This window comes from Copadichromis virginalis, linkage group LG14 (genome assembly GCF_057382275.1).
Source record: "Copadichromis virginalis isolate Kocher_CV1m ecotype Utaka linkage group LG14, C_Virginalis_male_GT1.1, whole genome shotgun sequence".
NCBI classification, from domain to species: Eukaryota; Metazoa; Chordata; class Actinopteri; order Cichliformes; family Cichlidae; genus Copadichromis; species Copadichromis virginalis.
The window spans coordinates 24,934,339-25,222,696 of record NC_140631.1 but is presented as its reverse complement, the minus strand read 5'-3'; the positions used below and the strand labels follow the sequence as shown (position 1 = coordinate 25,222,696).

The 288,358-nt window shown below is 40.8% G+C and overlaps 7 protein-coding genes and 1 pseudogene across 12 annotated transcripts; 4 read left to right on the top strand and 4 right to left on the bottom strand.

The window, feature by feature from the left end:
* Positions 1 to 59,681: 59,681 nt before the first annotated feature.
* shox2 (shox homeobox 2) lies at positions 59,682 to 67,518 on the bottom strand. 2 transcript variants are annotated; one of them, XM_085430099.1, is made up of 5 exons: positions 66,950 to 67,518; positions 65,075 to 65,283; positions 62,539 to 62,596; positions 62,116 to 62,204; positions 59,682 to 61,272 (listed from the first exon to the last, which is right to left on the bottom strand). In XM_085430099.1, the coding sequence occupies exons 1-5, from the start codon at positions 67,203 to 67,205 to the stop codon at positions 60,979 to 60,981; spliced, it is 906 nt and encodes a 301-aa protein (XP_085286225.1). In that variant the 5' UTR covers positions 67,206 to 67,518; the 3' UTR covers positions 59,682 to 60,978. The 2 variants fall into 2 exon arrangements, with proteins under 2 accessions (XP_085286225.1, XP_085286227.1); XM_085430101.1 differs by having other exon boundaries at positions 59,682 to 61,236.
* A 440-nt stretch (positions 67,519 to 67,958) lies between these two features.
* rsrc1 (arginine/serine-rich coiled-coil 1) lies at positions 67,959 to 188,500 on the top strand. Of its 3 annotated transcripts, none has more exons than XM_085430098.1 (10): positions 67,959 to 68,022; positions 70,162 to 70,356; positions 73,994 to 74,116; positions 90,583 to 90,792; positions 111,838 to 111,874; positions 125,255 to 125,306; positions 163,994 to 164,065; positions 182,839 to 182,945; positions 184,997 to 185,104; positions 188,183 to 188,500. In XM_085430098.1, the coding sequence occupies exons 2-10, from the start codon at positions 70,178 to 70,180 to the stop codon at positions 188,273 to 188,275; spliced, it is 981 nt and encodes a 326-aa protein (XP_085286224.1). In that variant the 5' UTR covers positions 67,959 to 68,022; positions 70,162 to 70,177; the 3' UTR covers positions 188,276 to 188,500. The 3 variants fall into 3 exon arrangements, with proteins under 3 accessions (XP_085286224.1, XP_085286222.1, XP_085286223.1); XM_085430096.1 differs by lacking the exon at positions 67,959 to 68,022 and adding an exon at positions 69,629 to 69,704; XM_085430097.1 differs by lacking the exon at positions 67,959 to 68,022 and adding an exon at positions 69,861 to 70,068.
* Positions 188,501 to 189,933: 1,433 nt separating this feature from the next.
* mlf1 (myeloid leukemia factor 1) lies at positions 189,934 to 199,548 on the top strand. Of its 2 annotated transcripts, XM_085430102.1 has the most exons (8): positions 189,937 to 190,203; positions 190,978 to 191,140; positions 195,052 to 195,096; positions 196,264 to 196,347; positions 196,605 to 196,727; positions 196,943 to 197,102; positions 199,188 to 199,326; positions 199,452 to 199,548. In XM_085430102.1, the coding sequence occupies exons 1-8, from the start codon at positions 190,157 to 190,159 to the stop codon at positions 199,492 to 199,494; spliced, it is 804 nt and encodes a 267-aa protein (XP_085286228.1). In that variant the 5' UTR covers positions 189,937 to 190,156; the 3' UTR covers positions 199,495 to 199,548. The 2 variants fall into 2 exon arrangements, with proteins under 2 accessions (XP_085286229.1, XP_085286228.1); XM_085430103.1 differs by lacking the exon at positions 195,052 to 195,096 and having other exon boundaries at positions 189,934 to 190,203.
* Positions 199,549 to 201,278: 1,730 nt separating this feature from the next.
* med29 (mediator complex subunit 29) lies at positions 201,279 to 203,429 on the bottom strand. The gene is made up of 4 exons (XM_085430095.1): positions 203,166 to 203,429; positions 202,389 to 202,447; positions 202,203 to 202,293; positions 201,279 to 201,801 (listed from the first exon to the last, which is right to left on the bottom strand). The coding sequence occupies exons 1-4, from the start codon at positions 203,388 to 203,390 to the stop codon at positions 201,574 to 201,576; spliced, it is 603 nt and encodes a 200-aa protein (XP_085286221.1). The 5' UTR covers positions 203,391 to 203,429; the 3' UTR covers positions 201,279 to 201,573.
* An 861-nt stretch (positions 203,430 to 204,290) lies between these two features.
* On the top strand, positions 204,291 to 218,437 carry ppp2r1bb (protein phosphatase 2, regulatory subunit A, beta b). Its single transcript, XM_085430094.1, has 15 exons — positions 204,291 to 204,438; positions 205,017 to 205,107; positions 205,226 to 205,326; positions 206,082 to 206,314; positions 206,456 to 206,603; positions 206,731 to 206,886; positions 208,194 to 208,308; positions 208,408 to 208,478; positions 209,970 to 210,104; positions 211,402 to 211,575; positions 211,750 to 211,810; positions 215,648 to 215,802; positions 216,394 to 216,536; positions 216,664 to 216,755; positions 216,863 to 218,437. Exons 1-15 carry the CDS (start codon positions 204,361 to 204,363, stop codon positions 216,877 to 216,879), a joined length of 1,770 nt encoding a protein of 589 aa, XP_085286220.1. The 5' UTR covers positions 204,291 to 204,360; the 3' UTR covers positions 216,880 to 218,437.
* A 2,242-nt stretch (positions 218,438 to 220,679) lies between these two features.
* LOC146694024 (uncharacterized) lies at positions 220,680 to 222,080 on the top strand (annotated as a pseudogene).
* A 5,463-nt stretch (positions 222,081 to 227,543) lies between these two features.
* sik2b (salt-inducible kinase 2b) lies at positions 227,544 to 278,747 on the bottom strand. 2 transcript variants are annotated; one of them, XM_085430092.1, is made up of 15 exons: positions 278,182 to 278,747; positions 274,536 to 274,652; positions 268,684 to 268,747; positions 253,305 to 253,466; positions 247,401 to 247,525; positions 246,798 to 246,921; positions 244,046 to 244,272; positions 241,976 to 242,128; positions 241,362 to 241,520; positions 239,078 to 239,309; positions 238,689 to 238,982; positions 236,030 to 236,187; positions 234,997 to 235,110; positions 234,729 to 234,820; positions 227,544 to 233,003 (listed from the first exon to the last, which is right to left on the bottom strand). In XM_085430092.1, exons 1-15 carry the CDS (start codon positions 278,317 to 278,319, stop codon positions 232,358 to 232,360), a joined length of 2,805 nt encoding a protein of 934 aa, XP_085286218.1. In that variant the 5' UTR covers positions 278,320 to 278,747; the 3' UTR covers positions 227,544 to 232,357. The 2 variants fall into 2 exon arrangements, with proteins under 2 accessions (XP_085286218.1, XP_085286219.1); XM_085430093.1 differs by having other exon boundaries at positions 234,729 to 234,817.
* Positions 278,748 to 281,111: 2,364 nt separating this feature from the next.
* Positions 281,112 to 286,930, bottom strand: laynb (layilin b). Its single transcript, XM_085430090.1, has 7 exons — positions 286,689 to 286,930; positions 284,083 to 284,389; positions 283,386 to 283,537; positions 282,994 to 283,038; positions 281,997 to 282,074; positions 281,783 to 281,900; positions 281,112 to 281,690 (listed from the first exon to the last, which is right to left on the bottom strand). Exons 1-7 carry the CDS (start codon positions 286,759 to 286,761, stop codon positions 281,363 to 281,365), a joined length of 1,101 nt encoding a protein of 366 aa, XP_085286216.1. The 5' UTR covers positions 286,762 to 286,930; the 3' UTR covers positions 281,112 to 281,362.
* Positions 286,931 to 288,358: the final 1,428 nt, after the last annotated feature.

Here is a 288,358-nt window from a genome sequence, read left to right as displayed (position 1 = left end):
TCAAAAAGGGAGACTAAATAAAAAATGATTAGTACCTGGTTTTGAACAGATGTCCACGCAACATCTTCTCCGTGTACGCAGACTAGTATTACCAGAGCCTGTTTTTATTTAAATAAAAAAACAAAAAACAAAACAAGGAGCACTTTTAACCTGCGTACAGTTTTGTACATCTAAATTTCATTTTGTCTGCGCCTAGTGAATTTAGCATATTGGGCTCTTAGAATTGTCGCCTGTCTGTCTGCGATGTCAGCATCATAACTCAGGAATGCTGTTGTTTGTATTAGAATTCAACTAGTTCAGTAGGATTAAGGGTGCACTCAAATGCATGAGGTTGCAACTTTGCAATGTCACTGAGGTGAAGTTTTTTTTCTTCTTGTTTTTTTTTATCCAGAAACTTTTTTGTAAGCAATTCTTAAACACAAATTTTCTCTTGCTAGAAACTCTTAATGAGGACATCCAAGTGTCACGGTAATGTCTGTGATGTTGGTTCAGCCTTCATTTTCCACCATCCAATCCACCCAATAAACATAGGTCCAGTATTCCTTTCCCCTATAGCTCTGGGGTTTTTAGTAACTCATTTTTTGTATCTACAGTTTGGTACAGAGCTGGTTGCGTACCGGAGGTTTATTCAATGTATAACGACAAACTGTGACACTGAAGAACAACAACATCTGTGAGGTCAAACCAAATCAGTAAACATCAAAAGAGTTGCGGAGACTTGAGTCTTATGATAGCATTTTGGGGGGTCTAGCCACCACAAACAGCTCCTTTGACATGACACTTTGGTCCTTTGGTTCATTAGTTATTTGAAAATATCTTTAAACAAATATGAAGTGCTGTAGGGGGAAAGACTCATGAGCAGAATGTATCCGCTGAAAGAAGGAGGCAGGATTAATGATAAAATGAATGACAAGTCTTGTAATGGCGGGAGGCAGTAGAAATTCAGTATAGAGACCAACATTCAGCTTGACCCTCACTGATCTCTGCTGTCTATAGCACTCAGAGCTGAAGAAAGCTGATTCACTTTCAAAAAACACATCACTTGTCAAAAGCAGCCGTCAGACACTAAGGCAGGAAGGCACTTCAATTAGAAGATACAAAAGTAAGCCCCCTATCCTGGATGTGACGTTTCTGTTGATCTGGCATTTTTCCCCAAAAAGAGCACAGAGACAAAAGAGGCTAAAAGAAACAACATAAGAGGAGGAAAGGGAGACATGGGGATAAAAGAACATGCTAGGAAGGGTTTTCTTCATTTTTTTTAACCCATTACTTACAGCATTCATACACTGCAACACACAAAACAAGATATTCTCGCACACTCTCCCAACTCTTGACATTCTGACACATGGTCAGCATTTTATGTATTTTAACACATGGGGTTTTACACAATTTAGTGTTGCTAGAGCTTATTCTGCAAGGTGAAACCGGCCACAAAAAGTATATGGTCCTACACCAGTTGCTGCTGCTGCCTCTAGTTTGTATGGAAGGCTCCAACTTATCTGCAAAAACTTGCCAACTACGTGAAAACGTGAAGTCATGAAAGTGCGACACAAACCTAAAACTTAGACCAATTACCCTCAATGTAAATATGGCATTTATTTTGAAAAATATTGTGTACAACTTTTATTTTGAAGAAAAATCTTCTCCATTTCCAGTTTGTGTCACAATTTTTCAAGTTTCACTACCGCTCAGTCAGTAGTTAGAAAGTGTTTGCAGATAAGTCTCCATCTTACATACAAACTACAGGCTACTTTAGCATTCTGCTAGACACCAAAGGAATCACAAGATAGCACTACCCTCTTTCACCTAGTGACAGCCAGCACTTCCTGAAAACACCAACCAGGGAATACACATTTTTCCCTTGTCCTGGTGGTTGGCAGGTGGTTGCCAACTAGTCTCTAGGCCAGTGTAACTGGGGCATGATTTCATGGTTTATTGTACACTCTTTTCACAAGGCTAACCACTGCTCCATTCGCAGCACTTGTCTCGGTTTCCTGCCACTCTGTTGCACCCTGCGACAGAGACTACACCACGAGAGCACATTTGGCTACAATACCTTGGCATCTATCTACTATGAAGAACCTTTTGAAGTCTGTCACATAGCACATTAAAATATGACACTGTATACGAGTTTAGTGTGTTAAAATGTGAGACTAATGAGTCCTAACCAAGCGTAACCATATGAGAGGCTGGAAGTGAGAATGGATTACTGCAGCACTTAGCACACTCTTCCATTTTCATGCTAGTTCATGCTGGGTGAATATAAACATCAACTTTCAAGAGCTTAAAGTCTACCTAAAGTGGGTAATCCATCAGAGTGAATTTATTTTACACTTTCATCTGTTAGAGTTTTATCTTGATCACAGATTTTCGAATAGATGAGAGGTCTTTTGAAGGGTCAGTCAAATCTGAAAAACAGCAGTTAAACACTGAATAATGTGAATATGCGTAGATCTCAAAGGCCACAATACTAAAAGCTAATGTCAATTTTTAAAGTGTAGAGTATGCAAACTCATTTTCATACTATAGTGAATTTCAATGGTATGTTTTTCAAAAACGGTCATTACTTAAGGCATTAGACTTGATTTTATCGTTGCTGAGTTAGTACATGAAAATGTAATGGTATGGTCTTTTTAAGCAGTGGAACCATTTAAAGTTCAAGACAAAAAGCAAAACAATCCATTCAGAGAGAATAATCTAATTTGGTTTCATTGTTCAATCCCATTTCCTTTTTTCTTCCATATATCTTCCCCTGCATCCCTTATGTCCTTTCTCCAAACCTAATCTCTCCTCCTCCTTTCTTACTCTTCCCATTCCTTTAGTTTATGTAATTTTCACTGCCTCCCATTTTTAGCTCTTCTCCTTCCTTTGTCTTCTTCACCTGTTTCTTTCTTCCCATGTGTGTCTCCTCTACACTCCCCCCCCCCCCCCCACACACACACACACTCCTTTGCCTTGATTTTTCCTCTGCCCCACTCCTCCTTGAGATCTGTGTTGAGAGCACAACAGTAGAATTTGTTTTGCTACCTCTCATCAGATTAGTGTTGATTTTTCTGCCACCAAGCCGCAGTTCAGCAGAGTGGATGAACTTCTGTAACTGTTTATCAGAGGCACATTTACACTGCACCGCTCAGCGGCCCCACGGTTTGTTACCTGCCATTTACTATGAAATAAAAATCAATGGATGCTGAAATGTGATTTTATGGTCCGTTGTTACTGAGACCAATGATGATTTCCTGTTTAACAGGCTGTGGAATGTCAGTCCCACTGGTGTGCTGTTTTAATGGAAACCGGCCTTATAAACTGCTGCTGTGCTAGCACTGCTTTGCAGTTTTGATGGGATAACCGCACGTGACGTTTGAATCTAAGAAAATCTTTCATTATTGCAAACTTTTTTCTTTTTCGTTTTGTCTCATGGTAGTTGTCTGGATCGATAGGCAGCAATTCAAAGTTCAATATAAGATCATAAAATCTGTTGCCGTTTGAATCAAACATCTAGTACCGACTGTGCTTCGCTCATAATTCCCTTCGCCCTCTGCCATTTGCCACACTACAAGCGAGCTGGGGCTACTCGAAATGAAAACAGTCGCGAACTTGAACCCTCTCTACTCGAGTGGAGTTGCGAGCCAGACAATGATGACACAGTGTCCTGTCAGAGAAGTAATGACTGAGATTTACACTCTATTATTAGAGCTGGGCCCCTATGAGCTGCCACAGGAGACCCCTTCCTCTCTCATCCAGATCCAGAAAGAGAGAGGACAGAGACAGAGCACAGATCACAGCTAATGCACTGAATCGCCAAGCACAGGATAACATGCTGATAAGAAGTATAATTGTAGTATTGTCTCTACCATGTGTCTTCATCTCTCCTTTTTTTGCAAAGTACAAGCCAGATCACAGGATAAAATTCTAAACGTGTCTGTGTTACTGCTTAACATACGAAACGGGTGAGTGTGCGGAAATGGCAAAACACATTAACTCAGTCTGTTAACCCAATAAACCGAACTGCTCGTAATAACACTCCTAGGAGCTCAGTTACCGGACTAGAGGAAGACAGTAAGGAGACAGTAATTAGTTAGGACAAAATATGTTCCAGTCATTTCTGGTACCACTTTTGATTAGTTGTTTGTTTCTGTGCTCAACAGGAAAATACTCGCTAGGTTAGCATCTAATTAGCATTGTTTCTGTCTTTGGTATTTTTTTTTAAACAGAAATCTATTTTCCTTTTTTCCCCTTTTTCCCCTCCTGCTAACTTTGACTCTGCATGTCTTCAGTTCAGACAAACATGGTTGTTATGAGTTGAACTTGTGTTTCTTATTAAGTACACAAGAACACATTATGCCACAGAGATGATAAGCATCATGAATAGCACGCACTGCGGGACACGGTCGTGCAGTTGTAAGGCCATTTTGCTCGTCAAAACTGGAAGCATGGTCACTGCGTGCCTGCAAACTTAGACCTCTCTTTGTTTTTAACATCATTGTGAGTGCCGAATGTTCTTTATGGTTAAAAGTTGTGTGAATTCTGGCCGATGTCTCAAAGTCTCTCAGCCCAGAACAATCCACTGGATGGCTTTAGAACAAGAGAAAACTGTAGACGAGGCAGACATAATTTTGGGACTTTTTACAGTATTTTGCACAAGGAAGCATTGTTCATTACAACAATCGACAAGAATCATTACAACAGATCAGGTCATGAGAATGGTTGTTAATTTAATCTAAATCATTAGAAGGTCTTAATTAGAAGCAGTTTTGCAGCTTTCTTACTGACAAAAACACCCCCAAGGCTTATCATACAAAACTGGAGAAAGGGTGTTAAACACTGCTCCTTTTATTTATGAAAATAAACCTGAGAAATATTGCTGAAATTGTCTATTTATCATTTTTCATTAAAAGATTAACATTTTTGTACTTGTTCACACTAAAGTAAAAGGAAGATTTTGGTTACTGTTTTATCTGTTATTATTATTATGTTGAGGTTTTAGCCCACTTTCATGCTTCTGAATTCCCCATCTGTTGTCCATGCACATGCATGTTTTCACACGCACATGCATCCGTGCACACAGACTCAAAGAGTTGGAAGCCCAAGGGACCAGGTTGGGGGGGCTGCTGCCAAAGGAGGAGCAGGGGAGGAGAAAAAAAGGAGGCAAAAGGATGGGCAAAGAGGAAGACAGAGGGTGAGAGGAGAAGAGGAAAATGGTCCACTGTCTCAGCAGGCGGTGCAGAGCTGCCAGGCAATGTCACCATGTCATCGCCATGGGAACACAGAGCCCGCAGACTCTTTTGGACTAATAGGCAGTTGTCAAGGCAATGATAAGATAAATGCTGTGTTTGATGGAAACATAGAGCGATGGGCCTGATAGGCACCAAGAAGCACCCAAACAATCAGCAGAGAGCAGCCAAGAGGGGGCTGGGGTGGGTGGGGGTACAGGGCAGTGGGTATGAGGGAGCGAGAGGAGGGAAGAGAGAAAGCGTGAGAGGGGAAACAGAGGATGGACTCCCACCGGAAAGGCAACGTCAAGCCTCTCTCTCTCTCCCCCTCTGTCTCTGCCAGGGTCTCTTTTTGTCTTCTGGGCCTGTTGGCATTTTTCTCTTGATTTCTGCCTCATTCCCCCTCTCGCTATGTGACCTGCACACTAACACTCCACTGTAGAAACAATCTAGGCCTGCTGCTATGCGTGTGATATGTTCAGACACACACATGCACGCACACACTTACACGCATGTGTAGAGGGGAGGGGGTATGTGCTTATCTAATGTTGAGGATTGAATTCAGTTAGCCCCAGTGGGATTGGGTTAGGAGATGTCAGAAAGATAGATGGGCATCATGGTACGACACCCCAGCCCCTCCTACACCCCTCAAATTGTTTTGCATGTGTGTGCTTATCATACATATCACATTCACCTATGTGTGAATCCAAAATGTTCTATAGGTAATATTTACTTTAAATTGCATACCCAAAACTTGGGTGAAATACCATCGTCTTGTTGTCTTGCACTTTATTTCACACTGCAGTTAGTATCTGAAGGCTGTACCGTGCTCTGTATAATGCAGCATTAGTATTTAAGCCACTAGGAATAGTTAGTTTTTTCTCCCAGGCCAGTCTAGATGATTGATGCAAGACCTGATCTAAGGCCTCTAGTGGCTGGGACACCTGTCTCAGAGTCTGTCTGTTTAACCAAGAATTTCCTCTTCCAATGCAAGAATGAAAAAAGCTGAGAAGCAAAACAATAAGCAGAAGTTTATTGTTTTGCATCAGTGTAAACTTCTGTATACAGCTCCATGTTAAAGTCATACCCTCAGCCTTTTGCCTGTGATCAGGATCTCCTGGCAGGGTTTTCATTATGTATTGATTTGTACACAGATGTACAGTTTGATTCCTTTTCTCACTATTGAAGTCCTACACACACACGTATATATTCACATATGGTTTGCCTAATCCAAATCAAACAGCTAATTTCAATTAGATCACAATCAAGGCTGATGTGATACAGATACTGTATAAGTTTTATGATTTCAGTGATTTTTTTTTTACCTGTCTTTGTCGCACAAAAGCGTCCACACACCCAGATAGACACACACTATCTATATGGATGTGTATGGTCTGTATGATCTTTTCTCCAGAGAGTCTCACAGACTCTGATGCCCTGCAGTAATGGCTAGCCATACCTGGTCGTAGCTGCCTTCTCATGGCCTCGGGCAACTGCTTAGCAATTCCACTCTGAATACAATGGGCTGCAGGTTTGCGCTCACTCACACGTATATATACACACGCACGCACACACATACGCACAAATACACAGCAAGCCATACACATCCAACAGACCTCTTTCAAAGCTCCTGTCCAGTAATGAATTTCCAGACCTTGAAAAGCTCCTTCTGATATACTTCAAACAGGTACTAACAAAAAAAGATAGACTGTTCCTTCGTCTTGCCCTACCTCCACTGTCTGCTGCCTCCTGAAACCTAGACAAGTACATTTATGGATCAAGACCACCAAAAAAAAAGCCAATGTTGACTTAAATACATATTTAATATCACTTTAAGAACATGAAAAACCAATTTATTTCTTTGCAGGACTGTGTCAGCCTCTATGACCAAGCATCTGCATATTCTTCCCCTTTGCTGTGGTTCCCTCTCTCCTCGTCTTCCACATTGGGATTGGGATGGATTTGTTGTTTGACATTGGCTAGTTGTACAAAGGAGCAAGTCACAGGAAGAACAGGATCCACATATGAGGATATGCCAATCACAGGCTTAGGAGAAGGCAGTGAAGAGGGAGAATAAGAGAGGTGCTCTGCAGCCTCTCCAACCAGCTTTTGAAAAGAAAATACATTTCTGTCACACTCACTTCCCATCTGCTCTATCTGCCTGTCTGAGCCGGGAATAGGAGACACTCAACCGTAAACACTGAGGTACACACATGAAGGTGGTAGGCTAACAGTTAACAGATACTCTCAAATGAGCCTAAATTTGCACTCTCCTTCTATGTTCATACTGGGGGACTGAATGGATTGGATGCAGCTCAAGTCAGATTTTCTCACAGATGGCTGGACTTTAGCAGACAATCTGAACCCTGGTAGGATTGCTATTAACCCACTCTTTACCTCACTTTAAATGAATAGTTAAGGCATTTGGAAAGTTTTTACACTCTTTTGTAAAGAATTGTTAATAAAAGTGTATCTGTGGGGTATTTATTTAAGTCTCCCTATAGTAGCAACTAAAAAAAAAACCATTAAATCACTTTTAATTCAGTCCAAGCAACAATTTTTCAGTAATGTATATTTTAGTTTTCAGGCTCTGGTGATTTTAGGGTTATGTCATTATGAAAATGCAGTATTTGTGTGTGTGATATTGGTGACAGTTTTTGTTGTAGCTTATAATGTGTAAAATTATTATATGGATTAATCTCATGTTAGGAAATGTTGAATATGTTCGTCATGTTATGCGCTAGGAGTGGCTCATCAGCAGCAGGGTATAAACGACCGTCTTAGTTGGTGGTTGCTCCTGATTGAGGTCCCTAGTGCTGCATAGCCCTGACATGTTGGGCTCTGAAGATCAAGTGTGTGAAGAAAATTAGGAAAAGTTGGCCTGCACCAAATCCTGCTTCTACCTGCCACGATTGCATCCTAGCCAGACGTTGGTCATTGGTCACGGTGCTCAAGAGGTTGAGTTCAGTTACTTGAATTAGTGCTACACCCCTAATAGTGCCTAACTTTAAGCTTTATTTCATTGGGTTCATTTCTACAATAACTCCCCCCAGAACAGCTGTCAATTAGCTATAGAGACCAAAACAGTTCTGGGACCAGAGTACATGCTTAGTTTTGTTTTGAAGTCAGGCATTTTAACATCTGGGATCTATGGGATTTGACAACAAAACATGTCACTTGGCTGATATATGGATATTGCTGTGACTGGCTGTTTCTTGTTTTCCTCCAACCAAAGGAGACTAGCTGCTTCCAGTCCCTTTCTTTAGATGTAAAAACAAACATTAAATCCGGTTTGGGATTTTGCATCATTGTTGATGTTCTTGTTTGGTGACAGGATTGGAATTTACCAGTGGATTTCATGTGTATTAGGTGATTTCTGACCCTGTGCTCTGACACTGTTCCACAGAGTGGAATATTAGTAACATGGGTGTGTGTGCCAGTTTCTGTGTATTTGAGGGCAGGGTGATGTAGTAGGGTAGTGTAAATATAAAACCATGACTTCCTGCTGTCTCCTCCATTATGGTAGCCACAGAAACATAATCCGCCTGAGCGCTACAGCTGCCTGCCAGCTTGCCTGACTCCTCTGCTCCCTGACTCTTCATTCCCACCATCATCCACCTGGCTTCTCTCTCTTACACAGCATGTTGCTTCACTATTGCTTCCTCAATACTCGCCACTTTTTTCTGTCATATAAAAGTTTATCTTCCTTCTGTACAATGTACACCAAACCTGCTCGGGTTTCTTAAATTCCCAGTTGGGATAAAATGATTGGATTGCAGGAAACTGTGAGACAGATTTGAGGGGTAGAGGAGGAGACAGATGGAAGGAGAAACTGAGGCGATCGTGGCTCAAAGAGTTGGCAGTTCGTCTTGTAACCGGAAGGTTGCTGGTTCAAGCCCTGGCTCGGACAGTCTCGGTCGTTTTGTCCTTGAGCAAGACACTTTGCCTACTGGTGATGGCCAGAGGGGCCGATGGCGCGATAGGGAAGCTGTGACTACAACTGTAGCTTGCCTCCACCAGTGTGTGAATGTGAGCGTGAATGAATTGTAAAGCGCTTTGAGGGCCCCGAAAAGCGCTATATAAATGCAATCCATTATTATTATTAAACGGACAGGGGGAAGACGGCAGGACATGTGCAATGGGCACCAACCATATTTATTTTTTACTGTCTATTGGAAAATGGTAGGTGTTGTTGTCTCATTGCCATTACCTAAGTTCCTCATTTTTTTGTCTGTGTGTACTTTGACCTTGCACATGCAGGGTATTTTCCAGTCAGCAGAATGCTTTATCTCCGAGAGCAACAATCAATAAGGATAATTAATGATGCCCGCTGCAATGATAGCCTCAGCAGTCATTACCAGGCATTAATCCATGCAGTCAGAGGAGGGTCAAGGCCGGCTGCATCGCTCACCTAGAGGCGTGGCACAAATTAAAATAATCTACACACCGGCCGCTCTGTCAGGCCTTTTCTAATGCATTCACCTCCGTTGGACCATAATTAAAGATGGCCCATTGCTAGGTGGTGGGGCGCCAGGGTGACAATCCACTGCGTTGTCTCTTTAATATACAACACTTAGCCCGGAGGATGACACTAAAAGCAATCTGTAGGAACTCATCTCACCTGCGAGCGTGGGAGGGTGGATGTGTGTGTGTGTTTTTTTTCCTCTTCTAGATATGCTGGGACATAAATCAAACGCACAACATGCAATTTTCTAATAACGCGGCGCCATCAGAAATGTGATTTAGCAGTAAATATAATTTGGTCTTGGTGTGAGACATTTCAAGTGAATGTATTATCTTTGCCGTAATGTTGAGCTCAGAGAATGAAATCTAGCAAAGACATGTTTTAACAGGTGATTTTAGGATAACTATGAACCACTGCTATAAGGTCTTAATATAAAATATAATATTAGATGCTGTCATAAATTGGGCTGAGCAGATGATGTCTTCGTGAGCGATTCAACAGTTTGCCATGAAAATATATGTTAAGCTATACGTCACCGTGCAGCATTCTCCCCACTGCGAGAGAAGTACAAATCAGATTAAAAAATGTAGCCGATAGTGATCACTCTCATCTGATATTCTTTCATATTTCAAGTAGAGAAACGCAGCCGAGCAAAATGGTATTATTCTCCGCGCTCTTCCTGCTCCTGATTGGCTGTAGCATCACATCAGAGGATGGGAACGGCAAAGCCTCCGAGTGCCCACCTTGTTGTCAAGGGCACTTAGATTTGCCGTTTAGAGTTTAGAGGAGAAATTCAGCTTGATTCCATAATTCATGGGTGGCATTTTCATTGTACTTAAACTTTAGGGTAAAAATTGGAAATGTGAGATTAAATTTCCTGTAATGTTTAAATTACTTTTTCTCTTTCTTTTTTTTTTTTTTTGCTTGGCCGGCATCCAAACGTGGGGAAGCGCCGAGGGGCAGAGAAGAGATGTTTAAGCAGAGGTTGCTCTCACTGCCAGCGGAGAAGTGGAGAGAATCTATAATAATGAAAAATGCATTTATCTTCAGCTGCCAGTCCTCCTTTTCTCCTCTCTGAAAAACATTGCAGGGAAAATGCAAGTGTGTTTGTGACTCAAAATAAGGTGCGTGTCACATTCAACATGCACAAGTAAAGTGAAAAATAACTTCATCGAAATCAAGAAAGAAAAGAAAAGAAACCTCGACTGTGTCGAGCTGGAAGTTATCCTGAATGATGAGGAAAGTCAAACCGCGAGCATCTAGAAGGGTGCTTGATGATGATTGACAAGTGTTGGTTGTATCTCACTCCCACGCATGATTACGCCGTCTTCATCTATCCTCCAGTAGCTCTCTCACCTTCAGCTCTGTTTGGTTAAAATGAAGAGGCGTGTAGGCGCAGCGCTAGACGCTCATGTGATTTCTATCAAGTCATTCTCACCAAGTTAACTTCTCGTTTTCCCTGCTTTAAATTTTCATCTTATTGAACCTATTACCGGCCAGGAAACAAAAGGGCCTGCAGGGTAAGGTGTGAACTCCCATAGCGGCGAGTCAGAGATGCTCACACACGCAGGCTTTAATAGGAGAATGTCAAACACAAAATCAGGAAATATTCTCTCTCAGTAAATATTAATTTCAGTGAAACTGGGAGTGGAGATGAATGCTTTTTTGTTTTGTTTTTTAAGCCAATCTGGAGCAAACACTGCCAGGAAACTTCAGGAATACGGAAGTCATGTTAAACATTTCCCCAGCGGACACTCTTGACATTTATTTTTTAACTTACTTTCCCATCACGGGGTGATTTAGACCAGCAAATGAAACATGTGAAGAGACATAAATCTCCCGCCTTCTCCAATTTTTTACTGTCCCATTTTGGCCCCTATTGTGAGTTCATACACCGCAGTCACAAAAGAATTAAGGCTTGACAATGCAGCATGTTCCTAAAACGCTCTTCAGTTTTTATTTGCGAAACGATCAGTGAATTTCACTGATTTTTCTTTTTCTTTTTTTCTTCTGAATTAATTGTCCCACTAACAAAGTTTAGCCATTTTCTTTCCCTATTTCTGTCCAATAAGGTAACGGAAAGCAACAGAGATTAGTGATATGCATATAAAAGACTGTCAATCATTTAAAATTAATTCTGTAAAGCGTCATGCGGTGTGATTGTTAGATTGCTGATTTGCAGACACGAGCCATCATTAGGCAGCAGACGACACCGCTGATGGTAAAATTGCCTCCTCTGCTGCCTCCATTTCAGCTAAATTTATATTTTACGCTCATTCCTCATTCTTTGTGATCTCTTTAAAAAAATAATAATACTAATACAATATTGTTAATTCACCAAAAAGGCATCTTACTTTGAGAAAGCGCTTGTGTACACATCTGTGAATATGTGTGTTTATGATTGTGTGTGTATGTATGTGTGCGTTATCCTGGATATTTCCGGACGTGTGCCTGTTTGTACCCCTGTGCGCACCCTGCTCTTGTCATCAGGTTGGCCAGTAGGATTCCTGATATCGCTGCCAGCCGGTTAATTAGAGCAGGCATCCAGCCGCCCTGGCTTCATTTGACTATCAGCCACCGAGCCACTTACTCCATAATTTCCTGCCTGAATTGGAGGGCTTTACTATCACTCACCCAGGCAGATCGGAAGTTTCCCTTTATCTCCTGCAAAAAAAAGAAAAAAAGAAAAACAGCACCCAGACTAAGCAGGCCTCACACCAGAATTCAGAGACGTTATGATTACAAGCTGAAGGTGTGAAGCTGAGACACAGGAGAGCTTCAAACCTGCAGCAAACAAAAGATATGATTGTTTTTTTTTGAGTGTGTCAAGGTAAAAAAACAAAAACCTGTGAGAGCTTGTTTTTGCCAGGCCCAAAGCCTGTGTTTCCCTCCTGCATGTGTGTATATTTCATACCGGTGATTACAAATTTTGAGTGTGTGCGTGTACCCTTGTCTGAGTGTGTGTACTTGCTGTCGTCCACTTTGTCACACTGGCTTTTAACTTTTTATGGTTTTCTCTTCATTAATTGAAAACATGACGGGGTGCTCTCGGGGCCTGATGGATGGAGCAGGAGAATTGAGAAAGCCATTAGCTTTACTGGAATCACAGCCTGTCAAGCAGTCAATACACACTGCTTTATGTGTCTGCAAGCAAAGATGGAACAATTATCCCTTTTATTAGGCAGCCGCATCACACGCAGACACACACGCACGTGCGCACGTACACACCCGGCGCATCGCAGGCAAGAGGAGGGCAGCAATAACGATCAGCTAAAATCAGTCATTCATTACTGTCAAGTACACCTGACTCTCAGCTTATTAAAAACAGGCTTAATAGGTGGAAGGAGATCGAAAAACTTAATTAGTAAACAATTGTGATTAGTAACCTTTGGAATAAATAGACATTTTCCGAGCAGTGTTATCACATCGTATTTAGAATTAAACTACAAGTGAGTAACGCACACAGGTTGCATTTAATTTTCACACGTTCCTGGTTCTACATGGAGAAACTGTTCAGAAGTCTCTATCTATACAAACCGCTACACATCTGTTTCTCATTTTCGTGTCAATCACATGAATCTGTCTGGATATGTAACGCAAAGCTGTTCTCAGTTGTTGTTGTTGTTAGGCTTTTAATCGGGCGCTAATGCATGGTAAACACATGACGATCAGGGCCATATGAATAACAGGAATAGCTTTTCAGAGTGTCCCTGGCCTCCCAGCCCCCTGTGGGGATCATGCCCCCTCACTGAGTGGTGCTGAGCAGCAGGAGGTCACAAGTTCACAACCCCGGGGCTGGTTTAGTAATAGCAGGACACTGCAGGCTGCCTTTGAGGGGATTGCTGGGGCTGCGATCAATACTACAGGTAAAGGAGCAGCAGAAAAGGAGCAGAGAGAGGACCTCACTGGGGAGGTGAACATTATCAGAATCTATACAGTGTGAAAAAATAAAAACATCTATTGTATACAAAGAGACACAGCACAGCATTAAGTGAGATTTCACATACATATACACTGGGAATACAGGGTAACCCTTATGCACACAGCAGAGATACAAGGCTGGCTGGAAAAGGCCTCATGTTTTCATCCATGTGGGGATGAAAAAAAGCATGAAAGTAAAAACCAAGACAGAGTTTTAAAAAAAAAAAGGAGTGTTTGTTTTTCTACCACCTCGCTGCCTTTTCTATATAAGCAGTGGAACACTTTACATAAGATTTATTACATCCAAGCAGAAATATTATCTTCTGCGGATGCCATTCATCACCCGAGCCATGAGACGCTGTGAATGATACCACCAAATTATGTAGATCAGCCATGTCTGAGGGGGGCGATTCAATTTGGTAACCTTGGTAACCCCAGGTACTGTGAACAACCACACTCCCCATCACATCCCCATTTTTGGCACATCACTTAGCAAGTGCGGTAAGAAAACGTGCACGTTTACAAACAAAAACCCAGTTCACATGCATATTCGCTGTTTTTGGGAATGCCCTTGTATTTCCAAGTGTGGAAATATGTAGCTAAAGAGAGAAGTGCAATTGTAAAAAGTTTGTAAAGATCCTGGACAATTTCTTCTGCCCCTCAGATAAAAGAATGAAAGGTAAAAAACTTGAGTTTATTAACAAACTACTCTTCTTAAGTAGGAAATCTATACATTGTAACTGAATTTGTGATAAACCTCCCACGATAACTCAATGGTACAAAGAAATCTTTGGAGTTACTCCACTGGAGATACTAAGTACAAAATTAAGATGCAACACCAAAAGTTTTAAGGACCCATGGCAACCCTTGATAGACTATCTGCCCAGTGATCTACATACTGACATCCTTAAAGATGAGCTTGCATTCAACTGGAAATAATAATATGTCATAACCACCTTTTTTTACCATATTGTTATTGTTCTTTTTGTGACCACCAATTACGTTGACACTATTTCCTCTAAATATACTTTGAGTTACACTAATCTAACAAATTTGGTAATGTAAAAACGTGCCTGTGCTGGTCAGACTTTGGGAAGTACCTATAGAGGTCGCTCATCAGCTTGTGCAGCGAGTTTAAGAGTATGACCCTACTCAAAAATTACACTGAGGATATTGTATGCTTGCAGTCAACTGTGCTAGTGCTTGGTGAGTTCATTGATCCTCTTCTGCACCTGTAGAAAATGTCTCTGGTGTTTGTCTCCTGCTTTGCTTCTGCAATCTTTAACTATGGCCACATTTCTCTATGAGGGGGCTATGGGTGAAGTTGTAATCTTGCATGGTGCATATGTGTGCAAGCGTTTTTTGTTTTTTGTTCTTTACTAATGGAATAACAAGATAACTTGCTGAATTCCATCCTTTCAAAGCTGGCCTGTCCAAAAAGTTGCCCATCCAGTTCATACGGTCTCCCTGTGCTAGTCAATATTAGCCAACAAGGCTAACAAGGCTCACCACATGTTAGCTCAGTTTGCACAAGCACAATCTGATACTGACACACTATCAAATGTCTTTTTGGGAAACTGGAAATTATCATGTATTTTGAGTGCTGAAATGTCCATGTTTTGCAATGAGTTAATCAGCCTGAAAAACATCAAAAGGAGTGTGCAAAAGATTTTGCATTATAGATCTGTATTTTTTCCCTACATTTGCTGAATCTTTCCCTGACCCTAAAACACAGCCTATTAGGAGCAACCTTTTATTGAAATGTTGCAGTTTCTGTCATGTTTCAGGCGTGCTTATAGAACAAAATGATTACGTTTTCACACTGCTCACACAGGTACCATTAGAAAAACCAGAAAACTCATGGTTGTCAAACCACGTTTTTATTGATACACACTGAAGTGCCAAAACCCGTCATTAAGGGTACAGGGAGGTCCTCAAATGTCATCTTTATGGGAGAAAGAGTTATTAAATCCATAAGAGGACCTTTTTTTTTTTACACTCTCTGATGGAAGAAAAGGCCAAAAATCTCTACTTTATTGACCATGGACAGGTTTCTAGTTGCAAGAGAGGCATGCAATGATCCATACATGCTTGCGACCACATCTATACCCAATCTAAAATAACTAATTAATCTGCATGTCTTTGGACCGTGGGAGAAAACAAGAGCACCAGGAGAAAACCCACACAGTCTCTGGAAGAACTAAATTTTCAGAAATTTGATTATGTATTTGTTTGCACTGATTGTTAAACCTTTAACTTTCCACTTCCTTGTGGGGCCTCCTATTGAAAGCAGTTGTCATGCATGAGTAAAGTCTTGAGAACAACTGTGTCTGATCCCACATATCTAAACAAAAGCAACCATAAACTTGCAACCTTCCGGATTCAGACCATTCACAGTGTTTATCATATATTTAATTGTTTTGACCCAGATATTATAGAGCAGTTTCTTCTGCTGGTGTTCAAAAAAGTCTTTTGTTTTTGCTTTATTTATTTTTTTTATAAGAATAATACACCGTGCGCTGAGCCCAAGTAGGTGTATCATAATTACCAGTCATCTCAGAGCGCATTCAGAAACAGGCATCCTTTCCCCCACTCACTGCCGTTTATCCAGCACTGAGCTGACTCAATTATGATGCAAAAGGGTGTTTTTGAAAAGCCTGGCTCATTTCTAATTAAGCCACACACTCATACCTATTTGTAGCTCATGTCCTGACATAATGCAAATGCTATGTAAATTAACTGCACTGATCTCCCTCTAGCTCCGCACTCAGAGCTCCTCGGAGACTAGCAGGGCATTTAGTCATACTTTATACTAGTTTAGTTTCTCATTGGCTTTAACACAGGCAGAGACGGATACACTCACGGTTCAGCTAGGAAACAGACAGCACAGTAGCCTGAAAATAATTTGTATAATTGTTTTCCATCTCATGCTCCCTCCTCCCCCTTCAGTCTGCTTGTCAACATATTGATCAGTAATGATAGAGCAGCTTGAGTCATATCCCTTCTGTTCCTTCATTCAGCGGTCTTTAGATGCCTCCACAGGCTGCAGCCTGCCACACCTCCAGCCTGCAGCGCAACCAGAGGGTTGCTACACTCCCCTCTCTTTACTGCCAGCCCCCAGCTGAGACTGTTTAGACAGACCATTAACACGCTCACTCTGCCGTCACTAAACAACGGGACAATGGCTGGTTAGGGAGCTGGCTGACCGTATCTGAGAGGTTATGGCCTTAACTGTGGCTCTATTATTGGCAGTGACACTGGGCTCTGTCACTTGATAACCACTCAGAAGGATTACAAACTAATTTATCAGTCTACCAAAACACAGCCTGCAAGATTAGACGCCCTGCAATCTTTTTTTTATGTATTACTTACAGAGTTCCTCATGCTTGGCCTTTATTTTATGCTGTATAAACTGCAAATTCCTCCCCAAAGACATATACTGTAAAGTATATGAAGCAACATATAAAATCAAATTGACTTTAAGGTCATTCTACTGCTATTGCTTTCCAACTAATGTTTGAGTTGGGGGGGAAAGAGTGGAAACTATGTTGATATTGTGGGTGTTGTGTTGCCTTTAGTGATCTAATCAAACTCTATCATTTATAGGGAATTAACCATTAACTGACATGATGAATTCTTAAATGAATTAAGCACGTTTAGGTTAGAAAGAAAATGCCAGCATACATTTAATAATTCCCTGGCAGCGGCTCCACTCTACTGATGGTGATCATATATGTTATGATCAAAAGCAACTTAAAAGCCTCTAAACAGACCACCACCACCACCACACCTCCTTTCAACTAAAAAGATTCCTGTTTCACATAATAATGATGATGGATATTTTTTTCTATTAAAAATATCAATACTAAGATAAACTGTAATTTCTTAATGCACTTTCTCTGTGCTAGACTTTACAGTATTTGAGAGTGTTTTAAATATTTGGATTGCCAGTTCCAACATTCCCAATTTAAACTTAGCAAAGTAGAAAAAAAAAGAGAGAGAAATAGAATAATAGGAATCATTACAGCTAATCTGTCCAGGTCTAGACTTTGCTCTCTCTTGACTCATCTGTGCCACCAGTCATTGCTTTGTATCTTTGTCTCTCTCTCTCTCTCTTTTTTTTGTTCTCTCTCTCCATATCCGTGTCTATGTTCAGCCCATTAATTGTGCCCGAACAGTGCCACATGCCTCAATGAAAATAAATTGCTTTTAATTTAGGCTTTCCTTTTTGCCACGGCCGGCATCACTTAATTTCATTAGCTCTGAACCTGTAGAGCGCTTTTTCAAAAGCATCATCTCATGGACGCACTTGAAAATGAAAAGAAACCCTCGCTTTTTTTTTTCTTCCCCTCTCTCAATCTCTCTCTCTCTCTTCCTCTCCCCCTCCTCGCTCGCTCTCTCCTCTCTCTGCGCTCCTCAATTAACAGAATCGTTTCCTTTCAACTAAAATGAATGTTATTGAAACCAATTAGCATGGACTGGAAAATCTCTCGTTAATGAGGGGAGTGTGGGTGAGTAAACAGGAATGAAAAGATGAAATTAGAGAAGAGGCTCTTCTTGTTGGCCTGGAATAATGACATGCTTAGTCGCCTAATTGTCTGGTGAAAAGCACCGCTGCGATAGTAACAGATTGCGGTGTTCATTAGGCAGCAATGGGCCACCTGCTGCTGGGGCGGCGAGCCCGCAGTCCCCGTACACGTGTTTATCCCAGGGGGCACTTTTTTTGGCCACGACGCTCACTATGAAAAGCAAATGAGCTTGCCAATATGCTGCAATGTTGTGTCCTTATTGCCAAGGCACAGAAGCATGATATGTCAAATCAAATGAAATGAATGAAACCCAATAGTGTGAAGCTGGAGGGTTTCCTTTCTCTCGCTCTCCCACTCTTTTTTAAAAAAAATTTTGATGATGTTTGGTGGGAAATGACCTATAAAATCACACGGGTTAGCAAAACTATGTAATTTCATTATAAAAACCTAAAGATAACTACTCATCGTTTCTGTTGTCATATCTCATCACAGGGCTTTTTATTGCCGCTTTTGAGGCGCAGTTTGTAAAGAGTGTGAGGGTTGAGAAAGGGATAATGGGCCTCTAATTGCAGTGTGGATCAGGTTGGTAGGAGTGGGGGTGGGGGTGTTCTAGCAACATTTATCCCCCTCCATGAAATATTTAATGGCTCGCCGGGAGAAACAAACTCTATACACATTCTCTAATTCATATCCTGGAGATAGTCTTAGACATAAGAACACAATGCATCTATATCTCGATCCTTTCTCTTTGTTTCTCCTCGGCTTTCTCACTAATGCTATTCCTGACTGCAGAGAGAGAGAGAAAAAATAAAATGCGGCGATTTAAAAGTAGCCACTCCTAAGTGTACTGTTAATTAATTCATAATTAATTCCTGCATTAGGACTAAAATGGAGAGCACATATTCTTAAGCTCGGTGGGTTCCTCTGTTGCTTTGAGGCAAAGTGGAGAGTGTGGAGAGAGCTTTGACCCTTTGACATGAACCAAAAAAATAACAATAGTCATCGGTTGCAGTGTCTTTTCAACTATTTTCCCATCCCTTTCAAAGCAGCACGAAGCTGTTATGTGTCAATACAATTAATGCCCGTGCACATCTTTTGTGCATGAATATTTCCACTGTGTATAAATACTTTCTTGAGCGTGCAGATACTTCATGTAAACAGTGTCATTCATGTGGTCTGGCACTCCCTGACAGGCTTCCACCAGAATGTTAATAAGTCTTATTGTTGCATGTTGCACCGTCTACAGCTGTTGGCTATAATTATATTGCAGATAACTTAAAGGGTGTCAATTAAAACGCTGCTCTTTTTGGCTGTTTTCATCTAGCCTGTGCATCCCACTCCCTGGGCTCCCCCTGTGCCTCTCGGGGGGTGGGATGGTTAAGGTGAAAGTTCAGGGTGGGATCGGGCAGGCAGGGGTGTGGGCGGTAAACGTTGGGCTGCTCTGTTTTAGCCCAGCTGATTTATTGTAAGTAATTAGTGTTAGATATAAACATCTAATCAGCATCACTTTTGCTATAAAAATGCACACTGAGTTATTTTATGTGTTTAATCTCATGGCAAATAGATATAAAATAACAGTCATTCATGAATTGCTAATGCTTTTTTTAAAAAAGGAAGAAGAAGATACATTGACACAGTCTCCCTGTGGACCTCCCCCTTTGGGGCAGGGTTCTGGTCTTCCTTTTGAAGAAGCACATCCTAGATGGTTACCCAACCCCATTCGCACCACCTCAACCCCTTAACTGCTCCCCACTCCCCTCAGGGATAGTTCAACCTTTAAGCTCTAGAGTTTAGCTTTGTGACCCTTGTACAACACCACAGTGGCGCACATTATCACGGAAATATTTGTCTTTGTTTACAGTTGTTTACAGTAATTGCCAATGTACATAAATAACCCAGGAGACAGCAGAAGTGGTGGTTTTTGTGCCCCAGATATTCAACATCAGACAAATACGCAACAAATGTAGATGCTTTCCATCCCTGAGGTACCATGAGACTGGATTATACTTTATGCTTCATCATAACCTAATTTGATTGCAGATGGAGCTGATTAAGCATCATTAATTTGTTGCTCAAGTAGAAGATGCAGCGATACAAATCAAGGCTGATTTCTTTTTGCGGGTTTGGCAGCTGCGACCGTGAAGCCAAGACACGTGACTACAGTATGGTTGTGGACTTTGTAATGGAAACACAGATTGCTTTTTAAATTATATGTGTATTTTAAAGGCCTTAGGGGAATTGGAGACAGGAAAGAGCACCTCTAGTTACTCCCTTGAGATCCCCGCCACCTAATTGATTTACGCTGTGCACAGTGACACGCCCATTCACACGTCCATCAGGACATGCTAGGGTCCCTGTGCCCCCTATTGTAGTTCATCCTGATGGGGGACACAACTTTCTGAACCAAATTCAACAGCAGTGCATCGAATACTTCTGCCATCAAAGCCTTTGGATATATATGTTTGTCCCACTAAAAATCTTGACCTATAAATGGAAAGAGATTTTTTTTTTCTTTTCAGTGGTGGAAACAAGCTTCCATACAACTGAATGACTGAAGCTGATTGGAGCCGCTCTTTCAGCGTGGATTTAAAACCAAAAGGAAGCACAGGCAAGTGCAATGGCGATCAGGAGTGGCCAATGCACTCATCAATAATTATCGATGAATGAATGAATAAGAGGTTATTGAAGAGCCCATTGATTGTAAGCCAATTCCGAATTAATAGATGCCAATAGGTTGTCTTGATTCTTCAATGGTGGATTAGGGTCAGAGGAGATTGTTTCTCTGAAGCAGTCCTCTGCTTCTTTCAACACCTTCTTCTCATTTGCCTCCTGCTCCTCCTATCGATAGTTCATGTCTATTTAAAGGTGCGGCCTGGATGAAAGCAGGCACAATGCTGACAGCCTCAGTCGTACATTGCCACTGAATCAGTCCCTTTTTTGTATCCATCATTTGTTTTGGCAAGTGCGTGCGTGTTTGTTGGTTTGTTCTTCCTGCCGAGTATTAAGTGTACAATCAGACCGACAGGAGCTTTTTTAATTGTAGGAAGAAAGGGTGCCAAGAGAGGAGTTTGTCTCAGTGGATTTAACAGTCGATGAACGTGCAGGAGGTTTGGAAGGGCGTTATTGTTTTTTAGAAAACCTAAAACCTCAGCCAGTGCCGTTGCATGCGCAGGACAAAAGTTTCAGAATATCTCATAGTTTTTAAACTTTCACTTCCTCTTTGATTTGATAATCTAACTCTTGCTCAGTGGTTTTATAATCTGACATTTCCTGTTAGCTCAGTATTTCCTCCTGCTGGAGTACACACAGTGAACAGGAGGAAACTGGAGACGGTTGTACTGAGCTTGATTAGAAGGAACTGTGTCTCTCTGTCACTCTCTCTTTGACCTCAGGAAAACAATTATTGGCTCCTTACAGCCTGCGGTGCCGGTCACTTTCCTCTGCATGGTCCAAGCAGTTATTACTGTGACAGAGTTATCATTTCTTCATCACTTTAGCAAAAAGCAGCACATTAATAATGCCACGGTAGCTGAAAGTCATGTTGCAGTTGAGTACAGCAGAAACAGCTACAGTGATTAATCAGTTAGGCAACATATGAACACTATTTTTGGTAATCAGCAAATAATTCAAATGATTTTTCATGTAGAAATAGAGGGGTAAATATGCCAAATGTTCTCTGGCTCCAGATTTGGACATTTAAAAGATTTGCTGTTTTTTGTCTCACTTATGTCACTGTTAACTGATTATTTTAACAGGGACTTAATAGCTTTATCGTGGGAATAATTGCTACTTATAGCCCTAATGCCGATATTAGCATTACCTCTAAATACTCTTAGCCTGTATTTTACATTTGCATACTCAAAACAATTCTGTGACTTTAGCCAAAGTGGTTTAGATATTACATTACTTTATTTGTCTTGTCTGGTCTTTGCTTTTATAATTCCATATTAAAGTCGCAATATGCATCTGAATACATATTATTGAATTAGTTCCCTCCACAAATTTGTTTTTTATTTCCATCTGATAATATGCAGCCTTGATGTATCAAGATCCATTTCTGTTTATTTGGGATCTTTTGCATCCCGTAGCTGAGCCCTAATCCACTCCAAATAAACTTTGACTCTGCTTTAACCACAAATAGGATTTGGAAAAATAACATTGTGATTAATGCATGCTAACTACATAATAGAACTTAGAAATGTAATTAACAGTAACTTCCTGCACCTAATTGGTATAGCTCTGTTATTCATTAGATTCCTCTGAGGACAAAATATGGGTTATTAGATGCATATTAGAGGCATTACTTTTTGATGTTAGGAACACAGCTTAAAGAGAACCATTTATTATTTATTGTCTCTTTTGTTTTTACTCAGGATCACAGCAGGGAATACGCCGGTTCTATCGTGAGCATCAGAAACTGTAATTCTTTAAAAACAGAGTTGAAAAAACAGACATTTTTTCTTTTCACCTGCTTCTTTAGCTGCCGTTTTGTGCATACACAACACATATTGAAGGAAACAGTTTTTTGTGGTCGATTACAGCTTGTTTTACATTTGTGTTCGGTGTGAAAGCTCTCTGAAAGCTGCTCAAATTTTCTCCTAGCACAAAAGTTGGAAGTCCCAGTCATGGTAAGTTGAAATCCTTTTTGAGCAAGTCTTTCCAAGAAACCAAACTCAGTACCTCCAGTAAGCTCAAAATGTCTTTTAATGCACACTCATAAACTTTCACCACATCAGAAGAACTGTTGATGATTGGCAGCAACACAAACTGTATCAGGTTGCAATGATTGAATAACGATATATCCAGTTGTAAAAAAGAAAGAAAACAAAAAAAACCCCTTAATTTCTGATTTCTGCAATATGCCAATTAAACTGTTAACAAATAACAATTAAATTGGGTCTCTTTCTCATTATTTTGCTTCCTCTTATCAAACAAGTCATGTTAACATTAGGACATTTCCTTGTTTTATGAATGAATCTGTTTTCAAGTCATCTTTTACTCTCAGCCGCTGCCAAGCACATTAACAGCAAATAACCTGAGCTCATACTCTCTGAAATATTAATAGTTTTCTAACTCATATAGTTTGATATTGTGTATTTAATTTTTTTCATTTTTAATAAATTCACTATAAGCAGAAAAACCATGAATTTGATTTCCTTTCAGATGTTCTCATTTGAGGTCCATCAGTTTGGGGTCCACAGCTCTTTCTTTGTAAACTATCTGCCACATGGGTGTCTCAGTTACCACGGAGGAGGTGGTAGGACTTCCATTATTGTAAAGAAAAGCATGTACATGTGTGCGTGTTTGTATGTGTGTTTGGGCCATGAAGACAGATTGACCATACACTCAGGGAAGAAACAAGAAAAACAACAAGAACAACCCAAACACGCAGCAGGTGACAGAAGGACTCCAGCTTTAGGGTCACTGTGGTCGGCACAAAACTCTGCTCACCGCGCCTTTCCTCTGCTGCTTAATTCAGTTGCCACCTACTAATATCACAATAGGAATTCTCTATCAGGTCGCCCCTATACTGTGAGGAAGATATCTGACCACCTGTTCTCGAGATTGTCTGAATTCAAAAGGTTAGCTGGATGCTATGTAATAAACTGGAATGGAATGTGCAAACTTTTCTTGTGAGGGCAGTTTCTTCTTGGGAGACATGAAGTGAATTAGAAAGTTAAACAAGTTGAGTTTAAAAAAATCTGCCCTGAATTGTTTGTTTTCTGATTTTACCCTTTGACAAAATTCCAAATTTTAAAACTAACAAATGAAGAAAAAAAGAGAAGCTCCTCCTTCAGGCTCCTCCATCAGCCTTCTCTGTGGCGCAGGGTCATAGCACACATGGCAAACACATGCTGCTGACTTCCTTCGATCTTTTGTCACCTGCTCCAGCAAATGCCCACTGCGGGGCGAGGGCAGGACAGTAGCCTGATGGGAAAATGGGAAATGGGCTGTTATCAGGCTAACAGGGTACCGCAGTCCACTAATCAGATCAGGAAGCTGGGTGTGTGTGTCTTAGCGAGAGAAAGCATGTCTGCGTGTGTTTCTGTATGTGTGTGAGCCGCGGCATGTAAACATGGCGCTAATGGCAGTTGTGTTTGAGGAGGCAGTGGACTTGAAGAGTTTAAGGCATCACTTTAAAACGGCAACGAGCCTTCGTCTGAGTGCGAATCAGCTGGCCATAGAGGAGGGTAAATATTTAGGCCCAGGAGAGGAAACATGTATTTCCCCTCCCTAGCTGTAGAACAATAATTCCCTCCTTCTCCTGTTCTCTGTCTGCTTCTCAGAATAGCAGTAATTATCACACTTCCCTGCATTCATTTGAGACCTTCATTGTCCCGGACGGAAACTGGCAGACCCACCACAGAAATATTTGGGGATGTATACTCTTGTCAGTTTAGTCATTTACTGTGTATTCATTGCTTTTTCATGATTTATTGTTAATATGGAAAAACATACATTTTACAGTTACCGCTGTCCAGCTTTAAAAATAAAAGGGGACTGTGTTTTCATTGCTTTAGACCCAGCACTGTAGAACAAAGTTTGTAAGAGGACATTTTTTAAAAGCCCACTCATATAGATTGGCGTTTGTTTGATGTTTTACAATTAATCATTTGTTACTTTGGTCTTCTTTACCTTTTGTTAGTGACTGTATTTTTTTTTTCACTCATTCTCCATATTTTTCAGTGTTTTAATGCTACTATTTTTTATAAATTCCCTGAAGCACCTTGTAACTTTGGTGTAGCAAAGATTAAGTTTATTATTCATACCTGTAAAATGAGAATTTGCATCTCATGGGGGTTTATTCAGATAGAATACGTGACACATCTGAAGGTCTTTCGGAAGTGAATAATACTTTATATTAATTGTTAACACATTTAAAGTCCAGCCAAAATTGATTAATGCATTTCTATGGAGTTCATGTTGTTTTGAGTAGATTCCAATATCCAAAGTTAAAAAGTACTGTCGACTGCTCCCTTGTTACCCGAGCAGTTGCCAAAGCCCTCCCCTTCATCCACACTTATGATCCCTTTCAGCTGATTTGTGTCTCCTCCCGGTCTTGAACAAGATTTATAGCATGCAGTAATCACTACACAACAGATCCCCTTAAGATGTAAAATGTTAACATTTGTCAAATTTGTTCCTTACAGAGCAGCGAAACTGACTACCAGTTTGGGTTTAACAAAAGTGGTTATAATACAACTTATAGAAGAGATATCAAATATAATGACCAAAAAGGAATACACTGTGGGGGCGTTGATTAATGTTAAAAATATTGTAGACTCTACATCAAGGGTGGATCACAGCGTGTGTGAAAAGAGGTATGATATTAAAGAGAGAGCACATGCTTAAATAGTTATGTTGACAATAGGTATCAGTATGTGCAAAAAATAGTGTCTGATTTACTGAACGTTACTGATGGTTCAAATTGAAATTATAGACAATAGATACTGCATTGGTTCGGTGCATTTTTAAGAAGTATTTATACAGTAAAAACTAAATCTGTAAAAATACAGTACTGTTTCAAAATAAAGAAATTGTTAAATGTTCAGTTTTTACAGATGTTTTTCCATTTTTGGTTTTGGTTTGGTTTGGGTGGGAGGAGTCAACCTTTCTAATGACCAACATGCAGCAACTCCTGTGGTTGTTTTATGACCTCAGTAATCTTGTTCCTGGTCAGTTTATGTTATAGATCACTAGTTTTATGTCCTGTTTATTTCACAAGCTTTATTATGTAAATTGTGGTAGAAAACCGATGCTTTAGCAGAATAAGGTTTTCATGTCAGGTTTCCAAACACCAACATTGGCATTGATCATAACACTCAGTCTAAGCTTTAAAAGTTGAACTAATCGTGGTAGCTACATCCATCTTTAAAACCACACTGTAAGGCAGTGCACAATAACACACGTATCAAACATGTAGTTGATTTTACCATCTTCTATTCACCTAATTGTTAAAGAATTGTACCTCTGGAAAAGTACACAGTGGCACACCACAGGAGATAATACCGTCAGGGAATTGAGCTCTCACTCCAGCTGATATTATCATTTTACTTAAACTGCTGATTGTTTGTGAAGGAGGGAACTTAATAGCTGCATGCGAGACATACAAAATCAATATCATGTGCTATCAGAGGAAGTTTTAAAGACAGAATGAGCATTCAGTTTTGAATAATCATCCTCACGACCCCACCCCCACAACAATCAAAGCATTGATTGGAAAGCCAATACCACCCCGCTGGCAGACAAACCAGAGAGCCGAGAGTGGCCAATAGATGAACAGAACTATTGCTGGTTTGATGTGACTGAACCAATCAACACACACTGATAGGAAGCCAGGACAGACTGGGCGACTGTCACTGAATCAAAGCAAGTGCACAAGGGCTGTGTATGAGGTGCTGTCACTCAAATACACACACTCGCGCACGCACACACACACAAATGTGCACATACGCATTAGTGTCTAAAGCATACTTGATTCTGACAAACTGATAAATCAACATTATAAAGCTTTACTGTCTCCTTGTGCAAACACACACACACACACACTATCTCTCTCTCTATCTGGGAAAATATCATCTTATTTACAATACAATCCACTGTGGTGGAAATAGTATTAGATTGTGGATGACAAATAAAGAAAGTGAGGAAGAGAGGTGGAGAATGACAGGAATGTTGGGATGGGGGTTTTCTTTGGAAGCTGCATTTTTTAGTATGCATGTTGATCCTGTTAGGCTGAAATGCAATAACAGATACGTAGGTCCGCTCCACAGGAGGAAAGACCCTTGCAACTCTCTCTGACTACCTTCTATTTATCATCCGTGCATAGACTGTCGGTGGAAAGAATATATTGCTTTAAAAAGTCGCTGCCGTAATAGCGCTGATCTAATTTCCATAAATTTTCATCTGGAATTTGATATTTTCTTCATCAGTGAACAACATAAACTATTTAAAAAGGATGCTGGTGTGGCAAACTTTTCCACCCATCCTTAAATCTGCTTTTGGATATTCCCCTGTGATGGATACCACAGGAGTCAGCCTAGAAGGGATACAAATATTGGGCAGCTAGAGTATCACAGGCTGGGGCACACACACACACACACACACACACACACACACACACACACACACACACACACACACACACACACACACATCACATCACTCAGGTTTATCATAACATCCATGACCCTGGGTGCTCTATTCATGAATCATTTAAGTTCACTGTCAGGTCCAGCTCTTGTCAGAGACTAATCTGTTTATTAATTAAATGGAACTGATAAATCCCAAGTGCTGAAGTCGTCTGTTTGATCTACTTAACCTGATGTTTTGTCAAAATTTTATGATTTGTAACATGACACAATGCATGGCTGTTGGACTATAATCCAACTTACTTGATCTAATATGTATATCAAGTAAGTTCAGTGAGTGACCAAACTTGTGATCTTTAAATTCTTTTAATACATTCATATAAAAAAATAGGTGAAAAACAATTTCTACTAGCTAATTAAAATTCAACCGGAGATGCTTCTTAGTGTCTTTCAGCTCATTGTTTTGTTATTATTAGATCTACCTCTGCCTCACCTCTTGCTTTGATGAAGGTATATACAGTAGTGTAGTAAGAGCTTCTTCAATATACTTAAGTAAAACAAATACATTCATGTTTTTCTCACAGTAGAAGAAAAGCTGTGGCATGCTTCCAGACAGGAGCTTTTGCATTTGACATTTTAAGCCCTTATGAGCAACAGTTCAGCTATACATCCTCAGGCAGGGCTCTCTTGGCTGCTCTCAATTGTAGGCTAAGGACAAAAGGTGAGAGGGCTTTCGGCGTCAGACCTTCCTCATTCTAAAATGCATACAAAATGTAGTCTTGTCATATCAGTGTTAGGCTTTGTATTACTTATAAAAGCTGATTTTTGTGATGTTGAAGATGTTCTCTTTTTTTCTTTTTGATAATTGACCTTCTGTAATTTGCATGTATGAACTCTTATGGGGGGAAACGTAGCAGGTGTGTGTGTGTGTGGGGGGGGGGGGGGGGTGTAAGCACAGGTGCTCCTTTGATTTTAATTTAAAAAACTTTGTAAACATCGGTAGAGGAGGAAAAAGTTGCCTTATTTAGTGATGCAGGTCAATATGTATTATACAAGTAGGAACAGGAGTGAGCACTATATAGGCAAAAGCATTGTGCCCCTATACAACTATAGTAGCTGATCAGCCATGGAAAGCCATGCCATGAAGCTCCCACTGCACAGATTTTTTGTTGATGTTAATGCCGGGGGAGGTTTAGAGTTCTGCGGTTATGGAGTAACAGTGTAACATTTATGCACTATGCACCTTGCTTGAAGTAGCCACTTTGTAGCTGAATTGCTGTTATTTCCTAAACACTTTCACTTTGCAATAATACCACATAGAGTTGATTGTGGAATATCTAAAGGGGAAATTTATTTTTTATTACCTTTATTCAATAGGAAAAGACAGAAAAGTTAGGAGATAGACACAGAGCAAATGACCTTAGAGCATATTCAAACCCAGGCCTCTGCGGTAGCCTTATGACATATGGGGTCATCTGCTCAGCCCAGTGAGCTAAACCAGCACCACCTAGGAAATTTCACAAACTGACTTTTTGCACTGGTGGAATCCTTTCACAGTATCATGCTTAAATTCAGTGAGCTTATTAGAACGACCCATTCTTTTGCAAATTTTTGTAAAGGCAGACTGCATGGTTAGATGCTTGATTTCCTACACATGCAGCAATGGAATTGGAAATACCTGAGTTCAGGCATTAAAGGTGCGGTCCAGTATTTTGGCCTTGTGGGTGAAAAGATGGAAAATATGATGCAGGGCATTTAACATAAACTTGTGTCACTACGACTTAAGTCACAAAATGATGACTTAATACTTGATTTGGCCCTGACTGACTGGGACTTGATTTTGTTATCCTCCACTTGTCTAGATGAAAGAAAAAGAAAAAAACTAGTGCCAACCTGATCAAATCCCGTCTCTATTAAAAACAAAACAGACATCGGAAGCTTGTTTTGTTTAGATGGCACGTCCTTTGTGGTCACCACTTGGAGATTTTGATGATATGCAACTGACTAGTAAGCCTTGAGAAATATTTATTTTTTTCCTTCTCTCTGAACTTGAGACTCATCATGGACAGCAAATATTTACAGACAGCTCTGGTAAAATGATCGTTGGTTAAAATGAAGACCAGTACACAGTTTAGAGAAACAGATGAGACACAACATGTGAGCAACTTAGGTGAATTTATGAGGTTGAGGTGAAGGTGAGGCACTGGAAGTAAAGGTGAGGAAGCGGGCACGCGGAGGCACGGAGGGGTCTGACAGAGGGAGGGTGGTGGTGGTGTTGGGGGGATTCAGGCAGCAGGTGAGCATGTGCCACCAGGGGGATTCATCTGTCCTGGGTTCAGACAGGGCCTCATTAGTGAGCAGTGAATTACACTCCAGACACGTCTTTATGTAGACTAATCATATTACAGCTACCGCGCTCAGCTTCACCCCGGGGGAGGCAGTCGGAGGAGGAAGGGGGGGAGAGGTTGGCGAACTTTACAATCTGATTTGTCCGGGAGAACTCAATGTAATCTAGCACCTCTAACTGACACCGTTTTATCTATCTGTCCATCTATCTGGCTGCGTGTGTCACATGACTCCTCCCCTGCTCGCCGGCTCGCTCTGTCTCCCTCTCCACCCCTCCAGCGCACATCCACGCTGCAAACTCTTTTTCATCCCTCTTGCTTGTTTTCTCTGCCCCCCTCCTCCTTCCCCTCACCTATATCTTTCTCCCACCTCTCTCACGCAGCCACACTCTCCCTCCGAGCCAGCGCATCCCTGCCCCCACGTTGTCAGTTCTGACAAGCTGCTTTAATGGGCGATGTGGCGCGTGCCTCTGACCACTGAGCACAGTCATTAACCTTCACTGGCATAATTGAATTCAAGGTTGATTGCTCGTGACCCTCCCCCCTGCCGAGGTCCCTCTCAATGTACATATTCATTACAGGGCCCCGGCTCTAAATGGATTGCACAGGGAAAGCTGTAGCAATCATCCGGGCCGCTCAGAGGGGGCAGCGGCACGCCGCTCGGGGGGGGCAGCGAGGAGACCGAGGACGGAGCAATGGGAGGAGGGAAAAAAGGGGAGGGGCACTAATTGCATGCTAGAGGAAGAGGATCAGATTATGAAAAGAGTAAGAGAATGAAGATGGATCCCTGTGACACTGTCAAATTAAGGGCAAGCCTTGTAACATGGTGAGACACTGAAATGTACAGTGGCACCCACATCACCGGAGAAAGAGGGGAGATTGGGGGAGGTGACAGAGGGGAGGAAGGAGAGAGAGCGAGAAATGGAGGGAGGGAAGAGACGAGAGAGAGGCCATTGAGGGTAAGAGAGAATTGAATGTAGAAGAATGAAGTAATATAGGCACACACACACATACACACACAGACTCAGGCTGGTGTCAGTGTGAAAGAGAGCATATATCACATCATCCCAACGCCACCGATATATAACCCCCAAACTCCACCACTACCACCCACCACCCCAAGCCAGCAGGTCTCTGACTCTCCCCTCTCTAATAGCTGTCAGATTACTATCAGCCAAACAAGACATCCAGCCTCATGTCCTTCCCCCTCCTCCCCTTTTCTCCCACATACTCCACTGCTATCTTCCACGTTGTTGTCTGGTCCTCCTCTTTGTCCACCTGTGCCTCTCTTTCCAACTTAACCTTGTTTTCATCCACCACCCATCACCTTCTCCTGCTGTGCAACCCAACCTCCACTCAGTTTCCCTAAATGAGATCCACCTCAACAAGATTTAAAGAGCTAAAACCACAATAGAGCATTAAAGAGGAAGGTTAATCCACAAATCAATGAGTAGGACTAAGGAAAAATCAGAAGTCCTCCTAAGCTGCTCAAACACGTGTTTTGTTTTGGGGTTTTTTACATGTAATCCGATGTTCTTGAATTGATTCTTTTCAAACTCTGCTCGATGCATCTCCAGTATTTTCTCTTATGTTGTTTGATATTATTTTATGTTATTCTGGTACCAAATCTTCATATTAAGGCCCTTTTACAAAGCGGGCTTTGTTGATCTGTCCACAACTTATGTGAAATATCTCAACATTAGAATGAAACTTAATATGACATTCATGGTTCCCAGAGGATACATTGTAATTAGACTGGTTTTTCTGTGACGTCTATGACTGAAAGTCACTTCTAACTTACTTGACATTTCCAAGATAGATACTAGATAGGATAGCCAGTCTGCCCCTGCATACCTTTTCCAGCAATTGATCAGTCATACTAGTGCCTAACGTAAAATCGGGTCCAACATTTCCATTAAAAAAAACATCTGGTTCTGATAGTAAAATGCTGGCAGCACACCACAAAATAGTTGGATTTTCTTACTACAGTAATTAACCCAACTTTCATTACTTACAGTTTTTTCTGATTGCTTAAGCACATTTTTTGTAACTATTGGCTAATTTTGCAAAACTCTTCACACAAATAAGAAAACCTGTCACCCAATCATCAAAACATTGTAGTTCTCTTGCAAAAGCAAACACAGCTAGATTAACCCTTCACACCTTCGTAAAAATGGTGTTTCCGTATCAAACAGTACACACAAGCCATCATCTACTAAGCACACAATGCGCCAACTGCACACTGATGGTATGAATACAAAACACATCTGGCTTTTGCTTTCTCTGTGCACAAGGTAGGCTATGTCAGTTTGAGCTCATACTTCTGTCATAGATCCATAAGCATAGAGGGATCCAAACTTCAAGTACTGGTGTACTTGAAACACATCAAAACAAACACAAGTGTTTATTTCCAAGTATAGGATTATTTGCAATCGCCATAATGACTATATGGGTTACTTGGTCTGCAGTGAACATGCTTCCTCTGCCCCCAGCATCTGGTCATCTAGCAATTCTGTAAAGTAACAATTTCAGTATTTTTACATCAATGGTATTGGTGTGTTTCTTATTGGCATATGGCAGTGCTACAAATCTTTGTGCGAAGTGACTGTACTAACCGATTCTCATTTCAAGATGTCCTTATGGTGCTTGCTACAGTGTAGCGGCTCGAGTTAGGCTGGACCCGTTGGCCAGCTACCCTCAGGGTCATTCCACGGTTGATTACATGGTCCACTATTGTAGCTCTGATGTCATCAGCAATTCTATTTCTTACTCTTCCTACCCTTCCTCTCCCCCCTCCTCATCTTCCTCTCCCCCCTCCTCGTCTTCCTCTTGCTCCTCCTTGTCCTTGTCGTCCTCTTCATCCTACTTCTTCACCTCCACGTCCTCTTCCTCGGCCTCCTCTACTTCTCACTCTTCCTGCTCCCTCCATTGTACTCCGCACACACAGCTTACCTGTATTATAGTGCTTAGGCTGATTGCAAAGTGAACTAATTATCTAAAAAAGTTTTCACATGTGAAAGTGTGCCAGACAGTTGGCAAATTAGTGTTAATGATAGCCATACATGTGTATACTTTTGCTAGGAGTGTGTTGGAAATTTGGTAATTGAGTGTTGTGCAGTGAATTGTGCCTACCGTTTTGCAAAGTGTGTGTTACAAAATTGCAAACTGAGTGCAAAGCAGTTTATGTGCTTTTAGTTTTGCAAACTCAGTGAGTGGTTTTGCTATAAGTCTGAATAGTTTTAGAGATTGTGCTACAGGAATCACAGTTAGGGTTTAAGCATTCAGAAAAAACTGTAATACCAGGTAATGTTAGCAATCAAACTGAACTAAAATGGACATTATACCTGGTAAATATTTGCACATTAGTACCGTCACTACATTGGTGGCTCCATACTGTAGTGGTCACTGGTTTGATCCCAGAAATATAATGGCGTCAGGGAGGGCATCCATAAAAATCTGCTAAATCAAATATGCAGAGCTACCCTCTGTCCCGACCTCTTGTGACTAAGGGAGCCGCTGATAGTAGCTTAGCGCTGTCACTACATGCGCATTAACATGCTAATGTTAGAATTTATCTCAAAGTGTCTGAGTACAGCCTCTCAGAGACGCTATTGTGGCTCTTATGTTTCATCCATCAGTATTTTTCATGTGGTTACTGATCAAATGGTGTGTTGGAGGGTTTTTCACAATAAAATAAAGAGCTCAAAAGACCAAGGAGGAAAATAAACACTGATCAAAGGGATTTTCTACAACTTGGTAACTAGACAATAATGAGTCAGACTTGACAGCATTAATTAAAAAAATAATTCTGCATTAATAAATTTTCCTAAATCCCACTCAAGGATCTTATTAGAAAAGCGTTAATTTTCAGTAAGTTCTGGATTTGCCCTTTTGTTGGCCTTGTGCACTGCTACTGTCGTCTGGCCGGAAAACCTTGCTGCCCTTACAGACAGCCAGCGGGTCCGCAGAGAGTCATCTAACTGTCAGTGCTCTGTACTGTTCCAGCCTCGCGTCAACTCTCAGTGTGAGCTGTGTACGTGTGTGTGTGTGTGTATGTGTACACTCATGCACGTGTGGCCATCTTTTATCCCCCCTCATCATCACTAACAGGGTTTCCCATGCTCTGGCCAGGGGAGTGTGGGTCACAGGGCAGGAATCAAACAGCAGAACAATGGAGAGCTTCCTCCACTTAACCTCCTAATGGGCTCTCAATGGCTCCCCTGGCTCCCTCAAAACTATCAGCCACTGGATTCACTTACCTCACTACACCAACTAAGGGTGAGTGTGGGGGGTCTGAGTGGTGTGGACGTGAAATAAGGCAAAGAAAGTGTGCTCGTGTGTGCGTGTGTGTGTGAATGATTGAGTGTAGGTGTGAGACAGAAAGCCAGACCACGGACAGACAGAAACACTGAGGAGGTCCAACTGTTTCTGATGAGCTATGTGTTTTCTGTGTAATGGAACGCAGGTGGTGGATGGGAGAGCTGGAAATCTCACGTTCTCACAAACACCTACTCATTGGGCCCACATAAAGAGGGAGACCTGTGTTAGCCAGCAAAACAAGTGCTTTCAGGTCTGTGATTGTACAGACATGTCACTCTGCTGCTGACCAATATAGATGTCAGCATATGCGAGCGCATGAGAGTTTGGGTCGAGGCGCAGGCAGGGATCTGCTAGTTACACTTCAATAATTACTTTCAGCGTGCGCTGCTTCCCTGAGCACCTCGCAGCCCCCAAATCTGCAAAGACAAGTGGCCTCATTTATTTCCATGGAGGAAAATAATTTAGCAGTGTCGGGCGCTAACGAGCTAGAGCGGAGGGATTCCTAATTAGATTCACTTTGTTTGTGTCATTTTAATTACGGTGCGGTCCCCAGCAGTGAAGCCACCAGTGAACCTTCAGTCTCTTAGCTCTGCTGCCATGTGTGCCACTGCACCAGGTCCCAGCAGAGCTTTACAAAAAAAACAAAAAGAAAAACAACAAACTTAACTCTCCTTCCTGTCAACCAAAGCTATGACAGGCTGGTTTTTATGTTAATTTGTTGATTCTGAACATGTTTGTCTGCTGTGTCACTTTAATCTCCAAACAACGCCACAAAGGTCACCGTCTTCTGATGCAAACAAATACACCCTCTCTAAACTTTTTTGGTGATGAATCATTATTTATTGCTGTAAATGAAAGGCATGGGGGACAGCTTTTCCTGCCTGTGTAGTCTTAAGCGGTATGTTTATGTTCTGCTTTTGAAGGGAAAGCTTCACTAAACATAACCACTTTGAGGTTTCTTTTGAAGTTTTCCCCTAAGACACAGTTGCTAATTATTCGGTGTTTCATGATGAATTCAGCTCAGTTCATTAGACTGTTTTAACTGATGTTGAAGTCTTAGATCCTGTCTGCCTTAACGCACACACTTAACCATTTAGATAATTGAGTGATTAATTGATACCTAATGATCAGCGCAGACCTTATGTTCTACTTTCATTTCAAACTTGACTGTTTATTATCAAGTTATTACCTTGCAACTTGCCTGTGTTTGCAGCAGTTTTTAAGTGAATTTTCAGAAGCCACTTGATGTGTGATGTGAAGGTTTTTTGCCATTTATCAGCATTTAGAGGCTTAAGATGTATCATGTTAAGTGGTGTGATAGAAAACAAATTGAAAAAGGAATGAAGAAATCAAAAAAGTGTGAGTTATTGAGGAAGGTAGAGAATCAAAGAAAGCCATAGAAAAAGGAAACTGCTAAAAAAAAAAAAAGTAAATGAGAGGATGAGGAAGCCCTGAGGTGTTGTGGCGTCCCTCCAGTGATGTTGCTGGTGATGGCTTCATCCCATCTGTCCCATGTTGTGTGATAGTGATCAGTCTTCAGGGACCCACCACCACAGATGAGGTCAACCTTACCTGTCAATCACGTTCCTTCGGGCCAAGGCCTGGTCCGCCGAGGTCACCTCAAGCAGGAAATCCCATATCCGCAGAGCTCCAAATTGCAAGGATTTTCAGAAGAAGACGACCTTTAATGGGAAATTGACTCAGCAGTGTATCGTGTTAACAAACAAAGTTGCAAATGAAACTGTTAATTTGTCTCGGTTCAAATGTATTCCCCAAAGCCCCAAAACAGGAAGATATGCCCGTTTGTTTGTCGTTAGCCAATATCTGAAATCCAGTATTCACTTTGCATCTTTAAAAAAGATGAGGTTGCCATTTCAAGACACTAAAATATTTTTGTTTTTAAGTTTTCTGTATATGTGTGTGTGTTTTTTAATTGTAACTTACTCATTCTGGAATCAACTTAATGCTAAGTTCAAAAGTGGTATAAACAGTACGCTGCTTAACAAACTTTCATAGTTCTATATTTAGAGAAACACATTCATTTTTTTTGGCAAAGTTCAAGGAAACTGCTGCCTAGGGTCTCTTATGTAACCTCAAAATGATATCAAGATATTTCAAGGAAATTTGCCATAATGTTATTTATGATGATGTGGTCGATAAAAACACACACAGAGCAACATTTTATCGACTATTATAACTTCCAGGCAGCAATTACCCCAATTAAAGTGAATGGCATTTAATATCTTCTTATTTTCCAATGAGCTACTGTCAATGATGACAGATGGCTTCATTTAAAGTGTGAATCTATTGTAGTGATACAGCATTACTGTGGCCCAGTCCAGTGGTGCGATGGATAATACATCTGACTACAGATCAGAGGATTCTAGGTTCAACACTTTAACTTTTGACCTCATCTGGGGTTGTGTAACTCCAACCATGTGGAGTTAGCTCCATGTGACAAAACTATCTTTAATAGAGACAGAGTCAAATGTAAGTACAAAAGTTGTGCCCAGATTGGAAACCGTAAGTAAAAATATATATGTCCTTTTTGTGTGCCTCCATATACTTGGTTGTACTTGGTTGTGTGGTTTTGCCTTAGTTGATAGAAATGTTTTTTTGTATTTTATCAGCAACAGTTTTCTTGTATATTTTTCAGAGCATTGTGCTTTGAAAAATAGGTTGTTAAAGTAGCTGCCTTTTTACTAAATCATCATCTGAGGCTCTCACTTTCAGACATGCCTGAGTTTGTGTCGTTGTTGTAATAGACACCACCGTATCACTGCCATAGATGTCCATTAAAATTAAGCTAAAACTAAAATGCATACAGTTTTCTACTGTCAGCGTATACTGTTTAAACTCAGTATTAATGTATCATATCTCATTTTGTTTACTCTGTACAAAAACCAGCGTAACAACAGCATTTTACACTTTTTTCTGGGATCACTAATTTAATGGTATGGCTCAGAATCTGTGTGTGTGTGTGTGTGTGTGTGTGTGTGTGTGTGTGTGTGTGTGTGTGTGTGTGTGTGTGTGTGTGTGTCTGCTAAAACTAACACAGCTGATGAGCTGTATAAACATCTGAGTTAATCTCATGTATCTTCTTTGTCCAGGAACAAGATCTGAGTCTGTAGGACAATGCCTGCACAGAGGCTACACAGCTGTGTGGACACGCACAACGAGGTCCACTGATGCAGGGTCACCATACTCCAAACACAGCTTCCACTGTGGCCAGGAAAGCATTACAACAGGAACACAGTAGCTCCACACCAGGGAAATGTTAACGCACCTACTGTTTTTGAATTGTCTTCTTTTCTCATCTCGTCAGCTTTCTGCAGGAAAAGTCACACTCAGAACACTCAGTGAATGAGTGCAGTTGTCTTGTTCATCTCTCAGCGAGACATACAAGCAGTTTGTTGTAATGTATTTAAGGCAGCACTGATTGCCATGCTGCATAATGCAAAAAATGTAAAGCAGCAGACTGCGAGTTCTGACTCAAGAATAAAGATGCAAACTGTGAGTTAGATGTACAAAGCTGGGTGTTTACACTCATCCACATACTGCTGTGATGGGTTGGCTGTTTTACAATGTGGGCCATTTGGATCTACCAGGGGGAATCGTCTTTTCACTCACTGAAGCTCGTGCTCTTCCCTCTCTTTCTGTTTGTTATGAACATCATCATCTCCTGGAGCTAAATGAGCAGCAATACCTACCACTGTCGCTGTAAAGTGAAGAGCCTCTTTTTGCAGAATATGTCTCTCTTTAGCTTGATGCTTTTTTTTCTGAGCTAGCCAAATTTTCTTCACAAGTTCTGACAAATTGCATAACCTCCTCCTGGGACAACGCAGCACCTCGGGTCTACAATTTTATAACCTGATTTTGTAAAACCTACGAGCATATCAAACTTTCTTTTTGGTGCATCTTAGCTCTATTACCAATTTAATATCAGCAGGAGAAGGTGTATATCTCTGTTTAGCTTACCAAAAGTAGCAAGATTTTTATTTTCATTTAGGGAAAGAAGTTACATTAAGAGCTTATTACACTTGATTCTCCCAAAAAGAAGTTTAAACGATGACTATGATGCTTTGTGATCCAATCTCGAATGTGTGGGCACATCTTTGACCCACCTATCTTTTGTCAAGTAAATGTGTAAATTTTAATGTGTCCCTAATAATCTTTTTTGGAGCTGTAAGTCACAATGGATAGTTAGAGAGAAGCCAGTCAATAAGGAGTGCTGTTACCATTGTTAGCCTCTATAAAGTCCAGTATCTTTCCTCCCTCAGATGTTAAGATTTGTACAAGCCGGACCTACAGAGAGCTCTTATGTCTTACATTTGCAAACATGTTTGTTTTTATTTAATGGGTATGTTCATTTTAACCTTTTAAGACGACTTACTCAGAATCATTAACAGGACACAGTGAATAATGAAAACACGAAAACTTACACTAGGCCCATGTTTAAGTAAATTATTGATTATCTTTAAGAGCTGTTGTAAGTGAGGGATGGCTGAAGGCTAAATGTTTCTTCTGAATAAATTAGCCTGAAAAAAAAGGAAGCTGGATAAGATCTGATTCAGGGCAGTTTTCTCTGTAAATAACTGTTGGATTATCATGAATAAAATGCCCTCAGCTCTTCAGTGCAACTGTGAGAGCAGTGTTGCTCTTTTAATCAAAGCATCCCAGGGAAGAAGCAGCAATGAAGGATCTAAATGTCTAAAAATCCGTCATTCTGACGACTGTGATATTTGTATAATTAAAACGGAGAGGGTATCGTCTACCCCATATATGATGTGACTCCAGCATTGATGAAATTATCTATCTTGAAATAAATTAATATGTTTATCAGGTACAGAGGACATTTTAATAACTCACCTGTCAAAAGTACCCGATTATGTCTGGGAAACTGGCAGCTGATAATTACCCACAATTCCTGCCAGAGGTTTGAATCTTTGCAAAAGAAAATTGATGAAACACAATCTAAATTAGGTACAGTAATCCATTCCAAGTTGTGATGGGAAAAGGCCTACGTAAGGTGGATAAATATAAAAAGATTCTTGGGCTAGATTTACATAACCATAGGAGCTTTTACAAGCTCAGTTTCGTTCATTTCGCCGTCACTCTTAAGTTACACAGTTACTCTCTTTATTTGATACATTAGAAACAGGTTTGTCCTCCCACAGAGTGGCCTCAAACACACACATCCTCCACTAGGACTGATGGGACTCCATCTAACGTTCAAATCACCTGCATGTGGTTCGCCGCTGTTCTCTCAGCCTTAGGTCTGTATTTCTTACTGTCGTCTCACTATCAGGTTCACGCAGCCTCGTTCTAATAGATGTCACTTAATGTATGCCGTGGTCATTTCTGGGGAAATAGATAGCTGCCCTAACCCACTGATTCTGTCTCATATTTTCAAGCATGACCATGCATCAAGCTGCATCAAGTCTTCCTGTAAATCACAGACATCTCACAAAATAATAATCAGCTCTAAATTACGTTTCTGTTTTAGCTCTCCAGTCCTGCTCATCTTTCTTTCTAAACCAAATTTGCGTACTTTTTCCCTCTTTCCTGTTTCTCATCATTTAAAGGTCAAGCAAAAACCCAACCTGCGGGCGATTTTGCCAGGCCTGCAGTACTTGTTCATTTCACTCATGCTTAGACATTCTTTGAGCTATTGTATATAGTCAGACAACAAAAATGTTTCTAAAAGATTAAAAATATTGAATAATAAATGTATATGTTTATTTAGTCTTCTTTTTACAGGCTGTATGGATGGGTGTTGCATGACATGCAAATAAGAAAAACTCTGAGGAACGTGCAACGTGACCTTGTGTGCACTTGCAATTTACTTTTACTTAAATATATTAAATATATATGTATTTCCTGATCTGTGTGATTTGCATTGTACAGACCTACATAAGCTACCATCATTATAATATGACGATGATGATGATGTTTAAAATTCACTACATTTGGAGTACTTTCTGATACACATTTATAGACATGGACATTAAAGTAGATTGCTGATTGAGAACTACTGTAGTTGTCACTGCCTTTATAACTGTAGTTAATAGTGCTGTAATCTATGGAAAACAGCAGTTGGAGACGGCAGCGGGATCGAAATTTTTGCGGCCATGCTTCAAAGCATGTTGCCTTTGAAATAGTTGCTTCAAAATTGGGAACCAGATCTGCGACCACTCGCAGTCTGTTGCCGGTTTCGAAGCAACTTTGGTGAGCCAAGATGGCGATAAAGTTGTGCTAAGACAGAATCAGTTTACTATCAGTTTGCAGTTGAATGGGGCCGAGTTGGCAGTTACATGCGATTTGCTTGTTATAATCTAATCTGGCAAATTCTGGCTTTCCATACACTGACTGTATGCATTCGCAGTCATTCAAGATTTCAAACAGAAATGTATAAATTCATACACAAACAGTAACATAGTTGCTACAGGACTGCAATTTAACTGTAAAATCAGGTGATGCTAAAATGACAGGAAATGCTTTTATATAGAAATGTATAACCAGAATACAGCCAGTTGGCAACCAGTTGAGTCGAATCTCCCACTGCAAATAGACCACAGACCAAAAGTAACAACTTCCTGTAAACCAGTTCCGTACCAAGTTCCTGTTAAGTTGCATCTTTCAAGTAATCTGAAAAGATGGTCACCGTCACATCATAAAGCAGCCACTTTGCATTGAAGGCTTCAAATGAGTGCTGGGATAGATATGTTCAGAGCTCTGCATATGGTGGACATCTGGACCTTTGGCTAGAGACAAGCCGGCAGAGGAGAGGCATGGCAGGCAGCAGAGTTTTTAATCTGTCTGTCTGTGTCTCCACTCTGTCATTAACCTCGTGCCCTGACAGCCTGCTCCCTGTGACACTGACCTGCTTCACCTAATGAGCTACCAATTACTACAAATTAGGCGAGAGAGAGGCCACTGCTATCATCCACTCCACACACTCTTCTCAACACTTCCACGGGATTCGGATGTAGTGGGATGCTCAGGTGGAATAAGTAATGAGGCGGGAAAATAATCATGACAGGGACGTGCGTTTTGGATTCCTGGAGGTGTGATGTTCAGAGAGGATGCTGTTAACATTGTGTATGCGTTGCTCCGCAGCGCACTTAGCTCTGCGCCTTTGTGCTTTAGCCTAGCACTTCTAGTGAGTTTCAAAGATCATTTGTATTTGCACCTGCTCCTGCCGTGCTTCGTGCATGTGTTTGTGAGTGTGTACGCCCACATAGTTGGTCTTTAACCTTGCACACCTGGATACTCTGCGAGACCAGCTTCTCTCTGGCCCATCTTGATGTTTATTCATTTATTTATGGGAAGCCTGGAAATCATGACCCTTGTCTTGGTCTCCTGTGGCAGCGAGGGAAGGCAGCCCAAATTTATGCATGGCAGCAGAAATTAATTAGGCATCAATTAACTCATGCTAATGCGTATGCATTGAGTTTTTTTTTTTTTAAGAGCCCAGCTGTTAACTAATTTGTAAAAACTGTTCCGCAGAAACGTCAACAGTCAGGAACAGACAGTGTCTTGTAGGCTATTTTCTCACACACAGAGAAAAAAAAATGAAATCAGAGTGGAATAGAGAAAAGCCTTGAGATGTTAATAAACAAAGCTGGAGGAGGAGGAGAATGTGGCCTGCAGAGGTCACGGCGCCAAAGCCTGCTTCTCCTCTTCATTTAACTGTGTCCCTGGCCTAGAATGGCCTGCAAGCTAACACACACACACACACACAGATTCATAGAAAGATGTAGAGAGTGGGAAAGTGAGATGGAGGGAGAGGAAAGGGAAGTGAGGCGTTTATTTGTTGTTTCACTCTTAACGGGCTGCTGGTTTGGCAGGGAAACCCCAAAGGTAGAGTTCAGAGTGTGTGTGTGTGTGTGTGTGTGTGTGTGTGTGTGTGTTTGTTGAGTCCACTGTGTTGTTGCTTTCTTTTGCCAGGAGGTTTCCAGCAGCTCTTGTGTTAATACAGTAGTAGGCTAGCCACTCCAACAGCACTGTTGTCTGGTTTATAGAGAAAGCTCACGGGGTCATGTAGCATACAGAGTGGAACATATTATATATTAAAACACTGATTTTTTTTTAATGCAGACTCAATATAAACAATATAGAAACTTATATCTGAGATAATGTCATAATGTTTTCTCTACTGCATAGCCACCCACAGTCACCGGATAGTGTCACCTGTCTAATATTAAATACACTACTGACTCTCTTTATGACTCATTTGTTTGTAAAACAGACTAAAATGGAGCGCGCAGCTCAGGCCAGAGTAAAATGTTCCCTGAAATAAAACCCAACGTGCAGCATCGAATAACATGCCCCGTGTCATCTGACTGCTGATTTATATGATGGTTATCTAGCTTTCTTGCTGTGCTCTGTTAACCTTAGCCTGCTCGCGTTGAGGACCCTTAGCAGCGTACAGACAGCTTGATCAATAGGTCAGTGTTCTGACAGCAGTCCTCGGGGTCTTGGTAGATGGAGAGACTGGGTGGGTTGAGGAAGGGGGTAGTTAAGGGTGATCATGTATCCCGCAGACAATAGAAGCAACTAAGCAGGTGGAACAAAACCCACAAAACACTCACTTAACGGATGACCCTTATCCCAGCCACTGACTCTGAACTCAAAATCGTTGCTCTCATACCTTGATTCCAAAACCTAAATCAATACTTCCAGAAGTCCAGAATTTGCCATTTCTTGCCTTCTTCTTGTCTTCATGATATGCACCGCACTGTAAGTTTAATCCCGGGCCTTGATGAGTTTGCACGTCGTCTACTTCCCAGTTACATTACAAAGAAAGTCTACCTTAAGTCAATCCCACTTGTCTGTTATTACACGGGCTGAGCATTCACCCTGTCCTCACGGCCATCTCCATGACAGACAAATAAAGCATGTGTTAGGCACGTGGGAGATGCAGGGGAGAGATAACCCTGCATTTACATTCAAACTGAGCTTTTGACAAAGCCTTAGCAACAGGCTCCTTAATCAGCGGTCTGGCTGCGGAGCCCCGGCCTGCTTTCACCTCGCCACTCTTTACAGCCATGATCTTGAGAAAGAGCTTTAAATTGGAAATTATTACACATTAAACCCTCTGCGCGCTGGCCAGGATCGAAATGGATCAATATCTTGCCCGCCACAATAAATCAGATTCTTTCTCTCTCCCCTTCTCTCTTTCCCCTTTGCTTTTTCGAGTGGCTATAGGCCACTGCTCAACTGGAACATATTTAGATTTTCTTGTAACAAATTAATTCCAACATTTTCTCTTGATTGAATTAGGGCAAGTGCTGATGCTGTCACAAGTGTTTGGGCTGCTCCTGGGGAGAGACAAATTGCCAGGCCTGGACACGGGTAACAAGCAATGGTGTTGAGTCGCTGATAATCTCCCCACTAATTCTCCATTACAGCAAAATGAGGCCATAAATCTTCCTGACAGCTGATCGATGTAAACATTGTTTCCCCCATGATTGCCAGCTCTCCCAGCGGAGCTACTGTCCGCTCACAATCCGCTGAAATTACTCCCGCACCAGCTCTCCCTCCCTTCTTCTCCTCCCTGGAACTGGTGTGTGTGCGCGTCGGACTGGCCTGGCGGGGAAACCAAAGTCACCGCTGTCCTGTCGAGGGAAAAGGTGGCCATCTAATTTTAGCTCAAAGCTCGCTATACAAATGGGAAATATTAATCAAACTGTCTCCTGTTCAACCACTGGCACAAGCTGCTTTTTTTATAGAAGGATGACTCCTCTGCTGCGACGGCATTAGACAAAGTAAACGGCAGTGAAAGATTGAGTTGTCAAATAGTCAAAGCACAAGGCTCGTTATTAGCGTGTTCTCTGTTTGATAATATTCTACACTATTATTAAAATACAATATGCGTGCAATTACAGAGACGGGGATGCTGTTAAAACAGGATGTGTGGCTGTAATCACAGACAGAAAAGACCATTTTAAGACCTGCCACTTTAAGAGATCTGTTCAAATGGCATATTTGAACAGATCTCTTGGATACTTTATAACTTTATTCACATATAGCAATAAACACTTTAAGACAATAAAAACTCAAATTGCTTTGAAGTAAAAACCAGAGGGCATACTGTTGTGGGCAGATTCTGACTGCTTCATTTTTTTTCTTTTTTCTTTATCTCATTATCTTCTTGATCTTTGTCATTTCTCAAAGTTATTCCTGTGCGTCAGAATCTGTGCCGCTCTCTGAAATCTTGCCTCTGGCACGATTCTCTGTCTGTTTGTCTGCTCCTAATTGGCTGGTTATTTACCACAAGTACTGATCAGGAGTTACTGTTCTCTTTCAAGAGAGAGCTGGTCAAGACAGCTTTCAAAAGTTTGATATGCAGAGACTGATGCGTCTCCTGTTCTTTTATCTCCTTATTTTCAGCTTCCCAGTCTTATTTGTCTCATATGTGTGTTGTGGACCAGTTGGTCAATAGGCTTACTTGGGTTACTTCTAGTTTATTCTTGATCACTAGATTAACCCCGGTTTCCACAAAAGCTGAGATGCTGTTTGAAATTTAAATCAAAAGAGGGTCCGATATTTGCGACTCATTTAAACCTAATATTTGTTGGAAATAGTACAAAGACAAGATATGAAATTTTGAAACAGAGAAATATGATTGTTTTTGAAAAATATATGGCCCATTCTGAAATTGATGCCTGCAACACATGTTAAAAAAATGTAACAGGGGTGTGCTTACTACAGTGTTGCATCACGTCTTCTTCAAAAAACACTCTGTGATTTAAAAGAGAAATGTTTCCATTCTTGCTTGATGTAGGATTCTTTATCATATTTCTTGTTTCATAATTTGCCAAATCTTTTCAGTGAGGGTGACAAGTATGGAATGCAGACAGGACAGTATAACATGCGGGTTCTTAATATGGGACCACACTGTTATTTAGAATATGCACAGAATGTGGCGTAGCACTCTCTTCTGAAATAATCAAGCCTCAAATAAAAATGTGATGTCTGGATGATGCCATATGTTTCTACAAAGAATCTAACATTAATGGTGCCTTCACAGATGAGCATGATACTGATGCTATGTGCACTATTGCACCTTCACATTTTCAATTGTGCATTGTGATATTAAGCTTTTTCCCACTTAACCTCTAGGAATTCATGACCTCCAAAAGAATTTTGAACTAAGGTGGGTCATCTGCAGAACAATTTTCCATTAAACTTCAGTCAATCCTAAATGAGAGCTAGAGAACAAACTTTCTGAATATTTTTTTCACTTGTTATGTGCATATATTAGGAGTCACACATTTGGGCACCTGCTGAAGTCCATTTGCTACCCTCTTCAACTCTGTTTTAAATCACAACAAACTCCTGAGAAAAATATCTGGTCCATAGTCTATTAAATTATCTGCTATCTTCACCAGCTTGTTACTGGTGTGAGTGTGTGTAAGTAGTAGAATGTTTTGGGCTTTTTTGTTTGATCGGTTGTTTTGTTGTTGTTGTTACTGCAGTCAGTACTGAGGCCTCAGTCACACAGGCCTAGAGATAGCAGTCGGCAACCCCCATCAACCTCCAGGTTTAAGGAGAAAATGTGTATCACCGGCTGTTTGCAAGTTGCAAGTTGTGATACTGGTCAAAAAAGAGGGTGCTATATTAAAGTCTTCATTGTGATTGCTTTTGTTTGTAAAAGACTTCCACAGTCTTTTACAGTTCCGCAGTTGTTTGTATGGCAGAAGCTGACTTGTCTGCAAACCCTCACTAACTACTCACTGAGCAAAAGTGAAATGAAAGGCAAACCACAAACTGAGAAAATTCGCTTTCAAAGTAAAAGTGTCATGTAACGGTGTGTGGCAGGCAGGAAAATAGGACCCAAACGCAAACTCACGGGAAAACAGGACTGAACTCAAAATGCAGCTTTATTGCTGACAGGTGACAAACGATAACAGTGATACAAAAGCAATACAAAACTAAACTGGGAGAAGCTAATTGTAACACATACCAGAAGACACGGGGAGAATCACACACAGCATGAGGGACAACACAACACTGACTCAGAGAAACACAGGGCTTAAATACACAGAGGGATAACGAGGGAATGAGACACAGAAGGAGATCACAGCTGGGAGTAATCAGGCTGGACGAGACAAGCAAAGCAGGACACATTCACATAAGACATGGACCATCAAAGTAAAACAGGAAGTATCATACAGAGACGCAAACTTGACACAGTGGAGAAAGCAACTAAGAAACACAGAGACATAAACCATAAGGCAGAGGACTCGATGAACCAAAATACGTGGAGGGAAATACTCAGCTTGGAACACAAGAAACTAGACTAGAGGGAGTAACAAAAGACCAACCATGAGAACATAATGCACAATGCAGAGGGACAGAAACAAACTCAAACATGCAAAGACACACAATTACACAGAACAGAGGGGACACAGAGAGACATGAAGGGCAAGGGATCAAAACTAGAAGCCCTAGAATAAATCACACAAGTACCATATTACAAACATCACAAGGAACTAGAAACGCTGGGTCAGGGGAAACATGGAATAAACACAAAGAGAGACGAGGGCTCAAAAATACACAGAGGGGCACACAGGGGGTAAGAGTCACGAAGGGAAAACACTTCGGGAACAACACAACAGAACAACTCAGGAAACATGGCCTAAATAAGGAACGAAATACAAAAATACCAGAAACTAAGAATACTGGGCCCACATGGCCCAGGACCATGACAAAAAGTTGTGCCTTGCCGCGAAAACGACACATTTTACAAGGTACAACCATTACTGTGAAGTTGAACTGTCTCTGTTTTGTGTTTGTGTCGTAATCTTCATGCCACTGAGTAGCATTTGCAAACAAGTCGACGTCTTCCATGCAAACTCAAGGCAGACCACAAAGAGTTTTTTGGACATTTATAGCTAATTTCACCCAGCAACTGCCAGCGGCCTCCTACAACCACTTACCAACCAGTTGGGGAACATATATTTCTTCCCCTTGGCTATCAGACAGTTACTGACAAGCCTCTAGCCCTGCGTCACTGGAGCTTTAGCAATCATTTTCACAGCAACCATTTGCAACTGATCAGAAAGCACTCGTTTTTCTATAGCAACTTGTGGTTGCCATGGGGTCTCCAACCAGTATCTAAGTCTATATGACCAGGACCTAATGAAATCATTAATGTTGGGCTCCAGACAGTTGAAAATTCCCTCTTTAACTCTAAAGCAAGCCCTGCTTTGAGTAAAAATCATTTGTAGGTTTATGATGACAAGTTAACGTCATCATAAACTTGTCATAATGTGACATCTTTTCAGTCACATTATGACATTGCTTTTAAAGTAGCTACTGTGTAACTGACAATCACATAGTAGCTACTTTACAAAATTGAAAATGTTGACAGTACTAACCACCTTTACACGATTATCTGCATTCATTTCTAGCAACAAGTTACCTAGAAATGAATAAGATAATCTGTTTGGCACTTTACAAAGGGATATTTATCCTGTTTCACAGGGAAAAAAAGGTAGCACTTCAGAAATCCACTACAGAGAAGCCAATTTCCAGGCTCTCTGTTGAACTCTCTGTCCATTCAAAAAGCTCTGACTGCCTGTATGGGAGGATTTATGAGTGCTGTGACCATCCTGTACCCAGGGGGCATGTGTGACAAACCGGGCGACATCCTGCCTTGGTTCTAAAGGTTACTCAGGCCACTACTCCATTGCAATTGGTCCCTGTCTGGATTTGTCACTAGCATTATGACTTCATCACCCCGGAGAGAGGAAAAAAGAGAGAAAAAGAAAAACAGTTTGCACTCATCCGTCAATGTCCATCTCAAATTACAGCTCAACCAATCACTGGTGAGGATCAATAGGGAGCGGCTGGGCAGGGTTGTGGTGGAGAGAGGGGCTGGACAGAGGGATGAAGAGAAGAAGGGAGTGTCCAAAGATGCCTGGTGAAAGACAGAGGAATAACTGTTCAATACAGGAGGATGGATTTTGTCATTTTGAAGAGGGCTGTCAGAGGGTAGTTCACTCCCACCTGCTTGGAGCCATATCCTCCAACTCAGGTTGCGGATGACACATCAGTCCATCACGTTGTTCTGGCCCGATCCCCCCTCGCCTCTCCCTCGTTCCCTCTCACACTGTTAGCATTAATCATAGCTTTAGAGATAATGACACTCGCAATGAGCACTTATTATTTTCATTGGCTATCAATTTGCATAGATCAATGGTACACCTTCAAAGGGCAATCTCGAACAATGATCTGTCTCCACACAGTTGTAATTGCAAAGCATCGCTTATAATATTGTTTCATCCTACGCCTCCTCCACATTCCAAGTCACACTGTGTGTTAAGCCTGACCCCTGCACTCCTCCACACATGAGGAGAGGCGTATACACTGCCAGTGCCAGTCTTACGAGAGCAGTGTGTGCATGCTGAGTGATTAACTCAATAAGAAACAAAGATCTCCTTTATTGGGATGCTCACTGCTGTAATGGTTGTTTGATTGGAAGCCAGTGGCTGTATTGACAGGTGAAGTGGACTGATTAATGGTAGCTTAAGCCAGTAAGGATAACAGTCCTTCTCATGGCTTATTTAACTCTAAAAGAGTGACTGATGGTCCACTGCAGGGGTGTCGTCTAAATCATTCCCCGCTGAAGCCTCTAAGAACAGTAATGGGGCCATTTATGCACAGCCCTTCAGGAAACATTGATTTGGGGGATTTTAATATAACCCACTGCTTACTTTTGTTCTTAACATGTGAATGGATATAGCTAATAGTTGAAGCTGTAATGACAATGAGACCCATGAACAATTTTTAATCCTAATAGCTTTTATTATAAGGAATATATTTTCCCCAAAGAGTCAAAAAAAACCTAAAAATGCAACGAGAAATATGCTTTCAAGAAGAGATAATTACTTTCTGGGTGGTAATTAAAAACCTTTACAATAACCCTGGGTCAACAATGCACTGGTACATTTAATTTATTCGTTAAAAGTTATTTAAAGTGTTACAAAGTAGTACAAAGCAGCTGTATCTTATAGGCAGCAGTAGTCAAGCTGTCTATTACAGTCTGCTGTATATTGCCCTATGCTAATCAGCTGACCTAAGGTGCAGAGTTTTAAAGTAAGGCCAGAGCAGTAAAGGGAGAAGCAGATTTACTTAAAACAAAGCATGCAGAGGAACTGAATGAATATAGAGTATCAGTATTGTGTCTGTCATGGGGGTCAAAGGTGGCTTGTTTGGGGCTTGGTTGAAGCTCTAGTTTCAATTCAGTGGATCAGAATAGCTCAAATTGACACCAAGACCCATCTGCCCACTGAATTAATCCTCCACTCTCTTCCATTTGGCCGTTTTTTTGTTTTCTTTATCAGCTCCATCCATTTCTTTATTCATTCAGTTGACTTTTGAAAGGGGAGAGGTGACATGTCCCGGGGCATGTATGTGGTATTTTTTTTATTATTATTTTTTTAAATCCAGCGATTTCAAGTGTAACATTTGCAGACTGCAGGGTCACTGGCAGTTATATTTTCCCTCTCCCTCCTCTCTCTCTCTCCCTGTGAAATCGATCGTTTGTTTGTGAGCAGCTCAAACAGAACGGGAGAAGGATTCATAGCTCTGCTGGCAACGCAAGCAGAGCTGAAATGCTGCTGGGGAAAGAGACAGGCAAAAGGCAGAAAACCTCCCCACTCACAGCATCAGTGCACATGACCTTGGGGCCAGAGTGAGCTAGAAAGGAGGCGGGTGGAGGAACCGCCCAACAAGCGTTGGTGCACACACAGAGGAATTAGGAAGGCAGAGAGAAGTGCAGGTCTGTGAGCCCTAGCCCTCTGCTTAAGTGAGTGCAAATTAACTGAAATAAAACTTTTAAAGGTCAATAGAAATTTGATTTGTTGTCTGCACACTAAACCTTAATCACATTAGAACAAAGTTCCCTTGCTCTTTGAAAAAGGCTCCTCCGCCATGTTAACCTGTTTGGCTGTTAAACATGAAGGGCAAGCAACAGGTGAGGAGCCTTTATGTGTGTCTGTGGCCCGAGTAATAGAGAGCGACTGCAGCGAAACGCAGACAATAGTCGACAGTAGCTGACACTGGCTATCAAACAAACAGTGCGGTGAAGATGTCTGCCAAAGAAACAGCCTCTGGTGAGAAACACAGAATGAAGGAAGAGGGGGAGAATAGAGCGATAGCAAGAGAAGATGACAGAATGACACACAGGGGACAGAAATGTTTGTTTTCGTGTGAGCCTGCCTCTCTGTGCCGAGTGCACTGCTTGCCTTGCCTCTTCCTCTTGCTCTGTCATAGCCGTCTCAGTGGCGACTGAGGCAATGGAGCCCCACGGGGGTCAGCCATGTAAGGAACATAAAAGGCCAATTTAATTTAGCACGTCCGCGGCTACAAAGTATTTTAATTCCGACAGCTGTGACTGAGGAGTTAATATTTGACTTGTCAGAAGTGGGGCCGGGGCCAGTGAATCATTGTAATTCTCATTAAGAGGCTCTCCCCCAGCAGCACCCTAATGCAGAATAATGAAAGTCAAGACGGAGTGAGCTTCTAATGCCAGTTGAGGCCTATCTTTTAATATTCCCCTCTTGATGGATTAGGGAAGCGGGAAATTCATCTTGGATCATAGGGCCTAATTTAATAAGGGATCATTCCAGGAGTATTGCATTTTATAATAATGTCATTTAAAGTGTCGTCTTCCATTTTTACTGTCCCATATGTATGCTTATATAATGGTGCCGGAGGGATGTGTTTTTACAGTGCTCAGATCTCTTCTGTGTCCACGCACGCCCTCCAGACCACACTACACCATCTCTCTGTGGTCTGCAGGCTCTCAACTCAGGTTTTCATTTCATATTTTGGTCATGAAGCCAATTGAGTGAGCACTTATGAGAAGTTCAGTTACTCCAGCATGTTGCTGCTTCCCCAAATTATTTCTAATAGTATTTAAGGGAAATCACTGTGATATGAGTGTTGGGATTGTAAATATCACCCAAAGGAAATATGATAAAGATACATTGTATTTGCTTCATCAGGAGCAGCTGAAACCTCTCTCAGAGAAGCAGTGCTATATTTATCCAACCCACTCATGAAATGAGAATGGCTTTTAGGGAATAAAGTAAGCAAATGTGACTAATATGGAAAAAATTGTTGACGTTGGCAGCAGTAGAGAGCTCAAAATTATAATTATGAGTCAAAAAATGCTGAATGTTACTATTAAAAAAAAGTTTGTGAATGCATTCATGTCTTTCAACAAAAAATAATTACACTGTAATGCCGTGTCATTTTAATTTTCTAAATTTGCAAGACGCTAGAAAAAATATAATATTGCTTTTATCGTCAGTGGTGCAATTCTATATGTGCCATGCTCGCCAAGCCCAGAAAATTATATTGTTTGCGTTTTCTACCTCATATAGCCCAATAACATGTTATATTGTTTACCAGTACTGCATTTAAATACTCAGACAGCTGTATATGCATATAAAAACAGGGTACCAGTAGCGATAAACAAGTCGTAAAGCAGAGTTTTGTTCCCATTAAAAACAAAAAACGAGAAAATATAAGGTGTGGTTACATAAATATGCTGATTCTATATCACAGAAACAATAGTAAGACAAAACAATACATTCACTGTTTACCTGTAAAATTATTTATGCTTAAAAACATGTATTGATATATTGGCTAATGCCAACTGTGTTATTTGCCATTCCTTATTATATAAACCTTAGAGTTTAACACTCTAAATAAATGTATTAATAAGTTATGTTAACTGTATTATACAATATCAATTATAAGCATTACAGATGGAAGCAAGAACATAAGCATTAAAAGTAACATTTTCAAGTGTTGTTCTGTAATCCAGTGAAACTGTTTAAATATTTGTGTCATTTGTTTCATTTTTAAAGCATTTTCTCGTGGCAGTAATAGCAGTATCATTCACTTTCTGATAGAGACTCTTATAATTGATTTTGTCTTTGAAACATACATACATAATTTTAATTTAACAATATAGACCTAATATAGTCCCACATAATGTCACACAAATTGCTGTCATAATGGTGACACACACACAAATGTTCTTTTAATGTTTAAATTTAAACACAAAGCTCCATCAGTAACTCCTAGGCTGGAAACCACCTCACACACTGTTTCACAGTGATTACTACTGCAGAGTCAGGTATGCAGAGAAAAGAAGGCTACAACATTGCAAGTCTGTTTATCTCTGCTTGTGTTTCCTGCTCTGGCTCTTTGGTTTGGGTTAGCCAAACAAACTAGCTTTGTGTTAGCATGCTGTCTGTGAGGATGCGTTTGCATTAGCAGCAATTGTTTCAAACATGTGCACAGTTTGCATTTTACTAACATGCTCTTGTTCTTTTGTTCAGTAGAAATGAAAATAGTGTAATTGTATTGATTTTTGGTTTGTGGTCTTCTCATCATGCAGAAAACTGAAGAACTGTTAGAATGCAATTCACAACGTAATCGTAACTGTAATGTGATTACTAAATTTAGTACGGTAAATCATTACATTGCTGTGTTATTGAAAAATGTAATATGATGACAGTAGCACGTGGCTTTGTTCCTTTGCTGGTTGACCAAGTTATACTGTGCAAACTGATCAATTTTAAAAAACACTGTATAATCATTAGCTATGAGACAAAGCAATCCTAACTTCTAAAACTTATATTTCTAGATAACTAAATGGTTTTGAATTAAAATTAATTATTTTAATAAAGAAGTATTTGTATAAAGAACTACTTTATAAACTGTACCAGCCATAACAAATCTTATACTTGCCAGATATTTTGGCGGGAAAAACACAATTTATGAGCATTTTGTGTATTTTATGAATTGACAAGGACATAAATATCCATGAGCTTACATAATCATACATATATCTTTGCTGATAGAAATATATAATAGCTGGTCAAGTCCATACTTGTTAGCAAACAGGGTTAGACAGATCTAAGCCAATTGTTTTCTTGTTTCTGGTCCTTAAGCTAAGCTAAGCTAAGCTAATCAGCTAAAAAACAAACAAGCAATGTTCTGGCTGATCAACAGTTTAACATTAAAAACGTTCAAATATATATCTATATAGTGCTATTAGTTTAAAAAACGGTATTTAGAAAAATATCCTGCTTGATTTTATCATATGTGAATTTCAGAAAAATTCTACATTTCATGTGATTTTCTAGCATAGATTCAAACCACTCCTTTAGCTTCTCTTCGGTGGTCCTACAAGTGTACTTCCAGCAGACAGTGTGTCACATGTGACCCTTTAAAAGGGTCCCTGTCATCATTAAGATAAGAGGCAGTCTTTCAAGCATGCTTTAGCTCAACAAAGTGCTTCCTCTTTGGCACACTCATGTCTTTGGCACTTCTGCCTATCCTCTCCAAGATATTCTACTCATATCGCTGCTTTTGTCCTTATAACTCTGCCTTCTCATTCTTTCGGAGTCTTTTCTGTTTTCCCTCCTTTCACATTCCACTATGTTTAGTCCATAGATGTCCAAATTCGCTGTCAATCAGTTGGCTCAGAAACTGAGTTTTTCAAAAAGGATTCACATCGTGCTGTTAAATCTCGTATAAGAATATCAGCGCCGGTTGAGAGATACAGTTGTTTTCAGTCAGCTCGCTTCCTTCCTTTCTATAACACAACCAGTTATCTCCAGCTGTAAGTGTCAGCTATTTTAGGATGCATGCTGTATTCATTCTCAATTCATGTGTCACTTCCTCGAATTTTTTTTTCCCCACTTCAAAACAAAAAGGAGAGGGAAAGTTTTGCTCACTGCACGGACTGGCATCCAGTGTGGTTAAACTTTTAAAGATTTCTTCTTGTTGAAGCGAAGCGATTGCCCATTTTTTCCATTGTCTGCTTTGAAAGTCATCACCGAATCCACTGAATAAACACAATCCTGCATTAAATTGGGTGTAACGTAACAGCTACACCAACAAATTTTAGCAGTCATTTTCTTTGTTTAGTTTATAACATGAATAATGATATAAAACGTTTGAAAGCAAAGACTGTGAGAAAAGTCAGAGAGCAAGTCAAAGAGACAAAGAGAGGCTGACACACACACACTGTGGCAATATCACAGGAGGGAGGGTGTGTGAGGGCTAACTTTTAAGGTCTATTTTTACTTTCCATTTCAGAATGAGATACAAGTGTACTTCTCACACACCCCACTGTGGAGGAAAGTAATGCAGGCCTACTTAATTAGACGTCGGCAGATTGTTGAGCCAACTCTGTAATCCAATAGAACATCGCACCACTATGGGGTCCTGCCGCCTCTGATGCCTCCTTGGCCCTATAATGCAGCACCGTCAGCTCTTCGCATTTTGTCTGCCCTTCTCTCAGCTTGCAACATCAATTTATATTAGCCTGCGCAGGAACAAGACACGTTGTTCCGACCTGCTGCGCCCAGTTGAACTTGACATGCTCCCCCACCATTATACATTACTTTTCACGCTCATCTTATTAGCCCATAATATGGCATGTGTGCATGTGTGCGTTATGTGTTTGTGTGTGGTATGTGTTTATCTTCCAGCCCATGCACAGAAACTCATCAAAAGAGTAAATTACCATAGCAATAAAGCTGTCAATACTGCTGTATCAGTGAGGGGACACAAGTGGCAGGATCAATGAAAACATCTGAATAAGATGCCCTGGAAGTAGTACCCTGCTTTAAAATTCTATTACTTCTAAAGCACTTGACCTCCTGCTCCTATATTCCACTGCCCCAAAGACTTATTAATATACAGCAGAGCACTTGGACAGGTAAACTTTAATTTTCTGGGGTAATGCTTAAACAATGAATTCAAGTTAACATACTGTAGGCGGATGCATAATCTTGAATCCTGTGTAATAGCTTTCGCTACATTCTCATGCAGCAGTGTGGAAAAAAAAATTAGGAATAGCTTATTTGGAGATGTGAATTTGCCCCAAAGTGCTGCATTTTTAGACATTTTGGAGGCATTTATTTGCATTTAACTAGGCAGGCAGGAAATGTGAAGAGATAATAAAGCTGAACTCATGATAACCTGCTGCTAGTTTTTATTTTATTTTGAACATTCAAAGTTCCTAACTAAAATCATTGGCTGACTGTAAGTACAGTTAGTCAAGTAAGATTTATATATTTTTGTTTTAGGCTTACGTATTTTATTATGTCTGCATTACTTCTCAAGTCACAGAGACATAATAATATGAAAATATACCTCTACTACAGTAATCTGGCAGCTTAGTACTTTAACTTTAACCTCCATGTTCACCGCAGTGGGTGGGGGTGGGCATTTACTTGACATTTACTTATTTTTGTGTTTGTCTATTTTTATTTTTTAAAAAAAACTGTGCCTGTAGATTTTATATTAGCTAAGCCACATGTAGCTACATTGTTACATAACACATGTGTCCAAACTGTCAAAAAGTTCAAGTTCTTTAGATGTTACCAGTTGACACATGAATTCAGAATCAATTTTAGAGAGCAGACTAATGTTACGATTACAGTTCATGGGTCAGATTCTCATAAAAGATTAACAGTGCACTTCTCGTCCAGTTATGATGCGTTTGCATGCAACTGTAGCAAAAAGGATGGAAAACTTTAAGTAGAATGCAACCAGTGTATCCATCACGGGGTTGTATTTTTTCGAACATCAGCAAGACGTATCGATTTTTGTCCTACACAGATTTATGGCCGTGCGAAAACAGCTAACAGCTTTATGAGTATAACATTTACAGTACACAGGTGATTGATGCTTATACTGAAAGCCAGGCACCATTTTCCATCACATCTAAACTTTGCCTTGACCACACATGTCTGTCACCAGTTCAGAGAGCATTTGAATGCAGCTGAAAGATATATAAATGGTCATAAATGGTTCCCTGGACAGAATGTTGAAAAAGCATTTAACCCCAGAATGAATGATCGTGGACCTCCCTGGATTTGCCCACATTAAAAAGACACTTGAGCATCCTGATACAAATATTGGGTGATTTGTCGGCTTTTTTGTCATTTCATGACATTTTAAAATGACATTTTGTAAACTTCAGACAGCGTGAATACAATCAATATGAGATGAGTTAGGCCTGTGTTTCCAAAAGGCTTTTTGTAATTTAAGAGTCTGTGTACAAACATCTGATGATTGAAAAGCAAGTACTCGATTATACTCACACACAGATGATTGGATCTTACCAGCTTGTAAATACAGAACGGCATGGGCCAAATATTTAACATTTACTGTGTGCCCCTCATTACTCTCCCTCTCTCCCTCTGCCTTAGTGTTTCATTTTGTTCTCACACTCTTTCTCTGTTGGGCCACAATGCACGCATACACCTATATACACAAAAATGCCTATTGCATCCACGCTGCACCAAATGTCACTTTCTTTTTCTTTTCTTTTTTTCAGTGAAAACAATAAAATCCCCTCAGGGTTACTAATGCCCACAGGTCTCAACACATACACCCTTGTTATGTCTTCTTCCCGGGGCAGGGAGTTATACATTATGTTATCTCTCTAATCTGCAAACCAGCTGCAACTGGAAATGAATTAATAACAAATAAAATGCGCCCAGTACATAAAAATGTGTAGATTGCCCTGGGGCACCTAAACAGGAAACAGTGAAACAATTAGACTTCTTGTTTTGTTCTGACCTCTGTTTTGTTTTGTTCTACTTCGCTGCTGAATAGAAGGAGGCTGGAGATAGAGGCTGTTGTTTTTCTGTGTCTGTAATCACCATGGTTAAGCCTCCCTGGTCATAGCAGGGGTCAAATCTGTGTGAACACCCACTTTTCATCCTACAGTGAAATTAAATACAGTGTTACAGTCGAGCTCTATAAATGCAGTAATTCTCCGCTGACTGCAGCCCACACCAAGTGCTGCGGTTAGCCACCCAGGCCTGTACAGCGCATGCATGTGATAACAGGCAGCGATACAGCGTCCTAATTGCTGGCCTGAGTGCTATTGGAGGGAGTTTTCAGCAGGTTTCTTTTTCACTTTCGCTCCATTTGATGTCTTTGAAGTTGGTCTTTTATCTGCCTTTGCTCCTGATGGCTGTTGTCTTTGGTGGAGTGCTATGTGTGCCCTGCTCTTTGAGCACTCCTAACATGTAACAAAGGCAAGCCCTTAGAGAGAAAAGAAGAGAAAGGGAGTTCTCTCTCATACTTTCTCACATAAATTCACTCACACACAAGCATGGTTACCAACTGTATACACAAAACATTTAGCTGTAGCCATTCACATGGAAGAAGAAAACAGCGGAAAAAAAGAAAAATGCTTTTGCTGTCAGTAAAGGAAAAAAAAAACCTGCTCTATGTGGTTGTTTAACGTGCCCTAATTTGATAAAGGGCCAAGTGTGGGAAATGAGAGAGTAGTGTATTTGTCTCAGGGGTTGTAGTGGGGTAAATATAGCAGCAAGACAGCACCAGTTGATATGAAGGATCCCATGGTGTCGAGTGCTGTTGTGACTCACCAGACTATGATGATCTGTATGTGCGCGTCGGTGTGTGTGTGTGTGTGTGTGTGTAGGTTCCCGATATATGTTATGCATTTGAACATGCGTGCGCCTTTCATTCATTTGATGAACGTTAATATTACCTACCACCTCTTGACTCATCCAGCTTGGTGTAAAATAATCCATTGCAACAGACAGAGAGTAAGAGCTGAGGAGAGTGAAGCAGGTTGAAGCAAGCAAGAGGGAAAGACAGTGAGAAAAAGCCTGCACGGCTGGCTCCCGGCTGGCTGTGTGGGAGTGTGTGTCTTAAGAGTGTGTTGAGAGGAGAGTGCGAGCACTGCTAGTCTCCATGTCTAATCAGAACACTTGTGTGTCCCAGTCTCTTTGTCTCCTGGGCCCCTCTGAGCAGAGGCCCTCCACTCCAGGCACTACACCTCCAGGACATCCTGATAGCTGCTCGACCACTCCACAACGGGACACGCACGGCTCACGCTGGAAATCAAGACTTTGGGTTGATGTCACAAAGAAGTGGAGAGTGCAACAACCGACACGTGGTTGAAGCACAGACACCATTCGGGTAATTACTTTACAAGTAATTAACCCTTTGCAAAAATCGTACTTGTAGTTTTCATTAAGTTGTACAGGAATGTGCTTGTGGTGTACTCAGTAATGAAGGTTATGCTATTTAAATATCATTTGTAGAAGGTCTTCCTTAAATGTCTTTTTAAACTAAATTCATTATCTGTGCCCAACTTCTTTTTTTTTATGTTATAAAATATCTCGATATGTAGCAGACAATGTGATGGATTTGAGCTTACTCTGTAGTCACCGCAGCTAAACCGATCACACTAACGCCACAGTTCCCAAGCGGGACAGTGGCAGGTCAGGCGCGCTCCCGCATCCCGGTATCTGTTCCCTCGCAGGACAGCATGCATGCGCGCTCTCGATTCAGCAGTTTCCCAGTTCCGTCTCCTCCATTACTGGCGAGGTTCAGAATCAATAAGTCAATAGTTTTGGCGTCTAAATCCTGCCCTGAACGCAGAGCTGGGCTATACAAACAGTCCAGACTGTAGTGCAGACTCTGTGAGATCAGTATTAATTAATAGCTAAAGACATTGTGTTTTGTGTGGAAATATCGGAAGGGTAATGCGATCTGGATTCCTATAATTATAGGCTCCCGTGTCAGGTGTTTATTAAATGTTCAATAAGAGGCGGTTAAGATGTCAGGAAATGAATCAGGCGAATTTGTAAGTCAAGTGAGGCAGGCGTTAATAAATCTCTCCCCATTTTTTCCAAACACTTTGGCTTTGGTTAGCCTGTGAGCCGCCTGCATGTTTTCATACATGATGTCCAACTTTGGCCAATGATATAAAGAAGAAGAATGGGGGGAAAGCAGCATTTAGTGGAGAGCAAGCTATTCAGAAATGGTGTTACACTGTGTCATTAACCTATGTTACATTTTTTTTTCTATTACAATTATTTCCCATCGCAGTTACTTACAGCAACCTTTAAGTTGCGCATGTAACAAAGTGCGACACCTGCTATTTGTTTAAGGCATCAGGACTGAGACAAAGTAGCCTAATATTTATCATCTGGAGCATTAAGGCTGTTGCTAGCTGCACGCACAAACAAACCGCACGAGTATAATTACATTAAAAATCCATCTTTGTTTTATGTAATCATCAGGCCATTTGGGGTTGGCTCATGGGTCCGGGGGGACTTAATTTCCTGCAAGAATAACAGAGTCGTTTCAAATCTAAATGAGTAGCCTAAAAAAGGAATATAACAGTGTCCATTTGAAGTGCCTAAATGCGGCAAAACTCGAGTCACTGAGTCGTCTTCTTCTTTTCTTTAAATCTTTATCTGCCCGTTTTAGCTTGTACTGGAAATTACCAGTCCTTTTCCACAAACCCTCCATAACCAAACTATGAATAATGCATCGGATTGGCATGCACGCAGCAGCAGACACCGATGTTCCAGCTAAACGGGCCTGTCACAACCGTGACGTATCAAAAGACCACAGCCACAGGAATGAATTAATAAAGAGCTGTTGTTTTTCATGTTTTACTGGTAATAATAATAATAATAATAATAATAATAATAATAATAATAATAATAATAATAATAGCCAATTGTTTTGTAAAAAAAATTGTCGACTCGTTTAAGAAACGTTTGTTAATTTATTATATGACCGAAAAACACTTTTGTTTAGGTGGATCCAAGTTTCACATGTGATGGGGGGAAAAAAGTTAAACAATCTCGTGATTTTTTTAAACTTTTTTTTTTGGTTTGCTTGTTTTTACTTTTGTAGAAACCCGTGCCTCAGGTGAGTTCACTTTCACTGTTTATAAAAACATCAAAATTACATACAGAAAGCACATGATTTTTTTAATACACGGAAATAAAGTAAAATACAAAATGAACAAACCCCACCCCGTCCCACACACAAGGCATTCATGAAGCCACTAAATAATAAAATAATGCATGTGTCTGGTTTATAAACATATTTTACACGTGCCCGTACCGGTTTGAATACAGTCTTCGTGTTGCTGTAATTTCTCTGTTTGTTCACTGCCAAAAAGATGGCATTCATGGCAATACGCCCTCCTTTAAAGCGCTGGAGGAGGGGGGCTGGGAGGGAGGCACAGATCGCCTTGTGAATATGGGCAGCAGATCGGGTTATCCTAACAGAAAGTTCAGCATAGCCTACACATGTTTTACAATCTCACATTTCTGGTGTGTCGCCCGTTTCACCTTTACCAGAGGAGGTCCAAACAAGGTCAGATGGGCCAGACATTCAAGTGAGAGTTGCCCTTTGTCGAGGAGGTGGGGGGTAGAGAAAGGGAGGGGAGGGAGATGGGGCTCACGTCACGTCATCCTTGAAGACATACTCATGCACAACACTGCCGAGGCATTTCCAAATTGGACAGGAAACAGAGGAGGGAAAAACACTTCGATTATTGTCTCTCTCTTTTTTGTTTGTTTGTTGTTTGTCAAAGAATTCCCGCTCTGTCCTTACACAGAGAAATTGGTTTGGAAATATAACGAGGCCAGCCTCTATATAGGTTCAAACTGAAATAATAATAATAACATAACAATAATAAAACAGATCAAAACAACTGCAGAATGGTTCGCCTTGTTTGACAAAGTATTAACCGACCCAGCTGCATCCTCCTCCTCCTGCTCCTCGAGGTGTCCCGCCGGCCTCCTCAGCCGTGTGGCTGCTGAGAGAAGGCGGTGGGTATAGCCTTGCTATCCACCCCATCCGCCATTTTTTTATTTTTATTTTTTGTATTTTTAAAATCTTTTTCTATTTGTTTGTTTGTCTGTTTGTTTTGTTTTTGTTTTTTGGCGTCAAAAACCACGTCTGGGTAGGCTATAACGTCACAGTCCCCTTTTATTTTTCTCATAAATAGCCTATATTTAATAGTCATGTTCGTTGTCCTTCGTTTTAAAAACATAAATAACGTCCACGGATAATTTTTTTCTCTCACTTTGTCCTTGGATTATTTTTTTCCCCGCACACTTTATAAGCGTTAAAGTTCAGTGTCTCTCAGTCGCAAGTTCCGTAGTGCGTCCGCGCCTCGTGTCCTGTAACGTCTCTCTGGGGGAAGGGGAGGTGAGGGAAGTGGAGTAGAGTGGAAGGGGGGAGAGGGAGGAGGGGTCACAGTCCCAACGCGGCCGTGTGCTTTTTGGCCTTCAGTCTTAGGTCGGCGATGCTTGAGTTTTTGCTGGTGTTCTTGGCGGCGGCGGCGGCGGCCACGACGGAGGCGGCGGAGGCTGACTCTGCCGCGAGCGTCGCCAGGGGGAGGCCGAACGGCGGCGCGGGGAACATCATGTAGGGCGCGTGCGCCGCCAGGTGAGAGTGCAGGTGGTGTTGCGCGTGCGCCACGGCGCTGTCCAGCTGTAGCTGCGCCTGCACCTGAAAGGAGAAGGGCGGCACGTTGCAATGACTATCCTACAGGACGGGACGCACGGATGGGGAGAGAAGGGGGAGAACATGCGTTAACTTTGTCTGTAGGCTCATTTTCACTGGTGTGACTGCAGATTTAGTTTCGATTAGGCTGCTTTAAAAAAAAAAAGAAGAAGAAGAAAGAAAGAAAATGTATGGCTGCTCAGTGAAACAGTGAGCAATAATCACTGGCCGTGTCGTTTAGCTCCTGGGGTTTTAGTGGCTACACTGCAACTCTTGTGAGTCAGAGATCAAATTTGTGTTTTTATTTTGCTGGACATCGACTGCATGAAATGCAATCTAAAGCCAAACTTATGTGGCCTTTGGGAAATAAAGTTAACCAGCGGTGCTCAAACTAAAAACTAGACTTCACTGACATGACAGAAGATATAAACTCAATAACTTAACGGCTTTATCCAGATTCTCTGTATCGTGCTATTAGCTACCATATATACAGGTGTTCAAATTAGTAGTCTAAATCAAATATCAGGGATTTCCCTTCACTTATTTAAATGTTAAAATGTTTTAGTACTACTAGTAGTAGTTTTGGCCTGCTGGGCCGTTAATATGTTTGTGTGCTGTGGTTTAATGGTTAAGAAGAAGAAAAAAGACAAATAGCTGGTTTTAAAAAAAATAAAATAAATTTGTAAAAAATAAAAGGAATTTTCCAATTAGGCTGTACAGACTCCTCTGTGTTGGCACAGTGTTTTTGTCAGTGTGGTAATAAGAGTTTAGTTACCCCCTACATTGGATCTGGAGTCTCTGCATAGCACTTGGGCAGAGGCTGTGCCAAGAGAGCAGTCGGGGGATTGGTCTGGTTTTAAGACTAGACGCTTCAAAGTAACTTGCCTGTTGGAATGGCATCCGTAAAGCCCCCACGTTGACATATGGCGCTACACGACAGGCTTCAAACTGATTCGCTGCTCCAATCAGGACTCCTGCGAAAACACAGATGATAGCCTAATCATGTGAGAAGAATATTCAACGACACAAAGAGTAAAACCGCAGGGCTGAATAACGAGCAGTAAAAGCTGATTGTCTGGAGTAAACTTGCAATAACGTCCAAGATAGACACTCACTTAAAAAATATATAAACAAAAAGAAAACGCCATGATTCTGATGGCGTAATTAACTGGAAATTAAGCCACTAACTAAATAGTAACATAAAGGCTGGCTCGCGTTCGAGTGTGCAGTTGCTTTGCAGTTGAATAAAAGTAAAGTGGAATAGACATAAACATATAGTCGTTTGTGTTGTGTGGGATAAAAGTGTACCTTTATGTAATTGGTTTTCCTGCTTTCTGCATTTGGCTCTTCTGTTCTGGAACCAAACCTGTGGGGACAGAAATTAATTAGAGACCCAGTGATTGGCAGCTGCTTGCGAGGCCATGTGTAATTCCTCTCAAAGTGACAACAACCGAAGAAAAACAATATCCCCGAGGAGCAGTGAAATATTAATGGCACTGCTTAACCCCAGATTTTAATTATTACGTTTAGTCTACAACAAGAGAGAGACAGTTTGAGCGGAAGCAGAGAGAAGGGAAACAGTGGAGTCAAAAAAAAAAAGGAAAGTGTAAATCTACTAAAGGGAGATTTAAAATCATATCAGAAATGAAACGCTCTTGTTGGAAATATGCAGGACTATTGGACTATAATAAATAACCTTGTCAGCGCTGGTTTCATCTTTCTATAGATTAGTGTCCCTGAAGAGTTGAATGGTCTCTCGGATATCGAATAGCAGCAATGCTATTATGGTTTTGGACATCAGAGCAAAGCGATCCGAGAGCATCTCCCTCTTTCTCTTTCCGCCTCCCTCTCATTAAATGACCACTGAAATTAATTACCCTTATCTGCAGAAAAATCCATGTCAGAGAATCGCTTAAATGCCTCGCAGTTTTGTCTAATCACCGCCACAACACGCACTCACACACAGACACACACAAAAAAACTCGCTTCAAAGACAGCTCACTTCTCTTTTTCCTCCTGTTGAAATCGACAAGCGTCAATTTCAGAGAAACGCCTTGGAACACAGATTAAACGATTTATTACTATGATAATCTGCTTTGAATCTCTCAGACAAAGCACCGGCTGAATTAGCCCACGATGCAACGCGTCGGCGTGCAGTCCCCCTTTCACGTCAGCAGGCCTATATACACGCACGGCGAAAGCTTGATTGAAATATCATATTGATTTGGCTGTCAGCTGGCTTCATTTATTGATCACAGTTAGATGTCAATCGGAAGTTCTTTTGTGCACGCTTCAGGTATAATTTATTAGCACGATAAAAGCAGGAAAATGCACTGCAGAATATTGATTGAGGCGCAATTTAAAAAATAAAAAAACACATCAAAATAAATGTGTGGTCTGTGCATGCAACTGGTAAAAATGTATAATGCCCCAGCAGAGATAAAAGAGAGAGAGAACGAGACAGATAGAGAGTGAGGGTGAGCTGTTCTTGATTTGGGTAGAAAATAATACATAATTTATGCAAATCCCCCGAGCTGTGCCCCTTGTTCGGGACACAATACGCCTTATTGGTGAGATTCCAGTTGAGACCGGTATAGAGCCCTGCAAAAAGCTGGCTTTAACTTTTTTTTCGGGGGGTGTGGTGGGTTGAGTTTGAGATGGGGGATTTTATTTTTTTTTTTAAATGGAGGTACCCGTTTTGTTATGCCCCCCACCCCAATCCAGAAGACCGCCATGTTCGTTGTGGAGAAAAATACTGTGACACCACGAAATCGGGCCATACGAGTGTGAAATAAGATGCTGTAAGGTTTTTGAGAAAAACAGATGACAACAAAAAAAATAACAAACAAAAACAACAACTGTGTTCTATATGCCCCCCGCCCCTCAGGCGCCTTGCACAAGACCTGTCTGAGCCCCCACCAATCACCCACCGACCCCACAGACTCGGCGAAGCCCTTACTGGGTTTCTGCGCAGATGGCCTGTCCCCGTGAAAAACTACAGCAGCGCTGACAAACAGGGCCATGGTAACATATACACCCAGAAACCGAAGACAAATATTTAGAGGCTTTATTTGTTTCCGCCCGTTTGGACAATAAAGATTCAAAACGTGGTCTCGTGACACGAGCAGCGCCTAATTGAGATAATGAACACGGTAAATAATCCAAACGTGTTGAGGGGGGGAAAAAACCCTAATCACAGAGAATAATTGGGAGAGGAAGTTGCATGCTGCTGGTGAACTCTGCCTTCCTTTCTTAAGATCTTAAGATCTCATTTAACTTATTACAACTTCCATAACACTTCTGGGGATCCACTCAACCGTCTCACAAACACAGCATTACATCAATAAATGCAGCATTAATACAAGTCAGTCGAGCCACACTTATCGTATTGCATTAAAAGAAAACAACAACCCTCAATCAAACAAAATATTATCACCCTCACACCGTTTACATGCGGGATATCAAGCAAAACAAAAATCAGGGAAGAGTGTAAAATCCTTCCTGTAAAAGGAAAGACCCGTGGAAGTTTTTCCCCCGTTTATTATTATTATTATTATTATTATTATTATTATTATTATTATTATTACTACAGCAAACATCATCTTACACTTCCATAATGCCGATAGTGGTAATTATAATTGTCATTATAATGAATTTTTAATTATGATTTAGATCTCAATTTCATGCTTAGACTCAAAATATGGTCACTTTTTCTATCACAGATGTTATCTTATTTTTTCCTCTATTATTATTATTATTATTATTATTATTATTATTATTATTATTGTTATTATTATTATTATTATTATTATTATTATAGTCTCGTTTAACTGACTGTCCCTACCTGTACTCGGGCCTCCGACAGTCCCAGTCGCTGGCTAAGCTCCTCCCGCATGAAGGCGTCCGGGTAGTGGGTTTCGTCGAAGAGCCGCTCCAGCTCATTGAGCTGCTCTAATGTGAAGTTAGTCCGACTTCTCCTCTGTTTGATTTTAGTTTGTGTCTCGTCTTCAATGGGCTTCGAGTCCTCTTTTCTCTCTTTTACATCCGTGGTGCCTGTTGTGCGGACGAGAAAGGAGGGAGACGTCAACATCATGTGGCTGTACTGTGACCTCCAGCCTGCTTATTACTGGACTGCATATTTCTAAGGTGCTTAAAAGTGTTATTTTTTTCTTTTTTTTCTTTTTTTTTAATGTGCAAAAATGCTTCACTGTCATGTTTAGGCTAACGCATAATTCAGATTATAAACAGGTAAAAACACAAGCCACCCACCTGGGTATGCAAGCGGAGATTAAAGGGCACCTAACACACACAAAAATCAGCTAGGAATTTAAATAAAGCAATTAAATAAAAGCTTACAACCGCCAAAGAAAGAGAGAAAGAAAGACGTGCCCTCAAATATCACAGAGCTATCAGACCTCGGATGTTTTGTAGAGCTACATAAAGCTCTTTAATTATTAACTGCTTATAAATATGCAACGCTGTGCCCACTGTTGGATGTCTGATACACGCTTGTCGCAGTTCCGCTTTTAACCACGCTGCCCATGACGAACAGATGTCTTTTTTTCGCAAGCACCCAGCTCTAAGATATCTTGTCCAGTATGTTGTCACATTTTGTCCAGGTTTCAGAAAACACTGTGGGGAAGGCTTGCACGGGACACACGAGCATCTGCTCCACTTTCATTAAAACGTCAAGCAAAATTTTCTCTGAAAATCGTAATCAAATGTAAATATTTCTATTTGGTTCAGCCTTTAGTGTTGGAAGTACGATTTTTTACATCACCGGTTTGTTTACCTGCTAATGTTTTGGTTATGCAATCATAAATATATACATAAAAACGCTAAATTATTGAGGATAGCGGTGATAAATAATTATCCCTTCTGGTGTAAGCCTGTGTTATATTGGTGTGCGGGATCACACGTTAGTGACAGCAGAAATGACAGGACTTGTACTGAATCGCTCGAGTCCACCGATTTGAACGCCAGGTGTGTTTTTACGCCTTCTTTGAGTTCAAACGTTCCCATAGGCCTCACAATATAGCAAGTACAGATGCCCGAGGTCATTGACAATCAATGCTTCTTAAATAAATCTGATCACTCTCAAGGAGGTTAACCTGCAGCGTTACTGAAGACAATCCACATAATTATTTGTATGATCTGTATATACATATACATATACATATATACATAAAAAGCACGATATCGCAAGTGCACTAATATTATAGAAATATGGGTAGTTTTCCACATGCGGGCCTTACTGTTTGTCACACGTGGGCCTTTTCCTGGTGTTCTGTATTTTTTAAATTGAAACTTTTTAAATGCATTATAAAGAGATAATAAGCTATATTTTAATTAGCATTACAGTCTCAGGAGTAGCTAGTTTCTTTCTTTCTTTTTTAAATAAGGCAAACAGCTACAGTTACCAAAACCAATCGATAGCCTGCACTTCCAGAAAGCATCAGTTAATAATTTCTCTTCTTACCTCGCTAACTGACTGTCACTAAATCGAGAATCGCTCCACCGGGCTGCTAAAAATCTGCAATATATCCGTGTGGATGACAGTCATGAGCTCAACTCTTTTTCGCAAATAAACATGTGGCTGCACGCTCGCTTGTCTTCTCAGGGCTCGATCACTCCCTCTCTCTCTCTGTCTTTCTCTCCTCTAAGTCCTCTACACATTCCTGCTCGTAAAGACTGTGTATAGAACACCGTGAAGTCCTACCGTCAATGAGTTTGGGGCTCCCGGCGTCCCTGATTCTTTCCGGGCCGAGCATGTCAGTTTCCCTGCCCGGCGAGAGCGCAACGTTCCGGTTAACGGCGGCCGGCTCCTCTCGGCTCCCCGGCTCCGCAGATAAAGACTCCCTGCTCCCTGCTCGCGTCGACCCGGTCTCCAACACCTCCCTGTAGGTTATCACTTCCTTCTTCTCCTTCACTTTCTGATCGAAAGACTTAGACACGAAAGCGGTGAGCTCTTCCATCACTCCTTCCTCTCCTCTTTAAAAAAATCACACACACCACACTCACTCACTCACTCACACACTCTCCCTTTGCTCCACGACAGCTTAAGACATCAGTGGTGCGGCTCTTTTTAAAGTCGACCCCTTGAAAATGATACAAGGTGATGCAGCCAAACTCTGGACAAAAGGTAAAAAATATATGAAGATATATCTTCTCAGCCAATTCCTCCTCCTTTGGTAGCGGAGTTGGGAACCTGCTGGTGATCCTCTATTGAAGTCACAGTATTTATACTTTGCGGCGCCTTGCCCCCTTGATCCGTGCAAATTACCTCCCCTCAGGATGCCGGGATGAGCCCCCCCCCCCCCCCCCCCCCCCCCACGCCCCCCACCTCCTACCCCTTCACTGATACTGGAGCGAGAGAGAGAGAGAGAGAGAGAGAGAGAGAGAGAGAGAGAGAGAGAGAAGCCGAGTAAAAACATTAAACAGCACCACCGCTATTGGCCATTAATCCGAGATTGACAAGAAGGACTAATTAATTTAATTAAGCGCTCATTCGCTGCTATTGTCCTGAGTTAGTTTTTTAAACACCCGGGAGATGGTCACGGATCTCTCTCTCTCGCTCTCTCTCCCGTCTCTCTCGCTCTCTCTCTGTTTCTGCAGGGGTGTGGCTTAAAAAAAATCAGAAAATGACAAGAGAGAGGGAAGCACATGGATGAGGAGCCCTTCCTCGCTATATCTCTGTGATCTGCGGAGGGGAAAAAATAATAACAAAAAAGACGCAACGCTGACACGGAGAGAGAAAGCGGTGAAAGCTGGGACCAGCTGGGATGCCGAGAGGTGCAGCACCAACTTATACACGGAGCTTCAAATCAAGTTCAAGTGAACACATTTGGCTTTAACCCACAGTTGTACATAGTTCGCTTCAGGCCTGCTCTATTTATTTATTTTATTGCGCTTTTAATTTGAAAGTGGATTTTCACGGTTTAAAAATAATAATAAAATTGGATAAAAATATTGTATGGTAAAGTATTATTATTATTAGTATTATTATCGGATGTTTTTTTTGGACAACTTAATCAATATTTTTTTAGACCACCCCGTTTGTGTCTCTGATCACTAATTGTTGTGTTTTGCAACGTCATCATTAGATACGCCACATCGCTTCATATTAATCCTCAGTGGGGTTTTTAAGTCATTAGGATGTTTAAGCAGCTAAACGTTTAATTATAGTGCCTCTTGCGATGCGTTGCCATTGGGCTCACTAATTAACGCTTTCAACTCGTTTTTTCTCCCCCTCCAGCTGAAACGATTATTTGCAAAAAATAAAAAAATAAACAATGGTTCACTTGCGTGTTCAGGTAGGTATATAGCGAGTGCAGCGAAGAGATGGCAATTAAGCCAGAAGAGGAGGGGACGTGTAGCCAGAGAAGAAACTGGATATAGCGGGATTTAAAAAAAAAAAAAGTCGAAATGAATTTGATGTAAAATTAAGCACGTTTATTGATAATCTATAAAAAGCCTCATTTCCACACAAGTCCTCTTTACAGTTCTCCTCATTAAATATTAATGAAGTTTCTGCTTAAACCTTAGGCATTAATTACTATTATTTCTACTGCATCGGAAAGCGGGAGGATTCCTCCTGTAGCGTTGAGTTGCCTCCTGTGTCTATTTGCACTGAAACTGCCCCATTTAATGCTCTCTTATCTGTCATTCCTGTGCACATTAGCAATGTATCAGTCGATATAATGTTGTCCTTTCTTCTGTTTTTAAATGTCAGGAAGCAGTTATTCACTTAATGTTGTTTGGATCCTCTGCCTGGCCTTGTTTGTGAAAAAGATTAATATCTGAGAAGATGATCTCATGCAAATAATCACTGACACACATCCACTCGTTTATTTGGGCGCATTGTGAGTGAGTATTTTGTCCGATTAAAACGAAATATAAGTAGCTCGTGCTGTTGGCAGACATACACGTGCAATACATTTGTAGTCATAATTTTTCATCGACTGGATGCTATTTTAAAAACTGCACAGAAAATACACCATCAAGAGAAAAAAAATACAAATGAAGCTTAGTCCCTCATTAAAATACTACATTAAATAATCTCCATTTAGAAATGCTCTTTTTTAAAGAGCTTTTACCATCCCCCAAATCGTCATAATAGTCATGCTATTATGGAAATGTAATTGTCTAACTTTATCTCGTTTAATTAAGGCGATTCAAGCGACTTTGTTTATGTAGTAGTGTTATACAAAAATACTTTAAAACTGTTTAACACAATATCTAACGTTGCAGCAACAACAACAACGACAAACTATGTATGCCGAATTATTAAATAAGTGTTGTTTAGTTAATGAAACATAATAGAGGCAAAATCCGTAAAGCTATGGTAAAAAAGGGGGTCCTTCGATCGATTGCTCTGTGTTTGATTCTAATTCCTTGATCGATGCTTTCCGGTTTGACAAGCAGAGTCTCCCAAACAGTGCATGGCTGTTGTTGAGAGGCAGTGCCATTTAAAGGTGAGAAGCGGGACTCTCCTTTTAATTTTTATAGGGATACACTTATTTTTAATATAAGACATATTAGTAGATGTGATACGTTTACTATTGCACATCCGGGACCTTTATTTAGAACAAGAACCGCGGTCCCAAGCTGGTTAAGTTAGCACCGTTAGCTTAGTAGCTAGCCTCTGCACAAAAACAAACATTTATTAGCTGCTTGCGGCAACGGTACTTTACCTTTTAGCAGTCGGTGGTGATTTAATAAGTTAAATACTACTGTATGTAGGTGGCTGTGCTTTAATAGTCGTTAAATGAGCTTATGGTACAGTGGTCAGAGTAGTAAAAACGTTGTGTTTTATACACGTGAGGAGTAAATAAATAGGTCGGTTCCCACTGATATTCCAGCAAACTGTCTCGAAGGGTTGTTTGAGAGATGTCAAAAGGAGCAACCCCACTCTTGTGTATGTTTTGCCAGCTGACTGACCGCCAGCATGGGTAGGCGCTCGTCCGACAGTGATGATGACAGCCGAAGCAAGAGAAAGAAGAAACAGCGTCGCCGCTCTTCTTCCTCTTCTTCTTCTTCGTCCTCTTCCTCTGGCAGCAGAGTGAGAAGTAGCCGCAGTCGGAGGTCCAGTCGCCGCCGGAGCCGCTCTCGCTCCAGAGACAGGAGGTTAGGCTTCATCGTGAAATTTTCCTTCTTACATGTGTGCAGAGTGCGGCTCTCTGTTCGGCTGGAGTGTGTTTAACCAACGACTGTTTTGCATTTAAAGCTTCTGAAAGGTTAAAAGCCAGATGCATTCAGAAATTGAGCATTTCATTGGAGGGGCTGAACCTAATTAAAATGTGACACATTTTAAACACAAATATTTTGGTTTTTACAAAATATATTTATTGCATAACTAAAATCCAGGAGGTCATTCAGGATTCTCAGTTTAGAAGATTTCATCATGTACATTAAAATACACAGCATTTCAAATGCACACAAATGACCATGCGCTTGTAAACTAGTAATAAAACGTGTGCAATCACGCCCTGTATTTTGGCCAATATATTTGAATATAAGGTATAAACCTATACTGTTTTAGAGTTATTGAAAAGGGGAATGTATTCGACAGACTTCACATGAAGGAGCTGCTGGTTGCTTCGTTATGACTAACTCTGCAATTGCTGCATTCAACCCTAGTATATCTTTTACCTGGATTAAAGTTGTATGTATTGTCTATGGGACAACAATTGCACTGATGCTGACGTGTCTCTGAGGGATCACTTTTGGCCACTATCACCAGTTGATATGCTGCTTGGGTTCCACTTGGATTTTAGTGGTATTATGCTTCCCAGCAGTCAGTCTTTTCTTGAAAAACTCGATAAAGCAGAGGCTGAAAACACTGATGTATACTTCTTGTATATTTCTTGTGCTCTGTAGTTAAGTTACAACATTCTTCTGTATACATATATTATCTGTATAGCTTGAATAGCTTAAAAAAACAAAACACAAACATTGTATGCAGATTTTTTTTTCCACTCACACATTTTGACTTATTGTAGTTGGAAAAGAGCAGGTTTTCATAACTGTGACTCTTTTGTATTCAAGCATTTCAGTAAAACATGAAAGTATGACAGCCACTGGACATACATGGTACCGGCACCCTGAAACAGGAGCAGCTAAACTAATTATATATATTTTCTCGAATTTGATCGTTTATATCTTTGGTTGTCATCCCATCAAAATGTGTCTGTAATCATGAGAATTTCAGGAATTTGCATTTCAGACAGCCAAGTAGAGGATTGTATTTGCATATCAGCTGATACATGAAAAAAATGGTGGACATTATTTTGTTTTGACTTCAAAATGTTCTCTAGTTTTTGTTTTAAAATGGAGAACGTCATGATATCGGATTATATCATATTCAGACTTTTTCCTCAACAGACAAAAGCTTAGGTAATGAAGCTAGATAGAACAACAGATTAAGAGATGTTTGTCTGGCCAGCATGCTAGCTTTCTAAACGTTTCACATTAAATGTTCTGATTTTAAAAGTACAGATGTTTAGCATAGGCTTTTTACAACATAGCTCATTTAAGAGTAAACCTATTTTCTAGTAAATGAGTTATGAAGTTCCTAGATTGGAAAATTATGTCTTCGGTAATGATTCCGTGTGGACAGCGAAGGGCCGTCATACTTTTCCCAGTAAATGCCAGAATTAAGACACTTTAAAAGGACCAAGAAATAAAATCTAACAAGAAAATTTTGAATCAATGTGCAGTGGTAATAATTTGTCCAGGAAAGGATGTCAGTAAGAATTTAAACAAGCACTTTTGCGTCTGTAAAAATAGGTTTGGAAGGCAAACAGCTTTGCAGAGAGGTTAGTTTCTTATTCTTCAATAGAAATCTAGGATAGATTTTTGTTTGGGCTTATTTCATATCAACCCTCCTCTTGATAATGTGAAGGCTTAAATATAAAAGGTTATGACATAACATCAGTTTTATCATTTTATTCTGATCTTCGTAAAGTAAAACACTTCAGTGTTTAGCTGTTGCTGAGGAATGAGGAGGTTCAGTAATAATCAACCTTCTTTGCAAGTAGCTACTGACTGGACCTGACCTCCATCCATCCAACCGTCTATCCACAGCTGCCACTGGGTGTATGTGGCTGTTCAGACAAGGCCAGTTGATGGTAATTATTTATGAGGCTTGGTCAAGGTCCATTACTGCTGATGGGAAGTCATTGGCTGCCTGCACAGGGTGGGGTAGGGTGGGCAGTGTAAACCCTGGGACCACAGTCCTTCATCTATTAACTGCTTGTGTGTTTTGAACAACTGACTAAGACCTTCTTTATTTCTGTCTCTGTGTGTGTGTTGGATCTACTTGCTTTAAATAGGTTCATAAAAGCGACCACACGTTTTGTAGCACTGTCAACCTGAGTAATGTAAAGTGACCTTACATGAGGTAAAACAGAAGAGGGCTTATGTTCTGGCTGGGTGACATCATAACCACATAATTAACATGTATATGTAAGGAAAGTAATTGTATCCCTGGCCGTGGTTAAGTTACAATACGGGAGTGAGATGGAAAAGTGTGTGTGAATAAATGCAAAATGAAGTCCAAGTTGTGAGGTGTTATTTGCGTTCACGTTAAAGACTTCTGTGTTGGCCATTGCTTCCCTCTTGCATGTGTTCTACCCATTATGTTTTATTACGTGCACACAGGCTTTTGTGAAAATGTGTGAGCTTTCCCCTCCTTCCAAATAATCCCATCTCACTACTGTGTGCTTCTTCTGTGCAGTGTGTGAAGTGGTTGTGCAGGGCTGTGGAAGTTATTTCATAAGGCCCCGCTCTTGGGATCCAGCCTTTAGAATACTAATAGATCTTTGCTGGGTTTCTCTAAGTGGTACAAATCTGGTTTGATAGTTCAGCCTCTGTGTTATTTGTATTGCTTGCCTTTTTCTTCTCTCCTTCTCTATCTAGCAGAGCTCCCACAGGACTGAGAGAGGGATTTTTTGTGGGGGGGGGGGGCATGTGTATTAAAGATTTGGTTATTTTTGGTTCTGGTGAAACAAAAGAAGATGTTTTAAATAATGAATATTGCACAAAGTGTTTGCAGTATCGGGCGTGGGGCTGTTTCAGCATTTACATTCACTCCCATAAATGACTCCTGCTACATGATATCAATAGGAACTCAGTGTGAGCGGTGTTTGGAAAATAGACGCTGCACACGCTGCTGTAGCCACATTAAAGAGCAGCAGAGAACTAAAGGGCCCCTGTGGAGGAACTGTAAGGCATCCTGCATGGCTCTGCAGCTCTGGGCCTTGGACCAGAGCATTCACTAATGCACACTAGCTGCTTGTGATTCTGATAACAAGCTACGTTTTCTGGATCGTGTGGGTATGTTTTCTCTTAAACATAACAGCAAAATAAAGTAGTGACACGATATCCACTTTTTTAGAAGAGGGAAGAATTTTAGATGGTGCTTTCTGAGTTTTTGTCCACTGGGAAAATGAACACAGAAAAATGTGCTTGACGTAGTGGAGCATTAGGGTGAAGTGAGGAGAGACTTTTTACGGGAATGGTAAGACTTTGATTTTTGTGGAAAGTAAACTGTGAGAAACTAAACAATACAGCTGAATGACCCCCCCCCCCCCTCCCTCTATTAACCACCCTAAGCATTCAGGACAAATTTGTGCAGTTTTTCTTTTTTTGAACTCCAGAACAATGATTAGTTGTATAATCATACTCCTGTATGATTGATCTGCTTTTAAAGATTCTATAATAAGATTAAATGTATGTGTGTATTTTTTTTTTCCTGTCCCAGGAGGAGAAGACGTTCCAGCAGCAGTTCGTCTCACAGTTCATCTCGCAGGAGGAGGAGTCGAAGCGCAGAGAGAGACAAAGGGAGGAGCCACCGTTCACACAGGTCACGCAGCCGGGACAGGAGGTAGCACCATCGTGGACATTATTCATTCTGCTCATTCTGCTTAATCCCTCAAACTGCTGTATTATTTCCAGTCACTTGAAGTTTCCTAACAGGATTTTAAAGTCAGATTGTCTAAGTTTTAGTCACGCTTGGAGAAAAGGAGTGAGAGAGACGGTACCCACATCATTTTAAAAGTTGGTTTGGGGGTGGGGGGGGAAGCTTGGAAAGGTTAAGGGTGTTTGTATTACAAATCAGTGCAAGGAATGCCATTGCAGATTTTTCTTATTACAGAAAAATACATTTTTTTGAAAGTTTATTGTAGTCTAAACAACACATCATTTCATATTTATGTCTTATGTCATCAGATGGAAGCACATGGAAACTTATGTTTTAGGTCTGAATTACTGTATTGCGTGTGCATCTAGTTGTGTCTCCGTTTGCTCCGACTATCCGTCTTACTGCATGAGTATTAATGAGACTGTGACACGCAGAGACAGCAGGTCACATGCAGCACCACTCCAGTCTGCCTGCCAAACCCTTTTCTGGAAGCACCTCTCCTTTCACTCATTAGCACCATTAAACCGTCATTAGTGGTACATACTTTGTTGAATTATGATTATTAATGTTGTTGCTCCTTTAAAAAAAAAAGTTATTCACGTGACAAATGTGTACACGGCTGCACCACACTATGCACACACTCACAGTCCCGTGTCCCTTTCAGAAACATAAAGAGAAAGTCTCTGTGTGGTGGTCCATGTCATTAGCATAGCTAATCTGGTGCTAATGAACCAGTAAACTGTGCTGTTTTTAAATCCCTTCCTCACACTCACTCACACACACACACACACACACACACACACACACACACACACACACACACACACAAACAAATGCATAAATACATGCACAGACGCACATTTGAAGAAAAGGTTGTCATAATATATGCGCAAGCAAGGCCCTTTGTTTACTTGTGTATGGCTGCGGGGGAGAGCATAGATCATTTTAATCACAAAGGAAAAAGTGTTTTAATATCTTGATTACAGAGGTGTCAGGATGAAGGGATGATGCAACAGGGATGTTCTGACACGTGTGGTTGATTGCGCCATGAAAAGGCACCACACTTCAACTCTCCGATGTAATGCTCACAGGCTTTTGGAATAAGCGAATTTCGGTGTTTGACTGCACGCTGAGGCCATTTATTGGGAGAATTCAGCCAAACATTTTTCACACATTCTCTCGCTGCTCTCTGCGGTACAGTGGCAGTCACTCACAGCACCACTGGTGATTAAAACATCAGTTGAAAATGGTGTGGTGTGAGATGAAAGGTGGAAGGGATTTGGGAGATTTAGAACTACAGTCGATGACATCGGTGTTTACAAACGCTGCAGTGTGATTAGGAGGGTTGCGTTGTGTAATCGGCTTAGCGGTAAGCGAGGAGCAGGTGGGCTGGGCCGGGCTGGTGTTGGTGGGAGTGCGTGGTGGGGCGTTATGAGGTTGAGGCGGTGTTAGAGGTGGAGATGTGCAAAATGATGGCAATGATGATTAAATTTATGCAGTTAAGTGATGGCAGCTACAATTTGTGTCTGCAGAAGTTGACACGGGCACATGTGCTCCTGTGTTAGCGTTCGAAGAATCCAGTGGCAGTTTTCTTTAGTAATAAATGGGAAAAGAGCAGAAGTGATGAAATGATTGATTGGCAAAAAATAGTAATTTGATTTTTTTGTTTTAAATCTTTTATCAACCACACAATTTAAGAATGAATCTAGAGCATAATATTTAATTTAATTGACAGCGAAGCTAAATGATATTTGAGCAGTTGTGGAGAAATTATGTGACTATTCTTCCGTCTGTATTTATCAGAAGTGCTGCATCTGCGCTGTGCATGACTTTGGTGGGACACTGCATATTTTACAGCAGCTGGGGGTTGTGAAATGAAAGCAGGTTGATGTGTGCACAGGTGCCCTGACTGCTATTAGTCAGTGCTGTGTGTGTGTGTGTGTGTGTGTGTGTGTGTGTGTGTGTGTGTGTGTGTGTGTGTGTGCGCGTGCGCGCGTCGGGATGAGGCTGCCTGAGCTCCCTGAGAGGCTGGCTGATGGATCAGAGGAGGATTGCATGGACAGCAGCTCATGATTGATACGCAGATAGGATATGAGGTGCTGCCTGCCAACCCCCCCACCCCCCACCCTGGCCACACCAACCTGGAACCTCCTTCAGCATGTGAAGCAGAAGAGTAAGAAGATACAGAGAGCACTGACTGGAGGAGAAGATGGAGAGAGGGGTTCAGAAGTTAGAAGGGAATGAAAAAGTGTGGAGAGAATAGGCTGAGTTTCTCCAGGCGAGGGATAGAGCAGAGAAGATCCTAAAACAGGGGGAGGAATAAAGTGGAAAGACAAAAGTGAGCCCCAGTGTAGAGAAGAGAGGGATATTATTCAGAAGAAATAAGAATAATAATGTCTGCATTGGAATATTGCTGGGGAGAAGATTAGGACCATAGTGGGCCATCGTGGGTTGAAGTGAAGGAATTTTATTACCTCCTTTTCAATCCCCTTTGTATAAATAAAAAATAAAGAGATACATGAAATAAGAATAACGCTCTATCATGTGTTTACATCTATCGTTGCTTCCTTCTCCTCTCCTCTCTTTTACACTCTTTTTTTTTCTTCTTTTTTTTCCTGCCCTCAATCAGAGAAGGGCCAGGTCCCCCAGAGGCAGTCAATCTAGCCCTGAAATGTAAAACAGACAAGAGGAGCAGATTACCTATTTGCCATTAATGTTTATTCTCTTTGATGTGAGCAGGCATATCAGGCTCTGTGGGTGTGTGTCGTGCCTTCCTGTGAGCACGCTGTCAAGTGAACATGTGTGAGGCTGATTGAGAGAATGCATGTATGTGCAGATTTGCGTGAATATGAGGGGGAGTGTCACGGCCTAGTCCACTGGGGGAGAGCAGAGTGGAGCATGGCAGCAGCAGAGTAGAGTGATCTGATGCATACCCAGTCCAACAAAGGCGACATGGCCTATCATCACAGTCGGATCACAGGAACGTCTTTAGGTGAGCTCAACGGAGCATCGGTGTGGTCCGCTTTCATGGGCGGCCACAGCAGGGGTTAAATGTGTGTGGCGCAGTCAGTCATTCTGTCAGCCTTTCATTGACAACAGTTAGCTTTAGAGGGCCGTTGGAAGATGAGGAGGAATGTCTCATGCGTCAAATCCACCACTTGACCCATCAAAAGGAAGCTGAGCATTTCGGGTAATGTTAGCTATTCACACGTAGGTGAGCATATACTGGAGGGCACATGGTAATGCTTACATTTTCCCCATTAATATTTCAGGGTGTGTTGAGCTAGCAACGCAGAGTGCTAGCGTCAGGGTTTAGCCCTGCTAGCACAGAGTGACTTCATCACTGCTGTCATAATTATATGGTGAGTGAGACCTCTAATTAGCAGTCATTTTCCTAGTAGTAGCGAGATATAAACACACCATCTAAAGTGCTATGCTACGCTGACCAGAGTTAGGATTGTCTCAGACTCTCACACATGTCAAGATGAGTTCCAAACCGATGCTTGCTTAAAGCAGGAAAATGACTCCAAATCTAAAGTCTATCCATTTTTTTTCAGCTTATTCAGTTCAGGGCAGTCATGAGGGGTGGAGCTTAACCTAGCTCTTATATGGCACAGTTTGCCAGTCTGTTGAAATCATTCATACTCACTTTCACACCTGTGGCCAGTTTGGAATGACTAATAAACTGAACATGCATATCTTTGGCAGCACAGGGGTGCAATGGTTACAACGGTCACTTCACAGCAAGAAGGTTCCTGCTTTGAACCCCATCTAGATCCTTTCATGTGAGAGGTGCATGTTCTCCTGTGCCTACGTGGTTTCTTGGCTGGTACTCCAGCTTCCTTTCACACTCTAAAGACCTGCACGTTAAATTGGTCATGCTTGTGAAATAATAAAAGAACTGAAAGTTTATAGAATAACTGAATGCATTGTTAAATGCACCTTGTAGTATAAAGTGCTTCGATTGGTCAGTAAAACTAGATTGGAGCACCTTAGAGGTGTAGGTGGATTTTAATCTCCACCACCTTTGGATAGTATTTCAGCTATTAGTAAATGAATAAGTGCATTTTAAACTTGCCGAAGATGGAAATAATAATCAGTAATTGTACAGAGTTTGTTTTCATATCTTTGGGTTGTATTGATTTTTTTTAAAGTAAGCCTCGAGTGTTCCTGTTAAAAGGAGTACTCAGAAAGAAACTGAACTACTTTTGCATGTCCAGGCTCGGTTGCAACAGCAAAAGCTTTTCATTTTGGAGGAATAACAATGTGGATCGATAATGAAACGGGTTAAAATATCAAAACGCTGACCTATTCAGGTCTGTAGTAGACGAGATTCAGAAGTCAAATCGATGGCTACACTCAGATTAATTTAAGATTGTGGGAGTATTAGATTGATGATTTCCAAATGGCTTTCTTTGTGTTTGTAAATATCACAGACAGCGGTACGATTGGAACCTCATTGTGGAACTTCTCCAGCAAGACTGGAAGAACTAGGTTATTTGGATGTTACAGACCATAACATGAGCTCTGTTTTCTGCACAGGAGATCACAGAAGCACTCCAGGCGTGTGCACGTGTACGTGCAAAGGTTGAGCGATGGCCTGGTATTTATTTCACTCAGCAATTTTCTCCCGTATAAGATGAGGTGTCGTACATCTGCTAGATAGCTTTTTCTGCCTTGCACTGACACGGAGTGTGTACAAGGTCATCCAGGCAGCTTGGAACAGGGAGCGCCGAGGTGAGGAGCAGAAGGGAGGAGTGGATGGTGGGGCAGCTGAGTGCAAGTAGACAGAAGAGGGAGGAGGAAAATCAGCAACTTTATTGTGGGGAAGCTGAAGTGAAGCCTCCCAGCTTTCATTGCACCTGGATCAGCAATTCCCCTGTCAGGTGGCGGGGTGGGAATTTTTCTCTGCGTTTTTCTCCGACATATATTTTTATTTGCACAGTTTAGAGTGTGTCTGTGAGCGAGAAGTAGCAGGTGGTTTTGGGTGTCGCTAGCTTCATGAGGGAAACGAGCCCGAGTGTGTTTCGAGGAAATGACATGTGAAATCCGATTTCCTCAAAAACACACTGACATTTTGCTTTTATAAGTTGGCCATAAGGGGTAAATTGTGTGGCTGATGGATACAAAATAAAATGAGGAAGACTGCTAACAATCCTTACATCCTTTTTCTTCTTCAAGGTACAGAATCTCACTTGTGTTCTCCCAATGTTGTAGTGGGTCTTATACTGGAATTTAAGAGCAGGCTTCTGGCTGTTTTTTCCATCCGTCTGTCTGTTATCCCATAGACTCTCAACAGCTTTTCTTCTCCCCTTTCCTCAGGATGACATTTAGCCCTTTTTTCCTTCTTCCCCTATTACCGGACTTGCAAAGTGTTGATTTAAACTGAAAGATGACCTGGTTTAGTTCAGCTACGTCTTCTCTACTCCATAAAAATCAACATGCGTCATGAGATCTGAACGCGTTTGTTGTTGTGTTTCTCTCTTTTCCCCCCTCTCTCTGTCTTACTCTCTTTCTGTGTTGTCTTTTTTATTTATCTGCTGTAAAGGCCAGTCAAGCGCTGCTCGGCTTTGTTGTCAGAAACCTTTATTTACCAAAGGGAGGAATAAGTGACTGACACAGACAGCCTCTTTCATCCCCGCTTCGCCGCAAGCAGTGTTCCCCTCTACTGCCAGAGGAAACCCCCCTCCTACTCACCCTCCCCTTCACTTCTGCCAAGCCACCCCCCTCTCCATCGCACCCCTCCATCCTGCAGGCTCACAACACACTAGCCCACTCCCCTGGGTAGAAACCTAGCTGTAGTCTGCACTCGCGCACACGCACAAAAATTCGATGGTCCTAAACAAAGACGAGTTTAACATCACAGACGGCACAGACTGGTCCCTTTACTCATATTATCCGTCTGCTAAACAAATGGGTAGTAATGACACATAAAGCTTGTTACGTTGTAGCGGCGGTTGGAAAATGTAGTTTAAACATTTTTTAACATTTTTTTCATGTCAGTTCATAGAGGGCAAAGAGGAATATCTCGGTCGCCTAATCATTATGTCAGAAATCATTTGAGCACATTGATCTGGGTTCAAAGCAGAAAGTTACTTCAAAATTAGAAAAGAACATTCATACTCATTCTCATTAGTATGGTTGTAAAATGAGGAAATTCTGTATTTCCCTAAAACTCCAATCATCACATAGGAAGGCACTATTAGTACAATTGGACTAACTGCCTGTTTAACCACTAGTACCTATCGAGATTTTCAATATAAAACACACCAACTGTTGTCCCTAATCACTACGAACATGCAAAATTTGAATGGTTTATTTGGGAAAATAAAATATCTTTTTATCTTAGCTGTGATGTTATTAGCTTTTAGTATGTTTTTTTTTTTTGTTGTTGTTTTTTTTTAAATTGACAGCATTTATGTCCTAATAATCGGTTTTCTCTGAAGGTCACTCAACACGTTTGTTTTGAAGCAGCTAAAACTGAGTAAAAGTCCATCCATTAATTTTGTTCAGCTTATCCAATTTGGTTTCAGGGTGTGGGTGGGCTGGACACCCTATCACCCTATCCCAGCTGTCATAGGGTGAAGGCTGGGTACACGTGAACAGGTCGCCTGTTTATTGCAGTCAAACCTTTCACCATTCCAGCCATTTGCGTTCACACCTACAGCCCAGTTAGCATTGCCAATTAACCTAGCCCCATGCATGTCTTTGGACTGTTGGAGGAAGCCAGAATACCTGGAGAGAACACACACACAAGCACAACATGCAGATTCCACACAGAGGCATGAGCCGGCCAGTGGATTTGAACCAAGGACCTTCTTGCTGGGAAGCAGCGGTGATGCCCAGGAGCAGAAGTTATAAACACAAATTAACATTTTATGTTAATATATATATACTGGAGACATAAAACATACAGTAAATCAATATAATTTGTGCCGAGCAACATCATATTTGAGGATGAGTGATACAAGTACCCAAAATAACTGTATTAATAGCATTACAGTTTAAAATCTTCAAGTTTATAGTCTTGTCTTAAAAAAGTAAATGCAAAATGATAAAATGAGGATACAGTTTCAAGATCATACCTGTAATAATTGAGAAGGTTTTGTATTGTTTTGCACCTCTGCCAGTGAAAGTCTTCAGGGTTAATTAGGTATCATAGACACCAGCCTAAAGTTAATTTCTGTTTGTATACCAAAGACACGATTTAGTTCTTTGATGACTGAAACTCAGTAGAAGTATGTCATTTCCAGTGTTATTTTTTTGGGTAGAGAAACAGATTTGCTGTTTTGAAAATAAAACCACTGAAATGCCAAACACTAATAACATGCAATCAGCCCTCATTGTGTTCACTTTATGACAGTGAAAAGCCTCATCCGTCTGGCCAGACCGAGAGAAAGACGGAGACAGAAACGCTTTTAGCTCTGGCATAGGAAAATGAACACCAAATGTATCTCTCTCACTCTCCTTCCTGCTTTTTCTCTGTCTCTCTCTCCTATTTAAGCTTCTTGAAGTTCTTCCAAATTGGGTTTTAAATGCCAATTAGGAGGTTGAATGTAGTAAAATAAAAGCAAATGCAGGCAGGATGGCCTCACCTTCTGGCTGGTTAGGCTTCAGAGAGAGCTGAGCCGGACCTTTGGCTCCCAGCGAGGCTTTGAGAGAAATATCCTGCCTAATGAACACATTAATTAGAACCATAACTATTTATAAGATGATAATTAGAAACGAAGGGAGGTAAACTGGGCTTTTCCTGCAATTAATGGAGGATTAATTACGGGAGCTAATGAAGTGGATTTTTGAAACGCGTGGAGGTGAAGTACAGAGATGTGCAGCTCGCTTTGTGATCACTGGCATAATTATTTTCTCCAGCACCAAAGCGTTTGAGGCCCTGGTCCTCGCCGGCTCAGGCCGGCTAATAAGCATCATTGCATCGTTATATATGCACTTAAAAAGACTTGCCACTGAAATGACTGTCTAATTATTTCTAATTGGCAGGCCCTGTGTGTTGTCATTGAGCTGTTTGGAGCCGCAGCGGAGCTCTGGGTCTAATAACGCTCTGGGCGGAGAAGGAGGGTAGAGCGAGCTAGAGATGCATTGCTAGAGAGCGAGAGAGCAAAGAGAAGAGGGGCGCTCTACCCGATTGTCTTCTTTTCATAGTCAGACCTGCACATTGCCCTCCTGTGCCCCTCGCCCAGCAGGACAGCAGGTCCTAGAACGATGGCCGACGCACTCGGAGGTCACCTTGCCAAGCAGTCGATTAGCAAAGTTTTATTTCATCCCTGCGTATTTCCCCCCCCTTTTAATTAACAGCTTCTGCTCTTAATTTATGCACACATAAACGCCACCGTCTGTCCACAGTTCTTCTTTTCACGCTTAAACATACTACACACACAGGGAGGGAGGGTGGACGGGAGGTATGTTTATGTGCTCTGTGTGTGTGTGTGAGATTCACTGGCCAGGTTTTGAGCCAGTCCATGGAGACCTGAGCTCAGAGAGCATGCATGGACAAACCTCAGTCAGCCGTGTTTACCTTGTACTCTCGTTGTGTGCCTACTCCGGCCATATGGACACTTGAACTTGGAGGATGCATATGTAAACACATATAGTTTCAAGTTTGCTGGCATGGCCCTGTTTATACTATAATGATTTTTTAACATTATTAGATGCATCCAAATTTTTTACAACAGGCTTTTGTTTTCGTTATTGGGCCACTGATTTCCATTTAGGCTGTGCGTAAGAGTGCATGTCTTAAAGGGGTGTTTGAGTGATGGCCTAGGATTATGTGTGTGAGCACCTCACTTAACTTGTCCTCAGCAGAGTCATGTGCATTGTCTTGCCAAAAAACCCTTCTTCCCCCACCGCCCTCGCCCCCGTCCCCAACCCGGACAACTTAAGAGCAAATTGCCAGCTAATGGATCGACTGCCTGCACTTGTCAGTTCTCTTTGGACAAGCAAAGCAACCGCACACACACGCACGTGGTTTCACTCACACATTTGGTAATTTATTTGTGGAAAAAGAGAAGAAAAATGAGAGAGAATGGCAGAGAAATGAAACGAGGATCATGTGCGCCTTGACTGAAACCTTGACAATCTTTTTAAAAGTAATGAAACACTTTCTCAGCATGCGCATGAGGTTTTCTATTTGAAATTTGTCTTCCTTTTTTTTTTTTTTTTTTTGCTCTATGTATCCATTTGGGTTTTGGCACAGTCGAGGACATGAGGAGGAAGTGGAGATAGATGGATCAGCCAAAGGATACGTGGCCAACTGTCGTGTGATTGGTTGAACAAAGGAGCAGAGCATTTCTGTGACTGGTTGAACAGAGAACTTGACGTTGGGATTTTGGCATTAAATAAAAGCTGGGAAATGTAATTATTCTAAATGCAGTCAACGGTTTTGTTGGAGTGGAAGTTGGGCAGATTTCTCTATAAACTTGGTGGGATATTGACACAAAGCGTGGCACTGCAGATGTGTAAAGAATGACATTCATGCCATCACAGTAACTTGCAAACTTTTTTTTTTAAAAACGTGAATTCTAATATCTTTATCTTTAGATTTAAATAACATAAAATGTAAAGATATGAAATGTCCTCAAACAGTGAAATTCCCTTAGATATAAAAGCCATATACTTAGCATGCCGCATGTATAAAAAATTGACTTATGATATACACTAAACTAAATTTTCACCAGAGCTGGTCTATATGTTTGTATATTTTTCTGCTCAATGTTTACGAAACTGGAGCGTCTCGAGTTCTCGAGTCATAAAGTTCTGTGTTTGTCTGTGAGCAGTAAAGGGGGGAAAATCATACTTCTCCTACTTCTAGTTCAATGCACAGGACATGTAGATTATGTGAAGTGACAGAATTGGGGGGGGGGGTTTCCTCGAAGGGTACGAGTGTTTTCTCTTTCTATTCATTTCTTGATCTCTCTTCCAGTGTTTCTCTCCTCTCCTTGTTCAATCTCGACAGCGGTTTATAAAAAAAAGATTTTTAGAAACTTCTTTATGAGACAAGTCTCTGTTCTGTTAGAAGACAACTTTATGTTATTCCACCGAAGAGGCGAAACTAATAGTTCCATGTTTTTTACAGGGCACTGTTCCAGTTGTGTCTTGGGTGTTTAATTAAGTGTAGTTTCCCTTTAGTAGTGGAATGTGTGTCTGCTTTTTGTCGGCCCGTTCCTCTGTGCCTTTTACAGTCCACCCACATGGTTTGTCTCAGCGTTTATGATTTTTCTTATACCGGAGTTGTGAGGTTCCTAAATCACTTAAGCACACGGGGCCGAGCAGTCCACATTTAAACAATAAAAGGCTGTTATGCTAAGGGCCCTCAGATCTCCTACCACTTCATAAATACATGCGTATAAAAGGCAGAAAAATACATCTTCCCTGACCAGAGAGAGAGAGAGGGAGAGTGAGCGTCTGAGAGCACACCTGCTAATTGGAGCCAGCTTGATGTGAAGTACGGCTGTCTGCTCCGTCTTCTCCCAATTTCTTTTTCATTCTTCCTCGGGTTTTTTTTTTTTTTTTTTTTTTAAACTCTGATTGTTCTTGACTTTCCAACTTTTTAAAAAATCGTTTCCCCTCTTTTCCCTCCTTAACCTCCTGCTGTCCTTCACCTTTTGCTCCATGTCCTTTCTCCTCTTCCTTGTTTGTCCTTCTACTTTTCTCTCCCTCCTTACCGATGGGGACGGCGACATCCAAAACAACTCTGATTCAGCGTAGCTAATTGTTCCGAGCCGTGATGGATTTGGAAAGAGGGGGAGAAAAAAGTGGGTTTCAATTGCGTGAGTGGCTGTGAGCGAGTTGGCGAGTTAGCACCTAGTCTGAGCGTGACCTCTACTTGACCTTGTGTCAAAGCGAGTGGCTGGGCCAGCCCCAGCTCCAGCTGCTAATGGGTGTCATGTCAAGCTGCGGCTGCAAGGAGGTCAAAGGTTGCGAGTGCACACCAGACGGCCAAGTTTAGGATTGCGACGTAGAGGCTGAGTGACACTGCGCATATGTGACAGTGAAGACTGTGGGTAATCAACACACAAGCACCCAGCAGCACATGCACATACATGGGCATAGAAGCATGCGTGCACACACATGGAAACTGTATCTTGCTGCAGAAAGTCATCTTTTCTCTCATCGTTGGCTGGCCGTTTAGGTTCATATAGATCTGAGGGATCTTTGAAGGCCTTTGAACTCTGCTAAATGACTTGACCTTGTGGCTTGTGGCTGTAGCCGTGTGTGTGTGTTTGGGTGTGTATGGGAGATAGTGAGTGGGTGGCCTGCATGGGGTCTCATTTCTGTTTCACAGCGTAGCAGGGCATTGCAGACGTTTGTGTTGACGACTGCCAAATTAAAAGCAAACTGAAGATTATGACAAATCTAAACTTTGCTTTTATGAAGCAGAGCGGAATGAAGAAAAAACATTTCTGTGAATCTTTCATGCTCCGTCTTTGCTGTGTTAATTGTGCTCACAATCAGCTACTTTGCAGCGATTCCTTGTGTGCTAGTGTGTGTGTATGTATATTTATGTTTCTGTGTGGGTGTGCACAGTGGATGACTGAATCCGTCTGAGTGTGTGCATCTGTGCGTGTACTGTGAACCGAGGGAACAGATATTGTGGCTGCTTGGAAGGAGGAAGCAGCTTGGGAAATGATTTCAACAGCTCTCATAATTAGAGGAATATCATAAATTAAACTTGTGTCTGCCGTTGCGTTTGAAGAGCACTCAAAAGTAATAAATTCTGGATGGTTAACATATTTGCATTCCATTCAGCAGGCAGCGTCGGGCAGGAACAGCTGTTTTCCACGTCTTTTGGCAGCAGGAAATGCACATTGCTCACTCAAGGTGCTTTTAGACACATTGAAATTGTATAAAAAAAGAAAAGAAAAGTGACTTTTAACTTGAACATGAAGCTGCTGCTGTGTGCTCTGTCACTGGAAATAACTCGGCGGGGAACAGTGCATTAATGAAGTTCTTCAAATATGGATCGTCTCGCTTTCAATAGGCCTGTTTCTTTTTCAATCTGTCTATTGCTCGGAAAAGTCGACTAGCGAGCTTTTTTCTTCTGTGTGTGTGTGTGGCTGTAGAGTACTTAAATCCAGTGCTTTACCGTTAACTTAATAGGTTAAATTTTTCCCATTTTCTAGTCAAATACATTTCCCAGGCAATGCAATAATATTCTGTTTTTATTGTAATAGTTGAGGTTTTCAAAAATCGGTCTTTCTGTGGTGTTTAAAAATGACTTACAAGTTATTACAATAAGTTTTATCTTTTTTATTTATGCTGTTTTTATGTCAGTTTAGGTCAGACATAGTTTGGATATTGGTGTCAGGTCCTGCTTTTTTATTGTTTCTGGATCATGCTGTCTGAATAAATAAGGATTTTTAAGTTTATGTGCCCCCCTCCTCCTTCAAGCAGGTCCCAGTTAATAATGAATAGCCTATCGTTTCTGTTTCATCTGATATGCCACAAATCATTTTTAAAGTCATATCATAAATATCATCATTAACATCTGCTCAGCTGCCCCTTCGGAGTGCATTGTTGATGTTTAAATTTCTGCGTAAAACAAGACAAACTCATTTTAATGATGATATAAAAAGCTAATAAAAGCTAATCATTTTGTTGCATCTTTAGGAAGATGACAAAGTGTTCAAATGTCACTTATTTTTAGCTTAAAATAGAAGATGCTTTATTACACAAAGTTCCAGAAAAACCACTAATCTTTAAATAAGGCTGGCCTGGATGCTAGTTTAGAAGTGTGGCAGGATTTCATTCCCCTGACACATTTCTAGCAAGCCTTCGGTGATGGGAATAAGCAAATTAAAAGTTACAATGATCAATCATTTTCCCTCGTGCCCTCTTAAATACAGTATCTTGCAAGAAAACGGAGATGGTCATTTTTATACTGCATGTCTATCTCTTAATGCATCGCTGGTCAAACAGGGGAAACAGTGTCTTCTGAAATGTGATATAGTTAAAGTTATACTGCCATTAATCACTGCTTTGCTGCACTGGGGTAATGGACAGGTGCGACACTCGTGGTGTTACCGAGGAGACGAGATGTTGTGTTGGTGTTTTCTTCTACAGGGGGGGAAAAAAAACAAAACAAAACACCACGGACGCAAACTTTTTGTATTCCCAGCAGAGGATGGAGGTTGGGAAGAAAGGAGAGGAAACTGTGTGAATGTCCATCGCGTCTGCTCAAACAGGTGCCAGATAAGGTTAAACGAACAGTGCGGATGATTGGTCTTTTTCTGTGTTTGTGTGGGGGGTTCATGTGCTGCTCGTCCGTACACTGCGAACCGTGAATAATGATTCGACTCGGGTCAGATTCCATTGGAGGCGTTCACCTGTATCTGACACTAGTGGTATCGCGTAGCTGCCATTAATGTCCAATTTTCAGTGAAAACAGAAATAGAATACAGATAAAGGTAAAACACCATCCAGCTTCACACCCGACCACATAATTACCCCAATGGGCTGTGGTGAGGGATCATATCCTGGCGCGCGCTGGGGGGTCAGCGGCGATAAGCTTCAGCCCAGCTCCCAACATGGAGCATAATTACTCTATTGATAATTCACCAGGAAAATGGTCCCAGCCAATTGCAGAGCTTCGATTTAATGGATTGGACGATGAAACGAGGAAGGAATGGAGGAAAGGAGGCTGCAAGGGGGGAGTGTGTGTGCGCGTGTGTGTGTGTGTGTGCGTGCGTGCGTGCGTGCGTGCGCGCGCGTGTGTGGAGGGAGGAGGTCTGCACATGGGGGCAACCAGCAAGGGCCTTTTATTAGAAATGAAAATATGTTTAGGTCATAGGGGGACCCATTTTCCCTGGAGATAATAAGGCCAATAAAATGTAAAGCAGGGGAAGGGCTTGGAATGGGGTCCAACTGTGGCTGTTTATCTGTGTGTGTCCTGCATTAGCCCATTTATCCCCAGCCTTAAATTAGCTAATCATTCTCCAAGGGGAAGGACTTGGTCAGGAAATTGACATTTAGCAGCATAGGCTCACTCTATTAACTACAGTAAATTTAATTTGCTGCACACCCCAGAAGTGGGCTGTTTTCTTTGCCATCAGAGGGAGGAAGGGAATGGGAGACAGAGACAGAGAAATAGAGGGAGAGGGAAAGAGGGAAGTTCTGTTTATTGCATCTACTGCTTCTGACCACAATTTGCTTGGCTGTAAATATAGGACTTGGACTTGGAACACTGCGGCTCTGTTGTATTTCCCCTCATGTACTGCTGATTAAAAACATACGCATGCATTGTCAACACATATATTCACTCATTCCAAGGTCAGTCAGGGCCATGATGGATTATCTCTCTTGGAGACTCCATACCCCCCAAAAAGTGCAAGATTTTTCTTTTTTCTTTACAAGTGATTCCCTGACTGGCTGAATCATAGTTCCAGTAAAGGCTATATTTAACAAGCCAATCACCATGCCTGGAACTGAAGACTGCTCTCACCTTTACCTATGAATAGGATGTATCATAACAATTATTTTTGATAATCACCCCAGGTTACTGCTTTAGTTTCTGATCTGCAGATGCGATGAGAATGGCTTGGCAGGAAAATTATACCACACAGGGGCTGTTGTAGCTGACTGCAGTGCATGAGTTACATGTTATGTAGTTATGCAGCTGACTCTGAGATTAAAGGTGTCACCTTGGGGATTTTTTCACCATTCTCTACATTTTTTTTATCTAAAAAAACAAATACAAGCAGAATAATCAATATGTTAATAGTTTTTCCAACAGGAGTGTTTGGTTGGACTTTTGAGGGATGTGGAATTTATTTCTAACATTTAGGATTTCAGTGTCAGTTTAAAAAGAGAGAGAGAGAGAGAAAGTGTAGACATAGAGCACAGAAACAGAGCAGGGATTCTCCGGTGATCAGGATCGCCCCGGCCTAATTGATTGCAACAGTTGTCAGAGTGTTGTCTGTTAGGATGGTGACAGGCGTCTGAAGAAAATGATTAGTTTTCTGTCGGGAGAGAGACAGCTCTGGATGTCCCAAACTGCAAACTAATAAAGGGGGGAAAGCAATAAAGCTCATGGACAGCAGGTTTGACTGTTTTTATAGACAAATCAATAAAATGATAGATGATGGAAAATAACGGCATCTCAGCTGCCGATTTCTACTGGGGTTTCAAATCATGTTCTTTCCCCTCTGCACACACACAAACGCACACAGTTGTAACACATTTCTGTTTTGATAGGAACATGCAGCGACACATCAATAAGTTTATATTTCAGTATTACTTGTCTTTATGCATCGAAGTCTTTGGGATATAAATTACACTTTGAATTTTCCCTTTCCTGTATGTTCAAAGTAAGTGTGTTTATGTTCGTGTGTCATGGCTAACAAAGTAAATCTCCCACTGCAAATCTTTTTGAGACCAGAGGGCCAGTGTCAGGATCAATACCAATGATAGGTCTTCCTCTGAGCCAGCCTCTAATTGGCTCAATTTCTAAAATGTCAGTGTGGTTTTTCTGTGAGCGTGTGTGTGTGTGTGTTTATAGTGTGTGGGCTTGTATATAACTAATATTACTGTGGACCAGTGAACGATGAATCTATCAGCTCCTGTGAAATTTGATCTCAGAGTTTCATTTTGTGTTTTAGCAGATGCAAGCCTCAAAGTGTTGCTATGCAGGAATTTCACCAGTGTTTCAAAGCCTGGTAGCTCGGATGGAACTAAATCGATCCTCTACCGAACGTACCGATAAGCAACGGAGTTTTGTTTTATATATGTAGAAAAGTACAACTATTAATTTAGCTAATATAGTTTGGCTTTGTTACACGTATAAAAACAGCTGAAATATATTAAAGCTGTAAAGAAGTTTTATAATAAATTGCCAAACAAATGTAATGACTTAAAACTGTTTTAATTGTGAACCCTGTATCCACTTGTGTCCACTGCTGTATGTGAATGACGTTAACTGGGAATCGGCGCTCTGTCGCTTATATAGCCTAGAAGTATTGACATGGATGCTTCAGCATTATATTGCAACATAAAGTCGCAATTTGCTAAAACTTGAACTGTGTTGGGTGTCATTTCCCATAGTTGTTTTCAGTTTGCTTTGAATTTCAGTTCTGAAAACTGCATATTCTCTCTCACATTGTCAGGTCTTTATCTTGCAGTATAAACATCCTTGAGGGGATTGTTGTTGTGATTTGGCGCTATAAAAGTAAAACTGAATCTACTATTGTACCTATTTCTATTTCATATTACTCTTGCCACATTTTTCTGGTGTGAAACAGTTTCAGCCACATTTGATTAGGCATTTAGTGATTAAAAGGCATTCTGGGAAATATAGACACTTACAAGGCAGAACGCGAGTAGCTAAAACAATAAAGGTGCTTTCCCTTTCGTATTACTGTGCCAGAAATGAAAAGAAATGTCAGAGGTTTATTTGCTTTAACTTTTCCTTATCTCTGCTTTAGGTCTCATTCTCGCCACCGGCGGTCTCGAAGTAGGAGCGGCAGTCGCAGCCGGCGAGGTACCCACAGCCGCAAAAGGAGCCGTAGCCACAGCAGGGACCGGAGCCGGCGCAAGGGCCGTGACCGGGAGAGGGAAAAAGACAAGGAGAGAGGACGGGACCGAGACAAGGACAAAGAGAAGGACAAGAGTAAAGATAAGGCAGAGAAAAAGGGGTAAGTAGGATATTATCCCTTATATGTGAGGTGACAGCACAGGTAGACACAAAGATACCTTAATAAGTCTTAGGTACTGTCGACTCTACTGGACCACAGGAGAGCAGAAAATGCTGATTGGTGTAATACGGACATAAATGCGGAGCTCGGTCTCAGCTCCTCCATCCGTCCATCCATCACTCGATCCTTCCATCCATCAATCCATCATTCCCTTTCTTTCTCCATTTCTCCTTCTCATCAAGCACAAGGCAGCACGGGCTATGTAATGCGATATAGTTCCCTCTTGTAAGAGGAAAATCTCACAGTGATATAAAAATAGATGGTAGTTAGGAGTGTTGCACAGGTTCGGTTTTTACTGAATGCGTTGGTCACCAGATGATTTCTGATGTCTTTAACTGCACTTTTTACCCTCTGGACCCGGCAGCAATAAGTCTAGAAACATAACAGGATTATATGCACCTCCAAATGTCTTTGTTGTCTCTGCCAGGAAAAAAAAACAATAAAAAAGAGTGTCTTATTATTAAAGTTAGGAAAGTTAGCAAAGGACATCTACACTTGCAAGTTTATGTCTACTAAAGACTCTAATACAGACGAGGAACAGGTTCAGAGTGTTAGCAGTTGTACACTCCACTACAGGTATAACTACCTTAGAGGCTTCTCTTTGCGTCTGCCGATATATCCCTCCCCCATCGCGTCATTCTCTAATGTGATTGGGGGCCACTGTAATACAACTGGTACTCTGTTGTTGCTTGTCACATTGAATGGCACAGATGTGTGTATTAAACTGCGGATCCCAAGAGTGATACAGAGCAGCTGTTGTGCTACACATCAGCTTACCAGACTTTAGAAACTCAGGGACAGGCTGAATTTACTTCACAGTCGACAAAACCTTAAGCCGATTAATTGATTAATTCATCGACTGAAAATTTCATGGCAAATGTAGCCTTAATGCTGATAATAAACAAGTATATTCAGCTTAAGAAAACAATCATGGGCACTTTTCAATTTCGGATAAATGATTAGTTGAGGATCTCATTGGCAGATTAGCAGATGCATTTGTCAGTTACTGTCAAAACTCTTGTTTTAAGGATTGCTTATATTATGCTTAAACTTAACACATAAAGTTTTCTGGGAGGAAACACTTTGAGGGAGTATTTTCTAGGCTTTTCATTGGTTTTTCCTTACAGAAACATGCAGTAATAGCCGTACGACAGTTTCTGATTTTATGACTGTTTGATCTGACTAAAATCTCCATTCCTCAGATGTGTTCTTGATGCAACTGTGCACTCAGATGAGGAAACTTATCACTGTAGCAGTGGCTGTGAGAGACCAGAAATGCTGTATGGTATATCTAAGAACTTTTCTATCTTTTTTTTTGTTAAGTAACGCACTTGAACAACTGTGGCTGGAAATCACGTGTACTGAATCTCATTAACTGAGTTAAATGCCAAGAAAAGGAGGAAATGTATATCTTTGCTAGCACAACAGATTTTATGTATTTAGGAAGTATTATATATTGACATCATTGAGGAAAACACAAGCACGATCACTAATATTGTTAAACACTTATGTGTTATTCAAGATGTTTATTTAGAATTAAAGATCATAGGGTCGTATTTGTTGATAATAACAATTTTTGAAGGATTTCTATGTATTCAGCACTTGTTTTTTCATCACTTTTGTTGGTCGTCAGTGAAAAGCTTGGGTGTTAAGACTTCTCTGTATGGCCAGAGACTGGATATTTGCTTTTAAAGGAAAAGTGCTCCCATTTATTTGCCGCCATTACATATTGCCTTTCTTAGATCAGTATCAGGAAAACAAATAAAGCTAACAGTGAAATGTAAGGCCAGTAGACTCTATCCATTTTCTTATTAAGGCTTCAATATCCTTTAGCATCGATAGGAATCTCTTCTTTTATCTCTGACCCTGCTTTAGCTTGTCTGTGTGCATATTTGTGTTAAGTCTGTGCGTGTGCGTGTGTGTGCATTTCCACCTGTGGCAGTGTTGATTTATTTCAAAACTGCCTAAGCCTGTGGAGGTTTAAAGATTGAATAATTTCGACATATGGCGCTGACCCACTAACTGACGTGACATATCGAATCAGCACCCACTTCAGTAGGTGCAACTGTGAAATCTGTTGCAATGCACCGCTGTGCTAAATCCTACCTTTACAAAGCTTCTACATTTTACATGTATATGGTTTTTAAAGATGTTTTTTTAACGATATCAGGGTGTTGATAGAGTTTTTTGCCCTTTTACAAATAAAATATAAACATCTTTTCTTTCCAAGTTGTTAATTCTTTTGTTTTTTTTGTGGGGGTGGGGAGTTTTAACTTCAGATTTAACACTAAAGACATTATTCTCCAAGACATGTGATATTACTTTACAATAGACTATTGCAATTGTTAATTTTTTTTTAAAAATTAGATATAAAAGCATCAAGACAGAACAAGGATGTTCAAAGACACTGACGTAGAGTGAGGTATACAAAATACTTTGTACAATAAGTTACTTGGTAATATTCATTCGCCAAGTGTCCAGTACACACTGGACAGTTCATATCAAGTTACGTTTTAATTCTGGATATAAACTCTCAGTAACTGTCCCATTGCTCCTTGACCACATCGTTTTTACAATTAAGCCTCCCTAAAATCTTCTCACAGACACCAACGCCTGAGAATTAGTCTGGCACAAGTTACTAAACCAACTATAAATACTCCCATTACATACTTATTCAGCTGTTGTAAGGCATCTCTGTCTCCTAGGAGACATGATCTTGGTGACCTGGGCAAATTACACTTCAATTATTGGCCTATATAATCCAAAACATCTCTCCAAAAAGGAAAAACACTGGAACATTTCCATAATCCAAGCACATTAGTGCCTCTTTCAGTCTTGCATTTCCAGCATAAAGAGTTGGCATTTCATTTTAAAATTGATAAATAGTGTTTGAGATGATTTTAGGAAGATATGTTTTCAGCTTAATTTTGACTTTTGATAGTACAACATCACAGGTTGGATAGCTGTCAGTATGGCTGCCATTTATGCCTGCAGATGCTGATATGATCTTATAACTGTCCAAAATCTGCTTGATGCTCACAGGAGTTTAGCTGCCTAGCATGTCCTCTTTCAGCAGAAGTAAGGCAGAAGCAACAAGATGCTTCAGGAATATGTAAAACATTTTTTTCCCTTTTTACTGTATCTAATTTGAGAAGCTACTTCCTCTTCCTTTTCCATTTCCATTCTTCTTCTTTTTTTAATGGCAATGGGGGTAGGGTCTATGCAAGCCCCTGATCCTCACCACTTGAACACAAACACCTGCGCACTCCCACATACTATTACACTCCAGCCTCATTTACATCCAGGTTTTCTTGCTGGGTGATAGGAGAGGAGTGCGGCGGTGGTATGCTGATGGCGGGGCGGGGTGGAGAAGCGGCTCAGGAGCTTTATAGTGTCTGTCAGGATGAAAGAGGGGCCCCTCAGTGCGGCACCCTGACACCGACTCTGTGTGTGCGCACATGTGTTTGGTGTTGTTGTCATTAAACATTTAAGACTCCTCTAGTATGACAGCAGGCAACTTGGTGCTCCAGCGGCATGTTTTCATGCAAAATTTATTGAAAAAGACGAGCTGTTGTTAAGAGATCTTGTTGCTTTTCACCAGTGGCAAAGGGTAAGTGGGTGATTGTAGGGTTGTGTGTGTACTTGTGTACTTCTATGCAAGTGTGTGTGTGTGCGTGTGTGTGTTTACACAGGATTATGTACAAGGTTAGTAGGTCAACTTTGCTCTGGATAAGCATCTGGGTTAGTACTTGCAGAGAGGGTGTTAGTTTCCTTTAATTTAACCACCACTTACATTGTTTACCTTTTCTTTTCATTGACACTTTTCTCAATAAGATTGCATGCTTGTGTCCTGCATGCTGTTTTTATTCAGCATTAAGCTGAATGCAGTGGTGATTTTTAACATGTGCCCAGTGCCCTTTGATGAGCACTTCTCTTTCATGATTTATGATGACAATAATTGAGAAACTATCCTTTTCATGGATGAGAAAAAAAAAAAAAAACTCAAACGGTTTAACACAGTTTCATAAAGACATCATGACCTGTTTATTCTCTAGATTAAATTTCAGCAAGCTGTGAGGTTTTTTTTTCCTTTTTAAAATTACCTGAATTACTTCATAAATTTTCCACGAGTAATGAAATATGCCAGGGGCAAAGTTCAAGAAGATCAGATTACATCCAGAGTGTATTTGCTGTCCTCAAAACAATTGTTAGAGTGCATCACCTAAATGAATACACATGCTAAACCTTCAAACCCCTGCACAGCTCTACGGTTACTGTGCAAAAGTCTTGAGTCACCCCACATTTCTTTATATGTCGCTAGGAAATAGATGCAGTGACTCATTGAAATGTGTGCTACCTTGCATGAAAATACAGCATAGAGGCAAAAACTGCTAAATTGTGCCAAATGTTTTGGCAATAGCTCTTTGGGAATCAGATTGCTGGTGCAAAAATAACAAAACATTTGTCAAACTGTCGTATCTCTTACTGTTTTTGTAGATTCTACTATAGAGATGAGAAGAAAGGCTTTTTCTGACAGGCTATTTTTTTCTATTATTTTTTCCTATTTTCTTTTCGTTATGTGTAGACCCAACACTGGTTCATCTCGTGAGTTAGGTACCTTTTTTATTTTTGAATGAGTCATAGATCGGCGTTAAGTATCTTAACAGACAAACAATAAAAAAAAGGACTGGACTGAAAATGAGTGAAAAACTAAAAGACTTTCAGAAAATCTATTGCCCAACAAGAGAGTCTGGCTCCATGGAAACAAAATATAAAGAAACAAACGGTGGCTCAAGACTTTTGCACGGTACTGTAATTCATCAACTACAATGCTGATCTGGAGCAGGATTTATTTTTAGGTGAATCTAAACTCATGCAAGTCTTTCTTTGAAAAAATACCACTAAATTAAGGCCGTCTGAACACCCCTGGCAGGCGATAGAATTACTGCCGAATGACAATTTTCTGAATATATATAAATTAGCTTTGCAGCGCACCAGATACTTTCTCATAATACCTTGTGCACAGGTCAAGATTAATTTTATTTGTCAGAGTTTTATCGTATTCCCTGAAACAAAGTACAAGAGGTAAACAGTGTCTCATGTTAACAAGTGCACATCTGCCCCCAGGCTGGTACTTGACAGAAGTAAGAGCGTATTTCACCTGATGTTCCGACCCAATTCACACCCCTGATTAATGAGCAGACACTGAGAATTTACGCTAACAGATGGCTGTTTCTTCACAGAAAGTGACAGGTTTTAAGCATTTTACATTTTTATTTATTTATTTATTTTTAATCTACAACTAAATTTTATAGTAAGAAGTAAGTGTTTGTTAGTAAGTACGGGTTTGGCATCATTAAACGCTGTAGTGGTTCAGGCTTTGATCAGGCTTGAAGGGATTTTGTTAGGTCGTGGATGGAGAACAGTCTCCAGTTTTTCTGCATTTCATTATATTGTTAATGCATGCATACGCCATACACACAGGTGTGCACACTCTCACTTTTCCCCCTTTTTCTCTTCATCTCAAGCAACCTTCTTGGAATTCAATGCCTTCAACAATTTTTTTTTTACTTCTTTAGGAGAAGCTTTTGCTTTGGGTGGTGCTGACCTCTTTTCTCTGTAACAGATCATAGAGGTACTGCAAGCTTCACATGCTTCACATGCTCATTCTGAGAGGTCTGTCCAATTAGGCTGAACTCCTTGCCTATGCCGGGTCACGGGAACACATTGGTTCATCGTACTCAATTTAATGTAATTTGAGTAAGAAATGGGCACAGGCTGGGCAACCGAGGCACAGAGAGCAGCGTGGAGACCTCATGGCAGCAGAGAGCCATCTTTTCCCTGTGCATGTAAAAGGAGTTTGTCTAATGAGCTTAGGGTTAAAGAAATGAAAAGACATCCTACCTTTCATTAAAGCCTTTTTTTGAAGTCCTTTTCTATGAAAGAATCATTTAGAGGTTTTTGTCTGCTAGAGAGGAACAGCAGTTCAACAGAATAGGACAGCGTAGTTCACATTGGTAGAGTTTCTTTTTAAAAAAAATAAACCATTAATATAAAACATATTTTCTTGACATTTTTATACAACAAGCCGTCCTCACCAACCCACCCATTGCTGTTTTCTTTCTGTGAATGTGATTGTTTAGTAATTCCTCTCATTAGTCTGTTTTCCCTGCTGACAAACTAAACAGAACCCAACCTCACCACAGGGGTCCCAGCAGGACCTGCAGGCCTGAGTTTGGCTAGCTTTGCTCCATTGCTCAGCCTTAACCTCTGGAAGCCGGGATGCTGTGAGGCAGAGAGAGAAAATAAAACAAGACCCTAGACACCGGCACACACACACATTTTCACTTACTACTGTTGATTTTCTCTCCCTTCTTGTCTTACTCTGAGGAAATGATTGTCTGCTTCTTTGCTTCTGTTGAACATCTATCAGCTCATTAGTGTTGGTAATACACAGAGAAAGTAAGTGTGTTTGTGTGTGTGTTTGTGGGTGTGTAGCCCCTGCCTGCGGCATCCTCTCAGCCTGGTGGGAATGTGTGTATGGGTGGTGTGGATGGGACCACTAGCTGCTGCTTCTGTGTGTGTGTGTGTGTGTTTGTTGTATTTGCATTTCACTGCACTCTTGCAGGACTCTAGGCTGTGTCTGGCTCTGGGAGCGGGTCCGGGGAGGTAAGAGAGACTTCAAACACCGTCCTCGGAAGGTTAGGATACACTCACATTGACTTAAATCAATGAACTGTAAGTGTGTGTTTTATTTGTGTGTGCGTCAAGGGGGGTAGCCTAGTGGCCAGGAGCAAGATGAGACGTGGGTGAAGCTGAAGAGGAGTAGGTGTGCGTGTGTGTAGTCTGGGTGGGGGCTGGGTGGCTGAAATAGGAGTGATGCCTACATGCAAAGGGTGGACAGCGAGCATGTGCACACAGACACACACTCAGGTCCCAGTAGATAAATGCACACACAGTTTGGTTCAGCTGTAGCATTTCTTGGCCTATGGCTGCATGCAGTCGTTATTTCTTTTTTTAATACAAATAATGAGCAGATTAGATTAAAAAACAAACAAATAAAACAAAGTAGTAGTCTTTAATAATAGACTTACTTTACATCTAGATAACCCTTTTAGATACAAAAGCAGGTCATCTAACTAGACTCCACACCCCTTCTCCAAAACCCGGTTTAAGGCCAAAAGAAGTGAACAGTATAACGACTTATAAATAGCTTTGTCAAAAGGGTATTATCATAGGAATCCTCCACAGGGATCTATGCAACTTGTAGCTCCAGAAAATGTATTTGGTCTTTGCCCGTCTGGGGCGATTAATGGTTTGTAAGTGCCACGTATGATGCAGACAGGAGACACAGACAGTGCATTCATTCTGTGGGCGTGACCCATTTCTGAAATTTATGTCACTTGGACTGGTTATGCAAATGTGAAACACATAATTAGTGCTTTTTGGGGATGGTTGGATGGTCTGGGAAGATTTCTTTGGTTCCCGTTGTCTCTGGAAATATTTTTCTGCTTAAAAAAATCATAGAAAAAGGTCAACTTTCACTCCTTCACATTTCTTTGCCTATGTCAGTATTTTACTGAAATAGTGGATGGGTATGGGTACAGTCAGATTGATATTTCCTCCTGAAATTTGAGGTTTTTACAGCTTTGGGATGTTAAACAGCAGTCCCAGGCTATGAGAGATTAGCCTGATTTCAGGGTACCGCCCTGAAACTGAACTGAAAACAAAACTAAAAGTCAATAATGGTGATAATTCTTACTATTATAATGTTTAATATATGATATGATGTATTGTTAGTTATTAACGTTATTATAAATAAGTAATCAGAATCTCTTAAGACTGAAATGAATAAGAGGGCTTTCTTGCTGTGTTTGGCTGAGAATGACCTCCCTGTTTCCTGTGTAAACTGGTGTGTGGGTGTGCATGTGTGTTTGCATAGACAGAGAGGGCGAGAGAGAAAAATCTGGCCACTTTTAATCACAGGAGAAGACACCCTGAGTGAGCGATAGAGAGCTGTGACAATCCACTTACTGCGCTCTGTAATCTGTTTAACCATTTAGTGAGTTGTTAAGGGAGTATGCAAACACTCACATTGGGGGGAAAAAGAAAAAAAAGCACACTAAACACCCTGCAGGCTGTAGCGGCGCACAGGACAACTTGGTAGCAATTCAGTGCCGTTACACATCTAGGGAAGAGTGTGTGTGTTCATTTGTTTGTGAGTGTGTTGATGTCTTTGAGACCTACTGTAGGCACTGAGAGAAGCCAGGCCTGGAGCGTGATGACAGAGACCAGACCTGGCCAAATAGAAGATCCCCCAATCCAATTACCCTGTTCCTCTCTTTTATTTTCTCCTCTTCTCTCCTTGCCTCTCCTCTCCTCATTTTATGGCCTTTTTCTTAGCAGGAGCTAGTGATGGCAGTCCTGGCTGCTGTTTAAGTGGCTGGCTGCTCTGCTTTATGGATCAGGAGAGGATGCGGGCAGGATTATAAGCAGCAGGTTATGAGCAGCAAACACGACGGGCCAGCTCCGATTTTAGGAGGGTTTATGTTGCGCTTGTCGACGAAATACGTTTTTCTGCACTCTCTCTCCCTTTCTGGAAAAGCTGGGTTAGTTTGGTTTGGAGGATGCAGAGTGGTGTTGAAGGCAAGGAGGGGAGCTAAACGAGAAGGCGGTTATGCAGAATGATGTGTAAAAGAGACGCACTGTTAATGTTTAATTTTCTCCAGGCTCCGGTGCTTATTCATCTGCACCAGGGGCAAGGAAAGGTGTTGACTGAAGTCTTTATGAGGAAGGCTGAGAGTGAGAAAACGTTATAGAAAGTGATGTTCCTTTTAGTTGAATTGGCAAAGTAACATGAAGAAGAACAGCAGACGATGGTTTTCAGTTAGCTGAGGAGTACCTCTCACCGTGCATTTGACCTCTGCTGACCTGAGACAAAAATACTGCTCTGCAGGTCTTCCCTGGTGGCATTGATCATTGCAAGAATACCTCCTTCAGACTGAGTAAACAGCTTTCCAGGCATTGAGTTTAAGTACCATGACTCAGTTGTAGAAGTAAGGAAGTAAATCTTGCCTGAGAGGGGTGTATAACAATCATCCTCAGCGGAGGTTTGAAATCGACAGCCATGCTCAGAGTGTTTTTTTTCTTTTGCGCAGAAACGAGCTGAAACAAAAGAGTTGTGATCGTAGTCGCCGATCACGCAAGTGGGTGTGTGCTTATTTGTGTCGCTGATGGAGTTGGCGGCCCCGCACGGCTTATGCTGAACATTTAGTAGCCGCAGGAAACTTACGAAGCCTCCCTCCTCTTCTTCCTCCTTCCCTCCTACCCATTTAGTCTGCCTCTTTTTCAACAGAAGTTTAGATCTCTGGGCCGATGTTTAATTCATTTGTACTAATGTCTTGCTCACTCCGGCTCTCCTTCATCCTCGTGTGCTCTGTCTTACTCTCTCGCCAGCGTAGTCCCTGTGGTTCTCTAATAGAGTTATTCCACCTTGCATCTCACTCATTCTCCCTAACACACACACATCGCTCACTCTACTTCTGTCCACTTTTTGCCAGTAGCGTATATGCATTCTTCATTTTTGTATGATATATCGGCTCTTCTTGCAGTTTAGATGCGTGAGTAATACTGTGGAATTAATGGCAGGCTGTTATATGAGTTACTAGTCTTTTCTCAGATCCGATGCTGTATGTTTCTCATTGCTTACTGCCTTACTGTAACTGCCTCTTCTCTTCTTTTTCGCTCTCTCTTCTCTTTTTTTGTACGCCTCTAATTCTCTGTTTCTGCCTCTTTCTATGCCCAGTTCTGACGACACGGAAAGTATGTACAGTGTGTATAAATATCGCGGGCACTGCTGTCTAATCAACAGAGTGAAATAATTCACTTCTTTTCTTCCACGTACACACTCACTGATGGAGGCCAACTGAAATCTGTCAGTGCCGAGCTGTATGTGGAAAATGTTTTTAGGGGAAAATGGTGGAGTATTTCACAAAAATGAAACAGAGTAGCAAATCATCTCGTTAAATTTTCAAACACATATTAATCAGAATGAAAAATGCCACTGGAGCTAATGTTATGGCACGCACATTTTGGCAGGTATACATATGCCATAATTGCTGTATGTTGAGTGTGCATTAGAGAGGAGAAGTTTATTTGTGGTCATACTGTATGTTGAAATCTCTCATGTATAGAAAGCATGTTACCGCACACTGAGCAAGATTCTGAGATTCTTGCGGTGGCTTCGCTTTTAGAAACATGAAGATGTTTTTCTACAAAACTGTTTGTGTTTTGCTAAAGACTTTGACAAAAATGATACCCAAAGTGAAAATCCCAAAAAGTGATCACAAACGTGTAACATTAGATTTTAATCTGGACTTTTTAAGACCTAAACAAAATATGCCAACACACACACATACGACACAGTTTGGTCTCTACCAATAAAGCGTTTAGAGTAGAATGGAGTAGATTCAGGTCTTCAGAGTAAGGTTAAACACTTTCTTTGCAATCTTTGTGTGCACGTTAGCCTTTGCTGTGTTCGTTTGTCTTCTTGCATTACTCGAAGACTTGGGTTAACTTTTCTTTCTTTATTTCTTTCTTTCTTTTTTTTTCTTTTTACCACTTTTCCTTGAAGTCTGCAGAAAAACAGACACACACATGCATGCACGTACACACGAGTGCTCCTGACATTTCTCCCTGTAGGCTAAACTGCAGAGTGCTTGGGGCCATGTTGTTTTGTCTTCTGACAGACAGAACGAGAGAGAGAAAAAAAAGACAGTTACCCTGGCCGGTGCTTACGCCAGCTTGACACCACAGACACTGAAGGGGGGGGGGGGGTTGAACGAAGAGAAGTGAAAAAGGCACAGTAGAAAACGGTGTGTAGATGATATGAATAACAATGTACGCGGTGTGTCTCCCTGGACCCTGATAACCTGCAGACCAGAGCCCGGTGCCTGTGACAGGCTGGCCTTTGTGGCCACTTTATCCCGCCTGTACACTTGTAAGGTAGAGCCGGGATAATCACACCTAATCTAATTAGGCTAAAGAGGGCCATGACTGAGGCTGGCTACGAGCAGACTGGGCACTCTTTCTCTCTCACACACACACTCACACACTCCCTCACTCACAGATACACACACACACACATCAACAAACACAGCTCAGCAGTGAAATCCTGTTTGGATCAGAAAAATAAGGTTGTCATATTGATTATGTAGATGAGGGACTAACGGGGGCTAACTGCCTCTCGGCCAGCCGGTTACAGCTGACAAAGGCTAAAGGGAGGGATGCAGAGAGAGGAAAGAAAAGATTAGAACAGGTTTAGCTCTGTTTTCCCTCTGCCACTTTACATGTACCACTGTTTGGTTCAGTGCAACCTACTGCTCCTGCTGCCACTAAACTTGAGACTGAAAGTAGGTATAAAATAGGGAGACTCTTTAAATGCACGCACCCTAAAATTCATGCAGATTTTTTTATTTGACTTGCAATAACTCAAAATACAGGTAAGAGTATACATAGACAGATTCAAACATGCAGTAAAAATAAGATGGGGAAAAAGTGTAGCACTACTAAAGCAATATTTTACAGTGCTTTAGTTGTGCTGAATGAATATTTTTAATGCCTACCAATCTAATGTTTATATTCTTGCTGAATTAGTGTAAAAGAAATGCATTTATCGTGGGCTTTGTGGATGTTTTTTTCCCCAGAACTTGAGCAGAGATTTCTTTAGTTTTATCCCTAATATTTTGCCCTAATTAAGTATTTGAAAATAGTAAGTCATTGACTCTTAAGTGGAAATCATAAAATCAGGAGATATCAGTTTGGTTTTCTTCTATAGATTCCTTAGCTGCTTGTGTCAGCTCTAGTTGTCTCTGTACAGTTGCTTGTAAGGACATGTAGTGGATACATGGCTATTAATAACTTGTCTTCAGGTGTGTGTGCGTGCATGTCTGTGTGTGTGTGGGTTTTATGTGCGGCAAGCCAGCAGCCAGATTGCTATTTCCCCCTCTACCCCGTATAGAAAGGCCTGGGTATTCTCTGGATGAGGGTGTGATGTACAATTGAAGGGCAGGATTGAAACTGATTACCTTGTTAACTCCTGGCACCCACTGGCAGCTTGAAATAGACCTGAGCACCAGGGCCTGATTTGCAAATGAATTACCTCTCGCCTGGCCCTCCCCTTCCCCTCCTCTTCATTCCCCCGTCTTCCTCCCTCTCTTTCGTTCTTTTTTTTTCTTTTTTCTTTTTTTTTGTCCATTCGGTGCCAAGATCATCTTTTTATATTGTGCCATGACAGATGCTGTGCCGGGCTGCCATTGTTCCCCATCAGTTTTCTGGGGCCGAGAGGAGAGCCAAAAGATTTCCACATGTGATTTTAACACAGCCACCACCCCCCCAGTCCTTGCCGTATAGCCCAGTGTAGTCTTTGTGTACCAGTACGGCAATCTACATAGTTTTGGAACAGGCAGTAATGTTGGGGAGCGTCATTGTCTCAGCCTCAATAATAGAGAGGCATTTCTCTGATTAGGAAAGGTTATAATTGGGAAGTATGAAAAGGACGACTGGCTATTGAAGAAAACCATGGGGAAATTGATTGCTCTCCATGTCTCCCTTTTGCTTTTCTCTCTATGTCTTTGTCCTGATCTCCCTCTATGTAACACGATAAAAAGAAGTCAATTTTCTTTAAAACTTGGCCCCAGCCCTCAGATCCCTCCAGAGCTGGTGTGTATAGGCTAAGAAGGGGGAGATATAGTTTTTTAAATAGGGAGACTTGTTCTGTGTGTAATATTTTATCCGCGATATGACGTCTTCAGCAGTTTAGCATTTCTTAGCTCACAGGGAGCTGAAGGTGGTCCTTTAACTATGGCCTGCTGATGTTTGATTATGAGAACGGTTGTCTGAGCTGTTATCAGAGTGACAGATCAGAGTCATTGCCCTGTACCCAGGACGCTTAAGCCAAAGGAGGGCGATGTGTTTCTCAACCACAGCAATAATTTAAAAAAACAACAACTATATATTAAATACGAGAGATGCCCGGTAGCAAATTTCTTCGGTTATAATTTTTTTCCTTTGTGTGACCTGCTGATACCAACTTTTTTTGCTTCTGTTACTTTCTTTCTGAGAACTGTATAAACTAAAATGGAACTTTTCCACAATGTGAAATATTTTTGTCATAAAAAAACAATAAATCTCCCCAAACTACAGGTTCTTCTCCCACTGAAAACAATTGAGAATAAGGTGCTGTGGTACAGGAAATTAGTACAAGTAATTAACTGAAAATGAGTTGCTGTACACCCACCTTTACTTGACATATTTTGTGTTGCAAAACAAAAGCAGGTGGAACAGATTTATATAACAAAACAAGTGTCAGGTACTTTAATTATTTTCCTGTAGGTTTATAACTTCACCAGATAACAGAATCTGAACCCTTTTGTGTTTTTCGTTGGTCTCCATAAATGTCCTCAGGATGACTTTGATCCTTTGCTCATACCGAGGCTTCTGGCTGGCTCTGAACCCAGACAAATTTAGCATTAGCCACTTTGCTTTTATTAGATTCTTTGAAATATCCATATTGATCTAGGTGAAGGTGATTTGAGTGTGTGATTATATTTGTTGGGATGATTTTTTTTATTTTAATGGGTTATTATTCAATGTTTTTACTGCCTCGGCCCAGTTGAGTTCAAACAGGGCTGTATGTGTCCCTGGACTGAAGTGAGTCCTGTTTATAATTTTAGACCCTTCCATATTTTGTTTTGCTTTTACATATGATGTAAATGAATCAATATATTGATGTTAATCTCCAAGTTTGTTTATTTAAACCCAATGTACTTTTTATCTGTCTTGTGATTTTAAGTGATTTTCACAGTTGTAGACACACCTGTGGAGTTTGTCTTCTTGTGTAGTGGATTGCTTAGAGCTTAGGTGTAACTTATAATCACATTCTGTAAAAGGTAAAATCAACATAAATTTGATTATGCATTGGTGACACTTTTTAAAAAAATTAGTTTAAACCTAGTTTGGCATTTATACTCTCCAGTTTAATCATTTGCTAATATAACTAATCTATCTTTAGAAAGAAAATTATTTTCAGTCTCCACTACAAGGTTCACCAACACCAGTCTCTCCATAATTTGTCCCTTTCTTTGTTTTCTTCTCAGTGCTATTTATATTCATAATGCCCACCATATTGAAAAAAAAATGATGACTTTGTTGCATTTTTGTGTTGACTGTACAAAATTAGGTCCTGTCAGTTAATTAGTGTGGGCTAAATAAATGTTTTTTTAGTTTGGAGACACTGATAAGATAGTAGTCATGATGCTGCTTCTTGAAAGGTTTTCCCAGTTTCACATTTTGACGATATTGCTGTTTCTTATTATAAATGAAGATGATGTTAATCCTGGAAGACTTTAAAGAGATTTATTCTTCATTTTCTCGCTCCACAAGTGTTGCTGTCGCTCTTTTATTTGGGCGTTGGTCCCGTGTTTGGCAGACACGGGTAACACGAACAGGTGTCTGCTTGCGTTTTTATCTCATACAACAGAAAGAGCCTCCTTAAATCAACTTCTTCTTTTCATATTCATACTTCTTTGACTTTTTTATTGACTGCACTTAAACCTCCTTGAGAGAAACATAAAGTGCTGAATTTTTTACCCCCATTTTAATGGGCTGCTTTTCTCTACCATTTTGGGATTATGCTAAAGTAAAGCCCCTTCCACTGGGAGGGAGGTCAGCTTGTGTACCCGCAAATGTATGTGTGTGTGTGTGTGTGTGTGTGTGTGTGCGCGCCTGTATGCATGCTGAATTACATAAAAGCATAGAACGATAAGTCTGCGTTTTGTTCCCTCTCTGTGTTCTGCATGGAAGAGTGACAGCCCCCGACTTGCCCCTGTATTATCCCTTTCTGTGTATATGTGTGTGTGAGTCTGAGAGTGTGTGTCCCACCAGCCCTCCTCTTAGCTGTATAAAACCCTGAGAGGTAGTTCTGATAGCACACACAAAAATACAATTTCAATTTCAATTGGCAGCCCTGTTAAAAAAGGGCTATGGAGATGGCAATCAGGCCTGAGGGGAAGCTGCACTCCCTGTACTATTGTGCTTGTGCGTGCGTCTCTATACCCAATCCTCTACAGTTCAATATCAAGCTTTATCCCTATATTAGTTAAACAGGCAGATCCCACTGATGTGGACTCTGTATTAGTGTGCTTTATGTGAGTGTGTATGTCTGAGTGAATATGCTTGCTCCAGTGTCCCCATCACATTGACTTTTTAATAAATATGCCTGCCATTCTGTCAGCAGTCAAACAACATATGAATGCTCAATGACACACTTGACAAGGCATGCAACTGTAGCAAATGAGTCACAAATTCACACACTCTCTCTCACACACACATATACACTCGCACACTCTCTCACTCTCTCTTATGATGTCTTCTTTATAGTAATACGGTGTCTTGCCTTCTTTTGCTCCTGCTCTGCTCCTCTTCTCACGATCAGTGACTGATGATAAGTTGAGGGTGAAGAGGCTGCTGAGGGCCAGGTTTTTTATTTTATTTTACTTTTTAATTGTATGAGAAAATACAAAAATGCACTGTTGCTAATCAAAAGGTTAAAGACTTCTGTTGGTTATACAGTCGCAAGATATCGTTTGTGAACCCTTTGTTTGGAATACCAAGAAGTCTTCAACTCACAGTTATAAATACAATATGACAAAACTAATAACATGCAAACGGTTTTACATTAAGTGTTTTCTTTATGGATCACACTTTTTTGGTTAGTTTTTCGTTTTGTTTTGTTTCTTGCTAAATGTTATGTTTTAAGTTTTTCTATAAACCACCACATTTCTGGGATTTTCTGAATGAAAGAGACAAAAGTTAATCACCCCAAATGTAAAGCATTATTTGGCTGTTTGGCTTCCTCAGGTTTTGCAAATCGGCAGCAAAAGAAAGTCATGTTTTGTCATGGCAAAGTGAGAAATATCTAGTTGAAGTTGCTGCTGCTGCTACTGCTTGTCACCTTTCCATCGATTGCAGAGCGATTAATGAATCTTACTGTAATTTCACTGATTTACCCATGCGGGGTAAATCAGTGAAATAGGGTAATGTGTAATACAATACATTACAACACAAGTAATAACATGGTATGTTCTTATTATAAGTCATTTTTATTTAATAGGAAGCCTCTTATGGTTCCTGAACTGAAACTGTGAGTAAAGGGCAGTGAAATCATTACAGTCAGATAAAGGGGAAAGTTAAAGGTGTGTAACACGGCCTGTGGAAGCAAACCCATTGATGTATGAAAGTCTGATATTACATGGTAAACCTGGCTAGTAGTGGAGAGTGAAAGGGTTAAATCGTCCGCACACCGGATTGTGGGTCTGAGAGGTAATGCATGGCTGATGAGTGCTGGGCTAATGGGCAGCTCTGTAAGCTGGAAATCAAATGACTGCCTCTGCATTTTAAGTCCCTCTGTCACCTCCATTGACTGACTAAAGATATTCAGATCAGCTATGTCAAAGGGGGGGTGGGGGGGAATCTAGCAAAGATGGAAAGAGAAAGAAAGGGAAAGAGAGTGAAGGAAAGAAGGGGAGGAGATCTTAGCAAAACCTGAAGACCTAATGCAATTATTAGAAACGTGAACCCCAAATGACAACTCATCTGGCGCTAGCTGTGTAATTAATTGTCTACTAGCAGAATTGCGGGGGCTTTGGAGGGTCAGGTAAAGAGAGAAAAGAGAAAGAAAGCCATCCGGGGGGGGGGGGGGTTGGAAGAAGGCAACATGACAGGTAAGGAGAGACATAAGGAAAACGATGAGGTAAGATGAGGCAACAGCTTAAAATCATTGGTCGAATACAAGAGACAAAAGGGCTTTGGACACATTGTAACAGAACATCTACTGTGAGTGATAGAGGAAGAAAGCATGCTGCGAGGGCACGATGAGAAGAAAAGCGACTGAGTGGAAGGAGAGGGGGAAAAGAGAAAAGGAGCAGGAATGAGAAAGCATGAGTGCAGACAGTGTGATGGATCCAGCAACCATGTTGAATTGGTCAGTATTGACCTTGCCAGAGCTTAACACTCTCCCTTGTTTGTCCAGTTTTACTTAATTGACCGCAGATAACTAATTAAATTTCCTGGAACAACAGGGCATTACTCTCCCTGTGTCTTTCCCCTTCTTGCCCACTTGCCATTCTCTGCTAGGCCTCTCAGTCATCCTGGCGTGTAACTATTCCGAAGAGAAAAGAGAGGTAATGCGAACAAGTAATGACATAAATTTCCTTCTTTTTTTTGTTGTGTGAAAAACTGAACACAATGACAAATCGCTGTGTATGACTAGGATGGGTGAAGGTCAGAGATTTTCATGTTTTAGTCTGCTCAATAGTCCAACCTGTCTGCTTCTGCACTGCAGTGTCTCCTCTGTCAGATTCTGGCATTATATCCTTAAATAGTTGCTGGTTAACTCCCAGTGATTCTGTAAAGACACTCACTTGCCATGGCAAGCCATAGCTTTAGTGGGCACAAGTGACCATTCAATGGCTGCTGCAATTTCAATTTTAAAGGAAAAGCTTTCCACTTACAGGTGTGTGTCCAGACTGTGTGCTTTTAGCAGTTTTATAACCTTTTTGCAAGCCGCGGTGTGCACATTGAATTTAATAAACTCGGGTATGACATTAGTGTTACCCCATGGCTGTTAGCTTCCCTCTGTTAGCTTCCCTGCAACTTTAAGTGGTCATATTTTATGTATGTAGACTGCATGATGGCAAAACTTACTAATGGCTGCAAACAAATCTGCTGCCACAACTCAACAAGAATTTTCTTAGGGTTTTTTTTATGGTATGCCATTAGTGTTATTTTAACTTAAAATGGTGCCATAATAAGCACATTCATGGGATATTTGTATCAGCTGATCAATAAATGTAGGTTGTTGCTGCCCTCATATCATGGGCCATTTGACCCAAGCTGTTGCAAGATCATTACAATAGCCAAGCTGTAACCTCGCTCATTGTGTGAAACAGGACTATGTCCTGAAGGCAAGACCAGAAAAAATACCGTAGTTCTTTCATGTTGTTTATCTCCCAACTCCCAAAGTTGTGCAAGTTTTGTACTCTTAAATAGACGTCGTCTTAGAGGTCACAGTTGGCCAGTGTTTGTCGAGCTAATTTGCAACAGTGTGAGAATGTTTAAAACACTCACCTGCCAACCAATCCAATTTTTTGGAAGATATTTTGATATGTCACGATGACAAAGGTACAGACATAGCCATTAAGATAAACGATTTCTTAATTCTATATGTTATATATTGTCGAGCTGTCTCGGTTTACTGCAGCCGTACATTACCACAGTAAACAGCGGTAGTGTGTGCTTATCTTGCTTTAATTAGTCCATTTCTAATGTGAAAAGACTTTTTTAACTGAAGTCAGTATATGATTTGGAGTTTGGAAGTCTAATATCTAAAGCAATTTTTAGGGCCCGATTTGAACCACAGTTTTTTTTTCAGCCAAACTTTGCTGCCTTTAATAGACCTTAACGATCATAAAATGACTACCACTGAAAAACTAATAGCACTTATGAGTAAACTGCTCACTTAAAAATAAATTAATCAGTATGAAAAGTATGATTTTAATGCGCCATGAATTCATTTTCTTCATAGAGGGCTACTAAATATGTCACATGATTAGTGTGCCTTCTCACCGTGCCAAGTCCGTCACATCCCATCACATCACAAATCACCGTCTGTCTGCTTCATTCTCGTCTTCCCATGTCTGCACTTCATCTCTCTTGCCATTGCCGCCCTCCCTCTCTCATGTTGTGTGCCGGGGCTGTAATGTGCTCCTGTGGTTGTAGTAAGCAGGCCATAGTGTCTCTGAGGCCTTGTGCTACACCACCATTACTATCTGGCCTGCCTCCACTACAAATTGGATGAACAGGCACTGACACATTTTCAATATTATTACATTAAACCAAGTGGATTTTGATTGATAACCTAATATTGGCCTAATGCAAAACATCAATCACGGCAAGTATATTAATTATTTAATATTGTGGCGTAATTCAGAAATCGATGCTGCCTCTGCGCTGAATGCACAGAGTACAGAAGGAGGGAGGGAGAGACAGATAAGGAGAAAAGGAAAGCTCGGTCCCCGAAGACCTCCGCAGATTATATGATGTTTTGAAAAGAGAGATGAGGATGTAAAAGTGTGCGTGCGTGTGTGTGTGTGTGTGTGTGTCAGCTGTGGTTGTCTAATGGATAGAGCGATCCCTTCGGCACTGGTGCGGACCATGCTGGACAGCTTGTCCTTGATGAAGTCAGGACAACAGATGAAAGAGTGGGAGATTAAATGCATGTTAAGAGCTTAATAAAGGTTGAATCAAAAAAAAAAGGAAAAAAAAAAAAAGGAAAACTGTAGCTATAAAAAGGAAGAGGGGAGACGGGGGGAGAAAAAAAGCAAAGGGAAATGAGTGGAGGAGGAGGGATCGAGCGCTGCGTCTCCCCTGTGTTAGATTGTTTCTCACTAATTGCGCTTCATTAGTGGATTACACACACTGTCACCACGGTAACAAATGTCTTGCTGTCTAGTAGCCGGGCGCCCGTCATGTATAATGAATGTGGCGGGGTGTTTGTCAGAATGTAATGTAATTACAGCTAGATGAAGTTTGCCTTAAGTGGTTGACTTGTCTGCCTGTGGCTCAGTGACAGAGCTCAGAATAAACAAGCAAACATCTTTTCTTCATGACTTTATTTTTTTGTTCTTCTTTAGTTCTTGTAGTGTTTTTTTTTTTTTGTTTGTTTCTTTTAAGTTTTCTAGGGTGTGTAGCTTTTTCTTCATTCCTTGATGCTTTTCGGAAAGGTTGATGGTGTTGAGACATGGATGGATGGGTGAATGGAGGTAGAGGGGGCTGGAGGGGTGGGATGGATTAGACAGTATGTAATTTTAGAGATGGTGTAGATTTACACTGTGATGCTGCTGGCTGCATTAGCAACTGAAGCCTGTCGATAAGCCTTTCTCCCTTTCAGCACACACACAGACACACACGAACGCCGTAAAACGCCACAGCCTGGGTGGAGTTGTCAGTAATGGAGGCCAGAGTTGGACGAGGGGTGCTGAGATCGGGGGGACGGGGGCTGTTTGTGTTCTCTTGATCTTTTGATTTCCACTGCTGCAAATTTGAAATGTGCCAAAATTGCATCTATTATTTACTGCCAATTTGCTCTTTTTAAAAACAGACTGCTCCCCACTCCTCCGCTTCCTCGGCTCGCCGTTCTGCTGTTGCTACCCTGATAATCATACACACATTTTTTATTAATTCACAGATAATAAGCTCCCAGTTCTTTCTTTGTAGTTGGAAATTATTATTATGAATGCCAGCAGTGTGGCAACAATATTAGTTAACCTCTGTGTGGTGCAGATGCAAACACATGAAAATGCACACAGCATTTCAGTCTGAAAGGTTAACAATTAGTATAATTCCTCATTATGTGCTTTTTTTGGTTACCTCTTTTGATTAACCAAATGCCTTTTGATATCATCAGGATTTTTTTCCCCTCTTACAGCTTTTCTCATCCCGCGTACGTTGCAGCTGAAACAGAAAGAGGCTTTAGTGGTTATGACAGTTGCCGACTGTGAAATGATTAGTTGAAAATAATTCGGCTTAACTACCACCACAGTGAGACATTTTAAGGTATCATCACAACCTCAGAAAACCACTGATGGCTTGCCTCCCCATTCATCGAGGAATCAAGAAAATAGATTGTTTATTAATAACAATAATTCGTAGCTGGAGTCTAATTCTGGTTACTTAGGATTGGCCACAGGTAGTGTTTCAGTGCAATGACTCAAACTGTGAAATTAAATCAGAAAATCGCACTTGACAGAGTTTGTTGTGTGTGTTAGTTGATGTTTGTGTGTGTGTGTCTGCAAATCTGCTTTTATTAAATGACTTTTTGTGCCGGCACTTTATTTACAGTGGGGGAAATGTGTTGTTGTGTTGCAGGGACGCTGGGAACATCAAAGGCAGATTAGAACATCTGGTAAGTTCTATTCAAAACACACTCACACACACTTGCACACTTTGATATCTGCATTCCTAATGAAACCTCTGCAATTGGAGCTGAATACCTGCAGTTAACAAGCAGGGAGAGAGGGAGAGTGGCAGAGAAAACGGGGATAGAGGGAGGATGGAGCCTCCCCGAGGGTCTGGTCCCGCTTTTATATTAGCATTTAATTCATCCCAAATTGTGCCCAAACACACACACAGGTAATCCACTGTGTCCTCTCTCATATTAGCTGCTACTTTTGTGTGTGCGGTTGTGTGTGTACCTGTTCATAAACGCTAAAAATGAAAGCAAAAGTTTTTCTCCCCATCCCCTTGTCCCTCTTGGTCCTTTTGTCAGCATGGGGCCTTTCCTCAGTCCTCTCCCAGCTATGAATCAGAGAGCTGCTGGAAACGCTCTCCTGGGACAGCCCTGAAAATTTAATAACCGACATTTTCAGGGTTTCTCTTGCTACTCGCTTTAATACGGGGTCAGAGTGCCGTGCAACAAAGTGAAAAGGTTTTCTCTCCTCTTTTTGGGTGGGAAGAAACGAAGGTTTGATGTGCCCCATATTCCCGGGGATGAATTATAGAGAGGGGTCAGTGAGGGTCCTGGCTCTCTGTGGATGTCACATGCCCTCCCTCCCCTGCCTCCCTGCATACTAAACTGCAGCTCCCAGCACCCTTACGCAAATGACCCTCGCCCCACCACACGCTACGCAAATGACCCTGAATATGCCACACAAATGAGTGACCCCGAAATTCAAACACTTCTCAGTAACTCTCCACTTCTGCAAACGTCTGAGCTCATGAAGTTGAAATCATCTTTCAGCACTGTCAAGCACAGCTCCAGTTGCCACTTAACTCTGTTGTTAAGGATATTCATAACTTTGATTTGAGTGACATTGGATTTAAAGTGGCGCGATTGCTCACCAGCCACTTTATTAGGTACACCTGTTCAACTGCTTGATAGCGCAAATAGCTAATGAACCGTTCACATGGGAGGGACTCAGCGCATTTAGAGATGGTCAAGAGGACCTGCTGAAGTTCAGGCTATCAGAATAGGGGAAAAGGGAGATTAAAGCGACTTTGAACATGGCATGGTTGTTGGTATGAGTATTTCAGTAACTGCTGATCTGCTGGGGTTGTCTCACTCTGGGGTTTACAGAGAATGGTCTCAAAAAGGTAAAATATCCAGTGAGCAGCAGTTTTGAGTGAAAACGACTTGTTAATGCCAAAGGTCAAAGGAAAATGGCCAGACTGTTGGCAATTAAGGCATGCAGAAGAGCATCTCTGAATGCACATGTTTAACCTTGAAGCAGAAGAAGATAGCAGCAGAAGACCACACCAGGTGAAACACCTGTCAGCTAAGAACAGGAATCTGAGGTCACAACGGGCGATTGAAGATTGACGTTTGAAAAGCATTCCTGGCCTGATGAGTCTCGATTTCAGCTGCAACATTTCCATGGTGCAGTCAAAAGTCACCATAAACAACATGAAGCATAGATAAATTGTGCTGTCTATCACTGGTTAAGACTGGCAAATGTTGATATTGCAGATATTTTTTGCCATACTTTGGGCCCTTAAACACCAGCTCAGCATTGTTTAAATGCCCCAGCCTACCTAAGTATTATTTCTGACCATTTCCATCCTGTCATAACCACAGTGGTCATTCAATGTACTTCTCAAACTGCATTAATATGACAGTGTGTTTGCTGTACTCAAATGAGCTCCACACAGATCTCATTCCAGTAGAGCACCTTATGGGTGTGGTGGAACGGCAGATTGGCATCATGGATGTGCAACAACTGTGTGACACTATCATATCAATATGGAGCAAAGTCTCTGAAGAGTGTTTTCAGCACACTATCCATGCCGTATAGAGGTGCTGGTTGGCTATTGTGATCTTTTCAGTTCTCAACAAAACTCCATTGTTCATTATTACCAAATAACAAACAGGCCATATTTGCCATAAGAGGTAAATACAATCTTGGATTCTCTTCTTTTCTCTGCATCATCACTAAATGTTGTTAAGCTGATTGTAAATTTGTCATTCAAATCTTTTCAATGTTGGTATTTTTTAAGAGCACTGTTGTTTCCCCTCAAAGTGCTTCAAGAGTAGACATTCAAATGAAGTGATGGTTAAATATAGCATGTTGTATGGTAATGGTCTAGCTTGAGTTTGGAGATGTCTGTCGCTTGGTCTATAGGTGTGATTGATGTAGTACTCCATAAAAGGTGCTTTGAATTATTCAAGAGAAGATTAGATGCATAAACAGCATTAATCAATATGCTTATATGCGTTATCTTGGCAAATATGAAAGCTAGTGGTTTTAAGTTTCTCTAAATGACATGTGTATGACTGTGAACTCATTTGCAAAGTCACAAATGAGTGCACTAAGTTTTCAAACTTATTAACAAATTTAAGGCAAGATGGGTTATATTGAGCTATAGGTTTCTATTACGGCACAATTTTGTATTGTGATTGTAACATTTTGTACAGAAAAGCTGGAGATATACACATAGACCAAGTTATTGACACGATCATGTACTCACAGAGATTAGTAGACTTATATTTTAGCCACTGTGCATCTGCAGATGTTTCCCTATACCTTTTCCCCCCGAGTATACCAACAGGGACTGATTATACCATATTTGCATTTGATTCTTGGTTTTTGCTTTGTTTTTATACTCATCAGGATAGCTGAGTTAAACATTACAAACTTACGAAGACTCACACGCAAACACATTTGTATGTTTACCAGTTTATGGTTTTTTGTGTATATATGTATGTCTCAGGGAATTTGAATAGTTGAATACTGAGTGTTTGAATTTATGGGCATTTTAATGCTTACGGAGAGATTGCACCCCAGTAGTCAGCTGCCTGGGGAGTGCAAGACTCTGATTACGATTCGGGACAGAGAACTGTAAATAACAGAGCTCATCTCTCTCAGAGGTAGAGTTCCAGGGCTGTTGCAAATGTTTTTCTCAATTCCTCACACACCTATTCGTGTAGATTTCCAAACAGGCATTTATGACTTTCTGCTGATCTATTGCTTTCAAGATTGGTGCATCAGCCACATTGACACTTACCATGGTGTTTCAACCAGCGATCCTGACTCTCAGTCAAGTATACACTTTTTATTTTTTTACAGTAATTATTTGCTTGCATTACTGTAAATCATTTTTATATGGGAGTCAGTAACTGTTTTGCTGTTTATTCATGACTAAAACCGGATCAGATTTCACACTGATGTGACGGTCAGGCTTCCCTTTACATTCCGGAGCTTGATTTTTCATGATGAATACTAATGTTACCTTTTCCTGTTGTAACCTCATGAGTGGTGAAGTAATTAGGTGGGCATTTAAGGCTTGTGTGGTCTAAGGTTTGTTTCATTTTTCACGTTTGGCTTGTGTTGTTTTTGCATCTCAGCAGATTGACTGAACGCGATCAGTAGCGATGCAGAAACAAAGTCTGAAGCTAATTGCTCCCAGGGCTCTGCGTTAGTTTCTGTTTTTGTTCGCATTCACGTACATGTCCAGGCACATATACACACAGACACACATACAAACAGATACACAAACAAAGATCACCCAAGTCTGAGTTGGATTTATTTTTTCTTTTTCTTTTTTTTGCTTTGGGAGATTTGGAGCGATAGCAAAAGAGGTGGCCTACAGCAGATAATCAGTCCAGATGCACAGCTTTTTTAGAGTGAAGTAGAAGAAAGCCAGCAGCTCAATCAATACACGAGGAATCAGCCTCATCAGGATTACTGGCTCAATCAGCAGCTGTACCCATCGTTCTACCGCACACACTGCCCAAGGAAGGATACAAGACAAGAGGGGGGAGTAGAAGAACGAGGGGGGAGGAGGGTACGCCATCGGTTCTGTGGAAAGAGTCTGAAGAAACCCTAATGATGGAGGGTGACTTGCAGGTCAGTCCAGGGTTGCAGGTTGAGTTAAGGTCACGATTCATAGAAAACTGTAACTATGGAATTTACCTTATGTCATGATATGACATTGTAGACCTTTGCTAAAAGTAAATTGAGGGACTTTTTGTCTTGATAGCAAAGCCACATTTTTTTGTAGCGTGGGTTGCTCTGCATTACATTATCGGTGTTTAACAGTATTTTAATTTGGAAGTATTAGTGAATAAGCGAATAACAACTCCTCCTCTCATTTAACACATGGTAGCCATTATCCTTTAAAAACATGCCTCCCTTTGTTGAAGTGCAAGTATTGAAAACAGCTAAATTCACATAGAATGTGACTCTAATATTTTCAATATTTCCGTTTCCAAATCTTTGCTGTATGGGTTTTGGGTTTAAGGTTGGCTCTCTGATTAACAAAGTGCAAATAGATTAGAAAATTGTTACTTAATGCCCTTTCTTAAATAGCCCTTTATTCTCATTTTAACAAGTGTTTGTTGGGGTCTGTGAGGTAAAATGTGTTGCTTCACTCGGGGGGTCCTACTTAGAATAAATTTATACCTCAACTCTTTAAAGGACCTTTAAAAGTCTGGCGTTTAAATGTAGCATCTGCTTTTCACAGGGTGAGAAGCTGTGTTGTCACAAAGTTTGAGTTTGTTTCTGTTTCTGTTCTATTTTATTTTAATCATACCAATTTTTAATCATATGCTTGACAGTTGGATTACCATATTACACGTGGCTAATGAGGAGTAACTCCTCTTAAAGATCAAAGCAAAATACACCTCAAATAAGATGGATTTTATGTGTTATAGGTAAAAACATCTACCAACACCTGCGGTATGGTGTAAACGCCATACATGTGTTTTAAAAACGAGTCATGAAGATGTTAAACAATACTCTGGGAAGTTACCATAGTAAATCAAGTCACATGACAGGATTTACTATGGTAACATACACGTCTTGACTCTTTGCTGTGCTGTCACAGATTAAAAAAAAAAAGATTGCTCATCGAGTTTTTCTGTTGGCCAGTTTTGGCTCTACTAATGCTATAAACATAAGCATATCTACCTATTGACTATCAATATTTCTTGAACAGTCCTGCAATTTATATGTTAATGTCATTTTCATCAGGGAAGTAAAAAGTAATCCAGGGATTATCCTACAGCTTCACCTTTAATACATAGTATTAGAAATACAGATAGTACATTTCCCATAATGCTGTCAAACCCTCATCATATTTTAAATGCGACTTATATGCAGTTTTGACAAACTAGTTTGCTGATAAACCTTAACATGATCTGGTGTTTGGGGACATTGGGTGTTATCTCTGTGGGAGCTACCGTTCCCTTTTTTTCTGTAAAGCTGTGGTTTAGTTTCAGATGTTTTTTTCTTTGTGAAAACGAAGTGGGTTTGTTTTATTGGAACGGGCAGCCTGGAAACAAGCCTCTTTATTTTTGCGATGCATCACAGGTTGTTGTCCACATGGTTCTCTTCGGGGATAGCTGATGTCTGAGTGTCCCTTGGTGAGTTGAAGAGTTTACTGAGGCAAATTGCCTGGTTGGGCTAATGACAGATATGGACCAACAGCTGTAGCCAGGACACTCGCACACCGAAACTGTGACATTGCCTCATATGGCAGGGTTTTGTCCTAGAGAAGTCTTAGTATGAAATACAAAGAGTTAGGTCAATATAGCTGTTTTTTCTCTCTCAGTTCTGTCTTTGTGTATGTCACAGACTTTCTTTTAATTAATCTATGTATTCCTTTCTCTATTTCTTCTGTCTTTCTTGCACTAATTGTATAGGATAAAGAGGTGAAAAGAGCTTAGATGAAGAGATTGTGGACAGATAAAGGAGGGGGAGAGGGGGCGTTGATAATCTGCAAACAGATTTCCATGCTTATTACACTAATGATTTCATGATATTTGATGTTGTGGCTGGGATTGGGAGGATTTGCGAGGGAGGGCTGGTTGTCTCGCTCTTTCTCTTCCCCCCCCGCTCTCTCTCTCTGTGTCTCTCTCATCTCAACGGCACGGCTAAATGATGGAGTAATTTGAGTGACCTCTGACTTGGGGCAGGCCCAGACATAATTGCATGTCATTCTCGCACGGAATGAGGAAGGGGTGGGTGGGTGTGCGCGGCTCCTCGAAATACAAAATATCCCCCCCCCCCCCCCCCCCCCCCCGTCTGTCCGGTCTTTCTCACACATCTCTGGTTGTTTCTGCGTCTCCTTTTCATGTGAACCCAGTCCCCGTCTTGTTGCTCGTCTCACTGTGGTTCGCTCCTTGAGTGTTTCCCAAAAAAAATGTTAAAAAGAGATCCCAAACAAAAGAAAGATTGCATTAATTTTCAAATGATGATATTACATTAAGCACAGAGCTCTCATATATCAAAACGTGAGAACTACTCCCTTACTGTATGTGCTTCATCTTAATGGTATCGCTGGATGTCAAGGGCATGGAGGAAATTAAATCGGAAAGTGCAGATAGACCAAAGAAGATATTATCTCTGGATGATTGCAGTTTTGATAGGTATTCCAGTGAATTTCATTTTCTCCGGATGGGAAGAAGATGAGTTAGCCTGCACATTTGCTCATTTTTCTTCTACATGATTTATGTGAGTTGAGTATAAAACTCTCTCCTTCTTCTTCTCCCCCCCCCCCCCCCCCCCCCCCCCTCTTTACCCCCCACCACATCCCCCTTTATCAGGAACACATACATGCATGTACACACAGACACAGACACACACACACACGGGGTAGTAAATTACTGCCTTTGAGTTGTATCTTGTCTGGGGCAGTTTATGCAAGTGTATGCATCATTTCTGTATGGATGTTTGTGGCAGTGCATGGAGTTTTGTGTATTTGTATGCACGTGCATGTTTTTCTGTTTGTGTGTGTGTGTTTGTACTAGTGTGTCTTTATGAATACACACGCCTGAGATAGCAGCAGAGCCATCAATGGGAATGATTCCAGGGAGACGGGGGAGTGTCATTACTCAGACTTGTTTACATTCTAAATACGTAATGAAATCTTGTTGGTAATAATGACGGGAATAAAAGTTTAGGAAATTGTAAAAGTGGTGAAGTTTGAGAAATGAGCCCCGGCCTGTGAAATAGCATTTGGGGGCAGGAAACGACATTATTATGCAGTGCTCCTGCCTGCCTGAGACATGAAGATGAACTGCTGGCGGGTCATAAAATGCTGTTAGGCCTAGCCTGAAGTATGGCGCATTGTAAAAGAGCCCTGATCCCATATTGCCATTATATATAAAAGTATAGCCATACACAACATTATTTTTCATATAAGATGAGCTAAGATACTGTGGCTCAGGCACCCCGAATACATACAGATAGGCAGATTTTTTTCCGTCTTATAAAATATATAAATAAACATATTGCCATGGAACCCATCTTTGCCCTGATCTTATAGACCTCGATATTAAAAACAGAAATATTGCATTTTCTAGGGGCTCTGTTTTCCCCTGTCCTCTTTTGGGTATGGGATATATCTGTGTGTTTGTTTATGGGGGGTATGAGAGAGAGGGAGAGGAAGAAGAGGAGGCGATGCAGGGGAAGCCCGAGAGGAATTCAACAAATGAAAGAAAATGGAAACAGATGAAGACTTTAAAAATATGATGAGATGAATATTGAGCATATCAACTCCAGCATAAAGAGTTTGTTGAGGTAGGCACTGTGTATATTGAAGCCGTTTATTGACAGAAAATAATGGTTACAGTGGCGCAATTAGGATTAATGTTACAGTAGATGGACTGATGATGTCATTGATGTCCCGTTTCCTCCCACCCCCCCATAGAGGGTTTCTTTAAAGACATTTGAAGAGAAAGGTGACTTTAGCCAAACCCACATTTCACTAATGTGTTCTTTGAGAAGCAGGAAAGAGGTGGCACACTGTAGGCTGAGTTAAATCATACCTGCCCTTAAACCAATCAATTGCTTGTGCACTATCTCTATATTTACTTAAATGGCCACAGTGCATTAAGTGCACTCTTCCAACCCTATTGCCTAAATTATTCATAAATATCTAGCCTTTGCAGCATATTAACTAATTTTAACTTCATTTTTTCATAATGAAATCAATAAACTCAGAGCCAACTAGTGTGCATCCGCCTGTATATGATTTTTCTTTTGTTTGTTTTTTTTAATATTCTGAGCACAACAACTGTTGAAGATTAACAGGCCTCAGATTTAAGCAATAGAATAATTTTAACATTTTATTTTGGCCTCACCTCAAGCTTAGTCTGTTGTTTATAAAAATTATTATTTGGTCAGATATAATGAAATGTGCCAGTACTGATCACTCAGAGCCTTGAGCGTTAAAATAAAAGTTGGCAGAATACCCACAGATCAGTTAACCCGTTGTTTTCAAGATGCCGATTGTTTGATTGTAACACGCAAACTGCATTAAACAAGATAGACCTGGAGCGCTTTGTAAGGTATGACCAGCCCAGTGTTCTTTATTTATTTACTGCAGCTCACGTTGGTAATTTTCCTTCATGTGCTGATGCTCTGCTTTGCTCATCCACTTCAAGTCTTTCTAATATCGTTAAGTTTAGTTACCGCTGCTGGTTATGTGTTTCGTTTTGTTTATGTTTTTTGTAGCGTGTGCATGTGTGTCAGCATTTTCTCTGTAAACACAATGCTTCAAAAGTTTGCGAGTGAATTCTGATAAAAAATTTTAAGGGTTTGGATTGAGGTCGTTTTAACAAGCCGTTAAAATTTAGATTCCACCAAAGTCTTTTAAATTATTTATTGGTCGAGTATTGACCAACGTAGAAACTATGATTATGAAACTATGAGCATATAGAGAGTACCGTGTAAAGATTTAAAAAATCATGTCCCGTATGACCCCTGACCTCTCCTTCAAGGTCAATGGACTGATCGGAAGGTCAAAGTGATAATGATTATATATAGATCTATTAGATGTACAGGGAATGATATATGGGGAGTCTAAATATCACTTTATTTTATTATGACTTTGTTACATTCATGACAGTAACAGATTATAACCATTTAAATACATAACAATTTAAATACATGCACCATTTACCTGAAGATGTATAGCTTTTGGGGAAATAAAAAAATAACGTGATAATTAAACAATTCTTTCTAAACAATGATGTGAATGCACTATATCCATGTAAATTAAAAAAATATACTGAAAATTATGTAAAGTATATTAAAATGGGACAAGTAACAAAAGCCTGTTCTTTGCACGTCTTTTTACTGCACTACAAACTTCTTAAAGTATGTTTAAAAAGAAAAAAAAGGGGCCAAAAATGAATATATAGAAAATACAAGACTGTTCCCTTCAAAGTAAATACTGCTGAGAATTTAAGCTGTGCCTTGGTTGGAGTTTTGCATTCTCTGTGTGCTTTTTCTTCTTTACTTATGTCCTCCACCTCTTTTTGCGTAATCATAAATGAACTCTTCCTGTTGTGTGGTTAGATGGAACTGATACATCACGCTGGTTAGAGATGGCCTTTCTGACCTTTGTTTGGCTTCACTCTTCCTGCTTTAACAATCATCACCTGACCCACCACACTTTGCTTTGTCTGCGTCTCGAACTAGTGAATTACCGCAAAGAGATGAAATTTCCTGCGTGCGGACCTCATTATACACAGGCTAGCATTGTTTTTAGCAAGCAGTGTGAGGGTAATTTATTTTTCTAATGGGACGTGTTTATTTTTGACTAATGGCACTTAGCTGAGCTAAGCGTGTCTCAGTGTGTCTGTCGTCGGCGTGGTGAGGTAAGCGTGCAAGCTGCTTTGAGCACACTGGACTTCCTGTTACATTTGGAACAAGAATTTTCTAGAGGGTGTGGGTGCCACAGTGTTGTCAAACCAATAAGAGCAGATTCTTTTATGATAGACGAATGTGTGTGTGTGTGTGTTTTTTAAGTTGTTTCTTTACAGCTTGATAGCGAAAAAGAGGAAAAATGTGATATCTATGATGTTAATAATATTACCTACTCCATACGTGCATAACTGGATTTTTCATTGTCATACATACAACACTTAGAGGGATCCATAGCAGGACACACATTTAATATTTAACTGATAACTAACTGAAATACTGCAGATTTTGACAAACAGGGCTTGCACATAAGCACTGTTTACATGCTCAAGCAATTCGCCAGATGTGTGGAAAGAAGAAAAAATTGGCAGAATTTAAAAATAAATAATAGAAAAACTGAATGGTACTAGATCTGTCAGTTTTTATTTTATAATGAAGTACAAGCCAAAAAAATTCCTTTGAAATTAATGTCAAAAGTACATACTAGTACGTCTGTATGCCCCTCTTTGACAGTTAGCTCTTCACCTTGTCTGCCGATGGTCCGTATTTGGAACACCAGAAAACTTTTCAGGATGCAATATGATTCAATGAAAATCATATGAAAAAGTTCTATTGGAATATAATTGTGGTTTTAAGGTGCCTGGAGGTTTATTGGTAAAGGTGCTGGTCAGTTAATTGGAGGGTTTCTTTCAGCTTTTCTTGTCCACAGTGTGCTTCAGAAAGACACTTCTTTGATGGCTCTGAATGAGCAGATCTGCATTCTTCTCAAGCTGTTAGTGGTATGGCGTGTAAGTGCTTGCTAATATAACATCATTAAAAGTATTTATATTTTTTCTAATTTGTCTTTGGCCTCCTATATGTCTATATTCTTCCTCTTTTAAGTTTTTTCCCCTCTTCTTAACACTCCCCTTCATTTGATCTTCTATATTTCCAGAACCATAAAGAAAGCACAACTTCTTGTTCCCTGTCTCATTTTTTTTCCTGTGCCATTCTCCCTTTTTCTCACAGTGTGATAATCTAAAACCTCTACAAGGAAAGCACTGCTCATTTCCAAGTCACATTACTTCCCTACACACACACAGTCCTCCTCCCGGTGTCTCGTGTTTGTTTGTGCACGTGGGGAAAGGCGCAGTTCTAATTGAGGGGCAAAGCCACTTCAGATGCAGCGGGTGCCTCTCTCCCAGTGGGGGGAGCTCAGATCTGCCTCTGGGGAACACAATTAACGCCTTTTTATTGTTTACTAATGAATTACACACAGAGGGAGCAGGCGTGCGCGTGTGAATTAGAGTGAAAAATAAAGAGTTAGTTGTGAAGCAAAAAACATGCAATTTTGGGCATGTGTGTATGTTTGTTAGCTGACTTCTGAGTACCTTTTACATTACTTGTGATGATAACTTGATATTAATTAGAGTGTTACTCTGTCACGCTTCATTTAGTACTTCGGGGAGCGCAGCTTTTTTAAAGATGCTTTCCCCCCCTCCCTTGTTGTTCTGCATTTATTTAAAGCGAAACTCAAACCATGCGTGACTCTGAGGAGAAAACTGCTTTCATTCTCTCTGCTAAAACTTGGAAACACGCTTCACCCCTCTGGCCTCAATCCAATCATTGTTGTTGTTATTAGGAAATAGTTGTTTTCACTTTACTGGTTAATGTTGTAAGAATTGCTTGGGAGTTTCAGCCCTTACAGAGAACGCGTACAGTAGCAGCAGTAGTGTGATTCAGTGTTTCATTACCCCTTGAGGAACTGTTGGAAGTGTGTGTGTGTTTGTGTGTGCGTGCGTGCGCATTTAGGATGCATGGACTTGCACATGCCTTACGGCCAATGTAAACAAAGGCTAATGTAATTACGGAGTGGGCGTTGTAATAAACTGTAACTAAGATGATTGCGTAGCACACAATGATCAGGATAGTTAAGCAGTGATGTGTTATTGCGTTATGTGGCTGGTTGTAGCAGGACTGATTACTTTGTCATAATTGTGCCTTTAAACTGGGTTCAAAACCTGAATGTGAAGCTGCTGAAAAAGGACGAGAAATTAGACAAATTATGGTATAATCCCTTTTTTGTGAAGGTAGGTAGAGTGTTTGTCTGTGTGTGTGTGTATACATACATTTTTGTGTGAATGAAGGCCTCAAGTGTTTTTCCTCTTCTTATAATAGCGCTTCATAATTTTGACTGTCAAGCAGTGCCAGTCAGTACGTGTGATCCGCCATGTCAGCACACATCCATGTTGCATTACGTATGTCTCAGTGTCAGTCATGCCTTGATGTGTGTACCATCTAGGATACAGCACCCTGACATCACTACATTAAAGGGGGTCATTATATTTCCCCGACTGCCACCGAAAAGTGACGTTTTTACAAAGTGACAAGTTTACAGTTTGATAAATCAGATTTTTTGTGTTGTGCGTGGGGAGTCATGAGATGGAAGGATGGGAGGAAGAGCTGGGTTGTCTGTTGGAGGAGGAGGTGGAGGGAGGAAGCGCTGCCTGTCAGCGACGCCCTGGCCCTGTCGTCTAAATGATGCTCCCAGGCAGCGGATTCAGATCCCATCCCCATTAGCATTTAATTTCTCTCTAATCCTACACACAGTCTCTGCCGCTGCATGGTAACAAGGGCCGCTTTGCCACGGCAGCGCCAAAACACCTCTGAGAGCAATCTGCATCGCGCTTCGCCTTTTATAGCTCGTGCCCTGTCGTAGCCATCATTCTTGCTTGACAATTAAGACCCTCAAATCTAATAGCAGTGATATTGGAATTGCAGCAAGACCCTTTTGAGGCCATGTCATGGGAAAAAAAAAAAAGAAAAGGGATGTGCTTCCCAATACAGCTGTCAAAGCACAAGGCCCTCGCCCGTTCATGCCCGCTAAATGTTTCTGATGCACACACACACACACGCACACGCACACACACACAATAGGAAGGGGGAATATGTTGAGTCTTTGGCTGTGATCTTTGTAAAATGTGCTCTCCGTGCCCTCTTATCCAACTCTCCAAAGACTTGTTACAGCAGCTTTTGTTTTCTCTCCTACCCTCTCTCTCTTTCTTTGTCTCTAAATTTCTCTTCATCTTTTACTCATTGATTCTCCCTGGTGTGTCAGAGATGCTGCTTTCTGTTTTATTTCATTTCATTCTTTTTTATTTTTTTTCTCCACTAGCAGCATTTTTATAGATGACGAGGCCTAGTAGCTTGGTGAAGTTGTCCCTTGGTGCTCTATGAGGACAGTTTACGGGAACATTCACTCTAATGGTTGCAGTTAAAGATTATCGTGGGTAAAATATTTTGTTGGCCTAAGGGACACAGCAGTTTTCGAGCTAAATTACATAGATGACATTTTGTAAGTGTGGCTGCCGTTGGTCCTGTCGCAAACTGTGCTTTGTCATGTGTCAGGCAGCAGGGTGCCAAAGTGAAAGGTGGATCATCTTTTTTTCTTTTTTCTTCTTTATAAAAAAAATTACATTTGGAAGCTTTTGTGTCAACAAGTGCTAAAAATGCCCTCAAGCACACTCAGTCTACCAGCTAATCTGTAGCTGGCCTTTACCAATAAACCATTTAAAATAACAAAATCCAACAATTAAAATATCATGTTGCTGTCTGATTTTTTTCATTTCAATATCTCTTTGTCTGTCACTCTTCTGCAGACTCCAGCAGAGCAGGCTAAGGTTCGAATGCATTTGGTCCTGCAGGCTGCGGGTAAGTGGATAATATTAATGTTTTTATTTTTGTCACAGCGTGGCTCAGAAATGTTGCGCCCTCATGTCGGGACTTTGTGGAAGTATGTAAAAATACTTTGCAGTGCTGCACATCTGTAGTCTGACAGTACAGTACAGTAATTTCTATGCAGAAGTGGGTATTTTCTGTCACTGTAACTCATCAGTCTAGGGATGTCAGTATAGGTCGGTCGGTCCACTGTCAGTCTCCCTTTTATTAATTGAAAGACAAATAACCCTTTGATAGTACTTAAGGTTAAACACTAAAGCAGTGGATTTACAAATTATTTACAGTAATGTGTTCAGAAAAACAACGCAACATTCTTTTTTGTTGCTGTTGTTATTTTTATTTTAAAGTGATTATTGATCATTTCTTGAGATTACCACTGACTCTTCCCTGTAGGAGTCCTAGAGACCAGTTAGCAACCATCTGGTAACCATCCGTCACCCAGTGAGAAAAAAATGTGTGTTCCCCAACTTGGTTGCTGGCAGTTGCTAGTTGAAAATGATTGTGAAGAGGTATATGTTCTTGAAAGCTAGATTGCACTGGTTGCAGATTGTCACATTCGACCATAGATTGCATGGAAGATGCAGACTTGTCTGCAAAGACTCGAAGTCAAGCATTTGCCTTCAAAATAAAAGTTTAACATGTCTTGACCGGAGCAGTGTGGCACAGTTGTAAGGTGAGTGTTCTCTGTTTCTGGTTTGTGTCACAGTTTTTGTAGTTTTTCAACTGCTCCACAAGTAGTTGGCAACAGTTTGCAGACAAGTTGTTGTCTTCCATGCAAACACTGGCACTTGTGGCAATCTGCTAGCGACAAAAACAATCACAAGAATGATTTGGGTGAAATAAAAACTTTTCATCTCATTTCACTCAGCAATAGGCAGCAGTAGCAGAATCCACCAACCACTACACAGTTTTCCCTCACAACTGGTGGTTGCTCAGTGATTGCTCGGTGGTTGCCAACTTGTCTCTCGGTTTGTGTGAGTGGGACCTGATGAAACCTGTGCACTGTAAAATTATTATTTGTGCCAATTCATTTAAATGAAATAGTGTGGCACCCTTTTTGATGTAGCTACATATTAAAGTCACAGCTGAGTGTTTTGATTGGTTAAATGTGCTACTTTCCCATGTTGGCCAAGTCGATTGCAGTGCCTTCAGTGGGTGAAATTCTAGTTACTGTAATAGTTGTGCTAGTACTTATAGGTAGCCACTGGGCGGCTTCACCAATGTTTAGCATTCTCAAAAATTGGAATTGGTCAAGAAAGTAGCTAACTATGTCTTTGCAATGCACTCATACGGTCTGTCCACCTTACTAACCCAGCAAATTAGCACTAGGTGATAGCGTCGGAGCCACCCTCACTTCCAAATTTGGCCATTTGCAGCTCCCAAAGAAAACTATAATTGACTAAAATGCCAAACTCAAGGCTTCGAGACAGTAGTCAAGAAACCAACAGGTGACCACTTTTACATGCAGTGATAAATATGTTAAATTAAAAAAATAAAAAGATTTTAAACACGTTTTCCAGCTGGACTGCTAAACCTTTTGGGATTAAGCCACAGTCTCTTGTCTCTCTCCAATGTGAACCTGAATGGGTTTCATGGTTGTTTTCCTCTGCACAGAGTCAAAGCAACCCTCCCCACATACATTACAACTACCTCTCACACACACAGACAAATACACACACACACACACACACACTCTCCACTTTGAGTGCTTCTGGGCCCATATTCACTGCAGCTTAATTTCAAACACTCCTCCCAGTACATAAGTCATAGATGTCACCATGTACACGGTGTATATATTCCAGTGTGTATTCGAGGGGTAGAGTTGCGAGCCAGATGTGACAGGCAGAGATTGACTGTGGAGAAAGATGTCTTCATGTTTACAGTCATACACACACACACACACACACACACACACACACACACACAGCACTTCAGAACAGGGCTCTAATTTCACCACAGGAAATATATGAAAGAACGAAGCATCTATACATCATCTATAAAGCACCCGCCAGCCACATACTTAGCTCACTTAAGACTTGTTCACCCTCGCCGTAGGCCACAGAACAACACTGCCATCCCTTGATGTGATTTCACTCAGTTGAACTTTAACTTTCGGAGCCATATCTTACATACTCCATCATATGTTAAATTGGCATAGTTTACATGTGAGGATTGGTGATTTTTAACATTTATTTTGTTAAAGAATGGGAACTAGTTTAGAAATATTTGAGTTCTCTCTTTTTCTTATGCGTATTCTTGTATAGGCCCAGCTCGTTGCACTGCCACCTCAAGGCTAATGTTGTACTAATGGCGGTGAAGCATCATAAAATTGAGCATGTGGCTTTGAGTGCATTGGGTCACACTGGTGCAGACACAGGCTCAGGGCCAGACGCAGGACTAAAGGAGAGGGTTTAATGCGCTGGACATGTCTCTGCTTTTCCTCTCTTTCCTGGAGGCTTCCAGAAGAACAGTTTTATGGCTCAGTCAGAAACTGTCTCCACCATAGAGCCGAGCCTGGCCTGTATCAGGTCTTCGGGTGATCATGTCACTCATAAAGACCCATAATAAAATACAAATAGGCAAACGGTTATAAATTGATGAAATGCTTTATATTTAATACTTTTATAATTGTTTTTATTTCAGATTTATTTTCAGCTTTTTGCCCTCAGTTTTAGTCATGTGCCCTTGGTAATTTCATCACATTTGTATAATTACAATTATTAGGGATGTCTTTTTTTTTTTTTTAGTTTTACTTCTAAAATCCTCTGAACTTGCAGCTGCTAAGTCTCTTGCTGCCAAATCTTCTTAATTCATCTGGCTCATATCTCTCCTTGCTCTCCCCATTTTTGCTTCTCTTCTCTCCGTCTATCTGTCCGCTCATTCTGCCTCACCGTCTTTGTTCCAGCGTTGTTAGCGGGTAGAGGGAGATAGGGATGGAAGGCGAGAAGGAAGCAGCAGATGTTGGGAGGTTGTGTGAATGTTAATGTCCTGACGTAGCCGTGGAGCTTAAGCTTCCTCCTCCTCCTTCTCTCCGTTCCTCTCTGAGCGCCCGCCAGGCTTTCTCTCTCGGGGTCTCCTGACATCCTTAAAGCCCGCGGCTCTCCTCTCCTCTCCTCATCTCTGCTCTCCTTCACCTCTTTTTCTCCATCCCCTCCCTCCCCTCCCTCCTTTTGTCCGTCTATGGACTCTCTCTAGTCAGTAGAGAGCAGATCATCCCATGGCTAAAGCGGCTCAGGCCTTTGTGTTGGGGGGCTCTGTGGACCTGTAATGAGCCCCCTCGGCTGGCCCGCTGGCCTGCTTAGCGCTCACTAGGGGCTTTGAGAGTGTGTGTGTGTGTGTGTGTGTGTGTGTGTGTGTGTGTGTGTGTGTGTGTGTGGAGCGGGATGAGGAGGGCAACACTGGCCCCCAATGAAAGAGCTGGATGGATATGTTTATGGGTCACTTCCTGCTTGGCCTACATATCAAACACGCACACACCTACACACACACTCACAGAGTACACCCCGTATTTCCATACCAAACTTGCTTATCATAATTTAATCAATAATAAGGTACTGATCAAAATTTCAATATTTATATATGTAATAATTCTTATGCACATAGAATTTATAGTAAATGTTGCATCATAGCAGGATGCAGACATTTTATTTATTACATTCTGAATGTGATTCATCGTTCCAAAATATATAAAGAGAAACCTTTTCTGTATCTTGTTTATGATATACGCCATTTAAAGCATTTTTTTTTCATTATTATTGTTATTATATATTATTATATAGTGCTTGCTTTTCCCTAGTGTGGATTATCAAAAAATGTATGAGACAGAAAACGGAAAAACTTTTTGGAAGGCTGTCATTTCTGGAAGTTCATCTGGATTTATTTGGGCAGTGTACAATTTACATAGAGGCCAAAGTAACACTGTGTGACACCCTCCATATGTTTGATTCATTTGGATTTCAGCACAACTTATTTCTCTCCCCTGATTCATAAGTACGTCTCTTGAGCGACATACTGAGTCGTCATAAATCACACATAAATAAGAAGTATAGGAGCCTTGTTGTTTTCAAAGCTGACAAACACAAAAGAAACCACTTTATTCGATCCATACATACCTCCATTCAGACACACAGCAACCATGACACCCTTACTATATTAAATACTCTTGTTCCTTTCAGCCACTTGCTTGGTTCTTGGCTCTTTTCATAGCAGTGTCCATTTCCACTCAAATGAACATAAGTACTGTGCTCAGCAGCGGGCCTCTCCTTATCCACATGTCAATAGGGAGTGTTTGCAGAACACCCACTTAGGACCTGAGGGCCAAGGGTCATCAAAACCTCCTTCTTCCCTCCATTTGAACCTTTGACAGCAGCAAAACAAACAATCCTTAAGATCTCATCAGAGGCTTGAACTTGGAAGGGCTTCACTGGTCTGAATTAACTTCTTCTGTCAGTTTAACACCTAGCTGAAAAACCGAGCATTGTTTCAGTTTTCAACTTAAGCTATGGAGTTATAATGAAAATATATAACTCCATAGCTTAAGTTATAATGAAAACACCTAACACTTAACATTAATAATGAATAATAAGACATATGTATTTGAATGTCTGGCCAATGTACTTTTTGATTGTAAGCAGTGTTCGTGCACATGTGTCATATTGAAATACAAAAGGCTCAAATTTGCAGCTGTTTTGTATCGATGCCTCTTTTTTTAAAAATACAGCTTTGATTAGGAAAAAAAAGCTCCAACTTTCATCAGTAATAGTGCGTCAAGTAAACTTGACTGGACTGTTCATCACCAGTCGGGTCAAGTTTAAATGTAGTCCAGATTCTTCATACTAATTATTCTGAAACTTATTGCCTTTTTATGAAATTATGTTACATTCCAAGTCAAGTAGCATTATTTTTAACAAGGACAAATCTTGATTTATTGAGTCAGTAAGAGTAACTGATAAATTCACTGTTGATATCTGTTCATGTCAGTTGAAATCCCGTGTTTACGTTTGCTTTTAATGGCGTTCTGTAAAAACTAAAATGAAATTAAGAGGCGAGACGGAGAACAAGTCCTGTTGAAGTCTCAGAGACCAGTCGTTCAGCGTTACATGTTTAATTCAGTTTTAATAAATATCACTACCGCTGCTACCAGGGTACGAAGGTGCACATTTATTTATTTTTATCAGCTTGTCTGTTGAAGTGTCTCAGTCTCTTCTGTTTGGGTTTGCGTGTCTTTTACTGAAGACGCAAAGCGTTGCGTGATCAGCGAAGCTTAGCAGCATCATACGATAGGACTAATTCATCCAGAGTAAATACAGGGTATTAGGCTTCTTGGTCACAGCAGGGTTCCCAAAAACACACACACCCTTTTTCTTGAGCTTTCTCCTTCTTTCCTCCGTCTTCCTTGTGCGTCTAGGTCCTGCTGTCCCTCCCACCCCCTCCTGCCCACCCCCTTAGGCCCTGACAGATGTGTGCTGAACAGACCACATACATGGAGGGTGTCACCTTACCCCCTCTGGAACTAAAGGGCTAATGCGCCGCATTTAGGAGGCTGCCGCCCTTTGTTCTGATAGAATAAGAGGTGACGGGGACTGGGCGATGGAGGCGAGACCCAGTCCTTTTTTTTGTTTTTTTTTTTTGTTTTTTTTGTTGCCTCGCTCAAATACATACCTTTTCTTTATAAACTTGGTCTTTCTTCGTTTTTTATTATCTCTACTGTTATTGCCATCTACTTAGATTGAGCAATCTGCACGCGATTGCAGCACAGGATTTGTTAGGCGGCGAATTGTAGTTATCGCATTATCCATCTTCATCACCTTGCTGTCACTCCAGTTGTGGCAACACTCTTTGTATGACATGACTGAAATGATTGTCACAAACACAAGTGATGACCTTCATTTCAAAGGGGATTTTCTCTGTAAAAACACAAGGGAATTACCCTGTAATAACTCCTAACTACACGTTCCCCTTCGCTCGCATTCAGTCTAAATGTATGCCCGTTTACTATTACTAGGGTGCTCTGCAATCAGAATCAGGGAATCTCTTGGTTTAAAACATTATAAGCAATTATACATAATGGTTTAATTTAAAGACAACACTCTATGCTTTTTGTAATTTACTCTCTTGTTATAACAGTCATGTTTTGCTTTCCTAATTTAACAATAAAAGTTTGGTCAAAGAATAGCTTCTTAAGTGATATTTGCTCATGTTTTAAAAGCCTTACTATAACATTGTATTCGTTTAGTGGAATTACAGAGAGTGTAGTTTGATATACAGTTTGGTTTCCTGTTAGTGTGATCATAAAGCTAGAAAGGTAACAACATTGCTTCCAGCGTATTCAAATAAAGGAAACAATTACACAACTGCAGCAGAAATCTCCTTTGCATCTCTGCAGGAATGCATCTCCTGTTGTCCTCTGAGAGGATAATGGGACAAGAGTGTCCTGTAATTTAGTCTCCGTAACCATTGATCAGCTGGATTTATGTGCCATTACCTCACTGTTCCAGTCAACACTCGTAATTATGTCTCTGAGGCAGAGGGAGCGAGAGAGAGAGTGAGTATGGGGCCTGCACTTATACAAGACCCCGATACCTGAATAAGATTTTTAACAAACAGCCCCTAACACACACTGATAACCATGTGATCGGTGGAAGGGTTTGTCAAGCTCACTTTAAAAACTATACCATATAGTGAGCATCCACAAAACCCCCTCGAAAGAAGTGCACATTTTAAGGGTGTGTGTGAATTTTAAAAAGAACTGGATGTGCGTTCATCTATACTTACGAGTAATCTCTATTTTCAATAGGAAGTCTTTCAGGTCAGGCATCTGTCAGTCGTGGGGAGGGGGTATGATTGAGCAAATGACTGCACGGATACGAGGTTTATGTGCCAATTGATTTTTGGTTTGTTTTATGGGTATAATAAACGCAGGTCCAACTGCATCCTACGCTTTTTCATGTCCTGCTTTCTTGCTTTTCCTGCATTGCCATGGTACGGGAACAGTTTATCTGATTTAACATTAAAGCTACGGCAAAAATTCAACAGCAACACTGCAAAACGCGAATGCAGTCTTAACTTTGGCTAAATGATGAGTTCTCTCCACCTTTAAAGAATAAGCATTTAAGGATTTTGAGAAGAATTTGGTCCTCGTGACTGCTCCTCTACAATAAGTTTATCAACTTCTATCAACCTCACTTATTTTAACAGGAAGCTCTTCATCAATCGGTCCAGAGCTTTGTGTAACGTTTTCATCTTATTCATTGTTTTTATTGCGCTTTAATTATTATATTTTTTGTAAATTAAAAGGTATACATACACTGTATTAATTGTTTATTTAAGTAAAATGTATCTGGAGCTTTTTTGATTATCGGTGCAGTCTTTAAACAGGAATCTACGCTGGTTTTTTGAGTCATTTCTTTGTCAGTTTGCACCCCTTGCTAACTGTGGACATTTTTCACAAGTTGTCAATATTTTGTTGTCAAACATTTAATCAAACAATATTTTCAACAAACCCGTCATGCAAATAACTGGTAGGTGCAGCGGTAACTAAAAATAATTGGCTACAGAGGAGATTAACTGACGAATGGATCAGCAGATAGTCACTTGTCAATTATTTTGATAACTCTGTTTATTGATGTGAAACACATGCTGGTTAAAGCTTTCAAAACATGGAGATTTGCTGCGTTTTTCTATCTTAACATCATTATATATTCAATATTTTTCGGTTTGAGGAGGGTGTGGGTTGGACAAAACATTTGAGGTTTTCTTCTTTTACTTTCTGGAATTGTACTGACTAAATAATTACTTCATTAGTTGAGAAAATATTAGGTTATTTGGATGCTGGGGTCCACAATCGCCTTTATTTATTGTCACTTATTTTAGCCTTACTTATCCTTCTCTGTGATACTGAGGGTTCAGGTTGTCGATACTACTTGTCAAATTAATGTACAGCTTTCCTTGCCCTGCCTTAGGGAGTAGTATATACTGTACCAGACAGAGCCACTTAGAGGAAGTTCTCTGATTCTTTGTGTGTGTGTGTGTGAGAGAGAGAAAGAGAGTAAGAGATTGAGGAAAGCTTTGTTTTTCTTCTGTGGGCAGATTTCAAACAGCATCTGGTGAGCTCTTGAAAAAGATCGTTATGAGTGTGTTCAAATCCAAACTGAATCATTATTGCACCCTCCTTCCTCCTCCTTTACTTTTTCTCCCCTCCTTGTTGTTGGTGTTTGGAGACACATGGTGATATCTTTCCCTCCTCCCTCCCGCTCTAACTCTCTCTTTCTCTCCTCTCAACATGTAGGCATTTCCATAACAGAAAAGGAATATTTTTAATTTGCTGTTTTCCATAATTTTGCAACATATGGTTTAAACGATTTTGATGCAAATGTATGTGCTAATTATTTGCAGACGAGCCTTAAACAGGCCAGCCATTGAAGTGAAATGAAAGCAAATTTGCAATCACCTTAAATTTTGCTAACCATTTACTGTTAAGTAAACTTTGCTAAGTAATTTAATTACCTTGGACCACTGGCAGGCATTCAGGGCTTTTTTTGGAAGATGGTGGAGAAGGGAGGCTGAATGCAAAGAATGCAGAGCGTGAGAGAAAGATTAGAAGGAAAGAGTAAAGACCGTGTGTAGCAGCAGTACTGCAATTCTCACCATGTGAAAGGTATTGCTGCAAAAGATTTTGTGTCTAGGGCATTTTTTTTTCTTCTTGCAAGGGAAGACGGTGGAGAGGTGAATCTTTTAGCAGGTCGTACTGTGATATCATTTGGTTTTTAGGATCACCCCATCTCCTCACTTTGTGTTTGTAAATATTTCTGCAGGCGTTTAATAGATGTAGCTGTCCAATTGGCCCTGGATTAGACATAAATAGATTGCAGCAAAGTGTTGACCTGTGCATTCCTGCTTTCGTGATTTGGAATAATTTCCACCCTGTGACACACTATTCTTCATGTTAAGGCCGGGGCCATACAATTATGCCAGAAATGCAATCGTGTTTTGGCTGTTCCAGTAGCCGTGGTTGTTAATCATGATTGTTGGTCTCAGTGAATTTATGCAGAGTGGGATAGTGCTACTTCGGCAACGTGGCTCTACATGCGTGCTGGGTTTTTGAAAAGTACTTTACCTGCAAACCCCCTCCCCCTCTGCTATGAACTGAAGAGAAACAAACTCTGTGATGTCATTAATAACATCACCATGTTACTAAGCATTTGCCATTTGATGAATCATGTATATATATATATATATATATATATATATATATATATATATATATATATATATATATATATATATAGTCAGATTTTAACACTCTCCAATTTTCACATGGAAATATTCAACCGCTTTTTTTTCTAGTCGTCATTCCAACTTTGGAATGAGCGTAATTGTTTAAATGAAGATCGGCTGTGTTGAAATTTCATGCAGGTTATTTGTGTGATCTGAATCGGCAACAAAACTGTCCAGTTGGACCGACGTGTAGCCTGTCTGTAGCCTCGGCCGGTCTCGTATCACAGGCCAGAAAAGGTTCATAGGTGAGGTGTGTTTGAAATTAAAAAACGCTCATAGGCCCGAATGTGTGTTTGTGATGTTTCGCTGCCTTCTGCCCAGTGCAAGCCGCAGCCCAACTGTGACCGTGAATACAAATAAGCAGATACAGAAAATGGCTGAATGAATGTTCGGATGGGAGGCTGAAACAACCTTGGATTCTGCACACATCCAGCTGCATTCTTTTGATAGCCGTTTTGGTAATTGAATAGATAAGGTGTATTATTTTTCCTCTGGCCTGTAATGGTATTTATCCATGTAGATTGTTTTGGTTAAATGTCCCGTTTTGGAGATACTTTAATGTTTGTATCGTCATCAAAAGTAGATTCGAAACCAGGCTGATATGATTTGTCAGTGAAAAGAAAATGGCTGAAACAGCTTACAGCATGGTTTTATGTTTAACAGTGTCATGATTAGTGGAAGGAAATATTGCTGAATTAGATTAAGAGAAGGCAGACATGTCTACAGTGGCTGTTTCCAAGACTGGGTAACAGTGCATTCGATAACTAGCACAGGTCAAAGGAACAAGCGTCAAGGGTTGTTTAATGTCACTTAAATCTAATCTAAACTGTAAGTTGGGCTCCAGTCACACATTGCTAGAGACTTGTTAGTTGTTGGCAAGTGCAGACAACTCTGTCTCCCATGATGGAAGCAAGTTTTTATTGCAACAACCTCAAGCAGACGCTCAAGGACTGGTTTAGAAATGCATATTTTCCCACAGCAACTGGCGGTTGCCAGGAGTTTGCCGACTGGTCTCTAGACATTTGTGACTGAGATCTTAGGAGAAGAAAGACATTTATTCAGGAGCTGTCTCAATATGGATGAATACATATACAGGCTAGAGGAACTAAGGTGGCTCAAGAGTTGGGTGTTCGCCTTGTAATCGGAAGGTTGCCGGTTCAAGCCCCGGCTCGGACAGTCTCGGTAGTTGTGTCCTTGGGCAAGACACTTCACCTACCGCCTACTGGTGATGTCAGTCTGCCCCAGGGCAGCTGTGGCTACAACTGTAGCTTGTCTTCACCAGTGTATGAATGTGAGAGTGAATGAATAGTGGTATTGTAAAGCGCTTTGAGGGGTCCCGAAAAGGGCTATATAAATGCAATCCATTATTATTTATCAGTGGCAAAAACTCCAGAGCTTGTTAAGCTCAAATTTAGCATCTCTTCATGCCAGCATGTAGAGCCTCAGCTGTTGTGCTACAGTCCTGCATGACTGAGTCACAGGAAATGACAAATGTAAATCCAAGCAAATGCTAGTCAAGCTTTGTGTAAATGTAACCGAATCTGCCTACCAGCGCCTCCAAAGCTCACAAACAAACAAATTATATCTCATTTAATATGTAAAAGTGTAAAAACAAGTTGTGTTTTCATGGCTGCAGGCAAGAAACTGAGTATCTACTGTACTCCCCAGAATGTGCCTCTGCTCTGTGAGAGGTTTACAAATCACGCAAGTGCATAATTATGATATTGTTGAAACGAGTGCAGCATTATACAATTACACATGGCTAATTTTACAGCTATATTTAAAGGAGGTGTCGGGTGTTGTTATGGCTAACAGTGAGTGGTTTGGAGAAAAACACCGCGTGCGGTTCTGTAGCTTTTCGCAAGCCGGCATCAACAAGCCGCAGACGTGCTGGTTGAGCTTCTTGAAGCTTTACATGATCAAGAAAAATATCGAACTTTGCTGTTAGTTTTTTCATCTTTATCAGCTTGTGTAGGGGGGTTGCTTGGGGGTACGTGTACACTCGAGTTTATGCTAAACTAGTGTTTGTGTGTGTATCGATAAATGCATGTGTCTGTGTGTCACTTTCTGGGGTTGAGCTGCTTCTGTAACAAGCTCACCCACCGATTTCAATTAGAAGCAGTAACAGAGGATTTGCTGTATATAACGCTGTCCTTTGTTATCATATGCAACCAACAGCCAAAGTTTTTTTTATTTTTCCCTTTTCTTTTTCTCTCATCAATATGTCCTCCTCTGGTAATAAATTTGAAACAGCTTCTCTCCTTTCACACCGGCGAAGCTTCACAGACACACACACACAGGAAGGCGAGGCTGGGATGGAATTGAAGTAATAAAAACCCCTTTGTTTTAGTTTGTATTGGACCATTCATCATCACTTTATTTAATACGAGGCTGTAATTGTGCCATCCCCAACCATCACTAATGGCTGTGTTCGTCTGTGTTTGCTTTGTTGATGGAAATGAATGAAATTAGGATAAACAACCGCAGAGTCGCGTGTAATCAAGCCCTGATTAATGTACCAGCGTTTCAGCGCTGTTTCTCATTCCACAACACCTGATATCTTTCCCATAAACAAATTGTGTTTGTCTAAATGAAGAAATTAAATGACGCATTTGATGAGTTTATGATTGACCCGGTCCGGCTCGTGGCTCATTACTCTCTGTCTTTGAGGCCAAGAGGTATGTAACTAATGCTCTGTCACTTCCCACACAAGGATTTATCACCATTACTGATTAATGGCAGCCAAACAGCATTTTAATAATTTTATGATTGTAGTTTCTGGCAGTCGCAGAGAAAGATCTCGAGAGAGGGGGGGGGATAGAAAGGAAGATAGAGGGATTTGGGAGGGAGGAAAATAAGGAGTGGGGATGGAGTGTTTAGAGGAAGAGGGTCCAAAGCAGCAGAACGTGTTCATCCCCAGATTCAATGTTTTATGCAGTCGCGGGCCAAGCAGACAGAGGCATGATTATGCGCCGCACGAACATCCCCGTGAATCTTTTTCTTGTTCTTGAAAAGTATTTTCTGCATGTTTAATGAATTTCTCCCCCCTCATTATTACATTTACTTTTTTCCTCTGGAAAGCAACAAATTGGCAACAAATCGGTGTAAAACTCCTCAACAGTGAGCAACGGCTTCCCCCAGGGGACCAAAATGTGGAGGTGTATCAAGGAAAGGGGCTGATTTTACAGATCAGGAAAAGGTAGGGGGTTTAATGGCCAGCAGAGGGAGATTATGATGTAGCTCGTGGATTAATGGCCGAGGTCCTGCGGGACACACCGATAAAAAAAAAAACTTTATATAATCGACTTTGAAGATTGTCATTGGTATTTATGTTTACATCCCGGCTCAGGACCAATTAAATTATGTCAAGCTTAATGCCTACAGTTAGCTGCTGTCTGTTATTCACTTTCATTTGCTGCTCCTGTTAAATGACCCAGCTTCAGATTTTATTCTATAAAACACAAAATCTAGCTAAATCTGTTAAAATGTTGTTTACTGCATGAAAATAACTGAACATTATTTTTGTCTGTTTATCTTTTTTCTTGTAGTTTCTTCTTTCATTTTTTCTAAACTTAAAATAATTTCAAATAAATTGCAATTTTTTTGCATTGCTTTTAATTTAGGAGGAAAACATCATTACAGGCAGTGGTGAATGTTTACTGTAAGAGCGGTTATGTTTGTGTATTTTATTTGTTTAATTTTAGATACATTTTATATTAAATCATTCTAAAAGCAAATTGTTAACGCCTGAGCACTCTTGCCATACTGCAACAACTACTGTGATGATGTACTGGACATACATATGACTAAGAAAACGAATACATGCAGATTAAAGTATTCTTGGTTTCTTTTGATTTTGCAAAACTTTAATACCTGTGAGATTTTTATTTTTTTTTGCATCATCTCCTTTTCGTGTGCATTCATCTCATATATACTCATGCAAATTGAATATCAATGTGAATTAGTAGAAAATAATGATGCAAGAAGAATCTGCTTCAGAAACATTGAATAGCCACGTTTCCGAATACTTTTATACTTTTGTATTTGGGTATTGCGTTTGAAAGTCTGTTACTTTTTCTTAGGATTGGCTTTGCTGCTCTCAAATGACCACGTATTGGCTGTGGCAGACTTGCAGCATGCTAGCTTTACCTGGCACTGTTTGTGCTGGAGCTCGCCTGTGTTTAGTCCTCCACCCAGATCTTTTTAACAGCTGTCGTTGGCTGGCTTTGCATGTTTTTCCTGATTTTACTTGCACACTTTGTCAGTTTGAGGCCTGATCTTTATTAGCATGTCGTTCTTCTCTTCTTGTTGTTTCATGGTGTTGTAGGTGCTTTACTGCCCCCTTCTTTCAACAGTAGCACTGCAGCAAGGGAAACTATTTTATAAATAACTTAATGATGTAAAATGGGAAATTCAAGACGATCACTGTTTCTCATACAATTCTTCTACTACTGACATAAAACCATCTCAAATCAAAGGTCAGCCTTGGTACTTTTTTCAGATTGTGTGTTCAAATCTAACCACAGGAGCTGAAGGGCAAATAAAGTGTGTAACCTTTGTATGTGTTGCCTGAACTTGAAAAAGATCTGATTAGCAGGAATCTAGTCACATGCTTGAAATGTGACTTTACTGTGTAAAGTATAGTGGTGCAGTCATAAGTTGGGAATCTTACATTGTGTAGCTTACTGTACTTTTCCATGGAGTTTCCACCAACAGAGATTTTCAAATTGCTCAGATGCTTAAGTGTACACTTAACCGTTTTCTCCCTGCCATTCAGCTGAATGTTATTAGCCAAAGGTCGCTGCATGTACTACCTGCTTATTTCTTCTGCTGATTTCAGATTTGTAGCTAAATGGGCAGCAACATCTTTTTAACACCCTGACTTTCTAAGTGTTAGCTACGTATTTTGACTTCATTTTGTAAGATTGATGCATCAGCATGTGCGCATGTGTTTATTCTCACGAGGCTGAGGAGTTAAATAGCACATGCCAATGTTCATACTGTACCGACTGGAGTGGTTTTGAACATCATGTGTTTTATTCCTGCCACACCAGCAACCTTCCAAAGTGAATGTTAGTTTGAATTAGATTAGTGTGGGTCATTTTTCCTCCTAACTCAGAGACACAGGAATAAATGCAGCATGGCTGATAAACATTTAGACACCTGTCGTCTCCAATCTCACGTTCCAGGCCTCAGGAACAGATGGAAGTCATGAGTTGTTTTAAACTTCTAATGGAGACCTAATTGTGTACAGATTGTGCTGCTACAACAATCCCAACTGACACACACACACTCACCTTATTAGTTCTCTCTCCTGTATCCTTTTACATGCTTCTGTCTCGCTCCTCTGTTGTCGTGTCACCCACATCTATATATAGAGGGTTTTTTTTTTTTGTTTTTCCTGTCTTTCTTCCTCTGACGCTCTTTTTTTAGCTACTCATCATATTTCAGCTACAGCTGCTCCTCAGGTTTTCCCTTACTGTCCCCTCATGCCACCGCCTTGTAGTCATTTGCAATCCACACGCAGACATAACAACTTGAACAGCTCTCCACTGTGTGGCCGATGACAGAGACATCCACCCACACTCGTTCAAAAAGGCATTACCGCCACACTATTTACAGTGGGCCTCGCACACCCATACACGCACTCATCTAAACTGCTCACTTGTCCAAGCAGCCACACCCAGCGCTCCTTCTTATGCTCATCCTACCCAAGTCTAGTGGGTCCAGTAGAAGGAGTGAAGAGAAATAAACAGTTAATTAATCCTCAATTGGCTCAATCTTGCATATTTAAGTCTAATTAGTAAACCAGGCACTAAGGGGCCCCTGGGTGCCCCTATCCTCTCAAGCAAGGCCCAGTGTACCAGAACAGAACTCCAGCCTTGTGTTTAAGGAGAAATAAATATCAGAAAGTGCATTACTGCTCTTTCATCTCCTCGTGCTCAGAAGAGGGAATTGCTGTGGGAGAATTAATGTTCATTTAATTTCCCTTCTTTCTTCCCCTCATATATTTGCATTCTTCAGGTATTTCTTGTCTCTCTCTCTGTTTCTCTTGCTCTCTTTCCCCCTCGCACTTTCATATACACACAGAGAACAGGGCCTTGTTTCATAGCTACTACATCTGCAGGACACATGTTGAGTGTATGAATATTTGTGTGAGTGTCAGCGTGCCATGAATTAGAGTGTGTTAGCTTAAAAGAAAGATGTCTGGGCCTGTATCTGCTGATGGTGAAAGTATATTTTTCTGATGTGCTGAACATTATCCCTTGTTACCAAAGGCTAATCTGTCTCCCTCAGTTTGATTCATGTCCTTTTAGAGCCAGTGGACAAAAGCCGAAGCCAATCCGAGCCGCAGAGCTCCAGAGCAGAGATTGATGCGATCAGCTCTGTTCATACTCAAAGGAAAGCAATCTTGAGCTGCAGCTTTATGGACATGTTTTAGCTATCTAGACGCCACATTCAAAATCCCCAAATGGCCCAGGGGTTTAAGCGACAGTCGCATAGCTGAGAGGTCACGACGGCCAAGGATGCTTTGGTCTCAGCACCTACACCGCTAATGTTTCTAAATCGACAAACGACTCAACAGGTTAAAGTTTAGGACTTAGTTTGTTCCACTGAGTTATTTGTTTAATGCAGCATTTTGTATTCCTTCTACCATTATTCGGCATTTGTCATCATATACAGTTCAGTAACACTCAGGACATTTAGATGGTTACATTTCATAGTTAAACTTGAGTCCTCAATTTGAAGGAGTAAATGGGCAAAAACAGCCCGTGAATTTTAAAGGATGCAACATGGTTCAGTGTGACACATAAAGGGTTACTTAGAGTCCAAATCTCTGCTCTGGTTGTTGTGTCTAATGGGGGGTTATAGTGATGTCTTCGCTACTTTGTAGTCCAGTAACCGATTGCTGCAGTAATGCATAAATTTCACATCAAAGTGCTGATGTACAGTTTTCATTTGGAAAGGATTTGATTCAGGGAGGTAAAATTTTTTGCTTCAGTAAGAAATCCTTGTTCTGCTAATGCAGATTTCTTTATCTGTTTTTATGTTTTTTCTCACTGTTGAACTAAGCGAGGTTCAACTAAAGAACAGAAATACTTCTCACTCCCTGAATCAACATTTAATCACCAGTTTCAACCAAAACTGGAGACTGCACACTTCATGAAGGCATGATTTACTGTTTGATAGTGTTTTGTGTGCGGCAGTGCTAGTTTTGGCTGGCTTTGACCAGTGAACCGGCGACTGGCTACTGTATAATACAAATTATCTGCCAAATACTTAAACATAGAGGCATGAATGATCACTCTTTTGATCAACAAGTAAGGCTTTTCCACTAACTACTCAAAATATTCAACCACAGGTGGTCAGATACTCATACTTATTATGTTGATTCATTCTTACTTCAAGCTATTTACTAAAAAGTGCAATCCTCAAATAGTGCTCATAGGTGTGATTACTTTCACGGGTTTACAAATTTTGTGCTGTTTTTAAATGTGCATTCAGTTCATTTTAATATTAAGTACAAAAAAATAAAACATGCCTATTTTAGGCATAAAATATTGGCGTAATTAGCAGTAAATTGTGAATTGCAAAATGTAGCAAATTAGGTTTCCTCTCCTTGTATTTTAACCGTAATACATATGTAACAGGGTCAGTTGTCAGAGTTCCCACCTTGTACACGCAATCTTGTCATTGCACGCTCTTTGTTAATACAGACAGTATATTTTTTTTAATGCTTTAAAGCCCAGTTTGCGCTGGTGCAACTCCTTAGTAAATCTGTCTCTAAAGCTTGATATAGACTTCTGCTGGAAATCTACATCCTAACTTAAAACGGAGCCAGAAACCCGTCTTAACTTTACAGCGCAACTTTCCACACCATTCCATCATTGTGGGCGGAGTTAACCTAACGTGTAATTACGTTTCTTGGGAGGTGCAGGTCAGGTTATGGCGTAGGGTGAAAAGGAGGTTCTCCTCGAATCACAAATTATGAAGTAGATTCCCTACAAAAGCATAAATCGAGTACAAGTGTTTTGGGGTGTTTCGCACTAGTTGAATATGCAGTTTTTTCCCTGGATAGAAAGATTTTTGGTGCCCCTTTCAAAAAGCTTTCATCCACCCTCATAACCTCCCTCCTTGAATGTTGTTATGAAAATAATTTGGCTTTTTATTCAAGGAAACATTCTACACATTATTGTTTATCAAGTAGCCTGATGTCTAATAAGGGGATAGTCTTATTTGCATTTACTGTACATACCAATCATACTCGGTGCTTTGTATAGTTCCCCTCCAAATGTCGATTCTGAGCCAAGCAAAGCCTCTGTTTGGCTTGAAAGTCCTGCAGATGTGGGTTAACCTCACTAGCGTCACCTATTTTTGTAATCTGCTTTGCTAATACTGTAAACCTCTGATTTCCTGTGTCTCTAAAGGAGACCTAAACACACACCTAATCCGTGTGTAAGAAAGAGAGAGAGGTTTGTATACAATCTTTATATCTGAGATCGTTTGTGCTGCATTGGTGAATTAAATGTGTAATCTTGTTTCTAACAGCAGCAAACCTTTAAGTCGCCTTTCTGCGTTAAAAAACCTGCCAGGGTTTTACACACCCAGGTGTAACCTTTGACCTTGAGTTGATGGAGGTTATGGACTTCAACAAGCTTATGGGAGTCTTGATTACTCCTTCTGGAACCAGTTTACTAATAGTGAGAAACAGATGAGTTGTGAAAGACTGATGGACACACAGTAGCAAGAGGGAGGGATCCTCACTTTTGACAAAATGTGCAGTATGTTTGACTTGTGGTAGAGATGCGGAGGAAAGTGTGTGTGTGTGTGTGTGTGTGTGTGTGTGTGTGTGTGTGTGTGTGTGTGTGTGTGTGTGTGTGTGTGTTTTGGGGGTTGTCTCCATCTCAGGGCTAATCGGTGGGATCAGCCACCTTGAATGGGGTAGTTGTTATTCTGAATTGGCCAAGATATGTGGTTATATGATAGAGCGTGAGGGATTAAATCCCTCTACTGGCATTGTTGGGCCTTCTATACAAGTTGGCTTTTCTCCTGTCATACACACCAACACACACACACACAACGGTATGAGAGTAGGGATGAGCACTGATGATAAATGTATAATCCCCGCACACACACACACACACATACGCCATTAAACCCAGTGGATTACAGTTTGGGGAATTACAGTAGGGATTTCTGTTGTTTCTCTTTCTGTCTTGCTCTTTCCTCTCCTCCTCTGCTTTCACTGCCCTCGCTTGTCAACAGCCCCACTTGGCCCAGACTGCCAATCCAAAGCTTTGATGAGCCAGTGTCAGCTATTTGTTTGGCCAAGCACAAATGAATCTCTGAATAGCAAGAGTGTGAGAGAGAAAGCTGAAGTAGAGGGAGAATGGCCATCCTGGCGTGTGATAATATTGAGAAATAATCTGCCACCTTCTTACTCCTCTTTCTTTCCGTTGTGTATCTCATAGGTCTCTCATTTTCTGGCTCTCTCTTCATTCTTAACTCTCTCTGCCTTTATCTCTTAAACACAGACTGTGCCAGTGTGGGCTTGCAGCTGATTACCGGTGTAATCACTTACATTTTAGATGATCTGATAGGAGAAAAGGCCTCCAAATCATCTTAACACCCTCTGAATCCCCTGAACTCCATCTCCTGAAGACGGTGGCCAACGACTACTTTATTTTTGTCCTCAATATTTTCTTTTTTAAACAGTAGGCCTGAAAATTCTCTCAGAAAAGCCCAGTTAAAACAATGACTGGATAAGCCCATTCTGCCAATATCCAGTGCTTATTTCTGCGTAATGTAAGCCCTGGATTTGCCAGTGTAAGTAGATTGGGGCACAATGTAAGTACAAGTGGAGTTGATGTAGCTAACTTTGTACTAAGTGGCTGCTTGCTGTGTTTCCGTGTGAGCTCCTCTGTGTCATTATTGAGTTTTCAGAGATTTTTGCTGTAACTTCCTGCAGCTGCTGGAACCACTGAGGTGGTTTTGGGGTTACCTTTGGAGAGGTAGCACTGACTGAGCCAAATGTTCTTATCAGTGGATGTTTATGCACATGATTTTGAATCTGAACAAGGTTTAAGGGGTATAATGTTTTAACTGCTGACCATGAAAACACCACTCATAAATCGCATTGTCATAGTAAATACAGTATTAGAACAAGTGCAAAGTTTCCCACGTGAAATCTAATTATAAAAGCATTATTTGTCGCACACTAATTGCTATAAACAGATATCCAAAACGTAAGTATTAAGAACAATTTCAAGGTTTTCTAGTCTCCACATTGATTTCAAGTTCTACTGATCAATCAAGTCTGAGCTGGCTTTCCTCTCTTGGCACCCTAGCATAAGCTTTCTCTAAATCCATAATGATACAGTGCCAATACCATCCCAATACTTTTTCATCAATACTCTTAAAACAAACATCACATCTGTAGTGCTCTTTCTTAGCATGAAGCCCTATTGCTGCTCGCTGATCATCACCTCTCTTCCTAGCGTAGCTTCAACAATTCATTTTCCGTATTTTCATGGTATGGTTCATCTTCTCAACACACTATCTTCACTTGTTAATACATTTCCATCTCTATCCTTTATTTAAACTAACCTGCTGCACATCCTTTCCAGCTTTCCAGCTCTCTGCCTGTCTGTCTTTTTTTCTCACACAGTAACTCACTGAGCCTTTTCCATCTCTCTCTTTGCTATATGTCGCACCTCCTGTCTACTTCTTCATCTCCCTAACTATCCCACTTTTTCTTTGCTAACCTCTTCCTTGGAATACTTTCCTGTACTCCCTCATTCCACCACCTTGCCTCCTCATCGTCTTTCCTGTGTCCTCCCAGTCCCAATCCCAGATAAATGAGAGGATTGTATCAGGAAGGGTATCTGGCTTAAAATCTATGCCAAATCAAACATGCAGATCCATCTACTGTGGCGAACCCCTTGGGCAGTAAGGGACAAGCCTTAGGTAACATATAATCCCACAGGTGAGTCACAGATTTTTTTATTGACACATCATTTTAGGTGCAGAAATTGTATTCAGGGGCTCTGTTTTCATGTCTTACATATTTGGAAGTGTACATGTTGGTTAAATATTTTTCAGGGTGTTTATTTCAAAATTGGTCCGACTGATTTCAGAACTAATCAGATCAATATTTATCCATTTATGTTGGTTCTTTGACAATAGAGCTCCTACCATTGTCGTCATCATGTCCACACAGTTTGCTATTAGACAAGTGTTTAAAAGTGATGGAGTAAATAACCGACAGCAAATACATACAACAAAATATGAAATATTATTTTTATTAAAAAAAAACAAACAAACAACTATTTTAGAGGAACTGTAAAATTTTCTAAAACTGCACTAAGTATGTTAAAAAAAGAAAAGAAAAGAAAATGCTCTGCTACTGGAAATAGCTACAAATAATCAACTGAAAATGAGCAGCTGTACACGCACCTTTACCTGACACATTTGAACTTACCGAACAAAAGCAGGTGCAACTGATTTATGTAACGCAAAAAATGTCAGTTACTTGCATGTTTTTGCAGTGTTACTTTTATCTTTTTCACTCGTCTACATGATTGTCCTTGTAGCTGCTTTAATCCTTTGCTCATACCGAGGCTGCTGGATAGCATTAACTTTAGCCACTTTGCCTTTGTTAGCTTCTTTAAAATGTCATTGTTCTCCTGGGTGAAGGTGAATTAAATGCCTGATTAAGTTTGTTGTCACAAATATTATGTCTTAGCTTCCATGCTAAACACACTTTAGCATGAAACTGTGAGTGTGTGTGCTGCAGTGCCCGTGTTGCTCATGCATAAAACGGACTGGCTCATAATTGAACAGAAATCAATCTAGGCCAGAAATCAGCTAGATGGTAGAAAATGGTTCCAGTCCCTGGCTGGTCAATCAGTGTGTCTCTAACTTTCTGACCATAAGCCAATGGAAAGTGTGAGCCCTTACCTCCATTTAAACAGTTGGCCTCCCTTAAGTACTAGTTTGCTTCAAGCGAAGGCCAGCTCTAATACCTTCATCTTATTAACCCTTGACTTCTCCTGTTGTTAAGGGACCAAGTGTCCACATGTTGGTGTGCACTTTCTATACAAAAGTCAAAATAGGGAAGACGCAAAAGTTAAAGATTCCCAGTCATATCCCTCTTTCTGTAAAGTATTTAAGCTTAAACGTAGATTCTTTTTTAGCTCCTCTAGGTGCTACATGTACATGAATCACACATATTGTCACAATGTATCTATTATTAGAGTGGTAGGCAAAATCAGGAAATCTTTTCTTAATCAAGTAAATATCTGAAAAACTGCAGGCCACGTAAATCTAATCATTGGTCTGAAAAGTACCAGAATTATTTCTTTGTATGTGTGTTGCAGCTTTGGGAGCCACTAATTACACTTAGAGAGGTCTCTTAGCAGCAGGCCAGGCGCCCTTAAGGGACCAGTGGTGAAGCTGTTGGGACGGGAGAAACAGATTACTTTGGTCTAGGGGCACTAATAAATGGATAGATGAACCAGCAGGGGCCCCTTTCTTTTATTCATTCTCCCAGTGGACGACCCCACAGAAGGCCTGTGCACACCAGCCCAGGCCTGCATTTTAAAACAGTTATTTTTCTTTGCATCATTGTGTTGAAGTAACTGTGTTGACAGAGCATGTAAAGTTTGAGGTTTTGCAGAGTTTGGATGATTTAGCGTGGACTGATTGAAGGCGCATGTTGATAAAAGCAAGCAAAATTTGGTTTGCATGCAAGTGTGAACGGCTACAGCATTGGAAAACATGTGTCCATCATTTGAGCCTGTAACATACTACAGCATCACTATCATGATGTGTGTTTTGGTGTGAGTGTGTGTGTCTGGGGGTGATAATCCTGGTTCCCATCTGTAGAGCCCAAGTGAAACCCCACTAAGCCACTTCATTCACTTTGATCCAGTTTTGGGGAGCAGTTTAATTTCCCATAATACCGTTGATCAATGATTTCCTTTCAGCATTGATGTAATTAGTGGCTCTAAGCCAGTTTTATTCTTCTATCTGTGTTTTACCCCCTTTTTTGAGGGCGGGGGGGGGGGGGGGATTATATTTGAAGGAACATCAATATCAACTCACACAAAGGGTTACATCAACAGAAACAGGGAAACGTTCGTACTAGCAGTAGTAGTTACATGGAGTGGAAAACAAATCATACCCTTTTTGGCTTACACTGCCTTCTCTCCAAACTTGCAACAGTTGCTGCTGTTTGGATAACTATGAATATTAAGTCAAAGCAATTGAAGTCTTCCCCAAACAATTCAATTTCTTACACACAATCCATCACATTAATATATGTAAGTTTGGTGTTATCTTATTAGGAAAGGGTTGTTTTATTAATTAACATGATTAAGTGGTTTAAGCTTAAACAGGATTGCCCGAATGCAATGGTCAAATGATTAATACAAACTATCTTTGGTGTTGTTACCGATTTTCAACGACAAAATGAGTTAAACCTAATTTTCTAACCACAACAAAGAGCCCTCATCCAGTGAGCACAAATGCAGCCAAGCTGTGTTGTGTGAAGCAGAACTATTTGGGATTTTGGTTCATTAAATGCACACTAGTGATACTGATATGTGTCGCTGTCAGATTGAGGTGATTAACTTGGTTCTTGCACTGTGATGCAACAGGAGGAAAACATGGCTCAGATGTCTGATTATGAATGCTAATGGAACGTCTAAATTTTGCTGATTCTTCTCAGCATTTTGCACATGTTTAGCATTCTTAGATGATTGTATTTCCTCTGTGTTGCTGTTTGGGGGGGAAAAAAAGAAACAAGGTGGATATTTGCTGTGCTCGCTGTCAGGAGCCAGCACGCACACATTAACAGTTTCCTGGTTTCTACTTTAAAGCTATTATTCGTGTTTGTTCTTAAAAGCCTTGTCAGGAGTAAATTATAGGGCCTTCTCCAACTTGAGACAACACGCCCATAGCATCACACCTGTCATTTGGTGGGCAGTGCCAGTCTTCTTCTGTAACAAAGGCTAAATGCAGGCCTCTGTATCTACTGTATTTAGACACATGGACATTCAGGTGATCATGTAATTCAGTTTGAGGCCTTCACCTTGACAAATAACAGCGTAACATTGAGCTGATGTTTCTCTGTGTTTGTGGTGAATAAATCTTTTTTGAAATTGTTAAACTTATCCTGTCATTATTGTCAGTTTACAGAGTGTAATCATCTTCAGCTTCTTGGAAAAAGATAAATGTATTGTTCTGAAATTTTAATTAGTGTGTCCTGGAAAGACCATTTATATTTTTACATTCAACACAAGAAAATGCCAAACTTAACTAAACCAAAAATGTTCATTACCAAAAAAAAATGTCTGAGGCTTCAGTAAGCAGTACAATCTTGATTTTCTAAAAGCCTATTGTGACATTTTGTACAAACAGTAAATTTAGTATCACAATAGAAGAATTGCTGGCAGATGTTCCACCAGATGTTTTTAGAATCTGATGACCTTTGTCACAGAGTTCTTGAAAGATGTTAATATCATCAAATAATAAACAAAACATCACTGTTTTAAGATTTTTAAGGGTTTGAATGGTTTACAAATGATTGCATTCTGTTTTTATTTGCAGAGTCCCAGTGTTTTTGGAAGCGTAGTTGTACTTCATACTTTCTATGGATGCCTCTTTAAATCACACTGTGGATCAGATTGGACCTTCTGGCTACAACTAACCCATAGACTTATCTTTGAGTTAAACCTGTCTTGTAAGGCTAACACACTTGTGTAGATGCCAGCAGCCTACAATTACTCACAAACCCTCTGCCAAACTCTGGCCAGGTTGTCATTACTTAGTTTGCCACCCTTTTGAAGTGTGTCAGTGCTTAGATGCTGGTCCCCTTTGACCTTGTAAGGGCTCGTCAGCTGTGTGTCTGTGTGCAGACTTCCCTGTTTCCATTCTGCTGGCTGATCTTTAAAGTTGCTCACTGGTCTGGTTACAGCCAGGGGGTGAGGCATGGCATTGAGTAGTTTCAAATGGAACCAAACTAAGCCTATATGCAAACAAAACCCAGGGAATTAGGGGAACTAAGCTGGCCTGTTCACAGTAACTCCTCGGCCAACGCTGAACCACAGAAGAGAGGAGAGGGAAGACAGGGGCAGAGCGCGGCTCGCTAAGTTCTCATGAATGGTCTGTTCTTTTAATTGTGTTGAACAAAACAAGAGGGGCTAAGTAATGGGGTTTTAAAGCGAAGCACATTTGGATAGATTGTGTAACGCCCTGTGTGGGTGTGAGGCAGGGAGAGGAGAGAGGGAGAGAGACACCGAGGGCGAGTGGGCGGTATTGTGTGGCAAGAACAAAAGGCAGAAGTTGGCAAACGGAGGCACCCATCGAAAAGCCTGGAACCAAACTGGCCAGCTAATTACTGACATGCATTGTTGACGAGGAGGAAACACAACAAAACGGGGATAAAGATTAATTTTGTACCTCATCCTTCTCACTGTCAGACACACAGAGACAAATCCTGTAAATTGAAAAAGAAAAAAAAAACCCGAGGCAGGCAGATAGAGGCAGGAGGGATCAGAGGGATAAAGATATGGGAGCGTAACAGTACAAAGCAGTACGAGTAAGACTTCCTTTATTCTCCTCTCAAGCACAAGCTATAGGCTTGTCTTTACATTTCTCAGCTGTTTCTCCTCAGACTCTCCCGAAGAAAAGTAAAGAATTTGGAGAACGAACTGTTCGTGAAACTCAAAGACAGAATAAACAGGCCATGAGAGCGTTTAAAGTTCCTGACAGTAGTAATATTTTTAGATCTGTTAAAAAAGAAATAAGAGACTGAAAGGTTGCAAAGGTGGTCAGATTGTATAGAGGCCAGGGTGATGGTACACAGAGGGTTTTAATGCAGCAGTATCTTGAGGAGCAAAAGGAAAAGAAAGGGGAAGAGAAAGAAAAAGATAGGAATGGCTGTTCGGATTATTAATATTGGTGTTTTTTTGAGGTGAGTGCTAACATTTCCTGACATGTTTGTTCTGCGTCTGGCTCGTTCAGACTTTGGTCTGCCATTTCTCCCGTTCTTTGCTCCCTTTTCTTTTTTTTGCTTTATTTCTGTGTTCCATTTTGACAAGTGTTTCGAAAAAATCGCTTGTCATCCCCGACGCTATGCCAGGCTGGTTTTCTTTTTCCCCCTCTCTCTCTTTTTTTTTATTACCGTGGAGGTTTCACGAACGTACGCCGGCGATTTGGAGATGAAAGGGATGGAATCATCCCGATTCCTGCCCTGCCACTGAGCTGCTCAAACTCCCTGACAAAGCTGTCAGACTCCATTTTGGATCCAACTGCCAGAGTAAACTTGCTCTGCCATTCACAATCAACAAGAGGCAGTGCAAAGTCTCGCTCCAGCCCGTGTCAGAACCCTCCAACTGCTCCCCTTTTCAGATGTGTTAAAGTGCATTTTCTCTCTTTACATTATGTTTCGCTGCTTATATTCTTGATCTTTTCTTCTGTTTTCTGCCTTTGTGGTCCAGTTTGTACATTTACTTTGGTGATAAGACTGCCTGGTGTATTTAGAGATGTTTATAGGCAACGCTTATTCTTATGGTTAAAAAAATTCAGGTAGTTAGTCTGATTTTATTGCATTTTCCTGGTTTGCACATTGCGTGTTTATAACATTTGTGGTAATAGTGAAGATTGTTCTGATAGGCTGCTGCCGTACGGGAAGATGATTAAGTTATGGCAAGGTAATTCCACTCAACAGGGAATTCCTTAGTCTCCTAGTTTTTTGGCATCATATCAAGGAATCATGTACAAATTGCGTAGTTATGAGGTAGTGTAGAGGTTTACCTTAGAGCACCCGTGTTTGGATCCAACTTCTTAACCAAAAAGTGATTGAAATGGGTCTTTTTAACACATTGTGGTATGTCACATAGAGAGGGCAAGGGACGGCACACATGAACATAAGAGAGACAGAAAGAGGGAGGATGCTTGGCTTCTTTCCAGCAGTGGTGCTCCTGGTGTGAGTGAGGAAGGGTCTCCGTGCTCTGGCTGAGCTTTCATGTAGAGATGCCTATGAGAGAATGAAAGCAAGAGATGCGCAGAGGTGAGAGTGTGCAACGAGGTGTTTACGAGGGAACGTTTTAGCTTTGACCCAGCTTTATCGCCGGTCTTTGAAATGGAGCTGCAGCTGTTATTATTCGATTAATCAATTAGTTGAACACAAATTGCCAAATCTTTTGATATTTGTTGTTTTTGATCAAACCTATTCAGGTCAGTGTCTCTGGGTTAGTACATTCTATTTTATCCTGCATATTACATAGACAAAATGAAAATATTTGATAAATAACTGGCTAATAGCTTATAGAAAGTCTTATTGTGTTTCTCATAGAACTGCAGTTAGATCTATTAAATTGTACCTGAGATAATGAAGGCTCTAGTCTACAAAGTTGAGGGCTTCTCTCCTAGGAGCGTCAGGTTTGAGTGTGTTTTCATGACAGTTGATGTTTGTGCACCAAGACCACGGTCGCTCTCATCCCTTTGAAATAAAATAATAATTTTAATAACTTGATTGTTTCCTCTGTTAACCACTGAAACTGACAGCACACCGTTACAAAGAGCAAATTCTTCCACCTGCGTCGTTTATTCTGCTCTGCTCAGCCCAGCCTGAACCGTCAGCTTGGCCGGTCGCAGCGTGGCCCAGCTCGGCTTGGAATGAAGCGGCACGTCCATAATCTCTGTGCCGGCATGTTAATTTTCGAGTCAAAGGGGCAGCTCCCTTTTCATCACGGCAGAAGCTGTGGAATATTCAGTGCGCTGCAGATGTTCATGAATAATGTCTGTGGCCAAACCCCTGGCTGAGGCTGGGGGAGGAGGGATAGTGGGATGAGGGAGAGGGGAAGGGAAGGGGGTAAGTCGGGGGTTGGAGGAAGGGAGGGAGGCCAGATGAATTACACGTAGGGGGGATCTGACAGGCGGCGTGAAGCTTTGTGATCATTCCAAAGTTCTAATAATCTCTCTCACCTTCTCCATCTCCCCAGTAATGAAAGAGAATAGGTGATTGCACCCCGGGCTATGTTCCCCGCGTAATGACTCCTCCAAAGGCACAGAGCCGCCAAGGAAAAATGAACTTTGAATGAGTGGCGAATTGGCTCTGACAGAGTGATAGACCGTGACACAGATTCTGTAGCAAAACAGACGTAGTGCTAATTGATTATCAATATTTTAAGCAAAGTGATGAAAATAAGCATTAAGAGATGAGAAAGAGGAAAGAGAGTGCAGAACAGTGCCTTAAAGGGGGGGGCTGTCATTTGTCCAGTCTACCTCCTTCTTTCTCTCCCTCTCTCTTGCGTCTGCTGCTCCCGCAGCCAAGCTGTCTCCCTCATTACCCCACTCTACTTTTTTTTAAAATGCATTCCTCCTTTTGGTTTTCCTTAATCATGACTTATGAGCTGATATTTCAGTGTTAATTGTCGAATATGTTCCTGGACTCAGTGCAATGCTGCACTTTATTTCTTCGCTCTCACCTTCAGTTTTGTCTCTGATGATTTGCTGCTATCAGTCATCTTGTGTCTCAAAGTGCATAATTTAGGATTGTAATCACTTATTAATTTTTTTTTCCTGTAAGAAAGAAAAGAAATCGCTGTAGCCAGCTACACTGAGGGCACTGTCTGTCAGACTGTGGCTCGACAGAATTTGTGACATGAAATTAAATAATCTTTCTGAGGAGAACCACGTGCACACGAACACACACACACTCGTCATTCATGAAGTCCAGACCAAAGAGTGGACTGGGAGTACCCGAGACCACCAAGTTTGTATGTCTTTTCTGTAGTGTGTGTTTGTTCCTGTAATGTGGTCAGTTGTGCTGGGTCCTATTGATGCTGGCAGGGTCCCGCCTCTCCTGCCTTTTTTCTAAGTGGCCGCCCTTTTGAACCTCCTTGTGTCAGCGCTGCGATTAGCGGCTTGAGTTTACCTTTCATGTGCGGGGGTCCTCATAGATTTAGTCCCATCTACCCCCTTTGTAACCGCCTGCACACACATGAGACACACACTCAGTGGTGTGCCATTACAATGGCATCCAACAGGCTTTCAGCATGGGAACCAGAGCCTATTCTCTGCCATTCAACAGCATGCTGAAGTGCATTCACACAGGAATAAATGAGCAGATATAAACACACAGACACACACATACACACACTAGGCAAGAATATTTTGGCCCTGACATTGTAGAGCACACAAATTCATAATCACACTCAATGCTTTTGCAAATGAATTGTTTCTGTTTCTTGTGCAGCTGTTCTGGACTTACGGCATCCTTGTTTAATTTGGGAAAAATGAAATTTTGCAATCAACAGACTCAACAATAATTGCACTACTGTTGTAATAATTTCTATTCTGGTCTTTAGAGGCAAACTACAAGACAGGATTAAATGTGTATAATTTACATGCATTCTTGCTGACAAGGGCTCCAAATTTATTTGTAGAGACAGACACTTACTCAGATTTGAACACATGCATTTGAATTGTGCTTATATATATTTTTGGATTAAGCGGGCTCTGAGATCATTAGTTTATGTAGTGACTTCCCATCTGTAGAGTCTGTTATGAAGCGTCCGGAGATACTGCCGCTACTGGCATACAGCAACTCAAGAAAACCACATGTCAGAGGGACGGTTGCCAATTGGGCACAAGAAAAAGTGTGACTGTGAGCCGCTCGTATGTGCAAAAAGGTAAAGCATAAACCTGTGCAGACACACATGGTGGGACTGCTGGACCACCTCAGTGGAGAGATAAAAATCATTAGCTGTGCTCCTTTAATTTTTGAATGTGCGTTCTAAGACCGGGATCACCTGAGTGTGAAGCAACAGAGTGGAGTAACAGCTGGCAGAGGGATCCACATTTGGTTGTAGTGTTTATTGTAACAAAGAGCATATGAAACATGCATAAATGACATTAGGTTCTATTTTTCTACTTTTTTATAACTTTTAGGTTAGGTCTTGGGTCTTTTAGGTTTCCTTTTTGATCAAAAATGTAAGAATACTAATTATTTCCTGCTTTTTCTTTACAAAATAACTGAACTTTTTTTAAATTGAGAACATGAGAAATAATCAATGACATCCAGGATCATCGGTTTATTGCAAACTTAGCAGCAACCGGCTCTGCTTTGTGCGTTTTCCCCTAAAAATTGGTCGTTTCCAACAAATGAGAAAAACAAGTGAAAGGTACTTGCTGACACAACTAAGTTGCTGCCAGTGTGAGCTCAGGGGTGCACAGTATTTAGTGATGGAAACTTATGTCACTACCTTTCCATTTCCTAAAAAGGCATTACTATGGCCAGTTTTAAAAAAAATTAAATTGTGATGTTGATATAACATCTCAAGATGATATGAATCAAGTGCACAAATACATTGAAAGGTTAAAAAATAGAAAAGGGGCAGGAGAGTAGAAAAGGTTAGGGAGAGATCGCAGAGGAGAAGAAAGCACATGAAGAAGAAGAAAGGAAAAACTAGATATCTGTAAAGGGGGGACGATGGCATTTGTAGAAGTGGCAGGGTTGAAGTTGAGGGTGAGATGTCATTCAGAGGCCCCGGGATGCTTAATATTTCACCGTGTGATCCCTGCATTATGGATTGGTCTGATTGCCCTCTCAAGACCTCTGTTATGCACTTACCCACATGCACTTAGTGCGAAGTTCTTAATTACAAAACTTTTGTATTTGTCTCAAAGACATTCCCGCCCTCTTATGAAACCACAAAATCTGTCATTTTAAATATTAGAGGCACACATATAAATGGGATATTTTAGTATGCACTGGAAGCACTTAAAGTATTTGCAATGTATATATGAGATTTCCATACCGAGGTTTCAAGGTTGAACTTTGTTTGACCTTGTAACTATCATATAGAGGCTTTGTTGTTAGCCCCCCCCCCCCCCCCAAGGCCTGTATGTGTATATGAGTATATGAGGCACTTCTGTGTGTGTCTCATGTCTAGCCGTGTGTTTTCCTTAAGGTGTGTTTATGTGTGCATGTGTGTGAACAGCCTGTGGCAGTGTATGGTCCTTAGAGTAACGTCACTCTCTGATCTCTCTGATCTCTCTGACCGCTGCAGGCCTCTGTTCATCCCAAGGTTTTCCGCAATTCTCCTTTCTGGTCCAGGGTCCAGGGCCTGTTATCCCGCGAATCCTGATATACATTTTCACCCTTGAGTCTAAAGGGCAAGGTGGGGTGACTGGTCCAAGCCACCCACATGCATCAGGAAGACCCCACTGCTTACCTTGTTATTTCCTCGCCTGGCCTTAATGAAGCCGGTGCTCATCGGCAGACCTCCTGTGAAAGATTTTGCCCAAAGGAAATAAGACCTGGACCCCAATAGGGCAAACATGGTGTTTGTATTGATCAACCTTATTATTAAGCCTCACTTATAAATTATTTTAAATGTGCAATTAATTTGGTAAATCTACTAGTTCTTATATAGTGCTTTCCCTTTCTGCTTGAGCACTCAAAGGACTTTAAACAACACATTTCATTCACCTGTTCTCACACATTCATTCAAGTCCTTTTTCATGAATGCAGTGACACTGTCATTTAAAACTGTTATTTAATTAAAAAGGCAACATATGAGATGTTGAAACTTAGTTTTTTTTTTTTTCAATACCTCTCAAAAAAGTTTGGCCTCATGGGGCAAAAGACCAGTTTTGCTCCAGTAAAATATTGACCACAGGTAAGTGACATAACTGGGTATAAAACGGCCATCAGCGAAGTAAAATTGGAGAGGGATTCAATATTCTGTGAAAGACCGTGTCGGCGAACAGTTGAACTATTTAAGAATAAAGTTTCTTAACTCATTCACTGCCAGCCATTGGCAGTGAATGAGTTAAACCCATTGACTCATGCACTGCAATTGACGGCTATAGACGTCAATGGCAGTGAATGAGTTAATATAAAAATTTTAAGAATTTGAAGGTTGCATCATCTATACTACATAATATCAAAGAACCTTTCAGAGAATCTGGAGATACTGTTGTGTGTTAGGCTAACGGTTGTGATCTTCAGGCTGTCAGGCAGCACTGCATTAAAAACAGACAGGATTCTGTAGTGGAAATTACTGCACGTACTCAGAAAAACTTCTGAAAAACACCATAATTCAACACAGCTTCCCACTGCATTCTCAAATGCAAATTAAACTCTATTATGCACAGAAACAAATAGCTGGATGCACATTGCATCTTGGAGGCTAAAGCAGAAAGCAAAAATCCCACAGTTAAAACCAACACATCAGTGATAATAAGGGGGTGCAGTAGTCCACACTTTGTGTAGCTTGCACATTTGTGAAGGCATCATTAATGCTAAACAATATATTCAAGATCTGAAGCTACACATGGCTCCATAACAGCAACTGTCATCTGTTATTTGCTGCTCAGGAAGACGATGCTCTGACACTGAGCTGTGATAAAGTCCACATAACATAGATAAATAGCAGTGTTATTACATTTATTTTAATCCTGTGGTTTCTGGATCTGTTGGAGTTAAAGCCCCACTGATGTATACTGATCTGTCAGCATAGGCAAATTTTAATTTATTAGTCAATAAATGAAAAATTCAACCACATTATGAGTGTTGACATTGCAGAACTTTTGGGGTGACTTGAGGTTAGGGCTGGGCCATATCATACCGTTCACGGTAATACCGGTATAATGTTGGGCAATGATAAGAAAATGAAATATCGCGATAGAATATGGGTAAAACACGCATGCGCAGTGCCTTTGTTTTCATATGCACATGGAGGAAAAGGCGTGCTGGCGACGTAGAATGAGAAGAGTGAAAGCGGATCACTGAATGAAACGGATGAACCAGAACTGGTTTGTAAAAATGCTGCAACTTTAGTGGTGTGGAACTGGTTTAGCTTTCGTCCATCAGATACACAACAAAGCATTATTTTTGGTAGAGCATGCTAGCAGGCCGTCGTTATTACCGTGTTTTTTGGAAAATACGACGCATTTAAAATCAATCCTTTGATTTTTCTTAAAATCGACAGTGCCCCTTATAATCCCGTGTGCCTTATGTATGAATTCTGGTTGTGTTTACTGACCTCGAAACGATTTTATGTCGTACGCAGCGCTCGAAAATCTGTCAGACGTTTTAGTACGACTTTGCTAAGCTACGAAGCCGCACCGCTTGATGGATTGTCGGAGCATTACGGCTATCGTAGGCAGGAGCCTCGCGGAGTGATACGTACTGTGCTTCAACATAATATTACCATATTGTGTGTGTATAACCTTTTTCTAAGTTTTGTGGATATTATACAGGGTTATGCTGAGGATATGTCGGCCAATTTCCACTGGAAATGCATTTTGGTTTAACTGACAACAAGGAATTTGCATTTGTACTGTTAAATTTTTATATAACTTTAATGCACATAAAAACAGCTGCTTGTTTAAGTGAAAATACATTGATGGTTTTTTTTCCACTAATAAAGTTGTGGAGTTGTAAAGCATTTTGTCTAGTGTCAATTATATCGTCAGTTATATCGTTATCGCAAATTTTCAAATGTATATCGTGATAAATATTTTTGGTCATATCGCCCTGCTCTACTTGAGGTATTGTTTTTAACACACATACACGTACTCTCATCTTGTTTTGACTAGAAAATGGTTCAAAACCAGTAAGTACCAACATCATTATGTCATTTCTGGCATTTTTACATTAGAAATTACTCCATGTAATTCATTTGTGATGAAAATCGTTGTTTTTAATCATTTCAGCTTTGAAATAAATCGTTCCTATGTGATGTGGACAAAGGGTTGCAGTGTGAAAGATCAAAGTTTTGGCCTGGGTACGCTCTATCTTGGGAAATAGGCTGTGAAAAGGAAGATGTTGGACTTTTTGTTTTGAGATTTACTGCATATATCAGTTCCCTCGAGCTTTTGTTCTCAGTATGCAAAGATATAAATTCGATCCAGAGTTTTTCCTTTAGCTAAAACTCCTCTTAATTCCTTTCCTCTGAGTTTGACAGATGCAATCTCAGCGTGATCACTGAAATGAAAATACAAACATGGAGCCCAGGTGTCTGGAGTTAAGAGGCTGTTTTTAAAAAATGAAAGAACAAATGTTGAGAAGAGGAGGAGGAGGAGAGTTTTGGGTGTTGAGTCTGACACTGAAAAGTAGGGAAAGTCAAAATTCTTCACATACTGAGATGAAGGATCCAAATAGTCCTTATGACTTCATAGTGTAGAGATCAGCATGTCAATCTGTCACAACAACATGGCAGCATTACAGAACCGGCATCTTATATCTGGCTCTGTCATTTAGACAATAATTCTTCACTGAAGCATCCATTACACCACAGGAACAGAAGACCTAATTGATGCATCCCCCCCAGCATCACGATATAGCAGCAAAATAAAAAAAAGCTTTTCAGACGACTGCAGATGAATAATTCATTGATTTTTTTGTAAGATATCGTTGTCTAATTGTTTAGTTTGTAAATATTTCATGTGCGTCATTAATTCAGATTGACGAGAGAAGCTAAGAGAAGCTTGTGATAAGGATCATCGAAGTTCAGTGCCTACAGGATTTGTTCTCGAATGGCTTTTAGAGACATTTGATTGAGTCGCACTCATTCATAAACAGGAATTTTGTGAATTGATTACGATTTTGTTCACGTTATTGTGACCTGAAGGCCTTTTTCAAGGCCCAAATACCAAAAATTATCTGTTGCCATAATAAAGCCTCCCCCTTGTATAATTTCACGCGTTCTGGTGTTAAATATTTAAATGACTTTATGTAGTATCGTTTCATCTCATGTAGTATCAAATTACAGTTTACAGCTATGAGGTCTAAGTGAGCTGGTTTTGATAGACCCACAGGCACCTGCAGACATGCACATAAAATCCAGGCCTGGATAAAGCATTCTGCCTGTGTTGACTGCGGACTGTGCCACCTAGTGGTCGCTCGGGATATTGCGTCTTCCCATGATCACTCTCACCTCCAAACCTGCAGTGCATAATCACATTACTCCCTCAGATAGATGTCTCGTAGATAGCCAAAGTCTGTTTTTTTCCTTCGTCCTCATGTGTCATGTGTTACCGGCTTTTTCTTAGTATTTCCTGAATTCATATTTTTTTAACAGTTAGAGAAAAGTTCCAAAGTTCTCTCTCTTGCATCTCTCTTGAAATGTCAGCCCAGTGAGGCTTTGGTATTAAACTGAAATATTGTCTCTTTTTTGTGGTGTTTGAATTACTCCTCCAAAGCCTCCAGAATATTTCTTCATCATCAAATGGTGATCTGACTTTGTAACAAGCTACATTAACTACACAGCTATTTGGGTTTTCCAAGCTGTTACAGATTTAATGATAAAATGGTCCTAATGCTTTTTATTTTTAAATGTGACAGTATAATGTTCTCCACTGATTAGCATGTCGGTCTGTCCGTCTGTCTTGTCTTTGTGCCTGCCCGGCCTGTTATGCATCTGCCGGTATGCCACATGTCTGTTTGCCATCCCCATTGTTTTCTTAAGTTTCTTATTCTCGCCTTTCTGCCTGTCAGTGCAGTTATCCGTCAGTGTGTCAACGTGTCTGTCTGCCTGTCCTCCAGCCTGTCTGTGTATTATTTATTTATTTATTGTCTTAGCTGTCTCTTCGGTGTGCTGTGTTGGTTGGAGGCCCAGCTGCCGAGCTTCACTGTAAAGTGCTGGGCTGATTGGAAGGGACGTTTTTCCAATGGCGCCGCGCTGCCTCTAATATTCTGTTTGTCGTTGGGTGTGAGGCTGATTTATCACGCCCCCTCTCCTGCTGACATTCAGATTCACTTTGATTGGCGGCTGGACAGAATGACACCCACCACTTCCAACACTGAAACACCACTACAGCGTTTGCACACACATTCTCTCTCTCACACACACAAACACAGACAGTCAAATGTGATGCTCTGCATACTCGCAGCCAGGTACACAGTGGATATGAATATGCCTATTCCACCAACACATTTCCACTTACACTTGAAGACATGCACTTGCATACATAAACTCACTCATAAACTTGCACAAATACCCAGTCTGAGCAGAGTTATGAACTCTGTCTTCTGCACGCTAGTTTGTAAGTGTTGTATTGAGTTTATCGAACAATGTGGGCAGACTGCTGCTCTTTTGTTGTTCCTTCACCCCACGAACTCTATAATATGCTAGCCTTTCTCACTTTTAATGCTCACTTACTGCATGCGGCCTAAGGCCCAAGCTAGCATACTCTTGCGTTGAATAACCACCACCTCCACCCTCTCCACTCCACATCCCTCCTTAATAACTCTATAACTCACCTCAGCCTTAGATTTAATTGCTTATCTGTGTGTAAACGTATTAACCCTCTGCTGTATCTGTTTTGCTGCCGTCCCGGGGGCCCGACAAGCCTCTCTGACTGCCGTGCCTTACATCCAATGAATAGTCCTTCTCTGAGCGGTAATAGGGAATCAGCATCGTAGCAGCAAGCATTGGCGGCGTGTAAGAGATAAATCAGATTGGGGGTCTTGCTTTGCCAGTTTATTGAATCTAAATTGCGTGCGCGCTTGGCCCCCGCCGGCCCTACACGGCCCATCCATCTCCCGGCTGATAATGGAGCAGGCCCGATTCCACCTGGTGGGAGCATTATTACATTTCCCCTCTAACGAGACCCAGCTAATCCTGCCAAGGGAGGAGAACAGAAGAGGGGAGAAAAGAAGAGAATAGTAAAGAGAGGAGTGAAGGAAAATGTTGGGGGAGGAAGAGAAGAAAGAGAAAAAGTAGGGAGGAGGAAAGAGATAGAAGAGGGTTTAAAAAAGAAAAAGAAAAAAAAGATCCATCCTGGCATCCTCCATCTACCTCCCACTCTCCTGCCTTCTCTCTTTCACACTTTCTTCCTTTCTGTTGCCGCGCATAAAACATCTTCCAGCGCCATCACAGCTACATAGCCCCTGGGCCCCTGAGCTGCAATTACACTCATAATCACAATGCGATTTCACTGACACTCTCCGCCCCTTCCCGCTGCCTTCCCTCCTCTTTCCCTCCACCCCTGCAGCCAAGACTGAACGAAGTCTAAATGAAGTGAAAGGCCTCTCCTTTCCCAACAGCCGGCCGTTTATTACCTGCTTTAATAAAAGTCCATCACAGAATTATCCGACAATGAACTGGAGCCGCTAAGTTGCCGAGAAAGATACTTCCAATAAGCAACGTCTACGCGCAGATGCGCCTATGTGCGTTGTTGCTGTTAATTCATTTTACATGCATTTTGCACCTGTAATGTTAACAGGCTTTTCATGCTAGTGCAGCAAAGTATGTTGCTTTAATGTATTTTTCTGTAGTTAATCTTTTTTTTTTAAAGCAGAGCTACTTATTGATGTAATTAAATCATATCCCTGGCTCAGCGCTCAGGCCTACTTTCATTGTTTTGAGGGGGCAGGAGCCCCGTGAGGCAGTGCACTGATGAGAGATGGATAAACAGTTTGATTTTCTGCTATCGCCCCCAGGCGCAGTGTACTGGAGAGATGAGCAAGAGAAGGAAGAGAAAGCATTAAAAACGAGGAGGGGTGGGATAGGGCAAAACAGAAGGAGAGAAGCGAGCAAGAGGATAAGAGAACCTGTTGGGGGAGGGATGAAGGGATGGAGGTGGAGGATAAACATGCAAAGAAAAAGAGGCGACAAATCACTCCTGTTGTTTTGTGTACACGTTTGTGTGCACAGAGGCGAAGCTTTGCCTCTTATTTTTGCTTGTTTGTCTGTTTCCCGTGCTGTTTTAGTTCCTCCTTTATCGCACATGGCCCCCGTATATCTGCCGATCTCCCTCTCCCTTTTTTCCCTCCTCTTTCTCCCCGTCTCCCTTCCACTCCATCACACCACCAATACCGCTCTGTCTCCTACCTGCCTCTCGGTAGCCCCGAGCAAAGAGTGAACTGAAGAACACAGAGGAGTTCACACACACATACAAAAACACACACACACAGGCAAGAAAACTTGTGAAGGATGGTGCAGATCGTCTTTTTTCCCCTCTCTGCTTTTTTCATTTGGCACATTCACACAGACACAAACTTACTAAATTATGACTGTGTTTGCTAAGAGAAATAGATTGGCTGCTGTTGATTTGGTTAGGCTTGCTCCCATGCGCATACACATACATGCACCCGCCATAGCTGAGGGAGGTAGTGGAGGGTTCAGTCATCCATGTAGAGTCATTGTTAGTAAAGATGCGGAACCTCCAGACTTAACCAGCCGTAACAGCAGTGTGACGGGTTCTTTGTCTACGCCAATTACTGAACAAAAACAGCAGCGCAGTCACAGAGAGACTGGCACAACCCATGGCCTCCTGCATCCAAACACACACAGACACGTACACGGGCCTATGTATTGTATTTTTATGTAACATATTTACTTGCAGTCTAACTAATACACAAAGTCAGGCACAAAATGAGAAGCGTGCGCTGAGCACACATGCATATGCAGACACCTCGAGCGGTACAATAAACCACATTTGGACACCCACAGCTGTGCCCTGACACAAACATGCTGTAAGCGCTCACAAACACTTACACCCACTCTTATATTGTATTAACTTCCCCAAAAACAGTGCAGCGCTCTCATTCTCTTCCTCCCCCTTCAGTTCTCGTCGGCTCACTCTCTTCTTCTGTTTCTCTGCCTCTTTTTTTCCCTTTTTTTTTCCTCAAAGTTTAAACTCATTAAGTGTAATGATATTGGAGACTCAATTTTACATAGCTCACTCATCAACCAAGTGAGATAGCAATAAAGGCGAATGGCTCCGCTGAGGCCCTAACGCTGCAAAATAAATGATGCGCTGCAACGGAAATGTAATTAATTTAGAGGCAGTATTGATAGTCCTGCCATACACGGCATTATATTCTTTAATGTGGCTTAACATCTTGATTATTCAGGGGGAAAAGGTGGCGGAAAAGGGAGTGGAGACAACACGATTCATGATGAGACATGCGTAAAATGCCCTGACGAGTGTTTACTCCCGCTGCCTCACTTTCTCTTAAGCTTTTCATTATGCCAAGACGATAAACACCTCTCAGGAAGAAATGCTGACTTTTACAGCAGCATAAAGGGAAAGCAGTGAAGGGGTGCTGCCTGATATGGAGAGGAGGATAAGGCATGATTCATATTTTGTGTATTTCCAGGCATACTGTTTATTCAGTGACGAATTCTGTGAAAATTGCCTGCATTTCCTCTCCGATGAGCACGTTTGTTTCAAAATACAGAAAAAGGGCCACAAAGAGATGTATTTATTTTAGAGGGGCTCAGATTTATTTGAAAGAATGGGTTTGGACTGAATTTATTTCTATTTTTTTACAGGACACAAAATGATCATATACCTTTAATATTATTATTAATTGTTTAATTGATTATTAAAATGATATACTTCTTTCCTTTCAGCTAAGACTGATGAAGTCCTGAAGGCCAAAGTTGCCAAAAGAGAGGAGGAGGCCCGGAAAAAGCTAGAAGAAGGTGAGTGAAAAGAGTTTGTTGTGCTTTTGTGTTCACGTTAATGTCGGCACCAATACCAAAGCAGTTTTAATTTGGCAAGGCAAAGAAAAATAGAAAAAAAATCAAAGCCTGAACCATTAACTATAGCAAAACTGCAAAATTAGAGACGTCGGCAAGATTGAGCAGCGGAAATAATAAAATAGTTCATTCTAATTATATTACTAGTAATCTTTGTTCATATTTTGTTCTCTATTAAGAGCCATCAATATTAATTTTGAGGAGTGGTAAACATGAAACGAAAAACAGACAAAATTGTGGGCAGTAAGACATCTGTTGCTCAACTTCAGTTTCTACACGTTTGTCTAAAATCAGCAGGATCAGGTGTAACTGGTAAACAACAAAAAGGCAAAATTGTTGCATGTGTGTTCAGACATATTTTGTAAAGCTTAGTGGCACGTAAAAAAAGCAAACACTTGAAATGCTATGAAGTGAAAGAGCAGGAAATATAGTGCTCATTCTTATAGCAAGAAATCCCTCCGCGCTTGGCAGCATTGGGGATTTTACAGTGTTACTCATCTAATGTGTTTACATTAACAGATCAGCAACCCGTCTTATGCTTTCACACGCCATCTATACTTTGCAAAACATGGATTCTGAGATGCTGATTAGTTTTTATTAGGACAGCTGTAATTTACATGAAAACGCTGGTAGAAAAGTAGAAATACACACAGCATTGCAGGCAATAAATCTATCCCGAATCCCCCACTACCACCAGCAAAGGACAAGCAGACACACACACATTCGCAGACCCACACATTATCTCAATACACATTCAAATTAAGTCAAGAGTAATTTGCAGTGGATGTGCTAACACTAATAAAGTCCTTTCTGACCAGCACGATATAAATGAGAATATCAAATGTTATCAACAAACTGTGTTTGTTTTTATGTGTACATGCACACACAGACTTGTGTAGTCGTGTCATTTCTTTTTTCTGATGTTTTATATTTCTGGACTCTCCCACTTTTCTTCTGGTATAATTTTTTTTGTTTACGTCAAGGATGCATGGCAGTGTGACCTTTAAAGTTAGCTGACCTTTTAGCCAAATGAAAGTCCAGCCATCAGAAACTAATTAGCCCTGCACTCTTACTTTAGTCGCCCAGTAGTGGGAGGAATTGATTCCTTCCTCCTCTGTATTGCACAATGTTTTTGTCCTTTTTTTGTTTTTGTTTGTTTGTTTGTTTTATTCAGCGTCTCTTTTTTCATGTTCATATTACTCTTTTTTTTCTGGTCTAGTGCACTGTCTCTACCTTTCCTTTCCTTTCCTTTCCTTTCCTTGCATCACCTGCACCTCCAGCTCTTTCTGTGTCTTTCTTTCTCTGTTTTTTCACATCTCTGTGTGGATGCATTGCCAAAGTGGTGACTAAGTGTCTTGCTTGGGGCAACAGATCAAGGCTCCCAGTCAAATAGCTTTCTTAAGCAAAGTTCACACTGCACCGTTGCCTCTTTTTAGAATCAGTTGACTCGTTCTCCCCTTTGCTCAAAGCTCCCTCTACCTTCACTCCAACTCCAAAAAAAAGGTGTTGTGCTCGACTGTAGTGGAGCGGTGCAGTACAGCATACTGAACAGGCACTGCCTTGGAGGATGCTCATTTTATTCGTTTCCCCCTGCACAGGGACACAAGAAGTGAGATCAGAGTCACGACAAAGTGGCCCTGACGACTCGCTCTTGTCTCTGCACCAATAGGAGCCGCCGTCACAAATACACACAAGCACGTATGCACAAGCGGCGTCGGCTAGCTCCATCCTTTTCTGCCTTTCCTTCCAGCACATTGAAAAATGGAGGTGGGCAACTGATGCTGCTAAACAGCAGATCACCAAAGTTCTCCTGATTCCCTGCAGGGGCTCTCAGAGGTCAACACAACTAGAAAGTTTACACTTGAACCGCTAAGTCAACTGAAATGAGAAAACCGTTTAAACAGAATGGAGGGGAGAAGTGAAGAACACTACCACCTACACTCCTCGTTCATAAATAGATTCACGTCCTAGACTGGCAATGTGTTTGAGTTAGTTTAGCCCTAATCGAAACCATCGAGATCTGATTCATGTGGATGCTATGATATGCAAGCTATTATTGTAGCGAACTGTGGCTGCATACTGCGGAGCCCTGAGAGAAGAGAGGGGTTTTTATCAGCAGGGTTTACTGACAAAGAGGAAGGAGAGGATCAATAACTGGCCCTGTGGTCATCAGTTAACAAAGTAGTTTCCACTTAAAAGGAGTGTTTGGCTCTCTGGTTAAGGGCAGCCAGATGATGCTAGCGGTTGAAAAAGGAAACATATGATATGAAAGGGTGTGAGAATGAGAGGGGTGGATGATTCCTTTGTTAGTTGCATGCCTTGTTTAGGCTATTAAAGCTGAGAGATGCTGTTTGTTTGCCCAGGGGGCTTTTAGCTAACGTGGTGAGTCCAGCTATAATAAGATGGACTGACTGTTCGGTGTGTTTGTGTGTACATATGCGTGTGTGTGTGGACTGTACTATCAGCTGGCACTTCTATAACCAGAGTCAGCGTGTGTAGTAGAACTATATGTCCGGCTGGACAGTATGTTAAATTACAGCCATTATGAATCTTTTCCAAACTTGTCCGTCTTCCCGTGAGGTCTTTACACCTGCTGTACCTGATACACTGCTGTGTGCCTGTTGTAATTTACTGGAAATGTCTTTCACTACAAACAACACTGACAAAACTGTATCTAGTAATTCATTCATACCAATGTTCACGGGTAGATCAAATGAGATAAAATCAAATGTGCAGAAGTGTAAAATATAGTTATTATGATTTCCATATTTAAATTATTTTTTGAATATGTCAATTTTAAATCATATTCCCATTAATAATAATAATAATAATAATAATAATAATACTCTAAAACCCAAGTATAGTTTATTTTATGTGCCACAGAAAACTATGAGAATTTCGCTAGTACCCATGAAGACAATATAATAAATTATTACCAAAATAGAGAGAGATGGATTTTCAGCCAGTCAGTCTATTTATTTACAGCACTCTGCAAGCGTCTTGTGCCACCCCTCATTTCTTTATAGTTTTTTCGAAGGAGCCAGACTTTCCTGTAATTTTTTAAAAATGGTCTTGAGCAGCAGTTCTCCAGGCTTTCTAGAGGCCTTTCAAAGTTTGTCTTTGTACATTTGTTGCTTTTTTATTCATTTTCAGTTTGGTCCTTATACCTGGCCTTTTTCAGAAGAAGATTTTTCTGTGTTTTTTTTTTTTGTTGTTGTTGTGATGGCACTTAAGATTCAACTAGCAATCATTCATACATAAAACAACGCCTAACTCAAGGGATGAACAACATAACAGAATCAGAGAACTTTATTAATCCCAGAGGAAATGATGTAGTCACAGTTGCTCCAAGACAGTAAGGCAAACAAGCTAAAGTAGAAATATTAAATAAAATGGTATATTATATAATACCTCTGTATATAAATAGCTCTAATATATAAATATCCCTGATTTATTATTAAAAGAAATATAAAATATAAAGTTGATTTTGAGGTGTCCCTGTTATCATACTGAATTATTTTCTAAGGGATCTGCAGATATTAAGGGCTAACAACCAGTTTTTAAATGGTTTAGGGATTTTGTTACTAGTAGAAGGGTTGCTGACAGGTAGGTAAGCTTAAGGAAAGGAAAGAGGAAGAGATGTTTGAGGTATGACAAGTTGAAAGTCAGTGGCAACAGGTCTTGTGGTGAAATGAATCCGAATTAGAAATTTTTGGTTCAAATTGTAGTCGGGAGTAAAACATGGTGAAGGCTGATGGTTTGGGGCGTCATTTTAGCCAGTGCTATTGGGGAGCTAGTCAGTATTGATGGAAGTACCATCAGGTTTTGAACCACCATGCAGTACTATCTGTTAAGTATTTTAGCATGACAGTGATCCCAAACACGCTGCCATTGCAGTAAAAGCATGCCTGGATAGAAACACACAACACAACTCTATCAGACATGGATTGGTCTCCTCAGTGCCCAGACCTCAGCGTTACTGAAGCAGTGTGAGATCGTGCTGACAGAGAACCACAGCCAAAGAAGAGGTTTGAATGACCTTCCAAAAATTGCAAAAAAGCTTACGTAAGAGAGTTCAGGCTATGTTGAAGAATAAAGGTGGTCTTACCAAATAATGTACAAGCTCTGTTTATGCATTACATGCATTTCCATGTATGTTTTCATGTTTCAGTTCGTTTTCTGCCCGGATTTTTCATTTTCCTGGCAAAATATAAAGAAACGAGGGATCGCTAAAGACCTTTGCGCAGTACTGTATTTATAGTTTATTTCAAATACATATCTCTGTTTAAATCTGCGTAGTTTTTGCTAAACAGCATAAACTGTTCAGTTTCAGGCATGGTCTCTGCAGGTGAATGCTGAACTTTGATGGTGTGCTTAAAACATAATGAGAAAGCCTCCATTGCAGTAATGTTTTTCATTATACCAAGCCTCATTAGGTTTAATTAAGATGTTATGTCAGCTCTTGCTTTTGTGTAACCAAAAAAAAGAGGTAACACATTGACTAGCTGACATTAAAATTTGTGTCAAATTCTCAGTGACCCCGATTAATTCATTCAGACTGACATGCTGTTTGAAAAGCCTCCAAAAACAGCGCACTTTCAACACTATTGTCTCGTGAAATCTGGGTCGTGCGTGTCTTTTATCAAGCTCTGATAGAAACATTTTTTCATTCGTGCAGCCATTCTTCAACATTTATGTAATTGTGGATTGGACACTAGCCTATAGCCTGCAGATGGTATTTTAGCCCCGAACCTGCACTTTCCCCATTACCTCAATCCACCACCAGATTGGGAGATCATATATTTTAATGAGACGTATAATAGCTCTTTAACCCATATCATTAGGGGAATATATACCTACCGTTTGCTCTTTTGGCAGTTAAACGAAAGGACTGTTTCCCTAATTACGCTGTGTGTAGGACAGGTCACAAGTTGGGTGTGTACCTGTCTGTGAGTGTGTCTGCGTTCAGGAATTATATGACCATTAAATATTCAACCACGGCCCCCCCGCTCCAGCCCCAACCCTCCCTCGACCCAGCATCCATTAACGCCTCATCACCATTTAACTAGCTCTGTTGTCAATCACCACAGGGCCTCGGTTGAAACAGAAAATGTCTGGATTTGGTTTCCTGTCTTACTTGTTCTACATATAGAAAAAAAGAGTGAATGAGAATAAACAGCCTTTCTAACTGAAGGATACCTCAGTCAAGGACAATCAATATAACCGAATCATTAAGGGTGAATATAATTTGTCTGTAATTTGTCTGATATAATATCTCTCTTTTTAGGTATGATTACATACCGTACTAAACAATTTGGCAGTCAGCTAAAATTTCAACTCTGCATGCAAACCTCTTCATGCAGCACTGGTGTGGGTGTCCATAATAAATGATGTGATCCCTTTTTCTAATTGAAAATAATAACTAATCCATGGATAACAAGCTCTTGTATAATCCAAAGCCATATCCCTTCAGTTCTGGCCTATCTCGGCTGTAATAAAAGACAGGAAATGAGAGGCAAGTGAGAGTGGTGGCTTGGACATTGACGCTTAATGTAATCTGCCTTGAAATCAAATTATTTGACCTGGAAAGCCTAACAATACAAAACTCCTGCCAGGCTGCTGTTAAATATTTAGCACGTGCCTGTCATGAATACAAATGGCGCGCAAATTAGAATCTACAGGCGCGTGACCCCCATATCACACCCTCGGTGCATGGGGGGCTGCCTCTGCTTTAAATGTTTTAATTACCGGTGCCGCGGTGTGGTGTGGCGTGCCACGCTACCTCGCCGAGCAGCGTCACTTGAAGGACAAGCGGTGAAATTCAACTGCTGGTAAACACGAGTGATCTGGTGTCCGTGATCTTATCGTATTAACTAAAACATAAGGATCCGATAGGAGGAATTTTGCCAGGCTATAATTATAGTTCCTAGCATTCTCCCTCAGAGTAGACATCATACTTTATTTGTAATTTTTTTTTAACCTGTGTTCTTTCCACCGGCTATATGATCTACCCGAGGACTCGAGGGAGGCGCTGTATTGCTCTTGTGCACTTTGCACTGAAGGAAGATCCATCTCAGTGATTTTGATGTAAGAAAATCTGGTTTGTATCGATTTGGTATTGATCAGCGGAGTTAGCCTCATCTCCTGTCGTTACTTCAGATAAATGGCCTTATTTGTTGTGTTATTATGTTCAACACAATCATGCCAGGAACAGTCAGAGGAATATTGAACCGACACTTCATTGGCTTCATGGGCTCCATTTGTTCCAGGAATTAAAGGATGTTTTCTGCCAGTATAGCGCCAAATTGAAAGTGGAAAAAGAGAGCATATTGACAATCAATTACACCTTCACTTTAAAGGTCTTTTTCAAACACTGTCCTACAGAAGAATGTTCCACTTTTAATTTTTTTTTTTATCCTGCCTAAATAATGATTGATTTGGAGATGAATAGTGCTACAGTGCCTCACTCCAGCCATCTCTCTTTTATTTGCTCCTCTCTCCTCCCTATTCATTCAGGTTTGTGGTTCCCCCCACGTTGAAATGATTAGTTATGCAAGGCTTGTAAGCACTGAATCAGAGTTATGGTCCCCGGGGAAATAAATTTGGCAGAAAATCAGTGTGAGAAGATTTAATTATCACGAAGAGACCTTTTTTCCTTGCCTTGGCCCACTGAAGCCCAAACCCGTCCCCTCTTTCTCTCTTTCTTTCTCTTGTTCTACTCTGAGCTCCACACTCTGCAGCCAAAAAAGCCCTGGCGTGCAGCAAGCAAGCCAGCCCTCTCTTTGCCTTCCTTCTCCTCCCAATTTGTTTCATTACATGGTGATAAGCCAAGCAATTACTGCTTTATTGATTTTTCATCACTGCAAATTTAAAGTTTATTTTTTTTCCCCCCTCCCCCCCCTTCCACCTCCATCTACCTCTGGCTCCCCCATTTTTCGCTGAGCAGTGGCTCAGGAAGGTGATTAGGTGACCCACCTGTCCTAAGCGCTGCTGGTCGCCGCAGAGGTGTGGAGGTGAATACTGAATTCTGCTAACCCCATTTGACCCCTTGTTGTCCCAGGGTAATCGGATGCTGGTGTCGCCCAGTGTGGCTGTTAAATCGCAGCTATGGAGCCTACAACCTAATCATTTCTATAAGGATATCTGTGGAATGACATGTTTGACTCGATAGCGGCCGGGCTGTCTCTGCCGTAGGCTAGATTACGACAGAAATTGACCATGCAGGCTTCCATCCTCTGTTCATTCAGGTCAGGCAGACAGATGATTGACAGCACCCTGCTGCCCTCCGTGATTGGTAATCGTTTCTCAGGTCACCCTTATCAATTAACCCGCTGCCAGTAAACCAATGTACGTTCAGCAACTTTGCATTGAGTCCCAGGCTTGATATTTATTCCAGATTTCCTCTCCTTTCCATTTAGATTAATGACAGCTTTGAGAAAATTTGTTGAGAATTAAGACACTTAATGTGGACTTCTTTCTTGATTAAATTAAAATTAAAAACTGGCGTAACACTCACATATTTAATCAGGATCCTGCAAATGATTTTGGTGATTAAAAGTAATTTTACACAGGTTGATTAAAAAATGAGGAGTGATATGAACATTTTGGCCCAGGTATAAGAACACTGGGTTAGCATTACACCAGCAGTTTGACCCCATAACTAATAACATTCCTAGTATGTGAAAACGACTTCTCAGCACACACACATACACACACGCACACACACGTACAAGTGTATGTCTGGACATGATCACACACAGTCTAACAGGGTGGTAAGGGTGCTGTGATTAGACACACCCTACAGGTCAAAATGCTGGCATCCTGGGTGGCTGTGGACATTTGGTGGCTCCTGCAAGGTTTGTCATTGACATCAGAGGTCACTTAAGTGTGCGTGTTTGTTCTGTTTAGGGAAGCTGTAATATGTGGCTGTGGTTGTCTCGTTTTATAAATGTAGTGTGAGCAATTGTGCTTTTGAAATACCTGGAATGAAGTCGTGGCAGTCCGGTGGGTGTGAGTGATGGGTGTTTTTAGGGCGAGCATATATTTGTCTGCAAAGAAAGCAACATAGTCAGAAAAATAGTGATGTAATACACTGATGAATAAACTTGATAAAACTTTCAATACTACAGTCGCCATCTTGGTTTAAAACAATAAAAAAGAACAGTTGTGATGAGGAGAGACGGGTCTTACTATGAAAATTGTTTGCTTATTGGCTAGGAGCTTGTCAGTTATAAGTCGTTAATTAATGAGCATACCACAAGTAATTCTCCATTTTGAAACATAGTTTCAATTTTTTTAATTAAAACAGTATCGACCCACAAACTCATGAGCAGTGAAAGCCTGGATGTGATGAGGAGGGGCAGGTCTGACTGTCAAACTGAATGACTGTCAAGCAACTTGTGATTGACAAGTCATTAGTCAATGACACTTGTGTGGTTTCATGCACTGATAATCTACCAGTTTGAAACATAGTATGTCCAAGATTTTCAAAATAGACTTTCAAAAATTTTATATTCAGCGTAACCTACAATAATGTTCAGATGCCTCTGAACTCTGAGGTTGGAAGTAAGAAGTGATGCCATTCCCGAAAAAGAAAAAAAGAGGGAAAACTGGATTTATTTTGGTGATTAAGCAGCCATTCAGGTATCACAGGAAATACAGCATAATACTTGTTTTGGTGTGCATGCAAACACATTCACTGATAGAGATTGATCAGTGCTTAATTTGTGAGTTACAAATACACAACAGTGGCAGGAAGCATAAGTTTTACAGTTTTACTGCTGTTTACGAACACTGTCGCCATATTGGACTGTTAACTCAGCGGTTGCTGGGGAGGTTGCAGCTGCTAGTGAGGGGAGAGGCTCTGTTTGTAATTCAGGAGTCATTTTTAATATTGATCAGTTTCTGTCTTTCTTTTATTTATTTCCGAGTTGAGGGGGCTTTCCAGATTCAAATTCCGTGTGTTAAGTTGGAAATTCCCACTTATTCAGGAACACACCATCAATGACTGAGATCATAAACTCAGCTGGAGAGTGTTTATAGAGGTCAAGGCTGAAAGGTTTTTGTCCCCCCCCCCCCCCCCCCCCCCCACACACACACACACACACACACACATACAGAGATTTCTCTATGATAGCAAATCTTTTTGTAACCACAGCTAGCGCCATCTGGTGTTCTTCAGATAGAATGCAGGGTTAAGGCGCTTTGCATCGATCTGCATCCATGTTCGTACTGTCTGTAGCTGCTGGGAGACTTTTCTCAGCTTCAGTCTGGGACTTGAAGAGAAACACAAATAGTTTAGGCCCAGGTAATTGTGTTCTCCTTTTAAATTAACATTACATACATAAGCTTTGCTACCTAGCTCCTACATTATTTGTTGTCATTGTATTATTAGCCATAGCTGCTACCTTAACTGAGCAGAAAGCTAATGTGGCTATCAGGCAGTCGCCGGCCAGGTCAACATTTATGTTTAATACTTTAATGAAACAGTTGAAACAGGAGCTTTATTGACCTCTTGAAATTCCAATTTTTAACAGTTTTTTTCATAATTTTTTGACAAGCCCTTTAGTTGCCATTGGCTATAATCAATCATGCACCAGGACGGTTTTTGGAACATATTATTATTATCATTATTATTATTATTATTATTATTATTATTGGTCTTTAAGACTATGAGAAAAACACGGTGGCGTGGTTTCGTGATAGTCTTGCTCCTGTAGCTTATTTAGCGACATTTTTCCCCATTAGCATCAGGACAGCTTTAGACTGGTGAGACATGGGAATTGTCTCTCTAACCCCTTACTCACACTATATAGCTGACAGGAATTAAACATTTTAGGATTGACTTAATCAGGACAACAGACCGCTTTTGTGTCTGTCTATTGCCAGTTTCGTGGGGTTTACAGTGTATCCAGCGGATATCTACACAACAGATAACTGCTGTCTGTGCCAAGACTTGTTGCACAGTGTGTGTCTAAATGTCTGAATATAAATGTAGATAAATTTAAAAAGCTAAGAGACCATTTGCTTGCATGTTCCTAAATCCCACTGAGACACGAATTGGTAAATACTACTCGGACTACAAAGAGAAATGAGAAAGCTTTCAGTCAAATTAAAATTGGTCATATGCAGGTATCTGTTTATAGAAATCTCGAATTGACTAGACACTAGAGTCAGAAATCTATTCATGCATTTCCTTCCTTTAATTTAGATAATTAGAGTCATATACAGCGAGGGGTTTGGGATGTACTTCGAAATGAAAATGTCACTTTTGTTTAGTTATTTTGCATGATTCCCTCCAATAATCTGGAATAAAGGAGAGTAATGTTCTTCACAGTGCCAAGGTTATTAGTCTACAACTGAGGTCAAGAGAGGAGGAGGTAGGAGGACATTTGCCTAATTAATTGCTACTCAGACACACTCACACACATACACACACTGCCATGACCTTTACTAATATAGTTTGTAGCAGACCACACAAACAGGACCCTGAGAGACACACACACACACACACACACACACACACACACACACACACACACACACACACACACACACACACACACACACACACACACACAGAGCTATAGCCAGCAGACTCAAAGGGAGACTCCATTACAACTCAACTAAGGGAAAAGAGCTGCTTGCTTGATGGCTACATGTCAAGAACACTGTAGGTCACGTGTGTGTGTGTGTGTGTGTGTGTGGTGGTGGTGGTGGTGGGGGGCATGTGTGCATGTACCAGTGTTTGAGTCTGTTTCCAGGATTCTGATTACATCACTTTCATTTTAAAGACCTTGCTCCAATTAAGTAATTAGTTGCTTGGTGTTTCTGTAATTATAGAGTTGTTCATAAAAGAGCTGCTGACCAGCCTGGGATTGAAAAATGGAGAGCGCTGCACTTTTTTTCGACACACACACACATGCACACACACATTCTAGTTTAAAATCAAGTTAATGCAGTCAAATCCTTGTTATTTCTGGTAAAGGGCAGGGCTGGACTCTGTATTTCTAATCACACTAAAACAGCACTGTGCTTAATAAAGCGCTTGAGACTCACAGATGGATTGGCAATTATTCTACTCCCGGTTACTGAAAAGTACGAAATGAAAAACATTTGAAATATATTTAAAGTATACAGGCCTTCATCTCTCTCTCTAAATATATATATATATATTTGTAATTATATTTACATGTCTATCTCCTGTTCTGTATTCAGTAGAGATACAGTATTTGTTGAATGCATTTTCATCTGAGTATGGTCTTAAATTCATTTTTCCTCACTAACTACATCGCCAAGTTTCTTGGGAAATCCTTTTGTACACTATACTGACAATATCCCTAAAATAGCAAAGTCCATACAAGCAGCACAGCCCTGTTCTATGCTAAACTATGCTCTATGCTCCAGTCCTGTGATAAACTGGAATGCCACCAATCCCCCCCCCATATGGGACTGACAGCAGAGAAAGTGGCAGTGATCTTGAAGATTTCACCAGTCAGCCTGTGAAAGCTTCACTATTTAATGAGATTCTGTGATGCTGCCCAGACTCAGAACATCGACTAACACTCACACTATTTTTTTTCCCCCTCACTAACACGCACACTCACAACAAGAGAAAAGCACTCACCTGGTTTTAGTTATTGCACTTTGTTTGTACCAGCATTGCATAGTCAAGTCAGCAGGAACCTGCAGGACTTGATTAGGTATTTCAGATAAATAGCTAACATATTAGCACACTTTTTAAAAATCTGTCTTACAAAATAAAAGTTACAACCCTGAGAGGGAAAGGTGTAATGTCAACAAAAAAAAAACATTCTCCTCTAGTTTTCTGATTAAAGTTTAATTGCCAGATTAAATTTAAGTATTTTATGATTGAGATGTTAGATGTTTTTCATTAATATTATAATTCTCAGAAAAATTGTTAATGGGTGGGCATTAATTTAACACCTTTCTACTTTTCTCAAAGCGTTTTTTTTTTTTTTTTTAGTTATGATAGTGTTTTGAATGATACTGGGATTGCATGACATACATGTACAAACACTGAATAACCAGTTTGATATTAGCACAAATATATAATCAGCCAATCACATGGCAGGAACTTGATGCATATAGGCATGTAGACATGGCCAAGATTACCTGCTGAAGTTCAAACGAGCATCAGAGTGAGGAAGAGAGGTGATTTAAGTGACTGTGAATGTGGCATGGTTGTTGGCATCAAAGCTGGTCTGAGTATTTCAGAAACCTCCAATCTTCTGGGACTTTTTATGCACAACCATCTCTAAGGTTTACACAGGGCGGTCTGTAAAAGACAAAATATCTAGTCAGCAGCAGTTCTCTGTGAGAAAATGCACCAATAACTCATATCGTTACAAGCGAGGTCTGTAAGAGAGCATCTCTGAATGCACAACGTATTGAACCTGGACGCAGATGCGCTACAGCAGCAGAGGACTATGCTGGGTGCCGCTCCTGTCAGAGAAGATCAAACTAAAGCTCCAGTTGTTTGTTGTTTGGCAAAAATGATAATTGTTGCCTGATCTGATGAGTTTGTTGGATGGTAGGGTCAGAATTTGGTGTAAACAACAGAAGCGTCGTGGAGCCATCCTACCTTGTATCCACAATGGTGGTGTAGTGGTGTGGAGGCAGCTCTGAAGGCAAAATCACATACACACATAAAAACAAACATTGTGTAGGTTTTTATGAGCGTTCACTTAATTCTAGAATCAAACAGGTAGATGCAGCATCATTCCTTATAATTAAAGTCAATGCGCATCGCAGCATGATTGATGCATGGACAGAAACATAGACTGTAATCTGTCTGTTTCGTTATAGGCAGAGGCCACCAAAAGAGGCTAAGCACATAAAATTAATCGTAGCAGCAGGATTATACAGTACATTATATAGACAGCCGGGTCAGTTGAGGAAAGGAAGTTAAAAGGATAGATGAGCAGAATGGGGGTTGAATGGCAGAGGAGAGATGGGTGAGTATAGAGGGAGGAATGGAGATGTGGAAGGAGATAGCCAAGCGTGGCGCGTGGCTGCCATGTCATCCTGTCATTAGCAGGTTGTTTGGGTCTTTAATTCATCATTCAGACCTTTATTGACTGGAGAGTGGGAGATCACTATCAGCAGGAGACGCTACAAAGTGTGTGTGTGTGTGTGTGAGAAAGAGAGACACTCAGTCACCAGCTGCTCTTCATTTCCTCGTGCCAAATAGATATCACATAAGATCATATAAACATATCACATGTAATGCCAAGGTCAAATTTTATTCGATGCTGTTTGATCCAAAGAAAACAATCATATATGGTTTGCTAAGTTTCACCTTAGTGTTTCTATCAGGGTGGTTTTAGTCAGACAGCTGAGTATTAGTGATGTGTGACAGGCTCTTGATGACTGTGACAGGAGCTGACAGGACAGAAAACTCCAGAGACCGGTCAACACTGATAACAAGTTGAGCACCGCAGGGGATCACTTGGCCTGTGTTTGTACTGTGGTGGATGGCGCATTGTTGGAGGACATGGGTTTATAAAGACATGGCTTTTTTTGAAAGGGGGTGGTGGGGGGTAACATATGAGTGACTGCATTTTGTGTGTGTGGTCTCATGGGAAACCACATTAGACTAGCTTAGCCACCTGCTCTGTCAGTGGACATCTCCCTGCTCACTTACAAACTCATATATACATATACGCACACACCCCCAGGGACAGACTCGGGACATCTGGCTCAGAGTGTCACAATTTTCCTTTTTTTTTTTTTTTTTTTAACCTGTTGACCCCAGGCCGCCACAGGCATCAGACAGGCATCAGCATCACATTTTGTCATTGTTGTAACGCCACATTTGGTGGTCTGCTGCCTTATAATCAACAAATTCACACAAAGGATGTTGCTGATCTATTTTTGTCATTTCTCATTATCCTCATTTCCACGCTTTCTCGCTTTCAGTATGTCTCTTCATTTCTCTTATTCTGTCTTTCTTTTCTGTCCTCCTCACTCATAGAGTTCTCTCTTTTTTTTTTTTGGTGCCTTAAGCTGCAGGGTATTAGTTATGCAAATATTGACCTGCAGCTTTGGCCTGCTAGCTATCAATTGAAATCAGCAAATCGATGGGTCTAATAGCTGCTCATTAGCCACTTGATACATTTCCAGGGCTAACATAAGAACCTGTCAGTGTTCTGTAATCGATACAGTCTAAAAGTATTACCCAACCAAGGCCCACACAGGACACCTTTTTTTAATAACCTAAGCTGCTTGTTTTGCTTTCAATCCGTAAGTAAAACAATAGGTCTGAGTCTGTGCTTCTGGTCCCGAGCAGGACAGGACAAAATATCTCATTAGCAGCAACACCAATATCCACATCCGCAAAGCAAAACGTCTTCCAGACAGTCAATTTGTGCCGACAATTTTAATAAGTAACCTTTTGGTTATTTATTTTTTTTCCTGTTGTTGTTATTTAGTCCAATTCCCAGTTATGCATCGGAGCAGCCTGTTGTTTGGGCCCGGAGAATCATACAGTAAAGACTTTGATGCAGCCAGGATGCTGCTGCTGAGAACAGGGCCAGACCGGAGCCCCTCTATCGCCCCCAGCACACAGCCCTGCTAAGCTTAACTCAGCTGTTTGATGCCAAGCTCGGCGAGTGTGTGCCTGTGTGCGTGCGATCATGTGTGAGTTTGCTCAGCTCAGGGGTTACATAAACAAGAGCAGTTAGCCTACAGGTAAGACCCACAGGAGACCAGCCGAGAGAGAGAGAGATGCAGCGGCAGTCTCTTACCTTGGCATTCCCTGGGTGTTGTCGCCATTGCTGGAGCTGGATATTTACTAATGATGGGTGAGATGGAAAATTACTTTAAGGAGATAGTAAACAAAGTTGCTGTGTACACACACACACACACTGTCTGGATGTCCTCATACACGTGTGAGTGTGGTGCGTTAATACAGTTAAGCTGGCGGAGGCAAGCATCCGTGCATGCGTTTTTGTGCATCCCCAAATGTATCTGGGGCTGCTGAAAAGAGATGGGGAGAATGTGGGCGGATGGGGGATTGGAGGCGGAGGCTGGCAGCTGGGCATTTGGCCGCTGGTGCAGAGCTAGAGAAAGAGCGAGGAAGGGGATGATGGTGGGGGAGGGAGGGGGGGTGCAGCGGAGATAAATCATTAGAGAGCAGGTTATTGGAAATGCAGGGAGATAAAAGAGTGAAGAAGCCAGTAATTGCCTTAAAGATCAGACTACAAAGCATTACTTTGGATTTTACAAGGCCAGCCAGCAACAAAAGAGCAGTAATTTATGAGCTCAGTGTAAAAGAATAGCATAATTACATTAAAAATTAATGCTAATGAGGGCTAAAATGGGGAAGGTGGTTATTATGAAAGTTTGTATTCATCTTCCCTGGGTTGAATGATGGCTAGTGGCTTGATTAATGGCTTAATTTCTATCAATTAGCAGGCAAAAAAATCTCCACCGAGACAGGCCTAAATTGAGCATTGAATTACACATCTTTAGTGCGGTGCAGGGGGGCAGAGGAGAGAGAGGCGCATTATTGAAACCTGGGACACTGAGAGATGCTGTGATGTGCAAGCACGTTTACGTGCACATCTGAAAGTCGGGCATGGGATGCAAAAGTTGGATAAATGTTCATTCAGACGTCTTGTAGGGATTTGAGAAATAACTGTTGTGTCAAAAAATAAACCGGGATAAAATTTACTTTGTGTCAATTTGAATCTTTTTTTTTTTTTTGAAATGCTTTATTTTTTGATTAAATATTAAAAATTATAATCGACTTTTTTTTTTCTGGCAGATCACAAATACATGTATTGCTCGTCTCACATTATACTACCCATCATAAACACAGGAGCTCGGTTGGCCTATTGATTTTAATAAAATCATTAACCGCCTTTAATTTCCCTGCCTTATTATTCCAAAGATTTGCCGCACTTTACAACAATGCAGTTAAACAAGCATTTTGTTTTCCTTTTTATTTATTTATTTACAAAACAAGTGCTATGGTGCTTTGGCAGACACGCTAGGTCAGTCAGTTACTGGAATTAATCAGCAGCAGTAATATATTCAGCTCCACTGTTCCTGATTGACAAACAGCAGACCGAAGTCAAGTATACAAAGACAATGCTGCCATAGCCCAGGGCTTCGACTCTCATGTGGGCATGTGTTGTTGAAGAGTCCCCTCTTCTGGCAGTGAGGCGCAACTGCTGCTTAGCGCTCTCGTCTTCAAGGCTGAAGGAGATGAGCGGAAATCTGTTTCCATTTGCTGGTTTGATTTTCTCTCCCCGTCTTTGGGTCTTAATCAATGAAGTGGACAAACAGCTATTTAGAGCGAACAATAGCCTATTGATTCTGAGCCACTCATCAGCACTGCTGTCTATCTAACTAATTTCAGTAATGAGACGGTAAGTTAGTTTTCTGACTCCTAAGAGCGCCCACACACACACACACTCGTGTGGATGTAATCATGCAAGGACACAAACGCATGCTGACATACATTGGTTTGTCACTATCCATTATTCAAATCTGCAGATGCATAAGAAAAGTTTATTGACTGATTTTTATTTCATTTCCTCGGTCAAAGTAATGGTTGGAGTGCATTTGAGAATCCAGACAGATGCCACCGAGAGATAAAGAAATAACTTAATTTAAAGCAGTGCATACTGCGCATTTAATTGTGTCTACTTTTGTTCCTTCTCCTTCCCGTCTCATTTTCTGCATCTGCTTTCACTTCATCCTCCTCTCATCGCTGACAGAGACGCGTTCCTAATGCGGTGACAATCGAGTCGACCTGTTAAATTAATTTGCCAGATAATGTGTCAATATTAAATATCAACTTTGACCTCTCCGAGCTGCAGAGTGCGCTCACCCAGCTAGAGTATTGATTTTTGTCTGCCTCTGAGCTTGCTAGGCCCGCACTCAAAGTCCATTATTTTGGATTTTCTCATGAAATACATATCTTTTCCCGCTGACATCTGACAAACAGCATATGGAAGTCATTTTATCTACCAATAATGTGTTTGTCAAAAAGTCTGAGCTCTTAATGGATTCCTGCAGCGCGCACGGACAGCCCAGCAACAGACGGGCCTGACAAGGAGATGCTAGCAGATATGGAGTGTGTGTATGTGTGCGGATACATGTCAGTGTAGCTGTTTGTGTGGTGATTGTTTATATAGGGCATTCATGCTCAAAGGACAATAGAGATGGGGTAATTAAAAAAAAAAAGCGAATTAATGTGCTGAATTAATTGTCGGCCAGTCACAGGCATTAGTTTTCATGCGAGCGCGCGGATGCTCGTGCAGCGAGCTGTGGTGTGATAGTGGTGTGAAGGACAGGCCACAGTCTTGAAGAGGATATTGGGCCAGTGTTCAGACTTCATCTAGCAGCCCAGTCAAGGTAATGACTATTTTTGGAGCTGCTGTGCAGTGCGTCTACGCTCGCATCTTCCCGCACAGGATGACAAGCTGATAGTCTGTCATATAGGAAGGCTTAATTCCACTTGTCACTCACTTGTCCAATTCTGGACTGCATTAAAATCAAAACCGAGTTTGTTTGAGTGCTATTATGAACTTTAATAGGGTGTGTGTGTGTGCGCACGTGTATGCGCCTGTGTATGTATGTGTATGTGTTTGATAGCGTGTGATGCTTTGCTGTGAAAGCTGGAACAAATATTCATTTATTCATTAAACACCAGGGCCATGAATATCTGTTGTGACACCCTTTCTGTAGCTGCTAATGGATTGAATTAATTCCCGCTATTAGCTCCAAATGCACAAAGTGAGAGTGTGTGTGAGCGAGTGTGTAGTATGGACAGATTTATGCAAGCCACAAGTGTAAGTATGTAAGTTTGCGAACACCTATGCATGCCGAAGCACTTGTATCCCGTTCTGTGTGTGTGTGTGTTCACATTTGTGTACTTCTTTTCACGACACAGCCTACATCAGTGCTGCAGAGAAACATGGATGTCTGCTGGATTGACAGATAGAGAGATGGGAGAGTGCAGGAGAGGACGGATGGATGGGGGAGAGAGGGATGAATATTGACTGATCAGTAGAAAGATTGACAGGCAGAGAATAATAGCGGCATTCAGACTTTCTCTTTTTTTTTTTCTTCTTCTTCTTTTTTTTCCCGTCGCTAACTTTCCCGCCACACCTATTTTTGCCCTCCTACGCTACAAAGACTGCTCTCGAATTCTTGAAATGATTTTATTATCTGATATGCAGAATCCTGGTGTGTTTATATCCAAGAGTAATTTATTGAAACCCTTTGTGTCTCTTTGTTTGATTGGACAAGCCCGAGCAAAATACTTTCTGATGCATGAAAACTGTATGAAACCTAATCACATTTAGTCTCCATAATGAAATTCCATTGCAATGAGTTTGTGTTCATATTTTTGATTATTTTAGAATGCATTATCTGAGTGTAATTCACTGTCTGGCTATTATCCTGTTAGTATTTTTTTTTCCCCTGCTGGCTTTTGTAGGAACTCTTTGCCCTTGGCTAAGCCAAGGCTCCTTTTTTCATGGAGGCCAAGATTAAAATAGGGGAATATCAGATATTTGATATTGTATGTGTCAAAGGGCATTATAAAGAGCCATAGCCCAATCCACATGAAATCTGGTGCCTTTCAGAACATGACAAGGATTGGCTGACACACACGTGTGTGTCTGTGTACATGTGTGTGCGTGCTTTTGTTCATATCTTCTGTGTTACATGTGTTTCAGAGGGAACTTCTCTGGAGGAGCAAGTGCGAAGGATAAAGGACATTGAGGCCATCGAGAGTGATTCTTTTGTTCCTCAGGCTTTCAAATCATCCAGGGATGAAATAAAGGTGCGTTCTGTCTGTCTTTCTCTCCCTGCCCCTCACTGTCTCTAGCTTTTCACTCCATCTCTTATTGAATTTCCCTCTCTGCAATGCTGTGCCGTCTGTCCAGAGACAGCCCAGACCAAATCAAACATTCCCATTCAGCGCTGTTTGTTCCGACCTGAGACGGTTTCATCAGACGCTCCACTGTTCCGCCGCCTCCAAAGCGGCAGCACCCACACAAAAGCCACAGCAGGCAACAGCCATCCTCTGTCTCCCTCTCTGTTTCTTTCTCCCCCCTCTGGTTGTGCAGATGCAGACAAAACACAGAAGTCATTATTGAAATGTTCGTGTCTCCAAAGGAGCAGGAATTCGATTTGTTGGGGCTCATGGCTCTTTTGAAAAGATAGGCGACAACATGTGACAGCAAGCCTGCACAGACTTTTGTGACATAGCTTGGTGAGTCTGACAAAGGTCAAGACCCGTGTGGTTGCAATTTGAAATGGACTGAGCCAGCGTGCTCTGGCACCAGCAGGCTGCACAGGTTGCACATGCAAAGTATGCTTTCTGTTTAGAACGCCTTTCACATAAATTTACCAGGATCAATTTTAAAAGATGAACTACAATATTTTATTTTATTTAAATTGATAAAGAAAATGTTTCTTTAATGAGTTGCGTTTTTAAGAACACTCAGGTTTTAGTTGTATTTTAGTTCAAGTTTAAACCAGCTCTTCTTTTGGGGCAATTTTGAGTCAAGTATTACTGATAGATCTTAATAATTCATATTATTTATGTGTATTTTGGCTATATATATATATATACTGTTCTTTTAAATACACAGATAATTGACCCATTTAAACTATGTTGTCCCAAAATCTCCAAATATGTTTGCCCATAATTGAAATGTATTTCGGCATATCTTCGCTCCCTCTTGTGAAGTGGATTTGGTATTTATAGTAGTGTATCTGTGAGTGGAGTTTATTAATGGTATATAATTAACTGTTAATGAGGAGAACCCAGTGAAACCTTAAACATCTGGTCCCGTAGCTCATAAGAAATATTTCTCCCCTTTTAAGCAAGTTTCATTGCGTAAAAAATGTGAATTCAGCATATTGTTCCCGGGAAAATATAATGACTGCTTTTACTATCAGATATTTGGCACAGCATGGTGCTTATTAATCGGCATGTTTTAGATCTCGCTTGGATTTGTTTATCCTGCCAAATTATTGTGAAATGGATCTTTCCAGCTGAGTAATCCTTTGCTCTGAGACTGGTATTAGAAGTGTTTGAAACATGAATGGACTTTGCAACGCAAACATTTTGACATGTCATCTTAACAACAAGGACAATAGCTTTAAGTAAATGGATAGTCACATTTCCTTCTATCAGCTTTGACTGTACAGATGAAAATCTAGTAGAGAGCCTTCGTCCTAATACGTGTACGTTACGTGTCTGTAACTGCAACAACATTAACAACATGCGTGTGTTGTTGCTGTTTGACCGGCCAGGCTCACCTGTCACAAAGCTGTGTTTTAATATTTTTATATTTCCAGATTTTAAACTTCAGTAATCACCAGCGCAAAAAGAGCTTAATAGACCTATGTGGACTTGTCTTTCTGCTTATTTGATGCCTCACACAAGACACAAGCTGGCTGACATCCTCGGATGAATATATAAGATATCACACTGCCTTATTACATGCACAGATAAATGTATTGCATTCAGGATACAAGCTGATGCTTATCAGTACTCTGCTTTCCTCAGATATACTGCATTAGGCCAGGGTTTCACTGCCATCTGCTGGAGAAGTGACATATTGCATTTAATGATTGTTTTCTATCACACAATTGTGCATATATAGTCTGTACATGTTCTGTATATTCAAATCTATATAGTGTTTTTTTTTTACATTGTTTGTAGGAATCCTGAAACTGCAGTTGTGAAAGTTTTTGTTTTAGTCCTCTGGACCTTTCTGGAACTTTTGTAATTCATTGAACTTTTTTTTTGTACACTCAGGCAAGTCTCTGTGCTCATTTTAAATTTTGTATGTGCGCTTTTGTGTATTCCTGTGAGTACAGACTGAGCTGCCTGAGGTGAAGCAGGAGCCAGAGAGGGCATATTCGCAGGACGTCACACTTCCCACATCAATAGTATACAGCGACACTGACACGCTTGCTCATCCAAGTGTAAGTTCTCACCAGGCAAACCCTTCTGCTGTTTTCCTCTGCTACAGTATGACCCACAAGCTGTCGTTCTTCTCCATAAAAGCCAACTTTTTAACAGCCTCCGAGCCAGTGAGGAGTTTCTAATCCTGAGGCATCGCTGAAGTTGATCTTGTCATTTGTGTCGCTTGAATTTATCGATTTGTGGACAAACTTTGTAAAGTTTTTATGTTAAAAATGCTGCTGCTGTCATCACCACTAGATACACCACTCCTGCATATAGCAAGCAGGACACTGTGCTACAGCAGTTTAGTGCCGCCTTACATCACCACCTCCTCCTCTTCTGCCGACCAACGATGAAAAACGAGAAGGAAAACTTTAAACTCCAATAACGCTCCCTGGGGCTTCCCAGTCATCTATCTCCACTGGGGAAACTAAGTTATGTTCTGATGTATGCAGATAACCCCCGTCACACACACACACACCATCTTACATACACACACAGTGCCCCCCAGCCAAATCCGCACACATACACACCCTTAGACAGGCTGATGTATGGTAGCAATATGCCCCAGGCGGGCCCCAGCCCCTGCTCCAGCTCCAGCTCTACTTCCAATTAGAACAGATGAGTCCCATTAGCCCAGCTCAGATACTGTCATCCCACACACACAGCCTCATTAGCACCGTGACACCAGCGCAGGGCCGACAGACAAGAACTCACTGGTGCTGAATCTAACACGGAGCCAACATGCAGTGCAGCTGTAAGCAGCGTAGGTTAGGAATGAAGGATTGGCATGCCCGGGGTTTGCGCTGCAATCTGCATAATAATGGACACATCACCACATAGATGTACAGTATGTACACATAGTCAGCATGTCAACATTATCTCTCACCCTCACACAAACACATGCAGTGAATATAGAAATGATCTTCCAATTTTCCCCCTGTGTCTCAGCGCCTTGCTTCACAGCCTCGCAGTCATTATGTTACTTTGTAATAAACAGATGCCTTCATTCATCAGGCACTTGCAGCAGCAGTTTTTATACCCCACTTGCAATCAATATCATTACTGCTGGTGAAGCACTGAGGTGAATGCAAGTCGCATGCGTTGGTCTTTTCTATAACCAGGCTTTTACATCCACCTAGGCCTATGGGACAAGAAGAGAGTTACATGGTTTTTTTTTAAGGTTTTCCTTATGTGCATTTAGGGCTGAGTAGATAGAAAAGGACTGATAAGATGTGTAAGGTGCCCAAGACTTCACTTGTATTTCAGCATCATTAATCTGTCCTCATGGGTCTCAGCGAGCAGCACAGACTACTCCATGTCGTGCTCTCTTACTTACAGGGAAACTTAACTGATTTACTTCTGATTTATTTTCATTCAGGATGTAGAGTCACCTGGAGCTGGTGACTATGTTATGATTGATCAATGGATTCTGGATTCTGTGGTGGCCAATCCATGTGTGAAAATTATTTCATGCATGACTTCACTAAATTCAGGTTTTCAGCTGATCTCGTTTTATTTGGATGCGCGATGCTGCTCTATCCAGATCTAACCAACTGGAACAACCCCCGATCATAACACTGCCCCCTACAGGCATGTACAGTAGCCATGAGGCATGCTATTTCTCTCCTTACCCCATGCACCCACCAATCTGGAAGCAGGAACATCTGGACTCATCCAACCATGTGACCTTTTTCTTTGCTGCAGAATCCAATCTTTATGCTTCATACCAAATCAAAGTCTTAGCCTCACTGATAAGCGTGGGTTTTTTTAATACCACACAGCTGTTTAGTGAGTTTTCTTCACATGGCGTCTGTGGAAAAGTACTTACCTTCACCATTAAACATAGCTTTCTCAGATCATTAGATTTTTTTAATGACTACATTTATTCTTTGAACAAGATAGTGAACAAGGTCATAACACAATTTTAGTAGTTTGGCATGTATCATGAGATTTTTCAGTGTATGCTAGTGTCTTCCAACATGGTTGTTTAAGAGTGTTTAAAGTTCCTTCCTGCTTTCTTAGCTAAATCCAGGTGGAAGCTTTTTTGGCTAGATGTTGCATGTTGCAGTAGCCATAAAATATAACTTTTTTCTTTTTTTTTAATTAAGCATATTTAGCTACATGGCAATGTGTTTCTTTTTTGTAGGGCTCTACATATTAGATATTAAATATTAGATTAGATACATAGACATATTTTGTGCCAGAAAAAAGCCGAATCAGGCCCAATCTCTTCTGTGCTTTAATCTGGATCTCAGCACAGCTGGGAGCATTTGCTCCGCAGACATCAGTGATCTTTAAGGAATGAGGCAACTTAAAAGATCGGAGATGTACTAGGACGCTAATCCATGTAGTGGCTTAAAAACAACTAATGAAAACTTCAAATTGATTTGAAAACTGACTGGCAGTCAGTGTAGGGATGCTAGTATAGGAGATAGTCAGTTAATTACCGCGCTGCAGTGTTTTGGACCAGCTGTACTTGGCTAACCAACAGCAAACTGACACCTGAATAAAGAAGAGTACAATAATCGAGTCGAGACAAAATAAAGGCATGGGTAGTTCTCTCAAACAGAGGAATGGCTTCACTTTTGCAATGTAGTCTTAGATAAAACAAGCTATCTTTAATAACAGCATGTCAGGGTCAGTTCAAATAAATCCACTGCCACATATTTCGTACACTGGATTATGTGATCATTGAGAGGGATTGCTTCCATATCACTTTTCTTTTTTTAAAGATGCTGCTTTAATATAGGTTTAACTCTTAAATATCTGTGTATTTGATGGATTGTTCAAATCAAATTTTTAAAGAAAAGATTGTGTGGTTTTTATTTCTCAGGTGTGAGAATTTTCATTACAGAAATCAAAATCAAACTGTTTTGTGCTGTTTCCGTTTGGTCATAGTTATTGAGGATTTCAATTTCTTATTATCAGATAAAAAAAAATTTTTTTTATTCTACTGTGATTTCTTCTCAATCATAGTGACTTGGTACACTAACAAAATCAAAGAAAATGATTGTATGGTTTCATAGCAGTCCATAGTACAGATGTGCCTTTTGTCTTTGTGTTTACTAACATATCCTCTCGTTGTTGGTCTGCAGTTGTTTTTGGACAAGGAGAAGGCTGAGGAGCTGTGGCTGCTAAGGCTGATCTCGCTGCGACAGGAGAGGCTGATGGGAAGCCCTGTGCCCTGAGCAGCATCGGTGACCCGAGAAGTCTTTCCTGTTCCCAGGACAGTTTCAGTCTGCGTTTGAACCTCATTCATGTAGTCATGTTTGGTGTTATTTTCTTTTAGCACCTGTCATATTTTCTCATGTTTCAGGACATCACAATATGTTTTTATCCCCCTTCCTCTAATTTCTCTTAGTAATTATACAGACTAGTGAAACTTTGTACAAATAAACATTTTTTGGTTTCAATGTGTGCTGTTTGTGTGTGTTTTTGTTAAGATCGGCATTTTTCTTTTGTTTTTACACATTTCATATTTAATGAAGGGAAATCTTACTGTCAGTTAAGGTCCAAGCTTTAACTACCTTAACTGAGGTCCAGGCTCTGGAGAGGCCAAACTATGGCTGTTTGTGTTTGTGTGTCTGGTTTGGGGTTTTTTTTGTTTGTTTTTTCCCTATCCAGATATGCTTTTACTGCATTGGTATTGTGTTTTGGATCATTGTTATTCTGAAAAATCACACTGTTGCCAGTCAGGTGCTTTCCACATGTTATTTCAGCATCAATCAAAAATTTTCCATCAACTTTTTGCAATATCTCCAACACCACCGGCTGAAATGCAGCACCACACAATGACAGCACCACCATGTTTTGCAGATGGCTGTAGATACTTACTGTCTTTGCTGAGTCATTTATGTGTACCACTGGACCCAACTGGTTCATCCCTTGAGTTAGGTACCTGACTGAAAGTAAGTGGGAAAAGCAGCTAACACCCAAAGGAAAACTTTGAGAGAGCATCTGAAAGCACGAAGAACTACTGATCAAGACCACTTAAAAAAAATCCAAGGAAGCCTGGAGCCTTGGAAGTAAAATAAAAAGAAGTGACAGGTGAGCTACACAGTGCTCTGTGTGTTTGTGCAAATGAAAGCTGTCTTGTGCTTTTGTGTGAATGAAGTAGAATTGGACGTGACATGAAAGAAACAACACAAACTTTGACATTTTGCATTTTATTTGTAAGGCTCCAAATTACACCATGGAGCGTTGCATAAGAATGAAACGGATGACTTCTCATCTGCCTAGGGCCTAAATATATATATAGATAACACACACATATATATATCAGATGTGTGCTTCTTAGTTATTTATGTTTGTGTTTGTTTTTAGTGCTGTATCCATGTTTCAGCAAGATTGGATCCAAGTCAGAGCTGAGTCTACACTCAGGTCTATTTGTGGAACTGCCAGATGGTTATCTATATTGCTTCTAGGATGCACTGTGTCACTCAAGCACTCTCGAAATAGTGAGTGTTGCGATGAAATAATAAATAAGAATGTGTGATTAACTAAGCGACAAAATTAAGCTTGCCTGTGTGGGCGCTTGCATGGGGTTAAGTGCAACTTTTACTTGTGTGCATGGCCTCCTGGCATGTTCTGGGATAGGGTTACTGTTTAAACAGAGCCGCTCTTACAAATGTCTTCCAAGAATCACTCCAGCAAATGCTCCAGAGAGTTCCCTCATGTCACCGATATGTCTACTTTTTTTTGTTATTTAGTGGCATAGCTTACTGTATGAATGTAACAGCTCCTTGTCTGAATAAGTCTGATAAACACACTTCAACTTTTTGCAGCAACGTACATGAACAGGACAAGAAACTTCAGTTTTCCAAGAAATTTCGAGAGTTGCGTTGCCATAGCAGCCAGCCACAACAGACAGCGCGCGGACCCCATGATGAACCCGCCAATTCGAGGGACGGATTCGTACCACGTGGTCTGCCGTCAGCGCGACTTTGTTTTTAACATCAGGTTGCCTGTCATCGCCTCTATAGTAACGATACCGAGGCTGAGCGGCGAGCTCCGGACACCTGTGGCGGATTTTTTCTAGAAGAACTTTACCGCTTCGAAAACACCTGAAAATGTTCAACAGCAGTCTCAGGGAGTTTGATGAAGATCCGTTCGCCTCGTGAGTAACTGAACCAGTGTGTTAAATTTTTCTTAAGAGCTGTCACTGTTCAAATCTGTTGGGTTTTCAGTTTGGAAGTCTTGCTAAATCTTCATTCGTGTATGTATTTGTCAATTTATCACGCGGATGAACAGCAGTGGGAATATTGTTTTTATTAAAATCTGTCATTGGCACATTAGACCTAACTAAATTGACTGTGTTCTCTGTTGTTCGGTTAATTAGATGTGCAATATACAAGACAATAACAGCCTGATAGTTTTCCTTGACTTAGTCGTGTTACTGCAATTTTGCACCGAGCACAGTAACTGTGATATGATACAGTTTTTAATAAGTTTAAGTTGTTATAGTTGGTTTTAATGTGAACCCCTTTACTTGTTAAAAATAAATACAAGGGCGTTACTTTGTGTCCATATTTGTTTTTGATGCAGCTTTCTATCATTACAAGGACGAGCCAGTGCAGTTTGCAGAAAGTGTAGTATAGTGTCTACACTGGCACTGTGCTATCACTTAGTTAGGGCAGCCACACTTGACCCGACTTCTAAGGCAAGTGTTAAAGGTGGCTAAAATTATATTAGGAGTCCTTCATATTTCAGTGTGTTGTCTTCAGTAAAGACTTTGTCTATAATGTGTTTCAAGCTCATGTAACTAAAAGATGTAAGTCATTCTGACATGTAAACATAAATCTTTTTTTATTTCTGTTTTTTCTTTTCCTTTTCTTTTCCTTAGCGAATATTGAGACACACTTTGTCTTTACTACTTCTTCCTTTCCCACAGGGATCCTTTCCGTGCACATAGGGAGCATATGCGGCAGATGATGCGTAGCTTCTCCGAGCCTTTCGGTGGGGCCCTTATGCCAAGTCTAATGGATGGGAGAAACCGTGGCCACGAGATGGTAGAACATCCCAGTTCATCCCATCCACTGAGAAACGAACACAGGGTGAGAACGTGTTTCGTCAACTTGTAAACTCAGCTAACATGTAATAGACACCACCAGTTTAGCTCTACAAGGGAAATGAATGAAGCCTCTGCTTAAGTGTAACACTTATGATCTGTGAGTTTATAACCACAGATGGCTGGTATTTTGAGTTTACTAAGGCTATACTGGAAGCCTGCCACTGGCACCTCTCACTGAGGTATGGGTCCATGTGAGTCTTTGGTTTTGGGAAAGGGCAACCCCCTTGGCCTCTCAGGACAGTTATATCTAGCCCTGAAGAGCCCTATTTATAGTGCATTGTTCCACTGACACACTGCTTTCTTGCAAAAACATGCACAGTCTTAAAGCTTGAAAACTCCAAGGCATATGACCCCAAAGAACTCTGCTTTTCTCTGCTGAAGATAAGTGTTTATTTAGATATTACTTTAGCTGGTCTGTCATCATTAAATGCAATGCTATCCCAATAATAGCATTGCATTTAATTAGCAATTGCATGCAATAATCTTTTATTGCATGCAATTTGTCTTATACCCTGAGCTTAAGGCCATGGCTTTGCAACATATTTCCTCAAGATATGATGGTTAGACAGTATTCATTGACCAGATGACCGGAACTTTTTGATGTTAACTGTCCTCGATGTAATGAAATAACGAGTAGATAGGCCAAGGGTTAGTTTAGACCTGCTACTTGCACCCGTTAACCTTTTCCAAATCGCCCCTCCACTGCCTGCTTTTAGTCAAACTTAGTTCCCGTCACCTGCTTTGATCCCACTACCTCATGAGAGCCTGTATTTATATCTTTGATAATGACTTACATCAGAAGCCTGCCCTGAATCGCCAGCTGTCTGCTTTCTCTTTATTAGCACCATACCTTTAACTAGCTAATGCCAGCTGAGAGGGAAGCTCTTACTACTTGTCTAATGAGAGTGGGAGAGGAAGTCTGCCACAACTATCTGCACGCACAGCCTATAGACCACCTTGAGCTTAAAACACTGAAAAGACAGAACCACCAGGTGATCTAGGTTTCCTTCAAGCAGTGGAGGCACTGCAGGGGGTCATGGATACAAGGCAAATCCTAGAAAGTGGGACTGACGGATTGCTCTGAACTGCTTCACCCTCTTGTTTAAAGCATCAGCCTGCAGAATAAATAGGAGAGAGGTAAGGTGAGCGGAGGTGTGGTTCTCTACAGAGTGGCTGCTTCACCAGATCTGAGTCAATCTTAGTTAGGTTGGTCAGGGGCCTTGTTAGAGCTGTGCAGTTCAGGGAAAAAACACCCACTCATAACTTACAAATCCCAGGAATTTAGGTCTTTTAAAAACCTTTCTTTTCTTTTTTTCTTTTTTTTTAATCAGACTTTTTTTTTAAATGTCCCAGTGACTACTGGAGTTAACTTTAACTTTGGATAATGCTTCCCATCATGCACCATGTCATGTTTCTCCCAGCATTTGCTTGGAATCCTACCATCATCCAGATATGTGCAGTGTATGCTGCATGTGGATACAACACATCATGGAGACCCAGAAAATTTAGAAGGGAGTACCACAAACTGACAGACTAAAGAAGCGGCTTTCAGCTTGTACTCTGCTGAGATGTCAAATCTGACAGTGTTCCAAATACAGGGTTTTGAAAACCCTAACTGGTCCAGGAGCTCATCAGCCTGGGGCACTGAATAAACATCGAACGGTGGATCTTCATTCACCCTGTTATAGTCTACACATAACAGAACAGACACTTCCTCCTTCAAGTCAAGGACAAGAAAGGGGCTACACTGAAAGCTGTTGTGCTGCTCTGTTGTTTCCTCTAACAGCAAATCTGGTTTACAGAAACCTGTTGTGTTAGCGTTCTCTTACACTGTTTTGTTAAAACAACAATCAGAAGACCTACTGTGTGGTAAGACATATGAAATTAAGTCTCTGCTTTGCCTCATTTATCTGAAGATAAGGAGAAATGCCGCCCAAGAGTGGTCTGAAGCTGTGCAGCTGTGTTATTGTCTTTGCAGTGGCTTGTATGTACAGATGTCACGGACACTCGGCTTATTCATTGTTGCTCTTTTCATCCATCTGTTTGGCAGAATGTGCCTTGGCAATGGTGCTGCAATTAGCGGCTGCACGACAGACAGCTCACTCGCTCCCTCTAACTGTTCTCCAATATCACAGGCACAAATGTGCACGCAAAAATACATCAATAAAACATCTTCACAAGCATAATTACGCACAGTCGCAGCTTACAGAGTAACATGGATGCAATGGCACACACACACTGACAACATAAATGCTGGAAGGCTTGTACTTCTTGTATTCGCTTACCAAGCATTAGATTCTCAGCAGGACAGTAAGTCCTGCCTTACCTTCCATGGCTGCTTTGAGTATTCACATTTCTCTGTCGCTTGCCAATATCAACCACCGGGTTTATATTACATTTCAAAACATGTCTTCATAAAGGCATTTGTTTACAAAAGTATCACTGACAATCAAGCCTCACTGTAATTCTACAGTTGGTTCTGTTTAGTTAGGGTTACAAAGGTGTGAGCTCTTTTTTTTGTTGCTGATTAATATTCTGTTTACACTGAATAAAAAAATCTATAAAAATGTAGAAAGTTGGCTTTATTCGCCTATTAATGTTAGTCACCTGACTCAGTGCCGCTTTACCTTCTCTGTAGTCGTTTAGCTCTGAGAGAACAAATTTAACAAAAAACTTTCTGGTGATTTATCACTTCTTTGGTTCCTGCAGCCTGCCTCGGGATGCAAAGTTGTAGGTTTAATATCAAACTGACAGACAGAAAAGATCAATTTTCAGCTATCCACCAGCCAAAAATAATGTGTAACATGTAGACCACATTATTTTTCACCCTCAGTCTCTCCTCTGCTCAACCCTGGTCTAAATATAATGCTGGCAGATATGTAACTGGCATTTATTAGTTCACAGATGCCACTGTGGGATAAAAATGGCTGTGAGGGCCTCATAGATACGGGTCAGGAGCATTTTACATCAGCTTGACCTTTGAAAAGAGCTGAGAGAGCAGCCTTGGACTCTGGGACCGCTGTGAGATTCCTGTCCTCAGTGGTCCACCCTGCCCACTGAAGCCTTCCTAGAATGAATGAAGCTCAGTTTCAGTGTTCAAGCCACACTAATCTCTGGCAATGCGACCCAATTACACTTGGAACACAAGTCACTCAACACCCCACTGATCACGCACAATACCACTGTGCATCACACTCACTGAAAATCCATTGGCACACATCATGATGGCAGTTGAGATGTTTATCCAGGGTCAAAGGGTCACAAACACCTGTGATTTTGGCCGAGGGAACACAGACTCTGAATGAAGCCTGCAGGCCGGCCCCTCCTGGTTTCTCACTCCTTTCACTTCCAGAAGATTCAAGGCCTTGAACGCCTGTGCTTTGAGCTATGTGGGGAGTTGTGTGTGACTGTGTCAAAGGCTTACATACTGATGTATGAAAATCTAACAGCTACTGGCAATAACCACAGCAAACACAGAAAGTCTACAGTTTTTGTATGTAGCAACATATCACTGAGCTAGAACATGTATGTACAGTTGTTGTCCAAAGTTTACACACACTCATCATGGGCATCAATGTCATGCTAATTTGAGGCTTTTAATGATTTGTTTGAACTGGGTTTTTTTTCCAGGGTAAAATGATTGCACAGCATACAGATTTTCTCTAACCCACATTGAGTCAAAAGGAAGCATATAGGCTCAAATAAATACATACACCAATCATTTAATGAGTAGTGCTAAAGGTTCTACAATGTCATTCAACGTGATGAGGGCAAGTACATGTGAACTTATGATCACAAGTGTATAATGCAGACATTTTTACTATTACTGTTCCAAATTATTCAAATATTGTGTGTGAAGTTGTGTTGCTAAACTGGTGTTGTTTGACTCCCCAGGATATGAGCCGGTCGTTGTTGCCATTTGGTGGGATTGACAATACGGTCAGTAGAGTTCTCTTTTGTTCATTAAAACTCATGTGACTTTCTCATATATAGGCTATGTGTGTGCTCCTAAGTCTGTAACTAGTTCTGTCCACTACTGTTTGTCCAGGAACCAGCACTCATCGACCATTTCTTCTGATCCATTTATATGCCACTACTCCATGCTATAAACTTCTGCCAACTCTCTGCAAAAATGTCTTGTCCATGTCTCTCTATGCTCTCCTTTTTTCTCTTCTGTTTCCCCTTACCCTGTAACCAGTTGTAATGGATGGTTCCTCACAGTCCCATAAACCCTGAGTATTTCCTCATAACATATTGTTTGGGGTTTTTCCCTAATGTTGTAAAACTGAATTGAACTCCAAATTTAAACTATCAAATTACTCTTTCAAGGCTTTAACACTTTAAAGTCAAAGTTAATCATGAAATGGTGTTTGGGAGATGATTAGTAACATAAATATTATTGTGGTGCTAGATTACACCCAAACACATACATTACTTGTAACAATACTCAGAATACATGAAGACAGAGTCTATTTTAAACTTCTGAAAAAAATACAATGAATAATTCCTATGAAAACTCTGTGACCAGTATGTGGAATGACTGGCGGGTTGCTTTAGTAGTTTTACATAATCTAGTTTATAATGGTCTCAACTATGGCATCATCATCGCTGTTTGGCACAATTAAGATTATGTCTAGCTACTAGTAGTTTAAAAAATGTGATTGGTCTTTGTCTTACTCTGAGAAGTTATGAGGATGTAACCATAGTGGTTTGCAGTTTCTGAAGTATAAGGCTGATGATGCATCTGTTTCTGTAAGATCTGGGTCCATTTAATTAGGGGAAAACCCGGCTTGACAAAAGCAGCACAGAAACATTTGAAGTTATCCATTTTTAATATCTCTATGCAAGGAAAATCCAGATCAAGGAATCCTCTGCTGTACTTGCTTAAACTTTAGTCACGAATGCCAGGAGGTAACGTGATACAGTATTGTGAAGTGATAAAATGTGTCCCGGGCAGCAACTGTGTAAGATACATGTACGGACTTCACTGTGCTAAATGTATGTTTGTACGCATGCTGCGGCTGTTTATGAGCTGAAAATGTTTTGTGACCCATGTGAGGCCAGCCGTCAAATGACTGTTATTATTTTCCCATTGTGTCTGTGCAGGACTTGATGAGAAACCCTTTCGGTGTGTTTGACAACATGATGGCCAGCATGAGAAGTAGGATGGAGGGAATGCACAGAAACCTTGTGAGTTTACGTTCAGCCTGTTTCTCTTGGCAGTTTCTTCTTGTTAAAAGGAGTTTTTCCTTCCCACTGTTGCCAAGTGGTTGCTAATAGTGGGTTGTCCGATTGTTGGTGTTTTCTCTCTATTAACTTACAATATAAAGTGCCTTAAAGCAAATATTGTTGTGATTTGGAACGATTTAACTAAAACTGAATTGATATTGAAAATTATGTTATACAAAAGGCGATTGCCTGACAGTATTTGTTTCTGTGTGTTTCAGGAGTCCGCAGATTCAAACACCCACTCATTTCGCTCCTCATCAGTAATGACATATTCAAAGGTTGGAAATGAGCCTCCCAAGGTCTACCAAGCAACCTCGTCAACACGCTGTGCCCCAGGAGGGGTAAGTAACCCTGTGGATGTATTACTGTACTATATTATATCAAAACTAAATGCATGTTAGTGCTGTAAGTTTCCACTTCAACATGAGAAACGTCTACACTTTGACTATCATATACTCTCAATATGACCTTGTTTTATTGGTATTATTACAGCTTTCCTTGTAACTCCTATGTCACATGACTTTAATGATATGTGCTTATTTTTAACACGCCCCAGATCAAGGAGACCCGGCAAGCAATCAGAGACTCTGAGAGTGGTCTCGAGAAGATGAAAATCGGACACCACATCCAGGACAGGGGGCATGTTGTTGAGAAGAAATACAACAAGAAAACAGGAGAGAAGGAGTTCAACCAGGACTTTCAAAATATGGATGAATGTATGTTATAACTTTACTATTTCTGTATGTAAAGGCTGCAAAAATGTATTCTCCCTCAATTTTTTAAGCGTACCACCATAGTTTTATGGTGTGTTTGGATAAGTTGGTAACACTTTATAATACGACCCTAGACTAAGGGCGTAATTCCCCTGTAATTTAATGGAATTTCCGTGTATTTTATTTGAAATTACAATGTCATTTTACTTATACAAAAAGTTAAAAGTAGGTACACTACAGTAAGGCAGCAACAAGTCAGATTTTTACAAGAAACAAAGAAAAAACTATACACTAAGTAAATGTAAGTAATTTTGCTTAATGCATAAGTATTTTTAAGTGTTATGTAACGTCAGTTATTTTACAGGAAATGAGACATAAAATATACTTAAAGTAATTTTAGTACAGTGTAAGCAATTTTGTGTGTAATTTTATCATAATCTTTTGGAACAACAAACAACGTTACAAATTTGTAATGGAGTGGATTCATCTTGGCCCCTTACATCTTTTATGACATTACTTATACATTACTTAAAATTACTTACAATGTAATTATTTCTTTGTTTTCTTTAAAAAAAAATCTGACTTGTTGTTATTCGTGGCTCAAGAGTTGGGAGTCGCCTTGGGCGACTGTGGCTCAGGGGGTTGGGAATCGCATCTGTAACCGGAAGGTCACCGGTTCGATCCCTGGGCTCTCTGTCCTGGTCGTTGTGTCCTTGGGCAAGACACTTTACCCTACTTGCCTACTGGTGTTGGCCAGAGGGGCCGATGGCGCGATATGGCAGCCTCGCTTCTGTCAGTCTGCCCCAGGTCAGCTGTGGCTACAACAGTAGCTGCCTCCACCAGTGTGTGAATGTGAGAGTGAATGAATAGTGGTATTGTAAAGCGCTTTGGGTGCCTTGAAAAGCGCTATATCAATCCAATCCATTATTATTATTATTGTAATCAGAAGGTTGCCGGTTCGAGCCCCGGCTCCGTCAGTCTCGGTCGTTGTGTCCTTGGGCAAGACACTTCACCCGTTGCCTACTGGTGGTGGTCAGAGGGCCCGGTGGCGCCAGTGTCCGGCAGCCTCGCCTCTGTCAGTGCGCCCCAGGGTGGCTGTGGCTACAATGTAGCTTGCCATCACCAGTGTGTGAATGTGTGTGTGAATGGGTGGGTGACTGGATGTGTAAAGCGCTTTGGGGTCCTTGGGGACTAGTAAAGCTCTATATAAATACAGGCCATTTACCATTTATTGTGCATCTACCTTGAAGTATCTGTAGGTAAATAAAATACATTGTAATACCATATAACATACACTGAAATTCCATTTAATTACAGGGTAATTATGTCCTTAGTTTTAGTTTTTTTCTCATTTTTAAATATTTTTATTTTAATAAATAACATGCCAACTGAGTCGTGTAAAGTCTTAAAGGGCAGGTGTGTAGGAATGGATATGTATCAGCTAAACTGGAATGCAGTGTTCATAATACTACGTAATAACAGGATTGCTTAATAAGAGCTCTTTGTGTTTACTTGGTAGATGTACAGATAAATCAAACACTTTCTGTAGGGACTTTTACATTTTAATGTTGACACAAAATCTGACCTATACCATAGACCCATCCTTCAGTCCATCCATCAATTTTCTTCTGGTATTCCAGTTCAAGGTCAGAGTTTTTCCCGAGCTGTCATAGGGTGAGAGGCAGCGTATATCCTGTGCACATCGCCCTATAGTCTCATCTAAATGATTAAAAACAGCGAAGGAGGTACACTTGATTGGTCTCAGCCTGTAACTTTACTAGATGTCATTGAATTCTACACAGCAGTTGTTTAAAGTGATCAGAACATTTCGGGTGAAGAAATGTAAACGGCTTTTACAACGCCAAATTTGAGGGCACAGAAGTCCAGGAGATGACCAGCTTGTCTTTACATTTTTAATTCAATCTGTCCTTAGTAGCGGGCGGTATTATAAAGCGTTACCAACAAGTTCCATGAAAACTTTGTTTAAAAAAAATTCAGATAAAAATGTTATACTACTATGAAATGCCATTGTTTAGGTCTTTCTAGGCCCTGAGTCTGCCTAACACGATAATAATTCCTCACCCTCAGCTGAAGCACAGTCTTTTGATGATGAGTGGCAGCAGGAAGTGTCCAAGTTTCAGCAAACCGGGCCCATGTCTCGCTTGAACGAACCACAACCCCGTGTTGTTCACCAGGCAGCCCTCACTGGTCCTGAGCAGGACCACAGGTTGGATTATTATTGGATTATTATGTAGTGCTGCAGACAGTTGAGAAACTCCAGATCAGCATCAAATGACAAACATATGGAAGATACGTATTTAATTTTTGTCTTTGTTTTGGTGTTTCCTGCAGAGACCAACCAGGGAGCAAGGCTAAAGGAAAACAGAAAAAGTGAGAGCTCAGGGACGACGAAGCAGTGTGCAATAAAGTTGTTTGTTTTTAAACAGCATACAGTACAAACTGGTGCCCTTCTTACCCATAAACACAGTCAGACCACTGACCTGGATTTTAAAAGGTCAAGCTGTGTCTGGTTTTTCAATATTTTGGCTCAGTTACTTACGTTTCACACTACTGCTGCACATTTTCTGAAACATGCTGCACAACTATGAGAATGCTAAACATTTTTCAGCACTTAGTTTGAATCGGTGCACTATTTGCTACACATAAATGGTAAGGCGTTTGGCACTACACGAGACAAAAGAATTATTAAAAACTAGAAAATGTTTATATCTCTGGGGCATTAACGATATAGAAATGTAATGCATTGAAGTTGCAAAAGCAGTTATAGTGCACTTTGAATATGCTTGGTTTCATTATATTTTTTTTCCTTGAGGATGTAGTGATGTCATCATATTGGGGTAACACATTCAAAACGCAGTTGATTTCATCAGTTTCTCGTATTGTCTTTTTTAATATTGTCATGCAGCCAGACCGGAGAGAACATAGTGAATTACTGAGCTGTGTGGAATGCGCTAATGCACTTAGATCATACCTGTTTTGTCTGAGATTATGTTGTCTTGTACCTGATGCGACAGATATGTACTTTATCTGCTGTAATCTTATGTAAAAAGAACTATTACCCTTCTCTTTTTATATTGTTAATTTGGTGTTGTCTCGCGTTTCATCTGATGAACTCCGTTCACAAACTGTCGACGTGTGAATTTTTCTCAGTGATTTGTGTATTTTTACGAGCTTTAACAGTGAAGAAAATGTATCAACTGAAAATAAAAGTGATAAGACTAATCTGTTGTTTTTTTTTTTTTTTTTTAAGTATATACAAAGGTTATCCTCAATATTTGGAAGTCAGTCTGAATACTGAATAACATAGCATAGCCGGTGTCGAAATGAAGCCCTTGTCTCTAAGAGTGACCGGGGGTGGTATTTTTGGATCTAAGCACTTGTCAGTAGCTCAGATTGGTCTGAGATGTTACACAGCTGCAAGCGTGCCTCTCACATGTTTCTATATCAGACTGCATACATCCCAGAGCTTCAGACACAATTGGAAGAAGCTGCAGAAACCTGACCTGTTAACAAAGTCCTCATTCACCCTCTGAATACACAGCACAAGGGCCAAAAGAGCATGATGGTATGTAAATATAGAGTGCTGTGCAAAAGTCTTGAAACACCTTTCATTTCATTATATTTTGCTTCTAATGGCTCAGACCTTTACTCTGTAGCTCTGTACATTGGCTGCTTTTTCAGTCATTTTCAGTCCAGTCCTTATGCCTGAACCGTTGTTTTAGAAGTGCTTTTTTGTTAAGCCACTTAATACTGACTTATTCAAGCATAAAGGCACCATATTCAAGGGATGAACCATGTTTGAGCCTTCACAGACAAATGAGCAAAACAATTTTAAATATTATTTTTAGACACTCATTTGCAGCCTGTCATAAAAACACAATTTATTCACATTTCTTTAGCTGAATTTATGAAAAATCCCAACAATAACATATGTTGACATTAAATACTATTTTTTTCACCAACAAGGTGATTCCCAAAGATATATTAGCAGAAAACTTGCATATTTCTACATTGGGTCCAGCTTGTCCTTCAAAACATTAGGAAACTGGATAAGTGAGAGACAAAAGAAGAAGTGACAAGCTTAAAAAAGCTAATTGCAGCAGAGGAACGGTATCTGAAAGTCACATCCTTAAGAAACATGAAAAATTTCAGCAAACATACCGGTAAGTAGAAAGATTTTATTAGCGAATACAAACGTGTTATAAAAGACTTCACCTGCGCTTCTGCCGCCACCTGCTGGTCATCTTCCAACATAACGTCTGTCAGAATTATTTACAAAGTGGTGGCAAAAACACAACTTCACGCTCCACCAAATATACATGACCTTTTGACCTGCTGACATAAATCATCATCATGGCCAATGTAGCATGAAAGTGAGAAGTAAATATTTTACAATTCTGTCACCTTTTACAAAACACCTGGTGCATAAAGAGCTGTAACCATCAGTCCAAATCTATATGATTCCTTGAGGCTGTCCCTTTCCTGCAATCTTCTTAGAACACTCCAGCAAAGCGTTGTGGATATCTTTGGCACAGGAGATCTGAGATTTGATCATGCCAAGGTACTGGGCATATGACATGGACTCTGTCTGGACGGTGTCTGGCTTGGTGGCTGTTGGGACCAGGTTGGGTGAGTGTTTGGCACTGTCGATGCTCTGTGAGAGGCACTCATATGCTAGTCGCTGCACAGAGAAGAAGAAAAAATTCAGTTTGTGGAGGAAATCTTAAGTGTAGATACAGTGCAGTGGTCCCTCGTTTATCGCGGGAGTTACATTCTAAAAGGTCTTTTAGATTTGACTGATAACTTCTTTAATTTTAATGCTTTTTTTAATAGTCAGTCTTGAGTTAAGTTCTTTTTCATCTGTTTAAGTCATTAAAACATATCACAATGAGATTGGTTTACACCCAATTTAAATATTTGTAATGTTTTGTAAGAAAAAAGGTTTACAGTCATATTTAGTTTTTAGGGGTACAGTTATGATCTCTTACAGAAATGACAAAACACTCACAAAAATCAACACATAAATGTGTCTGGATGTCTGTTTTTACTCCATGATGGATTATTTGTTTGTTTGAATCTTACCAAACATAGCTCAAGTTGATCGCAAAGGGCATAAAACTCCTCCAGGCTTTTGTCAAAGCGCTGAAGTGTCACTGAAGTGTCACTGGTTTTTCTAAAACAAAAGGAAAAGACAGACATAGAAATAAATCAGAAGGCTGCTTGACAGAGACATACAGATCAGAGGTTGCCACAAACGACGATACTTACATGCCGTTGTCAATTGTCGTGTTATATGCCAAATTCAGGGAGGCGATTCTCATTACATTCTGCATTGGAAAGAAGTAAAGTAAATTTTATTCACACTCTACACCTTCACAGTATGTTTCAGATCAATATTGAGCCAGGCGAAGAATTCCTTCCTAAGTGTCTACAACAGATTTTGGATAATAGTGAATTAGTGACTAATGATCCATATTAATGTTTCAAAGAACAGGAAGATAGTATATTTTTAGGTTTTACATGACTGTCAAAACGATTTAAATATATTTTATTCAAAGGAAAATGTCAAGATAATTCCAGAACTGATTGGCTGTTTAACTACACATTTACACAGGACTTTACAGGACCCGGCCAAATATGTTGGGAGGCAGGCAGTTCCCATGGTAATGTGAAAGTCCCCTTTGACCTCCGTCATAAGAGTCCAATAAAAATAATAAAAATACACATCAAGAGGGGTGGGATGTACAGTTTCACGGTTTCCATATTCACTAAAATCACAGTTTAATTGAAGTAGAACCACACTGGTGGATCTAAAATCCACCTCAATAGATCGGGATTAACGTCATTGTACAAAAATTTGAAGCACCTGTGCAACAGTATCGAATTATAAAATATATTTTTATGTATACTGGGAAACTTTCGGGAAAGGTATCAAATTTCAGGCTAAAATAATTAAATTTGTTTTGTTTTTTACTGCTGTTAAATGTCAAAACGAACAGTATGTGAGGGTTAGCATCTTCAGCCAGCTACATGCGCAGCACTTACCTGTAAGCTCTCCTTTAGCTGCGGTATAAGCATCTTAAATCTCTGAACTGGGTCAAAGTCTTGCTGTTGACTCAGTTGCTGTTGTTGTTGCTGCTGCTGCTGCTGTTGTTGTTGCTGCTGCTGTTGTTGTTGCTGCTGTTGTTGTTGTTGCTGCATTGAAGCAGACTGTTGTTGTAATCCGGCCTGAGACATCGACCCTCCTGGTTGCGGCTGCTGAGACGCCATCTTGTTCTGCTGTGACTAGAATATCCGGGAAAATATCCGGTTCTATAATTTTCAAAATAAAAGTAATTCTTAAGAGGGTCACTGAAGGAAGAGGGAAGGGACGGGTATAAAATAAATTTAAAAAACAACAAAACACTCCTCAAAATCTTCTATGTTAAACCTTATATTATACATTTTAATTGGATTAAGCAACAAACAAATGCTGATTTTAGCACAGAGTCACCACATTATAAACTTCCAGACCTTGAAGAGACCTTGTAATGAAATGGGTCCATTCAGAAGAAAATAACAGACTCGTTTAGGTTAGGTGATAGCTTTTGTGTGTCAATTTGCCACTTTAATGTAAAAAATTTGTTGTCCCTTAGTTTTTTTCTACCTTCTGTGGCCCTAATACTCTTTTGTACAGTCTTGATTATTTTGAACTACATGTACAACCTTATTCATTCCCAGAGATACTGTTTTTATTAATTGTAATAATACTTTAGTTTGTTTTCCGTGGTTCTTTTTCATTTACATAAAAATAAAATTTTTATTTTGCGATATTTAATGTATTTTCTGTACCAGTGATTGTATGAATGACTTTAAAAAAAATTACAGGCTTTGCAAAGCAGGAACAGATAAGGAATTCCTCAGAGATTCATGGATGTAATGATGAGAGATGCTGAGGATAGGGTGATATGGAGGCAGGTGATCCGCCTCCTAAATAAGCAGTTTAAAGAAGAAGAAAGAGGTCTTTAAGGGGAAGAAAGAGAGACTGATTGAGCTAAAAAATAAACAAAACCCTAGTTTATTGTAATATTCTCCAGTCCAGTAGGTGGCAATAAAACACATCTAGGCTGGTTTGAAAGTCGCCAAAGGTAGAAGAAGAAGCAAGCTCCGAGAAGGGGAGGGCCCTGCAGCTGCTGCTTTCTGGCAGAAACCCCGTAGTGTAGCACCGCAGCGCCATTCGGTAACTGCAACAGTATCCAAAATGGCAGGAGCTGATGGAGACGATTCTCTTTATCCTATCGCCGTTCTCATTGATGAACTGCGAAATGAGGACGTTCAGGTAGGAACCCTGATTTTAATATTATTGTTTTTTTATATTAAAAATCAAAGCGTTTGGCATAATTTCTTAGTCGTCAGATTGTTAGCTAGTTCTCGGTCTGGGCCTATCAGGAATTTTCTGCCGGGCCCACCCTACCCGGCTAGTCTAGTTTGTTGTCGACAGTAATATACCGCTCTTTGAGTTGGTTTTTACGCAGATGTACATTTTAATATATTATCACGAAGATTGACAAACTAGGTCATTCATTTAGCTGCTAGCTAATGTCTAGCCAAGCTAGCCGAATGAGCGTTCAACTAAGGAATCACAACAGCGGGGCGTTTGAGGCCGCAGTGGGTATAGATCACGGCTGATCACGCAATTTATTCCTATCAGTCAGTGGAAAGCTTTGCCTTCTAGCAAGCAATTTGAAACGCTGGGTCGCTTTAGTTAGCAACTTGTGACGCAATTTTAAACCAGATGATAACACTAATACGCGTTCTTGGGTTAACAGTATGAATTATAGGGTTGTATTTATTTATTTATTTTGTTATTGGCTCAGGGTTTCTGAATCCATCACTAATTTTCCATTTTTCTTCCAGTTGCGTCTGAACAGCATCAAGAAGCTGTCCACTATTGCGCTGGCCCTGGGTGTAGAGAGGACCCGAACTGAACTCCTCCCTTTCCTCACAGGTAATAAAAGCAGTTTTATATTAAAGCGCTGAATGTGTTGCACTTAAAACTGGGCCTTGTAGTTGCTGAGGCTGCCAGTAATCCACATGTAGATTTACAGTCCTTCTCTCACCCTCAGACACCATCTATGATGAAGATGAGGTGCTTTTGGCATTGGCTGAACAGCTTGGCAATTTCACTATGCTGGTGGGAGGTCCAGAGTATGTCCACTGTCTTCTGGTAAGTCTACAAGCTTCAGATTTTTTTTGTAAACACATGCTTGCAAGGAGATGCATTCCCCATTATATTAAATCTGTATTGACATTTCCTTAGAATTAGCTAGTTTATGTAAAAGTCAATTTACTACACATGAACTTTGCATCAACGTATTTTTCAAGAGTGGGCCAAATGCTAATGTTAAAGTCAGGTTATATTAGGTTGCACTAAGACACAAAGGGTAGTATCTAAACACATCTTAACCCACACATAGTTCATTTACTGGATTTAGACTAGTAATAACAAACTGTTGACACAATTACATCAGTCCCTCAGCTCAACAGTTTCACCATAGGACTGACCTGTGGACTTAGGATCAAAGATGATCATGTTTGTGACGACAAAAATAAAAGTAATCGACTGACATTTCAGCTCTTAAGATTTGATGATTTTCCTAACTTTTCTTTGTTTGTTGTAAAGAGATTTTTAAATTTGGAATTAGCAGTACATCATATTCTATACAATTGTTTTATCACAACCATGTATAAATTTTCAGTTTGTTGAAAGGTACATTTTCTAAATTCAGACTGTAAGCAATCCTATGCAGCCAGTCATTTGTTAGTATTTATGTAGCATCTAGAGATTCATTGTGAGTAACCCCTTAATGCCTATTGTATCATATTTGCTATATAGAGTTTTTGTGAGATGTTTATTTGTGATGCTTTTCCATCATCGGTGTGGATTAAGTTGATCTCCACTTATTTCTTCTTGATGTTTAGCCTCCCCTGGAGAGCCTAGCTACAGTGGAAGAGACAGTAGTCAGAGACAAAGCTGTGGAGTCCCTGCGAAAGATCTCTCAGGAGCACTCTCCAGTTGACCTGGAGGTCCACTTTGAGCCTTTGGTGAAGCGGTTGGCCAGTGGTGACTGGTTCACTTCTCGCACATCTGCCTGTGGCCTCTTTAGCGTCTGTTATCCTCGTGTTTCCAGCACCGTCAAGGCTGAGATTCGCCAGTAAGTGGCTTCTTGAAAAGTGGAGAGATTTTTAAATTCCTCCAAATCCTTTTTTCTTAACTTATTTGCTTGTAATGAGTCACTTGGTGGTTGTTTTAGTCTTCTAACAAGGTTTCATTTGATGTTTGTTGTTATTTCTAGGCATTTTCGCACCTTGTGCTCAGATGACACTCCTATGGTGCGTCGTGCTGCAGCATCCAAACTGGGGGAATTTGCCAAAGTCTTGGAGCTGGAGTATGTAAAAAGTGACATAATTTCCCTTTTCACTGCCCTGGCCTCTGATGAGCAGGTATGAACATCCATCCAAAAAAAAAAAAAAAAAAATCCATTGAACTGCAGTGTTCTTATTTTGGGTAGTCAATTCTTGGTGTCGTTGCCTGTTGGGAGGCCAAACTGATCCCATCTTTCTTCATCAGGACTCAGTGCGGCTGCTTGCAGTGGAGGCTTGTGTCAGTATTGCCACTCTGCTGCCTCAGGAGGATCTGGAGACCCTGGTGATGCCAACCCTACGTCAGGCTGCAGAAGATAAGTCCTGGAGGGTCCGTTACATGGTTGCTGACAAGTTCTCTGAGGTAAACTGAAAAACAACTTCTTTGATTTAAATGTAGAATTAACATTTTGGAAATTCTGTTTAAAACCAACTTTAAATAGGGCACTTTTTTGATATAGAGTAATTCTGAAGCGGAGTTGACTGTTTTTCTTTTACTGGATATAAAACCAACAACAGTAAAAGGTTCATACATTTCAATGTTAATCTGCTGTATTTCTTTGATACTTGTTAGTAATCTTAGTTTAGACACATGTAGTGCTTTCAAAGAAGTGTTTGACATCACATCATTAAATAAACCACCCCTGTCCAAACATTTGTGCTGCATATTTACTGAGCAAAGGTGTCATTGGAATAATAATGATTAACAAACCCAACATCCTCAAACAAGTAGCTGAGATTAAATCTTAACTTCCTGTTAAAACTTTCAGAAAAAATACTAAGAGCAAAAACAGAATGGAGAGATTTAAAGGTGGCTCTCTTAGACTTGAGCTGAATTAAAGTTCTTTGTTGCCATGCTGCCGTGGGCACAACTAATCACATGCATTCAGCTAGGTCATTGAGCCATTTTTGATCAAAAGAATCTATGCAGCTGCAAAACTCGATTGAGCTTTATTATGAAGGTGACACAAGTTTAAATAAGCCCACAAACATTACTAGTAGGTAATTAAAATCTTTTACCAGTGGGCTTTAATTAAGATTTGTAATATTTGGAGCTTTATCTTTGCATTTTCATTACAATAACACCATGTTTTTGATGTGTTTAGTAAGTTCTAGAGCAAATAAAAAACATGTGTTTTTATTGGCAATAAAACAGTTGTGATATAAGGAAAAATGCATAGTAAATATTTATTAGCTTGAACAGCCCTATTTCAGAGGCTATTTTGAGTTTTACCTGTCAGATTATAAGTAGCAGCAGAAAAGATTTAAGTATTGTACATTTTAAAAAGTCAGTTTCCAGTTAAGCCGAAGATTTAGCAAGACTGCAGCTTTGACATGCATCCATGCAATACACAGCTATACAGGGTCAGCAAAATTAAGAGGATAAGGTGCCAGGTGATAGACCCAGGCCATGGCACGTACATTAAAAAAATCTGTTTTATACATAGAAATCGTAAAGTTTATTTCCATCTTAATATTCATTGAAACCTCTTAACTATCAGTGTTGAGAATTTTGAGTCAGGTTGTTTGCTCATAATATCACAATGTGAACTTTTAGCCACATTAAAACCTCCCAGTATCTTCCAGTGACCTTTTTACTGGAAGACACTGGGAATTGTGTCACATGCTTACTTAGTAAATGGAGATTAATTGATTTCTGTCTGAATGTAGCTCCAGAAAGCAGTGGGCCCAGAGATCACAAAGAACGACCTGGTCCCAGCTTTCCAGAATCTTCTGAAGGACTGTGAAGCTGAGGTCCGTGCGGCTGCAGCCAACAAAGTCAAAGGTAGGAGATTTTCTTGAAATGAATCGCACTGGCCGAACTTGATTCAGCCTCTTGACCACTGCTTTCTATATTTTGATGATGTATTTTTCCCTTTGTCAGAATTCTGCGAGAACCTTCCAGAGGACAATCGTGAGCAGATCATCATGACTCACATCTTGCCTTGCGTCAAGGTAAAAATAAATAAACTTTTCTGTCAGCTGCAGTGTGATATTTCTTGTCAGTAAGACAAAAGTTTTGTGTTCACTGGTAAAGCAAGAAAAACAAATAAAAGCTTATATTTTTATTGTTCCTTTAAAGCACTTTTGAATGCATATGTGTTTATTTATTTTGGTGGTGGGGGGGTTGACCAATGCCATTGCTGACAGATTTTAAAGTGTGGATAATCCTTGAATCTTAGTTGTCTCCTGTGGAGGGAGGGGAAAAGGAGACTATTTTGTATAAAGTGTTCACTGAGCAGACATATTTGGTTGGTGACCCTTAGTCTGCCATCACCTTCACAAAAAGTAAAATGTTTGTTTGTGTAAACCTAAGAATTTTGAATAAGAGCACCGGGCTGTTTTTGCAGGGAAGATCCATTTCTCAGACAAAGACATAGTTAACAGTTAATCCGTAGCCTGTAAGAATAGCAGGAGAATCTAATTATGAGCTCTGCATCTTATAATGTAGTGTTTGGGGCAGATAATGGTTACACTGTCATGAAGTCATGATGTTGAAAAGGTGGCATCCATATCTCTTATATTCTAGAGAATATAAGAGATTAATTTTCTCAATCTAGTAATAAATAATTCAGGTTTTTCTCATTTATCGCACTTTTTTAAAACCATGTTATCATTTATTTATTTAGTCTGTTTGGAAGCAAATCTCTGAATTCCTTTAAATTGATGTCAAGGCCTGTTTTGTGGTTATGTTTTATAGACTATACATGCCAGTGTTGTTCAAGTTTTAAGCAGCAGGTGGCACTATTGTGTTGTAACGAACTATTGTGTCAGTAAGGGTAGTGGAAATACAGGTAGCCTCACAGTGGAATTCCTGGAACTGTACTTTTTTTTTTTTTGGTGTGTGTTTGAAAGAGAGCAAGCTGCATGACTGTCATAAGAAGTCTGTGTTTGTCCTGTAAACATACATACAGCAGTGGGAAAAGCCATCCAGGTAGCAACAAACACACTTCCCTGGAAAAATGTAATAAACGTCATAGCACGGGCACTTGGCACACACATACCATCACTCCCACTGCAGAGTTGATTTTATTGGTAGATTGAAATGCCTGGTGTGCTGATATATGTTCTGGGAAGGGAAAATAATTTTTCAAAGGTTTTATAGTTCATTAGAGGCTTCCATGTAATACTGGTTTGAAAACACAAGTAAACATGAGCATTTAGATAACAAGCGATTTCTTTGCTTGTTTATGTACACCCATTTCTGTTTCTGTCTACATCACATTTTAAGTTTCCACGCACAGTTGTTAGATGCAATGACTGTAATCCTCACTAGTATTAAGTTCACTTTACCATGTATTTACACACAGGTCGATTATAGGCTCCTTGTGTGCTGCGTTGCAAATATGAGCCATTGCAGTGGTCTTGATGTTTATTTACATACTTTGTGTTAACTATTTGTTTGGGCTGATCTCTCTGTCTCCTGTGTTTCCCGTCCTCCATTAGGAACTTGTTTCAGACACCAACCAGCATGTGAAATCGGCTCTGGCCTCAGTCATTATGGGACTTTCAACCATCCTGGGCAAGGACAACACAATAGAGCACTTACTGCCTCTATTTCTGGCTCAGCTCAAGGACGAGGTAAAGGAAATGCAGATTTTTAATTGTGGTTTCTTTATATTAGACAGCTGGCTTTGGAAATCCACAAGGCACAGTTGTAGTTTGGTACCACTGTAAACAAAAGCTGCTTACAAGGCAGCCCAATTTGACCAAGTTCTTTGGCCTTCTTTGATCAGCATGTCTTAGACAGCAAAGCCACTTAGCTGCAGCCACCAGATGTACCTGGCTGCCACCTGGCTGGGTAGGAGGATGATTCATGCAGTTGGCAGCCTAACTGAGACCTTACAATTGGAAGACTGATTGGCTGCTGTCTTGAGGAAAGCATAATTAAGTCAGACACAGCTTAGCCAAATGGGTTACTGCTTGATGCATTCTGATTGTATTTTCAGTAATAAGGAATAATTGTGGATATTTGTTGATTAAATTGCAACTGTCAGTATTACTTTTGTAATCATTTTTCAAAGAAGCTGCTGCAAGAATCAAATTGTAGAGCAGTCCTGATTCTGTGTTAGGTTAATGTGTTTTAGCTCCTGAATATTGATTTACATTGTTCCTCTAAGTGTGTTAGGTTCATGTTGAAGAATAGCTCACTCACATCTTCCCACATTAATACATAGTCCCATTACATTAGTGAATATTGATATCAGACACAAGTTTGGCAGGTCGGAGACAAACGTGTATCAGTGTTTTGGACGGCTTATGCTTTAAGTTCCTCAACTCTCTTCCTCTAGTCCTATTTAAAGACGGCCCATTTTCCTCACGGCACAAACACAAGACTAAGTGACTAATTAGATTAATGTCTAAACTGACAGCTTTGACTTGCAAATTTCAAATCAAAGTACATTTATCTGAGGAAAGGGAGACACTGTACAGATTTCAGATAGTTTCTGTGACTTGTTCAGCTACTGCTCTGTCTCAGCTTAAGTTAGTGTGACTGAATGTGTCAAATCATTCTTCAATTTGTGGTTTCTGGAGTTTAAAGTATGTTGATTTAAAAAGTTTAGCTGTGTACTTTTGCTGTTCCAGTTAATATCCTGTTCAAAGCTGAACAAACGCAAGCCCTAATTTCAGGCTCTTTATAATAAACATTGGTTCCGATTTGTAAGACATAACCTCTTGGCAGTCTGGTCTTTTTTGATGGGGTTAGCATAGTTGGATACATAATATGTGATTGGTCTTTTTTTCTTCTTCTTAAGTGTAAAATATGTAGGTTAAGATGTTTTACATTTTCGATTATATCGGGTTTGAAATGAATCAGAATTTGATGACAGTAGGCTGGCATGACCTTAACCTATCTCTCGTAATTCGTCTGTTTTAGTGCCCTGAGGTGCGTCTGAACATCATCTCCAACCTTGACTGTGTGAACGAGGTGATTGGCATACGACAGCTCTCTCAGTCACTGCTGCCGGCCATTGTGGAGTTGGCAGAAGATGCAAAGTGGAGGGTTCGCCTTGCCATCATAGAGTACATGCCCTTGCTGGCAGGACAGCTGGTGAGTCGTGGAGTCTAGGAAAAACAGCTGCAAGCCATATAACATGTTTTAAATGTCATCCTTAATTAACACCATGTGTAAAAACACCAACATTAGCTAAAATGCTATCAGGCCCGATTTGACTGTAGATAACCAGGAAATTGTTGTGATTATATTTTATCCTTTTTCCTGCAGGGAGTCGAGTTCTTTGATGAGAAGCTCAATACCCTTTGTATGGCCTGGCTTATTGACCATGGTAAGGTGCTGTTATGGGTTTCAAAGTTTGTCAATTTGATGTACTATCATCGTCATAGGACGATACTTTATCTGTTTGGTCTTAAGGTGGAGCTGAGTATTTGACTGTTTGCATATTTGTTTGTTGGGGAGGTATTTGGTTTTCAATTTTGGGATTTGGATATTTGTTCATATTATTTACATGTAAATGCATACAGTCAGCTTTGGTGCCTGACACCCTTCTCACTCACAGCAGTGATCTTCACACTTCAGTTCATCTCATTGTTGCCAACTTGGCGAACTTATGAGACGCTGCTTAAACAGATGCTTAAATGGGCAGCTTTCTTTGCAACACCCCCTTTAGCCTATGAATACAAATCTTAGCCTGAAAATTGTCCTCGTTTTCTAGTTTTCGCTGCAGGAGGGTTGCACTTACTGTGGCAATGCCCCTAATTCTCTCGCCTCTTCCCAATGGCATTTTATTTACTTTGGCTGTCAGTGCTCGGTAGCACTCTGATACCTTCATCATACACTAGCTTTTTTTGTTTCGTTTTTTTAAACATAAGTAGGAACTGCTTATTCCTTTATGAATTTTCACCATTACATATCCACACAGTTGTATTTTGATTCTCTCTTTAATTTCTCTGACTGAACTTTGCACGCAGTTTAGAGAGGTCCTCTTACCAGTCTGATACTATTTTATGACCAGGTCAGAGAGACTGTTGGAGAGAAGAGACTAATAAGCTTAGAGGGTGGAAGTGAAGAAGTTTCAGGGTAAAGAAGGGGTGAGATGGAGGTGTTTTGTTTTATACATACCATTGGAGACTCTTCATCTGTAGCGTAGTACAGCTGTAATGAGCAAAGAACTAAATCATCTAGTACAATGGTGTTTGAGAAGTTGTCAGATCTTGTGTCACAATAGAACTGTATATGGACCCTCTCATTTCCATTTTGACACATGAAGGAGTCATCTACATTTGTGCAGATCTTGGGTGATCTCGAGTTGCTACGTTGTGTTAATCACAGCAGTTCTTCTATTGGTTTTTCTGCACAGTTAAGGGGCTCGTCTTTCATTGCATTCAGTCACGTAGCAAGTTTCAGTCAATTTAAGAAACGTTATCTTAACCCATCTTCTCCATTCACTCTGCTTTGAGGGAGTAGCTGCACACATTTTCAGTGAAACAGAAAACAAAGAAAAAGAGAATCTAGAACCTTGAGTGAAAACAGTTGTCGGCACAAAGACTTGCACTGACTGGAAATTGAAGCAAATACACATAAATGAGGTAAACGGGGTCCTGTTGGAAACTTCTAATAATTTTATCCTGATGGATAATTGTATACCGTTATTTCCAGTATATATTTTTTTTAAACATGTCTTGTTGATGTATTTATCTCTCACTGTTATTGATTCACATTGTGTTTTATGTAACACACAGAAAGCCTGTAAAGAGAATTTCTCTGAAAATTTGCTCTCAGGAGAGCCTGCCCTCAGACCCTCCTAGCTGTAGCAGCATTTTACTCTGTCCACGCGATGCTGTCACCCTTCGCTGTTTGCATCCCCATAGAACAGTTCAGCCACTCTTTCATACTTTGTTACGTCAGTTAACCTTGTTTTTCTATACAACAGCCTGCAGTTCTAGCTTTGGATTTATACTGTTGTTAATGGACTTTAAAATCCCTGTTGGGTCACTGAGCGAGTCTGTGTGTGTTTATCTGTGCATGTTTGCCCTGGGGTCTTTCTCTTCCCGGTAGTTTTAAACGGTTCTGCGAAACAATCATCCTTATTCAAACGCTGAAAGAGCTGTTTATCCTTAGAACTTCACAACACACCCAACTGTATTTATAACCTAGAATATTTGTGGTATGCATTAAGTTTTACCTGTGTATGTAGTGTTCTTTTGACATTGAGTTTTCCAATTAGAGAGAGACACGCTCTCTGTTGAGGACAAAGGGCCAGCTGGGTTACATCATTGGAATGCTGCTGGTGTGAGTTTCTCTGTGTGTGTGTGTGTGTGTGTGTGTGTGTGTGTGTGTGGGGCTAGGGTTAGGGCTGTGCCACACTTACGTAAGCCCTTCAGAGAAAGACGGGAGCACAGGAATCAGCCCAGAATCTTTCCCTCACTGGCTTAATTACAGAGAAAATTATTTGTGTATTTTCCTCTTCTTTTTTTGTCACACAGCATACAAATACCATTAGTCTAATTTCTAACAGTGAGTTCTTCTATTTGTCGCTTTATTGCTCTAAATTCTATTTGAGGTGAAAGCTGTAGCGTCATAATTGCTACAGCAAATAATGCTGATAAATAAAATCTGTAATTTTTGTTGAATGGATGTAGATACTGCATATATCCTAACAATGGGGTAAAATCAGGGGTAAAACAATAGATGGGACATTTTGTACTTTCATTACAGTAACTTTAAAACGTATGTCAGACTTCACTGATGGACACGCATGTAAACAAATCTTCATGGATATTGTGAGACATGAAGATTCTCTTCACAACCAGTGTAGGATAACCGTTGCCCAACAATGCAACTGCAGAAATGCTCTTGGGTGTATTTATAACAAGATTGGCAGCTGTATTTACATTTCCTGGCTACACACTTAAAATATGTAATGAGATGGATAAATCAAAAGAAGGCTCCTTCAGTAACAAAGATCTAAGTTGTCACAAAGAAGACAATGATCTGTATGTGTTGGCTGAGTAACCCTCTGGCCTTAAAAAGGATGACTGTCCAGATGAGATATAACCAAAAGAGAATTGATACAATTATAGTAAGTTAGTCATCACATAATAATGTGTTTTGAGGGCGTGTTTTTCTGGCTTGTGTGTGCGTGCAATTATCGCCCTGATTTTTATTGTCCAGCTCGAAGATGTTCGCAAGCAAACTGCTCTTGCTGTTCCCTTGACCAAATTGGTTCAGTATGATGAGTCTTGTTTGCCTCGGGGCTCTGCAGTTTATACCAGTGCCCAGAGAGAATTTCAGTCACCTTTTTAAGTCGGCCATCTCACACACCAATAGACGCACTCACTCCCACTGAAATCGGTACAACTGTGTGTATGGCATATTTTGTCACACTACATGGATGTTTGTATATATAACCTGAAGCGTGTGTTGACCCACACTCATTGTTGAACCTGAATGTGTCCTGTGTAAGCACAGGGCCACACTGTGATCCCAGCACAGCCGCTCTGTCTGTTAAAGAGGTGTAAAACAAGCATTATGTTAGCAAAGTGTTGAGGCCATTACACACCTCACATGTGTGTTTTTGCAGAAAACTTGTCCTCCAGAAATGCGCTGTGGACAAAAATTAAGTTGACATCAAGAAGTGATGAGCTGGTCCTGATGTTTCTAAACAGGAAATGGAAGAAACTGAGATTCTGGGTTCATCCAGTTGTCACAAGAAAGAGGCAGCAGACAGAATGTCATGCTTTGCTCCAAGAGTTTTTTCGAGCTTCATTTGAAAATATTAATGCTGCAAACTATAAACTGCTGCATTAAGAATAGATGACTCAGAAAAGTGTTTTTTGAAGCATGGGTTTTATATATCTGCTGTGTAAAGGCCTTTAGACACTTGTTTGTAATAAAAAAATAAAAAAATAAAAAATAAGAGTTTGTCTTATTTCAGGACACGCAAACGAAATAGATATGAGGAGCAAAATTACTATAATGACAAGCAAGATTTTAAAATTGTGGATTGCAAACAGCAAGCAAAATGAAGAGTGTAATCTTGGAGGATTTTAGCAAGCAAAGCAGATTTGGAAAGAGCCCATCAAGCTCATTCACAGAGACCTGGAAAGGGAGACATGGCACACGCAGACCTTTCACACAGAATGCTGTTGTGTGTTTTTTCTAGTGTATGCCATCCGTGAGGCAGCGACCTGTAACCTAATGAAGCTTGTGGAGAAGTTTGGAGCAGAGTGGGCCCAGAACACCATCGTGCCCAAAGTGCTGGGTATGGCCAACGATCCCAATTACCTCCACAGGATGACCACTCTGTTCTGCATCAATGTGAGTCGACAGATCTTTATTCGATATGCACATGATGGCCTTTGGAGTTTGTTTGAGGGGCTTATTTTCTGTACTGATCCATCTAAAATGACTCTAGTCTCTCTAATAAAAAGCAGAGATTAGTTGTTTTTCTTATACTACCAGCTGTCGCCAAGTGCTTTCTCGAAGTGGATCGTTAGACCGTGAGGTGTCTGTTTTGTTGTGGCAGCTTTGCCTTCTGTTACAAAGCGCCTCAACATAACTTTTCTTTGGCACTCTTTTAATACCTGTTATGCCTTAAAGGTTTCAGACTCACAGTATTGAAGCTAGATTCAATAATGCAGATCCACTTTATTGCACTGCACATGGGAAAAGCCTAGTTTAGGAATTAAGGGTTTGTTTTATTAATATAAATGCAGTAACTTTAACAGAGCAAGCTAAGCTCTGGACTAAAATATGACCCAAGTATACTTATCTGGATCACCTACCTTCTTCACTTGAGGTAAACGAAGGCAGCAGTCACTATTAGGAAAGAAGTGTATGAGCTTCTTAAAAAATAAATCACTTACATGTAGATTTTGTCATTTTGGTAACTCCTGCATTCTGTCTCAGGCTTTGTCAAAGGCATGTGGCCAGGAGATCACCACTAAGCAGATGCTGCCTGTGGTCCTCAAGATGTCCAATGACCAAGTGGCCAACGTCCGCTTCAATGTGGCGAAATCCCTTCAGAAGATTGGCCCTATCCTCGACAGCAAGTATGTTGTCTGGAATTTGAGCACTCTGTGCTTTCTCTGCACAGTGGAGGGGGAAAACTGACTAAAGTCTGAAATCCAGAACGAGCTTTGAGTCTAATAAATGTCGTCCTCACTTTGTCCCTTGCAGTGCCCTTCAAACAGAAGTGAAGCCAGTGCTGGAGAAGCTGGCTTCAGACACAGACATGGATGTTAAATACTTTGCCCAGGAGGCCATTAGTGGTAAGCTTTCCTATCACTGGGTATTAAAACCATTTAACAGATTGAGTTATATTTGAAATATATTTAAAAATGACTAAAATTGCAATTATCTTCTCTTTCGTACACAGTTCTGGCGCTAGCATAACCGGCCAGCCCGACATGGGTTAACCAGATACCCACCTGAGTCAAGGCAACACTTTTACAAGATATTTATTGATGTTCAGGATCAACTGGTTAATGTATAGAGAAAGCTGTCAACAGTTTTATTTTTTGTTTCTTTTTCCCTATGTTTATTCCTTTTTTTCTTTCTTTTTTTTACTGTCCAATGGGTGTCCATGTCCAGGTATAGCACATAGGCTTATTTGTTAACCTTTCGCTTTGCTGTAAATGGGTGCTTCTACAAAGGCAAAGTGTTGATGAAACTGAAATAAGTGGTGCATGCATGTGCTACTGTACTCGCTAGTCATTGCTAACCAGTACCCCCCTCACATTCCTCCCTTTTTACGCCCTTGGCCGCTGTTGTACTTGAGCTGCAGTCGTCACACCGTACCACGTCTCTGTTAGCTACCTAGGACTGTGCTAACTCTTTGTGCTGCAGCACTTTTTCTCCCAGTGTTAGATGAAAACTTTTAGCAGCAGATGGTGCAACAAGCTGTTAATTTTTTTTCCCTGAGCTTCATCTTGAAACAGCCCCCTTTTCCCAGAGATGCAGCTCTACAGAGAAGTAGAAATTTCAAGGTGTTATGAAATATGTTTTTTGTTTTTGTCACCAAATCAAACCCCTCGCCTCTGAAATCCTTCACAGAATTAGAATCTACAAGGTTTTAAAGAAATGATGTCCTGTGTAATTCCTCATCCACCAGACTGCTGTGCTCTGAGTTGGTCAGTAATGGAGAGGGGCCAGATCAGTTGTAAATTGTTGCTCATAACTGTCCCACATCCAGATTAGTAATTTTTGGTACGTGTGGAAAGATGGGACGTAATGTTCTGTAGTATATTGTCGGCATTACTCTTAATCTTTGTGCCAATGACTTTAGAAAGCAGCTGTTTTCTCTTTTAATATGCCGGTAAACCGGTTTCGTCTGCCATGTTGTGTAAAAAGACAGCATTGTTTTCTGGAAGCGACACTATTAGTCTTGACGGTAATGGGATCGTACAACTTAATTGACTACAGCTATGGGGGCTAGTGCACAACCACAGCAGTCCATGCGCTCTAGAGCCGATCAATTTTTTCCTTAAATCCATGCTTGGGTGCCCCCTCCCTCCTCCCCTCCCCACTGAACAGGAGGTTTAAAAGCCTTTCAATAAACGTTAAGGGCCATCACTTTTAATCGTTGCTTAAAAACCTCTACACAATGGAGAACAAGCGCATGCTTTGAAAGAAAGTGGGAAGGGGAGCAGGGAGCATGTGTACGTAAGGCTGCATAATGTTTTATTACGGGGTGGGAGCTGGGGTGGTTATGGGCGGATTGAATAAATGTATCGTCTGTGCTGATAAAAGGAACTTTTGTCTTTCCCTGAACTCCTTATGCCATTCCCTTCTCTCTTCTCCCCTCCCGCCTTCCTCATTTTGTTGTTGAATAAACCTTGATTGTTGATTGTCCTGTATCACGAAGACTGCGCTTTTATTTTTGTTTTGAATTCTCTTCTAAATTGGGATGCTGTACTACTGTATCTTGATCTGAATAAAGTAACACAGAGGAGCCAGTGTACCCTTCTTTTGTAACTTCGCAGTTAGGACATCAAGTCCTTTTTGTCAGTATAATTGGCCGCTTCAGGGTGAAGACAGGAATCATCCAATTAAAACAATTTGGAGAATAACAGACGAACCACTTTAAAATATTCTTGAAATATAAATTGTATTGACAACAAATCACAGGCCTGCTGTGGATGTTTAGCTTCTGGAAAAACCAGTAAAAGCTGTCTTTTGGGGGGTCTCTTTGTATTTACAAACCCCTGCTGGATGGATGGAATCATTCTTCCTAGAGATAGTCCTCATCTGGTGTTTTGATGATGGGAAAGAAGAGAGATGTCTACCACTTTGTTCTACAGTGTACTCCACTGGATGGAGGACCTGTGACTGAAGTCATAGCCATTGATCCCTTGTGCCATGTGCATAGGGGGCTGTGGAAAACTTCCACAACACTGGTTTCTCCCAAGAGGCAGTTTCCATCTGGATAGAAAGTATGGGGTGGGTAATGCAATATTATCCCATTACAGGGACACCAAACATGAATATTAAATAAATTAAGATAAGACATATGTTGTGCCACATATCTGTCTTATAAGACAGATGTTTGATTTTTGATGATTTGTAGTGGTTAATTGCTGTATTATCAGAAACAGATTGTAAGTTGCCAACATGACCCTATTCACTACAGACTAATTGACTGTTATGGCAGCTTTTAGGGTTTCTCTGCTTGACAATCTGATTTTGCAGCAAACTGAAGATGAGTAACTTACTAGATAGAGCTGATATTAAGTTTAACTTTTGAGAGCATAATATACATATATGTGTGTATATACACACATATAGATATATATATATATGTATAGTCAAAGTAGACTTTGGTACTTCAGCATTGGTTTATAGGCTATGACTATGCCCATGGAAAGATTTCATAGAAAACAGCTGTTCCACCCCCTTAAAAAAACAAAAGGCAACATAATGGTGGCCTGCTTTGACAATTGGCGGGTCACTCATGATTTTGGCCGTATGAGAAGGGCATCAAAGTGCTACCATAATAATCAAGAATGACTTTCAGCTTTTCTGCTTGAAATTTCCCGATATAGTACTTGAAATGATTTCACCACTGAAAGAAGTCAGTGAGTCAGAATGCAATCAGTGAGAGAAAACAGCTGAAGTTTCTGGCGATGTGCACTGGATGAATTTGGAGGGTTTCTGGTCTTAAGTTCTGAGTCGAGTTGACGTATCGGTTAAATGTGCCTGAAGGAGTTGAAGTAATTGAAAGCAAGTGACGCATCAAAGGAAAAGAAAGAAAAAGCAGTGGCTCAAGGCTGGGACTTGCCCATTCTGATTTAACATGGCGTTAAAATCACTTGTGTCACTTTGGCTTAATGATTGAACCTGTTTTCTTGCAGTGAAGTTGAGTCTGATCACAGTTCTGTCCCCAAAGCGGGGTTCATGATCACATATTTCTGGTTAAAGGACAACGTCTAATTCCCCCCCCTCCAGCATTTATGACGAACACAGGCATTCTAACACACGGTCTCTTTGTCACTACAAGAAGATTGTGGATTTATGTATCTGTATATTTAAGTCTAATCAACAACTTGGAAAGTTGGTCACAAGCAGAAAGATCCAATTTTGTCCTTGTGATTTACAGTTTTTCTCGATTGCTTAAACACTATAACCAGGCTTTTAAACTAAAATTTCAAAACCGTAACGCTATTTTTCAAAAAGCTCACCCATTTCCCTGAACTATAAACACTATTCCCTGCTTTGACACATGAGTCAAATTTGGTGAACTGTTACTGCAAAACTCTACACACAAATCCCTACATTTTTCAGTGCTTACACCATGTAGTCATTTAGAAAGCACTAGCATTCAATAATGTTAACTTAAGTCAGCATAGCTTGAGCTCAATTAGCACACAATTAACCAGGTGGAAACACTAGGAGTCAAAATTTATCACACACCAATCAGAACCTTCGATGGATAGATAAAAGGGCCAAAGTCAGCTCATTCAGGTTTGAAACAATGGATCCAAAGAGATGCAAAGGAAGAGGACGTGTTGAAGGAGGAGGACGTGGTGGAGGAAGAGGACATGGTGAAAGAGGAGGACGTGGTGAAAGAGGAGGACATGGTGAAAGAGGAGGACGTGGTGGAGGAAGAGGACGTGGTGAAAGAGGAGGAGGAGGTGGTGGTCTAGGACAACAGGAAGGTGGTGGAGGAGGAGGGAGAGGTGGAGGAGGAGGAGGAGGACGTGGTGAAGGAGGTGGAGGTGGAGAACGACGGCGACAAGGAAGGGGAAGAGCAAGGGCACGAAGACAGTCAGTCTCGGATGAAATTCGAGCCACTTTAGTTGACCATGTCCTTGTCCATGGGATGACTATGAGGGAGGCTGGGCAACGAGTACAACCAAATTTGAGTCGCTTCACTGTTGCCTCCATCATCAGAACCTTCAGGGAGGAAAACAGGTAGGTGTACTTGCAGTAAGACTGCTTTGTACAGTAACTTGTAAGTTACTGAACTTATGTGTCTTGAGTTTCAGTATGTTTCCATTATTTGCCTGTAAAATGAATGTGTGACAGTTACAGTAATGAGTGCTTCTATTTTTGTAGGACACAGAGACGACCACCTGGTGGAGGCAGGTTAAGGCTTTTGTCGGAGGGGCAAGAGAGGGAACTTGTAAACATGGTAATTGCAAATAATGTAATCCGCCTGCGAGAGATTCAAAGGAGAGTGATTGAGGATGATCATCTTTTTCGAGGCATAAATGCCATCAGCCTCTCCACAATTGACCGCATCCTCCGAAAGAATCAATTCCGGATGAAACAGGCATACCGAGTCCCTTTTGAACGAAACTCTGACAGAGTGAAAAACCAACGTGTGGAATATGTTCAGGTATGAGTTTGGATATTGTATAAAGTATTGTGTACCATCACAGCATGGCAGTTTATGCTGCCATTTCAGCACTCTTGAACTGTGGTTCAGGGTACCGATTGACTCTACTGTGTTATGTGTTTTGCAGAGAATCTTTGAGATTGAAGGACGGCCTGTTCCCCATGAAATAATCTTTGTGGATGAGGCAGGTTTTAACCTGACCAAAAGAAGGAAAAGGGGGAGGAACATAATTGGCCATCGGGCTATTGTAAATGTCCCTGATCAGCGTGGAGGGAATGTCACTATGTGCGCAGCCATCAGCCAACGAGGGGTACTCCACCGCCATGCCGTACTAGGACCCTATAACACTATGCTGCTCCTTGCTTTTCTTGATGGTTTAAGACAACATATGTTCCAGCTGGACTACAGGGAACCCAGCACAGCCAGAGCAGCCTCACTACGTTGTTGTGTGGGATAACGTCAGCTTCCATCGCGCTGCTCTGGTTCGTGACTGGTTTACCAATAACCCAAGGTTTTCTAATATCTTTCTGCCTGCATACTCTCCCTTTCTAAACCCGATAGAGGAGTTATTTTCGGCATGGCGGTGGAAAGTGTATGACCGAGAACCTTATGTCCGTGTTCACCTCCTTCAGGCCATGGAAGAGGCCTGCCTAGACATATCAGTAGATGCATGCCAGGGGTGGATCAGGCATGCAAGAGGATTTTACCCCCGCTGCCTGGCTGGGGCCAATATAGCCTGTGATGTGGATGAGATTCTCTGGCCTGACCTAGACCAAAGACAAGATGCTGAGGTGGGATAATGTTTCTGGTGTGTCATGTACTGTATAGTACATGAATGACAATGTGCCACTGTACATACATTGGTTGCGTCTTTTGTGTTTATCATGTGACAAGGGTTTTGAAGGGGAGAACCATAAGCAACCTAATTGTTTTGGAACTATTGTTTTGAATTAATTGTACCAGTGTGCAAAACTCTGTTGTGGTGTGTGTGTTTTTGAGGGCTTGTGTTTGATGTCTGAGGGCAAAGTTTGGTTTTTCAGCAGGAGTGAATAGTTTTGGGTGTAGAGCTTCATTTTGACCTGGAAATAGGATGTTTGGGAAATTGAGTGAGATGTTATGGATTTGTGTTTACAGTTGTGAGGATATGAGGCGTAGTTTCAAGAAATGTGTTTTAGCAATCGAGAAAAACTGTAAATGCTCTTTGTTCGATTTGGAAGGAGTGCTTCTCAGCCTGTCGACGTCTGCAGGAAAATGTGGCATTAATTTCACTAGCTCCTGGTCTCATATTTGCTCAGTTCTGACCTGGTAGGCAGCTGTTCAGAGATGAAAGCGATGGTCCTGCGGGCTGTTTTGGCCACGGGGAACCACGCAGAGCAGGGGCAGGGTCTGCAGCTGACACCTGCCCTCATCTCGACTACTGTGGAGAGGGAGACTGCAAAATAAGGGCTCGGTTTGGAAGTGGACATGCGCTGTAAGCAAGCGTATGAATAACATGCCACTTACTTGTTATGCATATGCTATGTGCAGCACATCCGAGATGCCCCAACGTTTCTGTTCATTCCAAATGAGGAGTCAGCAGAGAGCTTTGAGGCAATGAATCACATGGCAGGGATCTTTATGAGAATCCCAACCTTACTTTTTTTTTTTTTAATCGCCTCAAATCTTCCATCAGCCCTCCTTGGAGCTGTGTGCTCTCCCTATCCTCCACCCAGCCCTAATTTCCGGAGCACATTATGCACACATACTGTAATGCACAGCCTGGTGTGGCTGCTGAGTGTCAGCACATTCTGCTACAGCAGGACCCACTCGAGAGCCGTTGAGAATATAGCAGCTTAAAGGCAGGATGTGCTTTTCAAGAAATGGTGTGAAGTAGTAGGAGGAGAAGGAGGAGGCTTGATGGTAGATGGAACCTGTGAGACTGATAACAAGAGCCAAACCATACCTCAGACATGGCTTGACACATATGAAATAATGAAGGGTTGTTTTCTTTCTTTCTAAAATATCTGGTGATCTAGAAGCTTTGAAGCACATTTTTTTCCCCATTACAGCCAAAAATCTTCATTAAAAGACGATTACTTGAGGACAAGGGCTAATCCGCCCTCTAAATCCACTTGAGTTCATGAGGCAGTAATGAAACAGCAGCAACCTATTCCTATCTATTTAGATCCTGTTATTCGGGGGGATTTTCAGCAGCTAGAACCCCTGACAGAGCTGAGAGCCCTGACGTCAATGCAGCTGCCTCCCAGGACCATGTCATTTATAATGAAAGGAGTCAAGCAAAGCCCCCACACAGCACGGCTCACTCACACACACACACACACACACACACACGAGTGAGGTCAGACGCTCTCAGGGTGACAAATGACAAATATCAGTTGGGAGAAGAGGAACGTTGGCCCACTCATTTTTCTTTTTTTTCTTCCCTCCTCAAGTCACCTTGTCATCTCAGCGCTCCCTCCTCCTCCTCTTCTATTCTGTTGTCTTTTATCATGGGGTTTATAAGCTGTACAAACTTTTTTTTTCTCCCCCCCACACCCCGCCCTTAAATAATATCCAAGCACACACGAAGAACGCTCAAGCAAGTGTGTGGTTCACACTTGGCTCGGCTGTAACATCCAGCTCAGAGCCCCTGCAGGACCTGATTTTTCCAGGCACTACTGGGTCATGTGTGCTGGGATTTTCTGACTCTGTCCATCTGCTGGCTAGCATGTGATCAGTGTGCATTCAGTGGAGGAGGAAATGGGAGCGCTGCGTGACCTTCCTTCGAACAGGAGATCATTTTAGAGAAGAAAATCTTCGGCGGATGCCCTGCAGAGCTATAGCATTTACCTCAAACTCACTTACTGCAAAGCCTGCAGTGGGCTTTTAGAGGTTTTTATTAATACATTTATTTATTTTTTAGATGAATTACATTATGAAGAAAAGAAAATGCATCGCTTGTTACAGAAGTTTAGTTTCTCCTCTGCATTTGAGAGAGTATTTGTCTCTCTCTCTCTTTTTTGGTGCATCTCTAATCCTGAACAGTGCTGTGATCTCCTGCTCTAAAAGACGCAGTAGGATGTTGTCATCCACCCTCCTCCCGTTGTCATGACAACCATTGATGTCATTACAGTATACTTTGGCCTGATGAGTGAACAGGCTTCTGATATTGTAATATTTTACCGAGGGGAGGAAAAAAAAAAAAGATTACACTGTCTGTTATTGTATCAGCCTTCTTTTCTCTGTCTGTCACAGGCAGCCTGCTGGAGGTCTCAGCAGCATTCCACTGTGCTGGTGAATACGTTCTATAAATACCCACGTTTGACTGGAAAATGGTGCCGTCTTTTAGGGAAATTTGCCGGCGAGGTTGCACTTTTCAAAGGCGAAATTAAAAGTGCATCAAAATAGCCCGGTGTTGTCATCTCCTGTAATGCAGAGCTCACAGACTAAACATGAGTTTGACTCAGCAGTACCAGCAGCATGTTGTGCACATGGTCTGATCCCAGGAAAAGAAGTGAGACCCTGGTTTCCATGAACAGATTGACCCCTGCCTTCCCCTCCCCCCTGCTGCCCTCCACCCACATCACCTACCTCTGGTGGTGTATTAGTGGGATTAGCTGTTCTCTGTCTGAGTGGGCTGATTGGATTGACGTGGTCTCTCTACATGATCCCTTTCCACTCAAGAGGGAGCGAGCCTCTGCACTGAAACAGCTTTGAGAACTTCTTCTGCTTTCTCGAAGCACATTTTGCTCCAAATGTGTTTACAGGCTGGAGATCTGCAGCTGAGGTCAACCAATCGGAGCTCTGCTCGGGACAGCCCCCTCCCCTTCCTCAGGTGCACTTTACTATCAGAACAAAAAAGGTGTTTGAGTTTCATGCAGTTTGCTAAATATTGACAGATGATTGCCATGGAGATGGACTAAACGTGATATGAGAGCAGTGATCTCTCTGACTGGTCGGGCCTTTGGGTCGCATCAGTGGTGATGAATTATTCAGCCTCTCCTGCTCCGTTAACGCCGAGCGTAAAAGAGACGTGCAAAATCGCTGCAGTTGCTCACAGCTGGTTGTACAACAGAGAGGCAGAGTGTGAGTTTGTTGTCTAATTGATATGTGGTTGTGGTGTTTTAATCAGATAAATGTGCATTCAGTATTTATGGTTAACGACTCCCAAGGAACACAAAAAAGTATTTAGGGAAGCAGATATTTTTGCTCCATGATGTCACCTGTTTGTCTGCCTTGTTACAGCTCTTTGAAATAAGAAGTTCTGCCATTTATTTTGGGGTAATGGGCCTTTTAAAGCTGTTGTTGTCAGTGTTAAGTTGATTATCTTTAGCATTATGTCTCTTTAAAGGCAGATGAGAATGAAAAAGCGTGTTTGTTGCTTCAAAGAACTGAACAGTTTAACTCCAGGCCTGCTCTCGTTAGAGACCACTCAGTATATTAGATTTTAAACACTTCTGTTGTTGGGAATGGAGGAATACACATTTCCTTTAAAGCGTTTGACTTTGAGGAAATGAGTTAGGGATAAAGGTGTCACATCAGAATAAAACAAAAGTACTCTATGGTGAAACTAGACCCCTGTATCTTCTTGGGGCTTTGTTTACAGGCTTTGGAAAACCTAGCCCGTGAGAAAAGATTTTGACCAATTGTAGGTCTTTTCAGACCTGATTACATGACTTGTATAAAAAGCAAAAAAGCAAAAACAAAAAAAATCCAAAACAAAAAAAACACTCTTAAGATGGAGGATGTGGTGGCACACTTCAATTCGCTTTTCAATTCAAGAGTTGCCCCAAGGCACTTTTATATTGAAAAGTAAAGACTCTACAATATTAGAAAGAAATTGGTTTAGTAGTGGGCTTGCAGGACTGGAATCCTGTGTTATTTTTAACCTGCACGTGAATGTGACTGTCTGGGGGGAGGGGCTTAGAGAGAGGAGCAGGAGGGCGTCTTATATTTTCAGTTTCTGGCAATTTCTTCCTTACTATATTTCTTCCCCCCTTAGCCTTAAAAATGTCCTTTTTGATAAAGCATATAGTTCCTAGTCGAGATAGTTCCTAGGCAATAGGCCTAGGCTGCTGGTGTCCTCCCACAATGCACTGTTTCTTCTTCGATCAACTTTTCCACTCAATGTCTTTGTAGAGCACTCTGGTTTTAATCATTAGTTATTATTAAACTGTGGCTCTCTTCCAGTTTCTGTCCCATCGTCTTCCCCTCAACCTCAACCGGTATCAGCAGGTTTTCCCTCCGTGTCCTGTTCTGCTGGAGTTTCCTTCCTGTTAAAAAGACGTTTTTCCTTCCCACTGTTGCCACAGTGTTTGCTCATTTTTCAAATAAAGACTATTCTCTGTAAACCCTAGAGATGGTCATGTGGGAAAATCCCAGTGGATCAGCAGTTTCTGAAATACTTGGACTCACTTGGCCATGTTTTAAAGTCAAGCCAAACAGGTGTACCTAATAAAGTGGCCAGTGGGTTATATTACCTTTAATTTCAATCATCACTAGCACATAAATCCTTCACATATATAATCAATTGTCAACTTTGATTAATTCAGTTAAAATGACTATGTTACAGTCCCTGATAATGCATCGCTTTAGATGGAGAGACTCTTGGGGGATGGCTGTTACGAGGGAAGGCAGCCCAGAAACTTTGCCAGCAGCACACATCGTTGTGTGCCTCAACTTTCGGTCTTTTACCCAGGCGAATCTGCCATTTTCCTTCCTTGGTTAAGTTTAGGGATTAGAGATCGATCTAGATTATCATTTTAAGTTTGGGACACATCATCACAAAAATACAAAAAATGCCTGCAAGTATTTCAAAAGCGTGTTACACATTTCTCCTATTAATATTAGTTCAGGATTCTTTGAGTGTTTCTTTTACAACGTTCCTGCCAACAATGAAAGTGTTCACTGGTATCAAGAAAGTTTTACTTGGCAAGTCTCAAACTGGAGAATATAAACTTTAATGCTGCACCTGAACCGGTTTTGTGGCTTCTGCTAAATTGTCCACATTGAGAAGATTAGCTCTGGTTGAAGCGGTTTCAGGTTCAGGTATGACTCAACTGCTTATACAGAGCGCTGAGCGTGATTCATTAACCCACGCCTCCGCCGCGCCACTGTGGGGCACTATCAGTCGGCTGCAGTGTGAAGTTATAGGACAACTGGACTAAGTGGAGAAAACTCGCCAACTACCAGGATGAACGGCGTTGTTGCAAAGAGACACTCACACACAAACACAAGACTCTTCTGTTCAATAAACCTTTTTAATCTCAACAGCAAGTTAGCTTATGTGTGGTCAACATCAATGAAGGTAAATATAAAACTGGATTTCTATTGATAGATTTTTTGTTGTCAGCAGGAGGTGAAATTATACTTGGAAACACATCAACTAGAATCTTCATGACTGTAGTCTTCCACTAGAGAAATATTGCTATAATACTTTTAAATGGCATACACTGATTGACCAATAAGAAAAAAAAAAGCAAGGTAGAGAAGCTGACAAAGAAGCTCCAAAACTCCACACGGTGGGTCGTACAGGGAAACTTCTGAGCGACTTTGGTTTTGTACCTTTGTAAAACCTGGCTCTACTTACTTTCAGAAAAAAGAAGAAGAAAATAATACAGAAGAGGAAGAAATAATCATCGTAAAATAAACAACAACAAAAAAGGGTCCGACAGGAAGTATTGGTGCCATTTCAAAATCAATTTAGACTGAAAATACGAAAAAGTAAAAGGCACACTGAACACTATTCACGTTTAACACAAAATCCGGTGCAAACCGAGCGCGCGCCGACGATTCATTACACCCCTAATCTGTACACAGAACACGTCATAATAAACTCAAACGTGTTGCTTTTTCTTGAATTAAAAACAACATTTGAAGAAAGTGTTACTACATCAGGTCTTTTTTTGAAAGCCTTTTTTTTTCTCCGTTGTCATTTTGTTTCCATTATTGTTGGGGAAGAGAGCGGAGAAAAAGGTGTCTCCTTACAGATCTGCGGTTCGTTTTTAATCTGCAGGGGAAAAAACAAGCAGAGCAAAAACGAACCCTTCCCACCTTCTCCTCTCTCGCTACATCTCTTCTTCCCCTTTGCTGTCAAAGTGCTCCAGTATTTCAAACTTCCACAGATCATCCTGTAGCCGTTGACAAAATGAAAAACAATTATCGCAATATTCACTTCAAGGAGAAATCCACCCTTTAATGCTCTTGCACCACCATTATTAACAATCTAATGCTCTTCAAACCTCAGAGTAATTATTTCATTGTAAACAAAGCTCACACACTTCAGCGGACTTCATTCTTTCTAAAGGACAATTTCAGCATGACCCACAAACTGGGTGTGAGCTTATTTGCGTCAATAAAATGTGGGCAGATAACACCATAAACACATCCAGCTCACGGACTAGTTTTATAAAGTCAAGGGTGGGACTGTTAATGCAACCACAAGACTTGTTTTACAACAGGTCTTCTAGCTTCAGTGCACTCTGGTCTATTGAGGCCATTGTTTCTGAAGGTGATATCTTTGCTCATTTGACTGTTAAATGTGGAAAATGGTGACTTACTAAGCTCTCTCTTAAATCCTGAGGGACTGATGTCAGAACTCTACTACAGTGTTTGCTATAGAGGTGGCATTATTCAAGTAAAGGGTTCTCAAAATTTTGTGGCCAAGGACGCCAACACCATTTTAATCCAGTCTGATCTTGGGTTCGCTGGATGATGTTGGGTGACTCATTTCTCCTCACAGGCTAATAAGCCAAGCTACCTAGCAGCAAGAACAGGTCGTTGCAACCTGAGAGAGGTGACTTCATGACAGATGTGTTGTGTCAGAGTCTTTCGGAGCTTCTACTGGCTAAAACAAAATGTGGGAGGGAATGAGGTTTGTCCACATCAGTGGTGCTCTCTTGTTTTTAACGATACACCACAATTCTACTGCGAGAACCAGAGAGTGAGTTAAAGAAATGAGGTTTGTCACTCTCATTACTTGAACGCTGCCTGTCATGTTAAATGTTCTATGACCACAGGTTGCGTGGGGGGTGTGAGTGTATTCCCTGCATTAGATCAATCAAGTCAACTGCATTAAAAACGTGGTTGGTTTTGTTGCTAGCAGACTGCAGCGGTCTCTGATGCCGACATGTCTGCAAATACCCACTACCAGCTGAGGCCTACTTAAGCGGGAAGATGTAAGATGCAAAGAAGAAATGGGGAATATTTTGCCTTCAAAGTGAAAGCCATCGTGTTTCAACTGTCTCCTTTTCTGGTCTGCATCGCACCTGCAGCTGGCGAGCATCTGTGGACAATTTGCCGTGTACCATGCAAACTACAGGCGACCGTGGTAACCTGCTAGCAGCCAAAGCAATCGCAAAGCTTTGGGCAGGGCATGCGCATTTTTCCTTAGTAACGCTCACTGACTAACTGAAACGTCTTGAAACCTGAGTGAATGACGGCCTAGTCACTGGACCATGATTGCCACAGTGACAGGTTAATGTCAGTATCTGGTAAAACCTCAATAATATTTGAGTTTTGGACAGTTGATGAGAAATATCAATGAGCTGGGTCGTGATACTTAAAGCAAGATGAGCATTTTTCCACTGCCACTCAAAAAACCAAACAACTAGATGGCCAATGAAATAATCAGCAGATTGTTTAATTGGTTAATTAATTACAGACGATCTGCTGTGGAACAGTGTTAAAGCATTTTAGGATGGATTTTCCTTTCAGTCTTAACCAACACTGCAGCCCCAGTTGGTCCACATTATTTTCCCTTCACTGAAAACTGTTAACTGTAAAATCACCTTCTTCACTCCGGGTCAATGCCGTCCACAACGCGAGGGGGACTGCCTCGTCTACAAACACTTCTAAAGGCTAACTCATATGACCACTGAAGGTGACAGTGTAGCAGATGGTCACAGTCCTATTCTCTATTATTGTGATCATTTTTCAAAAAAAATCATCATAATCATCTGTCAGAGAAGATGCGTCTGTGTTTTTCAAGTAGATTGAACACAGTCCGAGTGCTGTGAAGAAATTAAAAACAAAACAAATATATAATCTCTCATTCTTGTTGCTGGCTTGCTGTCAGTCAGAGTGGTGGTGAGCCAACAGTCAAGATCCAGTGTGTGCTGACTGATGTTCTGCTAACAGAAGCCTTAGCGTAGGAGAGAACACATTCTTTAATAAAATCTAATGCAGGGGGCTCTTTCAGGGGTCGTTTCATTGTTATAAACATCATCCATGATTAAAAACAACACAGTGGCATGACTGGAGCATTGAGGATGTAAACCAGAATTAATCTAAAAGCTACTACTGCACTGTGTTATTCTGAATAAAGCTGTCAATACAGTGTTTGTCTAGTTCAGCAATGATAACAAATGCTGTGAAAATTATGAATTCTGGATTGTGCAAACACACCGACGCACACGCACGCACACATTTACACCGAGTACTGTGCAAAAGGTTTCAGGAACTTTCAATTCAATTGTTTCGTTTCTTTGCCAGCAGGGCGGCCCTGATCTCCATCGCTGAATCAGTATGACGTAAAAAGTCATCGCGTTCTCCAAGATGCTCGCAACAACCTACCTGCCAAGTACCTGGGAAGGTTGCGTGCGAGTGTACCAAAGAGAATCAGTTCTGTTTTAAAGGTCGAGGGCGCTCAAACCCGATTTAAAGCCTAAAACTTTTGCACAGTACCATCCAAACAGCTGTTTCCGAGTTCGTCCCTGCACTTCTGTGGAAAGTAAGCGAGAGATTATCTCCTGGTTACATCATCGGCTCAAGTGATGTCACTTCTGACGACACGGAGGGCCCCGGGAACCAATCAGAGCTGGCTGTACTGGTGAGGCTATTTTCATTCACAAATCCCCCTCCATATTAAGGATTAATATTGCTTCAGTATTGCCACAAAAACAAAAAACGAGACAGAGTAATATCGACTGTTTCACATCGCAGCTTCCTGATCCTAACGTTTTAATTACGTCAGCCCTCATTTATCAGGCACACGCATGACCCACAATTCAACTGCTAAACAAAGGTGTAGCCATTTCGTCGCAAAAACTGATGGTCATCTCCGCCAGTACAATAACAGCTGGAGCTGGCAGCTGTGTGCAGCTGGATTGAATGATAAAAAAGCAGTTCAGTAGTGTAAGAAAATCAGGATCAGTAGTTACAATGAGCTAAAAAAAAATGCATATCACACATAGCTTACATTAATATTCTCATTAGTCAACCCACGTAATAGCTTGGAGACATGGTTAAAAGCAAAAATGTAGCAGGTTTAGGGTACGGTTTAGGTACTGAGAGGTTTAATGTATAATGATAGTGTTGGAGCCTATGCATGAGAGCCATGTTGGGCTTTGTACATTAGTGTTTAAATAACTTCTATAACTGCAAAAAAGCCAAAAACACTGTGGGCATCTTCATGGTACCGTGATAAATGAGGGCCAATTTCTATTTTCTTTTTTTTTTTTTACAATATTTTTTTTCTAAAACTACCAGTTTCTTAGAAGGAGAAAAAAAAGTCAAAGTGTTTTGAGAACCAGTCTATTGTTGTTGATGGTGTCCTGTTTTAAATACAAAAAGCACTGCCAGCCATTGTGCTTTTGGTTGCCACACAGTCGGGTCTTAAATGAGTTTGCTTCCAAACCATAGTTGACTCGCTGCGCTCCATCGGCCTCCGGGATGTGCGGCATCCCAACCCCCCCCATTGGGCTGCACGGCGCAGTACTCACACAACGTACGTGACAACAGCAACCTCGCCGAGTCAGTACAGTGAAACTCCCGCTGTGCCACATACCGGGCCTCTTCCTGCCTCACAGGGCTGATGAGAATGAGAACAGAGGAGACGAGGGAGAAAGGGAGGTAGGTTAAGGGAGGATTCTGGTAGAAAGGTCGAGGTTCGTCACAACTAAGAAATGAAGTTTGTATTAGTTGCACAAAAATGAACACTTCCTTCCCTTGTTGCTACGCTTATGGCCTCCACTTACATCTCCATTCTCTCTGCTCTCAATGCTGTGTGGATTCTCATTTCTTAATACTGCATTCTATAAAGCCCCTCAGCTGGCTTTAGTTGACCAGTACGAAGCCATGCTGCGAGTCCACAGTCTCCATCATCTCACTGTCCAAGAGGGAGCCCTGCAGCTCAGGTAAGCCCAAGCCGTCAGACTGCCCAGAAGCAGCCAAAACTCCACCCATAACTCCGGTATTAACCTCTCCTCCAGCAGGTGGGGGCAGGCAGGCGGGATCCAGTGAGAACTCGTACTGCTCTGGCAGAAGAGCCTCAGTGGAGGGCCCCAGGACCTGCTGCTCGCAGCTTCCAGGGTAGCTGAAGCCCAGGCTGCTGGCAGCAGCTTCATGAGGCTGAGGGTGGTGGAACTGGTGGTGGAGGTGAGATCCTGGAGGCAGATGTTGGGTGTAGTGGTGATGGGTCATGTAGGCATCATAACCCAGGGCCTCGCCTGGTTCCATCACAGGGCTCAGGTTATGAGCGTGGCTGAATGGAGGTGAGGCCTGAGGGCTGCCCTGCTGCTGGGCCTGAGGCTGGTGGGTGGCTGACATGGGGGAGCCCTGAGGGGAACTTTGGGATGCCGCTGGGTCCAGCGGAGTGCTGCCTGTTGGGTAGGATCCTTCATCAATCTGCATCTGGTTGAAGTAGGTCTGCAGCCCCATGCCTTGTGATTGCTGCTGCAGGTACATCCTCTTCTGATGCAGTCTGCCGGGAGAACAGGTGTAACTCAATTCAAGCAAGATAACACTTTGAATCAAGACAAGTTGAAACAAAAATTTTTCAGAGCACAAAATATAAAACCCCAATTCCCCCAAAAATGATGGTGCATCGGATAGAATCTAAAAAACAGAATGCAATGATTTCCAGATCTCATAAACCCATATTTCATTCACAGCAGATCATAGAAAACATATCAAATGTACCACTTTAAGAGAAAAATATTAGTTCATTTTGAATTTGATGGCAGAAACATGTCTCAAAGCTGGGACAGGGCCATGTTTACCACTGTGTAGCATCTACTCTTCTTTCAGCAACAGTCAGCAAACATCTGGGAACTGAGGAACACAGCTGCTGGACGTTTGGGGCAGGAATGTTGTCCTGTTCTTGATTGACACAGGATTTTAGATGCTCAACAGTCCTTGGTCTACTTTGCTGTATTTATTGTTTCCTGATGTGTCAAAGGTTTTTAACCAATGAAAGGTCTTGACTGCAGGCAGCACCCAGACAATCTGCTATGAAGTGACGCTGTTGTAATAGATGCAGAATGTAGTTTAGCATCATCTGGCTGAACTACCGAAGCCACATGTTACCTGTATATACCTTCAGCACTGACGATGCCTTTCCAGATGTGCAAGCTGATCATTCCAGAGGAACTGATGCATACTATCAGAGATGCAACGCTAATAAAACTCACGTATTGCTTCGTCTTTGTATGATGCATTTGTTTGCATGGTGAACTGTGTTCATGGACAATGGTTTCTGGAAATCATTCTGAGCCTATGCAGTGATTTTCATGACAGAATCAGGCTTGTTTTTAATGCAGTGCCATCATCTGGGGCCCAAACCTCATCTCTTGCGCACAGAGATTTTTCCAGATCTCTGTGCGTCTTTTGAAGACAATATGTACTCTATGATGATATATGAAGTTTCCATATTTCTACACCGAGAAACATTATTCTGAAATTGTTCCACAATTTTTAGATGCTGTTTTAGATGCTGATCTTTACTCAACCTATCTAAAATGTTCTTTTTATGCCCAATCATGTGACTGACCTGCTTACATTTAGCTGAAATTGTTGCAAAATGCTCCTCAAGCTGTTTTTTAAAGCACTACTATACTTTTCCAGCCTTTTGTTTCCTCATATCACCAATGTTGCAACCATCAAATTAAGAATGAGCCAATATGTTGTTATGAAATGATAAAACATCTCAAGTTAAACATCTAATCATTATTGCTCATGCGTCACGATTTGTTAATCAAATCAAAATGATCGGCTGTATTTGGTGACAGTTGAATAACCAATCAAGCAATCTGAGTTTAGTAGATGTCGCACAGAAGACACCGTGTCTCTAAGCCGGATACATGAAAAATAGCAAAAGAAAAATGGTTGGAAGCATGGATGAGATCAGTGTGGCAGTAGAAATTGTCTACTTAAAGGTATGACAAGTCCTACTTTTCTTACTAACAGTGCAACCCGCCTTATCCAACTACAGAAAAAGTCCAGGAAAACAAACAAACCAAAAAAAAAAAGCTATATTCTTGGATTCCTTGTTTTTAAAACAAAAGAAGTTTAAAAATTTAGATTGAAAATTATTTTTGCTTCAAATCTCAACAGGGAAAGACCACCACAGCTACGCTAACACAACAGCAATAAAGAAAATCCCTGATAATATTTCATACAGTGAAAAACATTTTCCAGTGCCATTTACCTGTGTTCCTGCAGCTGTTGCTCTAAACTTCGAGGAGTCTCCTTACAGAAAACCTGGCAGCTAGCAGGACTGTTGGCCAAGACATTGGCCTTCTGGGTACAAGAGAGATTTGGACTGATGATTGGGTTTGAGATAAATACCTTGGTAACGATCTTAACTTTACAAATTATATCACTGAACGTTACGCAAAACAGTCATTTGGCTCAATAAGAAATGTCTATCAGGTATAAATACAGGCATAATGAGAGTAGGTTGTAGGAGACTGTACCTGTAGTCTGTGTGTGAGGTAATGTGTCTCCAAACTCTGTCTGCGGGACAGCAGAGGCGGCTGCGGCCCACCTTGGTATAACGCTAGGCCTTCCTGCTGCTTGCATGCTTCACCCTTCAATCAAAAATATGAAGCATTAGGACAAGGGCCGAGATCCCCTCTGCTGCCGGTTAATAAAGCTTTAAGTGAATTATCTTTGCTGTCTCCTGCCCAAATGCCTGTGTGGTGACTGATCAGCCAGATGCCTTGCTCTAAATGGCATGCACCATTGGGATTACACATTAGGTAAATGAAATGAAAGCAAATTAAAAGGATGATGGGGCCTGAGCATCATAACCAACAAAGAGCTGCTTCATTGCATTATGAGAGGTGGACAAAAAGAAAACTACTAGATCAATAATATTGAATGGGTTGCATTGTTGTATTTTGTCATGTTTCTCAGGTCTTTGTCTGAATTTCTACGAACATTATTGCTAAGGATTGTCTTATTGCATTGGAGTCACACTGGGTTAAATATGTACACTTGGGTTTTAAGGGGTATTTATTATTTTCTTCTTTTTTTTGGGTTGTATGGAAGCCCCAAACGCAATTTCATTGTTCTTGACAATGACAATAAATAAATAAATACTAAATACTAAATCTTGTCGGCCAGTACGACTAATTTTTCTTGCTTTTTCTCCCCTTGCATTATTACACTGTGCTTGTATCATTTAGTATCAATGTGTGCCTGTCTTTTTGTGTCAATGCAGTTCCAGCCACTACTATGGGTATGTCTGGCCGACTGCAACAATGGCTGTATTCTTTTTAGCCAAGGCTCCAGGCTCCAGGCCCCAGGGGGACAGGAGACAGTAAACAAGCCACAGTTGGCTGCCTCTCCTGGGGTTACACAACAGCCTGGGTGCGTTTTTTTTTTGTTTTTTTTTTTGGTGACACGGGGTCAGGACAGTAGATGAGGCTGAATGTGACAACAGGTTTTGAAAGAGAAGGAACTGTGTGTGTGTGTGTTTGTGCGTGATTATGCAGCAGGACTGACCTCGAGGAGGTTGTGCAAGTGGTGCTGTGGTCCCAAGGGGTCCATGGTGACCCCATCCCCAGAGCCCATCTGCTCCACCAGCAGCTGGACTTTGTTCAGCTCCAGGATGCCTTTGGTCCTCGCCAAGTTCTGAAGGTGCTGCCGAAATGCGACTAGACCTGAGAGCACAGACGAATCCCCACAAAACAGAGTCAGCATTGATTTGTGCACTTGATCAATAGAATCACTCTTTTTTTTATTTTATTTCCACAACAGGAAGTCAAAGTTTCGAGCCTTTCTCAGAGCCAGGCTTAGCAGTCACTGACGCAAGCAAGCTGGTTGACTGGTTAGTGCTTTTCATAGCCCTTACGAACATTGTGCTTGCATGCACGTCACAAGCTGCGGCTCCTGTGCGTTTGTGTATGCACATATATGACAGCATCTCCGTGTGAGCGCTTGTGTGTGCGCATCGGCAAGTAGCTGAGATAAGACCCATCCAGTGGTGACGAGCTGTGGCTGCGAACGATAGGACCTGACTCACTGTGATGGTGGGAGTTATTTAAAACCAGAGTCAGCAGTCTGACGCAAAAGAATCCACCACATCAACACTCTCCAAAGAGGATTACGAAAAATAAATAAATAACTGACACAACCAAGTGGGAGCGCGCGGTACAGACTGTCACCGTGGAGCCAGGGAAGAAACACACATTTCTGAAATGTAATTTTAGATTCTACTGGGCTAAAGTGCAGGTGATTTATAACCAGCAGGCACAGAATAAAGTAGCAGCGAAGGGTGGAGGAGGGGGGGCGAGAAACTGAGAGGTAGATAGTTGTTTAACATTCTCTTATATTTTGGCTTCTCTTTGATGTGAAGGGGAAACAAATCCTGCCTGCCGCAGACTGAAACTTTGAATAGAGAAAGAAAAGCAAGCCAGGGAACGAGTATGTGAAGAGGGAGAAAGAGAGAGAAAATGACTGAGGATGGGAGGGGAGGGAGGGAGGGAGGGAGGGGGGATATGTGGGCTGAAACCTTCAAATATCTGTCTCTGATTCATAAGGTGAATCATCACCATTGTAGTCATCAGAGAGACTGGGGGGAGGGGAGGGGGGAGTGTGTGTGAAGGGGGGTGGGGAGACAGTGAAGCACTTTTATCTTAAAGCAGTATATACACCAATCAGATACGACAGAGAATCTCATGACTGTGGCACCTGTCGAAGAGTAGGCTAGATGAGAGTTATGTAAAGTGAAAGTAAAACCTTCAGAGGTCTTATGAAGTCAAACAGGTCAGAGCTGCTGAATATTAGGCAAGCGCTTTTAATGTTGTATTCCCAATGGATTCCAAAGTAAAGGAGGTTGTCATCACTGGGCTTTGTAAAATCAAACAGGCCTCTGAGAGAAATGGCAGATGCTTAAGGAGTGGCCAAACAAACAATTTGGCACATTCTTTTAGGGAAGTCTACAGTCAAGAAGTAAATAGAGGGTTTACCTCAACATGGAAACAACTGGCGGCGCTAAAAAGAAAGACTAGATCAGATTTTCTTGAAAACCATTAAACAAGCCTGCCCAGTCCTGCAATCAGTCAATCAATAAAATCTACAATGCGTACAACAGCTTCCGTAAAACATGGAGGCTGTGTTTGCAACATGGGAATGCAAGAGTACCAGTTTAACCCTTAATTGACCATGGGCCCACCGGCGGGCCCATTTTACAGGTAAATTTGAAGGGCCAGTCAATAAAGGGTTAACAGGAGCTATATTGTCTGCTTTGTTTCAGTCAAACGCCGCAGGGGTTTCATCGCACACATGAAAAACTGTCCAAAAGAATACTGCAAAAGCAATCGGAGAGCGCTGCAAAACTAAAATAAATAAATAAATAAAAGGGATGTTGTTAAATGTCTGAGTCAGTCACCTGACCTTAACCCAGCCGAGCTGCTTCAATTACCGAGGACGAAAGTGAGGGAAAAAAAGCAACAAAAAAAAACAACAAGCAGCTATTGAAGGAAACTGCAATAAAGACCTGGCAAAGCTTCACATGGAGGAAACTCAGCTGGTAATGTTCCAGACCTAATATTTGAGTCCAAGTAGGAAAAAATAACCCTTATATTTATAATTGTCTTAGTTTGCACAGCTTCTACAGAGCCTGTGAAAATGGAATGACGTTGTAAAAAATGGCTTTGACTCCTTAAAAGGTTAGCAGAAGATTTTTGATAAAACCTTTGGATTAAAACTCACAGTCTCCGTTTATATCAGATGTTGATTGCTTCATTTTTATTCCATTCTGGTAGTATACCAGGAAAAATCAGGAAACATGGGCCAAACACTTAAACACATACTGGATCTGAATATGCAGAAGGAGTCAAATCCACCTTAAAGGGGCACTGGACTGTTTTTCTGCTGCAAACGAAGCTGCAGTTAAAAGTGCAAAGTGCAGAAAACTAAATAAAATATTAAGGTAGGTTGGCTACATAAATACTCAGGTGACCTGAGTTTGGGTGCATGCATTTAACAAGGAATATACACTGTATTTAATCTTTTATGAAGCAAGTTAAGTCAAAGTTATGGCTGCCTACTTTACCTAATGACTGTTTAAAAGAGAATCTGCTTCTCAAAGGATACAGATCACTAAATAATGGTTTTAAAAAAAAACAAAGAAAAAGAGAGAAATCCAACTGCTTCTGACCTTGGGTAAGGGAGGTGTCGGAGGCACGGCGCCCTTCCCTGAAGCTGATTGGGGAACGGTTGTGGGTCTCCCTATATTGGGAAGTCAGTGCAGCCATAGCTGGGTTGGCAGGCCTGGCACTCAAGAAAGACGTAGGGGTAACACCAGGGGGAGAGCTGTTGGGCGGAACGACTTCACTCAGCGAGGGAGGATCCTCCAGCAGACCGAGATCGCTGTGCATCGAGCCCATGTCGTAGCCAATGTCCGAGTCCACGCTACCCATGGAAGGATTTTGGCCTAAAGCGAATAATTTACCTGAGGGATGAAATATTTTTTCCACATCATTACAGAGATCGTGATAAACTGTTTCATCTGAACACTGTGTGTCTGCTACCAAAGGCCAATCATACCCTGGTTCGAAGGTCCTGGCTGGTTGGTGACCTCAGACAAGGTGTGTCGCCGCTGGCCAAATCGAGCTGTCTGATAGGCCGAGAGCAGGTGAGGCGGATCATCCTCTGTGTCGGGCTCCTCTGTTTCAATGCCCTCATCAATGGATGTCTCCATCATGTTGCTAGGCGATGAGGTGGAGGACTTGCGCAGGACAGTGGGGGGAGGTAGGGGGTCCAGCAGGCAGCCGTTAACCTAGATAGCAAAATAGAAAATTCTGGATTATTGACTTAAAACCACTGAAAAACTGAAGTTATCAGTTAAAATCACGCTTCTTAAATATGCACAAGGTTCACAGACACACACAAACATGACAAAACCTTCAGCTGCAATAAAAACTCGGGTATAAGAAAGCCGATCACTGTGCTGAAAACTGTTTGTTGCAGCACACAGGCCTGTATGTGTTGGCCTAGAGGTGGAGGGTAAGGAATGCAGTGCCAGGAAGCAAGCTTTGATTCAGTGAAACTGACACACGCACACATACACAGAGGGATAAAAATCACACTCATAGATCATCTGCATGATTTGCTGCAATAACTGGAATGCGTGGTGTTGGTCTAGTAAGAGCAGCTTTGCCCAGTTCTCCATCTGCTTTCTGTAGTGTGCTGGGATAGGAATGTTATTGCTCAACAGACACACTCACACACAGAGGACAAGAGGGGAAAACTAGACTGAGAAACAGGCAAAAGTGTGTGCGTGTGTGTGGAGGTTACGATGAAGAGGGGAGAGACATGAAGCTAAAAGGAAAAGAAAAGAGTGAACCAGAAACAGAGAAGGATAAAGAAAGACAGAAGCTTAAAAAAAACAGAGATGAGCTGTCTGCGGATGGGTAGGAAGTCTGGGCGGCGAGATCGCTGGAGCAGTGCAGAAGCTTCCTGTCCATGTGTGTTCACTCAGTTCTGCATTAGGTCACATCATCATCACAGGACTGCTTACATAACTGCACTCCATTCACGCAGATAACACGCACTCTGACTCTCTGCCCTGTTCTGTTACCACAGACTGTCTCACACGCACAAATCATTCTTTATTGGAGCCAGGCGTGCAGGTGGGATGGATAAGAAATTTTGACCGATACTGCATGTATCTGTATTTGTTCTTCCTGGATGCCTGTTGTTAGGTGAGGGCTCTGGGTGTTCCTAACAACAGGCATGTAGGAAAGTGCCGTTGGTTAGCTCCGATGAATAAAGAAAGAGGAAGAGCAGTTTGTGTGTGCGTGTGTGTATTTCTGTCAAGGAGCCTTGCAGGACAAGCAGCTGTCCTGTCTGATGTGAGTGCTGGTTGAGTACTTACATAAGAGGATATTGTCAGCTGCACTCTGGCAGCTCGTTAATTGCAAAAATTGGAATCTGTGTTATCCACGGTTAACACTAAAATCACAGCGATTTGACATGATTACTCAAAAATGATGCTGAAAGCTGTACTTTTCATTACATTTAAATTTTATTAAAAATCTAGTAAAAAAAAAGGTGCAGGTGGTATAGAACTCAGGGTTGATGTGGTGAAGGTAAGGCACAGGCAGGTGGGGATTTCTGACTGCGAATCTCTTCTCACAAGAGTAACAAGAGGCCCGGGGAGAATTGCAGCTCTCGGGAGATCTGCACGAAGTCACCGGAGAGCAACATAGCGTTTCCAAAGGTATGGAAACTTCCTCCAGATAGACCTTTGTTGACCGAAGGCTTTCTTTCCATCATGCTGACTCGAGCTGAACTAAACTGTGAGCAAGTCTGGCCTTTTAGGAAGGGGATCAAAGCACACTGCTTTAAAGAAAAAGGGATGATCTGGATTTATAACATGAGCCAGAAGACTGGGGGGAAAATATACCTGTATGAGTATTGTGCTGCATTTATTTTTTCCCCCAAAGTCATTGGAAGCCAGGATTGTAACTGAAAATAAAATGTCTTTTAATCGCCTAGCCCTAACACTGCCAGGCTGCAGATGCTCAAAACTTCAAAGGAGTCTGGTGTACACACACACACAAACACGCACGCACACACACTCTGAGGTGTAGAGAGACATTTCTGATTTACAGCGAGCGGGCATGCTCATCAAAGCATGGCAAGCTTATTGGGATGATACTTGCAGCAGCTGATAATGACTGTAATAACTACAAATTCAGCAACTAAGTCGTCTCATGTGAGCGAGCTGTAAAACAAGGACAGTGAACAAACAAGGAGATGCACAACAAAACAAAAATACATCCCTATTTACAAAGACACAACTTGTTTTTACTAGTGTTGAACGTACTTTGGGTATGTTGACATCCTCCACCATGAAAGTCTGCTCCAGGGGAGATGCAGTCTGGGGAAAGGCGAAAGCATCAGAGGATGCTTGAGGCACAGCAGGAGAACGCAACAAACGACCGCCCTGCTGGAGCAAACCCACCTGGGCGGAAACACTGGTCGACTGTGGAGAGGGAAAAAATAAAGATGAGTCTTAGAAATTACATCAAAACCCCTTAATTTAAGACCAGCTCATAACAATATCCTTCTTAAACATGTAACTGCGACAAAATACGAGGGGCTGTAAATCTTTGCCTTTACAACGCCAACCAGAAAGGAAAGCTAGGTCCTACATGGTGATGGAAATGAGAGAGGAACTGCACAGTGCTGGTAAGAAGAGGCCGTAGGCAGAGAAAAGAAAAACATGAATAATGCAACCAAGGGAAAGGCATTAAGATCAAGGCTGGGTAGAAAAGACTGCAAGAGAGCACACGAAGACACGGACAAATAAATGGATGGGCCATGTCTTTCCGTTTGTTTGTTCCTGGGTGCAGGTGTGAATAACAGAGCTTTGATCTGGGAGGCGCGGAAAATAATCTAAACGCATTATTCAGAAACGCCTCAATGCCCTGAAGTTACCTTGACGACAGTCTGTTCGGCAATGGTGCTGGGTCGTCGCTGGCGGGCGTCGAGCCTCTGTTCGACGGGGAAGCTGCAGCGATGGGCCTTTAGCCGCTCCACCAGCAGGTAATAGATAGCAGCAAAGTGGTTGTAGCTTTTGTTCTGCAGAGACTAGAGGATGACAGACAATATAAATGGTAGTGTCTGTGATGGGAAGTTATGAGGATGACTTGAATGTGACAGCTCTTAAGATATGGTGAGATAATTCTTTAATTATCCCTGTATGAAACTGGGTTATTGCAGCAGCTGAAGAGCAGAGTGTTGATAAAAATACAATGCAGAGAATATGGAAGCTGACAAGGCAGCATACATTATATACAGCAGTTCAGATAACTTTCACTTTAATCACAACTTGATTTAGTAGTTCAAAAAGTGGTCTTGATTCCTCGAGAGTAAAAACAATCTCTTTCAATCAGGGCTGTAAAATATTTACATCGAGTCATGGCCAGAAGTTTACATACACATTTACATGGGCTTTTCAATGATATCTTTAAATTGTTTGTTTTCCAGGATGGAATGATTGTACAGCACACATCTTTAAGGACTTAAATAAATTCAAACCTGTGCACCTAATTCTTGTTTTTTTAAGTGCTTTGAGTTTCTAAAATATCATCACTTTACAAACTCTATTAACTTCTAGTTAGTGATCATAATCGACTACATCTGGTATTTTCTCTTTGTGATAACATGGATTTATTCGACTCATTGTACTGACCAATACTCTGAGCAATGGGAAAGTCCACAGAACTCAATGATGATCTCAGAAATAAAATTGTATTCTTATTAATAAGTGCCACAAAATTGACATCTTTAACTGAAATTTGCAGCTTTCCCCATGGACAAGCCAAATACCTTCTGGGGAATGTTTTATGGTCAGACGAGACGAAGCTCGAGCTGTCTGGCCAAACCGACAAGAGGTATGTTTTGAGGAGTAAAGGTGAGGCTTTCAAACCTAAGAACACTGCACTAACCGTTAAGCAAGGTGGTGGTAGCATCATGCTCTGGTGCTGTTTTGTAGCCATTGGTACTGATACATTGCACAAAGTAGATGGAATAATGAAGAAGGACTTCCTCCAAATTCTTCAGTACACATTAAAAACTGGTTTTGGAATGGATTAATCATCTGGGATGGAACTTCCCAAAGACACGACCGCAACTCTATTAAAAATTTGCAGACTGTGCTTTAAAGCCAGGTCTGTTCCAGGAAAATAAACAATTAATTGAACCCTACTAATTCTGCCAAGAAGATTTGTCAAATATCCAGCCACAAGCTTGTTGATGGCTACCAAAAACTTCTGGTCCAGTTGCAAGTTGCTAAGGGACATTTAACCACATATTACTAGTGCTGTATTTGTGTATTTGAGTCTAAATATTTTTGACCGTGGGTGGATTAGAGAAAATCAAGAATAAATTCAAACTTGTGCTCCCAATTCTTGTTTTTAAGGTCATTTAAGATGTATGCTGTACAATCATTCCATCAAGGAAAAAAAAGAACAGTTTAAAGAAATTATTAAAAGCACAAAATTAGCATTTGCATTTATGCCCATGTTGAATGTGTGTGAATACCTTAACACAACTGTACTGTGACTGCTGAATAGTGGAAAATTAGTTCAGAAGTGTGCATGTTCTTTACGCCAATGAAGTAATTGATAAATTTAATTTCTTAGCAAGAGAAGGGTTGAAGAGAGGATCGCAATGAAATTATACCATTTAGTCGAGATAGGCAATTACCCAAAATACCCAATTATGGACCCACTATTAAATCTTTCCTTGGATCACAATGAGGAACCCTTTTCCCCCCTACTTTTATCAGTTTAAGTAGTTTACTGCTAAACTCTCAGCTTTATCATGCAGCCCAGTGAAATATATCTGTTACCTGCAAAGTTAGAGTTATGCTTATCTATTGTCCACTATCATTATTATCGCCTCCTCCACAGTCTAAAGACATGACCTTTAAACCTCACACATTTACACTATAATTCAACTTAAAGAAAAAAAACAACAACTTCCTTCTTGTTCTGTTCTTACCTCTATAGTCTTGTGCTGGTCGATACCGAGGCTGTGCATCAACCGAAGGACCTGTTCACTGTATTCTCCTACACCGGCCTCACCCTCAGAGGACAGAGGCTGTTGGTACAGTACTGGCCTCTGTATAGGAACATCCAGAGTCATCCACTTGTGTTCCTTAATCTGGGCCACAGAGAGACGCTTTGACGGGTCCAGGACCAACATTCTGCGGATCAGGTGCTCACAGTCTATGAGGGATGGGAAGAGCAATCAGTCAGGATTTTTTCTTTTATGATCAGAAAATGTTCCTTTATGTTTGGTTAATGCTAAGTACTTCTTGTAAATATAATGACGCAAAGCCTCAAAGCCTCATGCCCTTATCAAAGTAGCCCAGATGAAGCGGGGCAGAAATAACACTTTAAGAGCTTAAAATCTGCTAAGTTCTTTTCTTAGGTTCTCCTGCCGTCACATCTGAACAGCGTGACTACACTCCTTTCTACTTTCCTTCCCTCCTAATGAGAGCTCCTCACCTCTAGTTAGAGGCTAGATGAGTTTGACGTCAGACACAGCTGGGTTCTTAACAGGATTACAGCTCCCCTGGCTGTGCTGCTTTGGCCTGACTGCACCCCTACTGCCTGCAGTGCATTCCTGCCTACCAGACAGCAACATTACACATCTACTTGACTGCAGTAATCTTAAAGCAAAACAGGCAAGCTTTCATCAAATAAGCCCTGCAATTGGTCATTATTATTTTTGAAATTAATCACTCCTATTTTGTAGCATTTATATTAAAAAAAAAAAAAAAAAATCAAAACATGACGACTGAAGTATTTCACATTCTCAGGAGTAGTTTTCATATTATCTTTTTACTTTAGCAAACAAACATCTCAGATACAAATATGCCAAAATCGAGTTTTCAAACAGAATTTGATTTTCGGAACATTTTCCTCCGTCCATCACCTTCAGCAGATATCCTGTGAAGAGAGACCCTCAGCAGTTCACAAACACAGAGCCCAAGGACCTGTCTGCTAACATTAACTCCCTGCTGCACATTCTTCTCAGTTGCCCTGCTGATCTACTAACATCTGCTTACATCTCACATTTTTTCCCCTTCTACCTCGTGCCTGGTAGTGCAGCCAACTCAATTTTCTCCTCATTATGTGCATAACCAGCACGTCCTTCAATGCATTTCTACTACACGCTGTGGCCACTTAGCAGCTTGTGCAGCTGCTAAGTTACAAAGTTACATTTTGAATAAAACGCGGCACAATGCACTACAATTTGTCTGAGTCTCTGCCTGTTGCTACAGGTGAGCTTCTGCTAACCACCAGGAAAGGTCAGACTACATGTAAAGGGGGTGAGAACGCATGCCCGTGTAGCTGACTGCCTGATCGACAGTCTGTTCTTATCCAGTGCCTTACACCACCATGACTTAACCGCAGAACAATCCCAGTTTTAACACTTGCAGTGCTGGAGTCGTGTAGAGTTTCCAATAAAGAAGAACTGCAATGGATTTAAGAGCAAGTAATCGTTTTAGATATCATTGATTTTTATCTCACAGGTAATATCCCAATATTTTAACCACCATCAAACATGACTGAACATACAGAACGATTACAAGCTGCTATGCTACCTCAGCATACACACATTCCTCTGCTCAATGGTGTTCTGCCCTAAAGAAAGGGAAGCAGCTACACATAGGTAGCTATTACATGTAAATATGACAGCCCTCTAAACCTAGCATTTAAAAGATGACCTTAGTTTTTGCTGACCAAAGAATACTCAAACAGGCCAACAAGCCTTAAAAAATGACATCTTTTACAGATATTAAGTCACTAAGTAAGTCGCTGGCTATGAGGTTAACCACAACATGTACAGTGTGTGGTCCAAACCTGTGTTGTGCACTATAGTGTCGGCCAGTGCGAGCAACTGGAGGAAATAAGACGGACCGTTTCTGGATAAAGAAATCAGCACACTATGTTCTCCTTGTTCGCAGAACAGGGGCTGAACTGGGGGTGGGTAGGCGGGTTCGAGTGTCAGTCTGGTCAGGGAGCTGACATTACACTCCTACATTCCCCGTATGTCTTAATTGTTTCAAGGTCCCGAACAGCAAGGAGGAGGAGGAGGAGGGGGGGGAAAAAAAAAAAAAAGTCTGGTCGACTCTCTAACCACACACCCCTGCGGAGAAGTTGCTTCAGACGTGCAGATGGGACACAGAGAAACAAGACAGAAGAAACAGACAAGGCTACAGACGGACAGGAAGCTGTCTCACAGAGGGTATGAGTCAGGCAGACATACTAACAGACAGAGGGACAGACAGGCAAGCTGCTGGAGGGCTTCACTGGCTCTTCCCCAGGTTACATAAACAGCTCCAGCTCTGGACTCAATCTACAGCCAGCCAGCCAGCCAGCACAGCCGCTAACAGCAGGGCTGCTTGAGACCGTTAGCCGAACTGACTCACTCTGCAGCCTGAATGCTCACATAAACACACACACACACACACACACACACACACACACACGCGCGCTTCATATTGTATCCCCTTCAAATCGATGGAATGCTGACTGACCTCTTGACTGGTTATAGCTGCAGGAGTGACTCAAACAGGAAAGCGTGATCTATTCGTCTGTGCGTCAGTGTTCCTACCAAGAACTTTAATGACTTTTTTTCCTCAATTTGACTACATGCTGTTGTATAGAAGACCCGAAAGTCTTTCACCATTACACCAAATGCATCTGTGCTTGCAGGAAAAAGCGAGGCCGTCTCGTCTTACCTTCAGTCATGAAGTAGGGGATGCGAAACCTTCCTTCTAGTACTCTCTGCCGGAGGTCAGGCAGAGTGGGCCCATCAAATGGCAATGCACCACACACCAGCACGTAAAGCACCACCCCCATACTCTGGAGACATGAAAAAATGGACACACAAGAAAACAAGGTGAGGATAAGAGTAAAGAACAACCAGTAGATTAATCAATCTTAGGTATGTAAATGTAAACAACTCAGACACACGTGTCCCACTAAAGCACGAGTCCACACACACGACCTTACGGTAAATGATTGCAATATAGAGGAGGCTACAAACTGTGGTTGGGAAATCACATTCCACGTAACCGCAGAACGACATGACAGGAACCAAACCTGCTGACTGTAAGAAATCAAAACTTTGTGTCCACTAATATATGAATAAATAACGTTTTCAGAAATGAGTTGCATCCGATGACTTCACGTGGCTTACTAAAGCAAACGGTGCTTAAAATCTCAGCAACAGAGCTGAGAAGATATTACAGGGAAATTCAATCCACGGGTATGCAGTTACAAGGAATTATTAAAAACAAAGTGTTAAAGAGATGTCCGATTTATGCAATCAGCCATTTTACCCAAATATCCAGCTGTGGCCCTTCATACTGTTGTCCCTCAAAGACCTCTGGAGCAGCATAGGGCGGGCTGCCACACCATGTGGCCAGAGGCTTCCCGGGCTGGAAAAAGTTGCCAAATCCAAAATCTGCAGAAGGCGAAACATCAGGGCGGTAAGTAGATTAAAGATAGTTTCAGACATTTAGGCTTGTAGAGTTGGTAATGGCACACAGAAATCCTGCTGTTGTCCAGCAGTTTCTGCCCTGTGACCGTAAAAGTAAAAAAAAAAAAAATGTTTTAAAAAGAGTTCAGGCACTTAGAGACCATAAACAGTGTGGATGTGATATGTTGAAATGGGAAAACTATAAATGATCAAATTCAGCATGAAGGCACAAAACTCAGAGTAGCAGTTCATAGTTTTGTGTCTTCATGCAAGTTCTGTATAACGCAATGTTTAATCCACATATTTGTACATTTACGAAATGGACCTTTGTATGAGGTAACCTCCCCTGGAGGCTGACATGAGGTAATTGGTGCTGTTCTCTGATTGGTTCCCTCTAGAATGGCTAAAAGTCAGATTTTAATCATCAGAAGAAAAGAAAAAGGGGAACAAATGGACACAAAATAAATTTGAAGTTCATGTCTGCCTTTCATTAGCATCCAACTAAATGCTGCAGCATAATCGGACAAATTGCACTGAGCCAACATGTGTGCCTGCAATCACTCAGCTAACCTATTTTCTTACGAGTCAATATGACTTTCACCTATGTTCTCTTCTTCTCATCCCTCAGATCCTCTCAACTAACAGATTCAGATCTAATTCAGTTTATACAAATAAAAAAAAATAGCTTCTTAGTTTTGAGAATTTGATTTTTATTTATCAACTTGGAGACTGGATTGACTTTTTAATACTCTTTGCTCTATCAAAAAAAAAAAAAAAAAAAAAAGTAACGGAAAAATAACAATGGATAAATACTTTCATGCTTAGTTGGTTCATTATCAATGGGAAGGCGTCACGGAGCCTGACAGCCACAGGAGCAGACAATCACGCTCACTTAGCCCTCCACCCCCACCGTTTTTCCATAATTCGAAACAGTTACATAAACACCAAAAATGTATTGCAAAACAAATAAATAAGAGATTAAAAATAAAAAAATAAAAATCTGGCTTACATAATGGGGCTGGAGGTGATGTGGGTTCACACACACATGCAAAGACACAAACAACACAATGAGCAGTGTGCGACCCAAACCCCCTATTCCTCAACACGATCCTTTGCAGTCCATGTAAAAGAAACTATCGACCAATTTAAGCCAAATTCAAACTGATGAGACAATCAGAACGGATCATGTGACTTTTAATTACCAACAAATTTGTATTTTTTGCTGTGTCAGCTCCATGTCTTCAGAGAATTGTGCTAACACAATTTTCTCTAAAGTTCAGTTTTTTTTAACTTTGTTGTTTTCTTCACAAAAATCAAAACCAGACCAAACCAAGTATCCATTTCTAACTTTAATAGGTGAGAGGTATTTTCGGCTGCTCCCTTATTTCCCGAAGGGTCGACACAGCGGATGGATCCGCATATTTGATTTGGCATAGATTTTATACCCTTCCAGAAACCCCTCCCGGGCTTGGCACCAGCACTTTGGAGTGCACTAACTTATGACCTCCGGAGGCTGGGTCTGTCTCTCCTCCTGATCTCACGCTGGGGATTTTTGTGCAAACTCTCACAAATAAACTGGACAGACCTAGTTTTTAGAATCTTTATGACTCAGTCAGATTTAGAACGCTAGAAACACAATGGTAAGTAAATTATTAGGGGTTTCGCTTTTTTCTGTGTAGTGACAAATTGTTTTAGTGTTAAAAACTGAGGCTGTGTGGGTGTACAGAGGTCTGATAGTCAAGAGTTACATCATAAAATGTGATCAGACTGGCCATTTCTACAGCAAACATTGCTGCATGGTGCCTCTAAAAGGCAAAATGCTTAAAAATAAAGAAGACGATGAAGAATCCAGGCTGTCAAATGTTTTTTTGTTTTTTGCACACACAAGGAAAGCTGCAGTAGATTATAGCTTAAATACCTGTAGGAATCAAGTTTAAGTAATTAGCAAAGGGTAAACTCGTGAACAGAGCTGAGCGGCTCTTTTGAGTGTGTACGTGAGTGTGTGTAGTCGAACCGTTTAATTACTGCAATGCAGGTAGCAGCAGGTGCGGCTGGAATAAAATGAGAGCTAAAGCAGCGTGACACTGTGGGTTTATTACAAGTATGTTTGCTGTCTGACGCTGCTGCGAAGGTGAGATGCGAGATGTGAGATGCAGGCAGAGCTGAGCGGAGCAGTGCAGCTGGTTTATCGTCAGAAGCTGTGACCCATTTCATGGAGCTGAATACTGAACAGACTGGTTGACGTCAAACACTCCAGCATGCTGCAGGCTACAAACAGCAGTCCCAGCTCTACAGAAAGGGCGGGGCACGAGCGGGCGTGTGTCGCGCACGGCAACATTAACATAATATTAGCTAAAAGATTACAGGCAAGAACCTATGAAGGTTTATAAGACTGCACGTGTAAAACAAAATAAGAGTATGATGATGCAGTTAGGTACTTAAGCAGTATGGAGAATCAGTAAACTTGTAGCTGCAGCTGCTTTTCTTTATCCTCCTTTTTCTTCTAGATCAGGTTTTCCAAAACACTGAACTGGATTCTTGAACCTACTTATTGCTTCCTTCCCCTGCAACATTTTTCACCCTTTAACTTTCCTCCCATGATTAAACTTGATGAATTGAAATGAAGCATGTTGTAAGTTTCTATGTAGCAAGTAAAGAAAATAAAATTTCTTCCTTCAACTTACTTCAAAGTTGAAATTTTGAGAATTTGACATACACTGTAAAATTTGGTGTGCTCTCCTCGGCTCAGCTGGGAGAACAATCTTATGCAGCTATTAGACTTTTCATATTTTTTTTACATTGTTATTAATTTAATGTTTAATATTAATTAAACAGATTCTTGTCAAAAAGCATTTAGAGTGGTGATTCTGATCTGGAGGTAGACATGAAACACCTTTAGGGTGTGGTGCACTTTTAGCAATGTCATTGTGGATACTTCAAATAATGAAGCTGAAAATAGCTGCTGAAAGCCTTTTAGTGATATGACAACATGTATTGGATAATGTGGTCAAAACACGTGAAGTGAATAAAGCTCAAAAACAGGAAATGTATACACTGCATTGTACACGTGCATTTCCCCGCTTAACCACAATGGCGGCGTTCTCGCCTACTCTGAACCAGCAGCCTATGCCTGCTTTTGTTTTTGTTATTCCTCCTCCTCTCTTTCCATTGCTTTCAATCTGTCAACTCGAATGTAAAGGGGCTGTTTGAAGTGAAAACATTAAGGGCACTCCCCGCTGCTCCTGTTGCTCTTTCCTCTGCAGCCACCAGGAGAATGACCTTTCTTTGACTGATCACCTGTTAAGGTACATACAGACTGACCAGAGGTGGCCTTTAGAAGCCACCACTGGACTGAAGAGAAAAACCCAGAAGCATTGGCACTTTGTCTGGATGTACACATTCAGAGTAGTGCCAAAACGGATAGCCGACAAATAGAAAAAGAGTTGATTATGTTAAGATTTAATTAGCCGTTTATTTTAACAAACAAAAATACCAAACACTTGCTCAACTGCTCATTAATGCAAATATGTAATCAGCCAACCGCGTGGCAGCACCTCGGTGCCTTTAGACACGTAGATGTGGTTGTGGCTCCTTCCTGCCTTTTATAAACAGTTCACGCTGATGGTAGCGGTGTAACGTGTACTCCGAAAGGCTTCATAATCACCAGATCTCAATAGAGCACCTTTGTGATGTAGTGGAACAGGTGATTCACATCATAGATGCAGCTGGAAAAATCTGCAGTAGCTGCGTGTCAATATGGACCAAGACCCACGAGGACCGTTTCCAGCACCTTCTTAAATCTATGCCACGAAGAAATAAAGCAGCTCTGAAAGCAAGAGTGCAACCTGGTACTAGCAAGGTATACCTAATGAAATGTCTGACGAATGCATGTCAGGATTCAGAAAGGCTAAATGGGCTTCTGATTGACAGTGAGTGTGTGGTCAGTTAAAAATACCTTTCAACCTCTATTTTAAACCTATACAACCACTGCATTACAATTAATGTTTATTAATATAAATATTAATTTAATTGTAATCTTTTTTGTTAATCTTGGAGACCCATTTACAAAATAACATTTAATAACACAATAACTAAGATTTTAAATAAAAAGAAATAACAGAAACACAATTAAAAGCAAGATAAAGTGTAATTTTCCCAAACTACTTAAGCAACGTTTTCTTTAGAAATCAGTCTCACGACCTTCATTGTTTCGATTCATATTGTGACTACAGACTGTATTTCACCAATATAACTTGTCCTTGTACGGAAGTTTACACAAGATGCACAGCCCTGCTTAAGGCTGTGAAGAAGGCTCGTCTGGTTGTTACTAAACTAAGGACATTTTATGAACAAACTAATGGGTCAATCAATAGCACCCTGATAGCAGAAGGCCAAGCACATTTTCCCTTAAGATCTGAAAATAATCTGATTACTTAACAACAAAACATAACCATTACCTTTCAGCACGAGTATAAAAAACAGTACATCTATAACTCTCTCGACACGAGTCGATCCCATGTACAGTGCAAATCTGACACCTGTACTCATCTAAACTTCATGTGCCATTTACCAAACTTGTCCGAGCATGTTGTAGTCAAGAGGAGCACGGCGTGTACCTTGGAGATGATGTCCTCCCCAGAGAAATTTTCACTAATCACAAGCCAGGTAATGTTCTGTTCATTGTTTTCCTGCTTCAAATCTAATCTGCTGTGCGGACAATCAGCTGTGAGTCAGACATGTTTGTGAAAATTACTGCTCGGGTAATAACATCTCCAGGTTATCATCTTGGACCCTTCTGAGAAACCGTGGACAGGATGATGCGAGTAATGATGCGAGTAATGATGCAACGAAAACAGTTATTCTGTAGTTCTGTCCGCTTTGCCCTTTTCTGGTATCAGAAGAAAGAAAATGGTGCATTTATCACACCCATAAACAAGGATTTGATTCAACTACCTGAAGCTGATGATATGAAGTCCTTTGAGGACAGGAAGCCATTTCCTTCTCTACCACATATTCAGGGTCTGGTATCCTTTCACACTCGTATTTTTAGCTGCTCTCATGTGATCAGCTCACCTTAGATGGATTTCAGTATCAGCTCTGAATTAAGCCTCAGATAAACCTCAGACTCGCTCATAGCATGGTACTAACTGAAGGCCTGCCACCCTGCTATGCACGCTCCTTATCATTCTTCCTTCATCCCCTTATCCGATACTCTGTCTCCAAAGTAGCTAGTCAATCCCATCACCCTAGCTCCTCTTCTATTAAACCTAAGAACGTCCCTGCGACTACCCCAGCCTTCCCCTTCTCCGCTCTGGGACAAGGCAGCGGGGTGACATTCCCACAAGCTAGCTCTAAACACCAGCTGCTTAATAATTACACTTTGATGCCTGTACTACAGACTTACAGCTTAGCCTCAAATATCTGCCTCTGGGTCTGTTCTTCACTTTGTCCTCCATTTTTCATGTTTTTACACTCAAGAGTCACCAGGGAAGCATTTTTAAGTTCTCTGATTATCTGTTTTGAAAAAGTAACACAGGCCTTTAAGCTTTTAAGATGTCTGTCATGGGATCTGTCGGCAAACAGCTATCTTGCAAGCAACCTCTGACCAATTCTCAACACTGCAAAAAATGACCTAAGCAGGCAGTGAAGACATTTCTGAACTCCACGAGCGCTGAGATCATGACAGGCAATACATCAAAAACTCATGCGAAGATCCTGGATTTTTCATCTACTGAGTTTATGGGTCCCCTGTGCAATGTGTTACCTGCAATCTTGATGTTCATATGGCCATCCAGCAGCAGATTCTCAGCCTTCAGGTCTCTGTGAACGATGTTCCGGTTGTGGCAGTACTCAACCGCTGACAGGATCTGCCAGAACTTCCTCCTGGCCTCTAGCTCACTGAGACGGCCATGCTTTGCCAGATAGTCTGCAGACATTGGAAAGAGGTGACGTGTCATGTTAGTCTATATCATTTTTTTAATTGATTACATAACCTGGCTCTACAGGCCTTCCGAACACGTATTAAGGTATCACTATACAGTTGAAAAGAATGCAATAAAAGTAGAATTTCTTCATTCAACCGAGTGGTTGTGCTGAAAGTATAATAGGTTTTGATGAGGTGCGGGCTTGGTGCCAGTGGTAGCTTACAGCTGCTCTACATTACAGCATGTTTTGTGAGCTCATTGAGAGCAAGATGCAAAATGTATTTTTTTCTTTGGAGACCCCTGCTCTAGCCCCGCGTGTGCATGCGTGAGTAGGCATTGGCTGACAGCGAAGAATGCACTGTGTTGTCATAGTGGAACGAGGAAAGCGGAGACAGAAGTTTCCGAGAACAGGTCTTCTGCTATATAATGCCTAGATTAGCGCACACTGCTCAGCTTGTAAGTTAGGGGTCGGTTTAATAGGATACTGAAATAAATACAAACTGAGCTCTTTTTCCAATGAGAAGCAAAAACACTGGATTTAGCAGTTTATCTGCTTAGCACACACTCTGCACACAGCAGGACCAAAGAGTGAGTTTGTGGTTGTTTAGAAAGACACAAGAAACCACAGTCGATTCTCTCTCTGGAGAGCCACAGTCATAAATTTTGCCATCGTCTTTTTCCAAGCGCTCAGATCGCTGACCTTTCTCTCATGGTGTGCTCTCCCTCTGCCCTTACCGTTGTGTGAAGTTTGTCTCGACAGACTATTTTACAAGATGTATGATGTTTTTTTCTTTTTTACAGCCCTGTGAACTTTGAAAAGTGTGGCGTTTGTTGCTGTCGGCAGGGCTCCTCTTCACACCTCTCTGTCCAGATAGCTTGCTAACTCTTCAATTCACACTCAGTGGCAAACAAGATAGGACACTCTGCTGCCTGTCCTTCCAGCTGGCATGGTTACAGACCAGCAACTAAACCTGACAACAATGCACAACAACCACAACAAACCCCACCAACACAAAATCATGAGGAATGTAATTATGGGAAGACCCACTAGGTCAGTTTCATAAGAGAGCATTTTTGTAATCAGGAAGCAGATGAAGACTGGCAGCTTGATTTGATTGAGACAATAAAAACAATGTTTTGCTTTTGTCTTTTAACTCGTTAGACATACCTGATATGATTTCCTTTTCATGTCGCTGTCATTTCAGTGGTGTGCACATAAACTACAGGGTGGGCCATTTATATGGATACACTGTAATAAAATGGGAATGGTTGGTGATATCAAAGTCCTGTTTGTGGTACATTAGTATATGTGAGGGGACAAACTCCTCAAGATGGGTGGTGACCATGGTGGCCATTTAGAAGTCGGCCATCTTGGATACAACTTTTGTTTTTTTCCATAGGAAGAGGGCCATGTGACACATTAAAATTATTGGTAATGTCACAAGAAAAACAATGGTGTGCTTGGTTTCAATGTAACTTTATTCTTTCATGAGTTATTTACAGGTTTCTCTTTGTTCACAGCCATTGACATGTTGAAGAGGTTAACACGTGAGGAGCGGATCAAAATTGTGTTGATATCCGGTGAACGTAGTAATCGGGTCATTAGTGACAGAAAACTGTCACTAATGAAGAAACATCAGTGGCAGAATGGGCAAAACAAAAATAGGAACTGGACCCTCAGTTCACGCAGAAGATTTTGTTCAGTGATGAGGTAAAATTTTGTGAATGGTGAAATTAACAAACAAAACCACCGCTATTGGTCTGACACTAACCCACATTGGATGGATCCCTCCAAGACTGTTGGAACAACAAAAGTGATGGTTTGGTGTGGTATATGGGGTACAACGATAGTGGGTCCATTCTTCATCAATGGAAACCTCAAGGCCACTGGATATTTGAAATTGCTACATGATGATGTGTTTCCCTCTTTACGCACTGAAGCTGGCACGTTCCCTGAGTTTTTCCAGCAACATGGTGCACCACCACATTATGGGTGCCAGGTCCGAGCATTCCTAGATGAACAGTTTCCTGGAAAGTGGATTGGTCGTCGTGGGCCAGTTGAATGGCCCCCAAGGTCTCCCGATCCGACCCTCTTAGACTTTTATCTTTGGGGTCATCTGAAGGCAATTGTCTATGGTGCGAAGAGGCGAGACGTGCACCACCTGAAACTACGGATACTGGATGCCTGTGCTGGCATTTCTCCTGCGGTGTTGCTATCAGTGTGTGAAGAGTGGGAGAAGACTGTTGCATTGACAATCCAACACAATGGGCAGCACATTGAACACATTTTATAAGTGGTCAGAAACTTGTAAATAACTCGTGAAAGAATAAAGTTACCTTGAAACCAAGCACACCATTGTTTTTCTTGTGACATTACCAATAAGTTTGATGTGTCACATGCCCCTCTTCCTATTGAAAAAACAAAAGTTGTATCCAAGATGGCCGACTTCTAAATGGCCACCATGGTCACCACCCATCTTGAGGCCCTCTCACATATACTAATGTGCCACAAACAGGACTTTAATATCACCAACCATTCCCATTTTATTACGGTGTATCCATATAAATGGCCCACCCTGTACTTACAGGCACAGCAAAGTCATACTAAGCCTCTTTAAAAGTCAATTTAGTTGACTTTTTTCAGATGTGTGCAGTCAATAAACATAAAATATTCAAAGCATACGTGTTGAGGCCACCATCGTGCATCACACTACACCTCATCTACACAGCCCTGCATCTCAAAGCCCCGATATTAAAATTGTGTGTGATAGATAGCAACAGAATGAGAAAACCTTATTAGCGAGTGGCTGACAAATTCCATAAGAGTAGGTCTCTTTAATGAATGGGGGAATTTTCAAGCAATGGTGCTAATCAAAAAACACACTGGGGAGGGGAATGTGTTGGGCAGGTCCAAGGTTGCACCTGTGGAAAACAGCAATCTAAAATAAAAACCATTTCAGGACATAACCTCTCCTTTTCTTGGTCTTTAAAGCCTTCTTTATGGGTCAACATAAATACTCGCCATACTGTTACAGAGCCTAAAATTGTACAAAGTGGTTGGTTTAACTCTTTACCCCTTGAAAACCAACTAGGGATACACTGAAGGTCTTTCTCTCACATTTCAGGCCTGCTTATAAGACAAAAATGATGAGGTTTGCATCAGAAATAAGTGAGGGTTGTCTGTGCCTGTGTAGCTACCCTTGGAAAAGCACAGAAACTATTCTAATGGTCACCCAAACCACATCTTTATTGATATATATATATATATATGTACTTAGGTGTCAAAACCCGCCATTAAGGGAAGGGAAGGGAAGGTCATCTTTATGGGGTAAAGAGTCAAAGCAGGGTTCCTTGCAGCCATTACAGAGACAGGTAAGACTTCTATTTTTCCTGTGGTGTTGCACACTCTTCTTCATGCAAAACCTAGTGTAAAAGTAATTTTGTTAAAGAAAAAACAAGAGAAAGAAATCAATTTAAAGCCTAAAACAGCTGCAGATTAATTTCTCTCAATGACTGCTTGATCAACTGACTATTGTTTGCAGCTCTGGAAAGAACACCGCCTGACTGCTTTTACACTGAAATGCTCAACAAACCAAACGCTGAACACTAAAGCGTATCTTAGCTCTGTATGAACAGCAGCACGGTGTTGCTACTGCTTGTTCTGCAGTCACACTGGAAAAACAAGCCATTACTGTTTAAGCAAACAACACTGTACAACACACACACACACACACACACACACACACACACACACACACACACACACACACACTATGCAGCATGTTGCCCCAGTGGAAGGATGAGTAATCCACTGATACAATGTTGGTGAGGGTAAGGACCTCAGCACAGTGAGGCATGCAGAGTGGCATTCTGGGAAAGCGAACAGAACAAGTATGAATCATAGGGGTATTAGGGAACAGCTCAAAAGCCACTGTGTTCCACTTCTGCTGAGAGCTGCGTGAGGAGCTAAATCTCTCAACAGCTGCTCAGGTTTGAAGGGGACCAACATCATGGGTACAGACCGGCTTGCTGGACAGACTTCAGATAACACCGTGGGCCAGGCGCTGGGAGCGTGTATACATGCGAGTGTGTGTGAGCGCAGAGGACATGGGGCACACGGTCGCACACTCCGTTTCCACATCAGTAACTGATACCCTAACCACTTAAATACGACGGCCTCATTAAAGTCACATCTATATGCACGGTGATGGATGCTTGTGTTGATTTAATACTGGCACACCAAAGGGGTTAAAGGGGAACAGAGCCAATTGGAACAGAGCAATGCCATGTCATCCAAGTACCAATCAGCCAAACATCAGCTGCAGCTTCTGGTGGTTATAGTTGACCTCACTTGTCCTTCTTTGGATACTTATAAATACACACATAAAAATAACACCTCTGTTTTATCTGGAGAAACAAAGCCCACATCTTAAACCTACATACTCCACCTATTTACTGTAAGCCCCTCCCATTGAAACTTACTGGTTATTTAACTAGGACATGTGTTTTTAAAAACACATTCAGGGTTGGATTAGGTGATCAAGTAATACCAATGTCTTGGCAATCCTTTATTCCAATACTTATTTTTAAAAGGAAGAAACAAACTTTTGTACCTACATTTGTTGGAATTACCTTAAAAAAAAAGAAAAATCAAAAATGTAGGTATGTGTATTTTGAAGTACCCTTTGAATGGCTCCATAGTGCTGTGCAGGGGTGTCAAACAAAAGGCCTGGGGCCAGAATCGGTTGTCAAAGACTCCAATCTAACCCGTTTGGCGGCTTTCGAAAATGTGAAGAAGGGCATACATTTGGACTTTTAAATGTATTTTCACGGGTTTTGCAGCTTCTCTGACTGATAAAGCGCTCCCCCATGGCCATTCATACTACAGAGTGGTAAATAAGTAACAAATAAACAATAAAATAAAAGAAGGTTTCTTGGTTTTCACCATATTACCATACACACTATACAAATTTATGCCTTTTACAGTAAAAATTGCTGGTGATTGCCAATGTGAATCTCCTAGTAGACACACAATTTGAAAATCCTACATCGCTGCACCTCAAGGTCAAGGGTCAACGAGATTCAAGCTTTTCTGAGATTTTCAGTAGCTGCACATATAGTATCATTTCAAAATCCTACATCACCTTGTTCTCAAACTTAGGTGTCCACGCCGTCTGCCTAGCAGGGTGACGACAATTTACCAATGAGGGGTAAAAAGGACATTTCTTTCTCAGACTCATGTTGACAGACTTTATTTACTATGGCAGCATTTTATCAAGTAGAAAAACAGATGTACTGTGAAACTGCACTTCTTTTTTCTTATATTAAAACATCTCAGGGATTAAATATGTAATTAGACTTCTTTACACGGGGGAAAAAAAAAAAAGGCAGGTTTCACTGGTCTAGCCCACTTAAGTTCAAAGTGGACTGTCTATGGCCCAGGATGTAAAATGAGTAAGACATCCCTGGTATAGTGATTTACACATTGTCTAAAACGGAAAGTCTCCCGGTTTGATCCCGGGAGTAGATATAAATCCCCCAGGAAGGGCAGCTGGTGAAAAAACACCCCAAAACACATGAAGTTACCCACTCTGGCAACCCCTTGTGAATGAGGCAGAACCCAGAAGTAGTTTCTTCTATACTGTAGTGGGTTTGGTGATCAGATACAGTGGGGCAAAAAAGTATTTAGTCAGCCACCGATTGTGCAAGTTCCCCCACTTAAAATGATGACAGAGGTCAGTAATGTGCACCAGAGGTACACTTCAACTGTGAGAGACAGAATGTGAAAAAAAACAATCCATGAATTCACATGGTAGGATTTGTAAAGAATTTATTCGTAAATCAGGGTGGAAAATAAGTATTTGGTCAATAACAAAAATACAACTCAATACTTTGTAACATAACCTTTGTTGGCAATAACAGAGGTCAAACGTTTACTATAGGTCTTTACCAGGTTTGCACACACAGTAGCTGGTATTTTGGCCCATTCCTCCATGCAGATCTTCTCGAGAGCAGTGATGTTTTGGGGCTGTCGCCGAGCAACACGGACTTTCAACTCCCGCCACAGATTTTCTATGGGGTTGATGTCTGGAGACTGGCTAGGCCACTCCAGGACTTTCAAATGCTTCTTACGGAGCCACTCCTTTGTTGCCCGGGCGGTGTGTTTTGGATCATTGTCATGTTGGAAGACCCAGCCTCGTTTCATCTTCAAGGTTCTCACTGATGGAAGGAGGTTTTGGCTCAAAATCTCACGATACATGGCCCCATTCATTCTGTCCTTAACACGGATCAGTCATCCTGTCCCCTTGGCAGAAAAACAGCCCCATAGCATGATGTTTCCACCCCCATGCTTCACAGTAGGTATGGTGTTCTTGGGATGCAACTCAGTATTCTTCTTCCTCCAAACACGACGATTTGAGTTTATACCAAAAAGTTCTACTTTGGGTTCATCTGACCACATGACATTCTCCCAATCCTCTGCTGTATCATCCATGTGCTCTCTGGCAAACTTCAGACGGGCCTGGACATGCACTGGCTTCAGCAGCGGAACACGTCTGGCACTGCGGGATTTGATTCCCTGCCGTTGTAGTGTGTTACTGATGGTGACCTTTGTTACTTTGGTCCCAGCTCTCTGCAGGTCATTCACCAGGTCCCCCCGTGTGGTTCTGGGATCTTTGCTCACCGTTCTCATGATCATTTTGACCCCACGGGATGAGATCTTGCGTGGAGCCCCAGATCGAGGGAGATTATCAGTGGTCTTGTATGTCTTCCATTTTCTGATGATTGCTCCCACAGTTGATTTTTTCACACCAAGCTGCTTGCCTATTGTAGATTCACTCTTCCCAGTCTGGTGCAGGTCTACAATACTTTTCCTGGTGTCCTTCGAAAGCTCTTTGGTCTTGGCCATGGCGGAGTTTGGAGTCTGACTGTTTGAGGCTGTGGACAGGTGTCTTTTATACAGATGATGAGTTCAAACAGGTGCCATTCATACAGGTAACGAGTGGGGGACAGAAAAGCTTCTTACAGAAGACGTTACAGGTCTGTGAGAGCCAGAGATTTTCCTTGTTTGAGGTGACCAAATACTTATTTTCCACCCTAATTTACGAATAAATTCTTTACAAATCCTACCATGTGAATTCATGGATTTTTTTTCACATTCTGCCTCTCACAGTTGAAGTGTACCTCTGGTGCAAATTACTGACCTCTGTCATCATTTTAAGTTGGGGAACTTGCACAATCGGTGGCTGACTAAATACTTTTTTGCCCCACTGTAACACTAACATTTCAACACGTCAGACTACATTCTGACAATTATAACAAATCCAAAAAGCAACGGCAGACCAATCCACAAGAAAAACGGCAATTAGTTGCAGCCACATGGGAGGCATTTAGAAGTCAAGGACACTGAATCACACTTAAATAAATCCATCTTGACATACTATAACATTCAGATACAAATGTATAGCATGCAATATCTACGTTACTTTATATCTGGAGCTGGGATTTTACTTACAGATGTCTTCATGTGACCCGAAAGTGAGATGAGCTAGAATATGTTGTTTTGAAAGCCTCGACATATAAATGACCCATAAAAATAACATTCTGCCATATCGTTGTATGCTGATATTTCATGACGAGGGCAAAGTCTGTAGAAAGAGCTTAATCAAAAGGGATTTTATAGCGCTAACACCTGACTCTACATAGGCCTGTGAGCATATTTACTTGATGAAAAATAAAGCTGTATTCAGGTATGCTGTAGTCTGTCAATCATGCGTATTTTGAGTGTGGGTTCCAAGACCCTAAAAAGAAAAAAATGAAACGCATTAAAAGTTCTGACACTGATGTTTGACATGCAAGATCATGTAGTTCACATTAGCCTTGCTAGTGTGTTACCTAGATGATTAATAGCAGTGCCACTAAAAATGATAAACTATAACTATAACTATATATATATATATATATATATATATATATATATATATATATATATATATATATATATATATATATATATATATATACATATACATATACACACATATACATATATATACATACATACATATATACATACATATACACACACACACACACACACACACACACTGTTTTATCAATCATTAAAACTTACATTGCTTCCGAATGTCTGAACTCACACTGAAGACAGGAGCAAATTAGCTGAGCTCAAATGCAGACAAACATATCAGGTTAAGTCTGGCACATTTTTTTTTCTAACATTTTTTTTTTTTAAACTATTATTATTATTAATTTCTTTCTTTTTTGGCTCCTTGAAAACTTCTGTGGAAAAATCTGCCTGTCGCTCAACTAAAAATACTTTGGATTACTTCTTTCAAAACACAGGAAGTCAGCAAGCTCATGCTTAACCCCTATCCCTGTTCAAAAAGCCATATATATTACCTTATCTACTGGAATTTAGATAGCAATGATTACATTCACACACACAAGTAGAATGCGCTTCTTTGATTTTCCATATATTATCATCTGCACAATGCAGAGGTTGGTTTAACTAGTCTACATGAACAGTACTTGAAATCGTCACACAAAGTTCCAGGGTTTCTCCAAAATACCCTCCTTGACCTCAATGGAAAGTCTTACGGAGGTCAAGCAAAGACGTGGAGGAATTCATGAGGACATAGGAAAGGAGAAACACAGTGATAAAAGAATCTGAATGCACTTTCACAAAGTTCTGAAAGTGTACCTCCATGGGATGGGGGGTACACTATTCAAACACAACCTTTAAGTCAAGTAAGAACACCAAATATAAGTCCCATTCCCATTTATAAAGTATATATACACAAGACATCTCTTTATCTATTTAGTGCTTTCTGCATAATAGAAAGCACTGGTACTGACTGCATTAATTGCGTAGCTTCAGTTTGGTTAGCTGCAGTGTTGGGGATAACAAATTACTGTGGTCAGATTTAATTGAAATGCAGTGCATTGCCATTATGGGCAGAGTATATTAAGGCATATATGCATATTTTCATATGTTCTCAAGTAACAATCACCTGACCACTGACAGTGGATTTGAAAAAAAAATGCAGAAAGGTACAGAGACATTTGTTTGGCAAGAATCACCTTTAATATGAATTTGTGTTGACATGTGGGCATAATTATGCTGTACTGTTAACCAGCAATTACATAGCAATGCATCTCAAGTGATGTTGTGGAGTAATGTCACAAGTACAGTAACAAGTTAGTTGTGCTCTTTATGGAAAGTATGCTTTTTGGAGCGTACAAATAAGTAATGCATACTTAAAACTTTTGAGAAGCCACCCCGACACTAATTAGTTGATCGAAGAGCAGTTGGTGAGATGACCTTGAAAAGTCTTTGTAGAACGGTAGAATTAAATGTCCCTGCATTTCTTCTTTTTCTTCTTTCTTTATTATTTCTAATTTTATTGAGGAAATATCTATAGTTCAGGCTTAGTACCACATGTATCTGAAAGATCTATATACAGACTTATATAAGGTATATTTTTGCCTTCAAAGCTTGCAAGTACTTCTAGTTTTTTTTTTAAGTCATCCGTTTGTCTTTTGATGTCACTGAAGTCCAAGCTTCTGATGGCTGACAGATCTGCTGAAAAGTGACCAAGCAATATGAAGGATGGCTCACGGGAAAATTGAAATTGACAGTCTAAGTAACTGTTTTTCAAAAATAGCTTGAGTACTCCTTTGAAGTCAACACACTCTGTATCTCATTCCCTTCCCAACACCCAGACAGAGATCTGCATGAGTGATTTTACTCACTGCCAGCTATTATACTCCCCTCTCTCCAGCAGTGCTTTCTTAAATATGCATGCCCTACATTTCCTCACCACCTTCCAAATTCAAATGGATGTCCCCTGCTCTCGCCTCCATTCTCTTCTGCCTCCTCTCCCTTACTGCTTCTGCTCTCTGCAACTCTGCTTTATTTGTGGTTGACCCAATTTCCAGGTTTGATCCATCCTGTGGTGTCGAGGCAGACTGTGGAGCAGCAGACTGACTGACTGACAGACAGACACAAAGCACATCAGCGAGCTGGCATCGATGCCTATGCTGTGCCCACCCACCCTTTTGCAAGAATGAACCCATCACTCTCCGCCTCTTGGTGCCAAACCCAGATCCGCTTCTTTGTCTTTGCGGCTCCAGACACAAACATGCTACCCCCTCCTGCTCTGCCACAGCACCATTTACTATTTGGTCTGAAGACAGAACTGCAGGCTCATCCTTCGTTTCACTGACTGGCTGTAACGGCATGCACTACACTACAACTTCACAAATTCCGCTCTTTATAACCTATGGCCAGGAACAGACCTGAGATACTCATCATGTCAGCAAAGCGGAGGCAACTCTCTGGAGGGCGATTGTGGAGGAAGAGACTGGAGATCTGGCTTGGCAGCTTATCCATTTGTCTGAGTGCATCATGACTTGATCCACCTCCACAAAGTGTATTTGGAAATCTGAAATGATTGTTCAATTTCACGAGATTGAATACTGTAATACTAGTCTAGTGCTGCAGATACCAGTTCTTGTCTGCCTGGCTGAGTCAAAGCTGCTATTGCTGCGGCTGATGATGACATATAAATGTCTTACACAACTACATTACATTGTGCAATCAGGGCAGAGGGGTCTGAGGAATCAGGACACAATGGTTTTATAATACCCAGAGATGATCCATGAGAACATCTATGGATTACAGAAAATGAGGCTGACCCATCATCATGATCGGTTATTTAAAGGGATAGGTTGACATTTTGGGAATTGCGCAAACTCTTGCTCATAGCTGGATGATTAAGCTGACACCACTCTCTACAGCCAGGACACAATTAGACGATAAAAATAATAATACTAATAGAAGGAAACTAGAGAAAACCGGCTAGGTCGACTGTGTCCAAAAGCACCCACCCATACCAACGCTTTTAAAACAATTTATTTATAACCGCAAGATTTTATACCACATTAGTCATTTCTTAGTCTTTCTGCTAAGCAAGCCCAACAGTTTCCTGGCTCCTGATTCATATTTAAAAGAAACTAAATTATTGAAATGCAAGCAATTATTATTTGTACTGCTATTATTTTGAGTAGCTGCACACAGAAGGGTGCTTAAAACAGGGGTGGGCAATTAGGCCACATTATAGACCTAATTGTAACATGTACTCCTACCAGCAGCAGTTTATAAACTGATAAAATTAATATTGAAATAAACTGAGTTCAGTTTATCGGTACGATCTTCAACAACAGTCCCAGTTTCTCCTGTGGCTCCCTGAACAAATTAATTGCCTAACTTAGCTTAAAATTAACAATTATGCTTTTATAGTCCACCCTTCTTTGAGGCCGGCTTCCCTCTGATCGACAGTCATGCGGTTTGAAAACATGAGGCTTGAACAGCAAGCATCTAACAGCCATAAGTGGAAAAACCTACGGGAAACTGGATTCAGACTGCTCTCAATGCTCAAAGCTTTTGGCTCAAATGAGTTGTACATAAGATTAAGTTCTTATTTGAAACAACAGCAGTCGCTCCAGTATGGGACGAGTTAGACTACCGTATGGAAAATTCTATGTGTCTAGAGGGGAACACATAGCATATGTCCATATGAGCATTGTATGATTTTATGTAAAATTTTTATATTTAGCCATGTAATTTAAATTTGCTGCAAGCTTCTATGCCCATTACTTAAAAGAAAAAAAATAAAGTCTTTTGGCTTAAAAAGCCTTTTGAAATCGGATAATTCCTGTTGCTACGCCCTTTAACTCTCTTAGCAGAAACTGCCGTTTGCTCAAAATACAAGTTTTAGTTGCAACACCATGTGAGCCTCTCCATCCTTATTGCTGTACATTTCTGTACTTCCTTCTTGTTTTTAAACCACACTCGTTTCATTCATGTTTTTCTGGGTCTGCTTCCCCGCTCTCTCTAGGTCACAGAGGCAGTAGTTGTTGCTGCTGAGTCAACATCACAAGTGGAACACTGGTCTGCTCTTTGAATTACAAAGACACTAAAACAATAAATAAAACAGCAACATACACTCACACATAAGACATGACTATTAAGCTTATCATAGGCTACTGACTGCTACTTGACTAATCCTATCAATTCCCGTGTCTGGAAGCAGGCTAAGTGCAACCATTCTCAGACTGCCTAACAGGTGAGGCCATTAATCTATCTGGATCATGAGCCACTTACAGGTTGTCCACATTAGACAGGCCTACACTTGTGTTCATAATTCTACTTCTTCATAATTACTTGTATTACATTATTTTTTCTGAATTAGAATTTTTCCAGAATCCTTTAAAAAGACTATTTTCGTTATATTTACCTAAATATTAAAAATCCATAAATTAATGCAACAAACTGAAATGCCTATGGGCTTGTGTCCAGCAACCTGGATTGAAGATTGTAGTCTGTACAAAGTGTACAAACTGAGTGTGTGTGTTGTGCAGCGATATAGCGCGTGTGGTGCTATGGCCGACTGAGATAACTTCTTATCTTCCTGTACTATTTTCGATATGTTCTGACTTGTCTGTCCTTTCCAGCACCAGTGTATTTTGTTTGTGATTCTGACAAAAACAGAATAATTTAATAAACTCACGTTAAAAAAACATTTTTTGTATCTTCTAGATTCAGACATTAAATGCCAAATATAAACCTACATACTAGTTGGTCTCTGTAGTTGTTTGTTTTCAGTGCGCCGCATATAAGCAGCAGTGCACTGGTTGCTGGTTGGAGAGCTAAGACAGCATGAAGGAAGCTAACAGCAAAACATTTAGCTTTCTTTATTTGCAAAATACATTTCCTTATATTTTGCATATTTAGGCACAGCCTGTTGCAAAAAAAACTAAAAACTGGATTTATTCCAATTTCATTAGTTAAATGTATGAAAAATGTCAACAATAACATATTTTGTCAGACATAATATAGTAATTTTGTACCAACAAGATGATTTCCAAAGAGCTGTTAGCTGAACACTTAGCATATATCAGCATGGTGTGCAGTGTGACCTTAAAAACATTTGTGGAAACTGGACAAGTAGAGGACTAAAGAAGTGGCAAACCTAAAATAAACTGATAACTTAATGAACCATCTATAGCAGATGACCGGCATTTGCCATGTCATGTCCTTGAGAAAAAAAACATATCCAACAAAGACCTGACACAGGACATGAGAGATGTAGATGGATCAAGTGCCAGATCCATCTACTGTTTACAAAAATCTCATGAGAAGTGGTTTCACTGGAAGAGTGTCAAATTACTCCAGAATAGGACTGATCTTTTTTTTTTTTATTTTTTATTTTTTTAAATAGTGGCAACAGGTGTTATTGAGTGATGAATCCAAATGTGAAAACTTTGGTTAAAACTGACACAGGAGGTGATGAGAAAGGTACAACAGTGTCTACAGCAATCTGTAAAACAAGGTGGAGGCTCTGTCATGGTTTAGGGCTCCATTTCAGCCAGTCAAATCTTGTTAAAACAGATTGACTTATGAATGGAGAAAGGTACCAATAGGTTTTGATCCACCATGCAATCCCATGTGGAAAGTGGGCAACAGCTTCATTTTTCAACATGAAAATGATCCCCAACCCAGCGTCAATGCAGTAAAAGCATACCTGGACAGAAAAACACATAATGGAACACCAACAGTCATGGATTGGCCTCCCCAGAGCCCAGACCTCAACATTATTGGAGCAGTGGGGGATCATCTTGACAGACAATGGAACAAAAGGCAGCCAACATCGAAGAAGAGCTTTGAATATCTTTCAAGAAGCCTGGAAAACTATTTATGAAGACTACTTGAAGAAATGACAAAACAGCTTGTCATGAAAGAAAGATTCTTCCTCAGCCTATTAATATAAGACCACGATCAGGTCAGTGTGGGCAGATATCAGAGACCATGACAGCAGGAAACAAACTTTTTGATTGGCACATTCCTAATCTATCTAGCCTTCACATTTGAGCCTTCTGGTTTTCTTTCAGACTTAGAAATCCGAATTGTTCACCATTCATCTGACGAGTAAATGAAGAAATCTCTGTACGTTTGGTTTTTGGTCTTTTGGCCAACAGCTATTTCAGGATTAGCAATTCCAAAGAATTTCAAGCTAGGTGGAAGAAGCACAATGATGAGTCATTCTGAAATAACTTTGATGAGTTCTTCTGTTATTTGGTCTAAAATTAACTTTATTTTACTCACTATGCAGTTTTAAACAAAGCTGCAAACCACAATCATCCAGTCAGGCACAGCCACATTTTAAGTGAAAGCTAAATTTATGACTGTTGCTCGTCTGAAAGATCAAGAACAGCGTATTAAGTCTGGTTACAGCTTTAGCTTCCAAAATTGTGCACCGATCTGTTTTGTAAGAGGAAACTTTAATGCAGTTGCAGCAGTTAGGCAAATAAATCTGCTGATCAACAGAAAACAAAAAGGATTTCAATGTGAACCGTTGCAACTTTTTTTTTTTCTCTCAGTGATAGTAAAATAATTCTCTTTGGATTTTGGAAACTTGGTTGCACAAAACTAGCTGCAAGGACTCACTCTGATTTACAGATTCTGAAAGGAAGATTCGCCTATAAAACCTCCTTGGTTTCTGGTATATTACTATTTGTATGGTGCAAAAAAATAAAATAAAGGAAAAAAGAAAATAAATTGAAACCATTCTTGTACCTGTACAAGTATATGACAAATGCTCTTAAACATCCCACGGGAGTTGAACAAAGGGAGCATTGAAAATTAATCTAAGTACCATCTTAATGAAAGAGGAGGAATGACATGTTGCTTGCCAGGACAAAGAAAGGAATCTTATCTCCTTGACATGCATTATCTCAACATTTGTGCAGTAAACCAGTCCAGTGTGGGCGATTCTGCAGTACAGATAGTAATAAATCGAACTTATTCCCCTTTGAGGCTGCCCTCTGGCAGCTTTTACAGGCCTGGGGTGACGTCATTTTATACAGCAGGAAAGAAATGTCAGCACATTTACTGCAACAATTACCAGCAGCACATGACAAGGGTCACAGGATACTCGTGTCAGATTTGCATCAATCATATGACCTTTGAGATTGAGGCTGGGATAACCGTAATAGCAACTCAAGCTCAACAAGACTTTGATACTTCCTTGTTTGTCAAAAACCTTACTGACGCAATAGAGTACATTTTTTTTCAGTTGATATGGGAAGAACGCAAATAGCAATGGGCAGACTGATCGTATACTTGAAAAGATCACTCACCAAAGATCTCCCCACTCTTGGCATACTCCGTGACTAAATAAAGCATGTTCTTCGTCTCCATCACCTGAGAGAGGGAGAGGATGAAGGAACAGGGCCGAGGGGGTGGGGGAAAAGAGACACACAAAAAGAATTAGATTAAGTAAAAAAAAATAAAAAAAAAAATAAAAAGAAAGAAGAAGAAAAAGTAGTAGTAGTTAAAAAAAAAAAAAAAAAAAACCCCAAAAGATAAAAATAGCCAGAAATATCACACAATTGACTACAGGGCTCAATGTGTGTTTAAACTGCAGTGTCTGGCGTTCGTAAAATCGTGAGAAAAACTAAATGCATGAATGGCACGGGTCTAAATATGGCAACCATGTATAAGAATGGAGGTGGACGGTTGGTGTTGTTGAGTATATCTGAATGGTACTTAAAGCCTTTCCATCCTCACCCGGTGCCGTGTTGTGTAGGAGGAGGAGAACCGATTTAGAAGCAGAAACACTCAGGAGATGAATAGAATGAAATGCGGAGGGGAGAGTCAGATGCAGAGAAGAGGATGAATCAGACACAGCGAGCCAGACATTCACACTAGAAATCCCACGCTCATTGTTTATGATCAATTTTCCATCTGTTACACTGACCGATTCATGGATTTAGGAAATTAAAGCCTTTTTCTTCCTCTTTTTTTGGTTGGTCTTCGTTTTGTAACAAACACATTCTCTGTCCTCTGTTTACAACCGATTGATGAATTAAATCTGGGTATTGGTACTCTGTTGAGAGCCAATACAGCATCTAATGGAAAATAAACCTTTTCATAACAGACATTTTGACCTGGCGCAGCAGGAAAAGCACAGGTGTAACTAATAGTATTAACGATGGCTCTGTTTCATGTCGGCGTGCCAGTAAACCAGCATGGAGAGTAGTGGGGCCCTGGCACTGGCCCCACCTGAGTAGATGTAGTCATTATTAATGATATTAAATCACCCGTGTTTGACAAGATAAAATGCCCACTGTGGGAGAGAGCAGTTTTTATTCCGTGGCTGATCTCACAGCTTCTCCTGTGCATGAATAACACAAACATGGGATTGCTACCTTCCTATATTGTTGGTCATTTTCTAAAGTTCATACATCCGGGAAGGCAGCAGAGCTAAGGGCAGACAGATGCAGCAGATGTTTTGGGCAACATCTGCAAGAAGTGCCAACATTGCCATGTGATAAAAATCTACAGTTTATTCTTTAATTCTTTAATTCTAAAATTATACTTTAATTTTAGAGGTAATGCACATTAGTGAACAAGAGTGATGCTCTTGTGCAACTGCAGGGAATGATTTTTGACACCTGTGACAAAAACAAAACAAACAAACAAAACTATCACAAGCACAACAATCACAGTCTAAGTGGTGGAAATAATAAAAAGCAAGGCAATTTTCATCATCAGGACTTTCTGATCAAAGTAAGTAAACAAGACAATGAATAATTCACGACAAACAAAATTACAGGGGTTTGATATAGCCAGTCCTGCTTGAAAAGTTTGATGACATGCAGTAAATTCTGAAAAATGTCATAGTTTGAATTTTAAAAACCAATAAATGGAAATGCACTGTGTGTTAGTGCTTGTGGGCTGCTTTGGCTGTCCTTTGAGATAACTTCACGCTTGAAGATCTATTAAACATTATTTTAGATACCGTCTACTTTAAGTATCAGACTGTGATAAAGAGCACCTCTAATTTCCTCTGTTAACTAAGGGACTTATTGACCTGACAATGACATGAATCTGCTGATTTTCAACATCCTAGACTCGGGACTCTGTGATCGGCTGGTCAGCTTCACTTATGCTTGATGATGAGCTGGACCTTTTCATGCGTGCTTGTGAAGACAAGTTCACCAACATGTGGAAAACCTAACAATCAATCTAATTAGACACTTCAGTCACCTTCAGAAGATTGCTAGCTTAAAGAAGCTAACAAAGCCAGTAAGTAGCTAAACCTCTGTGACAAGACAGGAGGCTTGTTATAAGCAAAGGAATAAAGCAGTTATTAGGAAAATAATAGCACTGAGTGGAAAAAAAGTCTGATATCCTGTTATCTGGTGAAGTAATCAACACACTGGAAAATTAAGTTTTTTTTGGTCATATAACTGTGTTGCACATGCTTTTGTTTGGTAAGGTAAAATGTGTCAGGTAAAGGTGGGTGTGCAGAAAGTCATTTTAAACTAATCATCTGTACATCCTTCCAGTGGAAGAGCACTTTATTTCCAGCAGTTTCAGTAAAAACTTATTGTAGTTTTGGGGGAAACTGAAGTTTAAAAAATTATTTTAGTATGAAAATAAAAAGTTTAGTTGACAAAACCAAAAAACTAAATATGTTTGGCTTGCATAAGCTGTCAGTTATAGTTACCTCTAACTGCAGTTAGATAGGAACCCTCCCCAATAAATAAATAACATAATAATTGCAGCTGCTACCACTCTAGTATTAATCACATTACAGTATATTGTTTTAATAAAAGCACTGTGAAATAGTGATTTATAGCTTTAAATGTAATGAACTGAATGGGTTTTCACACCAACCATTGATTGCAGTGTTCGGTGTACTGACATGGGGTCAGGGTCAATCCAATACTATCCTTAATGGATTCAAGCATTTTTCTTTAGTATGACTCATATTCAAATGAAGCACTCACATTGTACTGGCATTACTCTCAATAACAAAACCTCTTTCAATAAATAACATCGACTGGAATAAGAGCGAAAGCAGAGAGCTGAAGCCCTAAAAACAGCCAGAGGATTAAAAGATGGACAAAAAAAGTTTGGAAGTCAGATCAGGGGCCAATACAAGAAAAGGCTACACGACACATGAAAAACAAGAGTCCGGATCCGCTGTCCTGTATCTTTGTGCGCCTTCATTGGCAGCAGCTTTCCTCTGGGCCACAGAGCCAATCCTAGTTTATGAGATTGGAAAGGAAATCACTAATTGACCGGCGCTGATTGGATGGTTAGGCTGCTGGAAATAATGATACGCACCAAAATAACTCAACAGAAAGCTGGAACAGTGCCAGATGGTTGTGTAATGATAATGAACGCTCATTTACTTTTCCTACACAGTAAATGTAACAGGACCCAAAGGCTTATGTAATACAACTGAATCACCAAAACTGTTGAGTTATCAGTGGTTAGGGTTATTTTGTGAAAAGCAGCGGCCATCATCATCATCATCATCAACTTTATTTATAAAGCACTTTAAAACAACCACAGCTGACACAAAGTGCTGTACATTGGAACTGTAAAATAAAATTACATGAGATATAAATAAAAAACAAATAAAAGAAGAGTGAAATCATTAATTAAATAACTACTGCATTAAAAAAAGAAACTAAGTCTCACTGAGGTTAAAAGCCAAGGAATAAAAGTGGGTTTTAAGACGTGATTTAAAAGTGGACAGTGAAGGGGCCTCTCTAACATGCATGGGCAAATTATTCCATAATTTTGGAGCCACAATAGAGAAGGCCCTGTCCCCTCTAAACTTGGTAACTATGTGAAATGAGTTTACCTTCGGCTGTCTAAAACGCCAAGAGAGTCCAACAATCACGGTCGTTCACTTTAGAAAACACTATTTTGTGAGTTGACTGAATTTATCTGAATGCTGTAAAAGTGCCCAGGTGGCACATGGGAAATTATTTAGATGCAGGATTTATTTCCCTGAAATATTTTCAGTATATGCTCATACTGCTAATAATGTGCTCTGGTTTAATAGTACTAATGAATTAAAAACATTAATATTACCACATTTAAAATAAAATCAAATCACATTCACCCCAATTAGCAGCATGTAATCAAAAAGAAGGAAAAAAAAAAGTGTGTACAAAGTGAAATACACTTGTTCAACAACATACTTTTTGACCTTCCATAGGAGAAATGAGAAATAAAGCTCTTAAATGTCCAATTATCAAACTCTGGATTGTGTCTCGTGCATTCAGATGTAAACCAGTATAACACTGAAGTATAACATACTGGCTCCTCTGTCTGCAGAAGGGGAAGAAAAAAGTTCATGTTCTTCAGCATTCTTGTCTATTTAATGGTTTGTGCTCATGATATCATCCAAAAATAAACTTGGTACTGAAACGTACTTCATCTGAAAACAATCTCAGCTCAAGGCAAAGAGACATTTTACTGCAAATTAAAAAACAAAAGAAAACACCAAACTGGCATTGTTTGCTGATGGTGCCCACAAAATTTAAGAATATGTGCAAACGTAAATAAAAACAGTACACAAGGCAAGCTTGAAGCTGGAAGTAAAATCCTTTTTATTCTTCAACACAGCCTGAACTCTTAGGCAAACCTTCTTGTAATTTCTTTAAGTAGTCTTTGGGAATAGTTCTCCAGGCTTCTTGAAGGACATTCATGTGCCGCACAATTCTATGGGGAGGTCAATCTATGAATGATAGCGCTACAAAGTGTGTGTGTGTTTTGTGTTTTTTAAATCCAGGTATGCTTTTACTGCACTGACAGTGCATGCTGAAAAATAAAGTTGTTGCCAGATGGTGAATTAAGGTCTGACGGAACATTTGTGGTTTCAGTTTGTTTTAGCAAATACAAACTGACGCGGTGACTCGTGCTGGAGTCGAGCAGTCAGTTACAACTCATTTTAAAACACACGTCACATATGATGAATCCAAAAATAATTTGTTAAATTTCTGCCGCTGGTATCTTCATACAGTGTGCAACACATACAGAGATGAAATAAGTGCAGAGAGCCAGTCAGTCATTAACTATGCACTCATATCTTTAACTGCAATGGCAGGTTCTGCTAGGCCACAGTTGTGTGCTTATGCATTAGAAAATGACCTGGACTGCTCCTGCGTTTTCACACTACTATTACTACTGCTACTACTACTACTACTACTACTACTACTACAACAGCAAGTTCTCCTCCACATAAATGTCTCCTTGCAAATTCTTGGGCCCTTCAACAGCTGTTACTTTGGGTCCACACAGTCACTGCATATTACACATTACAATCTCGCCGCTGCCTTCACAAAGATAAACTTTGACTGGAGACGTGGAAAAGTGCACGTATTCATTCAAAAGACGAAAGTAATATCAACAGGCTCCGGAAAACTTTTCTGGGTGAAAGAAAAATGACTCATAATGTCCTCATCAATGTACATTTTCAACAAATTACTCCACACTCTGAAGCATGTTATCCTTACTCACCCGAAAACATTGTTTCCCCAACCACAAATATTGACCCATGATGTTCTTTTTCTGTCTTTTTTGTGAGACTGTTTGCACAGTTAGGGCTGATTGATGATAAAGACTAAGCCAGAGCACCCATTACAGAAGTTTACATTAGAAAACACTCTAGCAGCGCGTGTTAATTTGGGCCTGTGTGATGACGCTTTTAATAAGTTCCGACAAACTTTTTCGTAAATTGTTAAATTCCTGTTTAAATATATGCAGTACTCTGGGCATTCTTCCAACATCACCTCTACAGTGTCTGTGACAAATCGCAAGAGATTGGGATTGGATGGGTTAAAGAAAAAGTCAGATCTAAGCACTCAAGACAGAAATAAATCTCTGGAAAAACTCTTGATCAAGGCTTGTCAAGTGGGAGACAAACGCTAAGTTTAAAAAAAAAAAATGACACTAGACTACTTATCTTCACAGCATTGCAACACAGGGGAATAACAATTAACAAATATTTCCTTTTGGGAGAGACATAAAATGCACCAGAGACTAGAAAAAAAAAAATCGTGCCATGCTGTAGTCCAAATCAAAGTAGAAAGATGAAATCAGCACATCGAAAAAGATTAATCGTTTAGTCCCCATCTGGCACTCAAAAGATGCTGCGCTACACACAATGAAGCCAAAGACTCACCTGGTAGAGCTTAATAATGTGGGGGTGGTCCAGCATTTTCATGATCTGAACTTCTCTGTAGATCTTCTCCAGGTTGACGGCATCCAGCTGGGTCTTGTCGATGATCTTAATGGCCACCTGCAGAATCAAGCATCAACAACACAACTGTAAACAATCAGTTTTTTAATAACACACAACGGAGTCATTGTTAAAGCTCATCAGAGTTTGATGGACAATGACAAGGAGCTCCCCAGATTTACGCAAACACTAGTGCAGACAGGAATTTAATGTTCTCCAAGCAACAAAGGCGGACAGTCTGCTCCTCTTCGGGGTTTCTTTGTGCCTTTTTTTTGTGGAAATAAGAAAACTGTTCGTGAGATAAATACAGCTTGTACCGAAACCTCCGTAAACAGCCTTCAAATAATGAAATATTACATCGGAGATCCCACTGATGCAACCATCTGCTTTACTGGATATACACACGGCCACAATGACACGAACAAGTGTAAATCACACACGCAAAACTTCCAACACGCTTGGCTTTGATTAACATTGGCCGGGAAGTAGCAGAGCAACATTAACATCTCATCTTTAGATTGTCTCATAAACAGCATTTCATCAGAAGTGCTCCAAGCATCTGTGAGCGAAGCTGAACGAGTAAACAAAAGGGGACCCCGGCAATCACACCACCGTTAGACTGAGCTAGAAAACTCACCTGAGGGCAGGATTTTAAAGCACTGAGCTGAAACAACAAGTTTTTAGATTTAAATGTTTTATTCAGAATTCTGAGTCAGAATTTATATTTTCAAAGAATTTATTAGACTTTGATTTATTTTATTTTTTTTAATTTACCCACCCACACACAGAATTATGAGGGCAAAAAAGAAATTCTTAATTCTGAGTGGGGGAAAAAGTCTGAATTTTGACTTTCTGGGAAATTCAAATAAAAATCAAAACAAGAAATACAGGAATATAACTTTTGCTTTTGAATTTATTTATTTATTTATTTTTTTAAAGATTTTTAGTAGCCCTAATCAGCTACCAAAATAGTGGCTATTTATTCAAGTTCCTTTTAAGCAATTATCTCTAAAAAGCATCTAGTTACTGCTTCAGAAACGTGAATATTTAACATTTTTCCAATTCTTCCATGATATAAAACTGAATAAATTTGACTTCTGGAGCTGCTTAGACAAAACAAGAATGTGGCAGCACAAACTATAGGGTACTATCTTAGAAAGGCAAGTCGGGTTACAGAGCCATGTGGTTTGAGGATTTATCTGATTCCAAAATAATACTGTCTGACACTGGATTTTCATCCGGGCACTTATCACAGGCATTTTGTCTGCAGCGTGACGATCATATAAACAGCAGATTCTTTTCACATTACTAAATTTTTCATCAGGAAAGTTGCAGTGATCGACTATCACGGCGCACTGCATATTTTGTTTTTGGGTTCAAGCCCACTGTGTCAGTGAAGTGGTATTATTCAAGTAAGTCAAAGAAATGTAATGCATTCTTGCTTTTAATTTTAACGACAGATCTATAACTTACTGACCTGCCTTTAACATATTAACAGTTTGGACTTACAGATGAGCAGCAATGGGTATTTTGATAGGTTTAACACTCTCCATTATCATCTCCCTAGCTACGTACAGGCAGGCGTTCAATTCAGGATTAAATCTAAATCTTTTAATGGCACTCCAGCTACCTGTGCAGACCCTTCGGGCATGAAATTCAAAATCTTTGGTCTGCTACAGAGGGACAACAGAGCACCTAACATGAAAAGATCTGTGCTACCTGATTACATTGTCAACAAAACTAAACCCACACACAGCACACAAGACTTCTCGTGAACTGTGCTGGCACAAGGTCACTGGAGGACAATGAGTTAGAGGTGAATTTAGCTCATACAATGAAAGCAGAAAGACATGATGACGCTATAATCAGATATGGATAGATGTACAACTTGACACACAAGACCAGAAGGGAATGGCTCAACAGTATGTAAAGCCACAAGCTGCAATATGTACTTACTGGGATGAATGGGTCAGTATCACATGCAGGGGCCACGCACAGAAAGAGTATGTTATTTACACAGAGATAAACCTGTCCGGGAATATGCCCACACATTCACATCGTAACACAACATCTGCCGTTTCATGTGTCAGTACACTGGTTTTCTTTACACTATGCTAATATCGCTTGTGCCCGGGCAAATTCTCAAGGCAGATGGCATCACATAAGTTAATAGCCTGCCACTCGGGCCGACCTTGGCTGCTGTAAAATAAAAATAAAATTTTTTAAAACCAACAGTGCCAGGCCCACTGCCAGAGCTAGGCAGCTGCATTTGTCCTTCATACTGACCATCACTGAGTGACCTCTACCAAACCCGGCCTAAAAAACAACCCATGTTTTCATTCATCTTTAATACCACTCCAGCTGAGGGAGAGGTGTAGTTGCTTACTGAAATCACCTGGTGTAACGTTTGCCTGAACTTAAAACCTGCACTCACAGAGCTGTTAATGTTACACGGTGCAGATTACCTGGCTAGACTAATGCTGTGCCACTTTGCGTGCTTTAATAACCAGAGTAACAAGATAAGAGTCTACAGAGCCATTTTGTTGCCTTGTTATTCATTAAACCTACCAAGGGTCTCGCCTGGATGATGTAAATCTGTTTTTTTTTTTTTCTGTATGGTGTAATCAGTTGGAGGCTCCAGAGATCAAAGTGTGCAGCAACTCTCCAGTCTTATCACTGTCTCACACAATACAGCTTTTTTTTTTTTTTCTTTGCCCCTTATCTTTTTCTCACTGAACACTCTTTACAGCAAATTCCTTGTGTCTCTGTCATTACAGCAGAAAGTCATGGCACTCCGTGGTACTGGTTGAGAAAGGGCCCTTCTGACAAAGCTGACATAAAACCAGAAGTACACTCACACAAACCCCGAGCCCTGTTCCCTCTGCTCTCATTCTGCATTACCTAAGAGTGTGCAATGTTTGTAATATCACTCCAAGCTTAGTTAATACCCTCGACCCCCCCACCCCCCTAAAAAGCAGTGTCTGCATGCAAAATACTTTGCTTTCCAATTACAGCATATTTGGCATGACATACCCTGCTCATCACAAAGCTCTGAGCAGTGCTGGGATAAGAAACAACTAAAAAAAAAAATCACATCATTACTTGAATTACATAAGGGGACCACCGACCCATGCTGCATGCCCCAGATACGGCACCAACCACTCTTGAGTAGGTACTGTGGCTACCGTCTGGGTCATTAACCCAACGGATACATGTGCAGAAAATCAAATAAATAAGAATAATAATCAAACGTGCATGTTTGCAGTTTGTGTTTCCCAGCAGCGCTAGTGGTCAGACCTTTTTTTTTTTAATTTATTTTTTTTACTGGCAGTGATGTCAGCTGACAGGGGTGAACGTGCAGTCATTCACTGCTCATGTACCTGCAAGCTTTCAGGCACACCAGCTGTTGCTCGAACCGGAGCAGTCCAAGTGGCCGGTAGTTATGTGATCCAAAGATGCTATTTAGTGCACGGTGCTGGAGAGCATTTCGCTATCTAGGGGTGTCAACTTGTGCATAAAAGTTATATAACTCCGCTAAAACAGTAGCACAAGTTAGCTTTCGGGCTAACTAGTTTGCTCACACACTCACCTCCGTCTTGGTTATGCGGTGTCGGGCCAACTTCACCACAGCGAAATTGCCCTTTCCTAAAGTGCGCTCGATGTCGTAGAAGCCCACTCGGACCGGACCCCGGATCAGCGGTTTTTGGACACTGTCAGCCATGACCATGCTGTTCTAAAACGGGACTGTTGAGTGGAAGAGTAGGAGGCAGCCAGACGTGCAGGGACACACGAGGGGCAGACTGGGGCTTACTTGAGCAGCTCGAGATAAAGACGAAAGGAAAACAAACCGCCCGCCACCGCCGCTGCTGCCGCCGCCGCCGCTCGAAGCGTGTCCATTAAAATACACAAAGTTGATTTCTGTGTCGCCCTCGGCCGCCTGAACGCCACTGTGGCGACCCTGTCCGCTAGTGTGGCGATACGAAGCTGGCCATTTGCTGAGCCTGCGGGCTGTCACACCACGTTCGTCAGTACAATAGAGCTATAATATTTCAGCTTGAGGCGCCTCTATCAGCGACAGAGCACACGAGTTGACTTGCAAAGAGGCATCATGTTCTCCGGTTGACGTGTATTGACGTCAAAGCCATAGGGGTATTTGTACAGGGGGCGGGGCCACCGAGCCGCTCCACACTTCAGTGCCAATTGGTTGCCAGGACAACCAGACCCACCTCTTACGTCAACCGGTAAAATTGCTATTCTGAAATCTGTTTGCTCGCCTGCCCTTCTTGATTGCACGCATAGGTAACTTTGAAGTTTTTGCCCTGCAGGTGTTTAATAAGCTTTTGTCAGCTGCGAGTGAAAAATGCAGGGGGAGACAGGGGCTAAAAGCGGTCTGAACCGGCCTGAAAGCCTCCAGAGTAAAAAAAGTGAAAAAAAATAAAAAATTTAAGAAGCAATAAAACCATCTATCTATCTATCTATCTATCTATCTATCTATATATATATATATATATATATATATATATATATATATATAGCTGATTAATCCAGCTATGCAACGTGCATTATTTCTAATCTATAACATTACATAATGGAATATGCAGAGCTCCATATAAAATCAGACATTTTATCAGCCACAAAGAAACTTTTGTCAGCTACATGACAGCACCATCTGTTGGCAAAAGTAGAAAACTGAAGCGAGGCTCCATATTTTCCTTTTCCTCAGTGCTTGACTGATTACGCTCCATGCTTTCAAGCAGCTTTAAAGCAGATCCCACCAGTATATCTATATTATTATTAAACAAAGAATGCAGCCAAAATATCTTAACTACACATCAGAAAAAGAAGCAATCTTCATGTCGGAATTACAGCACAGCTCTGCAACTGGCACTGCTTTTCTTCATGTTGTGTAGTGACAGTCAAACGGAGAACAGTGGATTGCTAAGCAGGCAGGCAGAGCAGCGCTCCGAAGGCCTCCGCTGTCAAGCATTGACTTCCTGAATGTAAGAGTTCCAGATGTGCTTTTGGCATTTCCTGTCTAACATTCTCCAAGAACACACTCAGCCTCTCCTTACTGGGCTTGCTACATCTTTCCAAGACACCGATCCAACACCCACTCAGTGCACATTTAGAAAAAAACACAGACATTTGTATATGTAACGTAAAGAGTGATCTTTAAAAATGAACATGGAAATGCACATGCACTGATTAACGTGTGATATATTTTAAACTGGCCTCAAGTTTCTGTCAGATCAGTGGGAAAGTTGAACCTCGTGCACAATCAGGTGGAGTCAGGAAACCGCACAACTTTGAGGTTTATTTTGGCCACAGCAGTTCAGCCATCGGTGTTTCCTCATGTTCTCTGCTGGGCTCTGACATCAGAGACCAAACAGGAAGCCTTACACAGGGATGACACCAAAGTTCAAGTTTAGAGAAAAGGTCAAAAAAGTCCCTGGGTTGGAGTCTCCATCACAGCAGCAAGCCAACAAGCAAACCGTCTCTGTCTTCTGACTCATCATATCCTTTGACATTATTGTAAAAAGAGAAGCTGAGTAGTTTAATGTGCGATTGTTTACAAAATGAGTAACTCTGTGGGTGTGCAATATTGCAGGATTAGGCTAATTGCATAATCTGTTATGTCAGATTCAGCAGTGCTGCTGCACCACCAAGATGACCTGAACTATTAATGCTTCTTTGGTTTCATTAATGCCTCCTAAAACTTCTAAAAACTTTAGTGCTGCTGTAATGTTGCATAATTTATTAGAGCCGAAGGTTTAAACTGAACAAAGGAAATAAGTGGGCACAAATATGTGTTTTTCTTTGAGTTGAAAAAAAAAACCCCTCAAAGCCCATTCTGTTAGCTTAGCTTAGAGACCTGTGCACACATGACCTGCATCTTTAGCTGCTTGATGAATTGGTCTTACCATTTATTCAGTTAACTTAAAATATAACACAATTTTTAAGGACAGCATTATCAGCAGTCTATCAGATGGCCTGCCCCTTTAGCCTAAATTACTTTAATACAGGATCAAAATTTGCCTTGGAAATTTGTGCATTCTCCCCAGGCGATAAATAGACTAATGCTTTTGATATTCCACTTTAACTTTTCTGTAATATCTTCACCCACTTTTCATTAACCTTATGAAATATTAGAACCTTTATGGCATGATTTGGTTTTATATTTTTGCAGTTTCCAGCCTTTGCATTTCAGTGCATAGCCTGTCATGTAGTAAGTGCCACTATAAGATTAGTGGATTACAGTAAGGGTCTCAACAGCTGTTGGATGGATTATTATGAAATTGTATACACACATTTGTGCCCTCATCAGAATCACTTTGGCAATCCTTCAACTTCTCATCCTTTTCTTTTTCAATCAGATTTGATCGGCTTCAGCTTTATATAGTGTGTGGAACTAGTCTGCAATTTTGGGCATCCATACTACGATGGTGAATATGGAAAACAATGTGTCTACATCTATCAGCATGCTATCACAGTGATTCACGGAGTTAACAGTGCCATTGGTCTGACTGTAACACATTTTTATTAAAACATCAGAAATATAAAGTCATGTGTACGTGAATACCAAGTCATGGACAAAACATTAAGAACCCCTGTTTTATGGAATACACTGATTTGCAGACAGTACATTCTACATGCAGGACTAGAAAATTGAGTGAAACCTGTACAGATATGGCCAAGCTGTTTAGAAATCCTGCACCGCACAGTGTAACTGTAGTCTGTCTGTGGTTGACGGACATTTGCAGACACCGGTGTTATCCATAGATCTCATTTTCCACCCATCCAGTCTGACTGCGGCAGCGCCGGCTTTGAGCTCTGCAGGGCTCGTAAATGTCATTGGTGACAAAGCCGCTCTCATTGTCCACACACGACACATTCTCATAATCGTTGCACAGGGAGTCATGGGACGGAGAACCGGAGTACTTTGTCATGATTTCTGCTGCTATCCTGCTGTCCAGAGCAGTGTGAGGCAGTTTGGTAATGTCACTGTAGGCATAAGGTCCTTGCACAGGGCAAGATGAAGCTGTTGCCAGCACCCACTGTTTTGATCTGCTGGGATAGCTTTCTGTTTCTGTCTTCCTCCTAAATATGAAAGAGGGCCAAAGTTAAAATCAACAGGACATACTCATATAATCAAATGCATTAAAAAAAATTGTTATAGCTGTCTGTTTTACCTCTTAGCATGCTGTTTGTAGCAAAAGAAACCAACAGCTGCAAACAACAGCAACAGTAGCGCAGGGATAGTCGCATAAAGGATGTAGGAAATGTCGAGGGTGTTGCCAGAGAAAGATACTGTGAACAAAAGAACTTTGCTTGTGACACAGTGGTTTTTCATAGCTTCCCAAAACATACCTCAGAGTATCAAGAATATTTTCTTTCCTTTCTTACCAGAGGATTCAGGTAGTGCTATTTTTATCCTTTCATTACTTTCTGTGGTTGACAGTATGCTTGGAATCAAAGATGGAACTAGAGAAACCAAAAAACAAAATCAACAGGTGCGTGTGAAAGATATTTTAAATGATTCGATTACTCCATGAGATAGATATATATATATATATATATACATATATCACATAATGTATGATTTCACTAAACTCACCCATAGATAGACTATTACAGCTGACGCATATGATGCATAAGTTCTACTGCAGAGGACAGTTGCATTTTAATTTCTAGAAAATTTAGCAGTTAAAAAAATAGAGTTCTCCAAAGAATCTTCGTGTTTTATCTTTATATGGTTGGTGGCTGGATCCTTGGCTGCTCCAGTCTGCATACCAAATATGCTTAGACAAGATGCTGAACCTCAGGTTGCTCTCCAATGCATTTATCGGAGTAATGTGTGTGAAATTTAGCTAGAAAGGATTTATGAGTAGAAAAAAAGTGCTTTTATGAATATGTTTGCATGGGTGAATGACGCATGTAGTATGTAGCCCATTTACCATGTTTCTCGCAGAAAAGGTGTTTAAAAGAGGTCACAAGCATGTATAAATTTTCTTTAGCCTTTTATGTGTTTATGAAGACTGTAGTAATACCCAAAAGAATGAGGCTGCAGATATAAGCAATGAGAAGGGTGGCTGAGCTCTCCCTTAAAGTAATGGTGAAGAGCTTGGTTATTCAAAATGGATTTGGAGTAGAGCTGCTGCTCCTCCACATTGAAAGGAGCCAGTCGAAGTGGTTCAGGCATCTGATTAGGATGCTTCCTGCAGGTGTTGGGTGTCTCAAAGGACAATAAACAAAATGTAATCGAACATACAGAATATTATGTATAATATAAAAATTTTCATGCGATCACATTACATGGAATACATGGTTGTTTTCAGAATGCACAGTACACAGCAGACGTTGTATCACGTTCTAATATTAGCATTTCTAAGCTGACAAGTACCTGCATGTGCTGTGTTTCTGTCCTCAGTAAATACTGGTACTTTTTCTGCAGAACAGGGAAATAAATTAGTGTTATTCAGAGGAAGAAAGCAATACATGGGTGAGACTACTAAAGGTTGCTTTATGGAAAGAAATGAGTCATTTTTTCCCCTCTTTTCATGTAATCAGCTATATTTTAATGTCGGTTGTAAGAAAACATACCATTAAAACTCTTTCTGTTTAGTTTTAGCTGCTGGCAGCAGTGGATACATTGTAGCAGCGATCCCTAGACAATAAAATTCTAGTTTTGTAGATTTAGGAACTAAAAAAACAACCAAGAGTACCAAATTTTAACATTTTCCAGCACTCTTAAGCCAGCTAGATCACTGGTATGTGTGAGGCATACCAGCTCACCTTCTGCGTATTTGCAGACAAAGTTGTTCTTGGAGCTGCAGTTTTCATCATTCCACTGGAACAGGAAACGACCCTCAGGTGTTTCAGAGGGCTGGTGATACAAAACTACGCACATTTCCTTACCGCACGATGGCTCGTCCCAGTGCCAGTTCCTGCAACAAATAAGATGCACAAGTTTAGACTATATATTAATTTTCTTTCATTCTTTTGCTTGACTGCTGACAGAGACAGATGACTATTCTTACTCACCCCTATGGGCAATTTACAATCACCAATTACAAACCTCATTAAACTGCACGTGTTTGGTCTGCGAGAGAAACCTATGGTACCTCAAGAGAATGGACTCAGATATAACGAGAGCGTGCAAGCTTCACTGGTGGATGCTGGATTCAAACACAGGATCCACTTACTGTGTGGCAGCAATGCTAACCACCACACCACCGTGCTGTCCTGAGCTCAAACAGTGTGTCATTTATTTCTATCTTAATCCCAAATTCTTGCAAAGGACATTAGACATTCCTTCACTCCCACACAAACATCACCTAATCCAATATTTTTTCTGAGTCATCATTGAATACAGCCTTTTTCCACTTCCATCTGCAGCACACTGTCTCGGGGGCCACTCTTACTGTTTTCACAGATGCAGCTTAAACATTTACACAGATGAAAAATATATTTCAAAACAAAGAGGAAAAACCTGAACTTAGCCTTGCTTCCATCCAGCCAGTAATACTGCGAGGGGCAACCTGGGCTTGACGTCCCGACGCTGTAACGTTGCGGGTTGCGACGGAGCCCGATCCAGAAGTCGCCATCTCTATTGGTCAGCTTTTGTATGTACCTCTCTATCAGTTGCTGCTCACTTTCCGTCTCGATGCTTAGCAGCTCGCCTCCGTCCAACCTGCAGGCCTGTCTGGCATCCTCAAAGGTCAGCCTTCGCCTGCTGTCGTGGATGTAGGACGCCTTGTAACACGGACGCTGTGTCCCGCTCCGGCATATTCTTTGCCCTGGACGCCAACCGGGAGCATTGAGGATAAAACAAGATGATAAATGCAGGGTTTTTGTTTTCTGAACCCTTCCTGTGGTATCTGTGTGGCAGGAAGATTTTAAGCTGCTTACAGTGTCACAGACAAAAAATAGGAACCAGAATGTTTGGGTTGCATTGCCAAATTCTTTCCACTGCAATGGTACAGATGGTACTGATATTTATACCTTTACTTTCAAGGGCTTAAAAAAGGGTTTTTTTTCTACATCAGTCTCACTCCAGTAAAAATAATTTTACTCTCATTTTTTCACATTTCAAAATTTGCTGTCTCAACCCTCTGTATGTCCAGACTCAGTTTTAATCACTGTTTTTCTGACTTCCACATCCATCAAACTAAGTGTGTCAGGCTGGTACAGGATATTTTGTCATGGGAGAGAGCAGGGCAACCATATCAAAGCAGTCATCAGAATAATGTTTTTCTAGGTTTTCTAGATTTTTAATTAGTTTATGCGCACTTTATCCTATTGCATCTGATGAAAAGAATGAAGAAATATGAGACCATGACAGGCTAAAAAACCTCCCTTGTTTCCATTTTCTTATACTAAAATGCACAATTGAATTTGTTGTGTTCTGATTGCCTATACATTCCCAAGAACAATCGAAAACACGTGGCTGTGTTTCGCTGCAGTGCGAGGTTGTTGAAGTTTGCTAAAATTAAACTAATGAATAAACAATTTTAGTAAAACTGAAGTAAAACTAAGAACCAAACTTTAAAAAAGGGTAAAATCTGAATTAAATGACATTGTGTGCTGATAAATCTAACTAAAATAAAAACATACAGAACTTGTCTTCAGCAGAATCTGCAAGTTAAATCAAGATCAGCAAAGTCATTGCTATTTTATAACTATCATTAATTAATAGTAGTTATGCAATGAATGAATTAGTCAGATTTAATCAAGTTTCTTCATGGTGCAAACATCCTTTGAGACTGGGTCATGTGAAACTTCTGACTTTCTCAAAAGTCACATCAAGATTTTGAGTGATACATCATATGCACTAATCAGAACCTTCATTAGGCACTACAGTCATTAAAGGATGGACATGGTCACCAACAGTTAGGTAGACTGTGGCATTTAAACAACACTGAGTTGGTACAAAGGGACCCAGAGTGAGTCAAGAAAATGTCCCCCACACCTTTACACCAGCACCACAAGCCTGACCCACTGATACAAGGCAGAATGGATCCTTTCCTGCTGTTTACACCAAATCCTGACCCTGCAAACCAAATGTCACAGCACAAATCAAGACTCATCAGACCAGGCGATGTTTTTATAATCTTGCAAACCCCATGCAAACTTCAGCTTCCATTGCTTTTCTTAGGCAGCAGTGGCACCTGGTGTGGTCTTTTGCTGCTGCCCATCATCTTCAAGGCTTTGATATACTGTGTGTTCAGCTATGCTCTTCTGCATATCTTGCTTGTAAGGAGTTGGTATTTGAGTTACTGTTGTTTTCCTATCAAATCAAAGCAGTCTGGCTAGTCTCCTTTGATCACTGGCATTATTTAACCAGGAAATCCCTTGAGATTAATATCTCTTTCAAGGGAAACATGACCAAGATCTCAACGTCTGCCCAGACGAGAAGTAAGCCAAACAACGCCAGAGTGACTGAGAGAAGTGCAAAAAGTGTTGCAACTGTCCCAGTCTCTTCAGCTTTTCACAATCAATTGATCCTAGTTAGCTACTTGCTGCACGTCGCTTACGCTAGCCTGGGAGAGACAAGGGATCAAACCATGGGCTAGAAATACCTTCAGACTGGCTCGCAGCGGAGACTGTGAGGGGAAAAACTACAATACTGCATACGGATTTACATTATGTTGGCGTAGTTATGGCTATTGTTGTGATTAGGCCTATAGTTAGCAGCATTATTGTATCCTTTTAGTCCTACTGATGCGCTATAGTACAGTTAAAGGTGTTAAATTATAATTCTTCCTCATATTAAATGAGTTCGCCCACCTAATCGCATGCTGCTGTGCTGTGAGTTTGACTGCTGTCTGTTTATGATTATAGCACACACACACACACACACACACACACACACACACACAGAGGACAAGTTTTCCAGCGGTTCTGGTTTAAGCCCGTTAACTTAAACATTAACAACAACAACAACACAAATACAACTCATGGTCTTGTCATTCAGATATTATCGAAGCTTTCTCAGCGAAAAACAAAACAAAAACAACAAAACTCGTACAACTCGGAAATAAAACTACTATACGTTTTTTTTAAGGGAGTTTTCCCCACTTCGAAGGAAATTCTTACCATTAAGTTTAGAAGTGGAGCCAGGCTGGAACAAAACGGCGATAACAGTGCCAAACAGCTTCATAAAATCCATCTCTACATGTTCACCTAGTGTGCTGGAATCGTAAATAAGGTGTAAACTAGGGAGTTGGGATATGAGCTTGAGCTTCAGACCTCCGTGGTAAACACAGTGATGACACAGAGGGAGCAGCAGAATAGTCTATTCAGCCTAAAAGTGGGTCGTCTTGCTGAAGGCGTGCATATGCCGTCTGCTGAGGCGGAAAAAAGAAAAAAAAAAAACCAGGAGGGAGAGACAGAGGCCGATTTTTGAAAAAAAAAAGAAAAGAAAAAGAAAAAAGTACATATGTCGCAAGAAAAAATAGAGTTTGTGTTCTTTTTAGCTGTAATCACTGAGGTATAAGTCCGCGCAGTTCTTAATCAACAATGCAGAGTCCCATTTCATATATACTGATGCCATGATAGGATGAATAGAGTTCTTTGTGCATATCATGCGCGTTGTATTAAAACTGTTAATGAGCATCTTTCATTCTTTCTGGCTGAGTGCCATGTCCAGGGAAAAACAGCTCAGAGGAGGAAAAAACAGGTTTACTTCAAAATGTTGTGTTGCTCGTTAAAAGTAGAATTCAATTTTTCATTGTGTCTTTCTGATAAACAAGTTGATCTGATATTATGCTGCTTTTTGTATTTTATTTATTTAAAAACATACTGATCACAACTAAAAGAAATGCGTCAGTAAGTAATACGTTTAGAGGAAAATGATTTAGACCACACTGTGAAAACAACATTTAAAGAGAGATAAACAGTAAGGACACGAAGTAAGATTATTACAGAGTAAAAGATAAAGTGGAATTGGGTGGAAGAGAGCGAGGGATTGCCCATAAAACAGGAAAACAGGCAGTGGAGGAAGAGGAAAGTATTTTTTTTTTAGACCCGCACTTCCTGTTCATTGCTTTGGTCTGGTTTCCTTAATTTTCAGAGTAGAAATGACTGAGGTTAGACTGTCTGGATCAGTCATGAGTTATAAAATGGAAATAAATCAAATTTCAACGTCAGCTCCACCAGATATTTTTCTTTCTGGCCAAATTATTTCATCACTATTCTAAATGAATGTGAAGTCAGTAGTCATTTCCAGGGTGGGGGTCTTTCTCTGATCAAGAGGAACTGAGTGGACTGAATTATATGCACTGGCCTTTGCAGCCATAAAACCAACTGAAGACTGCATACATAGTCACCCATCTGTTTGCTATCTTCACTTGTCAGTGTGCAATCAGATCACAAGACAAGTGCCCAATCTGCACCTGCATCAGGTGAGTCCTTGCATCAAGAAGCATATCTGGACATGCTTTTTGATGTTTTCTTAAGAATATTTTGATAATGCCCCCCATTTTGTCTTATTTTAATTTCACAAGTATTTGTTAACGTTAACATATGACGCACAATGTACCTGCTTCCCAACACAAAATCCTCTAAATTGCACCTCTAAAGTCCCACGTTTGGTAAATATTTCAGGTAAATCCCATCATAACTTTTTAGATAATTGTACATAAAAAAACTGCACATTTCAACCTAAGTCGTAGTAACATAATGGCATATTTCCACTACAGTTCTCTTATTGGAAACATATACAAACACACATAAAGAAAACAGTTTATCTGTATGGATGGATGGAT

Bases quoted from the DNA above. Each gene is read 5' to 3' on its own strand.
- shox2 (XM_085430099.1), bottom strand. From the start codon at position 67,205: ATGGAAGAGCTCACCGCTTTCGTGTCTAAGTCTTTCGATCAGAAAGTG. The intron at 65,284-66,949 runs GTAGGACTTCAC...TCCGCACAACAG, and splicing joins GAGCCCCAAACTCATTGACG to GCACCACGGATGTAAAAGAG. The intron at 61,273-62,115 runs GCAAGTTACTTT...CCCGTCCTGTAG, and splicing joins TACGGATGCCATTCCAACAG to GATAGTCATTGCAACGTGCC.
- rsrc1 (XM_085430098.1), top strand. From the start codon at position 70,178: ATGGGTAGGCGCTCGTCCGACAGTGATGATGACAGCCGAAGCAAGAGA. The intron at 74,117-90,582 runs GTAGCACCATCG...TCTCTGCTTTAG, and splicing joins TCACGCAGCCGGGACAGGAG to GTCTCATTCTCGCCACCGGC. The intron at 182,946-184,996 runs GTGCGTTCTGTC...CTGTGAGTACAG, and splicing joins CATCCAGGGATGAAATAAAG to ACTGAGCTGCCTGAGGTGAA.
- mlf1 (XM_085430102.1), top strand. From the start codon at position 190,157: ATGTTCAACAGCAGTCTCAGGGAGTTTGATGAAGATCCGTTCGCCTC. The intron at 195,097-196,263 runs GTCAGTAGAGTT...GTGTCTGTGCAG, and splicing joins TTGGTGGGATTGACAATACG to GACTTGATGAGAAACCCTTT. The intron at 199,327-199,451 runs GTTGGATTATTA...TGTTTCCTGCAG, and splicing joins GGTCCTGAGCAGGACCACAG to AGACCAACCAGGGAGCAAGG.
- med29 (XM_085430095.1), bottom strand. From the start codon at position 203,390: ATGGCGTCTCAGCAGCCGCAACCAGGAGGGTCGATGTCTCAGGCCGGA. The intron at 202,448-203,165 runs GTAAGTGCTGCG...TTTCCAATGCAG, and splicing joins AGCTAAAGGAGAGCTTACAG to AATGTAATGAGAATCGCCTC. The intron at 201,802-202,202 runs GTAAGATTCAAA...TTCTCTGTGCAG, and splicing joins ATCAACTTGAGCTATGTTTG to CGACTAGCATATGAGTGCCT.
- ppp2r1bb (XM_085430094.1), top strand. From the start codon at position 204,361: ATGGCAGGAGCTGATGGAGACGATTCTCTTTATCCTATCGCCGTTCTC. The intron at 208,479-209,969 runs GTAAAAATAAAT...GTCCTCCATTAG, and splicing joins ACATCTTGCCTTGCGTCAAG to GAACTTGTTTCAGACACCAA. The intron at 211,576-211,749 runs GTGAGTCGTGGA...TTTTTCCTGCAG, and splicing joins CCTTGCTGGCAGGACAGCTG to GGAGTCGAGTTCTTTGATGA.
- sik2b (XM_085430092.1), bottom strand. From the start codon at position 278,319: ATGGTCATGGCTGACAGTGTCCAAAAACCGCTGATCCGGGGTCCGGTC. The intron at 247,526-253,304 runs GTAACACATTGC...CGCCTTCTGCAG, and splicing joins TATGAACATCAAGATTGCAG to ATTTTGGATTTGGCAACTTT. The intron at 233,004-234,728 runs GTAAATGGCACT...TTCTCCCGGCAG, and splicing joins CAACAGCTGCAGGAACACAG to ACTGCATCAGAAGAGGATGT.
- laynb (XM_085430090.1), bottom strand. From the start codon at position 286,761: ATGGATTTTATGAAGCTGTTTGGCACTGTTATCGCCGTTTTGTTCCAG. The intron at 284,390-286,688 runs GTAAGAATTTCC...GTTGGCGTCCAG, and splicing joins CTCCACTTCTAAACTTAATG to GGCAAAGAATATGCCGGAGC. The intron at 281,691-281,782 runs GTAAAACAGACA...TTTCATATTTAG, and splicing joins TACAAACAGCATGCTAAGAG to GAGGAAGACAGAAACAGAAA.